This window comes from Netta rufina (genome assembly GCF_964035555.1).
Source record: "Netta rufina genome assembly, chromosome: 11".
Lineage (NCBI taxonomy): Eukaryota > Metazoa > Chordata > Aves > Anseriformes > Anatidae > Netta > Netta rufina.
In genome coordinates, this window is record NC_140134.1 from 4,579,986 (window position 1) to 4,845,352 (window position 265,367).

Below are 265,367 nucleotides of genomic sequence, written 5' to 3' on the forward strand. Positions count from 1 at the left end.
TGTCAAATGTAACTAAGTAATAATTTGTGCTATTTTATAGCAAAATATTTTCTCCGTAGCTGGAAAAGTCTATAAAATATAAGTCTTCCTTCTTGTTCATCGAGTTGTTAAAGAAACAGCCTTGTCTCACAAACTGAGCAGGAAGTAATTATTTTTAGATATGGATACCTCATGCTATTTTACCTTTCCAGCTTAACCACCATAAATGTAATATATAAATACACAGCTGAAGCATAAAAACAAAATGCCCAACAATCAGCACTTCCCCAAACAAGTGATCTCACTTAACTGATAGTCTAATAGTTCCTCTTCGGTTATTTGACTTAAGGAGAATTTAAAGGCTGTATAGATCCTGAGTTGCAGATGTGTTTTATAAAATTGTAATATTATTAGATAGAAGGTGTAACTACAGAAAACTTTCCTAATAAAATTAATACATTTTAAATCAGTTTAAGAGAAATTAGGTAATATAAACTTTTTAAGTAAAATTTTGCGCTGGAAGTTAAATTCATGTTCTTCACATACAAAAAAAAAAAAATATTTATATAACCCTTGCTTTCACAGAGAGTAGAATCATAGCTGTACTATACCCAAAAAATAACTTCAGAAATGCACATCATATATATACATGTACATCTAGTGATACTTTTATGGGAAGTAATTTTAAAATATATTTTTAATTAAGTTTGAAAAGATAGTGAAAGAAGTTGTAGGACAATATCTCTTTAAAGCTCTGTTTATGAAATAACAGTAATGAGTTGTGTGGGTTTTTGTTTGTTTATTTCATTCAGATGAACATTAAAAGGTGTTTGTTGGTTTTTAATTAAAGGTAGCATAGCCCTAATGGTAACTTGTATAAATCACCTACGTTTTTTTGTATGTACATCTATCCCATAATCTAAACTTCAAGTACAGGTATGTAGGTATGTGAAATATTACATTCTGCTAATTTTAAATGTTAAATTACTTACAGACTTCTTTCTGTTTCATTTGAAGATCTTACAGTTTAAGTTTTCCTCCTGGCAACCCTGTAACAGAGGTTCTTGTCTACTCTTTTACGTGTGAGGCAACTGAGATAAAAAAAAATTCAATGGACCTATGCAGTTACTTAATTACTGGTAAAGCTGAAAGCTCAGAGACAAAAAATAATCATAGAATTCCACTGAATAGAAATATAAAACTTAGGGATCATTCAGGAAGGCAAGATTCTGCTCCAAGTCTTTTATTCATGATGTAAAAGGATTTTCCTTAACATTAAAAGTAAGAACAGGGATCGTGATACTGATTTTTGTATCATGCTTTCATTAAAAAAAATAATAATCTTAAACTGAGTCTAATGCTGAAAAAAAATTATAATCCAAGCTCTACTATAATTCTTGCCTCACAGAGATAAAAGTACGTTCTGAACTTCAGCTTGGGCTCAGCAATCCCCCAGTTTTCAGATCTGAGCCAGGACCCTGATGGCAATACAGCTGCTCAGGTCTCTAAAAACTATCACTTCAGTCACCATCAGCAATGAATATAAACTTTGGGACTTGCTGTGAGCAATGCAACTAATTTGGATTTTTTTGTGGAGCTTGAAAAAGAATGAGTTGATCCAAAACAATGTTAGGAAAGAAAAAATTCAAGTTTGATTTATTTTTTTTCTTAGAGAACTTAAAAAATTTCCTTATTTAATACGAATTATTTTGACAGGGATTCATGTTTGTACTGGAAATGTTACAGATGGAGAATGGTGCAAGCTATACTGTTGTCCTCCTTTGACAACAGTGGCTTCATATTCATAGACTTCAGTAAGAATATTATGGCAAGTACATTTTTTTACTGCTTTCATTTTTTTTAATTGAAATTATATTTATGTTAATTATGTTTTCTCACTACCAGTTCATCTGTTTGTGTACCTGTCTCTGCAACAACTTTCGAGTATATTTTCCAATTTTCATCAAGCTTAACAGACGGTACTTATCTCAAAAAAATTAAATCCCTGCAGGTTTCATGAAAATAAATAACTGGGTAGAAGACCCCAAGTCTTTCTAAGGTAAATGCAGATAGAGACTGACCTTTAACCACTTGGCTTGATCTGCCCTGCTACCAAGAGGCAACAACCTGATGGTCAAACAGCTTGCATGTAGTAAGGAGCAAACTAACCACAAGACCCTGGACTAATCACAGTATGCTCCATATTGTAAGACCTTAATTTTACAACTAAAGATAAAGTGACGTAGGGAACATAACATGACTGACCGAAATTTCAGACTTCATGAGAAATTTAACTTTGCTCTTAGAGCTTTCAGTGGCGATATGTTTATCCTGTATTTCATGAAAAACAAGCACAAGTCTTCCCCCTCAAGACATGGATCTCCTGTACTGACTTTAAAAGAATTGCCTTCATGGGATATGTTTGCCCCATGGACAGTTTTTAAAGGTTGCATTACTTGTTGACTTTTTCCATGATCTCTCTACATGGACAACTGCTGAGCAGTTAAAACAATTCAAAATAAGCCAAATAATTTCATAAAGGATATGCCCTTAATAGCCATTAAGCATGATAACCATATGTAACTTTTTGCTCAAGAAATCTTAAATTTCTTATTGGCAGAAGTGGAAATACGCCAGATACAGCATGACTTTGCTCATGCCTGGTTCTTTTATACTTCCCTGAGCTTCCCAGTCTGGCTATTTTTTCTTTACTCTGGAAACACTGCCATACCAGGAAAAGGCAGTGTTTTCTAACTAAAAAGAACAGATGCTATACTGGGTTTTTGTTTTGGAGATAAGCTACTGGACTAGGTGGACCTTTGGTGTGAGCAACATGGCCTTTCCTATGTTCTCTGTTCTTACAAGCTGTTGAAACTTGATTAAAGGTCATATTTCATTCAGAAGCTTATGTTTGACACACACCAGCTCTCCAGGACCTGCAGCTAGGGTAGAATTACCTATGATTTATGATGTCTCTGAAGGTTATAACTAGTGCTGTATAAGTATAGGAGAACAGAAAGCACAAATATGCTGTTAAGAAAATAAATAAAGGTCTCCCCTCCCCCCCTCCCACAAACAAAGAACCCTACCTTAAAAACTAGAAAATTCAATTTCTGTGAGGTATAGTTTATCTCTAGACTAGCAAGAGCTGTATGGAATTACCTTCTGCATGGTGTAGCACGTATAACTTTCTATGATAGTTTCAACTTTTAGTGTAAACTCGTACGATTTCTGTTGTGTTAAATATGATGCTGTACTGTTCTGCAGCATCTGGAAGCTATGCAGTTGTAAGAAGTATCTACATGTGACAATGCTAAAACTATGTGAATGCACAAGATGCCTCACCTACATATGATAAAAGAGGGGAGCAGCTGAGATAATGCAAACTAGTATATCAAAAGCATGGGTACCATCGTCAAAGTTACTTGGCCTTGAATGTCTGCCATGGAAATACTGCATGCTCAAATAGCAATGTGCTATACACAGTAACCCTTTCTGGGTGTTACATTTTCTGAAGCTGTTTCTTTCACTCAGAAAACCAGGATTTTCTGGATCTTGGCTAACTAAGGGTGTTGAATGATTGAGTCAACGCCTCAATCCTCTTTCACAAGTATGTTAATAGCCACGTAAGGACAAATTATGGGGAGTGAGGTATATTTTGTGGAGCTCAATCCTAAATGATAAATGTAAAAAGAACACTATATGAAGTCAGTTGGTAGTTCTATGAACAGATCACTTGTAGGATTGTCCCTTATTTCTAACAAATATTTATATTAAAATTAGTATGAAATTATGCATACATGTAAGAGGGAAACTACTCATAATTGTATTCAAAAAAATGAAATTAATCTGTGCTCTGAAGATGTTTTTGAACAAAATAATCACAGTAACATATGAGGATGAAAATACTTGAATATTCATTTTTCTTCATATTAGAGTCCAACTAAGACAAGGCTGCAGTAGTCTTCAAAATAGAACTTAATCTTTGAACTTTGTTCCTCCTAAAAGTTTAAAACAAACAAAAAAACAAGCAAATGTAGCAACAACAAAAATGACAATACAATACTAATCACAATGTATGATTATTCTGCAGATAAAAGAAATTAAGCTTTTTCAAAATGTGGCTGTGTATGTGGATGGTATAAAGAGTTCCTAGCAGTCTCCAAAGCTGTGATTCTCCTCTGTAAATTTGATCTTTCTTCTCTGTCATCCCTTAGTTCCCCAGAATGCATAATCTAATGGTCCATTAGTTGTACAAGGGATAGAACCTGCTCCCTTCTGTGCCAGGGAGGGAATTAGTGTTCAGTGGGAATCTCATGCATGAGAGAGGCCCATCTGGGACTGGTTGATGAATAGCTGCAGTAAGACTTCAGTTAACGGTCTTTAAAGTGGTTTTAGAATGTAAAACTTTATCTGAGTTATATGGCTTTTGATTCCATCAAAGGAATTATTTTCTAGCTGCTGTGAAACTTAGGAGATGGTAAATGTTCAGAAAGACCTATGTAAAACAGATAGCTGGTTCCAGCTCCTAGTGGCAGGCAGAATACCAGAAGTTGTTCCGCAAGAAGGCGAACTACCCAAGGTTACGTTCCCCTGGCTTTGTATCCTGTGCTTGAGTTCTTTGGTCAGTAACAATGGCTGGGCTCACGCTAGTCTCTCCATCAGCAGGTGTACCAACAGAATCTTTCTGCTCTAAGCCCTGTTTCCATTCCTACTGTGTGAATGAGATCTCCTCATTTTACTGGGTTCAAATTAGCTACTAAGTTTATGATTTACTGGGGAAATGCATCCATCCATGTGAACACCGTGTAGTTGTCTTGCAAATTGTTTCCTGAAGTATTGCCACCTTCAGCCTCCTTCTCTGTTTTGTCCTGCCTGTCAGTTAACTCCATTCTGAACTACCTAACCAACGTCTTTTGCTGTGAAAGATGCTTTGCCCCAATTGCTTGCAGCAGTAACCCTTAGCCTGGGGATATTTCAAAACTGCTCACAGTGAACTGCATGATGCAATCTAACATAAAATGCGTAGTGAAGGGCATACAGTTTACATAAGAAACTTAAAAGTTTATATTAACTTCCTTGCTGCAAGTAACTCCCTTTATAATTTCAGGTACACGAGTCTGTTTCTGTTGCAGTCTGTCTTCTGAGTTTATAATCGAGTTTTCTTAAACTGAGATACTTCGAAGCGGTGCAGCGGTGCAGCAGTGCAGCCCTGCGCTGTTTTAGCCAGGGCTCTCTGTCCGTGCTGCAGCAGTGCCGTCGTGCCCAGCTGTCCGCCAGGCTGGCGGCACCGGCTCTCCTGATTCTGCCAGGGCCTTTCCAACACCGCTGCATCGCTGCAGTCATACTCAGCTCAGAAAGAATTGGTGTGGCTGTGCTGAGGGTTGCTCAGCAAAAAGGTCAAGAACTCTCAAGAAGAGGAGCTTATTTCTCCAGGGCTATCTGCTCTTATTGTTTAGGTGTTTAAGTGAAGCTCTGTGTAATACTGATTTTTCTTTCCCAAGTTGTACACAGTATAATTTCAGATTAAAGTAGTGTGAGCCACCTCGTGACCCTGCATTTCGCTTCAGATAGTAAGGTGCTATTAAAGCAAGAAAACGTTATGTCTCTTTTAAAGTTGTTAGCTGTTTTTAGGTGATTTTAAGAGGTTGGCATGAACAAGGAAAGTGCCTAAACCGCCTCATGCATAAACTTAAAATCACTCTTTGTGAAGAGTTGGCGGTGCCCGCAGCGAGGCACCGCCTCGGTCAGGGCTGTGAGCGGGGCGCTGAGTTCGCCGGGGGCTCCCGAGGGGGCGCGGTGCCGCCTGCCCCGCTTTCCCCGTGAGGCGGCGGCGAACCCAGGGCCCCGGGCACGGCGGGACGGGGCTGCGGGACGGCTCCCCCGAGCAGCCGCCCTAACGGGCCCTTCCTCGGCAGGGGCTGAGGCGGCGCGGCCCGCCCCGGCAGCCTGAGGCGAGGCGGGGAGCGGCCCCGGCCCCTCCCGCTGGCTGGGCGGCGGGGCGGGGAGGGGGGGAGCGGCCCCGCCGCCGCCGGCCGGCGGAAGGACAAATAGTCCTCACGCATTGTTCGGCCGCGCAACTTCGGGGAGCCGCCCCGCTGAGGGGAGCCCGGGCGGCCGCGGCCAACTTGTGGCGGCTGCCTCGCCCTGCCCGGCTCCCGGCCCCGGGGAAGGGAGGCCCGGCCCGGCTCGGCTCGGCTCGGCTCGGCTCGACCCGGGGCCCCGTCCCAACTTTCCGCTCCGCCCGGCCCTGCCCGGCCCTGCCCTGCCGCGGGGAGCGGGCGCGGCCATTTCGGGGCGCCCCTCTCGGGGGCTTCTGCTGGCGGCTTTCTGGAGGAGTTCCCTCTCCTCACGGCGTCCAGCGGGGCGAGCTCGAGCTTTACCCGCTCAGCCACAAGTCCTCGCCGGTGGGCGCTTTGTGAGCGGCAGCAGCACGTTGATCGCAGCCCCCACAGACGCAGTTTTCGACTTCACAGGAGTGAAGCTGCCCGCCCTGTCCGCCCCCAAACCAACAAACAAGCAGCGGTACTTGGTCAGCGGTTCCACCGTGACCGCTTCCTGCAAACGTCCCAAGTCTTTCCTGTTGGGGAACGTTATATAATGTGTACGTTATATAATTTTAATTACCATCAGGCAAATATGGGAGGCAGCAACCCGAGTTATCAGTAAGGTGGGCCGTGCTGACAGCAGCACTGCGACCAGGAGGCTTGGGCATAGCAGGGGTATGCTCATTTGTAGGATGCTTTTTCCAAAGTTTACTTCAGGAGGAGGTGTAGGAAGAGCACAGTGCGTCCCCAGGAGCTTCACTTGAAGCACCAGTGATGGAAATCTTTAGTTCTGATGGAATCAGATCCCAGGCGACCCCTAGCACAAGCGCTTTGCCTGCCTTAGTGCAGGACACAAGGTTGTGTTGTCCTTAGTACTGACTCCACGTGGGCACTGCTGCCTGTCCTGGGGAGCCTACTGGAAGCAGTAGAAAGGATTCGGTGGCTTAGGTGAGGGTAAGAGTTTGCCTGTGGAGCAGAGAAGGAGGTTTGCTGACTTCTCTCCAGGGCTATGGATTTGCTGAGCAATAGCGTTTTTCATGGATAAACGGCTGGCTGTGGATGCAGGTTGGGTGCGTGCATGTTTAATTTGAAGGAGCCGTGCCAGTAAAACCTCCATTGTGGGTCAAATGCTGGTGGGGAACACCCTAGGAGCTCATACATTTTGGGTGGCAGTGGTGAAATAATGCAATGTGTGTAAAAGTAAGAATAAATAAAACAAAAGGAGACATGCAAGCTTAATGATTTTATTCACACAGGCACGATACATTAAATAATAATACAGAATACATTTTCTTACATCCCTGAAAGCACAACAGCTGTCTGCTGTATCAAATATTTTTCCTATAAGGAGTGGATGGAAATCAATTCATGAAGACTGGAAGCAGCGTGTGTGTGTGATTATATTCAGGGTTTTGTGCTCAAGTGATTCGGTTTTTATATTCCTCTTAATTTTTTTATGTCCTGGATGCAATTCTTCATTGCTTTCATGGCCACGTTGAAGCATGCAGAAGAATGCTGCCATCGCCATCTGGCACCTAGCAATTCCCCGAGTGCTGTGGTTGGTAGCTGACCATATTGATGTTGGTGGATCAGCTGTCAGGGCTGTTAGCGTACAGATTTACAGTTGTGCTGTGTGCTCTGCCAGAGCCCAGAGTTCACTGGTGCCTTTCTATGAAGGGTTTCAAATGCCTGCCCCCTGCACTACTTCGTGACACACCTGAAAATTCGCAAAGGGAAGGGTACTCATCTGTAAAACTAAAAGGTGTGTTAATTGCAATAGAAAATTCATTGATGATAGTATTACGGGAAAGCGTTTGCAGAAATTCAGCCCTGATTGTTGGAGTTCTTGCTAGTGAAATCACTAGCAAATGATTGGCGTTTATGATTGCTCCTATATTTCTCTGCCATCCATCCTATCCATTGCTCCCCAGGTACTGAAAACCTGTTATGTTTGAAGAAGTGAGAGAAAAAAGGGTAGAACAGTTGCAGAAGGCACTGGCACTTCAACCTTCCATGAGCAAGGAAAAGTCCTGTAGTGTCATAACAAAGCTGAAAGCTCTTCATTTTTGTATGAGTTGTGTACCACAACTATGGATTGAAGCAGGAACAGAACCAGAGGTATTTTCTTTGTTGTGAATGAAAACTAGTAGTTGTCTGAGCCAGCAGGTTTCCGATGGCTTTTCATTAGATGTTTAATTAGATAAGTGTAGTCTCACTTGGCTGTATTTTCTCAAAAAGTCTGCAGTTAGCTCAAAGCAGAGAACTTTTATTTTTTCTTTTTCTTCTTTTTTAATGTTGACCACATTGGTTTCTGTTTCCTTATCTCTATGTACCTGTGATAGGATAAGGATGACGTAATGCATTAATTGGTTATTTTAACCTATTATCCCTTGCAAGGAATAGGAGGAATTTAGAGGGACTGGCAGAGAAGAAAGGCTAGTAGGTAAGCAGCAGCTTGAAAAAGGGGTTGGAGATTGAGAATAGGTGAAAGACAGTATTACATGGATGTAGAATATTGTTCCTTCATGTTTGAGTGTCCTTGTTATTTTGATCAATTTTGACTAAAGAGGGGTTACAAACTGAATAGGTTAAAGGTTCCAGATCTGGCCAGCATGGCAGAAGATGTTTGGTATCCAGAAAAAAATAGGTTAAATTAGGTCAGATTAGGTCAGGCTCATAGTATGTTTTGGGCCAAAGCATACCTTCCATCAGGCCTTGGGTACTTGCTGTCTGGCATCATTTCTGCAAACTTTGTGTTCTGATCGTTGCAGGTGTCTGAAGTTTTTCAAAGAGGGTTGTCAACTCCGTAGAGCTGCAGTGCAGAAGAATGGCTGCTATGAAGTGAGTTTTGGTAATGAGCATGCGTGGTGCCAGCAGCTGCATCAGAAAGTGACATTTGGACCGAAGGAAATACCTTCTGGAGATACACACATATCTATATATATATATAAAGCATACATCATGGATTATGTGGATGCATTATCTTCCACTCAAACTTTGTAACTACAAATAAAACCCGACAAATGTGAACTGTAAAACCCTAGGTCTGAGGGCAAATAAAAAGTTCTATTTTTTGAAATTAAGTTTTAATTTTAATACAGTTACACATCGGTACAAGTAACTGTTGGCATTGTTGCTCCCAATTCATTGGAATAGTCTGTTTACTAATCAATGCTTGTGAGCGTAGCTGCTGGAGCAATTGATACTAAGTACCAATACCGGTGAGTTTTCAAACGTAGTCCTTGGAGAGGAACAAAAATATTTTCACTGTATATAAATAAGGGGTCTCCCTTGTAACACAAATGTGTCAGATGAGTCCTTGTGAAATACACAATGATCCCTGTCGTTGGATGAAGTCTTATTTACACTACAAAGGGAAAAGTACATATTTATGTTCCTCAGGGGCACAGAGAATGGAAGGCATTGTGTTGATATTTTAATACAAATTGCTTCCTGCATTTCTAGGTGGCAGATCTATGAATATTCACAGAATCCCAAGGCCAGATGATCATCCAGAACTGGCATCTATGGCAGCAAAATGGAGGAAGAGGCCCGAAGGCTCCAGAGCCGCCATTTTGCCCAGGGGGGGATAAGTTTGGTCTCCCCCCCCCCTTCCTCCGGAAGGTGTCACGGCTGGGGTCTGGGGGTGGGCATGGGGCTGGGGAGCCCCCCGGGGGGCTGTGCTGCCCGCCGGGCAGGCAGGAAGGCTTGCGGGCAGCACGCTTGCTGTGTCCCTCAAGTGTTTGAGGTTCTCCAGGATTTTAGGAAGCCTTTTTCCCTGCCATTGCGTGTTCCCAGTCCCCTTGCTCCAAAGGAGTACCGTGTCAGTAGCTTCTTTTCTTTATCGCTTTCAGTTCTTCCCTCAGGGCAGGTCGCCCTCAGTGACTGGGGTCAAACCCCAGCAGCGCTGCGCGGCGCGGAGCGGGCCGGCAGCCAGGTGGTGGCGAGGAGGTGCCACCTGGGGGCTCTGCAGGCTCGGGAGACGGGCGGCGGCAGCGAGCACCGGGCCCAGCGGCTGCCCGGCCCGGGGGGCTCCCCGCGGGGCAGGGGCAGGGGCAGGGGCTGGGGCCGGGGCCGCTCCGTGCCGAGCCCCGGGGGCTGCGCCCCGCGCCGCCTCGCCCTGCAGCGGGGTTGGGGAGGGGGCGGCCGGGGCCCGCTCCGAGCTCGGGGCGCTCACGGGGCCGCCCCCCCGCAGAGGATGCGCCTCACACAGCCCCGCACGGCGCGTGCCGCGCCTCGAGGGCTGCCCAGCTCCGGAGGGCACCGGGGGGGGGGGGGCGGCTGCGTTACCGGGAGGCCGCCCCGCGCCGCCCCCCCGGCCCCTGCCCCGCCGCCGCCGCCGTCGTCGTCGTCGTCGCCGGGCGCTGCTTGGGGCCGGCGGCTCCTTCGTCCCGCCCCCGGCGCGGCGCGGCAAGGGTTAAGGCGGCGGCGGCGGCGCTCGGCGCGGAGGGATACGGAGCCGGGGCCGCGAACGTGGTGCTGAGGCTCCGTAAGCAAAAAAATGTCTGCCTGAGGGGAGCCCACAAGTTCCTTCCAGCGGGGGGGGGGAGCGCTCGGCTCGCCGCCGCCCGCCCGGCCCCGCGCAGCGCAGCGCCCGGGGGGCACCAGGTACCGCCGGGGGGGGCCCGACACAAGTTGGCGGCCGGCGGCCGGGCCGGGGGAGCGGCGGCGGCCGGGAGCGCGGCGGGGCTGAGGCGGCGGCGGCCGGGCGGGAGGGAGGGGGGGAGGCAGCGGGGCCGCCCGGGGCGGGGGGACCGGGCCGCCACCGGGGCTGAGGGGGGTGGTGGGGGTGTACGTGGGGGTGAGCCCGGGGGGCGGCGGCGGGGCCGGGCGGCGCCGAGCACCCCCCCCGGAGCCCCCCCTCTCGCGGGCGGCGGCGGCGGCGGGGCCGCGCTGGGCGGCGCGGGGCTCGCGGCGGCCCTGAGGGGAGCGCGGCGGCGGCCGCAAGTTGCAGGGAGCGGGGCCGCCGCTCCCCCGCGCCGCCCGCCGGGCACAAGGGAAGGCGCCCACCCCCCCCCGCACCCCCTCCTCCTCCTCCTCCTCCTCCTCCCGCCGCGAGCGCGCGCACGCCCCCTCCCTGCCTCCCCTCCCTCCCTCCCTCCCGCCGCACGCGCATTCCGCTCCCGCCCCCCCGGCGGCGCGGGGGGAGGAGGAGGAGGAGGAGGAGGAGGAGGCGGGGGGGGGCCGGGAGCCGGCGGTCCCGCTCGGGCGGCCATGGCTGTGCCGAGGCCCCGCCGGCCCCGCGCCGCCGCCCCCGCTGCAGCCCCATTGTTGGCCGCGCTCGCGGCTCGCTGAGCGCTCCCCGCTGCGTGTCCGCCCTCGGGCCGGGAGAGGGAGGGAGAGAGAGGGAGGGAGGGGGATGAGCCCCGGGACACTTGGCAGGAGTTGGGCGGTTCGGGGCCGGCGCTGACCCCGTCGGTGCGGCCGGTGCCGGGGGGCTGCCCCCGGGCTGCTGCCGAGGCGAACGCTCCCTGTGCCCCTTCTCCCGTGCCCCAGGACCCGATCGGAGCTTGAAGATGAATTCCCAGCAGCAGAGGATGGCCGCGATAGGAACCGACAAGGAGCTGAGCGACTTGCTGGACTTCAGCGCGGTAGGACATGCTTCCGGGGCTTCTTGTCGCTGCGCCGTGCTAAACGGAGGAGTAAGGGGCTGGGCTGCCTTCGTCTCAGCCAAGTTGGACACCTGAACTTTGATGTCACGTCTAGACGTCCAGATTTAACACCGTAATGCCAGCTGGGTCAATTGGTTTAACTGGTTAAAATCAGGCTGACCCACTGATGGCATAATCTAATAATTGACATTTGTTAAGCTGGCGCGTGGCACCGATATGCCTTCTTCCTCTTGGTTTGTTTTTGTTTGTCTTTAAACCAAAAGAACGCTTAATGTCTGTAAGTAGCTCGGTCTCAGAAAATTATAGGTGTTTTCTTTTTGGTACTTTTGTTTTAACAGATCTTGAAGAATGCTTGACTTATGGATGTAATTGAAAACTGCTACCTTTCAAGAGTTGGCTTTATCTAGTGACTTTAATTTCATAAATCCGCAAGAAATATATTTTTAGTAGTAAAATTTAAGTTGAATAGGTATTTTAAATTTTCATGGTAGTATTAGGCCTTTATTTTTTATTTTAAGCTGTGTTCATGCACAAGAGTGTAATGGTACAAATAAATTGAAAGGAATACTTTGCCTTTATGGCTCTGAATGTGCATCCTACATTCTGTTTATTTTCTAATAGAAATAGGAATCAAATAATCGTTTCCTATGAACTTTGTCTTAAGTCTGCGGACCACACGGGGGTTCAAAGCCAGCTTATACACATCTTCTTGTTTTGCAGATGTTTTCCCCACCTGTTAATAGCGGGAAAACCAGACCAACCACGCTGGGAAGCAGTCAGTTCAGTGGATCAGGTAAGGTGCATCTGAGATACATAGAAGTCATGTAACCAGGATTTGATGTTTCAGGTTACTTTTAATGTGCTTGGATGGTAATCTTTCACTTCTACGTGTTCTCATTTAAAATTGGAGATGTCCTGTTTCGATCTGACTTGGTAATATATCTTGTTCTTAACTTTAACCAGTTTTCCTCTGTGCCTTAGCCTACGCGTTTTAGTACAGCGAAGTGTTAAGTATCTCTAGTCATACTGACATGCAAATTGTTTATTGATCTATTGCATTTCAAACTAAGGCTTTCTTTGTTGCTGTTTGATAAAAGCCCACCTGTTCAATAAGTATTTCCTAGCACCTGGATAAAAGGGGAAAAAAATCAAGGAAAACACCAGGTAACAAAGTACTCCTGATGCAAGGATATATTCTAGAATGCAGTTCTTAAGGAGTATGTACGATGTAGCGACTAACTTCTTAAAAAGAAACAAGCAAAACAAATGCACACCCCAACCCAAGGCTTAGATTTTTAAGAATTACTAGCTAGATACCACTAGTTCTTAGATCTAAGTTAGATCTGAATTATTGTACTGTATTATTGTAGTGATTTGTCAGAAGCTGTTTACTGGCACATGTACAAGTCCTTGTTGATCATAGCATCATGTGTCTAGTTCAACAAAATAAGACGTAAAGAAGAAGATGCATGCGTTTTTGTGTTCTCTTCTGCTCTCTCCTCTGGGAGCCTAGTTCAGTACACAGTAATACAATTTTCCAGTGCTGTGTAGTTGTCAAAATTTTGACGTTTTTCTTGCATTGAACCTATATCGGTGCATCATGTAAAAAAATAGCTGCTGTTACGTGTTGCATTTTGTTGCCTGCTGTTTTCGTTGAAGTACACTTGATGTCTGTTTTCAGAGACATTTTAGCTGAGCCTGTAATACAAAATAAGAGTAATACTTTAAGAGGTGCTTTTTATTATATTATTCTTTGTCAGGGTGTATTTATATTTATTAATGTTTCCGAAAGAGAAATTTAAGAACTAACAGCAAACCACATTATCAGAAAGTTCCTTTATTTTCCATTCTATATATACGTATTTTGTAGGAATACAACAAAGTGATATTTTTGTTTTTATAAACACAAGGAAGTGATGGTTGTGTTTTCAGTTAAGGCTAATTAAAACATTTTTAGAATGCTGATAGAGGAATGAAGTTGCTCCTTGAGGTTGTGCAGTACCATTGCCTGTTCACTTCCTACGGTGTCAGAATTGTTCCTTTGAGAGTTCAAAGGATACCTTGAATTTTAGTGACACATTAGAATTTTTTATTTTTAAATGTATTTTAAAACTTGAGTTGTGTAATTTTGCAGACTCTTCAGAGAGTATCTACCACACTTGATTAATAAAATCACGTAGTAAATATGACATCTGAGGAAGTATTTTACTTCTTTCTCCTGAAATATGTAAGTGGTTTCCACTTGCTCTTTACAATTAAGTTTAAATTACTGGCAAAAGTAAGACAGCAATTCCTATAATATGCATCATAGTTAATCTTTTTTTCTTTTTCAAGCAAATGTTCTAGACTTATTTTTCAAAAATGTGTTTTAAAGGATGTCCAGACAGCTAAAACTTACTGTGCAGAGCTCAACCCTCCATCCCCTCCTATACCTTGCTCTTCCTGAACAGGTAGAATGATGTTTCCCGTGCTTTTCTTGGCTGGATTAGGAAAAGAGAGAATGCCAAATACTTAGCTTTTGGTGAGAGAGAGTAAATTTCCTTGAATTCCTTTAGTGATACAGTATATCAGCACAGATACTGATCATGAGCAATATGCTGCAGCTGTCTCATAAGCTACAACCTCAAATGAATTCCCTTTGGAGAAGATAATGGTATATAGCCATGGGTTTTAATTCAAATCATTTCTAGTTGTAGAGATTTACTGCTTGGTGGAATTATATACCCTAATTCTTGTAATGTTACAGCAACCGAAGCCTTGACCTAGGGGGATTGCTCTGCAGGAGTGAGAAGTGACAAACTTCTATATTGTGTTCTGAGTCAGTGTTGACTGTTACAGAAAGAGCTTGATGAGCTCGCTGATGAAGTACAGGCATTTCCAGCACTCTGATTTAATTGTGATCTCGGTTTAATTTCAAGTATTCTGTAGCTTATAGGATGTTTGAACGCTTTTTTAATTTTTTTATTTTTCTTATTTTTTAACTGCCAGAGGCCGCTTTTTAAAGCGAAACATGAAAGGAGAAAGTATTTATTCCTTAGAACTATCTGTTAACAAAATGCACAGCATGCACAGATTTCTTCTTTGACTACAGGGTGATGCTACCTCTTCTCCTACACAGACTTTGTGATTTTGACAGTAGGTGCAGCTGTGCAACTTGCTTCAATATCTTTCCTGTTAAACTCCACTTTTTGATTGTTGTTTTTAATGACATCTTTGCATACGAAAGGAAAGTGGTTTCCTCTTCCTAGTTGGAGTTTATTTCTTGATACTGTAGAGCCTCCTTTTTCCTCATTTAAACTTTATAAGTAGTAATAATCATTATCCAGAAAACAACTCTTCCCTCCCAAAGCTATCAGTGCTTTGAGATGCAGCTTGAGATGGCCCCAATTAAGTAGTTGAAAATCAGTTGCTTGTCTGAATGGCATTTAAATCTGTACATTTCTAGGAAATCTAAATTGGAAAGGAATATTCATTATCTTCTCTCCTCCTCTCCCCCACTGCCCCCCAAGCATAAAAGAACAAATTAGTTACTGTTTAAGTATGGTTAAATTGTGTTTGTATTTAAGGTGTGGCTTTGTGAAGTGTGGAGAATATTATGGTGTACAGTACGAAGTCTCAAGTAACAAGCTTGATCTGGTGTAAATCAGCAGTGTTTCTGGTGTTTACGCTGTAAAGTACAGGTCACTGGATTGCATAACTAAAGCAGCTATTGTGACAGCTACAGTTTGTAAGAAAATGCTTGAGTGGATTAATATGTGAATGTTGTGTTTTGATTGAAAGAGAGAAAGTCTTCGGGAATTTTCGGTGTTGGGGAAGCTGGCTTTCTACTGGTCACTCGGTTATGAGTGAAAGCTGCAGATGAGATAGGTGAACTGATCTGATGCACGACAGTATCTTATGACAATAAGTCATGAAAGCTGCTGTTGAAGTCAAATAACTTGGTCAGACTACTAGTGAAAACAAATATATTGGAAAAGTAACCTGATATGTAGGTCTGAGTTAAGCCACAAACTATTCCTTGTTGTTGCTGTTAAAACTGCATGTTGTTTAAAACAGAACTTGCCTTTTCCCAAGTTGGTTTGGGAAGAGGAAGAAGATAAAGCGATTTCCGTCTTAGAAATCGTAAAGGCAGAAGGCAAAGGTCAGAGGTACTCTTTATCAGGTTTTTAATGTAATTAGTTTGGCCTTCTTGCAGATCTTATTTCAGATGAAGAATTTCCATGTTGCTACTATGATTAATAGCAGCATTTATTATTCATGTTGAAATGTTGCTTTCTTTTGTTTCTGACAAAATAATACTGTGTATGCCCATACAGACCTGGATAGTTAGCCATTTTGCCCTATTCTTTTTACTTTTTACACGAGCTTGATTAAAATCCAGGTAGAATATTCAAATGCCTGCTGTAGACAATAATATTGTGGTTTTCATGTGTTTCCCAGCAGGTTTGACTTACTTTTCATTTTTTCCATGTGATTGATTGATTTATTTTTTCCTCAGGTGTGGTACCCTACAATAAACCCATTTTACTACTTCCGCACAGAACTTCGTAGATGTTTAAAAAAAAAATAATAATAATACCAGAGACAATGTTCTCATATATGGCTTACTATCTTTAATTCATGTAGCTTCCTCGTGCTAGCAATAGCACTATTTTTGTGTGGATGTGTGCATGCGTGTGAGTTATCAGCCCAAAAACTGTGAAGTGAGGTAATGTGGATGTCTAACGAAAAATGAGGAGTTAAGAGTTTTAAGAGGAACAGTTCAAGAGCTGAGTAGTCAAAATGTGATGGTTCTGCTGCCTGTAAGATTCTTCTGAAGTACTTGAAAAATGAGGACATGCATTTGTGCATGGACAGCTTTGGGCACAAATCTTGTGCGTGTTTAGACATTTCCCATGCTGGGTTTATATGCAAAAAGCCCCTTCAGGACAAATCTGTTTAGATACCTGTCTCTATCAGTTTGGTTCCCTCATTTGCAAATTCATGAGGTTGCCCTTTCCACTTGTCTACTAATCTACACGGTTAGTGAGGAATGTACTGCGATAGTCCACTGATTACTGGCTGGATGCTAAGGCCATTGAAGTTGATGGCCTGCCATTAACCCGAGTGTCCCCTCTGTCTTGAGGCTGCACTCAGTGGCAGTTCAGCTTTAGCAGGTCTGTTACGTTATTACCAAACAGTGTTCCCAAAACTAGTGAGGCTTGGTTACTGTTTGTCAGTTCTCTTGTTTTTAGTATTGCGTGAGCAGTTCCTTCCTAAAACAAACAAACTACACAAAACCCAAGTCTTGGGAGTTAGCTCAGTAGGCAATGTTTAAAATGCTGCGTACATTCATCTGCAGCAAGCGTTGAAGATGGTAGGTACTCGGAGATGTGATAATCAATTTATAGTCAAGGAGAAAACTGCAGGAAGATAAAACTTCTGGGTATGAAAAGTAGTGCTCCTAGCCTTTCAGAGTATAGTATTTTATTTTTGTTTTTATCAATACGTTAATTCGTAATAAGGATCAATTCCCTGATACGCAATGTGTTTCTGGTACAGGCTCCTTTTGAGGCACAGGAAATTCCTAGTGCCTGCTCCTTATCCCTGAATTAAGGTGTTGACAAGAGATCCTGCATAGTACCACAGTCTGGTCCTGCAGTAATATTTGACGTGACATTTTATCAATGAAAAAGATGAAATAGAAGTATTTGAGAGATTTGATCTGTATTTCTGGTTTTGTCATCAAAAGTGTGTTGCAATCCTGTTTTTTTTGTTTGCTATTTGAAACAAAGTAAGCTTACTGTGTGTTAATGCCAAAAATCTAGAGTGCCCTGTTAAAATAAACATTAGATCATGCAGCTATGTAGCTTTGAAATTGTTTTTAATATCTAGCTTGTCTGTCAGCTCCCTTAAAAGTGAACCAGCGGGTCTAGTAACCTGGTAGTTCATCCTGGGTCTGAGGAGTGCCAAATAAAAAATGCTGGACAAACGGAGGGAACAGATAACCCAGCTTCAAACAGACAATCTCTCACAAAGGTGTTTATGGTCACACTGTGTTTTTTGTGATTTTTTTAAAGCAACAACAACAAAAAAGAATAAAGTTCCTAGAAAGGTAGGTGTTCTGAGTCTAGCCTGTTGACGGGCTAAGTAGGTGTCTGCCAATCTATTGCTGTTAGCTATGTTTTTGAAAACATGGCTGTTATCACTTAAGGCGATGATAACATCAGTTGGTCAGAAATGCCTTGCTGTCTTCCCAGTAACTAATTCTGGGATTTTAGTAGCATTTGGCCTGTCTTCTGTTTAGAGAGATACTTGACCTTGTTAATAAGGGAGACTACAACTTGCTGTATTGGCATGTAGAAAGCGTTCCTTCAAAAAACTGAATTTGGTATTTCCAGGAGTTTTCTCTGGACGAGAGCAGTGCTGTGACAACTGCGTTAACAAGCGTAGCATATGACTTCCAGTACGTGTATAAACATTGCTGTGTCACAACACAAGGAAGATGGCTGCGGTGTTATTTCCGTCTGACTTGAGAACCTCAGGACTCAGACCTTACCCTTTCCTGATGTGGAAGTACCCGGTGTGGGACACCTCCTCCCAGCCCAGCTAGTAGCTCTTTGATCTGCCAAATTTTAATAACCTAGTCGTTAGTAAGTGATGAGAAGTATCGAGATGGTTTGGAGAGTGGTCTTTATGACGTGGTGGAAGGAATGTGATTTGAAGTGGCCTGTTATATTTTGGATTTATTTGGACAGCAGTATTGACAGAAATGTAAACACGAAGGCAAAAGATGTGGGTCAAGTGGAGTAAGAGTCCTGAAAAGGGTCAGAGGAGAAATTGCATGTTACCTGAGTTTGTTTTTTGTTTTTTTTTTTTTTTCCTTTAAAGAGTTGTTTAGTTGAGATTCTTACATATTTGTGTGCTCTGTAATCACAGTTGAACTTGTACTTAGTTCCTAAATTACTGGAGAACTGGTATAGATGCTGCTAAGTTTTTTTGAGCGTTGGTTGATTTGTGGGATTTTCTTTCTTTGGTCTTTGAGAAGAGAATTTGATGTTAAAGATTTGTTAGTCATACATAAAAATGATCAAGTTCCCCTTTCCCATAACTTCTTTCCAGCTGTCACACCAAGAGGACTTAGCCCTTTAGTAATTTTGCTATCAAATCAGTGTGACAGCTGTTTGTCTCAGTTCTGTTTTATCCATAGTTGAGACTATAGATACTGTTAGATTCATTTCTATGAATCTAGTATATATTACACTATAAACTTCATATATAAGCTTTCTTCCTTTGAATTTTCTAAAGGCAGAGTGTAAATATTTACAGCTGAAAATTTTATTTATGAACAGAAGAACAAGAGCTGGCTTGTATTGACAAAGATATATATTACTTTTTTTTTTTTTTTTTTTAACTGTAATTTGGAAGGACTATACTGTTTGGGATTAGGAGGGTTGGATATTTTTAACGACTTTGTAAAGCTTCTCAAATTACCTATAGAGCCTGATGTAATCTATATGATATACTAAACCTCCTATCTTAAATTTCCTTCAAAATAAATATTAAGTTATTAAGTTTGAAAATTCAGTTTCAATAAATAAATTTATTCGATATAAATTATGGTCTCTAAAGACCTCTTTTAGAGCCCCTGTCTAATTTAATGTAGCATGTTACTTCTTCAGAAAGTACTTCTTACACATCTTCAGAAGTATATAGCAAAATTTGATCAGTCCTGGGAGGAGTCACTGAAGTAGGAAATACAGGGGAAAAAAAAAGGCATTGTTTACTTCTGCATGTGAATTATTTGACGCAGATTTATTAGTGAATACTCTTAACTAGTATTATGGGGTGTATCTTAATCACTGGTTTTGGTATTAAGCATTGTAAGAAAAGAAAAAGTATTATTTCAGTGCACAATTACTGTTCTAAGGAAGGACGTGTATTTTTAATCTTCTTATGTCTGTCTTAAGAAGTAATGTCCACTTCAGTTTGTTTTTTCTTTCTTAGTATGAGAGTCTAGAAGTTCAGAGTTTTATTGAATGCCTCAACCTGATGATTTGGAAGCACTTGTAGACTTTTTAAAATGCTACAATCGGTTATTTACCAACGGTTGTAGGATCGTGCTTTTTTTTCCTATTATGAGTCTAAGATGAGATAATGATAATTTTTTTTAATGTCTTGAATGAAAGCCTTGTTTTTTTCATTGGTGAAACAAAGCTATGTTTGTAAACACAACATTCAAAAACATAAAGGGCATACTTCTTTGGTGAAGATGTTAACTGAATACCAAGAATGATCAGAAAGAGCAGCTTTTGTTATATTTAATAATGTCCCACTGTTTTCAAAGGATAATCAGGCTAAAATGTACCCAACCAATCTTTAGGACTTTGTTAGTCCTCTGTGCAAGGGATGTGATTTTATTTTATTTGTGGTCTGTGTGTGTATGAAGGAGCTGAAATCGCTGCCAAGAAAACAATGTTCATGTTCTTAGTGATGTAATGCAGGAAAAAAATCATGATAGATCAGGTTGAAGGCACCGTTGCTGGTGTTCCTTTTAAAGAAGTGCTTGGGATGGAAGGTGGAAGAGGAAGAGACTTGATAAAAAGGGTTTCCTTTACAGACCAGTTAGTAGTGTAGTGCTCTCTAGGAGTGCTACTAAAACCCTAAAAGTAAGGTTTATCTTGGTGGACAGGGAGGTTTTATACTTCCATAGTAGCACTATGGGGAACTTTAAAAAACTGCTCATGCTGTAGAATTGCATTTAAAAAAGAAGGCAAGAAGTGTACTAAATTTTGGTGTTACACAAAATTTCTCTGTCTTGAGAAGTCAAAAATAGTGTGGAGTTCTCATAGCAAGTTGAACTGCTTGCTTTCACTGTTCTGCTTTCCTTTGCACAAAACTGCAGGACAGCGTTTGTCTTGTCTCAGAACTCTTTGCTGTTGATGAGGCTGAAGCAGTGGTAATAGAGAAACTTGTTATGCGGAAGCGTGTTCTGAGCCTTGTTTTTTGTGAAAATAATGTTTTAATATATCCCCCCCCCCCCCCCCCCTTTTAAATATTAAGATAAATAGACAGGACTAGCTGTTGGGAAAACTAATCTAGTAAAACACCGCAGATTCGGTCGTTTCTAGCTGCGTACATTTTGTACACGTGCTGACTGTGCATGTTCGGTGTGTGATTCAATGCAATGTGCGTGTTCGGAGTGTGATTCAACGTAGTCCAGTATAAACCAAAGTTTACACTTAATTCGATGCAAAGAAGAGCTTGGTCTGTAGCATTACCCAGTATCTGTTTTTATTAATTTCAGACCATGACCAAAATATGTAGTTAATTTTTAACATGTATGTCATTGTCTTTGAAGCAGGAATTGATTTTTAATCCTCCTGTCTTCTACCTTGTTCAGGTTTTACAGTCTTCAGTGCATTGAGTGGTTCCAGGACTTATCTAAAAGCAAAACTGTGTGCAGATGGGTGTTTTCTATTTTTAACATCTATACAGAAGTACAAGATAAACTGTTCTTCTACTCGAATGAGGCAATTAGAATGGAACCGGACAGAAGACTTAGCCAAACATAAATCTTAGTGTGATTCATACTTGTTAGAATATGTGTCAGCAAACTGTAAAGAATCTCATTTAAAGTAATGTTGCTTTACAGACTTGGTTTTATCTAGTTAAGTTGGGAAACATGGTTAAAGCCTAAAAAGTACAGGTGAATCCAGGGTGAAGTCAAGGAGGACTTCATCCTCTTTGCATGCTGTAGGTACTTTGGCATCTTGTAATCAAATGTCTCTTGAATTTTCTATTTCTGTTGCATTAGTGTTAGTGTGATGCTGGGGAGATGAACGTACCTCAGAAAATTTCCAAGTGTTTCTAGTTTTCTGTAGGAGACTGGAATTCACTGTTTAATTTTTTTTATTTGAATGCAAGCTGCTGTTCTGGCTACTCTGAAATGTTTAAAGCAGACAGCTTTCCTTGTTGGACGTTCTCTATATTGTGACGTTTTGATGATTTTCAGTGTGACACCTCTACCTATTCCAGTTTCTTCATGCAGCGACATCATGAGTCATAATCCTTCGTAAAGAACACAGCTTAAAATAATCACTGATCGTTTCTTTGCAATTCCATTCACTGCCCACTGCAAATAAACAAGAGCTGAAATGACGATATCATTTAATCCTTTAATGTTTGCTTTCGACATGCAAAACATTTTCTTGTAATAGAGAAGTAATCCATAAGGAGAGTAGCTGCTCTTTCATCTTCTGAATGCTAAATGAGGCTAAGGCTTTTATGAAGAGATGATGATTTAATGAAGATGACCGAGTTTTGGAGTAATGAAAAGCTTTTGTATATTCCTACAAATGATGCGTGGTGCTTACTACAGCAGTTCCAGTGGCTATATTTTGTAGGATGTCTTTGCAAGATTAGCGCTTGTAGTGCTTAGATGCCAGGGTGATCGAGTAATACAGTAAATCAAATATCTTTCCCCTTAGTTTGATTTATAAAATAAATGCACATCGATGTCACTTTATTTCTGACATTACTTATGATTATACACATGCATTCTCTGGTCTGTGTAAGACTTTTATTTTGGTAGTATTTATTTTGGCTTTTTATTTGGTAACCTTGAAAATATCTCTGATACTGTATTCACTGCCCTTCCAACGGGATAGTGAAAAGCACACCAAAAAAAAGGAATGTGAACTGAGTCAATATTCTTGTGGCAGGAATGTCCAAATAAGATATTTTTCTTTCATGTGCTTGTAAAATGCTGAATTTAAAAAACAAAACAAAACTTACGAACTGAATAAATTTAGCTTAGAACAGACAAACATCATACCAAAAAGAAGTCTTTTTTCCTGTTCGTTGTTCATTAGTTTACTTGGATTTCTTAAAATGATGTATCATATTACTTCTTGAGTAAAGTGAGTTAGATATCACCTGATACTTCAAAAGGAAGTAGAGGGAGGCTTTAAAGGATGTGAGACCTTACCCTCTCCAGAGCATATTCTCCCATGTGTCTTTCAGGCCTTTGTAAGTCAACAGAAGGGACTTGATTTTTTTCCTCCTTGTAAGCCAACTCCTTTAAAGTGGGCTGTAGTGAAGTTCTGCAAAGGTTCACCTCATCTTCTTTCTTCCATCAAAACTTAAGTGAAGTTTTGATTCTATAAAATAAAAGTAGATTTTTTTTTGTAGTGCTTACTATGAGCACCAGAGGTAAATCTTAGTTTGCTCAGCTATTTTAGGTTTGCCACGGATGTGAAGAATGCGATCATGTTGTTACACTTCTCCTTGTATTACAGGAAAGATGTGTCTGTCCATCTGGGATGAATGATCTTTGGTGAGCCGCAACAGGCTGGTTTTAGTCTACTTTTTGTAAACTGTCATGTAACGAAAGTGCAGAAGTGGATATGTAACTTACACTTCCTTCTTATCCTTTTTAATGTCTTGAATAACTGGCTAGTTCCTGTGTAGTTGTATACAAAGTCTGGCAGGTATCAGGAATGTAAGGTAGTGCAGAGTCTTAAAACTTGATGTTAGGGGAAAAAAAAAAAAAATAAAGACTCGTTGAGGCTGTGTGTGCATGAATTCGTTTCTGGGCAGGTGGTGGAGAATTCTAAGTTACATCTGTAGAGTGATACAGTACAACCAGAGTTTATATCTGTGTATGTCCTTCATACGAATTAAATCCACTTTTGTTTTCAAGATACTTGCTGAGTACTGAACGGCAGCTTCAGTCGTCTACTTACTCCCCATGCACTAGTATTTCCATTTTTGTTTTTTTCCCCCATCTTGTTAGGGGGAATTGGGAGTGAGGAGGAGGTAGAGGCCTGAATATGGAAGATGCTCTGTAACGTGGTTTTTATTCTGTAATGGTTATATTCCTTTTGGCCTTTGAATGGTCTGTATTTGTTTTGCAAAGCAAATGGCATTTTCCTCCTTAATGCTGCTACTTACTTCTAGGTAACTTAAGTGCTCTGTGAACTACCATCAGAAATCCCTACTCCATACCTTATATTGCTGCAAGTGAAGATTGGCGTGTATATGGTAATGTGGCTTGTGCTGCAGTGGGGAATCAGTCAGAGTTTGGACATCTCTCATGTATGTGTCATAGGTTGTCTCTGACTCGAGACTGAGGAACATGCTGTTGCCATAGCAATGCAAGTCCTTCTGAAGGCAGAATTCTTGGCAGAGCTGTTGCATCTCCTGAAGTGCTTGGTGTGTTGATCTGAAAGTACCTTGTCCGTATCAGCACAGAACTGCAGTAGAAAAAATGGGAAGAACAGATTTCGTTAAATATGTGAATTGCTGTTTTTGCAGCTAATAGTTGGTTAAAGCCTTGTTCATCAAGCTAAAGCTTTTTAAAACTTTATGCTGTGAACGATTCTTACATGGAATATTTAGCTTGAATGCATATTCAAATGAGAACTAAGCAAACATCTTATTTTTTCCTTCCAAATAAAATTACGAATGAAATAATAGTTGAAAATCACTTTTTGCCTTTTGTAGCAGTTGTGTACATGCCATACTCATGATCTTCAGCTTGTTTTTGTTTGTTAATCCTTGCCCACTCTTTCCCCTTTCTCAGAGTAGGAAAGAAGCATAGCTCCAGCTTGGCTTGGCCTGGCCTTGGGAAGCGTTACTGAGTTGCTGCTCTAAGCAGTTTAGACGTGTCTTGGTACTTCGGGTTTTTGCATGCGTTGGTATAACCTGGACAGACAAGTCATGGTGTAAGTGACCTTGGCGAGCTGACCAGATACTGTAGCAAGGAGAGGTCAGTATTGATTATGCTGAGAATGTGATCCAAGGGGATTACTCTGCAAGGTGTCTGTTCTTTGTTTTCCCCTTTTTAAGCAAATTTAATGCTCTGTCAGCAGGTGTATACTGCTGCTCTCTAGCCATCCTTGGGAACAAACATAACATTAATAACCCGGGTTTCCTTGAAGTGTTTTGCCAGTTGGGTCTCAAGTCACAATTGGGGAAAAAGCTCTTTCAGGGCTCCAACAGAAGTTCTATTTATGTGCCTCTTAGCCTCGAGTCAGTCAATACTGATGAGTAGGCACCGTTTTTGGTATTGTGGCAATAGGTTAACTAAAATGCACTGAGATAAACTCATTCTGAATATGTATGTATGTATTAACACTGGCCTTATTTCATCAGGCTTAGCAAAGATACATTTAAAATGATTTCAGTGTGAATAGCTGGGTAGTTATCTCTTGAAATTCTAACTCTGATTTTTTTTTTTTTTAATTGGCTGACTGATTCTAAAACCAAATGAGTAGTTCGTGTAATTCATGTAACAAGCTTCCATCTTGACATAATCAATACGCTTCAATATCCACTGGTTTTGTTTCCAGCTACTCTGTTTTATCAGATCAGTTAAATTCTAAGGGTATGAAGTACCGAAATCATGAACAAAATGTGAGTTTCTAAAAATATTTTTAATCTTAGTATTTTTCATGAAAACACTTGATTAGTTACGTTGTTTTTATTTTTTTATAATTATATAAGCTAAACCAGTCAATATCTCCATCTAAATCTTTTGCCAAATTTGTAATATTACTTAATGAAAAGAGAATAACAATGAGCTTTCAAGGACACAGCTAAGCAACAGAATTTCTGTTCATATCTTACTGCATAGTTCCTGTGTCCCTCTTCTCTCCCCCTATTTGTAGGTTTCCTCAGCTGTACAGTGAGGGCTAATGAAAACACTCTTCTACATTGAAAACTTCCTCAGTTCACTGAGATAGTTGACTTGGAATAATAGATTAATCAGAATAATTCCGTATGACTTAAGCAGTGTTAAAGTAGCTTGCATGTATTTGAAATTTCTACTCTCTCCTTTTGTGTATAATTAATATGGCTTCATGAACTTCATTTATTTTTTTATTTACATTGGTAATTTTTGTGTTTTTCTTTTTCAGTTTAGTTTTTACTGTAACTACATCTGTTCTCAATGTTGTTTGAAAATGGGAAATGCAAATTTCAGTGTAGGACTTGTAGCAATGTTCTAGAAAAAAAGGCCTCTTGTTATTTCAAAGCTGTTTCTGCACACCTTCACAAATTACATATGCTTCTCATTTTTGCAAATTTTATTTGAAGCTAATCCAAGTAAGAAAGCATGGGGAGAGATATTTGCCTACATTTCTTTAAGGAAGAAAATTACTAGCCTAAAACGTTTTCCTGGTACATAAACAGAAAACAGCCCTGTCCATAGCTATCCTTTGTGTTTAATGGATTAAATTCACTTTGACAGCTAGATATATGTACCAGTGTCTAGCCTATGGCCATGATCTAATAATCATGGATATAGTAACAAGTCGTCTAAAAAGATTCAGTAATCAAGTGTTTTTCTTGACAAAACGTATTGTGACTGAAACAAGAAATGAGGCTGTGTTAAATGTGACTACATTTGCTACCGTGCTTGTATGCTGAATACTTAATAAATACCCTTTGGGATGTAGACAGAACCTACGCTTTAGCAGAGGTGGAAAAGCTGATTGTGCTACAACAGCATGTATTTTAAAGTAGCAAAACAAATTTGATCTAACCTAATGATCACAAAGAACTTAGTTTCAAAACATTAATTTCTCCTTTCCCTCAAGTGCTTTTTAACTTGTTTATTTCTTCTGTCGTAAAAAGAGTTGTGTACTGTTAAACAGAGCCTTCTGTGCAATACACAATTCCTATATCATGATTTTGGTATGTGAGGTGAGGTTTAAGTAGTTACTGATGAGTCAATACATGTCAAAGGGAAAGGCTTGAAGTGCAGCAGATATTTTGGAAATAAATTCTTTATTGTGTGCTGAATAGAGGGCTTTGATCTGGACTACGTTTGACTAGTAAAACCTGCATTGAATGTAAATACCCTTTAACAACAAGATAATGCCTTGGAACAGTCCGTTGTGACATGAAGTTAAACTAATATGCTTTGCCAAACTGCAGCGTGTTGTATTTGGCTCTAGCTTTGAGGGAAAACTGATTTATATCGTATAAACTTCGGTGAAGTACACCAGATTGAGATGAAAACTAATATTCAAGAAACTATAACTTTATTCTCCCTTCTTTTCTTTTAAATAGAATTTTTGATACAGCTGTTAGGAATGATGTTTTAGGAAAACACTGAGGGGGAGAGAGTGGGAACCAATTTAATGATTGTGCATTCCTTTAGGATTCACCCTAATTTATAGCTTACATTTCAACAACATCTAAATGTGATACTTGTTCTGAGGTATGTGTTTTTATTATTTTTTTTGTCTACTTTCTCATGTTTTTGTAGTTCAACTGATTTGACACACTTTAAAGTTGACAATATTTTTAGTGAGAATTAGGAGGTTGGCACTGAGGCTGGCATCTGAACAGACACATGAAGCTGGGGGATGTAGAGGTATCTTAGGGGAGAGTATGGATTATTGATTCAGATGCAACTGTTGCTGGAGTTAGGTTAGTCACTGTGCCACCTGCTTGAAATGCAAGAAACTTGAAGGGATTCTTAGCTACTTCATTTGCTGCTATGTGCAGTGTGTATGTTCCATTGTTTTTGTAATGATTTTGCTTCTCATATTAAGTATTAATGTCTTAACTCAAATTTTCCTAATATAATTGCAGTTGGGTGGTGAGAAATCCAGTGAGGTTAACTTTATTTTGCATAAGGTAGATTAGAATTTGGGTGTTCAGCTGAAGCTTAATATTTTTTGACTTTGATTTGGTCACTTGTATTGTCTTAGACTTGCTTTTATCCGTGTCGTTAATATAGTTAACTGATTCTGGGAGCATGTGATTTCTCCAGGCATTTATACAGTACGAACCAAATGAATGCCAGCCCCGAATGCTGTGTTCTGTGTTGTTTTTCACTTGTAGTTAATCTTTCTAACACATCTTGATGGACAAAATGCCCAGGGACAATTCAGGGACTTTGGATTTCATTGTTTTTCCTGGTGCTGTGATTCTTGTTACGATGATGTCTTGCAGAAGAGGCTTTTTACTTTTTTAGTGGATTAGACAAGGAATGGGTACATGATACATGGAGCAGTAAATATTATGAATAGTGAATCCTGATGTATATTTTGATTCATATTTTATGTATACATACATTCACCCTATGTGTATTCTTCCAGAATCCCTCAAACTAAGATTGTTACGTATCAGGCCTTTCAGTAGTTTCAAACCTTTTTCTTTTCAAAAAAACCACTTGTCACAACATTTCTTACCACATGTATTTCTGAAAATGTGCAACTGAAAATGTAATGGGAAGCACAGCGTTGTCTGTAATCACCCCCTGAATCAGTGACGAGTTCAGTGTTTTTTTTTGAGATCATGCAATCTTAGGAGGCTAAAATAGGGTTTTAAACATGTTTTTTGTCTACTTCTTTTTCCTCAGAAGCTTCATGATTGATTTAACTTAAATGCAGGCATATTTTAAAAATAGGAAGTTTCTAGCCCTTTTGGTGCTATGATCCTTGAAGTACACAAGGTATAGAATTGCCGTGCATTTGGAATTAAAATAGTAAAAGTACTTCTTAAGGAGTTTGGGTCATCCTAATAATAATTTCTGCTTCGTCATGTAACAACTTAGAAATATTATTTTACTTCTTTTAAAATCTCCTTGTCAACTTCATGTTGCACGTGCTCTGAAAAGATGTTACTGAGATATGGAATGACTGATTTCCCAGTTATCTGATGCCCAGGATTTTCAAAGACAAGGTGGCTTTGTGAAACATCGATTTGGTAGTGGCATCTGCTCTGTTAAAACAGATCACCCACTTAATTTAAGGCATACTTACTCTTCTGAAAGTAGTCACAATGAACAACTAGGAGTGAAGAAGCACTAGAAGCATCTTCTGTCCCGTTGGGATTCAGAGTGAAGCATTAGCCACCCTTTCTCCTTGGTACTGTTCTATCACAGCATGCAAATGGCCTGAGGCTGTGATTTGGGTTGCCAAATCTTTAGTTCTCATATAATCTCTTTTCTCAGGAGAAATAATGTCTCCTTTTTGGTTATCCAAAACATTTCCAGTCTTTGTGATTTGATTGTTTGTAGACACATGGAATTTCAGCATTTGCTACTTCAGTGAAATTGCTACTTTTTGTTAGTTTTGTTACTTCCACCTAGATGATCTGCAGCACTATCACTGAAGTACAATATGATGGTGAGGCTTTCAGGTTCTTTTAAATTTTGCCAGATAACGTAGTGTTAGTATTCTCAGTAGAGTTTGGGCAGTTAGTTTTTTCTTTGTTTTCCTGAACAGATTCATTGACATTTAATTCAGTTCAACAAAAGTTTTTGTCTTTAGACCAGTGAACGTGTCAGCAATATCATTTGTATGGTTAGAAGTCAGACACCTAAATACCTGGTTTAATTGGGGATTTTCATTTGAACGATAGACTGGAGAAGTACCTGACGTTGTAAAAGTCCCTACAAGCTGGTGAATGTCATACTTAGTTTAGTACACTCGGTAGTATCATTACTGTTACAGAACTGGTTATCATTGTTGGAATTTGGTTTGGATGCTGGATTTACCGTTCCGTACTATGCCTGTATTGAAGATGATTGCTGGCAGTTCTTACTGTTCCCTTAGCAAACTTCTATATAAATTCTCATTGTATCAGCCATTTGGGGAATATTGCTGTGTATGCAAATTATCTCTCTGCCTTAACCCTTTCCTCTGAGGGAAGGTAACTGTGGATTTCTGTGTGTAAAAAAAAAAAAAAAAAGTGTCAGTGAACAGAGGTTATTGGCATAATGGCTCCATCTGTGCAGATAAATCTAGCAGTGAACAAGTCCTTGCTCAAGTGCCCTGCCTGATCTTCCTGCATGAGACCAACAGGAGTCAAGTTGTCAGGCAGCTGTTTGCTCATGCAGCCAGCACTGTGCACGTGGTGGCTTGAGCTTAGCTGTGTTTGGCTTTAGAGAAAGCCAATTGCCAGGATGTAATGCATTTTGGCCTTTTTGCTCTTTTGACTTTCTTTTTTGTGTTTTTGACTTCCCTTAGTGTTCCCTAGTATTAGAGGTCATGAAAATAGTTCTAGGGAGACTTGTGTTGGTTTGTGTGAAGTGGAATTCAATAATGGTGTGTCTTAAAAAGAATATTGTCCGTAAAATGTAACTGGAGCTGGGAACGGGAAACTTTTGAATTAATTGTCATGTTTGCCTTTCAGTTTTATGTCATGTCCCGGGATAAGTTGTGAGTGTTTAAGGACACAATAGTCTTTCAGAAAGGAGTTCTGCTTAAAAATCTGCTTTTAATATGAGAGATACTGGAAATGGGCGCTAGCTGTAGGTTTCTGATCTACTGAAAGGTCTGTGTGTCTTTCAAATACTAATTAAAAAACGGTATTTTTCGCAGAACTTTTTTTTTTTTTAATGGAGAAAAACAAAAACCTTTTAAGTACTTCAGATTATAGAAGAGATCCTTTTTAATGAAGATGTTCGCAAGAAAGGTTAACCAGATTGAGTACAAGTATCCTTATTTTAGGTCTTCTTAGTGTACTATATACATGGTACGTGCACTGGTACCTCCTGGTACCTCTTCTAAATAGAACAGAATTTATCTGTGTTTCTATGATTTGGGGCTGAGAGAATTAAAGACCTTAACTGATATTAACTTAATTGGTACTTGGAATGGACAGACAAGCAGGTGTGAAGTCAGATGATGTTGCCTTTTGTTTTATACTTTATGTATATATAATTAAGTATGGAGACAACTAATAATGAGACCCTAGCACTACAGTATTTCTTGTATGCTGAAGTACAGCTATACAGTTATTTTAATGTAAATTTAGTTATGGCATCTAGCTAAGAGTAGGATGTTAGTGGAGAAGTTCATAGGCAGTTTCTCCCTGCTGATAAATTTACTCTGGGAAATTGGTGTCATTATTAGTTTAGGTTATGTTCTATAGGATTGTTTCCTTTTCTGGAGGAATGTAAGTGACAGTGATAAAGAATGGCTGTGTGTGTGTGATAGCGGTGGGGTTAAGCGTGCTGAAAGATTCAAAATTGCAAGAGTGAGGGGAAAAAATGAAACTGAATTTGCTTATTTATTATATTATTATTGATACTTATTGTTTCACTACAGTACCTGCTGCTGCGTATTGGTAGAAAGCTTGTGTGATTGGAGTGCAGGGCTGTTGCATTTTGGTTTTTCTCCTCTTTTTCCAGCTATTACTGAATAAATTAATGGATACTGTTCTTGATATTCACTTATTATGCCAGCTTGCTTTTCCCTTAGAAGATCATAATATCATCCCTTTTTCACTGCCTTAAAGAAAAATAGACTCGTTTGTGCAGGGTCAGACATGCATATAATATTACTGATTTTTTTACAAGTGTGTTTGATGTACATGGCTTAGATTTTTGCAGTCAAATGCTATTATACTGTAAATACTCTCTCAAGTGAGATTTGTAGGGAGAAATAATATTCTCCACTAGAATAACCCTATTATTATATATGTTAAAACCTTTACATGGATCATAGTAGCTAGAATTCTAGTTCTACCCTAAAACTAGTCACTTGAAAATGGCTTTTATAACCCACGTAAAGTTTTCTCTTACATCAAAAATTCTCTTCGGTTGGTGTTTCAGGTACTAAGCTTTGTCACAATACCTTCGTTAGGAGCTTAGGCTGGTCTTCTGGATCATATGAAGTCATCAGGCTTTGCATTTCATTTATAGAAAATGCTTATGAGCACCTTGTAATGTACTGTAATCTTATTAGGTCAAGTTGCTGGTGTTTTGTGTCAGGTTTGTTCTTTGTATCCCTTCGTGCCGAAGGGTATCATTGATAATAAATACCGTCTCAAGTGTTCTTGATTTTAATAAAAATAAAAGATTTAGTTGTAGCTTTATAAATACTTAAGAGGCATGCTGGTCTTGCATTTGGCTGGGTACAAAAGGCAATGCGCTGCTATATACTTACAGCATCTGGCTCTGAGCTGTACTTGCTTTTGAATTAAATATTTTGGGGAGTGTTTTGCTTCTAAAAACCTTTTATAGGGTAATATCCATATCTCTTCTTCAAAGGTACAAACAAAATAGTTTGACTGTGATTTTAATTTGAATACTTTCCATTTACATCCTTGAGACTTCTCTGTAAAGCTTTCTTTAACAGTTCTTGACATTGCTACCTCAAGGCATTGAGCCAGCATGTGCAATCTCAAGCGAGCAGACCCAGCGTTCGAATCCCAGACTGCTTGCTCAAGGAGGCATTTTGCTCAAATCCTTAGGGGAATGTTGACCTTGTCTGCTTCAAAAAGTAGCACCTGCTGGCTAACCAGGAGGGGCATGGAATGAATTTGGACAAGGGTACTTTGGTCTTGCTAGGCTGCAGTACAAAACTTCGGGGTTAGAAGGGCTGAAGAAGTACTTGACTCAGAGTAGACAGAAAACAAACAGGACTGAAGATCACTGTGAGAGAAGCACTGTTTTGATCGGTACCTGATGCTCTTCAGTCATGTCTTAGCACTCAGTGTAATTTTCCTTGGTGTTACCTGTTACTCGTTTCTTCGTTTGATCGTTTTAATTAATATCACCTATTTGAGGCACTAATTTTGCACAAAAGTGGTCCAAACACTTTGCAGGAAATAATAACTCTCTTACAAAGGAGTGTAACGCAGAGGGATCTCAGCAGTTCTTTAAGTTGTTAATTTTTAGTTTTGTAGAACAAAAGTAGAGCAAGGAGAAACTGATTTCAGTTTGCAAGGTCAGTATATAAAATGCTATTCACAGCTTTTTATCTCATTTTGTAGTTTTATGGTCTGTGTGTCTAATGAAAAGTAATATATTTGTTAGGGAGCAGCAATGAGATTTCATGCTGTTATTTCCAGAGGATTGCTAATACAAAAGAAAACCAATGTTTTTGTTTCAGCTACATTTGCATAGACTTAATCACAGCTATTGTGCAGTTTTGAGCTGAGAGTTACAAATGCACGGGGTTGTGTTTAAGTGGAGTTCTTTTTTCTCTTCATTCCTTCACCAAAAAGAAAAAAAAAGCCTTCCATTGCAGGAGAGCAGGTTGTCTAGAAGGAAAATAAAATATCATCTGTATTATATATAGCTCCAAATCAGCATTTTTTAAAATTAAGCTACAGAGTTATTGAGTGTTAAATTCTAGACTGCGTTTAGTAGGGTAAATTGCTTATAATTCTGGAAGCACTGATCCTGATAGGAAAGGGTGATAATTAGTTTCTAATATGGACAGAATTGCTGTTATTAGCTGTGCTCCACATGTTTGCTTTCCCTGTGGCATTCCTTGGGGTGCAGCAGATGGATGAACAAGGGGCAGAGGTAATGTGTGCCATGATCGGCTGCTGCTTTCCCCCAGGGATACTTCTAGAATGCTGATCTCTTTTTTTATTATCTTTTCTCTTTTTTTTTTTTTTTCCTTTTTCAGCAACTTTGCTGAGATGTATCAGAATTAATTTATGATATTGTTTCTTTGTAGTCCATTAATTAATCCATTTACTATTAATATATTAGCTTCTTTAAAAAGAGCAGACTTCTGCATGCGTGACTTGGTAAGATTTAAGTAAGGTAATGGCAATATCATGCTTAAATACTCTTCTCCTTTCGCTGAGGTTGTGGCATTCATAACCTGACATTGCCTGCTACTGTTAACTTGATCTGTAACATGATCAGCTCCTTTTAAGTTGGAAAGGGAATGTTATTGTGGCACCTGAATCACAGAGTGGAGTCTGCTTTTGAGGACAGTTGTCCTTTTCCTTTCCATCTATCCTAGTCAAGTCTGCTCTAATTTTCCTTTCTGCTTTTGACTTAAACGTGTGAGGTGTGTGTGTGTTTTGTTTTGTTTTTCTTCTTAAAGCCAAATCTATTCGAGGTTGTAACGTGACCATCTTCCTTATTTGTCATCCGAATAAGTAGTCTTGCTTGGGTGGGAACAAATAGAGGCTGACTCTCCCCATATTTCAGTTAGGAGGAAGCCCAGCATCCGTGTAGCAGCTCCCACCTGGTGGCATAGCTGCAGGCTCTGAGCTCGCAGGGAGCCCTGCCTAGTGCAAGTTGTTTGTGGGCCACATGCCTGCATGCTCAGAGGCAGGGCTGCTCGTCTGAAATGTTCCCATGGCGCATTCGCTGAAATGGTCAGGAAGAGGAAAGGGCAGGGAGCTCTGTGTGTCTGTGCGTGTGCATATGCTGCTTATTAGAAAACATTTTATCTTTGTCAGGTTCTCTTAAAGTGATACATACATGTACCTACTCTTTGGTGTTCAAATATTCTCACTTTGTTTATATCTGGCTTTTATTTTTCTTTATCCTTTACTTGTTTGTTCTCCCACCCAGCCCATCTCACTCCCAAGAAGTCCTCTCATTTGTAATGCAGTCAGTAGTTCCTATCCTGCGTTTATAATTTTGTTTCTATCAGTCAATAATAAAACCTGATGTTTCCTATTTATTAGTCTAGCTGGGACCTTTACATTTGTGTGAAAAAATATCTGGTGAAGTGATTCTTACCTTTTCCCGTTTTGGTTCAAAAGACAGATGCAGTAGATGTAAAAGTAGAAGAGAACTATATAAGCTTAATACATTCATTGAAAACGTTTTCCATGCAGAAGCTGCATTTAATACTTAAAATTGTACTACAGTGGCACAGATATGGCGCAGGTAACTGTTAGTTTGTAGGTAAACTTACATCCATCAGTATAATCAAGACTGATCTTTACTTACCATTTTAGATATTTTATCATGCCTGTGCTTTCCATCACAAATGCTACAGTTACTATCATATTAAAAACAATTATGATAGCATAAACCAGCATGTGTCCACTGAAAATAGCAAGTCCACATAAAAATCTGTATAGAGTCATGTTATTGTTTATTCCTTTCATAAATGCTCTATGTGGAGATCTAGAGACTCAGCATCTAGAGACTGTCCCAGCTGAAAGTAACAGGGCTTAAATAGCTCTTTCAGACTGGGCTTTAACTGGTGAGAAACTTCATGTTGTTCATGCTGAGTATTGTTTGCTAGGGTAGAGAGGTACCCATCTTTACAGAGGAACCATAGGGACTATTTCTGATCGCTGTTTTAGGCATTATTTATTGGAAGATTATAATTCGTATTTGCTATTAAGTAGAGCTTGTGGTGTTTTTTTTTTTTTCTTTTTTTTTTCCTTTTTTTTTTTTTTTTTTCAGGCAGTTCAATGGAATAGTTTCCTGTAAGAAGCAAAGTCTAAGCTTCATGAGTTGGCTGTAAACTTGTGGACAAGATTACATCTTCTTTACCTTTTGAATTGCGCAATGTAGTCGTTCTAGGCACTGAGACCTGTCTGTAATATTACAGAGCTCTGTAATATTGCACAATTTTGTGTACTGAAAGCTGTGAATAATCAGCTCCTTGATCTCTGCTAGGTTTCAGATTGTTTAGAAATGTGATGCGGAAGTGACTGCTTTGCAGATTGACTTCTCTGTGCCCCTAAAGGCTGCTTCAGAGAGTTAAATTAAGGAAAAACTGCAGATTTTACTTCAGTTCTTTAACTGATAGCTAGTTTTTGAAATGTCATGATGCAGCAGTTCAACCTGATCATAGGAAGGTCATACCAGTGCTGTGAACATCCAAACATCTATTTGCCATTGTAGTATAAGGGTGCCAGAGAACAGTTAGGATCCTGTTCTTGGATGAAATGGTATGAAGAATGTAAGCACTGCTGCAACTAATATTTAATTCCTGATTGCAGGGTTGAGGACGTATTCTGTGAAGTATTGCTACATCATCTAGTTATTCGGTCTTATATTGATCAGATTTGAATATCTGACTGAAAAGTATAAGAAAATGCTGCTTTTGCATACCTGCTTTTTTAAAAAAAAATTTTGGTTTGGTTAGTTTTGGTATCAGTGTTTAAAATGAAACAATTTCTGAAATAAATTTCCAATTCCCATAAGTATGATTCAATGCAGATCTGTCAACCTTGAAGTAAAAACCAAGTTGTACTTTCCCCTGTGTCTTCTTTTAAAGGATTGGATGTTAGTGTCAGGCATCTGAAATGCTGGATGAAAACCTCTTCTGCTTTCTCTCCCTTAATCTTACCCTTCAACATCTCAGTGTACATGGTTTGTTGTCTCCCCAAGCCTTTCACATACATATATTAAAATCTGCGATGTTATGCTTTATTAAACACTAATACACTGCTGTAGCAGGTAATGAAAACTTGTAGTTGATTGTATTTCTCAATCATAGGTAGCTGTGTTTATCTGGACAATTGTATTGTGAACATTTTGCTGATTCTGTTGCCCAAATGCTAACATTCAGTGGGAATATTTAAAAAACAAACTAACTCTTTTTCTGGAATTAAATGTCAGTGTCACTTGATTCTTCAATCACTTCATCAGTATTTCATCAGTCACTGGAGGAGTCTTGTTGCAGAGTTCTTTTCTTTTTAGTATGTTGAAGTGTGTTTCTTTTTTTAAAAAAAAAAAAAAAGTCTGATAGTCTTCTAGTTTGTGACTTCTGCTATAAGTAAATTGCTTCTCCTGAAATTTCTAGCTAAAAAGTCAGAAGAAATCCTGCAGTGATGCAGCTATCGATTTCTCAAGAGAGATTTTTCCTAGTATGCCAGAGAATAATGCCTGTTGACTGTAACTTAGAAATGAAAAAAAAAATCAGCTCACAGTATCTGTAGATTCTAAATTCAAATTTAATGTGTGTTTAAAGTAACTTTGCTTAAATGTTTTTAAATTGTTTTTGTAAAACTCTTTTTACTCTTAACTCCTTTCAGATGTTTCTTGCTACATCTGAGTTAGAAAATTCTTTGTATGCATTTGGGAAAATAGTGAAAAGAGTAACAGAATTTTACGTCATTGTGAAGGCAGTCAGCTTTTCTCAGTCTTTGGTAGAGGTGGCACTTGATTGTTTTCAGCAAAATTTACCTCTTTGTATCAGTCTAGAGCTGCTTCTGTAGAGAAGATGCTGGGGCAGGTGCACTCTTTCAAAGTGCTGAGACAAACATAGCAATGAAAGTTTCTTGGTGGCACTGTGCTGGAACACACAGCATTTTCAGAGAAATTGGTGACTTTAAGATGGATCTCCATGGTTAAATGCCAGATCGTCTCAATGGGCATCAAACCTACTGAAATGTGCTCTGTTTGGCTCGTGGTGTTGGTTTTGTATTTTTAACGTTGCTGTCTAATTGTAATAGAAAAATATCTCCTGCAGGTTTAGAATTACTCGTGATTTTCAGAGATCTTTATTTTTCCTTTCTGTTTTTACCCAGAATATTTTAACTTGAATGACTAAAAGAAGAAGCAAATCATTTTGTGATTTATTTGGTCAAGTAGTTCATATACACATGCTTATATTTGCTTTCTGGACTGTGGAGCCATTTCAGGTTTTTATGTTTTCCTCTTTTTTTTTTTTTTTTTTCCTTGCTTGTCTGCCTTTGCTACCACATATTACAGATGTGGCCATGCCGTGAAAATCTGTTGACAAGGAAATTGCGCCTTCTGTCTGAGGTTTGTGCCATTTCTAGCACAGTGGCTGCAAGAATTTTTCAGTTTAAGACATTCAGTTGAAGAAACTTCAAATGACTTTCACTTGTACTCTTCTTCCAGTGGTATGGGCGTTGGACACACATTTTAAGCCCACTTGAGAGAAGAAAGTTGTTTTTTCAATACTTTAAACTGGCCTCTCAAAATAGTCATAGTGCTGATTAAGGCTCTTATAAAATTTTTCATAACCTGTGAAGACTCAAATCTCAGTTTATTTCTCTGAGAACTTCAATATTTCTTTTAGCTAATCTTAAAAATGTTATCTGCTGTTTATAACCATTAAGTATATACCTAGATACTGCTTCATCAAGTTTTCATCGCTGTATATGATTTTGCCATGTCAAAAAGAAACTGTAACATTACAGTAGTTTGACTTAAGGTGGTATTTGAGCAAGTATGCATTAGAAAATTCTTTTTATAAATCTTAAATCTCTGCAGTTCCATAACAACTTCATGAGTTTGATCTAGGTCTGCTTACAGAAAATTTCATTTGTAAGACAGGATCCCAAAGAAGTTTTTGAAAATCCTGATCCCCTTGAAGATCAGAAATGACAGTGTCCTAACATTAGAAGGTCCTGAAGTTGTAGGGAAATGGTTTCTGTCACTGCCTATGATGATCCTGGCAGTGACATGGAAATATATTGCGTAATTTCTTAACTATAATGGTGTTCTAAACTGGTAGACAATTCAAAGTAGTTTGTAGGCTGAAAAACTTGAGGATGCTCCTGTTTCGGTATTTGCAATGGTGACAGCAAATAAAGCTTTGCTCTGAGATAGTTTCTCTGTTATTTGATACCCCCACTTATGCATATGAACAGAGTGACACATCAAATACTCTGGTCATGTACTAAAGTAATTCCTTCATACTCTTAAGTAAATAGGCTGAAGAGTACAGGGTTCTTTGGCGCAGGGAGTTCTGCTGATAAGATCTTATTCAAAGGTTTTGTTATTCAAAGAACCTCCTGGCTTCTTTGTCTGCGTAATTGATAATGTGAGTGTTCTGGATTAGTAGATGGATTCCTTGTTTTTAATGCAAAAAAAATCAAACATGCAAGAATATGACTTGTCACAAGCAGGTTCCAAAACAAATGCTTTGTTAGATCAACTCATTGACCATTACTGCTGGCGTGTGTTGTGTGAGTAATCAGATGGAGTCTGAACTGTTTGTATAGCGGACAGCCGGATCCACGTACAGTACCTGGGTATATACTGGAGAGGATGAAAACTTGGAGAACCTCAGTGAAAACAGTGTCCCAAAGGGAAGTATTGGCAGACAGGAAGTAATCGTCTGTAGCATATCCTAAAATCAAATACAACAGCAAACAAATATGAGATAATGAGGTTAAGTATTTAAAAAACAGTGAGTTGGTTGGAGCCTCATTAGATTTTTATTTTTTTGGCTTTTTTCCTAAGAATGTAAGAACTTTCAGTTTTATAACTTAAAATTGAGTTGTTGCTCCTTCATTCAAGGAGCAACTGCCTCTGAAATGTCTGGGTCAACATAGCAGAATTAAATGTATGTCAGAGAAACAAATTGTTTTATGTAGCAGGTGTTTTCTGTTCTAGTTTCTTGCTGACATCAACAGAAAGTTTAGATTAAAACTGATATCTTGTCTGGTGTGTCTGATGCTTTCAGAGGACAGATACAATGATATTAATTCTCATTATCCTTTTCGCTGCGTAGTGTATTAATAATGCATTTTCTTTTACATCTGACCAATTTTTCATGTTTTAATAATAAGAGATTTGAATTGTAGTACAGTACGTATTTTAAATTTTTTGAACTATAGTAGACTTAGAGTATCTGTGATTTTTTTATAAGCAATTCTGTGTAGGAGTTCTTGACATTAAATTTGTTAAACAGCCGATCACAGTGGTGGATCTCTTCTGCTGCAGAAAAGCAGTTTACTCAAGTACTACTCCTGTGATGAAACAGTTACTTTCTTAATTATAGGTGGTTTTCATCTGCCTCCACGTTACATTAAAGCAAAATCATTCCTGTGCTGTTTGTCAGGAGGACAAGGAAGAATATGCGCATGTGTATAGCGCGTTAGATTATTGCCTGTTCAACAGCATGAACTCATGGCTCATCCTAAATAGGGAACTTGACGTATGCAGCTTCATTTTTGCTGATACACTTTTAGAATACTGACCTCTACAGGTGGTTCATTCTTCATCTTTATACTGCTGGTGACCTTGAATTACTTTTATTTCATTTACTTCTCAAATGCAATGTGTTCTGCTGAGAGATTTCCCTTTCAAATGAGGCTGACACCACCAAAGAAAGAAGAAAAAAATAGTAAAAAGCTACCTAAAGCTGGTGGTTCTTACCTTTACCCTATCTCTCATCAGTAGTATATTCTGTCTTTCCAACCTTTCAGGGCTACAGCCATACTTGTGAGCACTCATTTCAGACAGAGCGTTAAACTTCAATGCATTTTGTAGTTTCAGGGTGTTCATGAAGTTGATTTCTAGATTTGTTCTTGAAACTTCTATTGTTTCAATAAATCCTGTCAGTGGAAACGTTGTTTTATATTCTTTTAGTATGTTTTTAGGATGAACTACTTGTACCTGTGCTATGAGCTGCTTGATATGATTTAATTTGGAGCTCTCGGCTGCTGTTAACAACTGAGCTACTCAGACCTGCTGTGAACTGGCTGCAGTCTGGAAGCTTAACTGAGTTAAGATTGCTGCAGTTACAGACTAATTTTGGAGCTGTTTTGAAAATGTCTGGCTGAGTGATTTTTCTTGTGTAAAAAATGACATACACATAATAAGTACACAGTTATATTTGTAGGATTTCTGTTAGACCAAATACCGAGTCTGATATACCTGTTTGAGGGAGAGATGTGTCCTTCTATTTTTTTTTTTTTTTGACGTTCTGTTCAGTAGAAATTTCGTTATGAGGCTTACAAGAATTTTTCTAAAGCTTACTATTAGAATGAGGGATGTGGTTGAGATGTAGTTGAGTCTTACTTGAAAACATGTTAAGCACAGCACTAGATCAGTACAGGCATCACATCAAATTCTTCTGTTATTTGTCTGTGGCTAGCATTGTAGATGGCATTACTCTGGATTTAATCAAGTGCAGTGAATATAGAATTTAGTCTTCAAATGTATTTCATTGCTAATGGAAAAGGAAATGAAGTAGCTTAGCTTCATCTATATTATCAGACTCTTTGTGAAGTGCTAAACTCTGGTTTTACAATGAAAGAGTTATGCTGTTTGATTGACATCCTGTAGGAATAGGATGCATTGGTATCTTCAAGCTTAAAGAAATCTTAAAAACCGAACTAGGGCTGGGACAATTTAGAGGCTTCACAGATCGTAAGAGGTCCGACCACGCGTGATATTTTGGTTCACTTTGAACTCTCTTAACAGAAAGCAGGTAGAGATTATTTCTCCATGCTGTCTTTTATATGTTGTTTTGTAGTCTATTAGATAAAGGATTTCATGGTATTTTTTTTCCCCACTTGTTTCTCCCATAATGGGTTCAGCATTAAGATACTGTTATACTTTCAGTTCTTCAGGAAAATGAAAACCATGCTAAAGAGATCTTAGGGGCTGAAACATATACAGTGTTACGGTTTCTTGATAAGTGATTCAGGGTTAGTGTCTTATTCAAGGCTTAAACAAGGATGTTTAAAAATTCAGTGAAGTTGAAAAGGTAAATGGATGCGGCTTGAAACTTACTTCTTGCTTTTTAAAGTATAACCAACCAAGGAATTAAAATCCTGACGGCGATCTGTGTTCTTTAATACTGAAGTTGGTATTATAATCAGTAATACGTGTTTTTTTTTTTTTAAGTCCAAATTGCCGATATACATACCTGATTGTGATATGAGTGTACTTCCTTTTAAGCTTTATATCTTAAGATATATGTAGTGAAATAAAGAAGAATTGCTACTGAAGCTTTTTGTACTTGAGTTTTTCTATTCAGTTCACGTGCATCCTGTCAGGTGCCTCAGTGTGCATTTGTTTAATTTGCTGGGCTTTCATATCACTTTTGAAAACTCTGTAAAGTACTTGTGAACGTGTTGGTGTGGCTGTCTGAGGGAAATCCCTGGTAGGTCTGTGGAAAGGCACAAAAGGACATGAACACTGTCTAGACCTTCCGTTCACATCCGTTTGCATTAACGTGAAGAGTTCAGTTATGAATTCACTTCATTTTAGAAGTATTCCTTCATTTTCTTACAAGTATGAGCCTGCTTCTTCTGAAGAAATATGTTCTGCATGCTTAGTCAGTGAAAACTTCTTTCAGAGCTATGTACGATATTTAGTCTGAATTGCCTCATGCGTTATGTGAGTGAATCTTCAGAATGCTACCTAGCAGGTCAGTGTCTTTTTTCTGAACTTACGTCAGTAATTTTTCAAACATAAGCTGTGTGGAGAGACACTTGATGCCTTTAGAACCCTCAAATAATGGAGTCTATAAAAAACAAAAAACAATTTTTAAAGGTAATTATGTTCTCTGTGATTGGAATACAATAAATTCCTTCCCAGATACAAAGTCATGGTTGTCCCTTTCAAAAGGCACAAGCTTGTTCTTTCATTATGGATATTTTGAGTATTAAACCGAAAGTGAGTAGTCTGTCTTCTGTAAAAATATTTGACAATCCTTAAGAATGGTCACATTCTAATTTCACTGGCTTAGCGAAAGCTGAGCACTTTAAACAGATTTTATTGTATTGGAGTGTTGGAGTATGCAAAAGTAAAGTACAAAGTGAAGCAAAGTCTGAAAGTTGTTGTCAGACATAAAACATAAGCAGTAACATAAAGAGAACTGAGCGCATGATTTAAGGCCAAGAAAACTTAAACTTGAAGCCACCACCTGGAGAGGTGGTGTTTTAAATTGGCTTGTTTTGGCAGTACTTAGGTCATAAAACACAAAAGAGAAAATGGGCTATAAGAATTCATAAATACTGCTTGTTTGGTACAAGGAGCCCGAGACTTGTTTTGGCTGAAATTAACAAAGTACTTACATTTTTGAATAAAGTGCTTTATTTTATTTTTTTTTTTTGTCTTTAATTGCAGAAGAAATGGAAGGAAAATTCCTGGTTTTGGTTGCTCTTTACCCTGAAGTAACTTACTTCTATATTTTGGCAAAAATTCTAGCAAGTGAACAGAAAAGTATGAGAGTGAGTGTTCTGGTGATGGTGAACCTTTGGGTAGTCTGTTTGTTCCCTAACACTGAGCAGTTCTGCAACCTTTATTTAAAAACAAACAAATGAAAAAAAAAATAAAAACATCAGATGTTTGATAATTCCAACGTGCACTTAGTTATTTTCTGACACACTATTCACTGCTGTGGTAAGATGGCCTGATAAAGCCGGTAGTCCTAAAGTAGAATTTCATGCATCACTCCACAGTGAGGTCTTGCCCCTGCCCCCTGCACCCAAGCAATCACTCTGGTTTCAGATCGGTTTCAAAACAGTTTGAATAGTCAGTCTCACATTAGCAAATGCTGAAAGAAGCGAAGGGCTTGCTTCCCTGGCCCTTCCCACAACCCTGACTTTGGCCTTGCCTTACTTTTGTGCTCTCTCCCCTTCTCTTCTGCCAGCACTGGTGTTCTTCTGGCCCTGTGGTGAGCTACTTCTGTCAGCTAACCTGGCCAGAAACTAACCAGGTTTGTTTTTCATGCTTGTTTTCTCCTAGCGTCTTTCTGAACCTACAGAGCACTGGTACCAGTATGGGGACGGAAGAAACGTACGCAGGGATATGGGCAGTGGGGACAGCGAAGTGTTAAGGGAAGCAGCATGGCCTGCTCTGGGTGGCAGCCAGCCCTTAGCTGTTAGTAAGACAGGCTTGTGTTTGCATACAGAAAACTTGACTCATAAGCTGTTGTTTGGCAATGGTTCCTCTATCAAAATCCCTTGTGAGAAGTTGGTAAACGTTACTGTTTGAAGGCTTACTTTGCATGAGGAGATCTCATGTTAATATTGGTTGCACATGCCTAACAGCTCTGGTTGGAAGCCGTGCTTAGAAGACTGATGGTTACCTCCTTTCTGCAGCGCTAAGGAATTGTAGGTTTTTCAATATCCTTTCAGTTCTTATTCTTGCTTACCTGTAATAGTAAACTGTACAGTATTTGTCTTAATTTTAATGTAAAACCATTTTTTCTGTGTTCTCGTTAAATACCCCTAGAAATCTGGTTTTAATTTTGAGGTGCAAGCGTTATAGGAATGAAATTGTGAGAATGTTTTACGGCTTCGTAGAATGAAAGACTTCAAAACATTCTGGGAGGAGAAATTTAAGAAAATAATTGGTTATTGATTGCTACTTGTGGCTTGACTAGAGAACATGCAAGTTAATGTTTGGAAGTGTTTAATGCTGTATTATTACCTTAGGAAGGATAATTACATAATAAGGTAAGGATGCTTTTCACCACAGAAAGGCTGTCTTCTGCATTTTGTCGGCTTTCAGCATTTTCCAGCTATAACCTACAGAACTGCTGTAACAGCATACTTTGAGAAGCTGCAGCAAAATTTTTGTTTATTCAAAGTGCTACTTGTCCTCATTTATTAAAAAAAAAAAAAAAAATCTGTTAACAATAACAGGTATGTAAGTTCCAGGTGTAGTGTTAAAAAGTGAAGCCAATTAAAAATTGGGTTATTTGAATATAAATTCCAGTTCTAACTTCTCCATTAAATTCTGCTTCTAAAGTGTGTGTGGTTTCTAAAGTGCATTTTATTAATGCTATTTCAGCTCATATAAAACTTGTTCCAAGAAAAGCATTGAAAACTCATTTCTGTAGAAAGTATGGTATTTAGGATTTAAGCAATCAAGAAATGCTGCACAGCCCAGCTGAGCTATGGAGTACGGAATGAAAAGCTAAAAGGAGAAATAGAAAGAAGGGTAGTCAAGTCTTCAAAATGGAGAAAAAAAAGTAAGTCTGTCTCTTGGGTAAGAACTCAAGGTAGAGAAATCTTAGCCTCTTCGCTAGAAACTTTAGGTATTTCTAGAATCAGATCCCATCAGATTTAGTAGTTATTTTGGGGATAGAAAAGTAAGTTGTTTTTGTAGCTAGAGTGATAATACTTCGTTCAGTTTGGGATACGTGGATGTTTCTTCTAATTAACAATGTTAAATTGTTGTAATTACTCCTAGTCATTTAAATACCACAGTGCTGAGCATGGAGTTCTGACTCTTCTAGAATTGTTACTTCTGTGTTACTGATCCTCTAAAGGTGTAATTTTGTTTTCGGAAGGTAATCCTTTCAGACTTCAGTGCTGTAGCAACGTGGCTGTGTTAGTAGAAAAATGTTAAAACTTGGATGATCTGGAAGTACAGCAGAAATCAGTAGGTTGCTTAAATACCTGGTAGCTATGAAGGAAGAAAGCAGTGAATGCAAGTATCAGGCAGCTTACTACAGAGGCGATTCATCTTTGTTAAATGCGAGGAACAGCATTTTAATAAAAGGAGCTAGTGAAATCACACAATGAACGGAAACAAATGTTTTCAGGGATTGAAGGTAACGAGGCTCCCTCAGACATCTCTGTTGCTGAAGTACTGCTGTGTACTGGTGCAAGGCCCATTAACATCAGAGAGCAATCATCCTTCCAGCTTTTCTGTTGATGTAGGAGACTGCGCTGCATCGCATCAGCTTTCTATCATTGTGGGGATGCCATCATTTAATGCCACTCATACTAAGGGAGCTGTCAACACAAAGCCTGCCTGCCTGACTCAGCAGGCAGCGAACAGCCCAAGCAGCAAGGAGCTTGATTTGGCAAATATTTGGGCAGATATAATGATATCTATGAAGTTTCAAGACGGATTTATCTCTCTCCTTTGATGGATAACATTACATTTTCTTACCTTGAGAATGTGCCTCAAAAAAGGCAATAAAATCCCTGTCAAACAAGTTGGAAGAAGTGTATATTTCTAAGCTGAGGAAAGAAAAAGTGGGGTTTTTAGTTTGTTTAGTTGATTAAGTGTCTGAGAGCCCTGCTGGCAGCACAGGCTGTGCCAGATCTTTGTAGTTGGTTCAGACTGGAATCTGACAATGACTTTTGGAAGTAACCGAATTATTGAGAATTGTTGGCTTTGAGCCTCTGTGAAAGGAGAACGTTTGGCAAGAGTTGGACTCCATTCCAGGGAGCTTATGGAGGAGGAAGTACCGGTACAAGATCCATACTGGAAGAAAGTAATATTGGATACTGGTAGGGCAGTGCTGACTTCATCAGCTAAAGTTCTGGACTGTATAAATGCAGGAGGAGAGGACTTCTGAAAGCTTTTAATAGTTAACTTAAAGCCTATTTTTATTTTTTTCTCCTCCATGCCTGAAATAGTAGACAGAAGCAGCAACATTTTGCTCAGGCAGATTAATAGATGCTATTATCAAGCAGCCATCAGGACTTCATTGTGCTGCAGGGCCAACAGTGAAGTTCTAACCTTGCAAAAGCTTCTTGCTTGGATTAAAAAAAAAAAAATCTTGATTTTATTTTTGTTTTGTGAAAGAAGAAGGGTGCTAAATGAGCCAGATTGTAGTAATTACCTAAGTTGGTATATCCTATATTTTTCCTTTTGTTTGTTCACATGTGCTGTAGAGCTAGCCTACCACTTCTCTGGCTTAGATGAGCAGATACGTGCAGTGCTTGTGTTTATCCATTAACCCTTCTTCGCTCTTTAAATACTGAACAGCTAAGCTTCGTTTTTAGAGTTACAAGATGGTGATTAATGCTGGCATGTTCGTATAACAGAAAGCAGTGCCCAGCTGAGTCGTCAGGAACAGAATTCTGTTAGGAAGGTTCCGTGCTGGACCTGGGTGCGGACAGCTCTGCTGCGTAACTGCGCTCCTGTTCAGTAACGAGAGTTAAGCCCTCTCTGAGAGTGAGTCTGTTAGATGTGCTCTTCAGAGGAAGTAGTTGTGATAAATGTTATAAATCTTCTTTTTTTCTAATATATACCTATCTGAGGTAAATATGAAAACCTCTTTAGTTTCTTTGTATTCTGCTTTTTTTGTTGTATGAAAAGCTGAAGATGTTAGCATGCTGCTTCGTTCGGTATAAGATGCTGTGCTGCTGTTAATAGATGGTCTTCAGATCACAGAAGTTTTGGATAGCCAAAGAACTTATACTTTCCTAAGGTACACAGTATTTTAATCTAAGTTTTCCTCCATGTGCTTTTAGGAAGAGGACTTGGTTTAGATCTTCTAAAGATCAGACCCAGATTTCTGTGATTGTGACTGCATGTCTGTAATTATTTCAAATCACAGAAGTGTAAATTTGGGATTGTGTTGGCCTCTTCTTTGTAGTGCTATATTCTGTACCTGTCATCTTACTTAAAGCTCAAAATACTGAATCTCTGAGGTGACAATGTTTTGTCTGATATTTTCCATTTGGCTCATCTACGTGAACTAGGAAATGGCAAGCATGCTATTCTGTACAAATGTGAGTACTTTTCAGCATGGCTTCTCCTTTGCTCTTAAATTGTTTTTTCTTCTTTCCTTCAAACATCTGATTGTTAATTAATGCATTATTGATCTTCTAAATATCAGCAGATCACTTCTAATTTGTTGCAATTGGGTAATTGAAATTGTATTTTAATTGTGCTTGTTTAAAAATGTGTGACAATAATCTACAGCATGAAAAGAAACTGACCTCAAGTTGATCTTGGTTTGTACCGCTCCAAGAACAGCGCCTTTGCTCTTTGTGTTCACGATTTAGTCTGTTTACTGATACGCTTTCAGGGGGATCAAAGCTTGCTGGATGCTGTGTGATACAATGAAGGACCGAACGTACTTCTTCTTGACTGTTTTAGACTTACTTTTAGAAAAGCTGTCACACTTGGAGTTCTCACTTTGCTCATTAGAATTAGCATCTCAGTTGTACACTGGGTAACTTGGATTGTTTTATGCTCTGTTGCTCCAATTGGCAGTTTTGGGAAATGTAACGCAACCGGTAACAGTAGCTGCTGCCTCTGGGACTATATTTGAGTATTTTTGGCCTGGTGTGCTCGATCTTGTGACGCTGGCCATGATTTGTTTTGTATATAAATACGTATATTTTAAAGGGTATGTGGTTATATAAAGCTGTTGAGACATAACTGAAGTAACCACAGGCAAATTTGCCAGTAGAATAGATCATTCTGATAGCTAGTATCTTCAGACAGACTTGCTTGTTGGAGCTGTTCAATCTGCTCATGCATGGTTCGATACAGGGAGGAGACTCAGCAGCGTGATGCAATTTAATTTAATAGCAGTTAACTGTGTGTGTGTTTGCTGTGAGCTCTGGCTTGTAGCCCTGCTCAAAGCTTGATCTCTGAGCTTGTTTGCTTTGTTCATCTTTGCAACCAAGGAAGTTTCAAAACATAGTCTGTGTGCACAAACACGTAACTATTATTTATATGCAGGATATAATCTGTAAATAACAGCATTTTTATTTTTCTTTCAGAAATCTAGGCTTAAATTGGATGGAAGAATTGTGTTAAGGTTTGTTGTAGTAAATGGTAGTACTTACGGTCACGGGCAAAGATTAGCTTTACTCCTTAGTTCACGAAGTACCTCTGGGGCTTTGTAAAGAAATTGCATTTTTTTTTTTTTTTCTCTCTAGTTTAAATGCTGTTATTTATAGTTTTTCTACTGGCTTGTGTTTGTACTGTTTGAGTTAACAGAAATAACAAATGTTTTACTGACATTGTATTACATACACTAAATATGCCCTCCTCTTTGAACTGAACCTGATTTTTTTTTTTAATTTTTAATTTTTTTTTTTTTCTGGTAAGAACGGTGTAGCAGTATGTCATTTTCTGTTATAGGACAGTTTGGGTGGGAAATGCCAATTCCAATTCTGTCTCAAGCAGGTTGTGTTGTATCTGAAGTGTCTAGGTTATGTCAAGGCATTTGGTTTGTTCAATGACTTGATTTAGAGTCTAGGAAGTGTACAATATAAAGAAGGGAAAATAGACAACAAATGACATTTTGAGAGTGCTGTTACTACAGAAATTAATAAACTAATGTTCCTTTATGTAGAGAATACATGGGCATTATTACAAGGAATGAATAGGATTGTTTGTGAAATTAAGTTAAAAGTAGTAATTGCTTTTTTCTTTTACATCCTATATCAAATTATATTAGGTAATGAGTGGAGGAAAAAAAAAAAGCAAAAACATACTTGATAGTTAGACAGCTGTATTGCTGGTACCAAGTTACAATTTGAATAGACATTATTAAAATAAATTGAAGCTTTACACCAGTTTTTTTAGAACCAGACTTTTTTTTACCAATTTCTTCTGACTTTATACAGTGTAAGTATTTTGTTGTTAGCAAAAGTTGCAATGTACACTGACTTTGTCTTCTGACCTGAGAATATACTGCTCTTGCAAATTTTCTCCACTGAAGTACATATTTTTTTTAAAGTTTTCCATAAAGAGAATTCAAATTGCTGATAGTTTTGAGGTTATAACTCATTTTTAACACCTGTCAATACTACTCTCGGTCCAAGCTTTGGTTATTACCCAGGCAAGTTGTATACTTGCTGTCCATTACTCCCATTTGATTAACTTTGTTCTGAAGTTTTAATTGTGGTTGCTTATTCTGGGGATGGAAATTAACTTTGTGTAGTTAACCTCTTATTCTTAAAATAACTTCCAAAATAACTCGTATAGCAGGAGCTTTTTCGTTGCTGTGCAAGGTAAGCAATCGTATGCTCTTGGATTCTTCAGGATAAACAATGTTTCAAACATGCAAATTAATTTATTTACTACTATTCATGATTACTGTTGGTGTTGGAAACTGATCTTACAAACTGATCTTTGCAAATAAAAATGGCAGCTAATATTTTATAGGTCATAATTAAGATACGTGATGCCGATTCAGGGTAGCATCAATCTCTGCAGTGCCTCAATGTGCTTTTGGATTTCTGTTATTAAACCTTGGTAGCAAACAAGCTTTACTCTCACGCTTGTAAACCTGACTTGGTAGGTAGGTTAGGATATTGAAGCAGTCAAGCATAGGAGAACCTCACTTTTAGACCACAAAATGGATTAGTTGTTCAACCTCAGCCCCTGTGGTTCCATACAGGGGGGTCATGCATCATAAAATGATCCCAGGAAGTTTCCAAAAGGACTTGTGGAGTCTGGAGTTCATACCAGGTGATTTTGGTTCAAGATTCAAGGTAGTTTTTACCATAACTTATTCTCCCGAACAAAAGGTACAAAAAGGGATACTTTTTTACTACCCCCACTGGTTCTTTAGTAAGTAGAAATACTGGTTATTGCGTTAGCAATGGGAAAATTTCCTTTCTGATTTGAAGGGTTGGAGAGAACTGCAGGATCTGGTCAGGAAAATCTCACTTTGATCAAAACAAAACAATCAAAATAAAGCTGTTACATTCAGAGCACAAGTCAATTTTGAGACAGATGTTTGAGCAACCCTCTGGTTGAGGTAGAAGGCTGGAATTGTTTGAAACTCTTTGTCAAGGGTGGGACTAAGTGTACCATAATGGGATCTCCTCCATTTTTCTCCAAGAACTATGAATGAGAAAGAGTACTGAACTCCACTTAAATTGGAGTGTTCTGTTTAGCTTTCAGTTATCATTGGTTCGCCTCTGATCATTACAGATGGAGATTTGAAGTTTCTCATGAATATATTTTCATGCTTGAAATGTTTCCCCTTGCCTTTCCTTTTTGGCGTGGGGGGTATAGAGAAAGCTCTGTAGCGTTTGAAACGAAAGTGTTTTGCCTTCTACCGAATTAGTGTTGCATCTGAATTTATCGAAATGGCACTTAAGTGTCTATGCTGCCCTTAGCTTGCCTAGGTTTCATTTCTCCTCTCCATTTGATTCATGCTTTGTTTATTTTAAGATCACCAAATGACATGTATTGTCTAAGCTGCTTTTGGTTTTAAGTAATTTTTATGGCAATATGTGGAAGTATATTTTCTAGTTTATCTGGCTTACGAAGTCTAAGTGTGTTCTTAAAAGAATAAAATTGTGTATATTCTATTAGAAATATTAGGTCTACCATAAAATGAGAAATGTTTTCTATTTGGGATCAACAAGAAGAGGCTGAGAACTACTCTAACCTATTGAGACTTAAAATTTTTAATTGAGATTGCTTTGACAAAGGAAAACTGATTTCCTTTTGTGTCCACTTATCAGAGTCTAAAATTATATTTCAGGTCATAATTTGTATCATACTTCACAATAGACTGGTGCAGTATGGGGTCTAAGAACAGATCGGTTTGCCTGGGTGTCTAAGATGCAAAATACAATCTGTGCTTTTACAGTTTGTGCTCTAGGTATTTTTGCAATTGATTTCAGTTGCTGAATCTGATCTGAAGGAATATCATTACTGTGAAACAAAATTGGATAAAGAAGCTATAAAAGATAGAAACTCATAGCTTGAGTACCTAGTATAACAATCTACAATGTGATTTTTTTGGGGTCAAATCATTTTTTGAGCAGATGGTAACCCTATAAAGTATATTATCTTGCTTACACATACATTAGAGCTCAAGTCTCTTGAAACAAGTTTAAATACGGTCTTCTTTGTCTTAAACCAGCAAGAACACCAACTTTCATTTCAGTTTATTTGTAAAATCAATTTTTTTATTAAATGAATGTTTGGACCTGTTTCTTCAGGATGAATACATATGTTGAAGTAGTAACACAACAGGCTTCTTCAACCTCTCTTCTAAAAGAGCTTGAAATGCTCACACTGCCATCTTAACAGTGACATTAACCCAAACCTTAAAAATATTTTTAGAGTTCAATTTATAAAGCTGGAGTGTATTCTTGCACCTGTTTGGCCTGATCTTGCTGAGGTGATGGAGGAACAGGCAGCCTTTCCTGGGGCCTGGGCTGCGCTTGCAGGTCGCAGAGCTGCAGAGACCACTTCCAGGGCGACTGAGGGCAGGGGAGGCAGAGGTAGAGCATGAGACAGAATTGCTTTGTGAGCCAGAACCAGGCCACCAACTGCTGGCTGAATCATCTGCAGCAACTACAAAAATCACTGAATTATTCCCTGGTTAAATTATGGCATATCTACTACAGCAGGAACTGATTTTGGTTGAAGGCTATGAAATCAGCACGAGTCATTTTCAGTGCCTTACTATCCTCACTGCCTAGTGCGCTTTAAAGGAGGAAAAAAAAGAGGAAGGGGTAGAACCTTGTTATACTTCTGCTTGCTGAACTGCATATATCTGCATTATATATATATATATATATATATATATATCTGTATTATTAGACCCTTACATGCCTCTTCTTTGGATTACGTAAACAGATCGAGATACTGGAGCGTTTCCACGTGTGACACATTTTTCAGTGCTCTCTGAACACTTATATCTTCTCTGTCTCCGCTGACTTCCTTGATGAATTAGTAGGTGCTGGGATTGGTCACCAGCTTCCCTCGTGGCAGGGGTTCTACAGAGGTGACGGTCTGCCCAGTTCGGTCCTGTCTTGGGTTTCCCAGGAAAATGCTTGAGCCCCTTCAGTGGCACCATTCCTTTGAGACATGTTAAATTGATATTACCAAGGGTGATTCCTATGTTCTTTTGGGATTACTGCTCCTATTTTATACTCTCTGTGTCCACCTTCCCACCCACATCTGGAAGGTTTATCTTACGCTTCTGGTTCATTCATGCATAAATACCTTTGGCTATACTGAAGTATGCAATATTGTTAGTTTATGCCCAGCCTGCTAGAGTTGATCTGCGTCTCTGACTCTTGCAGAGTCAGAGATTTTTTCTTGTCTATATCATCAGTGGGGAAAAAAAATAATGTAAAAAGCAGAACAGGTTCCTAAAGCACCAGCATAAATATGTATCTGATTTCCTGGCTGGGAATTGTTGGGTAGCCAGTTCTTAATTCGTCTGGCATGTGCTATTTTGCCTGGGGGGGCAGGGGGCAGCAGGGGTATCGTTCCAAGTGAAATCAAAACATCTTGTAGCAGTAAGTCACAGCGTATGTGTTCTTTATGTGGTATATGAAATAATTCCGTGCAATCTTCAAGGAGGTTTAAAGTGAGAATGTGTATACCTCACATGCAAATTCATATTAAACAGTTGATCTAGCTGTAAGCCTACTTTTGGCTTTTAGAAAAAGAAAAAATGACCCATGAAAAAATAGGAGAAACACCTGGTTCTAAAAAAAAGTTTTGATACTCTTGACTACTCCAGCTAACTGTACGGGCTTTTTTAGAAAAAGGAATTTTGTGAAGAAGTTAAAACATAATTTTCCTTCCAACCTTAAAATGTTATATTTTTGTTTTAGAGATGTTTGATCAATCTATATGCATAATTCAAACGGTAGAATGAAAATATGGGAATTTTTAGCTGTGCATATGCTAATTAGCAGAACCTTAACGTAAGTCCTTGTGTCTCACTGACACAAGTTTATAATTTTTGAACAAGTAACACGTTTTCCTGATTAGGGGTCTAAACACTCCATGCATAACCATTATCTCCTGACTTGTTTCCTCTATAGATTATTATGTTTCATCTTAAACTTTCACACTTCTGTGAGGGTAAGATTTTTTTCTTCCTCCTACTATATGTCTTCTGCAACTAAAGCAATGGAGGACTTGTTGTGATTATCATAGGATTACTGGTGCTGTTGTTTCTGGCAGAGAAGAGTCACTTGTGCCAAAAGATTACTTTCGCCTTTGTCACTGCCAGCCACGACTTTTTACTCAGCTCCTGGATCAATTACAATAAAACAACAACAATGCTGTCAGCTGCAAAATGCAGCAAACTTCCACGAACTTGGCTCAATATAGGGAAATTTTTGCATTTACAAAGAGCGTTCTCCAGCCTTGAGGGTTCTTCCTGCAGTACAAGAAAGGAGTCCATAGTTTTCGTCTGGGTGATTGGACTGTACTTCCAGTTTAACATGCCTTGTGCAGGCTGTCTTTGTTAAAACAGTATTTTATAACTTCATAAAGCATGTTCCTTAAGGAAATAATGATTAGAATGCTATCACTGCATAAGTAGCTACTTAAATACCAGCTTGTATTTTCTTGCATTTTATTTGTAATGTGGCCAGTCTGAGATACATTAGCGAAAACAAATTTGCAATATAAAGTTTGGACTTAAGAATGATGGTGTGGAGTAACCTGCACTGAAGTCTTTTTTCTAAATTGTGGTGCTATAAAGCTTCGTGATTTATACTACATATCACATTAGGCATTTATGCTGTATTTTCAGAACCCTTTATGGGATAAGTCTGGTTGAGAGGGGGAGAAAAAAGTAATTAGTTGTGTTTTGTAGGCCAAAGTGCATTTAGGATGGAATTGTTCCTTCCTTCAAAAATAAAAAGTCTTGTGCTCTCTCTGTATATGATCAGTGATGCAATTGCTAGAATAGTCATCTTACCCTGTGTGAATGAATTTACTGTAGGAGTACTATGGCAATTAGTTGTTTTGGAATGTGGTTTAAAAGATAGCTTAGCCAGTTAATGTTGAATAGAAAGTAATTGAAGCAAGTGCTGGCAACGGTATTGTTGGCTAGATAATACACAGGATATATATTCTGATACTGATTTTAAAGCTCTCCCTATTTTTTCCTTCCCCTTTCTCTTTTGAGCTGTAACCTTGATTTGCATAAAGAGAACTGATTCTAAAAGAACCGTTACAGAATTAAAAAAGATTCCTCTTTTAGAAGAGCAGACATCATGAGTCTTTGTGGTTTTTCTTTTTTTATTAGGCAATTGAAATATAAAGCACTCTGTCTTGCCTTTTTCTCCCTTATGCTAAAATATCTTGCATGTAATGTGAAGACCAAATAGGGAAAATAATTTCACAGGCTTTACAATACTCAAGTAAGACATGAGAGCGAAGAGTAATAACAAGTGTACATTTCACAGTACGTACTACAATATTCTGTGCTAAAGATGCAGGATAAATCATGCTGTGCAAAAAGCCAGCCTAATGTGGCTGAGCTTGTTTTGTTACTTGGGTAACTTCTTACAGGTTATGTAGGGCTGGCACTGCAGATCTGCAAATCTTAACTTTTTTTGCTCCTGTTTTCAGCAGCTGCAGGTGTGTAAATGAGTAGGTTGCTTTGTAGCCAGCTTCGTTATCAAGGAAATTGTTCATGTTAAATTTTGCTTTTAGAAATATTATCTTAAAAGATGGAATTTGCTTTCAGGTTACATCAGAGAACATAGCTGACTTTGCTATCTCTTATTATAGGTTTGTGCTTTTCTTTTTATTGCTAGGTATGGATGAGCGAACAGGTGCCACATCATGGGGAACAAGTGGTCAGCCAAGTCCTTCATATGAATCTTCAAGGGTAAGGTTCCCACATTATAATTGATAATAAAGTTTATGAGAATGTACAGAGAAAATCAGCAGATGATCTGGCCATGTTTTTAAGGGTAAGCTCCTTTAAAAAGGTTAGCATCTCTTCAGAGATTCTAATGACTTTGAAATGCCGCAATACCAATTCAGATTTCTAAGGCTAAAAGATTTGTATGTTTAGTATTTATGAAAATAAACCGTACGTACCGGTATACTTGCATGATCAGCATGCATTTTATTTACCGTATCATCAGAAAATGAAAATACAAGTCATGTTACTTGTTCAGGAGCAGAGATGCATTGGCAAAGTACACGGAGCTCTAGCCTTTCCATTGACATTACCCAGTTGAAGTATGTGCTGCGTTATGGTGTTGGAGAGAGGCTTCACTTTTTCAATGGCTTTCTTCTGTTCCTGTTGTAGCTTCATCCACCCCACATACGGATCCCAAGTTTTTTGGTAGTATCTTGTATCTGACAATAATACCGTCTTGTTAAAACCCAACTCAGTGGTTAAAAGCCAGCTTTTCCTGTAGTAAATCACATTACCTTTTATCTACTCAGTTTTCATTTTACGAATACATACTCCCTAAAGAGCTAGTGAGCTAAGTACCTAATGAATTAATAGAAATGCACAGCATAATAGTTAACCCTGATCTAAATAATCTGTTCTGAATTCACTGCTGTCGACCCAGAGAGCTGTTAGCAGCTTTCTCCTGCTGTGGAATGTAGTGGGTGGGCTACAAGGTCTTGTCCAGGTGGATATTGCAAAAACCTGCATCTGACTTTGGAGGAAAACATTAGGAAGACTCTCTATGAAGTTTTATTTTTCCCCATTGATCTTCAATAAATAATCTACGGCAAATGGGTGGAAAAAAATAACTGTGTTGCAGAAGTATTTCTGTGCAATGTAGAAATCGGGTATCCTTAAAAACATCCTGAATAACTTGAGGCAGGAAGCCCAGCCTTTAGATGCCTTATCTTCATTTGCAATGGAATCTTATTATACAGCTTTTACTATTTGGTATTCTTACTGTAAGTGTTCAGTGTTTTGACACTCATCTATGAAATTGCTGATCAATATTAATCAGTAATGAGTCAAGCTGACCTAACCGGAATTTGAGTTATGATTCAAGTTCACAACTGGGAAATTAATACACTGTCCAAAAATAAAACCACCAGAAATCATATATTAAAGTTGTTGCATCTATCATTAAAAAAAGTAAAACAGTTGTCAATATAAACTTGTCTTGATCCCTGTGGAAGGATTCAAGTAAAAAAAAAAAAAAAGAAGTTAAATTTTTGCATTTGTCAGGTATCTCCCTACTCCCAGCATTTATAACTTTGGACTTAAAATAATTTATATTAAAAAAAAAAAGTCCTCTCAGCAAGCAATTACGCAATGTTGTTGAAAGTGAAGTAATCCTGCTCAATAAAAAAGGCTGTTTCTTAAACTGTTCGTGTACTTGTAATGTTGAGGTGGTAAAGTTTTTTCACTTCATTAGGGGATTTTTCTTTTTTAATCTTAAAGACAACAAAAATCCTGCATGAGGAAAAAGTACTGAAGTTAATGACAGACTCCTGTTCATTGAATATTTTTACAGATGTTTTTCTACACTACCTTTTTTCAGAAAGCTTGCTAAAATATATAAACATAAGGGCAAGCCTTAGGTTAGCATGGAACATGTCCATAAATTTCTTCATGGAATGACCTTATCTGCGAGCTGTTGGCAGCTGTGGAGCTGGTATGGCAATGGCTCCTGGCAGATCAGACACCAGCTGGTGGGCGACGGTAGGTTTAGGTTGTCCTTTGGGCCCTATGTGGTTGGTTGTCTTAGGAGGCTTGTTTTTGAAAGACTGCAAAAAATCTCCTTGGTTTTATGGAGTATATCATCTTCAAACACAGAGTAGTAATAAGAAGGGCGTGTCCCACAGGATTGGAATAGATTTTTTGCAGAATTGATGTGAAATGGATATCCGAAGCAATTCAGAGGGTATTTAGTTCTTTGTCTGGGTTTTCAGTACACCTTGAAGCTAGATAATGGGACAGGAAAAGCAAACTTTCTGTAGAGCCCTGCATGAAACAATAAAGAATGGTTGTCCGGGATGTCATTTAAATAACAGCTTTGTTTAAGGAAAAATTGAATTCCTCTTAAAGGAAAACGCTATTCTTGTGTTTTCCCCTAAAAGGTCATGAACAATAGAGTTGTGTGTTGTCTGGATATAGGATTTGTAATGATAAAGAGGTACAAATCAATTCATTCCATGGCCAGGTTTTTCTGGAGGAAAAAAAAAAAAAAGTAGAACACAGGAAATGGTCTTTTGCATTGTAATCCCAGGAAAAGCACCAGACTTCATTTATGAGTCTAAACCAAGTTTGTGTGCATATGTTTTGGGTAAGACTTATTGTCATTTATTTCTTGGTTTTCTTTCAACTAACGAGGCTCACAACGATACTTATTTAGAATTCTGAATATAGGTAACTTCTGGCTACTGCTTCATACGCTGACCAGAATAGATAAAAATGAGTGCAGGGGTCTGTATTGCAGGAATATAGATAATAATATTTCACAGTCAGCAGGGCAAGTGATGGACTTTACCTTTTATGTTTCTCCGTTACATCTTCTGATGAATATCATTTAGTATTTAAATAAGTCAAAATGATCTTGCTAATATGTTTGGCTCTAATGCTTCAGAATGCAGTGCTTTCTCGTAATTTCAGTATAGAACGTTCATCTTGTCGTAATTGTTCTTACGACTTCCTTGTTTACAGGAAAATGGCAGTCTTCATGGAAAAAGCTCAGACCTCTCCACGGACATAGAGAAGTTGAAACCGCAAGAGGTACCGATTTCTCTTCTTTATATTGTGTGTGTGGTGGCTTGTTTATTTATTTATTTATTTATTTTAAATCTGCCTGCAGCTGGCTACTGGAGTTTTTTCCTTAGAAGTCACAGTACAGCGACGGAATTGTTTAATAGTTTAAATCGTTGGCAAAATACTGGCTGGAATGTCCAGAGGCACATAATAGATTGGGAATTAATGGTAGTTAAATGTGTACCTTTCACAGGATCATTAAGTAAGATGGTGGAAGACTGGGTAAAGGGAGATCTTCCTCTGATCTCCTTTCTCTCCTCCTGCTAAAGGTCTGTTTGTGGTAATGCTTAAGGAAAGAGTATAAATGCAGGGCAATTATTTTGCCGCCTTTACTGATGTACAATCCTGGTGAAGCCCAGCACTTAGGGATTTAGGAGACTGTCTGGACAGAGCCAATCTTACAGACATTGTTCTTATAGCTACTGGTGGACTTGTTCTCTGAGAGTTGTGAATTTTTTTTATCGTGATTATAGTTTTGGCAAAAATAGCAAACATTCTGTGGCAAAAATACTGATGGTTGTGTGCTGACCAGTGATTTAACTGACTTCTACCATGTTCCTGTGTTTTGATGAGTGGTGATTAGTTGTTACTTACGTACTTCATATTTTTTCTTTTTTTTTTTTTTTTTTTCATGAACATCTTTGTTGTACATGCCAGTCATGTGTCTCCTCCACCAAACTGAGCAATCATAATCTACTGGTCTCTCATATAGTAACTTTACCTAGCTTCTGGTTAGGTTAGTTCTTGGTACCAATCTCTGAATTTTTCTGCATAACTTAGAATTGGGTTGATTACTGCTGCATGTGCTAGTCAACATGAGGGTATGCTGTCCGTTTCTGCATGACAAAAATACTTCTCTGTTCTTTTCTTACTTGTTCCTAAGTCTTGCACTTTTTGACTGTCACTGAGCTCTGAAGTGACATTGTTTCAAAAACTATATGGGATACCAAGATTTTTTCCTTATACTCCGCAGTAGTTCCCATCTTGTACTGTCACAATTATTTCTTTAAGCACATTTCTCATGTTTCTTTTGTGTTTACACCAAACATTATTTACTATTTCATTGCAAATTTTGTAGAGAACTTGCTTTGTAATTCTGCGCTAATATTTAGTAAGGATGTTTGAAAACATTTTTTGTTATCAATAAATTTTACCATCTCTCTGTTTACCCAGTCTTTTCTATTTATTCATGCAGCTGTTGAAGAATGTTGATCTGAGTACAGTTTTTTTGGGGGAAATGGGGAAAACACATTGGTAACTTCCTTTCACTATGAAAACTGGGCAATATTCCTGTGCTTGGGGTGGGGTGTTTTGTCTTTTAATCTGTTGATCAGTAATAAATTCACAAAAATCCTTCTCACATCCCATAACATTTTAGTTTACTTGACTCTCTCTTTTGGTAGTGTTTTGAACTAGCATTAAAGTTGGAAAGTCTGAGAATCACTGTAGACTTGAGAAAACCTTATATAATAGCCTTGTTTTTCAATGCCTAATAACGCTAAATATTCTAGCACTGGAGGATTAGTGGGTATTTGTATATTTAGAATCGGCTGTGATGATCTTAAATTCGTGAAAAGGTATGAATCAGTGACATCTGTGTGCAAAATCTCTTGCATAGAGTGAATGTTTTGCTAGAAAAATGAACCACTTGAAAATATATCTATAGTGGAAAATAAAAAGTAGGAAAGCTTTATTTTTAGAGGAATAATTCAGGGGAGCTAATTAGCAGGTCAGTCGAATTCTACAGAATGCTGATGTCTGCTTTAATCTTGAATGATTGTAATGAAGTCCATTTACAATACTGTGTCAAATTTGCCATCAGTTGGGGTGCTTTCTTTTTTTCTGACTATTCAATCTTGATTTTACCTTGATCTGGGCAACTGTGGTGGTTTTCGGATTGCTGTCTTTTGATTAATGTATGCAAGTCTCTCCCTTATCTGAGCGATGTAGTGCTAGAGATTTTTGTATGTGTTCGTAATCCCTTGCATTAGAAGGGTAGCTGTCTCTTAGCATATGCTGCAGAGAATTGGAAAGCTGGTTTTTAAAGCCTTGCTCTGCTGAGCTCTTCGAAGCCAATTCAGAGGTGCTAAAGCAAGTAGCGGTTTGATTGTTACATGATAATGTCTTGCCCTATAGCTCTTGAAAATTTTGTTTTCCTGCTGTGAGATGCTTCCAAAATTTTGGCTTTCCACTTTGTCTGGGAGTTGTCATTGATTCGCATAACCTAGCAACAAGTTGGTATATTTATTCTTTTTGGATAAATATAATCTTTTAATGAAGTTTTTCTTTCTATTGTAGCATGGTTAATAGTGGCTTTTATTTTCTGAATCATGATGCTCTGGGATTTTCTTTCATATTTTTGATTTTGTTTCAACACTCTTCGGAAAATGAAAAAAGGAACAAGGTTTTCATCTGTTTAAATTGCTCTTTCCAAAAGAGAAAAATACATATATTTTTTTTTTTAAAATAAGACATTTCCTTGCTATATATTTTTTCATTTTTTTTCTAATACATACATATGTGGTAATTTTAACTTTTTAAAATAAATTAGCAGCGATATTTTTGTTACAAAACTTCTACCATGGGTGCTTGAAGTATTTTCCAGCATTTATATTGCAATAAACGCTGTAAATGTACATTTTGACCTGTTTTAGCATAAAATCAAGTTTCAGCACTGAGTATGCAGTCTATTCTCCTCTCCTGTTGAGTTGCGTAACTCTTATAAATACCTATTTGAAGTCAGAGTTGAACCATTCAAGGTACCGCTGCTAGACATAGATAATAATGTAGCACCAGTCAACAGGTTATGCCCTACATGTATGTAAAAGACTTAGATATACATTGGAGCCGAAAATATTATTTGCCCATTCTATTCTTTTTACACCCCCCCCACCAGTAGTACTTTTAATTTGCAAAGAAGTCAAAAAACCAATAGTAATGAGATAGCAGGTTTTGAAATAGTATTTTATACCTCTTAATCTCAGGTACATTACAAGAAAGGAAGCTGTTAAATAGCAAAACAAGACAAGAGGGACACAGAAATACAGTAAGTGTTATCAAGTCTGTTGTACTTGTGTCCTTTTTGTCCTCTGGTTTCTTTTTTTTAATTTATTTTTATTTTTTATTGTTGTTGTTGGGGGAGGGAGATTGGTGGTGGTTCTGCTGATTATTTGCTTTTCCTGATGTATTCTATAAGTAAGCAGATGATACAGTGTGAAACCAAAGCCTAAATTCAATATCCCGTATTTAGTGCACAGGATGTTTCCACAAATGCAGCTTACTTTGTAATTTAACTTATGGGCAGCTCTATTTAAAACAGGTTCCAGAATTTTAAGCACAGTCTCTAGATAGGTTTCTTAAGTATTATTTTCAAGCTTGTTCATGCCAGTATGTTGGTCTCACTTGTGTTATTTTATTTCATGATTTATAGTTTAGATAAGAGCTAGAGAAATCTGTTTTCAGTCATAAGTTATTATTGTAGAAGTGTTTTTTTTTGTTTTTTTTTGGATCTCCCTATTATATTGAAATTAGTGTTGGAATATGATTTCAAATGAGCTTTCTGTGTGGCCAAAGAAATGTCTTATTGCATGTTGCATTGATACTTGTCTCACAAGAATTCAGAGAGGTGTAATTGGCTGTTTGGTTTAGTTGTTTAAAATCAGGTCCATTATTCACTATGTTAATTTCCTGGAAATAGATTTAGAACTGGAGAAAACGCTGATTATTGGAGAACAGATGCCTTGTTCAGTGTGTTGTGTTCAGTCACAAGTTTTGCTTGTTCACAGAGAAGTCTCTTTACTCTGGCCCATAGAATTGTGAAACATGAAGCGCAGTTGCGGTTGCAGCATCCAAGTTAATAGTCTACATGTAAATAACTTAAGTTTTAAGATGAAATTGATATTATTGTTTGTATCTCAGTTTTTGGTGAATCGGAATGAAAACTTAAACCACCATATAGTATACCATCATGAGGATAATATAAATTGAAGCTCTCTTGTAGTGGGTACCTGTTATGGTATAAGAACTTTTATGCTTCTAGGGTGAGTTCTGACTTCTCTGAATCCTTGAAGCACTCTTTTCTGAGAATATATATATTTTTTTGTTTTTATTTTTCTTTGGATTTATTTTTAACTTCTTTCTTTTTTGTAATGTTCATTCTTAGCAGTGTGTTCACAGCTAATTCACAGTAGACTCAGCAAGGTTTTGGCTCTGTAGTCTTTCCTCTTGGAGCCACTGACAAATACCTAGATTTGATGACTTTTCTTTCCAAAATGTTTGTTTATTTCTATAAACCTACATGATCACATAGACCATAACCTTTCAAAGTAGGTAGGACACATTGGTATGTCTTCCAGAAGCTGCTTATCTCATTTTCTCTCAGTGATCACAACCACAAAGCTCACAGGTACAGTACAGTGTGTCTCTCTCTTGCTGTCTCAACATCTCTGTAACACCCCATCCCTTTTTCCCCTTAATTCTTTTTTTTTTTGCTTTAGTTTATTTTAGAACTCAAATCAGTTGGAAGAGCAGATAACCCAAACTAAAGTGGATTTCAGCAGTAGACCTATTGTTCATTTACATATTATACGTTCAGGTGGCTTCTCTTGGATTGTAAGGAATCAGAAGCAGTATTCATTAAATTTAATCTTTTAGTCTGTAACCAAGTCGAACTGTGAAGTTAACCATTCCTTTTAGTGGAATTTTAAGTATCTTAACTTTAGTGGAGATAATTGATCTGTATTTTAAGTTGCTAAGTTGCAAATAGTCACTTACTGGTCTAGCAGCTTGCTTATGAGCTACAGCTGGGTCTGATTTTTGGTTTGTTCCCAGGTAAAGGTACTTGCATTGGAGAGAGGTGTTGAGGATAAGGGAAGAAGAACAAATTAAGTCTGTTTTCTCTAGTACGGTGGACTTGAACAAAATAAAAGGCTGTGCAGTACTTACAATACAGGAATAAATTATTTAAGGAAGTCAATAAATACATAGGAAAATCATGTGCTGTGCTGCCTAAAAGCTACCTTGTCGTTACAGTGCCTCCTTCATTTTTCAAAGGAAAACTGTGAAATAAAAATAGGATGTTATGCATTACTTAAAGAAAAAAAAAGTATGTCTATACATAAATATATATTAAAAAGTAGTTACATGTATATAATATAACTGAACAAGTCCACAGCTTGAGCTAGTGTTAGGAGTGTGGTTTTGCTTATGCATGGACAAACTGTGGTGTGACTTTGGACAATAATGATTAAAGGAGAGTAGTTTTCTGTTCGAGGTAGAATAAAAAGGGAGGGGATGAATCTGTGTCTGTGTTCTTCTTTTCCAAGCAGATTGAAGTTAGTTGTTATTCGGCCTTGTGTAAACGAACATGAATTGTCTTTCAGCATATGCTTTAGCAATTTTAACTGAGTTTTCCTACACCTTTAATCATGAAGTACTGACCTTATGGTCATGGTAATGAGGCAGAGACTCATTGTGTCGGGGTTACTTATGGGTTACTAGGATAAACGTGCCTGGTATGGAATGTTGTTTCTCTGTTGTTGGTTTGTTTTCATTTCCTCTTTCAGGATTACCAGAACAGTTAATTCTATAAGATAATTTTCAGGTGTCTTGTATGCTATCACGTAAGATTTTTGTAAATAGTCTCAGATTTTCGGTTGGTGTAGCTGTACTAGCACCTGTGTAGATAGAAAATCCTCTTGATAACGGGCAAAGCCTAAATCACTTGAGGAGTCTTACCCAGAAAAGGTGGGAATGAAAAGTATTACAAGTGATTATATTTTGTGTGTTTTAATTGATAGAGTTCAGTTACTGGAATGATAAGAGAACTTAACTTTAATCCAATGAAACGTAAAAAATGAATAAAATGTTAGAGCATTCAACCTTGAGAGCGCCTACACTCTGCAATTAAATTGCAGCACTAATTAGTAATAGTCCTCCAGCTGCATTTCATGCCAGGCATTATTAGTTTATGATACTTGTTGCTTTTGTTTGCAGACATTTCTGATTTTTGTCTTTCTGAATGCAGACATAGAGTGAGCCTGAAGTTTGGGAGAGGCTAACAGGCATTTTGCAACAGGCAAAACGAACAGTCTCAGTGTTAGAAAATGCTGTAAGGGAACGGTTGGCATTAGCGTCCATTAGGCTGAATTGGGACTGTAATAAAACAGAAGTTTTGTCTCCCTTTGTAAAGGGTAAAGCTGTTTTGGGTATTACTCGTGTAACAAGTTGGAACAAACAGTATGGTTTGGAGTTTACAGCTATGGCATACAAACGGTCGTACTCAAAACCAGTTTTCTTTGTATAGGTAGAAAAATGCCCTGTCTGAGCTGTCTGCTGTCCCTTTGCAATAGCGTGGTCATAAAAGAAAATAAATTGTCTAATAAGTCTATTTTGCAGACTTTTCACCAGCTATTTGCTAAATACTCAAACTGTGCCTTCTGATGCATGCTGATCGGTACGCTTGCTGAGGAATGAAGGTGGCAGAAATGAGGGTGTGTGCTGGGAATGGAAAGGTGCCCTCCAGCTTTCCTATGTCAAACCTGCCTCACAGCTAACGGGAAGTAGCAGGAAGGCCACCTATGGCCCAAAGGATGGGATCACCAACCTGCTCGAGGAGAGCGAGGTCAGAGTATAGATCACTGAGTAGTGCTTCCCAGAGGGAGAAGAGCTTTTGGCATAACTAGTTAGCTCCTGCTTATGCTTGAAGCTTTTATCAGTCACACTGTGATCAACTGAGTCCGATTCTGGAGGCAGGTGCAATAATCTTCAAAATTGCCATGTACTGGAATTTCTTTCCTGCCTCAGAAAGAGAGGATGAAATGGAAACATCCTAGGCTATCCTTTTTCACGTTTGGGGAGTACATATTACTGATTTTTTTTTTTTTTTTTAAAGCATAATTCACAGAAGTCACAGCACCAAGCCTTTCAGAATTTAAGAAGTGTTTGGACTGTGCACTTAGTCACATGGTCTAAAATTTTGGGTAGAGCCGTGTAGTGTCAGGAGTTGGGCTTGATGATCCTTATGGGTCCCTTCTGACTCAGGATATTCTATGATTCTATGATAATTTGAAAAGAGGGCTCTGGAATAGGTTTACATACTCCCTCTACCCCACCACCTGTTGCCGTTGCCATGAGGGATCCATTCAGTTGCCAGCTGCACAGTATTTCCTCTGAAATGTAGTCATACAGGTGGGATGTACCTTTGAATAAATCACTGTCTTTATTGCCATAGCAGACAGACCTTTTAAAGCTCTCAACTGCATTCTTCTTTTAAGCAGTAAATATGTTTTCAGTTTGCACTATCATATTTCTTAAATGTTTAAGCTCCGACTGTACTACTAAAAGCTTCCAGTAGCTTTTTGGAAAAGAAGCTATTGGAAGCCTCTAAAAGTCTCATCTCTGCTTGACTAAAGTTCTTTCCAGTAGGACTTCATGCTATTCATTATGTAAGTAAACAGTACAGATGTAAAAGCAAGAAATGGTATCAGGAATGCAGTTTTATTTGAAGTACATCTTGAATGTGAAGAATGCTCTGAAATAACTCTAATTTAGATCATTGTCCTTAGCACTCTTCTCATTTGGCTTAATTTGCTTTTGTGAAGTGGAAAAGAAGTTTGGTAAATCAAAGCTGTGCATGGTTGTGATTATTTTGTATTCCTGTGGGTGGGCTATATGTGGGAATCAATGCAGCATTTCTAGTGCCGACCAAAAAACTGCTGCTTGAGCTGATAGCTCGTAACTCACTGCGAAGGCTGAGGACCTGGTGTCACGGATGGAGGCCAAGTTCAGACCTCTGTACGTGGGTCCCCTGTGAAGGTGGAGGAGAGGCGACACTCAGCACGAGTGTGCATTCTGCAATGCATGACAAAGACAGAAAACCTATTCTATCTGTAGTGCTTGCATATGCATTAGTACATTTTTTTCCTCATCTTGGAACATTTCCTATGTTTTCTGTGGCTTTTAGCCTTGCAAAGGACATCTTAGCGCTTTTTTCAGGTGGCTGAAGTGGTTGATTTGTCCACGGGTGTAGAAATACAGCTTGGACGCTTGGATAATTGCACACACCAGTGTGTTCTGGGGAACGGAGAAGGTGTATGAAAAGAGCGTGCTGGAAAGGGTTGGCTGAAGGAAGCCTGATGGTAGGAGGGTGAGCGTTCTGGTCTCTCATCCCCCCAGTTCTCGAATCCCACTGTTTTTGAGGGGACTGAGGGAATGTGCAATATGAACCTGGGGGAGAGCGTTATTAATCCTGTGTGCTAGGTTGAGTGTGTTGCATGATGTGTAACCGTGTGTGAAATGAGTCTTACTCTTGTAATATATTCAGTAGTTTAAATATTTATTTTGTCAATAAAGATCTCCTGAAGACTTCGGTCTCAGGGGCTCATCTAGGCACTGCTTCACGAATGCTTGGGATAGGGATTCTTTCACCCCTCATTAATACTGTCCTTACTTTGTTGGGTTTTCTTTTTGTGTGCTTTGTTTTTTAAATAAAATAAAGTTCTCTGTTTGCACCCTTTTGTTCCTTTATTCAGCAGGTTGAATTTCTTTTTTGTTTCCTTTCAACTTAAAACCAACCCCATGTGGTGACCTTAGCTAGGAGCCGCTCCGGCTCCCCATTTCCTCGGCAGCTGCTGCCGCACGCTGCCTGCCTGACAGACGGGCCGGGTTGCGCTCACCAGAGGACACCCTTGTGGTCATAACCAAGCTGTAAATGTCACGAAGGCTGCTCCTGAATGCCTATCACTTGTGTATCGCTGATTCTGAAGTAGATAAAGTCAGCCGAAGATTCATTTGGGAGCTGGGACTCCCGGATGATTACTTTTAAAGCAGAATAGCGGGGAGAGTTGTGACACGCATCCGTGAGCAGTTGGTGGTGATGTGACAGTTATTTAGCCCTCAGTTACCAGCCCTTTGGTTGGACTGACAGCACGCCTGCAAAGATAGTGAGGCCTGTTTCAGCCCCATTAATGTTGTCTTGAATGGGAGCCTGCGGTCTGAAAAAATGATAAATGTTCAGTGATTGATGATTTTATAGTCCTGGGGGACTTGGGATGGCTTCTAGGAGCTGTGAGCAATTTTCCTCTGTCCCTTAATTAGGCCCCAGCTTTGGATTTCTCTCTAGATTTTAGTCTAAAGAGGCTTAAAGGAATGAATGATCAGGAATTGTAAGCTAAGGTTTACAAAATGTGGTTCAAAACTTCGGTTACAAAGGAGGTGCAATTTTCAGTGCGAAGTCTGTCAGGTTTTGATACGGTGTAAGTGATTCAGTGCACATCTGAGCAGTCTTAAGTGGCAAATACCATATTCATGCCTTTATACACAAAAGCTGAAAGCATTTTGAACTGTACAAAAGAAAATTTAAGTAATTGGTTTAATTAAATAATATGCATATCCTCGTGCTTCTGTGTTTTCTATCTGTCTCTTTTACCAGTGTTTCCAGACTGCCTAAGGGTCATCCCAGCCTTTTAAGTTGGCTATCTCAATGTTAGAGAAGTGCGAAACAGTGTTTCAGTTTGAATGCTGCTTTGAAAATTAGATAGCAAGATTATTTGATCAGTATTTGAAAGTAAACCTGTTGTCAGTGAGCTGTGCTGTTCAGCAATGTGATAGTGTTCAAATGTGTGTGAATCTGAAACTATGGAATTTCTATGCATTTGCACCAACGTTTTTTCCTAACATCTGTGGCTCATTATGAACTTCTTACTGTGTGTTTTGTTAATGCAAACAAACATTTAAAAAAAAAAAAAAGAAAAAAAAGAAAAAAAATGAGTTGTGACTTCTTCAGACCAATTTTACTCTCACAACGCTTAGTGACGTAACACTAAGAGGATTCAAATATCAATATATCTCAGTATTATTCAATTTTTAGGAATACATTCTATGAGGACACAACTTGCTAAGAAACGGTGATTTATTTTTGATGGAGAGAAGGAAAAGAGGGATGGAAAGTAAAATGTGGGCAGAGAGCGATTTCTGAGCGATAGACCTCAAAGCCAACTTTTGTGATGAATGACCAATTGTGACTCTGCACATTTAATTAGGGAAGTGTCATTACACTCAATTAGCAGGGCTGCCAAATAATCTGTTTAATACTCTGGTCTTTTTTTCTCTAGGGTTTTGCAGACAGTCCTCATTACAGTGATCACTTGAATGACAGTCGATTAGGGCCCCATGAAGGATTGTCCCCGACACCTTTCATGAACTCAAATCTGATGGGTAAGTAGGTAATTCTTTACGAGTATCCCCTCAAAGCCTCTTTGGTCAGAAAGAGACATTTTTCATCCCCTTGTCTAGGCCTGACATGTCAAGCATCTGGAAGTTGCTTTGTTTCTCACAGCAACACTGACTTTCCTGTTGAATTATTTGAATGTTGGGCAAATTCGTCATAAAGACCGTTGTCTGATGTTCTAGAAGAAAGAACTATCTACATATTCTCAAGTTGATCTAGAAAGTTAATATATTTTACTTTGATTTTTGCATTTCTCTAGTGAAATCAAAGTGATTTTAAAACTGTTTTTTTAACTTTTGCTGCAAAGACACCAATAGTAATCTTTATTTTTTGCACCTCAAAAAAAGAGAACCCCCAACTTTTTAACTCTTTTACATAAACTCTCTTCTTTTACATTTTCTAATTTATTTTTTATTTGTTTTCTTAGAAACATTGTCACTTTTAAGAAATATTTTCAAACTCCTATTTAGCTGGGCAAAAATTGTTATTGTTTCCAGGTCTTTGGGTGCCCAACTTTTTTTTTTTTTTTTTTTTTTTTTTTTTTTTTCTGCTATTGAAACAGGAAAAGCAAGCAAGCACCCCCCAAAAGCATGTATTAGATGGTTGGCTTAGATATTGTTTTTTCATATATTTTAGATAATGTTTTTTCAGTGCTTCTTTGCCTGGATTCTACTGTTACCTGAAACATATTAATGTACTAATGGTTGTCTGAAACTCGTCACCCTTATTCCAGTTTGGGGCATAAAACTGTCAGTTGCAAAATATGTACTGTTGGGCAAAATGTGGTCTTGGGACAGTCTTTCTTGTATTTTTAACGTAGGGTTGGTTCTGAATGTTGGTTTTGAATTTGTAAACTTGAAATTGTTTCACTTATATATTCTGCTTCTTGCAGACATGACCTATTTTGTGATCTTAGTATTGTCCTTTTAAGACATAGCCATGGTAATCTAAGTGGATTACCTAAATCCAAATCCTGGTGGTCTGCAATTTCTTTTGGAAATCTTTCTACTTTGTTCAATCTTTGTTTACTACTTTTTAATTTTCTCTGAAATGGAGGCAAAGTGAAGCTACTGCTGAAATGGAATTTCATTGAAACCTTCCTACATGAACCTGAAAATGTGTAATTTTAAAATGAGTGTCTCTGTAGTCTGTATATGGAAAGAGTTCATGTCAGTTGATCAGTGATACTTATATCTGAAGTAAGGTTAAAATGTAGTCTCCGTTTTTTAAGTTTTCTTCCCTGCCCACCTCAATGCTATTTCAAATGTTGTCTTTTTTTTTTTTTTTTTTTTTTTAATACAGGAGACTAAAAAGACAAGATATCTCAATTGCCTTTCCAATATTTTGATCGGTAGCATGTATGGAATGGCTCGAGACTTTGGAGCTGGTACTGATTTTGTTTTACAAAAATAAGTACCACAGTTTGATTTGCGTGTTATATTACCAAAAGCAAGCTATTTGTTCTTGCCTTTTGAATAATTTCTAACCCATATATGCTTTAAATAGAAAAAGAAAATCTGTGGTGCAACTATATCCTCCTAGTTTTTACATTTTATTGAAGAGATGACTAGGTGATTCCATTAGGCATAATAAAATTACATCATTAGTAGAGATTTGCAAAGAAGCCTCCATTGAGATTGCTTTGTAGGGAGAATTAATGAATTGCAAGATGTGTGTATGTCAATCACTTGCCTACAGCAGCTGTTAACTGAAATGGTATTGTAATGCTTTATGGCTAGCTGTTCTGAAGGATTTTGTTTTGCTGAAGCAATAGCACTTGCTTCCTCTATGCAGCAAAGAATTAGAGAAAGCTTTTATTCTATACCTCTAAGAAGTTTAGCAACTCAAAACTAAAAGGTTAATTTAAAAGTATTTTGCCCATTATTTTTTTGCCTTGTCGTAGCAAAACAGTTAATTTTAGTTAAGTTACAGCATAGTATGCAGCTTTGTATATTGTACTTTGACATTATGAATTTCGGTGAAGTATGTGAAGGTGAAAGTTTGGAGAGAGGAATAATAAAAGCTCCATAAAAACAGTGAGGAGTAGTTTCATATTTAGTAGCTGGATCTGTTGTTTTTTTTTTTTCCATCACTGAGAAAAAAAAATTTCCTCCTTAGTTATTTCAGACAAAAAAAGTTATACAGCTCATATTGAGCTGGAGACACATTTCCTTCAACAGAATGAAAACATCCATTTTGTTAGTTACTAGATAAGTGCTTTGATTGATCTTCATTGAGTCTTCAGAGGCTGAAAGGAGCTGGAGGCCTAGAATATACACTTGATGACCTTACAGGAAATAGCTCAGTAGGCTAATGGGAGTGGTGGAGTGCCTGGGGTCCTACACTGAAGGCCTAAGACACACTCCTCAACATATAATCATGACTGAAATGCATCTCTGAAATAGTTAAAACAAACAAACAAACAAAACTACTTATATATATAAAAAAAAAGAGCGAGCAACAACATATTTCACCATTGCTGTCAACGCTTAAGAGCACCATTAAAAGAAAGAATTGTGTGTCAAGGGGATGTTGTTATTTTGTGTATTATGTTCAGCCGTAAGCATATTTGCCTGAAGAGATAGCGGATTATAAAGTGCCACTGTCTTTCATGATGGAGCTCTCAAACATTTTAATGATCTTGTACATTGCAAAAGAGAGAAATTTTGTCTAACAAGAGTTGATAATGATTCAATAATGAACAATTTGCCACAGAAAGATGCATTTCCATATTCATTTAGATATTTTTGAAGTGTTTTGCAGAGGAAGTGAAGCTATTATGTTGGATTGGTTAGTGTTCTTCACTAATGAATTCCAGAATTATCCTGTTGATTTGTTAGTATGAAAAAGGAAGGGCTGTTGCTTGTATTTTAAGTAAAACCACTGAATTCTCTTGGCACCAGCATAGTCTGTTAGTATCCATAGCGATACGTAGGAAATCAGGCTAAGATATATTGGTTGTATTGCAGCTCCATCCAGACTTGATAATCTTTGCTTATTCAACACTTTCCGGTTTAATTACATTCTAGAAAACTATTCGCGAGGAGACCGGATTCCTTCCTCTGTAATTATGCTGCCTTTTAGTACTCTGTACTTGCAGAGGTCAGTTTTCACTAGGACCCTTCAAGCATATGATATTGTATCCTCTGTTGCGCTGTTCCCCAAACTTTGTTATATTGAACTCTTCTGCTTTTGCTTAAGAAGAAAGGAAACAGATTGCTCCTGAATATAGCTTTCAAGTGTTTTTGTGTTAGTTGTTCCTGAAAATTAGAAGTGGGCGACTTTTGTTGTGCGTTTGTGCCTTTCCCTGAGGAATAGGAAGAATAAAAGCAAAGCACTTGCATGCTGTGCTCCATGTCCCTTTCCTAGGTACTGAGCAGTTCCACAGGCCTGTACGTGATGAAAAGTCAGGAAAAAATTAGTTGATGGTGAGTGAAAAGGTGGTGGTTGAATATAAGCTTGAATTTAAAATACAGAATTCTCTTTCAACTCAAAGCAGTAGATTATTCTTTCAAGTTTTCTTTCAAGTGTACTTCCTTGTTTTCCCATTAGTTATCTACTTGTTCTACGGTTTAATTGGATTGAATTTTAGAAGATCGGTCAACTGAGATAATTTGCAACTGTCATAATTAGAAACTCAATGTGTGGGACTGGCACATACGGAGTATTTTAGATCATTTGCAACTTCCTGACCTTACCTACTCACTGGCGCTAGTGGATCCAGCTCTAGAGGTTGTAGGTAACGGGGTATTTCATACCATCCATTGATGTTGTAGCACTTACCTCGTTAGTATTCTAATGAGGTGGTGACTCTGCGCCTCTTCCTAACAAGCTGCCTTCTGCTTCATGCTAGCTATGGCCATGATTATTTCTTTGACCACTGTGAAGAGTATGGAGGACCTGACAATGCAGGGGAATGAAGGCATACCTCAGGCAGTATTTATGACGGAGGGAGTAGAAGCTTGGTACAATAATTAGTGTCATAAGTGGTTCAGGTTTTGTCATGTGAAGGGTGGCAGAAGGAAGGTGCTTGATGGGTTGAGGCCAGATTCCACAAAAGTTTCAAAGGTGTTTTTTTTGAATTACTGTAAGACTAAAGACTAATTTTGTGGGTTATTCATATGATGAGCAATCAATACCTGGATTTTGATGGGTTTGGATTTAGCATTGCTGATCAGTTAATTGACTTGCTTGACTCATTCTTCAGGCGTGTAAGAACGGTTGTCTCTCTGTCAGTGCATCTTTCAAACTAGTGAAGTTACTATGTCTAATTTTTATTGTAAAATCTCTTGCTTGACTTGTAAGGTAAGCACTCCAGTTGGCTTGGGTGGAGTGACAAGTACTTTATTGAAGCAATGTGGTAAATACTTGAAACCTCGGTGAGCTTCCAAGTATTGATACTGTGCTGAAAGGGTGATGCAAGTATTTAAACCTGAATTTTGGGAATGGTTTTCAGTAAAAGGAGATGGTTTTGGACTGTAAAATGCAATTATAAGAAGGTATGAATCTCAATTCTTTCTCAGTTAAGACGCTAACCAATCTTTTGAAGTGCTAGGTTTGTGTTTTTTTTTTGTTTTTTTTTTGTGTGTGTGTATTTTGTTTTTGTTTTATTTTGTTTTTTAACTCAGTAGCATTTCAGTATAAAGAATTTTGAAATTGTAGAGAGCCGAAGATGAAATGATTTTATCTTGGTGAAGGCAATAGAAGGAAACCAGCAAAGGTAAATAATTATTAAAATGGCAAATGTTAAGAATGATGCCATTACATTTTTTTGCTAAGAATCCTGTTTTAACTACCTTTCAGGAAGGGAGAGGGCAGGTGCAAACAGTGAGTTGGCAGACTGTGTGTTTGTCCCAAATACGTTTCTTTGAATCATCTTCTGTAGTCATCACTAATTTAACACATGGAAAAAAAAAAAAGCATCATAATGGAAATGATCTCTAGAGACATGAGTAATGGCAAGATTGATGTGAAGTAATTTATACACATCAGTATTAACTTACTACATTAGTGTTAACTTGGAAAATGGTCAGAAGAATATTTTGTATCATTCAAACAATTCACTAGGAAGAAAGGCAAATGTTGAAAGAAGAAATAGACAAAATAAAGACATGATAAAGATTACAACAAGTGCTTCAGTTCATTCTGTTTTACAGGAGAAGGGCAGTATGATGAACACAGCTTGAAAAACGATAGCTAATAAGCTTCACATTGTGCATAATTATCTGTCAAATATTACTGCAGCCAAGAGTGCAGCAAAAAGTTTTTCTTGGAGAAGATGCAGCAATGTCAAGGTCATCCGTGGGTACGATAGTTAGGGGTACAAGTCTCCCGCTGTAAGACACAGGCGCACCACAAGCCAATAGGCTGTAAACTTCCTCTGCTGGAAAAGTTCTTTTAATTTTGCTTCACAGTAAGTGGCATCAGTCAATTTCATGGCATTATATTTATGTTTTATTAAATCACTTAATGCCTTGATTATTGAAGCTAAAAATATGAGGACTGAACATGCTTCCATTCTCGACTTATGTAAGTATCCTCAGTTGATCTGTAGAAGAAGAAAATAGTAGGGAAAAATCGCCTGGGCTATTTTTATGCAGATTCATCTGTATGTAATTCATCATGGCTCCTTTTCCGGAGGTAAATCTTGCCATTGCTTCACCCCAGTAAAACTGTTTTGTTGCTTCAGATAGGCATGTCTTCATCGCAAATTAGCTTTTGTCCAAAGTATTACATAAAATGAATTGGTAAATATAAGGCTGATGTTTAATTTTCCTTCTAAAAACGTCTGCTTTATTTTGGGATAATGTCAGTGTGCTTAACTGCTTGCTTGGCACTGTTTTTTATATAGTGTTCTAGACTAGCCAAAATCAAATGTGAATCTTGTAGTATTTTGTTGCTTATGATGAAAGCTTAATGTTTGAAGTTAAATTAAGTTAAATTTTGCTGATGTCTTCCTTCTTCCAGATTGTACGTATCATTTAGTTGAAATCTGAATATATAAAATCTCCACAAATAAGTTGAGGGAAGGTATTTTAAAGTTGTTCAGGCTGTCCCCTTTACTCTTCTTTTTTTTTTTTTTTTTTTTTTTTCCCCCCTTAATGCCAGGGCAGTGTGTGTTCCTCTGCTCTGGGGTTTCCGTGCTGGGTTGTGCCTGTGGCTGAGCGTGTGGAGCAGCCGCAGCTCCTCGTGCTGGTACCTGTAAAAGCTCAGCCGTGGCGTCCTGCGTGCTGCCGGCACGGAGCAGCCTGCGTGGCCCTAGTCTGCAGCTTTATAGAGTTGTGATGTTTCATATCTGTTGGTTCAGTTTCAGATTATTATTTTTTTTTCCCCAGGTATTACATTAAATAAATTCTGCTCACACCGAAGAATTGCTCTCATCTGCTCTTCATTTTCCTTTTGTGAAAGCTAATGGGTTTCTGGGAAATTAAATTACACAGTCATTTAGTGACAGTGCTAAGTGCGGGGCATTCTTACCCTTGGGTTTTTGCTCACAAGAGTGTGTGTTAAGCTTAATTTCCCCTTCTGTTTACAGTAATATTTCAATCAAATCGCTTTCCTAACACTTCTTTAAATACACTAATACCTCAAGGCTTCCCGCAGACGCAGCAGAGCGCCGTGTCCTTTGTGTTTGGCTGTAGCAGGTGTCCGTTCGTACCCTTTCCCCCTGGAGATCTCCGTCTTCCTCCCAGGCAGCAGCTGTGGCAGCGGGGCAGGAGCGAGCCTCCTCAGGTGGTGCTCAGGTGTGGCAGTGCCAGGTACGTGCGTGGCCGCAGCTGCCTCCCTGCCCGGCCGGCCTCACCTCAGCTGCGGCCGCTGGTGGGCCCCGGGCTGCCGTCAGCAGCGGCCAGGAATCGAGGGCAGGAAGGTGAGGGGTGGGCAGCTGCAAAGCTGGCTCCCCGGCAGCCGTGCGCTGCATTTGCAACCGTGCCCGAGCGCTCAGGTGGTTTATCCGTACCGAGTAGGGTTGGTATTGTGCAAGTTTAGCAGATGAGAAAATCTCTCAATCAGCGTGGGAGTCGTTTGCAAGCTTAGTCTGCAGTGCTGTGGGTCAAGGGGAAATAAACAGGTTTTCTTGCAGGAAAGTGAGGAAATCTGTCCTTGAAAATCCTTTGTACTGTTTAATGCTGTGCTAGGGAGAGTTGGTGGTGCCTCTTCACTGGATGCTGCCAGGACCAGGACCCCGAGACTCTGCAGGTCTCCAGCATCTCCCCAAACAGAGCTTGGGGTTCTGGTTGGCAGTGGCACTGTGTGTATGGTACGGTAACGGGAAAAAACTGCGCCCTGGTGTTGTGTCAGAGGAAGATGAAATGTCATCTCTGAGAAGGTTTCATTTACAGCTGAAACTAGCATTTTTGTCATACTAACTGTTTCTGAATTGCTGGTCTGGGAATTTCAATATGCGAGTCCATGGTTTTTAAACGTTGAAATATTTCAGTTTAGAGAAAATTATACTGAGAAACGTGGGTTTTAGCTAACACAATCTGATACATTGAACGTTGATTTATTCACAGTGTACTCAGACTCTGAAAAGGGGAATAAATAGTAATCTGATGAAAATTTTAAGTGTTGCATTTCCTCTTTGTTATAACATGTCAGTTGAGCTCCTGTAGGGTATGTTTATCTGTTACAAGGCTCATCAGTGCATGAAATGCTGAAAGGGCATATTTCTCTCCTGTGGTTCTTGCCATCCCTGGGCTCTTGTAGATGTGTTCCAGTGCATGGGATCAGCTGGGTGAAGCCGTAGGATTTTAAATTTCAGTCTGTCTGAAGGCGCCAAGCTCCTTTCTAGGGACAAGGGAGGAGGGGAGGATTCTTTCCTGTACTGGTGATGTAACTTCCCCGTGAGGCACTTGCTTAGGGATCTACATAATAACTATTATCCTGTTCAAATAGGAGACTGTAGAACGCTCATTGGTGATTAAAAGATAATTTTGTAATTTTTCATGGCTTGTCTTTGTCTTGCAATGAAGATGTTTGTTCATCGCCAGGTGCATACAAATCATTTACTTGCTTTCTATTTCATGCCATTATTTTTTCATTCTCGCGTGCATGTAGCTGTAGCCTGTCAGTTGCTAGCAGTCCAGTTTTGAACAAATTCAGCCGCCTGTGTCCAGCGATTAAATTCTGAACTGATCAACCACGATGCTGTAACTAGGCTGCTTGTGCCAAAACAAGTGGCTTTTGTGATTTGGAGCATTACAGTATTTGCATTAATATTTAAAGTTGTTAATAGTTTTCCTTAGAGACTTGGTTTTTGTGAGTCAAATGTTTGTTGCTGCTGGAAACCTGCCTTTGTGTAGATACATAGATACCTCAGAGTGAAAAGCAAAAAGGATCGAATTGACCAAGCCATTGCTCAACAGATACAATTTGATTTTTTACATACCTTTTGGTATATGGCCTGTAATACTCTTTGTTTTGTGAGGGGCCACTGCACTTTTCTCTAGACTTACAGACCAGTGTAGGTGTGCAATGCTTCAGATAGAGTATCTGGACGCCTCCACTTCAGCTCGGTATTGCACCAAAGTTTGCTTTCTGAAAAGCAAGTGCAAGTTTTTCATGCAACAGAAATGTGCTGAAGACCAGAGAAACATGCAGCTCTTCTTCATGCATCAGTGTCATTTGTGTTAAGCGACAACGAGATCTTGCTTTATGTGTGAGGCTTTGCTGGTTGCTGGCTCTTCATGGTTTTCTAAAGGCGAACAGCACTGGTGCTTTCAAATGGGTGCTTGGCTCCTGTCACTCTAATGCATGTCCGTATCCCAGGAAGGCAGCTGGAAATTCCGCGCAGTCATTTCTTAGGCATCCAGATGCAGGGTCGCTTTGAGGACCACGGGCTTGGTTATTTGAGAACTCTAAGCCTCGTTATCCTTCTCTGTATCACCAGGATACAGGTGAATATACAGGCTTAAAGAAACGGATGGGATTCCTGCTGCTGGGATTCCTTTGAAGAAACCAGTAGCCTTATGTTCAACAGTGAATAAATAAATAAATAAAAATTAATTGAAAGGGGAAAGAAATGACAGCATTTGCTTTAGAAGCGAGTTGAGATGGACTCTACTGTCTTCGTTAGAACTGCTGAGCTCTGGCCATGAGCTCTTCATAAGTCGTAAAGATAGCTGAGAACCAAGAGCACAGAATCATCTTGTATGTTTGCTACAAACAGGTCTGCCTTTGAAGTTCTTACTAATGTGCCCATTCCAATACTGGGTGCAAGTGCGAACTGTTGGCTGACCTTCTGTTGAGGAAAGCTCTCAGGAACAGCTTGCATACGTACCTTGTTCCACGTGGGGCTCTTCAAGCATAGGCTGTGCCTCAGCTGCTCACTGCCTCCCAGTCTCCTGCTGAAGGAGAGCAAATGATAAGCTTGTGGTTTCTGTCACGTGTCCTGCAAATTTATTAATCTGTACAGAGTCTTGCTTTTTACTCCTTGGAGTTTTCTTTCTCTTGTTCTTCCTTAACTTTGTCCACAAGAAGCATTTTTCCTCTTGGAAATGCCTGTCAATCCAATTGTGGTCTGTAGTCTTGTCCTCAGGTGGCTGGAGCTCCAGGGCTTGGACTCGATGCTTTGTGTAGGTCCCTTCCAGCTCAGGATATTCTGTGATCCTAAGACTTGAAGGGCATCGCGCTGCTGGACAGCAGTGGCCACGATGCAGTTGTGATAACTGAATCACATCACCACGCATTTTCTCAGCTGTTGAACAGGTGATGGAAGCTGTGTGTCTGTTCCTTTCATCTGTGTATTTCAGCCTACCCTTACAAACCACCCACGTGCTTCTGTGGGGAAGTCTGCTCGCAGTACCTGCTCCCTTCTTCCACCACCACCTGCCCTCCTCTGCTCTGCTGCCAGCTTGTGCCAGGCACCCGCAGGGGCTCTCTGGGCTTCCTGTCTCCTGTCCTCTCACCTACCTGCTGCCTGTCTGGCAGACAACACCTGAGATTTGATGGCTGGGATTTATGGTTCCTGTTGTTTTCCTGGGAATGTTTCTTTGTGCCTAGTATACAGACAAGGGGAAAAAAAAATCCTACAGGAAGCGTGGAAAATATGTTCTCATTGTACTAGCGAATCCTGCAGGCAAAATCCCAAGTAATATGCTCTGTGGTTAGTCAGACTTCTCATCGAAGGAATTGGGATTGTACAACCCATGTGCAAAAACAGTACTATCATCACAACAGCTGTAACAAAATTTAGTTTGCTTCCCAGTGTGATAGGGCCCTGTATGCTAAACTTGGCACTTAGGCACAAATGCAGTACAAATAAAACGTCTTAAAATTTCTCCTCTGGTTAAAGGGGCAGAGAAGGCCAAGGACTCAAGAGTAAGGCATGACTTGGTAACGCTGCTGGAGTTATAACTTCAAGACTGATCCCCGGGGTGTACGTTGAATACCTGAGTGTATGACTGCAGCATAAATACATTCATGGCATGTTTAAAAAGTTCTGCAGAGATACGAAAGTGTACTTGTACGTTCTTTTATCATGGTACTACAGTTTTAAGTACATTTTCCGCATAATGAGGGCAAAGGAAAGTTTTTCTTCACTATTTATCTCGGGTAAATAGTATTTTGTACCTAGAGTCAAATCTTTTTCCTATGGCATCATTTATTTGTTTCACAAATTGCAAGTCCATTACAAGCTGTCACCTCAGATTTTATTTACTTATTTGGAGTCCTCAGGTATTTCCCAGTGAAAAGATAAGCTACAGACAGATTGGCCTGCTTTAACAGAAATTTAAGAAAATGAAGTTCATTACAGAATCAAACTTTGAAATGTCCTTCATCTTAAAAGTATCATCGTCTTACAAAATATTGCAAAGAATATTCTGATCACATTGTCTTCACGCTGCTGAGGAGTTTGCAGAAACTCATTTGCTTGTTAGACCGTCGAAATCATTTAGAACACCGTAATGTTCTATCTACTGGTCAAAAAAAGGAGATTTTTTTCATATTCGTAACTTTCTCCAGTTTTTGTTTTTCTTTAGTTTTAGAGGCATTTTTATTTCCAGGTCATTATATTGTGTTGTTACAGAGCTTCAGGTATGGAAGATAGTGAAATTCATGCAGCTACAGAGGATCAGAAACTATACTCTCGCTTATTTTCTGTGATAGTTCTGTCTGTATTTGGACTTGGAAATGTCATCCTTTCGCCTGAAGTGAATCAAATCTTTCCTCCCAATGACAGGAGAGAGATTGTTTGTTTTTTTTTGGGGGGGGGAGTGCTGTGTTCTGTGGTAAATGATCTGTTCAGATACTTTACCATTGCTGAAACAACTGTTCCTTACATCTTCTGGGATTGATGTTTTTAAGCTTAAGATAAATGTCACTGGAGTTACTAGTGTTTAAAATATTCCTTCATAAATAACAAAGCGGAGAAGTCCACATGCCAGTTCTTTTTTTCAGGCATCTGAGTTTTTATCCCGTTTCTGCACTCAGATTGGTAAGCTGGGAGAGCACAATCTGGATTTCCTAGACCATGCCTCACTCGGTTCACCTCGTGCTGCTGCATTCTTCTTGCCCAGTGGCACACGGCTTGGGGCGGTATTTTATTGATAATGGAGGGTGGTAGGAGGAGGGATGATGATGGGCTTGTCTTTGTGGTGCTTGGTTGCGTTTCCTTTAATTTTTTGTTCGCCACTTTAATTTCTCAGTGACCATTTCTAAACAGTGCATGTTTCACAAGGATTTCAGTCTGGAGTGCCGAACAACTGTACGATGTTGTTGTGTTGTTTGACAGCTATCTGGCACGAAGCCATGTGCACAACAGCAATAAATACTTCTGTTCAGTATATGTGTATATTCTGGACAGAATCGTGTATGCTCAAATCTGTACAGTGTAATTCTTGTGGTAGCTGTACTGTGCAGTTAAACCTGCACCGTTTGTCCCCTGGATCCGTACGCCGCTTCTATCGCAGCAGTTCCAGCAGGCAGGTGCCCTTCAGCATTTTTCCTGGCTTTGCTTTCCTCCTTTCTTCCTTTTTCTGACTTTTAAGGGCCTTTTTTATTTTTGTGCGGATGTATTGCTCTTAGTAGATACATTTTCTGTTTATTTCCTTCATCTTAAATATAACGAAAATATTTGTAAATCTGGTGGTAGTGTACTCTTGTTGCTGCATGGCACTTACTTGGACGTAACATCTGACGTGAAATTCAGAGCATATCTGGCATTCTTCATGTTCAAGGTTTGTTTTTTTTTCTCTGTACCCCTGTTACTGGTCAGTGCTGTTGGTGGGTTACGTAGATAAGTCTTGCTTCTGTTCTGGCTTAAGTGTTTTTGCACCTAGAAGTGGTCATTAAGTGCCTGTTCTGAGCAGGGGCCGTGTAGAACGGTGAGTGTCCTGCTTGGAAGGACAGATGACTGCACGCTGGGTTTGGAAGATCAAAGCTGTTTGTTCTCATGTTGCAATGGAGGTGTAATAATGTGTTCTGTGTTAGAAAAACTAGGGGATAATGAAAGCTCGAAATGGGAAAAATGATCATTTATTGATGGCCAATGGCTAAACAAATGTGCAAGGCTGTGGCTTAGTAACACTGGAGGAGACCGAAGGAGTAAGTTTGACTGCAAAAGGGGTAAAAATAAAAACAAAAAACAACAATTGCTTATTTTTGTGGTTAGAACAGCAGCATGGGTTCACATATGTTGAAGGGGGACTTCATACTTTCCCACTGGAAAAAACAAATTTACATGGGCTTTTTCGTAGTGTCCACTATTTTGTTATTTAAAGCGTGTCTTTTTTTACTGAGGCTTCAGAGATGTGCCGTGGATGCTTTTCAGAATGTGTGCGATCCCTTGTAGCATGTACCATGCTGCTCAAGGCAAGAAGCTTTAGATGTCACAGTCATCTTGCCACACATGATGAATCACTTTGCCTCAAGATTTTCTGCTCACAAAGCCTCAAGGGTAACTCTGTCTCCCTAGGGATGTTTGGTTGGGCTAGCCATCTGAGCTTACTGTTGTGTGACCAGTTGAGAAAGTACTAAATCCAAACTTTTTCACATTTTATTTTTATGTTTAGGAGTAAAATGTGAAGAGGAGATGCATCATATGAGTATGTATGCCAAGGTTACTGCTGACCAAAATCAGAAGTAAGGCACAAAGAGGATCAGCTTGGCTTTAAAAAGCCACTATCATTTAAAACTTTTTTCTGCTTAATTTGTTACAAGAATCACGTCAAGTGATTGTAACTGCAGGATGCTATCTCATATATGTGTTCCTGCCTTTTTTCTCTTTTTCTGTCGCGAAAACAAAACACATAGAAAAGAGAGGAAAAAAAATAAGGTACTGATTTTCATGGCTTTTCTGACTGTGTCTCCGTTTGGATATTCTTTGGTTGCATTGGCCTGTAAGATGGGGTTAGTGATGGCTGGTGATACAAACTGAAGTATCAAGATGCTAAACAGGTACCTGGTCAACAGTTCCCATAAAGTGTTTGGTTACTTTGGTATAGGGAGCCTGGGGGACCATACTAGGAAGATCTTTAAAATGTAGCCTGATGTTTGTAGCATTTAATTGTTTTTTCAATGGATCAAAATCTGTAGCAGGTAAACTTAAATTAATATCCAGTTCTTCAGCTTTCCCATTCAGTGGTCTAACACTAGATACACTGACTTTTGTTATGGTAAGATGCGTCTTCACTATGTTTGCAAATTTTTAGAAACAGTATGTCAGCAGCAAGGCTTAGGAAAGAGCAAATAAATGTCGAGTTTTCTTCTTTTTTCTTCTTATTTATCCTATTTGTTTTCCTGTCCTTCCTTCCTCTTTGCTTTTCATTGTCTTTTTGACGATATGTATGTGGTGTTGTTTTATTCCTACGTGATAGCTGAAGAACAGGGTCTCTAACTGCCTCTGTAGCATGTTCAATATCTATTGTCATGATGTTCTGGAGGAAGAGATAGCTGTTTGACTTTGTTACTCCCTCCCTATAAGAAAATCCTCCTGTTCTTCTTGACTAGACTGTTGCAGTGACTTAAAAGGGGGACAGAAATGTAACCGTGCATTACTGGATGGCAGTATTTCATCCACTTTAGCACGCAGAAAATCCTTTCCTAACTTGTGCTGCCTTTCTCCTTTCTGTCCTGTTACCCTTCTTATTTATTTATTTATTTATTTATTTATTTATTTATTTATTTATTTGCTTAAATAGGCATTGCCAGAAGAGCTGGTCATTTATTTTCAGGTTTGGAATACAAATCTAAATAAACATTTTTCCACAGACTTTTTTTCCTCCCTATTTTTTTCAGGGCTATTACTGTTTGTGTTTGTTTTCTACAAGGATAGTATTCCAAAAAAAAAAAAAAAAAAAAAATCTTCACCAAGAACAGTTTTCAAATAGAGAACATCTCTGAGTAGCATAGGTACCATATCTATTGTAATGTAAAAATCCTTCTTTTTGTTGAGAATATAAAAGGTAACAGCTCTTTTTAAGAACCAGCTCAGTATACATTTTAATAAAACATTAAAAATATGCTCCTTGTACTTTTTAGTTTTTTTATATTAGTCTGTGTAATTTCAACTTTTCTTTGCAATGAAACTTTAACTGATGGAGGATGCTTTCTTAGTCCTTTTCCAGAATGTTTCTTTCTCATTAAAAGTTTTTGCTTTTATTAGCTTCTTAATTTTTTTTAGCTTTTTTTTTTTTTAGTGTCTGCTACTTAGTGACAACTCTTGAGTATGTGTCATCTGTGTCACACTGAAGAAATTGTATTGGTATGAAAATTGTGTGTAATACCTGAAAGTGCAGTGTGATGAGTAATAGAAATACTTATTTTGAAGTCAAAGCCAGTTATGCCCGCCCAAGGTTTAATACATATTTTCTAATGAATCTAGAAAATATCTGTGGGGCTTGAATGGAAATCAGACAGATTGATACTAACAGCTGACCATAAGGAATGCAGTTAAGGAAAACAGAAAATGAGTAGCTTCTGTTGACCATGGATGAAGTTGAGTAATGTTGGTGTAGGTGATAAGGTAAAAGGGACCAGTGAAGTAGTAGCTTGTATCTAAACTTAAAAGCATTAGTTTTAGCTGGGTTTGTGCATTTCTATAGTAGTTAAAGGACATTCTTAGTAATGTTACAGATTTTCTTGGGATGTGAATATTTAAAATTTGAATTTACTGAGGGAAATGTGTATGTAATTGTAGCTATGGTTTGGTTTTGTTATTTTAATTGCTGTATGTGTTTTGTAAAGCTTTTTTTTTCTTAAATACCCAGCAAATGATAATCTTTCACTTAAAATGGTAATATATACGTTGACCTTGTCTTATTAACCCGTTTGTTATCACAAAATTGTAAAATTCTTTGTCTTAGCTATCAACTGTCATAAGCTAGTTCTGGCACACTTCTACCTCTACTAGAAATACTAATTTTGCTGTATTTCTGGTGTTGTAAGTGAATGCTTCTTACGGAAAGCTATTTCATGTTAACTGTATAGCCAGTTACCATTGTGCTCCCATGATGACATTTTTGGTAACTGTTTTACTCATTAACCTGTGTCTCTGTTTTCCAAACACAGTGCTGCTGCTTCTCTAGTTTTACTGAGTAAATAAATGAAAGCAACATCTTAAAAATATTTTTTATTAATGTATATATGATATACTTATGAGTTATATATCATGTTTTTCTCAATTTTGTTTCTGTATATTTCAGGGATAAGAATCATAGTGTAAGCACATCTTCACAGGAGCCCTTTGCTCTAGGAAATGTCTCGGTACTGTGTATTGTTTAGCTTACAGATTAAAATTCCAATCCAACTCCCTCATTTACTGAATAAACTAGTTTAAATCCTTTTTCGTTTTCTTGATGTCCTTACAGTCTATGCTATAATTTGTATATCCTGAACATTTGGATCCCTGGTACTTGTGCCATGCATTTCTTTTAAATTGTTTTCAGAAGTTCACTTAATTTTTTTTCTGGTGCATTTCATGCTTTTTTTTTTTTTTTTTTCTTTGAAGAAATCCTCTTGCTAGCAAGTACTAGTACCTTTTGCTATCTTACAGAACTCTTTCTTTAGAAGTTTCTCTTAAAATCTTATCTTTTATGCTCTGGTTTCCACGTGTTGAGCTGAGCCATCACCTTGTCTTAGCTTTTTTAGGTATGATATCACATGCTAAAGTAAAACCTCACTCCTTTCCCACGGTAGTAAGTGAGAAAAGAGGCTCAGTTTTGTCTAATGACCACAGGAGGTTTAATATCTGGGTGTACCTATGACTGCTGACACAGAAGCACAGGGATTTACAGTTTGCATGCGCTTCCTTGGGTTTGCTCAGGCAGTGTTTCACACAGGGCAAGCAGGTGCGAGGTGCAGACTGGCCTGCACACTTGTGCTAGCTGTCCCCTTGTTCTCCCTGGTGCTTAATGTTGGCAGGTAACTTCAAGCTTTCCCAAGCGTGGTGTGTTTGTGTTTTTTTTTGGATGAGATTTTGTCAAACTTCTCCTAGTCCTTTCTGTTGTGAATGTCTCCAGCTGTTAGATTTCTGCCTTTGAAAAGGCAATGTCAAGTCTTGTAGCGCAACCATCAGCTTGCCCTCGTGTTGCATATGAAGTGTGACTAATATTAGTACTTAATTCATTAGATTGCATTTTTAATTTTTTTTCCACTGGCTTTGAAAATAAAAAGCTGAATTTAATCTAATACTTACTGTACTAAATAATATATTCTGGTCTTAATGCTGTATGTTCCCCCAGATACGCCAGTAATTAGCATTCTGGAAGTGCCCAGAATAGAACTGGGCATCAGGCCCTTAATTTAATGATTTATTGATTAATGGGTTTTGTATTCTGGTGAGAGGGAACACTTCCTGAACTGCTGCTGGCCAACATATATTCTGCAAAAGGAGGTGAATATTCCTTTGATGTTACTCGTGTTTGTTCTTTAACCCTTGTGTGTTCTGCTGTCCGACAGCACTGAGTGTGAATCTACCTTTTTGGCACGTGCAGTTTTTGGACTAGAGGACTCAGTTATTTCTGCAAGTAGTCCTCAGCAATTTATGCCTGAAAGCATAAAAGTTGGTGTGGTTTGTGCATCAAACTCACATGATTTGGATGTATAATTCGGAGTCTCTGCTGTTTCTATACTCAACTTAATACAAACAAAACCAAGGCTAAGCTCTTGGCTTTGATATCCCATGGCCGAGTCCAAACTACCTGGGTGCTTGCAGAATTCTACACCTGAAAACAGCATATTAATAGTAAATTTTTTTTACATTTCAGTTGTAACTCATGGGACTTCCAGCCCCAAACCAAAATGTAATGGCAAGAGGTGATGCACTCTATCACATCTGTTTCCTGAGTATCTTTTTAACAGTGACAGTATGTCGTGTTACAGTGTGATAAACTCTGGCCGAAATCCCTCCACATCCTTTTCTCGGTAACGTGTATTATGCTCATCAGGAATACAAATGCAAACAAACATTTGTGATTTTCAAATTATCCCAAAATCTAGTCAAAAACAGTGCTCGGGTTCAAGTCTAAATATGGCCTGAACACGTCAAATTGCGTAATTCTCTTTATTTGTTTTTAACCTCATCTGTAATGTTTGCTTCAAAAAGAAATTAAACCCTTTCTTTCATTAGACACATTGGAAAGCATACAGATTTTTGTTATAGTTTTAACTTTGATTTTTTCATTAATGGGGGTTCTGCTCGTTGCAGAATTTTATCTACCACATCGCCAAATGCAGGAGCCCGTTATTGCATTGATTTTCCTCCTGCTATGTCCTTTTTCTCGGCTCGCCTCCTATTGTTTAACAGTCGCCGTGCGGAAGGCGTGAGCGTTATACACAGCTTATTTCAGCGAGAGGAGCGGTGCTGCCACTGATCCCGGTCTGAAGCAGAAGTTCTCAGCTCCAGGTTGCCTCCTCCTCGCCCGCCCTGCTCGGGCTGCAGCAGGAAGGCAGCCGCAGCTCTCCCGGCGCTCTATTAATATGCGCGACGTGGTGGGTTCCAGGGAAGGTTATTAGAATGCTGGTTCGTATCCTCCAGTGAATGAAATGATGTGTGATTATGAAGTCATCAGGCATGGACCAGTAAGGCTCGAGAGAGCCCCCCCAGGTCCTCGGGGTGCCATTGATTGGTGACCATGTGTTTGTGCCCGATAGACTGTGAAATGGTGTGTTGCTCCACGGCTGTGCTGCACCTGCGCCCCACCGAGGTGATTGATTGGTTTGGTCATGTGGAATGTTCCCATCTGGTCTGCAGTAATGTGGTTTTTTGTTGGCTTTTTTTTTTTTTTTTTCCTTCCTTCCTCTTCTCTCCTATTTCCCCTTCATCCGCAAATAGCGAGCGCTGGTGGATAGTTAGAGCAAGCAGTCGTGAAAGGCAGCCGAGCCTTTGCCTTCAGAACAAAGTGGAGTTGCTGCAAGTCCCCGCGTTCTTTTCGGTTCTGGTAAAAAACCAGATAGTCTGTGTTGTGCTTGGGGGGGAGCACAAAACACCCACAGAAGAACAAAAACCGAGGAGGAACCAGCCCCCCAAACCTGTTCATTACTTTGCAGAATTCTTAGTGCTTTACAAAAGCACTTTGCTATTGTAATTAGATTATCAAAGTAGCAGTGCATGTGGAAGATCTTATTTAACCTCCGAAAAGTAGTAGTTTATTTATTGAAAACTACTGATGTTGCACTTTAAATGCCAAGAAATTATTTTAGTTCCTTTAAAAAAAATTCTATAGTTACATTGGGCGGTCTTGTTTGATATTTCTTAATCTCACTCCTTTTTCATAATTGATCTATTCATTCCACTTAATGACTAATTACATATCAGAGCACATCATCAGCAGCATTCATCATTGTAGAATGTAATAATCAATGACATTTCAACAAAGGAAAAAATAAATATGCAAATAAGGACTCATTAACATTTGCATGAGCTGTTTGAATAATCACGTTGCTGACAAGGCTGTAATTAACAGAAATTGATGCTGAGTTCAGTATTTGATAGTGTGTTTTCTCAGCGTTTTATTGTTGTCACTGCGGGGGCTGGAATGAAGTTCTGCTCTACTTGTACCTTGACTTAGGCTTGATGTGATGGGTTGTGCCAGGTAGCAGAGGCTTCTGGGAGTCCTTAATTCAGCTGTGACCTATGCTTAATGCATAGAAAGATATTTTAGTTAAATTGCTGTATTGTTAATGAAGGATTGTTAAATTTGTAGTAATTATACAACAGCTGAAGGAAAACCTTTTCTCCAAAGTCAGGAATAAAAATGATAGAATTTTTTTTAATTGAGAATCTGTATGTGAGTCAGGCACTTAGAAACTGTAGCATTTCTTCTGTGTGCTGAATATGAGGTATCGAGGTAGGGTTCTCATTTATTTGTTAATCTGGTTCAGTGTATCAGTGTCAGAAGCCTTGAGCTTCATTGTAATTGAAAATCACTTGCTAAGGAAAATGTGTAATTATGAAATGTACAGTCTCTCTCCCTCCCCCCCTTTTACTACTGCAACTTTACCCCCCCACCCCCCTCCCTTCCCTCTTTTTCCTGAAGCTTCCTCTTTTTGTCATGGATATCAACTGAAATGCACAAAACACAATAAAGCTGTTTATGTCAGTTTTTTTGGACGACTGTAAGTGCTGATTATAACAAGTTTAAGGAATTTCCTTTGTTGAGTGCGTACCCACGCCATATGGCTCAACATGGAACATTAACTTGACAGGGATAATGGATTGTGGTATATGGAGACAATTTTGCCTGCAGCTTCACTATAACTCATTCTGGTTGGGGATCACAAGTTTATAATATAGGATGCAGCAAACATCCAGATGGATTTACTTTACATAAAAGAGTTGCTTTTCTTTTTATTTCCTGCCTGCAATTGGGGGAGGAAGAAAAAAAAAAAAAAGACTAAAAAGTAGTAAACAAAGAATGGGTCTTATTCAGATGAGTAAAATCTCCGTGGAACTGCATATGCACAGGTGAACTGTTTGGGATATGCTAAAACGTAGGTGGAGTTGTTCCATGTGCACACTCACATACACGATTGTTCAAATAGTACCTGAACTGGCTTCACTTCTCAAAATATTTCAGTGTATCTCCAGTTCCAGAAATACATAGGGCTTTAAGATAATGTAAAAAAAGCTCTTTGAACCAATTCTGTTATTTTACTGAATAATGATGGCTTTTTTATCTTAAGCAAAATGAGCGCTTCTCTAATTAGCATTCTGCTACTTCAGTGATGCTCTGATGGTACTCTGTTTTCTTTTAGAAGGGGGAAAAAAATCTGAAGTCTTTTATGATGTAAGCAACTAAAATGCTGTTAAAAATAGTTTATTTCACTGATTATCTGATACAGTGGGAATTGTACTAGTTTTTGTTTACACTTCATAACATTTGCAGAAGTCTGATGTTTTGCACTTGAATGACTTGTGTGCCTAAGTTTTGTCTCTGAATTTTACAAATACTTCACCATCCGTGAGACTTGAGTTACGCATAATTCCGGTAAGCACGTATGTGGCTGTGTGAAGGATCAGGGCCATAAATCCACATTTAGGATTTCAGATAGAGCTACACAGGGTGGCTTCGTGTTCCTGTGTGCTTGTGATTGAGTTACACTCCAAGTAATATCAGGTGGTTTGCTGCCTGAAAAGCAGGCATCTTTTGAATATCTGTTCGGGACAGTCATTTAAAACAGCAGTCTGGGAACCTTTACTAGTTGACCTTCCTTATCCAAAATAGTTGTGTTTTTTTTTGTTTTTTTTTTTTTTTTTCCTTTGAACCGCTATCACATGGGTATGAATTTGTTAATTATTTAATTAGCTTTTGAGGTAAGTACCTAAGCAGATGGAGAGGATGTGGTTCCTGACACGTGATTCCTGACTTGGGAAGAGGGATACTGGCTGTGTTCATCGATACTGTGTGTCTGTCCAGTCTACGTGCCCCACTGCTGACTTCACAGGTTGGCATCCCAGTTTGATGCCTCTAATCATCATCCAGAGTTTCAGCAGGTAAACAGCCAGGAAGTGTCTCCTTTTGAGGAGGGAGGAATAAAAAGGATCATTGACTGTGGACCTTTTAAAATCTGAGTTAGCTTAAGTACAGGGTTTCTTTTAGTTTTTGATGCTGCACATCATACTGCAAAAAGCTCTGGGTTCATTCATCTTCCTCCTGCATAACAGGTTCAATGTGTGGTAATCACAGCCAGGTGGCAGTTTTCTATGGACTTAAATTATTGGTTATATTCTTATTATGAAATCTCATTTACCATTGCAGTTGTGGATGGGCAATCCCAGGAAAACACAAGATAGGTTTTCAACATTGAAAAAAATGAACACCGCTACCTTCTTCCATACTGGAATTAGGAGAAGCACAGCATCATACCTAGTATGCCAGTTGGCTATTGGATCCCTCTAATTTATGGCTCACTGTTTGGAAACAAGAGGGTAGGGAAATATGTACCAGTGTTGCTGTAAATTTGAAGAATTAAAACCTGTAGATAAGGAAATTCTTTCCAGGACCAGTAAAGGAAGTTGACTTTCTACCAGCTTCTGGACTTCTCGTCTCTCTGTTGGCTTCACAAGGAAAGTAAGAGTCCAAGCCTCACCCAACACTTAATAAAACTGAAACTTTAAAGACAGTCTGTACGTTCTGTATTGGTAGTTGCTGACCCACCAAGGAATTTCTACAGGACTGTGTTTACAAAATAGCATGGCTATTCTTCCTAGGTTACGGTAATGACTACCTGCATCATAGTTACACTCCAGTTAGTAGGATTTACAGCTAGTAGTTACACAGGCAGCAATATTCTGGGAATCTGCAAGTACTGCATTGGCAATGAGAAAACTGTGTGTGTGTGTGGTTTTTATTTACCTTCTGGAAAAGCTCCAAAAGCAGGCATCACTTCTCTGACGTTTGTAGGGTTGTAGGCCTGTAGGGAGCACACTGATGATCCAGTCCTGTTAAAGCTTTAGTGTAAAGGTGTTGCAGAAGTCCAGCAGGCCTTCAGCAGAAGGGCCATCTACAGCAACGTACGGAGCAGAGCTGGGTTGTGCCTGCCCCTGGGCTCTGAAAGGAAGCCGCTGTGACGCTGATCCTGAAGGGCCTGCTCAGCCTCAAGCTGCAGTCAGAGGTTTGGGTGTGAGGAGCTTTATTTTTTTGGTTTGCTGATCTAATTCATTAATGAGTGTTGCTACAGCCTTTCTGCCACTTAATAGCTCTCACTGTTACATACTTTTGCAGACCATGGTTGGGGCGGGTTTGGGGGAGTCTTTTCCTCTTGAGAGGAGGAAATGAGGAAATGCCTCTAGCTTAGAGCTCCCGTTGCTTTGTTTGTGTAACGGTGGGGATGCTTTCCATGGGACCCTGTGTCTCTTGCAGTGCCAGTGACGGGCTCCTGCCCCACATGGGGATAGCAGTCTGGGAAGGCAGGTGGGGCACTGCATGGGCTGAGGACGCCCCCATGCCTGCTCCTTCCTCTCTTTGGGAAGTTCTCTTTGCCATATTTCAATATTAAAGGTGGAAATTCTGTCCACTTTCTTGTCCTTGAACACACAATGCTGTGACCAGGCCTCTGTTTCCTTGCTTGAGGAGGGTACATTACCATTGTGTTTTATGGCAAAAATGGAAAAGGATTTTGGTCTGTAAGTTTCTAAAGCAATTAGTTTCTGTCTTAAATAAAATAGCACTTCCCTTAAATTGTAAAATGGTTGTTATTGATATGTTACATTGAATTTTTTTTAGAAGTACCTTCAGTAGACTTAATGAGATGACACATCCTATTTTCCTGCCAGATTTCTCTAATCAGTCGGCAGTCCACCAGTATTCTCAGAAGTGGATAGTTTAAATTATATGAGCTGTCCCTGCTGAATTTAGTTCATTCATATATTTCTAAGTACGTAAGTGCTTAATTGCTTTACTGAATTGGTGCCTAAAAATACTTCTAATAAATATGGAGAATTGTTTAGCTCCTGTTTTCAACATGGTTTTTAGAACCAAACAACTGTGATTGAGTCAAGGTTTGTGCTACACGGTGTGAAAAGATGAGTCACAATGTACTTGAGATAAATCTACAGCGGATGAAGAGCTGTACGATGTGGGGTAGGATTAGATTTTTAGCTCATAGGAGTCTTCTCCAAAGAAGCAGCCTGTCTCCTCATGGCGTCCTTCATTCTGAAGATGTGTATGCACTTCAGAGCTCCTGTGGGGGAAAGCAGCAGGACTGAAGGCTGAGCTCTGTTCCCAGTTGCTGAACTGCCAGGTGACTTGTTCCATTTACCAGATTTAGAATTGTCCCCTCAATATTTTCATTCAGCATTTCACTTGAAGCAAGTGAGTTTGAATTGCAGTAGTGGGAGTTTTGTCATTCTTAGGCTAAAAATTCCCTCGTTACTTTAGGGGCAACAGCTCCTGTTACCCAAGGTTTTGATACTTTGTTCAGTAATTTGGAAAACTTCACATTAGTATCACTACTTGCAGAACTGAGTAACTCCTCATTTCGAGACAGAACACCAGCAGGGTTTGAAATGTTTGAGGTTGGCAAGAAAGGGCTTGTCTGTAAAACAATGAAATTGCGTTGGGGAAATACGGTGCCTCTGTTCACTAGAGGCGGGCTGAGGTACACGGCGAGCCGTTGCGAGCTGCAGCTGCATTTACCATCAAACACAAAGTTGGTGCCGATGAGTGTTTTGTTTTTAGTGTCATGGAAACTGTGAGCCAAAGAATGGATATTCTATTCATCTGGGAAAATAGCAGCTCGCTGCATAAAACATCAGTTGCTTCCAAAGCAGTTCTTAAAATAGACTTTGTGAATATAACCCTAAAAGTAAAAGTGCAACAATTTAAATGACCTCAGTACTACTTCGGTTTTGTATTAGAATACACATGTGAATTAACTTAATGTAGAAGTAGTGAGAGTTGTAAAATATAATTGTAGCGTGGAATGCCTCTCAGTCCATGTTTTACTGTGCAATTTTTAATCTAAAAATGGAGAGGCCTACATGTATTGTAACAGTTGTAGTCCTGTCTGTTGCCTTTCCTTTTCAGATGGCTTGCTCTGAGCACAATAGTTTAGGTCATTATTCAGCGTCATTTGCTGTTCCACACAGCATAGCAAAAATGACCAAACTTGCTGCAGAGAACGGATATTTGAGAGCTCTCAAGGCAGAAAAGGAGCATGGAGCTGCCAGTTGGTACAGTTCAATACACAGTCTGCTTTAATCCACCGCTGCGTTTGCAGTCAGTGAGTAAGTTGTATGAGGTAATGAAGGAAGGGAATTAATTCAGTTCAATTGGAAGTCTTAAAATTAGTTTGGTTTGCTTACGTTGTATTGTTGAGGAAAAATTAAGTATGGGATTTGAGGTAAAGAGAAAGTAATACAGGAACAGAAGTATAAAGTCGTTGTCTGGGGGGGGGGCTGAGAACAGGAATTGGAGGAGCAGAAGTAATTTGACTTGAATGAGAGGACGTTGGAAGGATTTGCCTGTTGCAGGATTTCAGAATCAAGGGTTCCGGAGTGGATGAGATGACTTCCAAAATGGGTATGTCACAGCAAGGCCCATTTCAGTATCTAGCGAAGCCAGTGGGAATCCTTCTTGCTGACTTCTTTACCTTGTTGTTTTAATACTAGAATACTTGCTTTGGAAGATCATCCTGGTCTATGTGATGTCTTTGAATCTAGGTATTTAAAGAAACCATGGTGGAAAGTGCAGTGCTGAAGGCAACAATAGTGTAGATTTCAGCAAAGAGAAGGTGATCGCAGCAACCATAAAATCACAGAATTATTCAGATTGAAAGGGGGCTCAGCAGGGCTCCAGATCCTTGTCCTGTTCAAAGCACGGTCAAGTTTGAGGTCAGATCAGGTTCCTCAGGGCTTTTTTCAGTTGAAATCCTGTAAGGGTGGAGTATGCATAGCACCTCTGAGTTTATAGCAAGCTGAACTGCTTCTTGTTTTCATTTGTGTGGGTTGTCTTGTCCTCCCAGCACTGTACTTCAGTGAAGGAGCTGTCTGCCTGTCTTGGAAGCTGCTAGTTAGGTATGGAGGCCGTTGCTATCAGGTCTCTCTGATACCATTTCTTCTGCAGGTGAAGCAAGCCCTGCTTAAAGATACCATTACCACATGTTCCCAACCCCAAGTTAACCATTTGAGCTTTCCTGTTCAATGCCTGGGCAGATTCCCTGTGGGATTTGTGAAAGCTGGTGTGCCTGGTGAAGGCTTCTGAGGCTTGCCAACAGGAAGGATTAGGGAAATGCTGGAACATGACAACTTCCTGCAGGCACCCTCCTCCCCAAGGTAAATCTAGTTAGAAAACAGGAGGCTGGAGGCCCATGGCTCTGTCCTGTGGGTGTCTTTCTTGCACTTGGCTGAATAGAAAGGCACCTTGCTTCCTACAATGCAGTTCAGAACACTCTGTATCAGTCTTCAGTTGTTTTATTCTGCCAACCACCTCTGAATTTACAGGAACTCATTTAAAACATCAAGATAAACAAAACAAACAAACCAAAAAAAAAGAACCATGTGCACACACCCTGACACATACCCCCGAAACACCACCACTAAATACGAAGCCGAGTTCTGAGTCATGCTCAAGTCACTGAGAAATATTTAGTGATGGTTCTCTGTTCACATTTTTTTTCTAAAGCCTTTTCTGTTGCCTGACTGTTAATCCCTTAGTGTATTATTATTTTAAAATAATAATGTCTTTATTGAGTCGGGCTTTTTTGGTAAAAATATTTTAGTGTATCAAGTCAGGTACTTTACAAAAATCTGCCGTGTAAGAAGTTGTATTCTTTAGTACTTTGAGCAGCACACCAAGTTCCTTGGTGTTTTTAAATAGGGGACTTGCTTTCACCTTGGCTATGTCTGGACCTGGGATATTATTGTTAACATTTCTTCAGGCACATTCCCACGAGTGTTATGATATCTAATGGAAATGTTTTTTTTCTTTCTCTATCAAGCATGCTACTTGTCTCACCTCCAAAAATAAACAGTGAGCACATGTTTTCCTTCAACTGTTTGATACGATTTCAAACAGTCTTTGCTCCTCCTGTTTTAACAGATAATTTGCTTTGTGGTGCCTGTAGAACTTGTTCTCGAGAAACAGTAGTACTGGGGAAAGAGTTGGATTTCTTAAGAAAACTGCATGCGATTTTAGCATGAGTGCTTTGTTGTTGTTTTTCTGCTCTTCTTTTTTTGTTTTAGTTTTGTTTTGTTTTTGCAATCCAGCAGCTGCTGTTAATCTGGAGACCACGATCTAGGAATACCTAATTTATAAACCTCTGTGATTGGATTGGATTGGATTTATTGCTTGTGATGGGTGAAGCATCAATAAGTTGAGCAAGTCATCCAAATAAGTACTTTCAAAACTTTTGTACAACAGTGTGCTACTGTATGTGTTTGCCCCTTGTCGTATGGAAGACAGTTATAAATGCTTACCGTGTTTGTGCATGTGTTTATGGAGAGAGAATGGGGGGAGAGAAAATCTTCGTTGACAAAGCTAATTTGTCAAGTTTAATGAGAATGAATAGATCTTGGATGTGAGAGGAACTATAGATACCTCCAGAAGTAACTTTTACGTCTAAAAAAAAAAAAAAAAAAAAGGAAATTTAGCAATTTGTAGCATGTAGTGTTACCAAAATCTTTTAATCAAAAACAGGTGTAGCATTCTGTTGTGAGTTGTGGGTTCTCTATTAATACCCAATTAAAAATAAATAAATAAATAAATATATTTTTAAGTCCTCTTCGCTTTAGACTTAAGAACCTACCTGATGTTCAAAGTCAGTGGTGGAACCTGATTAATTTTTTTCCATACCAGGAGAGAAGGGAACGTGTTTCAAGTTAGCTGTAGGTGGTAACTTTGGTAGGTGCCTGAGAACTTTAAATCCTTAGGAATGAGATGAAGAAGAGAGCAAAGGGAGAAGTACTTCAGTAGACAGCACGCAGATGTTTGGATATTCTGGAATACATGGGGTGGCAGATGAGGTGGGTACAAAACACCTTCCTGTCACTTCTGGGGAACATTCACGCGCGTACACCATTTGGTTATGGTCTTCTAGGTATCGTACATTCCCAATTTCCTTAATTTTGAGTAAAATTTTAGCATTTTAGTGTAGTAATGGTTAGTGTGTTTCTCCCACTGGATTATATGTCTATGAACAGTGTATTTACAGGTTAATAGAGCGGTAACATTATTTAAGATAAGGCTTAGGGTAAGTCTAGTCGTGGAGAATTGAAAGTAGATACATGTATGTTGAACAGCTATTCGAGAATTATTTGGTTCACAGATAGCACACATGCTCAGGGGAGAAGAAGAATGCTCTTTCTTCGTTTAAGAGGTTTATACTCCCTCTTTTCCCCCTTGTCTTCAGTTACTCATGTGTATCTTCTTGCCAGACTTCAGTCCCTTACAGCATTGCAAAGATTTGATTTGTTATTTAGCACAGCGTCAGCCTCATGAGTGGGGGGATAGGAGAGGTGCTGAGGAAGGAGCCTGCATACATCAGCCACTGATGGGACAAACCTTCTCAGTTTGACACAAGCATATGAATTACTAGTTCAGAGGGTCAGTCCAAATACCATGTGTGATTTAGTCTACCTTTAGCTCCTGTGTATTTGAAGTACATATGAGCGTTAATAAATTGTTTTTGTGGCATAAGATCTCTGCAGTACTTTGCAAACTGACAAAGTATTCCATCTTCTCTTAGAAGTACTTACAAATCAATGGGATAAAAGTGTCAAAGGCATGTCTTTGTGCAGCAGGTTCTTTAATGCCACTTCACACACTGACATTATTTCTTTTTAAATTATTGCATTAAAGAAGTTGTGAGAAATCCCTTGGTTTCTGTGCTTACTGCCTCAAGTACCCAGACTTACTGCCTGGTCAGTTCAATCAGTACAGTTCTTAGAGTGAAAGACATCTGCAAACGCCCTCACAATTTTAAGTATAAAAACGTCTGAACTTTTCTAATCCTTGGAAAGCACAGTGAAAAAAATGTTTTTTTTTCCAAATGGTCCTTTCCAAATGTCAATGAAAGCAGTAATTTAGTTTTTGCTATCTAAAGCGTTGTTCCTGAATTCCAGCTGTTACAATGGGAAGTTGACTCCAGGTAACTCCAGCTTCAGATTCTCCGTCCTTTGCATCATGTAGGTATAAAAATATTTGCTCCAAATACGACAAGATAGTAATAGAACTGCATAATACAAGGATAAAGCTGTCTTACAAAAGAGAATGTATGGCATGGAGAATCACAGGGAACTTCTGGCAGATCTGAGACTGGGCATGTGAATTGAATAAATCTCACTGCAAGCCATAATCTTTTACTTCTTGTGGAATGTTACAGTTGTTCTGTAGGATCACGGACCTTCAAAATTTTGAGCAAAGAAAGAAGTAAGGGGCAAATCTGTAGTATTAAAAACAAGCTTTGCTAAACCCTATCACGTCCCTTCTGGGAAACTTGGTTTCAGAAGGTGTTACAGCAAGGAGAAAAGGGGGGGAAGAATCTAAAACATACGTTTCCCCTAGTTAAAGTCTGATAAGCATGCAGTTTGCTTATCCATTGTTCTGAAACATGTAGACTGACAGTCTTACCATTACCTGTATAGACTGCAATGCTAATCAGCACTTTGGCATGGCATTCCTGGCTAAAAATGTTTGTACTTTTCCTCTGATCTGCTACTTTATTACGAGAGTTTCCAGTGAAGTGATTTTGTTACACATGGAAGGCTTATTAATCTTAACTCCCAATACAAACTTTGAACATTTTCAGGCAATTGATGTGTTGTAGGTTTACTTTATGAAAAGGTAAGACAGCGTGGATGTGTTTGCCAAGAGTTCAAGGATTATTGATTGGGAAGTTGCTTCCAGTCACAAGAAGCCTGAGTTAAGATGGAGCGTGTGATGAGATAAAGGCTGGGTTAGGAAAGTGATTACAAGCAGGGACCTGCTAATCACTGACCTCTGCAGGGATCCTGTAGTTTATCACTAATCTCACTAGCACTTGGCATTTTCCTGTGTTGCTGCTTCATTGTTCATAGCCGAGTGAGTAATTTGGCTTGGGATGAACAGGAGGAGGGTGCTGCTAGTCCAGCAGCTGCACTTGTTGGCACTGCCTTGTTAAACATCTTCAGTGTCGCCAGCAGCGTGCTTGGCACACATTAGCCAATAACACTTGAACAAATTGTTGTGACGAGAATAGGAGGTCATTTGTTGTAAGCACCTTCTTCAAATTGCGTTGCTTCAGATCTGTTTCGTTTCTGTGAGCTTCGGTCACAAGCATTGTAAGGGAAAAAAAGCCTGTAATCCTTGTGTATGGATGTGGAATGTGTGCTTTTAAAATACTAGGAAAAAGATTGTAGATGGAATATAGATATTGGAAGTGTGAAATCCTCTAAGAATGAGGAGGCCTGTAGAGAATGAAGAAATGATTCCTCCAGTGCTGGGGGAAATGTCTAGATATGTAGTAGTAATTTTTGGCTGCAAGTCTCAGTCATTCTTACCTCTAAGAAGAAGGCAGGAAACAAAACGTTAGGAGTGAGGCTGTTTTTGTGCTTTTTTTTAAATCAAATTTTATCACCTTACGGAAATAATTCTTGAGTCAGAATTTTATTTAATGCTAAAAAAAAAAAAAAAATTCAAAAACTGTATCTGTACTGTAGCAGCAAGGATGGTATTCTATATATTTTTCATACTTCATTTCCATTTTGTGATGAGTTGGGAATAATATGAAGTGTGGAAACTGTATTTAAATATTGTGTTGAACATTTTTCTTACGTCATCCATATGCACCTGCCAGTACAGTTCCTGCAATTTCCTGCTTGTTGTGGATCTGAATACGAAAAATGATTTGAATGTGTTAATTCTGTGGGTAACAAAGACACTCAGTTACTGGGCAGGGAGGTGGGGGAAAGCGCTGTAAAAATGGATTTCTCTGAGTCTCCCAACACCAACTTGGTAACATTTTAGCCACGTGGGAATTTTTTAAGATTCAAGGTAGTGAATGATAACGATGAAATTCTTTTGGGTGTTTGAAAAGCTGGCCTTCTCTTTATCCTTGCAACCAGGAAGCTGTTGCCAACATAGACCTGAGACATGCGGGCATGTGTTTGTATGAAATACTTCAGTGCAGAAACAAAAACATGCACCCGATAGGGGGAGATCCTCCGAGGTATTGAGAATATTCTGTTAGAAAGTGGCTTTGGGGCAGGCTGTCTGCTGGGCCAGTTAAGTGTGATCAGCGATGAAATGAGGAAGAAGCGTGATTTAAGATTTGTTTCAGAAATCACTGAAAACTTGTTCTCTGTGCAAGGTGGGTAGACGTGCTTCTTGCCTGACAAATGGAGCAGCTGCCAGCTGTGGTCACTGTGGCATTCATTTCGTACTGGATGGCAGACGTGGCTTCGTTTAAAAAACGTTGGCACTTTACATGCTGCTGAGCAAATCCGTTCTTGTGAAGTGCACAGCTCTGTAGTCTCTAACGGGTTAATTCTGTGGGAATCGAAGTAATTTTTTGCAGAGTTATGTTCTGTCATCCTCTCGTAAACCAAGCATTATCTAGAAACAGTGGGTGAATGCCGTTTCACTACTGGCAGGCATTTATAGCACATTCACTCGGAGCAGCCCTCAGCTGAGTTAATGTAGTGCTGTCTGCAGTTGACTGTCACTTTGCATCTTGCTGTTTCAGTTCATTCGGTGTTAAGAGTATTTAGGCTGCACAGCTGTTCCACAGATAGATTTATGGTGGACTGCAGCTCCTTGTGCAGTATTCAAAAGCCGTATGAAGTTGTGAGCATATCGTATTTGAACAAGAGAAAAACAATTATTTACTAAATGCCTATTAATGCTGGAATTGGTACTGAATGTGTCAAGGTTTTAAGCTGATAAAGTTAGGAGATGTGTGGTTATAATGCTTAGTGGGATTTTCTTGATTTAGTTTCTTTTAAATCTGTAGTTGCTGGTCTGTAAGCTGGTCTGTAAGGTAGCAATTAGATCATGGAAGTTTGGGTTGTTGAAAAAGCAAGAAATTTACTAGAAAAAAATAAAAAGGCAAATGGATGCCAAGTTACTGAGTCAAATGATTTGTGAGCTGACCTGGGCAGATTAAGATTTGTGTATGTAACCAACTCAATTATTTTGAGTTGGTTATGTATACAGCTCAACAGTGTCTGTATAATTCAAATCTGGATGGAAAGCAAAACTCTGGCGTACAGAGCCCACATGTATGTAACCTGGTGACAAGTGAAGTGGTGCTGCCTTGTAAGAAGGGCAGAGCTTTCGCTTCTGCAATGATGGCACAGGACTGCTGCAGGCTGGAGTTGTACCTGAGTGCTTGTACTGGGCGTCTGCTTGGGATACAGTCTTGTACTCGATCCTAGGTTGCTTTCCACACTCATAATTGGAAAGGCTAGCTGTTGGAGCACAGGTTAAATGTTAACTTGCTCTAGCAGTAATTCTTGATAAATATTTAGGCAGCGCAGCATCAGGGAGCCTTGATATCTCTGGATTATTTCTTAGAACCAAACTGATCATAGCTAGGGGTATTAGAGGCAGCTCCTTTCTTTAGAATGGAAATACCAAACTTTTAAAGTGGTAAAATTGAAATAACACGATTTTGGGTGTTCTTATCTAGCAATTTCTGGCTTGTTATGCAAATGATAATTTAAATCATTCTTTTTCTAATCTCTGAAATTGACTCTTGTACAAATACTTGCTTTAAAACCTGCCTGGAATACTGCATACTGCAGTCGAAGTTGTTTATCATGTGATATAAGATTCTCATTTTCTGGAAAGAAAATGCTGAGTTCGGTTAATCTGAACAGCATGATTCATGCTACTCATATAATTTCGCATGCTAGGTATTTTATTTGCTTGGTGCCCGGTAGTTGTTAGAGGCAAATTGCTGCAGCAGAAAAATGTTCACTTTTTCCTTCCCTTTGTTCCAGCAGTACTGCCGTGTTTTCCAGCAAGCCGTTGTTGACCAGCCCACCTGTAGTTAGCGAGATCAGAGTCCTGCGGAGATGTTGCTCTAAGAGCGCCAAATTCACTTACCCAAGCTGTACTTTTTAAGCAAACAGTAAACAGTTTTAAGTAAACAGTAAACTTTAGTATTCCCACTTATGAGATGACAGGAATTTCTGGCAATAAGATAGAAAATTGGGAAAAGAAAATGAGGCCCTGTTCCAGAAGTGCAAATGCACTAGGACGGAGCTATTTACCGCTGAAGTGGACGTGTCTAAGAAAGGCTGCTTGCTCTTCTTAGGAGGACTGGACAGCATACATAGCCACACGTATCCAGGAAAAGGGAATTCTTCCTTGGCTAAGATGGCATTCGTTTTGAAATCTTTCAAATATTTTGCAGCTTTGAACAGATAGGTAGCATGGTTTATTAATGCTTGCCTTTGGGTAAGATGCTGGGGGGGTTCTTAGGTTCAGTGTCATAATTGAGGGCGTTCCATGCAGTTGGTATTTTCTATTACATGCATATTTGATGACTGCCTGATTTCTGACATGATTGAGTGGAGAGATTAAAAAAAAAAAAAGAAAAAAAAAAATGAAGATTGATAAAGCTGTGAGCTCTACTGGAGAGCTTTCACACTATACTTTAATACACATACATTTCAGTTCGGTGGCCCAATCAACAAATACAGCACTAAGTAGTTTTTCCAAATTGGCAAACATATTACTAATGTTTTATAATCTAGCAACATCTGAGGGCAGCTACAAATTTCATTTACATGTGATGAGATTTTTGAGGATTTAAGGGGTTATGAGTATTGAGAGCTCAATGATTCAACTATGGTTTAAGTTTAGCATGTGTTTTTCATTCTGAATTTGGTTTTGTTCCTTTTTCTTGTGGCTATGTATTTTTTAAATTTTATTGCTTAGGTTATGAATCACCTAAGGTGGTACTGTCTGTGTGTTAGTTCTGTGAAGGAAGGAGAAATGTCTAGAAGTGTTCCAACCTTTGCTCATTGATATTGGAAGTAAAGTTGTATTGAGCCTTTGCCCTTATTATTTCAACACAGTGATGGGGTATCTTAGCAACAACCAAAAAATTGCACTAATTCATTCTTACTGATAGGCTATGTAAGAAATGGAATCTGGTAAGTATGTCGTCTACTACAGTAGTGCTGTTTGTGATCAGCACAGATCTAGAAGCCTACTTGTATTCATGTAACTTAATTTTTGTAACATTACTCTGCTAGCAGATTTTCTAGAATATACTTTTATACTGAATTTAGTTTACGTATGCACGATCAACTTTAAAAAGGTTCTAATTTCAAATGTCTTTCTTTTATAGGAAAAGCCTCAGATAGAGGTCCATTTCCACTGTATGGTAGAGATACGGGATTGCCAGGCTGTCAAGTAAGTATGGTGGTGATTGAAAGCAAATGGAATAATTTCAATTAAAGTTGAGATTACCAGACGTAAGCAAGAACATGTTCCATGAATTGCAGAATGAATTTTCTGGGTTCTGTGCTGTCCAATTATCTTGTACGTATATGCATACACTTAGAGGAGACTGTCTTACTGTGCGAAAGTAGAACTATTTCTGTATCCATGAGAGTGAAATCCTATGTTTTTAATGAGAGATTTTTGGAAGTGGCAGTGTTTTTAACAGCTGTTGCTCTCCTGATTCTTAACATCATAGTGTCAGAACATGGTGGTGGTAGAGATAATTCATCTCAAAGAGAAGAATTGGCACTGTGTCTTGTCACAATCAAGTCGGTAATGCACTAATGACATTAATTCAACCAGTCTTCCTTGTTGAAACAAGGCATTGTTATGGAATAGATACAAGAATGAGACTTAATTTAATATAAATGCATTTGTAAATCTGAGGAGTTCTGGAGATGCGTCTAAATGTATTGTCTGATAGAAATGTCTAACGGGAGCCTATCTTTTTTGGTGGTCTCTCTGACAGAGGCTCATCTGTAAGCTCTCTTTGGATACAGAGGAATAAGCTGCAAAGACTACCATTTTGCCAGGAGGGACAACAAATCAGTTGCATAAGAGAGACTCGCTGTTTATTTATTTATTTATTTATTTATTTATTTATTTATTTATTGCTTTTATTTCTTTACCTATTGGGGGGAGGGAGGAGGAATGTCATTAAATTGACTATTTTTGAATAATTGTTCATGTTTCATTTTAATTTCAGTTTGTATTACTACTATTATTTTTCTGAATAAAAGAGATATTTCTCACTTGTGAATGATAAATCTACTGATATAGTAGAGACTAGACACTTCAATTTACACTTCCATTTCCACATCCGAACAGTAACAGAAAGAGTTCCTATTTCAGTTGCACGGACCTGTGGAGAGCCGACAAGAGAAGAGTCAGAAAACCATGCTATTTGCTCTGCTGCTTGCTTCCAAGTAGGATACTTGCTGCAATGCAGTGAGAGAGCAGATTTTGTGCTTGAACCGTGGGAATCACGAGGAAGATGTCACTACTGAGAATTATTTTCAAGTATCTTGGGGAGTGCATCCAGAAGTTGGTGTACAGAATTAGCAGTTTGAAAATCTCTGCCTTGCCTTCTTTTTTTTTTTTCTTTTTTTTTTGTGGTTATTGTTGGTTTGTTTTGGTTTTAAATTTCACCTGAACAGATTTCTGTGCATCAGTAGACTTTGAAGTACGAAATAGTTGAGCTTAGACACATCTACCAGGCTCATTGTCCCAGACTGCCAAGAAAAGGAGAATATAAGTGTATTTTAGACTTCACTGTCATCATGAATTTAACTGATTTGGGTGCTGTTGGCAATAAAATTATGCACATAATATTTTCTTCCTAAATTATTTTGACGTAGTGGAGGATTACAATCAGTTCTGCCTTGACAAGTTAGACCCTTGTCTGGTTGTTTTCCAGCACATTATGAAGAGACAGGAGGAAGTTTGTCATGGGCTTGGACTAGGAATAAGAACAGAATGTTCTGGAGGGATAGAGCTTACACACTGTCCACCAGGGATCAGTGCTCCTTCTGAGTCGTGGTTTCTTCTGTGTTGCTTCCAGCTCTTCCCCGTGTCTTCCAGGCAACCGCTCTCCTAAGCAAGAAGTGGATTTCCAATATGCAATTTGCATTTTTGCTGCTAGTATAGACTGTGTCTTTCTGACTGAAATGACTGGATGGCTTACTTTTTCATCTTTTTGTTTCTCAAAAAACACAGTCACTGAATATAGTCCACTAGGGAGCTGTGTTACTCCTACCGGAGCTGGTGTGCATCTTTTAAGGAAAACTGTTGGGCTTTCAATTTTTAACACTTAAGTTATCCAGTGTAATAACAATTTGTGGTTTTGATATGGTTGTTAAATTAGGAAAACTTTCTTCTGACTCTGAGTCATCAACCGATGTCTTTGATAACATCATTCTTCTGGAAGATGAAACAGGATTTGAATTTGCCATTTCGTTTTCAAGTCTCTCCACTGATGGTTTGGGAAGTGTGAATGGGCAGCACCTTGTGGTAATGCAGGTCCTGCCACAGCTTCCCCTATTAAGGAATGATCATCCTCACAGCTGTTGTAGCTGTGACAAACCAAGACCCCTTTGCAACTATATAGGTGAGCTTTCAGTATCAAGAAGTCGCAAAAAGTGGTGTAGCTCTTCAGTTTGAGTTAGGGACGTGATATTATTGCCAATCTAGACAGTGAAATATTGTATTAATGTTATTAGCGTTGTTCAAATAACTCCATATGTATTATTCTTAAACGTAATGTTTTAAACTTGACATTAGTTTGGAAGCAAACTCATTTCCACATTACTCCTTCATTAAGTTCATGTTCTGTATTGCAAAGCAGATTTATGTTAACTTTGCATAAAATTCTCTTTTGATTTGTGGTAATGAGTGAAATTTCTGTTGTTTAGGTTCTCACTGAGGAAAGTGCTTTTGTATCTCCTAATTGCTTATATTTAGCACCATTTAATATATTTTTTACATGTAGTTATTTCAAAGTCAAAATCTTACACATATTTGTTTCTATTAACATCATTTTTATTTCTGTTTATTACTTTGATATGCTCCCTACTATTTCTGCTCCTGCAGTTTATTCTTAAACATTCTTAGTGTATGGGAAAATGTCATTGTAGGTAAATGTCACTTGGTTTTATATTTAGGATCATGGAAATGTAGGTGGAATTAACTTTCAATTCAATTTTAATTCAATTTAAAATTAGTTTAATTTCATCTTACCAGTCATACCTGGCTGCTTGAAATCATTTGCTAACTAGGAGGTGTTGGGATTTCTGTTTTATACGTATATATATGTATGTATGTATAATCTCAACAAGAAAGTTGATTGGTTTTTCAGTACTTTGGTGGTAGGAGCTTAAGTTTGATCAATTTTCAGTGTAGCTTAGAAATCGAAACAACTTAGGCACTTCCAGAAGTTTTGGTGTGAAATCAAGTATATAGAAAGTGTTTTCATGAAACTTCTGCTGCCAAATAACGGTGCTACTGTTATAACAGTAGCGAGGATGTGAATATGGCTAACTGAAAAATATTTTATCAGGCAGGGAGTACATACTTGCAAAATACATTTCCATCAGGTGTTTTAAACAAGTGAAAAAGAAACATCCCTGGATAAGATTTTACACTAGACCCGTTGATGCAAGTAACGCTGTAGAGTAAGGAGTTTTATTTGTCTTAAGCTATGTTTATGCAATTTAGTGTGTTTAATGGTTAATGGTGTATGTCTGCGTCCTACATTATAACTTGTGCTTGTCTGGGGCTTTGCCATCAGGTTCTGAATTCTCTTTCTTGTTTGCCTTCATTTGTACCTTACCGCATGCTCTCTCCCTCTGCCAGGTCACCCCTACATCCTGCACCTTTCCAACTAGTACTGCTTCTGTTTGGTTTCTTTCTAATGATTCATAGCGTATGTGCACGTTAAACGGATGGGTAACATGATGAATTAAGGCTTACACAGACGTTGTTTAGATGAAGGTTAAAAATGTGTACTTGCACCAAGAATTGACAGCTTTTAGAAGAAATATAAAGGCCGTGTTTTGCTACCAGAATGAAATGTGTGCTATGTGACTTGACACAACATCTATATTTGTGTCTGAATTGGAGGCTGGAGGCTCGTTGGTGGTTTTTGCATGCAATTCCACCGTTTCTGCTGGCTGTATAATTGAAGATTTGCGAAGGGCATCCTTTAACAAATGTTCAACTGGTTATAGATTAACTTTTCAGAAAGCTTCTTTTATAAAGAGGGTTTTCTTTGCTATGTAACTACAATACTGAACACTGTAGCTTATGTAAAAGGAATGAGATTAGACTTTAGATCTTGAACACATGACTGTGTTTACAGTATCATCCAAAAGTTCTCCAGCTGTCATTGCACTTTGCTTTGACAGCTCTGATCCGTAAGGATGCCAAGAATCTGCGTAATATTTTAAATGAAAATGATGTAAATGGGGAATACTTGTGTAACTGTTAGACTAACTTTTCTAATAGCTTTTGTGAAGATCACAGTAACAAACCATCCTCACGAGCCTGATGTGTCGCAGTTCCCAGCCCAATTGGCAGACAGACTCCTTTAACCCAGCAGTGGCTGGCCTTCTGTGCCGGATGGATTTCTCCCTCTTGCCACTGACTGTAGCGGAGGTGTAAGGAGATGGGCATCACTAGGCTGAAGAGAGTAAATTGTTTGTGACTTCCCCTTAATGTTCTATTTTAATTCTAAAAAATCATGCATAAGAAGTAGACATTATAGATTTTTGAACATGCGCAAATAACACATTTTCAGTTCCTTCATGGTAATTTCAAGTCCACGTAGTATCCAATGCGAGAGAAAATTGAATGCTAAATACGGTAGATGTTAGGAGCCCAAGAGGCAGCATTCACCTGTTTTTGTTTGAAGCATATCTTCTTCGTAGACAAATTTACACTAGTGTGTATATTTTATATGATGATAGGACACTTTGAATGTTATAAAACTCACTTAGAAAACTTAATTGACAATAAACCTGTAAATTATGTGACTGCTAGAAGGAGTTGTGGATTATACTTGCTTTAAATACATTTCACTTAATATATGTAAAATTATATACATAATACTGCATGAAATGTGTACTGCTCTATAGCGTATGAAATACACATACACTACCATATATTTCATGCAATGTGAAATATAGAGTACTATGTAAAGAGTATATGAAGTATTTATGTTATGGTGTATATTATAAACGTATTTAATTCAGTAGTAGCAGATAGCTTTTTAACTCATTTCTGGCTGTTACTATTATTACAAGTTTTGTATCTATTGGTAATAAATAGGGCTACTTTATAATCTTTGTTTTTGCATGAATAACAAAAAAAAGTTCCATCAATGTTTCCAGTAATATTGCTGCACCATTTTCCCTTCAGTAGCCATCAGCTCTGCTGTTTCTGTGAGGCTGCTGCGAGGTGACTCATTTAGCAGCGTATTGTTGCATCATTGGAACATGATGTAAGGCACATCAGGCATTATTAAATTAGCCTGAATTTTGCAGGATGACAGTAACTTTTTATGCACATTAACACCATATTTAGTGTTCCTTATGGGAATATATTTAAAGTAAACATAATAAGACTTATTTCAGACTGCTTTTCAGGATTTCCCACTTTCTTGTTTATCAGGAACAAAATAAATGCTTCAACAGAATATTGAGAGAGAGAGTAGCCTTTGTGCATCTTTAGAGCATGTTTTGTGTTTCATAAATTGAATTAAATATATGCTGTTACTTGAGTAGTACCTTGGAGAAGAAGTTAGCTTATTGTATCATTGCAAGTTGACTTGGAACAAACTTATCCATCTTTCACCTTTGCTATGATTCAACATAGAAACATTCTCATCATCTGGATACCACTCAGAGCTAAATTTATATATGCCTGACTCACTTGTGCTAAAAAGCATTACAGAATTTAATATAGTATAGGGCTGAGCAATGGCACTTCATCCTGTTGGCAGTTTTGGGGTTGTTTTGTTTTTACAAAAATTCATGACCTTTCTGTGTTCATTTCAGAATAACTTTCTTCACAACTGAATGAGACTTAAAGAGGTTTGCATCTTGTCTGCAAGTTTTAGCAATGTATTAAAGAACAAATATAGTTTTTCATGATTGGAAGTTTATCGTATTTAACATCCTTCACACACCAAAAAGGTTGTTTTAGTTTTGTACCAAAAAAAAGATAAAAAAAAAAAAAAATAAAATAAAATTTTGATGGTTCTTATCAAATGCACTATAATAACTTTTGAAATAAACCAAAAAATGCCTTTAAAACCTATTTTTGGACAATTTAATGGATCACTTTGGCAAAAGTAATGTTTGCAAGTATATGTTACTTCGCATTTGCATAGAAAGTAATTTGCCTCCTTCAAATTCAAAGAGTTTAAAGCCATTTGAGCAGAATACATGCCTAAAGAGCAATACAAACAAGAATAATACAAACATTGTATTACTACATGTATAGTGCTCACAAGTAGTGTCTCACAGGACATTCCAACAGCTATCTTGCATGAAGAGGAAGTGTTACAAAAGTTGAGCAACTCCAGAAAGTAACATTACTGTCAAGGCAAAATTAATGTAGAGAGGAATTTCAACCACAATAAAAATGAGAAAACTTAAAGAATAAAAGACTACCTGAGAATGTGATGTTCTCACGTTTGTTCCACATAACCTGTGATTGCCTTTGGTATGTGAATATTTAATTCTAAATCCATAGATGATGTAAGCTGTTGTATTATTTAAAAATAAAAAAAATAAAAAATCTAGTTAATGGGAAGAAGTACCATTGAGCAAAGCTGTGCGTAAGTCACAAACTGGAGAGCCTGTGTGATGTAAATTGTGACTAGGAAAGTAAGCGGTGTACTGAAAGTTTTCCAGCATTGCCACTCACTGCCTAGTTATTGTGATGGGAAATGTAAGTTGTCTGGAGAGAACATAAGAGCTCCCTCCTAATGTGCGTAGGCAAAAAAGCCAATTTGTGTTACTGATGAAGTGGTGAGGGATATGCAAGCAAGTATCCTTAGAAGGATGTAGATGCTAACTTGCTGCTTAAAGAAAATGAATAAAGTTGTGACTAGCACAAACTGAGAAGTATTTTTAATATATTCGTAAAGTATGTAATTATAAGACATGTATATAGTAAAATGCAGATGATTTAACTTTTTTAGTAAAGCATCAAGTAGTATGGAACATGTGGAAGCACAAGACAAAAATAAGCATATCAGAAGTTCAGAGTCAAAATATGTGAGTCAAAAATCAGGTTTACTGACAAAAATGGAAAAATAAACTTTATGAAGAATGAAATTTGAAATACGCATTGTGCAAGAACAAAACTTGGAATGAGCAAGAGTGAAAGAAATGAGTGAGTGTGAATACTGGGATAGAATAGCATTTTTGTGGTATCTGATGGCTGTGATGTTACTTCAAATGTGTGAGTCAAGGAAGAAAAATGTGTCTGGGCCAAATAACAGTTTAAAATGTCTGTTCTTTACATGTGTATGAAGGTCTCCAAACAAATCTTCCTCCATCTGCAGGTGTAGCTCTCAAATAACAGTGTGAATGCTCTTTGCAATTGCTTCTGAATTTTGTTTGCCGAGTTTCTAACAATTCATTACTCCAATACAAGGGCTGTTCTACCAGTCCGCTAACACGCTTCACCTTGGCATTATATGTTAAGGAATACTGAACACTGGCGATCTTGTTAGAAGATGAAAAGTAATGGACAAGTGTGCAGAACAGATAGGTTAGGTGGATCTTCATCCTCCCAGTGAGAGCTTCTTAGTTTCTTCCTGGTAACCTGATGCACGTCTGAAGTTTGCATGTGCAAGCGCTGTCTTCTCATGCTCACTAACAGAGTTTCAGGAGTTTTCATTTCTTTCTGCAGGAACTCTGTTCATAACCTGAAACTTTTTTTTTTTTTTTTTAATTGCTTTTCTGTAACACTTTCGTCCCTCTTCAGCTTCCTTGAGAGAAATAATCAGATGGTTACTCTGTGTTAAGGCTGCACCATCTGCTCCTATGGTACTGTAGTGTTATTGAAAAGATTTATATATATATGTATATGTGTGTGTGTGTGTGTGTGAACTAAATTAAAGGGTTTAAATTAATAGAAATTTAAATAACTGTCTCAGGAATAAGAGTAGTAGGCATATTTAGACCACACCTATGCAGTAGAACGTAAAGGAAAATAATATTCTAGGAAAAGGGATGCTAGAATATGAATAATCCTCTCTGAAGGATGTTAAGCACATTGTGTGTATCAGATCCCGTCTGTTTTTTGCTGTTTTGGAATAGCTACTGGTAGAATGAGTTACTAGTTGTTTTTATTAGATATTGAAAAAATGTATAGAATATACGTATCAGTACGAGTGTTTATAATAAGAAAATATGCACACTTTAAGCTAATGAGAAAGCACAGGTGCTACAGAGGGGCTACCATTTCATAATTAAAAAAAAATAATTAGAATTTAGTGCTAATGAAAGCTATCGAATTGCATCAGCCGTGTATACAAAATGCTTTTACTTTTTTTTTTTTTTTTTTAAATCAACATGTCTATTAAACAGCCATAAGAAAGCTTTTCCCACTTGCTGTGTTGGCAGTGTGTTTGAAGCTGCTTTGGATGGATCTTCCCAAGAGGCAGAGAAGTACGTGATGAGCTGGACCTTTCCTATTTGTGGGATCTTACAAGACTACAAGCAGTAGTGCTAGTTACTTGTTTTCTTAACTCATATAGTTTAAGGAACCATTTACAGACGGTAATGTCTGTTTAAATCCAAGTAATACAGAGGTACGGAAGCATTGAAAACAAAACTTAGTGTTGTGGGTTTTTTTTAACACCAGAATAACTTTAAAGCTGACAAACTGATTTTATTTTGTAAATTTTCTCCTTTTAATCTCCTCCTCTCTGACACCTTTGATATCAAGTGTCTCCCCCAAACAGATTTTTACAGCTGAACTATCAGTTTCCTAGAAACGTGGCTTCTGAAGGAAGGGCAGACACAATGTGAACTGAAGCAGCAGCTCTGGGTTCTGCTAGCTGATGTTGTCTTAAAAGGATATGAGATGGGATATACATGTTTAAGGGCAGGTGGGATGTCCAAATGTGAGTTTAATTTTGCTCCATTTTACTTCTCAAGTAAAATCAAGTGATATTAATTTTCTCTTGATTATGATTTATTAGAACTGAATTATTTCTTGTGCTACTGGGAAAATATCTCCTGCCTCTCAGCAGATAGGGAGCCTCATAGGCAGAACCTAAAAAATGTACTGGACACAAATGTAATTTCTTTTTCCAGAGCTAGAGGTGACCACCTGAAGTTAATCAGGGAAGACATCCCCTCGAAGGAAGTGGGTAGCAGGTGTTGGGAATCAGTTATAGGTGGGGGGGATGCTATTTATAAAAAGGGAACAGTTCGGGGAGGAATCATTTTGAATGTTTTAAAGCAGACAAACTGTTACTTGTGTTTGCCTTTCTTTCTCACACTATTCATGATCGGCAAATTTTCTTCCTTCCTTTTAATTTTTGATAGTTTGATTGTGTTTGAGGTGATTAATATCCTCTACATCAATATGTGTAATATTTTCTATGTTGCTGCATAAGAAAGAAAGAAGCATCCAGTTAAGTCCATATACGTATTTTTTTTGTCCGATGCTATTTGCCTTTAGCTTGTCTTACTGCCAAAGTTGGGTGCTTCTCAATTATGTGTTTATGGTATAATTGCAGGATTGGGAAAAGATGAGCTCACTTGTCTTCTCCCAGCCGTTCCTCGATTTAATGAGCTGGAGTGCCCTTTGGATTTTCTTGCCGTGTTTATTCTTTCTGTCTAACCTCTTGAGCCCCCGTTTACTTTTCCTTTCTTTCTTCAGAGAGCAAGTCCCATCTCAAACTCTTTAGCTTCACAGATTACTGCTCTCAAGATGAACACAGGCCCTGAAAGCAACTGGGCAGGGGAGTTCAGAATAGTTTAAGCAGTGTGTGACTTGGCATTTGCTGCCTGGGATGGGCTCACAAAGACTGGAGCTTGAGCCTGAGGCAGGCAGTGGATGGGATGGGAAGAAGAGGTGCAGATTTGCCATTTCGATTCTACTTCCGTGGAACTAAGCCATCCATCTCGGATTGGGTTCAGGTGTGTCACAGAGTGCTTTTCACGGTGATAGTGCTCCTAATGCCACGGGTCCCTAAATAGCAGGGGGAGAAGGACGACATTCATTCAGGAGTTGGGGAGAGGGCGTGCCTGTAGCCTAAGATAAATATTCACAGGGTTTGACCGTCCATTTGGTAACCCCTGGCTTAATAGGGATTAACTTTGGCTTGATCATATGTGAAAGCATACAGGTCTTCCATGTTAAGTCCTAACAGTTATCTGGTTGCTGTATTAACGACATTGCTATTTTACACGTTTTCTGACTTTCTGGTGTCTGAGATGTTTTTCTCTTGTTTGTGTGGGAGAGGAGATAACACAGCTTCCACGCCATATACACAAAACTATACTAATCGTATAGAATCTTTTATAAGAATTTTGCTGAAAATGCAGGGGGAGAAGCAGATGCAAGGATACTTTGAGCTTTACAGTATCCTTTTTAGTTTGGCTTCTGTAAATAAGATTCAGCATAGAAGCTTTTATTATAATATTGATTTTTCATGCTTGTATGTTGTAATCATAGAAAAAGGCAAGAAGGCTGGTACCAAAAAATAAATAAATAAAATTAAAGAATAGATGAATAAACCCTCAGCTGCTTCTTTTCTGACATTTTGCAGTTCTCCACAAACCTTCTGCTTCTGTATAATCACAGTAAGGAAGCTGTTCAAATTACTGTTTTCATAATGTAGCAAAGAGATTCAAAGGCAAAGGGAGGGGAGCCTGACCTGTAATCACAATGCTTAGTAATGCCTTCCTAGAATTCAGTGAGCAACGCAAAAATACCTTGCCCCGGGGAATGAGCAAAGACAAGCTGAGCCAGCGTAACCTCGGGGATTGGACACCAACATCAGCAGGGCGCTGCTTTTACAAGTGGAAGACAGAATTTGTAGTCTTGCCAATATGTGGTGTCAGTGCGGGGGAACCGCTGTCACACAGGAGGGGAAAAAAGGTATTCGTTCTACATCCTTGTATTAATTGGGTGCTTTAAAGCCGTTTGGATGCCAAAGAAACACAGTTTCCATCCCTTTGCATTTGATCTTTATCTCTCCCACTGCCTAAAAGAACATCGTTGGAGTCGTAGATAACTTCTGCCCATGATATCCTCTTCCCCCTCCCCGTCCCCGTGCTCAGTCCCGGTAACACTGCATGCACACAAACAGAATTAGCCGTGCTAGCAGATTTTGCTTAGGCATATGCACAGAATAATGTGTGTATCTTGATCCTGATGATCCAGAAAAACCTTTATTGATATATTATTGCAATGTATCAACAAGCAATATATTGATACCTTGATATTTTTCGGAGTTAATGTTAATTAGGAAGACAGTTAAGCTAAATCTCTGTTATTTTGTTTACGATGTTGCATCACTTTGGTGTTCAGTACCCTAGGTAGCTGTTTTTTACTCCAGCGAGCTAGATTAGCCTGATTACACTGGCAGGATGCAGTTGATGGATGACTGTCATTATCTTCTCAAACCTGCATGATACTTTAGGTATAGGAGGTGATAATTAAATTTTCAAGAGACTACATTAAGATTATAAGATCTGAATATTTTTTTAAAATGAGAAATATGTTTGCAATTATCGACACGTTGTTAGAGAATCCTCTCCTGGGATGTTTTATTTACAACCCCTGATTTCCTTCAAATTGATCAAGAAAAAATGCCTAAGGTATCATATAACACTTCAGACAATTTTTTTCTTAATTCTGATATGTTGCTACTCCTGAATCAGACCAAAAATGTATCTGATCAAATCTATTGGTAATGGCTTGGAGAGGTACAGGTTAGCACAATATATTTAATGAAACCTTGTTTGAGACAAAACACTAGAGAGTATCATAATTAATGCCTCATTTTCTGCCAGTTGCTATTGATTACTCATTCAGGGTCCCTTTGTTCTCAAAATGGTAACACTGTATTTCACATTACTATTTGATGATATTCTCAGGATGAGATTCTTTAGTAACACGCTGATAATTGCAAACATATCTCCAGAATTTAAATTTAAAATGAATTTACATCATATGTCAGTTTTTTCCCAAGTTCAGCTCTATCTTGAAGTGCATATTCATTACAGTTGCCAAAGATTGCAGAGTTGAGTGAAGTGCAATTCAACATTTTGTATCTTGGTTATATTTATGGCTTAAACTGGATGACATGAAACTTGGATGAATGGTCTTTCTGCAGCCCAAAGCTCTGTACCGTACCAGTATTTCACAGAGCAATTATTTCAGTGTTTTACTTTCGTGCTAGCTTTTCCTTTGACGTTGCAGTAACCACGTGCACAACTTAGCGGGGGACCTTGCAAGTTTAGTGGAGTTTGACTTCTCCATTTTGCTGCTTTCTTTGAAACTAGTCCATGCAAATTGTCAGATTTATCCATAAGACAAGACATATAAAATACTAAGACACGTCATATATGTTCTTTAAGTCTTCACCCAAATGGCTTGCTGAATAAAAGCAATAGAACATCAAACTTCTGCTGTGCCGGTGCAGGATTTGATGTGTATAGGAAGGCAAGGAGTGCACTTCCTGCCTGTTCTGTGTAATTCTGGGAAATGCTGAGGGACTTTGTCTACAAGCATGTCATAGCGTGTCTCTCTTTCACAGAATTGGTGTAGTTGCCTTCTGCAGGGTACTCAAGAAATGTGGGGATTAGGTTGAGATGAGAGCTGTTCTGTTCTTTTACTGTAATGAAGTAATGTAGCCAAGCCCCAGTTGTTACCTAAACACTTGGGTTAAGTAAGTACCTTGGTTGTGTGCCCCCCTTAAGTAGAGGCAGCCTGACTACTGGGACTACTTCCATAAACTTGTTGAAAAGGAAGCCAGTTCCAAAAGCTAGGAAAAATGCTAACGAGTTGGCAGGTTTTTGGGGGTGCAGGCGAAGGAGGAGGTGTGAAGACCTAAGCTTGTTTGTAAGTTGCAACTCTTCGTTCACTTCCACAGCACAATGCCAACACAAAGTCCCTGTCATATCTGCTTGCAAAGAATAATCCAATGCTTTTATTCTCAACCATATTATTATTTTGATAGAAAATAATAATGTAAAGGCATGCGGTTGTAGTTGGATTGCACTAGTGCATAACTTGGCTATAGCTACATTAAACGCAAGCACATTAGGAAATAATTAAAAAAAAAAAAAAAAGTTTAGCAAGATTTAGACTACCAGAAATGCTGATTGCTTGAGGGAATCACAAGGCCAAGTGCCTAGAACAGACAGATTTTTTGAAATGGCAAAGCCTTCCATGCAGTAGTGAAGCCTATGGAGAGGGTTCATTAAAAACATTCATGTAGTTTGCTTTCATGTATCTGGGTTTTCCAAGCATTTGAAAGCTTCAAGGAGTGTTGTATAAGGAGGTGCCCACATCTGTTTTTATATATTGAAGCAAGAAAATCAGAGAACTGCTTACCAATGTGCTGGAATTGTGCTGGCTGGTGTCCTGCAAGTTCATTGTAGGCAGAGGGGTGTTTTGGCAGCAGGTTGTATCACTGGGATCCTAGAGGTTGGAAGAGTTGGGCTACATAAAAGACAACTTCCAAAGTAGTCAAACTTTCTCTTATTCTGATTTCTTATTTCTTTGGAAGAATGAATTTATAATAATAAATTAATTAAAATAGCTTGAGCAAGGAGCATGCTCTTTTTTGTACTCCAGCCATACCATTTTGATGTATCTGGTTAGTTTGAATGGAAGCTAACTTTGCATACAGGCAAGGGCAGCTGCAATGCTGGATTTCTGTGACTAAGACGCATAAATACACCCAGACAGAGTCATGTTGCCCCACCATCATATGAAGATAGGATTCTTCTTCCACCACCTCACCGTTACAGCGTTTTTTTCCTGACTTCCCTGCAGTTCATTTTTCTGAGAATACTTTTCAGGAAAGGCACCCCTTCAAAGCATTTGTCTAGATACTGGCCCTTGTGGTTTTTGTTTGGAGAAAAAAAAAAAAGTCTTTTATTTTTGGACTCAGGTCATGCTATTTCCCCTGAGGCTGTCAAAACTGTTTGTTGTTATTTTGCTGCAAGAGATAAACTTGAAAAGTAAAGCAGTCATGTTTACCTCTTTTCTCTGTTCCAGCCTCTTTAGAATTAGGATTGTTGTGTTCGTAGTTTATTGTAATAAAAGCCTTTTTTAGTTTTTTCTTTGGATTGGTTATTGAATACACATTCCCTAGGGAAAAATGCTGCTTTAAATAAGTTCCTGTCTATTTTGAAGTTGGAAATGTCTTATAAAATCTGAAGAGGCTTTTTATTTATTTATTTGTTTTTAGGAATGATGCCCGTTTGTTTATAACCGTAATCCAAACAGGACTGGGCAGTGTTCAGAATAACCAGTCATTGATTATTCTGTAGTAATTGGATCCGTGCCTGGCAGATGAGGTTCGGCGGGGTGAGAGCGTTCTCTATGGGGAACGTCGCAGCCGACGTGTGGAAGCGATCCGCCTCTGCGCAGGGACCCCAGGCAGTTAGGCAGAAGAAGCCTGGTGCTGATAATACAAAGCTTTTTGGCTATCCTCAGTGGTATTTTGTATTCCTTTCTTTATCAGATGCCCTTAGGAAAGGATCAGTCCTAATCAATATTGCTTCTCAATTGGTTCAGACAGGCAGAAAAATCAATAAGATGAACTAATGACATCTATTTTTATTTTGTTCGGGAAGACTGAGGAATAATTACGAAATTTTAAACAGATGCCTCATTTGATGGTGGGAATGGCAGACAAAGGTTATGCTTTTTTTGGTGGTGTTTTCGTTTAATTGGTTCAGCCTTTTTTGTTTGGTTGGGGTTTTTGTCCTTTTTTGTCTTCCAAGAGGGAGAGGGGGAATAAAAATTTGTAATGAAGTAGGTTATAGGCTGGGGTTGCACAGTTTGGGATGTACTGGATATGTATATTACCTACGCACTTATTTTATCTTCGTAGAAGCCATATTTCTTTGAAATTCGGGTTCCAATGGAAATGTGAAAATGTCAAGAACTGGAATACATAGAACAAAAGCAAGGGTGGCAAATAGTACGAGGTGAAGTTGGGAAAAGGCACAGATACGTGTCTTTTGGAATGGCTTGGTGGAAGTGTATTGAAGACTTTCTACTGTTTTTTGTTGTGTCCATCCCTGTCCTTGTCTGTCCCTTGTGAATATAGGAACTAAGCTCTCCTTCTTCCTTCTTGGAGGTGTCTGTACGGATCCCATTGTATTTCCAAAGTCCCTGCTAGTGCTGGGAAGATGCTGGAAGGGAGCAGGGAGCGTTGTCTTCAGTGCGAGTGGGCTGTAGTTCCTAATTGTGTTTGACAGCTGCTCTGAGCAAGCAGGGGCTGGACGAGGTGACCTCCAGAGGTCCCTTCCAGCCTCAGCTTTTCTACTGCTGTCAGTGGGGCCTTCTTTCTGCAACATGAAATAACTATCACAGTGCTTCTTCCCCAAGGGCCGTGCAAAGAAGCTTTCCTTCAGTCCTGGATGTTCCTGGGCTGAAGGTCGAGTTTTACTTTTTGGTTAATTCTTAGGATAAGAACAGAATTAGTTTCATATTTTCTTTTAGACGGTGTTGGCTTGAAAGCAGTGCTTTTCACAAGATAGAGGTTTCCTATTCAGGCCTTAATATGGAAGGTGAGGCGAATTGGCAGCAATGGTGCCTGCTCACGTTCCAGAGAGCTGCTGCAGCCCTAGGAAGCCGCGGTGTTGAAGCAGTTGCTGCCGCTACCCAGCCTGTAGATGTGCCTGTCTGATGGCCTGGGGAACCTGCCGTGTGCAGCAACTTTGTCTTCAAGAGTGGTTTGAGAGGACGAGGAAAGTTGGCTTGGCTGAAAGGAGGTGACACTTCTGGTTTATGTTGGTGTAAATATTAATCCCATAAGTTTTTGTCTTGCATCATCTAGTAATTGAAATGTCAGCACAGTTTGAATGCCAGCAAACACAATTGTAATACTGCCATCCAACAGCCACGTCTTCTACCTCACCCACAGTGCGAGGACTGGGCTGCAGAGTGACCTGGTATGATGAAATGAGAAGCAAATTATTTGGATCTGAAGACTGTTGGTTCCATGGTGACCATAAAACACCATCTGATTTTCCTAAATATATAAAAAGCAAAGTAAAGAGACTTGAGCTGTGTGTAATACCGAATGCATGTTGGTGTAGGAGGAAAGTTGTATGCAGCATCCAGTGCTAAAGCTGCAGTGAATGCCTTTTTACTGCTTGGTAGCATTATATTCCCTGTACAAACACTTCTTTGAGTTTCACCCCTTAGGTGAAAAAGCTTAGGGGATTTTTCAACTAAAACAAGGCTAAGTATGTTACTGACCATGGAAAAAACTGGGTTCCTATAAATCACCTGCGTTCGTTTCAGTTTCACAGAAATCCAAATACTGTGAGGCCAAATAATACATAATGCACTTGTTAACGGTTCAGAATGTGTTCGTATTTACTGCATGAAAAGGAAACAAAAGGCATTCAACTACGTTGTTGAAGTTTTTAAAATGTCATAATGTTTTATATTCTGTGCGTTAATCTGTTATCTCTTTTGTTTGTTTGATATTTTGGGATGATTCTTCCGTGTTTTTATGAATGTAATATAGCTTTGAATTTCTAAGTATGTGCTAAAACCCAATGTTAAACCATAAACTTTCAGCAGTTTTTATCAATTACGTTTATATTGTATAGTACATGGTGTGACATTGCAAACTAAACAAAGTATTACAATTTTTATTTGTAATTTAAGTATGAATTGTTTCTTTCAGACCTCATAAACAGAAATGGTTCTGTTGTTTGGAGGCTCACAGCAAAACTCTCTCCACCTTTCTGAATTACACAGCAGTGTATTTTCTAAATGCTAATTTTAAGAAGTTTACTCCTTTGAATTCAAAGGCCTTCACTGAAAACCCAGTAAATGCTTATAAATGGCAAGCAGAGTATGTACAGTGAATAGTTTGTTAGCCTGGTATATTAACAACTTAATTATTACAGAGCTTAATTTTACTTCTGTCTGTGTATTTTGCAGTCTAGCCTGCTTCGGTCAGATATGGGTCTTGGAAGCCCAGGTCAGCTGTCATCCTCGGGAAAACCTGGAACAGCCTACTACCCTTTCTCTGGTACAAATCAGCGCCGAAGACCACTTCATGACTCACCAGCTCTTGGTGAGTAATACAGACAGTTTTTAAACTTTCATTCGTGATGCGTTTCTGCAGACTTTATTATTTTCTGTGACAGCTCAGTTTGTATACCGGTAATTGCTCTTTACTGAGCAATTCAAATTACAGCAAACTGCTGTATAAGAGAGAGAAAGCAGAATTACAGAAATTTTCTTTGAGATGCTGGTGAGAATTCTATACTGATCAGTATTGCTTATAAAACAAACAAGAAACTCCAATAAAAACCTTAATTGCAAAAGCAATAATGACAGATGGATAGGAGTTGATGACCAGCTGAGTGCCCTTAACCCATGCCATCATTAACTCCTGGAAATGCCTGACCTTGAGGTCATTACCATTATTTAGTAGGGGAAAGACACAAAGGGGAAACAATTATCCTTTTATATGCTAAAAGTAACTTTATTTAGGGCAATACATAGTTCATTGTAATTGGTTCAACATGCCTTTAAAGTTCTTAGAAACTGGAGACTAGTAGTTTACTCTAAAATCCAACTACCTTGCAAATAAGCAGGCAAGAACTTGCTTGAAGTCGTTATACTATAACAGGATTTGTATTCTGGAGATACTTTTTGATAAATAAAGCTTTCCTTCTCAATCGTAGTCACTGGTAATATTTCATAGCTCTAAAGTCTTTTTGTTGAATTAGGGAATCAAGAATGAGCCAGCTGTTCTATCATTTCTGCTGTAGGAGTATCCTAAATAATTGGGTATGCACGGTAGTTTTTTTTTTTTTTTTTATAAAAAAGTACAAAAAGAGAGACTGTAACTTGATATTCCAGTTTAAAAGCTACCATATTTCAATGTTGGCATTTTATGTTATTGTGATTGCTCTAGTTCTGCGTGTTTTTTGAATGTCCTTTATTCTGTATAGCACTTATATTTGTTATGAAAATTTTGCTTGTTGGAACCATATAACTTAAACCATACTTTACCCAAAATTTCGTTTTTATCAAATGCAAATTGTTTCTTGAAGTAACTTGAGTATTAACTAGAAATTGCAAACTCTTTGGACATTAAAATAGTCCTGAACATGCTTGGATTTTTTTTTTTAAATCTATAATTATAAAAATGTGACTTTGGAACTTTACCTATATGTACATATAAATACATTTTCATGTAGTTTATTTAACATGTTGTCAAGACAACCACTGTTTAATCTGGGGTTGCCTTTCTTTACAAATGCTTGAAAGGATTCGTGTTCCTTAGAATATGAGAACCAAATGCAGACATTCGTCAAGTCTGTTTTAGAAGAGGAACGATCTAAGGAAAGTTCAGTGAAATATTCAGTGAAAGTTAAGTGAAATATTTTGTTTGCTTTTTGGAAGGTTGGTTAAACTTCCATAGAAAAGACTTGTAATAACACAATAACAACAATTAGTTGTTATTAGCTTCCATTGAATCAGTTGTAGTGAGAAACTGATGTAATAGTAACTTGCTATGGTTATGGGCAGCAGGGTGTCTGTTACACCATGACTTTGAAGGCTGGACAGAGTGACGTTAAGTGGGAAGAAAAGTTGAGGAGGTGTATGAAACAACCACGTATTCAAGGACGTAATATAAATTAGACAACCTGGTTTAGGATTCTCCCTCAGTGATTAACTTACAATTTCTTGTGCAAATTGTATGGAGATGAAGTTCCAGGTATTAAATCAGACATAATGAAGGTAAGCATGGTGTTCTCAGAGTAGCGCTCATGTTTATTTTTTGTTGAAGGAGAAACTCGAGGTATATTACCCTTTTCAAACTACCAGTAGTGTAACATTCCTCTTTCTGTCGAGGCTGACTCTGCCAGGCTGTAACTGGGACATGGGAAGGTGGGGCTTACAAATTTATGAATTTCAAGTTTTTTCCCAAGTCCCAGAAAAGTGAACTTGTATCTCGAGTCTCATTTCCAGCAGCTAGAGAAAGCAGGCCTGAAATACTTTCTGCTATTTTTTAAGTGGTGTAGTTAAATGGTGTAGAACTGCTGGCTAATGATTTAAATAAAAGTTGAATTAGGGCTTGTCCAGGGTTTTTAACAAACTTTCTTTATATTTGCTACTTTAAGATTGTTGAAATCAAGCAGTGTGCCCTTCTAGGTCATGCTTTGTGTGCAGTGTAAATACCTCTCCCAGAAGTGTTTTTTCTTTCTTTTCAAACACCTCCTATGGCATGATCTGAGTGAAGATATTCAGCAAATATCTTTCCAGTAGTTGTGTGGGTTTATTACACATGGGAATGAGTAATTAGTTTTTATCTTGTCTTATCTGAAACTGAAACTGTTATTATACTCTTCTGAATGAAAACAGAAAAATAGGAGTTCTGTATTTTAATTGAAGACTCAATCAGTCAACTGTAGAAACGATGACATTGCCAGATACCCAGCACAGAACATCCGTTAACTTCTAATTTGCACGTATAGTAAGCATTCAGATTAATTTCATTAGCAGCAAACTAAACTAGTTCAGGTTCTTGATTTAGATAGTGAAATTGCTGACTACTTTTGTGTTGTTAAAATTATTATTGATAGAAGGAGGCTGGTTACGTATCTATCTTTAATGTAACATGAAAAAAAATGAGTTGCATTAACTTCTACTTAAGTATTTAGGTCATTGCATATCCTATTATTTACAACCTTTCTATAGACTAAATGCTATAGAAATGTACATCATGTTCGTATTTTTAGCACATAATGTTTCATAAATTCCTTTTTCATAGTTCTGTCTTTGAAATGCAGAAGGGGAGAGAATGTTTATTGCTAATCAGTCCGGTTTTCTTCGTAGTTATCTCAAAATCTTACTTTGTTTCTTACCAAGTGTATAATGGCATCAATATATCCTGCAATGTTAGTGTTCTTAGGATTTGAAAGTAATTGTTTAGGAAAGCTTTATATTAGAAAAGATCACTTGTATGTTACCTATTTAAGCACCTTCTTGCATTGATGAGAGATACAAATTTAATTGGCACAAAATTAAAAACAAAGCATGGATTTAAAAAGAAATCTGTTGTGGAAAGAAAAACTGTATGGAGTGGATAGTTGTTATTTTCCATCTGCAGCATAGATGCTTGATCAAATGTGTCGTTTCTCTACGTACAGATCCTCTGCAGACAAAGAAAGTAAGAAAGGTGCCCCCAGGTTTGCCTTCTTCTGTAAGTATGACATTTTTTACTTATAGTAAGTAAAGTGGGCTCAGGCTGGGTTTTATGTACCTGACGCACTATAATTATTCAATTTATCGTTAGGGAGGGTATCCACTGGACACGAACAGCTAGGGTAGGCAATTGGGAGTGGTTCTCGAAGACTAAATACACATTTGATGTGTAATTTTTAGATTTCATAGCGGTGATTTGTAGCTTGCTCATATGCTCCTACCCACTTGTCCCTGTCATTTGAATTCCTCTCTTGGGAAGAGAGCTGGGCCAGGAGCTGTCAAAGAAGATCTCCTGTACAGGTCTTTTGATGTTTAATTAGTCATTATGTTGCTGAACAGGAGGACAGACAGAGATTAATAGCTGAGAATCTTAGAAATTTACATTTGTAATAATCCCAGTGGAGCTGAAGACATTAAGATTCGGAGGACATGTACAGCTCAGCTTGCCTCAGTAGGACTGAGGTTATTAATATGCATAAATCACCGAGTCAGATGTTCATTGTGAAGCCCTGGTGGATTTTAAAGCCTTCATTAAGCCTTTCCTAACTTCAGCCTAGCATCAGGAAAGCTTTCAAGCAACTAGTTTGTTGATCCCTCTTCGCTTGAAAATTTATCCTTCGAGAATAAAGGGCTTTGATGAAAAAGGTTGGAAGGGTTTTGGTGGAAAAATCATTAATGGCTGTGATAATCTAATGCTATAGGGGTGTTTTGTGGTATTAAATATGCTTTATTCTTAAAAGGAAGAAAATTGTTTATAAATGAATCTGCATTTAAAGATCCACGTGAAGTGAAAAATCCCCAGTGAAGTGAAGGACAGAATTATTTTTCTCCCTGCTCAGAACAAACAGGAGGGGAGGGGGAAGCGCTGCTGCCTTGCGGGGTACATCTCTTTGTTGTGTAAATGGATGTTGGGCTTTTATTTGGCAGTACTTAACACATGGGCGCAGGTGCACTTGGATGAGTCATAACTCAAAGCCGGATAGGCTGAATAGCGCACGGCACGGGCAGCAGGAGCAGAGCGGGAGCGAAATGGCTCTGAGCTTTTTATTCGGTATTAAGGCTGAGGCATGGACGGTGTCTTCCAGCCCTTGCATCTCCCCCGGTCTCTCCTCCCTCTCTTGCCCTTCTCCCTCCCCCTGCTCACGGTGATGCATACGGAAACCGGGATCTGAAATCCTATTTTAACCGCACTTCCAGATGGAGCTGAGATAGCGCAGATCGCCTGGGGCAGCTGTGCTCTGAACCTGCAGCCTACCTGGAAGCCAGGATTGCAGCTGCAGGCACTCTTAAAAGCTTTTGCTTGCATAAGCACTTGGGCCCCACTAGAGGCTGAATAGCTGCTTGATAAACAAAATGAACACAATGCCTCAAATCATTATTCCCGAGGCCAGGAATATTCTTCTTCTGCCTTTTTTTCTCTCCTTTCTTTCCCTCCTTCAGCAGCAGCTAAAAATAGTTTGGCAATTTACATTTTAACAGTTGTGTGTTATGTAGGGTGGCTTTACAGTCTAGCAGATGATTTCTGCTAGATTAACAAAAATATATTAAAAATGTCAGAGAAGCTAAAACACGTAGCAGTGCAGTTTCCATGTAATTTATTACTGTAATTCTAGGAGAGTAATAAAACTTGCATTACATGTTTAATATTTAGTAGCATTAGCCAGGTAAAGAGATCATTTTAGTGAATGAAAAATTTATCTCATTTCTCTTACTAGGCATTAATTTTAAGAAGCAGTATTTTTCAAATGTTTTTCATTTAATTTTTCTTCTGAATGAAGACAACAAAATGCTGATTAAATTTTATTTGTATTAACACTGTACCAGTCGGAGAAGTGAAGCACAGCTTCTGTGAAGAATCAAAGATTTCTATGCTGCTTTTTTAAAGCACCATTTCTCCATTTAAATGCTTTCGGTGCTGAATAGAGCCATGAAGGAAGATGACAGATTATGGAAAAAAGTGCTCTGAGATGTTTTGTTTAGCATGCGGCACAAAACTGAAATTTACTGGCCATCATAGGAAACTTAAATTGAGTTGATAATTATTCAAGTGTTGTCTTTACTTATTTTAACTAGACTTTGGTAAGAAATCAATGTATGGTGGCAAAGATAAAATTGTTTTAGCTGATAGGTAGTGCAGAGAAGTGTAATTATAGTATGGAGGTCACAAGAAAGATAGTGGATTCTTAATGTGACACGATAAAAGGATCTGGATTTTTTTATAAATATTTTACAGTTTTCTCTAATGGTTGTGTGTTAGTATGGGGCGACTATGGCAATGGGTAGTCTAGTAATTGTCTAGGTAACTAATTCAGTAGCAATCTTCAGAGATACGATGATTTCTTTAATTCTACTTTGTTTCTTTTTCTCTTGGATATGCACGGTATTTTCTGAAATTGCTTGCTTTCAGACTTACCATTCTTCATGTGTTTCTGTCAGGCCCAAAGTAAAACTAGTTACATAGAGAAGTGGTAATTAATTGTTTAGTTACCTTCTGGAATGCGACTTGGAATCCGGATTTGTCCTTTTACTGTGAAAACTAATTGCACCAAAGGAGTGTATTTTTAAGTTCTGCTATCTTAAGTTGGCTAAGTGGTGAGTCATTGCCCCAAAACATTTTTGATGCTGGCATGCAAGTGTTTGTGTTGAACTATTAACTACTAAATATAAAGCTTTGGGAGAAGGATAAAAACTAAAAATCAGTGATTTACTTTCTTAATTAGCTCAAACTTGAACCAAGATTTTTGAGCCGTTGATTTTTTACTAACAGATAAAATGTATTTTTTTTTCAGTGGCAGTTGCATTCTCAGAGGTTCTAAACTCTTGCAGTATTTCTGAGAATTTCTCAGACTGTAGGAGTTGTCCTAACTAAGCCAAGAAACAGTAATAACATCATAACATCATGTGACTCAAAACCAATTGTAACTAATTGATGGGGTACGCGTCACCTATAGAGAGCATAGTCAGTGCTTTCAAAGAACTTCTTGATCTGCAGAGGGAGAACAGTAAGGCTTGCTTGGAAATGTGCAACGAGTTTGTAATCGAATTACCAATGTGCTATGAGCAGAAGCATGGTACTGTTTACGTGCGTTGTCAAAAAATATTTCAGATCAATATTTATCATTAGCACCATGAGCAATAGCTGTTGTGTCATAATTGTAAGAGAAATATCGTATATATTTGTCATTATTCCTTTGCCACTTAATTGGTCTTACATCAGAGAGTAGAAATACTCGTGTGTTGATTTTTTTTTTTTTGTTACAGAAAATTCTGTGACAAATGTTTTCTGTGTAGTGCCATTTCTAATAACTATTTTGAGCATTTTAGATTTTCCATAGCACCCAAGGCTATCAGTTAATATTAAACTTTTGATTGCCACTTATTTAATCAGATTGTCAAATGAACATTTTCCATGGGCAGAGATCTCTCTCCTAAATTTGAACTCTTTACTACGCACAGAGAGAGGAAACTTGGTTTTTGTGTGTAGAATTACCTCTGACAAACTAAAGGGCCTCTTTTCTAATATACTAGCCTTTTAAAGAATGAGCTTGAGAAGTACAAAATAATAATAAATAAATAAATAGTTGGTCTTATTCCCTTTTGTAATCCCTCCTACTTCCGCTCCTCCCCAGGGTTAAAAGAGAGTACCTGAAGTAGGGGGTGGAAGTGATCTGGTTGTCCGTTTATCTGAAACCCAGTTTTTGAGATTTTAATATTTAGCGAATGTTGTATTTTTAATACAATCTAATGTGAGCAGACTTGCTTTAGAGAATTATCCTCACAATGAACAAGTTCAGTATGTATTGAAGTAGCTTGGTGTAAATCAACATCCTTGGAATAGTTTTATTAAGTCAGGGTCTCTTTTCTGAGTAGTATGTCTGAGTAAAACCTTTGGAGCATCCTGCCTGGATGGTGTTGAACTGAGTGTGACGTTGAGTCTAATTGTTTAATTTTCTTCATAAGATTTATTCCCACAGAACATGTCGGTGAGAAATGGTGCCAAAATGTAAAAAGTGGTATTTAGAGTTTGTTCAGAGCACTTCTGAGTTGCCTGGTGCAGTCGAGTGATGTATTCAGCTGTCCGTCTTGTCTTCAGCATGTAACACGCGGGGACAGGAGTAACCCCGACCCTTGCCTCTGATGCTGTGCTGTGTTTTATAAGGCATTTTAAATAACGAAAGTGAGCAAATGAATCCCTATGGATAATGCAAAGCAGAACTTGTGGTTTCTTCCTTGTGAGTCAGTCTTCCTTCTGCTTGATGCTTATTCTTTGGCCATCAGATTCAAAGTCTGATGCTTTTAGGGAACGGACTTAGTTGAAATAGATCTGAAAAGAGCAGTGAGTTAAGATTAGAGCATCCCACCCGCCCTTTGCTGTGCACGTGAAGTGAAAACCGGTCTGCTGGCGCTGAACAGCTAAGCTGCCCATGGCTGTCGTGCTGTGAGCTCAGGTGGCGTTCTCGCTGTGTGAGGTGAGGTGAGGGACGTGATGTGTGTGCGCCTCTCTTCACAGCAGCTCCTGACCGTGGGCACGTGCTGGCTCCAGGGCTGCTGCCGGGCTGTGGCGTAGGCCACTGCGAGGTTGCTTTACTGAGACATCTTCTCTGTGAAAATCCCTCATACACAGGGTGGATTTACCGGTAGATTTTTTAGTTTTCTTTACACTTCCACAACATACCAAAAAGAGCACAGTAGATACTCCTAAAGTAGTGTAGATTTGCACAGGAGAATGTAAAGGCAGCGCCCGGCGGTGAGGCTGCTTTCTGAGGGGCAGCGTGACAGAGCAGCAGCTTGTGAACTGCTGAGAAGTTGCGCGGGGCTGCTCCAACTCGTGCTTCACCGGGAAGACGAACGCTCCCGTTACCACAGACTAGAGCGTGGCACTTCACACACACAGCTCAGGAGAGCGGCTTTTTGTCCTCCCCTCCCCTCGGGGGGAGCAGGCACGGCCGCCAGCCCGCAGGCTGAGAGAGCCCCGGGCGGGCAGCAAATGGCGGCGCGGCCGGGGCTGCCCCCAGCCCGCGCAGCGCCGGGGGCGGAGCCGCCTCGGGGGGCCGCGCAGGGGGCGCTGCGGCGGCTCTGCCAGCAGGGGGCGCCCCCGCCGTGCGCCGCGCCCGGCGGCCGCTGGGAGGGGCTCGGGGCTCGGCCGCGGGCTGAGGAGAGCTCGGGCCCACAGCGCAGGGGGCTGAGCAGGGGCAGTGCTCGTACTTTTTATTTTATTTTATTTTATTTTTTTTAACTTACAGCTAACGGGAAGTTTTTCCTAAAATCAAAAAAAAAAAAAAAATCAAAAAACCTTGCAGTATAGCTACATAAAAGCAATGGGTAGGATTTCATCTCAGTTACACTGGTATTTGTTCGTAGTTTTCTTGCTTTGTTACCATGTAATTAACAACGTGATTTCCACTTAGAGCAGTAAGGGCTGCTTCCTGAGGCTTTCAGTCATGTCTGCTGGGAGAGCTGCGCTGTGCTCGGTGTGCGCTTACAGATCACGCTGACACCGGCCTTGCTTTGGTTAATCCTAATAAATGTTTGGCTGTGAAATGCATCCTGCTAGGAGTCCTGAGATGCCTAGAAGTTTTTTCTGAAATACCGCTAGTAGCTCAAAGTTGATATTTATATGTTATACACACATTTACACATACAGATCCATAGGTATGTGTGTGTATTTTAGTTAGTAACTGGTTGTTCAGTATCAGATGGCTTTCCAAGAATTTGTCTTTTATCCTTTATTCCCCATTCCTTGTCTTTACTTCAGGGAGGCGTTGGTTGGGGTCAGTCTCCTCTGTCTCAGTTTCAGGTTTTCATAGCGCTGATAAGAGCTTAATCACTTCTGAAACATCTGTGCCTTTTTCAAACGTGGTTGAAGTTGATAAAAACTTCCAACCCTGCGCAGAGTTGGGGATAAAGGGAGAGCCTTCTAGGGCAGTTGTCTTAGCCTGCTGCCTTTGGAAAGAAGGCTAACCTAGCCCCTCAGAAATGAAACAAATTAGGAAGAAGAACAGAGTTGGCGTCCTCATCAATAGCAGGTTTGGGATTGTATTAGGTTACTGTTTTTCAGAAAGATTTATGCCAGCTCTCTGTGAGGAAACTCAAGACTTACACATCACAGTTGCTTCTTTTGGTGAAAAGGGGACTTTGAATTATGTCTGACTCAAAATTATTGTAAAAGTTTTTGCTGCTTGTGTTTGAACAGACCCATTTGAAATAATAAAGCTGTGATTAAAAAGCAGTAACATTTTTCAAGTATTATGATACTGCAGTGTTGTTATGGCATATATTTGACCAGAGGATGGCTCTTGTCCATTGAGGCACTTACATAATTACCTTTTATGTGGTATGAGGATAATTTTCAGTGATCTGGAGCAATTATGTTTTTTTTTTTAATAGACTCAAGTGCTGGGTTACATATGCTTACTGTGTATTTGCTTTGTGGCTCTGACAAATTGGACAAAAATGTGTTTCACATAAAAGATTGATTTTAGGAAGAACATACAGTTCATTCACAAAACCTATTATTGTTAAAATCTTTATTCTGATACAGGTAGCTTGGTTTATTATTAGGACAGTATTTCACTTTGCATCAGATTTCATAATCTCTTTATATACTTTAGAAACAGGCAGCTTATTGTTTTTGACACACAGTACAGGGTCATGAGTGGAAACAATTCGGGCTACAAAGTGCATGTCAGTTCAGCACTCCTCTGCTGACGGCATGTCTGTCTGAAATCAAGTTTAAAAAATTGGCCCTGTCTCCAGCTGACTTGTTTTGTCAGGCTGAGTCATCAGATTAACCCTTGACTTGTCACCAAGGAAAATGGAGTAAACAACTGTACTGAGTATAGTATCACTGATCCAGCCCCGATTCATTTCACTGTAATGTCCCTTAAGAAAACAAATTTCAGAGCAGCTGTTGCTTAGCTTAAATGGGGATTAAAAAAAAAATGTGACCACAAAACCCAAATTTACTTGGGACTTCAGAAGTTCTTGGAATTGTTATCTGGTTGTAGTTCCTACAAATACATAGTTAGTGGTAATGATATCACAGTTTTGTGCCCAGCTTTTCAAATTAGTCCATTTTAGGTCTGTTTTTCATATATTCTGCTCTAAGTAAACATCTGAGGGTTAGTTTGATATGCTTGAATTATGATTTGAACCCGTAACATGAACTGACCTAACAAAGTACTGTGAGGAATAATGGCATAGCAAATGTAGAACAAGTACAGTGATGAATTTCAAGTATTGGACACGAAGATTTTATTCACATTGATGTCACTGAGGGTAGGACAACTAATTCGCTTTTCAGTAAAATGAAATTGGTACCCGTTTGATTTGTGGGGAAGTAATACCAGGAACAAATTCGTTTATTGAGTCGTTACGGAGGTACCAGCCATTAAACTAGTTTGTCTACAAACAGCATTTGCAGTGGCATTACTCAGTTTTATTGTTGTCCTTGTTGTTGTCGTCTTAGCCATGTGATGGCGAACAACGTCAATAATTCCTCTGTACTGGTAAATGTTAATTGTGTTAGTAAATATTACCAGTTACCATTACCTATGCACTTTTCATTACAATTGCTCTGTACAGGTATTGGATGGTTGTAATGTGAAGTGTGCACACTGAGTGCCACATAGAGGAGGTAGTTTTCCTACTGTATGTTTTTACCCAGCTATTTTTAATACAGGTGGGTAATGCTTAGTCGCGGAGGGGGGTCTTTATCATGCTCTTCTTCTCCAATACACCTATTTTGAACATTGAGCATGTGTATGTGGAGGAACAGTAGCAATTACAAAGGTGTTGACGACAGCCTTTACTTGAAAGAACTGGATGTAGTCACCTGGAAGTGTATTTTAATGATTTAAAAGTTTGTGTGCTTGATTTATTTTAGGGGGAAAAAAGAAAAAAAAAGAAGTGAGGGGGGTGTCCTTACTTCTCCACTCCTTTGAAAGCTGGAAGTGCATTTTCCAGTGTTTAGGGTTTTTTTTCCTAAGTTCTACACTTGTCTAAATCAGTGGTATGAGCCCAGTGCACTTTGAGAAGCAGCACGTGCAGAGATCTGAAGCTGTGTTAGCAGGTCTCATCTGCAGAGTCCCGAACACTAGCGAGAAGCTGTAGGGCAGGGCACTGTGCGGTGCAAATCAACGCTTCTTAGGGCTTCTCCAGGGCCTGAACTGGGACTTTGTGGTCCCTGGGGGCAGAAGGAAGCCCCCAGCCTGCTGCTGCGCCGGTGGTGCTGGAGGGGAGCTGGGCTGTGCCTCGCTGCCCTGCACCGCTCCGTGGTTCTGGGCGAGTTGTTGTCCTGGCAGTCACACCGCCAGGGTGCTCCGGCAGCTGGAACCTTCAGGCCCTGCAGGCTGCTCCCTGCGGCAGGGCGGCTGTGCTCAGTCCCTGCTCTGTGCCCCCACAGCACCGCGCTGGCCGTGTCCCGAGCCAAGCTGCGTTGTGCCGCTGCCCGTCTCCCCTGCTCGTGCCGCGACCCGAAGTTTTCCGCCCGCTTTCTCCCTCCCTGGCGCCCGCCGCCCCCTCAGCAGCTGCCGCCCGCGGCCGCCTCCCCGCCGCCCGCTGCCGCCTGAGGCGACGCCCGGCGGCGGGAGCTCGTTGGGGCCGGGGGCAGGCTGCAGGCAGCGGCCGCCCCCCCCCGCGGGCCGGGCGCGATGGTTCGGCCCTGCTTTGCATGCGCCGCCTCGCAGCGGCTCCACGTGCGCGGCGGAGGGGAGCCGCGGGCGGGCGGCGGGCGGATGCGGCGGCGGGAGGCGGGAGGCGGCGCACTTGGGCTGCAGCCCGGCGCCGCGCCAGCCTCGCCATGTACTGCGCCTACCCCGTGCCGGGCGTGGGCAGCAGCTCCCTCATGTACTACTACAACGGCAAGACGGTAAGGCGCCCGCCTTTGTTCCCGCTCCCCGGCCGGGCAGCCCGCGGCGGGGCGGGGAGGGGTGTGGGGGGGAGCGACCCGGGGGGGCGCCGCCGCCGCCGCCTCAGGACCGGGCGCCGGGAGCCGCGGCCGGGCCCGCCCGGCGCCCTCCGCCTCCGGCCCGGGCTCGGGGGCGCCCCCGGCCCCTCAGGGCGGCCCCGGGCCCCCTCAGCCGGCGCCCGGAGGCCGCGGAGCTCCCCTGGCCCCCGGGGAGAGGAGCTGAGGGGGGCGCTGCGGGCAGCCCGAGGGGAGCCGCTGCCGGGCAGCTCGCGGCGTTCCGGGCTCGTCCCTCTCCTCCGGCGGCCCCGCCGCGAGCTTTGTCTCCGGTAGCAAACTTTTTGTGCGGCGCTACCGGAGCCGGGGGTGCTGCGAGCTGCGCGGGGAGCCGCGAGGGAGCGGCGGGGCGATGAGGGGGCTGAGGCAGGGCGCGCGGGCTCTGTTTCATTTCCTTTGGTCCCGATGCCAGCTGTCTCTCAAATATGAAATTATTTTTCTTTCATGTCTGCTCCGACGCTCAAACGGTCCGTTTGAAGTTTTATGTGAAGATATATATAAGGCTTAAGTAAAATTAACTGTACAATACCCCTGAAGCAAAGGGAATATAACTTGCATGGAGTTTTGATTTTATTCTTTCTAGAGCACAGATCACTCTATTACAACATTTCTCTTTGTTCTTGTAGCAGGAAAGAAGGCTTTGATCTTATTAAGTATTTCCAGGCATATAGTGGATGGAAGTGCTGGTACTGTAGGCGAGCACGGCTTGAAAATTGATAGCATGTGCCTGTTACGGGTCAGAGGTGACCTTTATGAGCTTGAAGAGTTAGTAAATAGATGACAAATCATATGATGATCCTATATCATGTTGCCCAAGGTTTTATTTATTATTTTTTTTAACTTCTTGGTGACTTTTAGTGTTCTCTTTCCCAGGAATCCTGCAAGTTGGAACAAATTATTAATTTAAGTATCTGGAAGGAGGATATATGAAGCTGAGGGGAGATTTTTGTCTGTTTGTTTTTTTTTTTTTAAGCACACAGTGTACACGCCAAATCTGTACGTGAAACTTTCTGTAATGGAAACACTATATAACTTAATTTTTTACGGCCTTCAGTTATACTGTTCAGTCAGTTAGTAGTTGATAGTATGTGCCTCATTGCTTGAGGTTTTGAGATTATTTCAATTACTCAATTTTGGGTACTGACATTCCTTGGTACCTACTGATGTGTACAAAACCTGATTCACTTTACAGGCAAAACAAGTGGGAAAAATACGTGGTGTGTTTATGCTCCTTACTGAATGTTTTGTTCCTTTTAGAACTTTTTTTAATTTGTAAGACAGAAGAAAGCCTAACATTAAACAAAAGAATAACTACTCAAGCACCACAATAGATGTTGTGCACTGGCACATAAATAAAGTTAAATTTTAAAAATTAAGTCTGATTAAAAAAACAAACAAACAAAAAAAAAAACTGTTAGGGGAGGTTCTTTTTTTTTTTTTTTTTTTTTTGAATTTCTGTATGTTTTAGGAGGGACACTTGAAAGTGAGCAGTCGTGTTTTAATGGAAATGCCTCATCAGGGAGTAAAATCGTAAAAGCTTACTGTTCTGTGTAACAAGTTACTAAAAATATGTTTCAAGAATCCTTACCAATTTAGAAAGGAAAAAAAAAAACCTTAATCTGTTACATAAAGGAAAATAAAGTACTTCTATTAAAGTAGAAAATTAAACCCGATTTTTTTTTTCTCATCCTCCTTCACCTGTTGATATATAGAAAATATTTGTAGCTTATGGAAGGTTTATACAATTTTATTATGGAGCTTTGACAAATTTTGAAAATTGTGGCAAAAATCATATTTATCTGTTCTTCACTTTCACCTTGCCTCCACTTTCATTTCTACAAGAGCTGTGCTGTAGACAAGAAAACAAATTATCCAACCCTAATTAAAAAAAAAAAAATAACAGCACAAATCTAAATCATTATTTTTTGAAATTTGAATAATAAGTGAAATAATTAAGGAAACTTCATTAACTGATCATCTTTGTTTACATTTTGTAAAATGAAATGGCATAAAGATATTTAATATAAATTTTATATCTTGTTTGCGCATAAAGAATATAGATTGAAATGCAAGTTTTTCTATTTTTTTTCAGCTCACCTACAAGTTTAGAAGGAAATCGGTTATTTTCTAAACGTCCTTTTTTCAGGGATCTGATGATCTTACTCTGAAATTATTTCAAGATAGATTGCACTAATATCACTTATCACCAAAATAAATCAATTTCAGATACTGCATTACTTATGTATTATATCATCTATGGCTATTTCATATGAGAATAAATTTGAGTGTTACACATCGCAGTTGTGTGCCGCGTGTTGTACAGGTTAATGTGATATATCAGTCTGTGGGTGTTTTAGTGGTGAGTAAACATCGCTTTTTCTCAGCATAAGCTGAGATTTCAATGATCCCTTTACGAAGATGGAGTTACTGCATCTTTTGCAGTGAATTTCTGCAATACCTATTAAAAAGTGCAGAAAAAAAATCACAAAATGCAACTTTTTAATATTTGTAATGGTTTGTGATTCTGTTTTTTGTAAGCTAGCTTGTGTATTGAAAATTTTGAGAGCAAAAGGTTATTTATAAACATGTCTGTGTATATACATGTGTGTGACGTGTAGATACGGACAAATACACACAGGTGCAACTATGTGGATGTGTATTGAGTACTCCTTAGTGAAGAAGCTGTCTTGTAGCCATCGCTGCCAGAGTTATAACATCAAGAAAAGTATTTAATAATTTGGAAAACGCTTAGGTGACATGACAGCATGCCTCTCTGTTGCTGTAATGCAATAAATAACATACCACGTCTCCTAACAGCAATGGAAAATGTTTTCAGTTTGTAAATTTTTGAGCGACCAGGTGCTAAGAATTATTATTCAATTCTGCTTTTATTAGTATTGGGCCAGTTAGTATACAGGGAGAAAAGTACAATTAAATCTGTTCTGTGCCATATGCTGCCCACAGCAACTTAGACAAGGTCAAAGCTAACATTTGTAAGTCAGGATAAATAGAAGATCATCTGGAAAATCTCTAGGGGTACGCTGCTGTGGACAATGAATAAAGAGAGGTAGGAAACGCTGGTCAGCTGGATTTCTTCTGTTCCTCACCCTTCCCTTTTCCCCTCCCCTCCCCACTCCTCCAAAAATGTACCACGAGTTCAGTGCATCAGCCGAGAGTTTTCCCTGCTCCACTGGGTTAAACTGCCACCGTACTGAGCAGTGGGCCCCTGCCAGAAGGGGGTCTTGTCTGCAGCAAGCCGTGTCGGTGCTGTGGAGCATAGGTTGTGTCCCTTTCCTTGGGCAAATGAAAGCAGCGAGGGATGGGCTCAGGTGCTGGATTGGACGGATCTATTTTTCTCAAAATGCGAGCACACCCATTTGTTCCATGGATTTGCTTTCCGAAATGACATTCATGTTGAGGTCCATTTGTAGAAGTGCAGCAGTCTGTCACAAGTCCAGAAAGTGACAGTACTAGCGAGGTCAGGGAAAAAATCATCAAATACAGAAGATAGGATTGTATCCCCACTGCTCTATCTTCCTGTGATCACTGGTGGTGAGGGGGATTCCTGACGCAGCTACAAAAGCTTTGTGAAATACAGGGAACAGGTTAAGAAACGAGCTAATTTGTTTCAACTTTGTTGTTGTTGTTTCTTTGAAAATCTGTTTTTAATAGGAATTTTTGAAGACTTAGTTGTATGCATTCTTTAGTAACAGTGTAGTTAGAAAAGCGTGGGGAAGAGGTTTTTGCTGTTCTAGTAAACGGAGAACGAATCTTCAAGCATTACATACACATTTATTTTTGGTGGTGTTCCTGTCGCCTTAATTTTTTTTTTCCTCCCCCTGTCCTCACACTACAATTTAAAAAATAAAATCAAAAGAACAAAACGTTTCTGTATCCCGACTTTGGGATTTTAGATAAGTTGGCCTATCACATTTTAACATGACTTCAAAATTATCACTTGCTGGGGAAGAAGCTAGGAAGCCTGTATCGTTGCAGTAGGGTTCTGCATTTCAAAAATACCCAAATAGGCATGTATAGCACGCCTAAACTGCGTAAACATTTATTTAAGATGGAATTCAGTTTAGCTGCTTCAAGGAGTTTGAATTTTATACCATCCTTAAAAATTATGGTTGGATTTGCAGGCGAGACAGATGCTGTGTTCTCATTGAGGACTGTTTTATTTTCTTTCTGGGTGGTGAGAAGAGGTTTTAAAATATATGAGCCTTTACACCTGGTATTGGAAACAAAAAGCAGGATTTAGGATGTGGTGTACTGATCTTGTTTCTATATTAGAGCTTCTCTCCATTCTATCATCTTGCTTAAATATCAACTAAAAAATTCAGCTGTGCTTTTGGCAATTTCTGTCTCTGTAAAGTAGTGAAGGGAAAAGTAGTTACTGTTCTACGTTCCTGAAGTTTTAGTACGTGGTTCTGTCAAATATAATAAACATGAAAACAAGTCTCTTTTTTTCCCAGAGCTGCCTTTCAGCAGAATTAGCTTTTGTGGCAAAACCTGCAGATAATACACTGTAAAATTTTGCCACATGTACAAATCATTCATCGGCACACACTTGCTTAGTGCATGACTGATGCTGATGGAATGTAGCTGGGCTAGTTAGCGGAGTTTACAAGCTACAGGGAAGGTTATCCATTTCTACTGGATTCAAAAAATTGTCTCTCTTGCAGCTTGCTAAATATTGCCCGGGACTTCCAAGAATTGTTAATAAATAGAATTAAATGAATAACATAGCTTATAATTTCACAAATAGTATGCACCTTGGGAGACTTGGTCCTGAGATAGCATGAGTTCATCAAAAGTAAGCTTTGATAGCCTCGTTGCTGTTTTTTAATCTGCTTTTAACATTAATATTAAACATTGATAAATATTTAAGAATTTGAAACAGATTAAGGGAGAATTGCCTGAGAAGGAGTATGCCAACAGGAACACTCAAAGTGTTGTATTTGTTAAATGCATTTATAGGATGAGACTTGGAAGCTTTACTTCAAGTAAAACTTGCTAACCCCAAATCTTCAAGTTAATGTTTGTGTTACTGACACTTGTAAATAGAAGCACGTTGTGTAATCCTTTCACTTCTCTTAGACACGTGAGGTTGGGGCTAAGTTCTGCGGCAGCGTTCATTGAATGTGTTGAGAACAAAGGCAGATTGGAGAACTGGACGGTGCGTTGGCTTTGCCTAACCTGCTGTCGTACAGCTCCAGCCTGCTCAGTGCTACGTTCTGGAAGTCAGCTCCCCACCCTAAAAAAAAAATCTTTGTCATCATCCTGCCGTTCCCACTGGAGAAATGTGAAACGGTGCCGGGTGCGGAAGAGGCAGAAGTGGGTCTACGATTTGATGTTCTCCACAGCTTGGTTGTCCTACTTCCCTCTGCGGAGGCCATGCACCCTCCAGAAGTACTGCGCTGTGAGGATTAATGTATATTCTAGCACAGCTCCAAAAAGAGTCGAGTCCTCCACTTGATAAGTCACTTAAAAAACTCTTCTTGGCATGTGTTTATTGGAAGGGAATTTCCCATTCATAATCGAGAGCGTTGTGCTTGTCAGTCGAGAGGCACAGCCTGTGCCTTGGGGTGTAGTGCATGTAAGGGGATTAGAAGGTGGGCTCCTCTCCTACCTGCTGGGGAGCGCCGGCTTCCAAGGAGACAGGGTGACCTTTTAACAGTATTCCTTGTCTTTGGGGGAATGTCAGCCAGGAAAAACTGGCTTGATGCCTCCTGGATGTCACTGTTATCAGTTTAATAGCTAGAAGAGGCTGTCTTGAGCAGCCACGTCATATTTATAACTGCCTTACTCAGCTGTCGCGGAAGAGAAGCCCTTTAAGTAGGGCACCGGCTGCCTCGCTGCGGAGCCGCTCGCCAGGCCCCCGGCGGGCTGCGTTCTGCTGGACTGCCCCTAACCACAGTGGGGCTTGGGGAGCCAGCGAGCTGGTCAGCCGAACACATCGCTTCCACACTTCAAAATAGGGTGGCATTTTTTTATCATCAACTTTGTGAATCAAAAAAAAAAAAAAAAAAGTTATTTTTCATCTGATGGACTTCAGGTTAATCTTAGAAAATCCTCTCCTTTGCTTTTAGATTTTGTTTGTAGTAACACAACATAAAAAATTATGATTAGGTCATTAACCAGAAAAAAACCTGGCGCTCATCTGCAGGTGATCAGATGACATCAGAGGCCTGGTTTTAATTTGTGGGTAGTTCTGATTGTAACTAAAAGAGACTTGCTCCTTTTGTGGAATTGGCTGGCTATTTCCCCACATCTGGAGCTGATGAAGTCTTTGAGACCACATCAGTTGTGTTTTGCCGCAAGAGCTCTTTGATCTGAAAGATCTAGACTGGCACAAGTGCAGCTTCATAACATCGCAGCAATGTTTTTGCAATCTATAGTTAAGATACCAAAACAAGCAGAAACTCTATAAAGTTGTGTGTCTGTGCGAGGACTTTCATGTAGCTGTTTGAAAGGGCTTCTCTTTCTTTGACACAATTCATAACATTTTTGTTATGTTAATGGCTTGTACGTACATATCTGTAAATGATATGTTTGTACAAGGTTTTCAGTTCAATTTGCCTTTTGAGGTGGCGTTTGATCAGTTGTTGGAAATCAAATTAATGTAAAATGTTGAAATTTCAGTCTGAAGCTTACATTTACAAACCTCATTGATGCCGTGGTTTAAAAGTATAATTCCTAATTGTAGATTATTTCACATTTATCAGTGTACATCTTCTTGTCAGTGCTAAATGTCATAAAGCTTTGTTTCCACTGCTGTCCTGTGACAGTGATAGATTTTCCATCAGCTGTAGCATATGCTGCGTTATTCTGCACAGCAGAACTTGTAAATTAAGCCCAATTTTGCCTAATATGTTTGCAGTCTTACGACTGTGAGTATTTACAATTTGACAGAGTGACATTTCTGTTAAAATATGTCAGAGGCAGGGAATATACGTGCATTCATCATATATAGTAAATACATATGTACTGCTAACGTTGCTTATAACGTATTGTCATTCTGTCACTCAGATTTGATGAGCATCTCTATTTTACACTTATTCGAGAAATCTAAAATTTGCAAGTAAAATATTGAACAAAAGCTCCTCGGAAAGGCTTTCTTTCCTAAAATAGCTTTTTTTTTTTTTTTTTCCCCTCTATTTTGATTCAAAATTCAAATTTAAAAACAAACATGCAGCAGCTAAAAGTCCCAAGTTTTGCACTTGACTCCTTTTTATCAGCTGTCTCGTTACCTGCTGGTTTCACTGCGCGGTTTGTATCGGCAAACGTGCCCTAGCTTAGTTCCCTGTGCCCTTGCGCTGATGCCATCGTACTGCAGCTTGATGGGTTTTATTGAAATTCTGTTGATGTAAAACGAGTCTCGGAGAGTGGTAAAGCAGCCCCCTAATATAAAGGAGTGCTGTCTGCAGGCACATGCCCAGCCATTTGGTCTGACAACAGCAGGCTAGGAAAGCATTTGGGAGTAGGGAGGAGGGGTATTGGTATGCAAATGAAGGCAGGGACTTACCCACTTCACTTTCTAAATATCCGTATCAGAACATTCACCCTTGCAGGGAACAATAGTTCTCTTTTAGCAGACTTGGCTTTTTTGTTGCCTGGCTTGTTTTTCCTCTCCCTTCTCTTGCTTGGTAAACACCGGGTACCGCAAAGAAAGGAGAGAGGTGAACGTTGCAGATGCAGATGTAGGGTTGTATTTGCATCGGAAAGGATAGGAATGTGCACTGCTGAGTGTTAGGGCACCGTGTGCTCTCTGGGTTGTGAAGTTTTAAAATTATTCTTAATAAAGGGTGTTTATTTTATCTGAAGCATTGTGTTTACAAGTAAGGTGGACGATTTACCAATAGAAGTCCTGCATTTTTTACTTTGTAGCAAAAAAAGATTTGGGTTCCGTGTTGCACTTGGATGTTTGGTGCTACCATTTTTATTAATTTGCCCCTTTTAATACATCTTTTCAGCTTATGCTAGTCATATTGCAGTATTTGGTATATTGACCACGTTACTGTTACGGAGAAAGAGCATTGCTTAGAGAAAACAGGACTGTGGGTCGAGTCCTTGAGCCTGAATGCCGGCTTTGTTGATTAGAATTAGTCCTGAATGTGCTTTACACGCGCGTGCACACATACGTATATTTAGGGTCACTACAGTGGAAACTTTTAAGCGTTCTGCTTATTTGGCTTCTTAAAATTTTTAATTTGTTAAGAAAATTGTTTGCAGGTCGAGATTAGTCATTCCAGTGTGCTGTTACACTGAAAAAAAGAATGCCGCTGGCTTTCTTTAATGCTAGGCCAGCATGAAAAAAAAAACTAGCTTGGTGTTGCAGTTAGAAGATTATTCTGCAAGTCTTGCTTTACGTTTATTTTTGATGACTTTACAAAGGGGTGCAAGTTTTTGAATGGTTGGTAAAACAGTTGTGTTAAAAGTCCTTCCATTTGTCACTGGATGTTCTTTCTCTTTCTGATTGTTGGGATGCCAGCTAGTTAAATATTCAAACAGGCATTGAGTTGTTTTAAAGTAAATTTGTTTGGGGCCCAGTTGTTTTATCTTGCTGCTTTTTTTTTTTTTTTTTTTTTTTATCTTGAGCAACAAGTCTGTGCGAGTCATGCACTTAGAAAGCAAAATCAGCATTCAAGCTTTTATCAGGCCACCTGGCTGAGTTGGCACACCAGAAAGCGTGTTGTTGGGATCATTCTACTGTAGTTCCACTGTACTGTGGCAACTTGCTAAAAAGCAAATAAAACAAGGGCAACAAATGCTGCAGCTTGCTACACTGTTCTTTTTTTTATTTAGTTTTCTGCGTGTGTATGCTGTTCTGGGTTTCTTAATGTATGACACCCAAATATTACTAAAATGCTTTTACTGCTTTCCTATATTTAGGTGTATGCACCATCCCCAAGTTCTGATGATTTCAACAGAGAATCTCCAAGTTACCCGTCTCCTAAGCCACCAAGCAGTATGTTTGCTAGCACTTTCTTTATGCAAGGTAAGTAAAAAGATTTAAGTATATGGGTAAGGTATAACTTGTCCTTTAGGCAGGAATCTGAAGTTAGCCACTGCTACACAGAATGAGTGGGGAAACTTAAAGGTGATATATACTGTTCTAGATCTTACGGCGAAGTTTTATATACTTCTAAAACAGTTAGATGAAGGGAGCTGTCTGTTGATTTAAAGTTTTTCTCATGACATTAATTGCGGACTGAAATTTAAGGGGATTATACACCAGGCCAGATGGACAGAATCCCCCATCCTTTGATTTGTAGGGGCTTCAGAGCAGCACACTGGAGTGATAGAGAAAAATGAGGTGAGGGCTTCTTGACTGTTCCGGAATTTGACTGTAGAATATCAGCTAACAGTCCAACTGCTCAAATGCTTGTGTATCCAGCATGCAAAAAAAAAAAAGGGGGGGGGGGAGGGCGGGGATTGAATTGAACAAAATGAGAGCAGAATTCATTTCCTTGGCCTCACGTCATACAAGTAGCTCATGCTGCAGTCTGATGGGGTTTTGGAGCATATTGAAAGCATGGCCTCTAAGTACGGGAATTTACAGAGCACTTCAGTTTGTACTGCAGAAGGAAAGCTGCATTGATATGCTTGGGTTTAAGGCTTACGTAATGTAGTAATTTCAGTTGCTTAAATCTGCTATTATGAAATGTTTTCATATTTTTATGGTACTAAGGTATTTTAGACTGTAAGTTCCTTGTTTTAGATTAATAGATGTTTTGCACTGTATGTTTATGATGAGCACTGCTTAGCCAAACTTCTCTCCCTTCCACCCCCTTTTTATTATTTCTTCTAGTCTGGAATTTTTATCAACACTCTTGATATAAATCTGGCCCTACTGAAGGTCTGCGTAATTAGCAGAAGTACTTGGTATTTTCTCAGCTGTGGTTGGATTGCATTTCAGCTATAAAGCCTCTGCTGTTTTTTTGTTTTGTTTTTTATAAATATAGGAACAGTGTGGCGATAGAAAAATAGGAGACACGGTATAAATTAGCCACCATTTTCCTGCTGATGTTCATCTGAGTAGCTGAACCATGTATTCTTTTAAAATAATTTTGTAAAAGAAAGAATTCAATACCACTCTTCATGAAATGTATTCTTTTTTTTTTCTTTGTTATTAAATATGTGTGTATGTATTAAAAAAAAAAAAAGATGGGACCCACAACTCTTCTGACCTCTGGAGTTCATCCAATGGCATGAGCCAGCCTGGCTACGGTGGAATGCTGGGAGGCTCCTCGTCCCACATGTCCCAGTCCAGCAGTTATGGCAGCCTGCACACACATGACCGTTTGGTAAGTTCTGCAGCGTGGGTTAATGTAATCGTGCTTGTATATGGAGATCTCATTTACAGGAATTTGTTTTTCATTTGCTCCTCATGAATATCAGTTAAAAACTCAGTTGTCAGAAAGAAAAGTCATTACTCTGACTTAATATGCCAGAATAGCGTTCTTTCATTTATGTTTGTTGTATAAGTACAAGTTGTGTCTGTGTAGTGGTCTGTTCAGAGGATGGATAAGTCCCTTTCTTTAATAAAGAGCTGGCTGTTGTGTATTTAATATCTTAAAATATCAACATTTATTTAAAGACAAGCTAATGTCTTATGTCTGTTTCTCTTTTCTCTAGAGCTATCCCCCGCATTCAGTCTCACCTACAGATATAAATGCCAGTCTTCCTCCAATGTCTAGCTTCCATCGTGGCAGTACCAGCAGTTCACCTTATGTAGCTGCCTCACACACTCCACCTGTCAACGGATCAGATAATATTCTGGGTAAAAAATTCTTCCTGCATTGTTCTTCCTGCTTTTTTTTTTTTAATGTACAAGAAAATGAAATTTAGGACTGCAACATGCACCAAGTTAATAAATTATGTTCATATAAGTAGTACTGGTGTTACAGTTTTCAGAGCTGCCATTTCCCCAACATACTGTGCTGGAGAAAGGCAGGAAGGCTGTTTCTTTGGGCTTCAGGGAGCTTTATAAACTGTATCATAAATTCCTCCCTTAACTGATTTGGAGATTACTGAGTAGCCAGTATGGTGGCTGGTTTAACCTCTTCCGTGCTTGCCTAGAAAGCACGAAATGTAGTTATGATGAGCTGTTCCTTGTACTTTCTTAAGTATGACACGTTTTGATCTCCTTCCTTCCTCATCCTTTTGATCAGCTTGGGAAGAGTTAGAAGAAATGAAATGTATGCCTCCTGTATTCACAATGTGCCTTTTGTTCTTTTCTTTTTTTTTTCCCCTGAAGATTGTAGATGTAATGATGCACTACATCTATTTAGATACAGATGTAGAAATTAAATGGTTGTAGGTGACCTTTTTCAGTTTGATGGGATTTGCACTAGGCTTCATTTTAACTAAGCAGAATTTAGTTAGTGTGACTGTATTGGCTTGGATTTGGGAATACATTTTAAATGGCAAGTGTTGGATGATTTGGTTTCTGTCTTGAATGGTTCACATTCACATCAAATAAGTTTTTTTTTGACATTAGAAGTTGATTATTGCAGAAACGAGATTCACTTTAGAGGGTCTATCTTATACAGATTTCAAAGGATTCAGGTCCTTCCTGTGTTTATAATGTTTATAATGTGTTGAGGTCTTCAGACATTCTCTTGTTTTGGTGTTTGGAGCAAAAGGGCACATCAAGCTGCTGACGTGCAACTAATGACAGGAGTGGCAGAAGCTTGGTGGTTAAGATCTTTTCAGGGATTTTCTAAAATAAACATGAGAGTATAATATAGGGAACTAGAGCAAGGGAACAAGGAGATGTGCAAGGAGCTATTCAGGGCATTCAGCTTCTAGAGTTAATGAAATGCACAGCACTTCAGTGATAGCAGTTTAAGAATAAGCTGCAATGATATAATTAGTATTTCTATTTTCTCTTCACATTTCATTGAAATCAGTCTGTGATCTTAGATGGCAATTTTGGTCTTTTTTCTAACCACGTATACTTGTTGGTGCTTAAGTTATTATGGTGATACTGTGTTTGACTTTTAAGAGGAGAGCATATGTATTGTTTTAATGAAATTTTTGAAGTACAATGAGAACTGCTTCTGTTCACACTGGCTTCCTCAGAATCTCCATTTAAACAGTGGTTGTTCAACTGTATGTGATGAATAAAATAAGAAGGAAAGAGATTTTCAGCTTGAAAAATAAGTGTTGGTTTGCTTTCCATGTTACAGGAAACAGAGGAAATGGTGCTGGAAGCTCACAGACAGGTGATGCGCTTGGAAAGGCATTGGCATCTGTGAGTAAAAGTTAAATGTTCAGATCTTAAATGATGTATTTTGATCATAGCTTTCATTATTTGTGTTCATTTTGTAATATCAGATTTGGGGGGGGGAGGCGGGCCATGTGTGAAGATAATGTACTGTGTCATATACAAGATAATCATCCACAAGAAGGCAAGTGAAAAACAATGCTTTTATTTGTAGAAGACAAGTTTTGACTTAATTTTTAAACAGCATTTGTCCTAGATTTTTTTGGTCTCCTGAAAAAAGAAAGTTGTTTATATGAAGTAAAAGATAATAATAAAAAAGTTTAGATTTCAATTTTCTTTGCTATAGAGTTCTAGTTAGTCATATATATATATTTCTAATGTTACTCTTACAGCACATCTTGCCTCAAGGTTCAAAATGCATTCTCAGTGGCCTTATAAAACTGAGAGGTTTTGAATGCTGTCTTGTATAACTATAACTTATGGAACAGGTTTTAAAATGCTACATGTGCATAAAGTTTGAATTTTAACCCTTGCTGGAGTCATGTAAAACATTGCAAGTGTCTCCGATCTGCTAACAGTGTAATGCTGTGTTTACATATGTGTATTTACAGTGATTACTTCTGTATTAATACAGTTAAATGAAGAAATAATTTCTATGAAAAGGTAATTAATTGATACAGATTGTTTTGAAAATAGGTCTTGTATTCGGTATCTGACTTGATTCTCAGTATATGAGAATTTTCAGACTTATAACTGGTGACTGGGGAAGCGCTTTGTACTACTTGTGCTTAGAAAATAGACTGATTCAAAAGAAATAAGTGACTTCTATGCAGCCCCAACAGACCGTTCCTGGGTTGCATTCTGCTTCTCTTACCTCCTACCAGCAAATGGAAATGTGCATAGTCGTGCAGATCCTATTACTCTGCATCCCTCAAAGGGTCAAATGTTAAAAGATCACCAGATCTGATAATGGCTGTAATGTCCATATTGGGTAGGAGAACTGTGACCTGCTGGCTTCAAGGAGAAAAATGTTGTCTCTGTTGCTTTTGGGGCTTCAGCAAGTATACAACAACACACAGCACAGAGGGCAGCTAATACTCCTTTTTGTGTGTTTGAGACCTGTCAGAAAAGAACTGGGATCAGTTTGGCTCCTGGAAATGCAATGCTTTCACACTTTAGGCTGTCCATTACTCTACAGATGTTTTAGGATGTCTGTTGTTCTGCAGCCCGACCAAAATTTGTGTTAAGTTTGACATGTCGGCCAGCAAGACCTGTGGGACTTGATGATGTTTTCCATTGCTCTCCTTTTTTTAACATTTTTTTTCTTGTCTTTTTATTGTTTTCCTATTTGAAAGATCCCCAGGTATCTTTGCCCAAGTCCCTAGCTTGAGAAATCTAGGCTGTGTTTTGAGAAGAATTCTAAATGTATTGGGAGTGGAAGTCGGGGCAGAAATGTTTAATCTAACTGGTGGGTGGGCTTTGGTTGTCATAGAAACTTGTTTCTGTCATCCCATGTTGCTGCTTGGCAGGAGCAGCCAGGTCATTCCATAAATCATTTCTGTCGGAGCTGATGGTGATGCATTCCATCTGCTCTATCAGTGCATGCCATAGTCTGCACACTTCAAATCCCTCGCCTCATCCATCTGCTCCCCCCGCGCCCCAACACGCACGCCCCCAGCACGCTTCCTGGGCTCCTTCAGGAGGGAGGGCAGCGCGCCCGGCCCCGCTGCGGGGCGGAGGGAGCTCCCCTGCCCCTGCCCTGCAGCCCGGTGGGTAGCAAGCCGCGGGTGCTGGTCCGGTCGGACAAAGTTTCAGTTAAATGCTGCACTTGGCCGGGCTTCTGCTGGAGAAGGCACGGTCCGGCTTTCTGCTAGGATTTGGAGCGCGACCGCTGCAACTGCCGAGAGGAATTTCTAGTTCTAAAATGCTGTTGGTGCACATCTTACAATAGGCCTTTCATGTGCGAAACATCAGAGGATACGACATTTGTTCTTCAGTTTAGGTATTAAAGACCATACAGAATAGTATGTGATTAAACATGTAAGGCCAGATAATACATTTGCAAAGGTTCTTTTATTTTAGGTTTAAGCCTGGATAATTGTGGTCTTAATCTCAGGGTAGGCAAGAAAGAGAATTGTACATGAAAGTATTTACACAAAGTTCCCAAAGCCCTGTGGATTATGCATTAGTTTGGATAATGAACTAGTATAGATAGAAAGAAAGGAAAATCTGGGTATTCGTGCCATTTCTAATGTGTTTCCCTGAACATTTGCCAGACAATAACCCTTTAAGATTGTGCCCATGGAGGGTTATATGGCAGGAGAAACATCTGGTTTATTTCATTGCCTAATGCCAAATCAAAACACTTGGTCTTTAATTTAGAGGAGATCAAACAGGAGGACTGTTTAACTTTGTTGATGATATCAGAGCTCTTTGTGATAACTTATGTTTTGATTCCTACCTCAGAACCAGGGTAAAGGCCTTTGTACCATCGGGGAGTTAAATAGCCACTGGTCCCCTAACAAAAGAAAAGAAAATGTAGGGAAGTTGACTTCTAAAAGTAATTCATGAATTAAGTTTCTTTGTTGCTTTAGACTCAATAACATTAGCATAACAAAGCCTAACTGAAATGTACACTGTAGTGTTTAAAAAATTGGACTAACAGCTCTGAGGTTTGGCTCTGCGGGCTCTCAATTGTGTGGCTTTTGTCTAAGCGCCTTTTCATTAGACCCTGGCATATTGGCACCCTGCTGATTGGAATGGACCATGACTGATGGGAGGAGGAGTCTCATTTGTTGCAGTAAAATGAGTCATGTTACCGTTTAAGCCTGGCAGAAGGTGTCAGGGTTGTTCATCATTGGTCATTTAACAGTACGGCAGCCAGGGACTGCATGCGGGATGAATTCTGACTTCGGGTTTTATTTGTGGCTTCTTCTACTGCGGCTGCTGCTGCTGCTTATAAAATACAGCGACATAAAAAGGGCAGGTGAAGTGCTGGAAAACAATCAGTTCCAAACAGAGCGTGAGCTCCTCTGTTATTCTGACAGAATTTTATTTTTTCAATATCTTTTTGTCTGTCTGTGGAGCTCGACAGTTCTCAGACTGGCACTGAGTGCCTGACCAGGGTTTCTTTTATAGTGATGTAGTTTGTTCTCCTAAGTATGATTTTTGTAGCATGCGTGAAAGGGATGAGGTGTTGCCATTAGGGAGTTGATGGTCTTTTCTAATGTGTGATAGGCCAGGACAAAGCAGGTGATTTTCTGGGTCCTGGTTCTGTCACTTCACAAAATACAATACGCAACTTAACCAAGTCCCGGTTTATTGTCAGCTAAATGTTGAACTGTCATATTGTCTGTGTGAAGAGACATCAGCCACACTGCCAGTGAAGATTTTTTTTTTTTTTTTTTTTTTTTAAACTGCCATCTGATGACTAACAAATTCCGGTCTCTGCTCAAGTAAAACAGGTTTGAACTGGTAACCCATAAAAAATATGTTCTAAAGTCCAAAGCTAGCTTCTAAACCTATTTAATTCCCTTTGCAATATGATTTTCTGGAGACTTGAAATTTTCAGATTAAAACTTTGAATGTTGTGTCTTGTATTTTTATCAGGACTTTTTATGACATTAATAGCAAGGAATAAATTGTTGCAGTTGGAGATTTAGTATCTTAAGGGAGCAATTGATACAGAAATAAGAGAGAAAAATTGTATGTGCTGCAATATGTAGAAACAGCAACAACATTTCAGGTGCCTTTTATTTGAGAGGCACCAGTAGTAATGAGGGCTGAGTGCTTTCCCCCCATTTTCTCTTGTGAAGAATTAATTTTAATTTTTAGATGAATGTGACTGATACAATCTTCTCTCTCTTAAGACTGGGAAATTGTTTTTCCTCATTTTGTGAAGGTCTGTTTGTTGTAATTATCTGTATACTGTTAACTCATTTATAATTCCCCTTCTGTGATTTAAAAAAAAAAAAAACAACAAAAAACTGTAGTTTATGCTATTGGTAAAGTAGGAGGAAGTCCGATTTTTACAGAATCACAGATTTTCTAGGTTGGAAGAGACCTCAAGATCATCGAGTCCAACCTCTGACCTAACACTAACAAGTCCTCCGCTAAATCATATCACTGAGCTCTACATCTAATTTTGTGTCATTATCAAATATGGGCTATGATTATTTTGACAACTACCTTAAAGTTCTCTAGATGTTTTCAGAACGTAGTAAAGCACAGGTCTTGTACTGTGTATTCTGACATGTACTGATATAAAACCATCTTTTCTGTTCTTAGATTTATTCTCCTGATCATACCAGCAGTAGTTTTCCATCAAATCCATCAACACCAGTTGGGTCACCATCGCCTCTTACAGGTAGAGACTATTTGTCAGTAACTTGTTTTTTTTGAACACAGCCTCCTTGGAATCACCATGAAATCAGCAGTAGCTTCCTTGAGTAATTATTTCTATATTTTGTTTATTTTTCCGTTGCACTGGATCTAGATTTGTAAATATTTTGTTACGAGCATTCGCTTAAATCCTGGCAACTGGCTTTGAAAATTAGCTCTACTAAAACAATCTTTGAAAACATTGAGTAACCGTATACCATCATAGCCATGATAATGTCTGGACAGATATGTACCATTGGAGAGAAAGCAATGAGTTATTTGTTGTTTCTGTTGCTGTTGTTAGTTTTTGAAACTAGATGTAAAAACTGTGGCAACTTGCATTGAGAAACACAGCAGGTGTTTGTTCCCTCTCTGAAAAATAGAGTAGTCTGTGAGAGCATCCATCTTTTACACAGGATAGCTTTTCATTCATATCTTTCATGAATGCTTTTATTCTACAGGAGAAGAATTTCTGGCATTTTTCAAAATAAATGTGCTGTATTGCAGCCACCTCTGTCACCTGTGCTTTGTGTGTTACTGGTGTGAATGTGGAAAGAAGCATTCCAGCGTGGAGATGAACTGTGGGCAGCTGCCTACAGCTATTAGTGGGTAGTGCAGCTTTCACAGACAGTGGCCTCAGCTGTCTAGTAAAAGTTGAACAGCTGTTCTCCATACAGAGAGGACTGTGAAAGCTCCATTGACTTAAATTTGTTGTTTAACAAAGAACTAGAATTACAAGCAAGATGATGTAACTTTAACCCTGTTCTTTCCTATAGTTCAATTTAAAGTTTATAAAACATTTCCCATTCTCTGTTGCTTAGCATATTCCTACGGGTGCCTGCCTGTTGGTCACTGTTCTGCAGGAGTTGTTTTTTGTTTTCTTTTTAATAGAATTAACTTGTAGTGAAAGATGTACACTGAGTTTAGCAGAAAACTTACGTAATCTAGATGAATAAATCAGTAAAGTTATTGCATGCAAAGTACCATCGTATGCATACATGTATGAATATGCGTATCTGTGTATATAACATCACTCAAAACTTGCATCGTTTGTATTTCGCCAGTGTTTAACGAGGACTGTTCTGGTTTTCTGTGGACTTAATGGATTAGTGAATATCTGACATGGCATACCTGAACAGCTGCTTTGGGCATTTTTCCTGTAACTGGAAAATCCATGTTAAATTGAGTAATGATGGGATTAATGGGGTTTTTGATTTAGTGATTACTGTTGACAAAAATGTCTTGTGTATCCTTGTTGTGCTGAAAAGGCAGGTCAGACCAGAAAAAAATTATTCTTTTCTTGCTAGCATGAAAGCAAATGTTGTAAATAGCTCTGAAATGTTGGAACTTTTCTTCTAGCCACAAAGTATTTGCAATTTGAAGCTCCCAGTTTAAGTTCCCTGACTTGATACCACACGCAAATTAGAGCATGAAAGAGCTACCTAAATTATATTTTTAGAGTGCGGGTTTTGAGGTCTCTAAAATGTGGGGTTTCCCTTTGTCTGTTGATGCCTTTGTTGGAACCTCCATCAAACATAAAACTCAACAATTTGCACATTGATTTGCATTCTTTACTCTGGATTCTGGTGGCTAAGACAGTAGTTTATAAAAGCAAATACTGAAATCCTTCTCAGCCACAAACTTAACATCTGCTTTACTGTTACACACCCTCCCCTCTTCTCTGCTGCCTTTAATTTCAGTGATACAGAATTTATCAAGCCTTTGGTAAATTGCTCCAGTAGTTAATTACCCTCATTTATGAATCCGGACTTTTATCTTTATTCTCAAATGAGTCGCTAAGAACACAGTGAAGCACAATGTAAAGTAATTACTACTATATCTATTGTTATTTATACTCCCGGTAGCCATTTTCTGTCCTGACCCAAAAAGTTGTTGCAGGTAAAACAAATGTCCTATGTATACTAAAATAATATAGTTTGGAGCATTTTGTTCTTCATGGTGATTTTCCTGATTTTACAGTTGGTTCTTTGTTTACCTGGCATTCCCAGTATTTTCGCTTTGACTAAGTCTTGCTTCATCTATTCCTCAACTGTAAATTACAGTAGGGAGGTAGCAGCTTAGTGAGACATTTAAGTGTATGAGCTGATGTTGTAGTATTTGGCAGTTTTGTTACTGACTTTTTCTTAGCATGCATCAGGACTAACATTTTTTTTTTATTAATTGAAGTAAAAGCCTTGAGGACAACAGGATGAAAAACCCCAAGTATCCTCATTTAATTTCTAATTTTACATAAGCAGGCTTAGAGCTTAACTTCTACACGATCGTTAAAACTATGCAAGTTTCAGTGATGCGTATGTGAAGTTTATATACAAATTGGGATGGTGGGAGCCGTGGTATTCTAAGAATCTTCTCCCAGGATCAGAGGTATTCAGAGGGGTTGGGGCAGTTCGGAGGATGCAGAAGCAGCCCCTTGCCGCCTCTGCTGCGTGTTTGTTTGAAAGGGGAGCAAGGGGATTAGGGCTGGGCAGATTCTGAGGGGTTGAACAATACTACAGTGATTACTATCGATGACCCCTGTAAATCCTAACACTTGCCCGGCTTATTTGTTTTTTTTTCATGCTGCTATGTTGGTGCTGCGCTAAAAGCTGCAGTTGTTAATTGCAGGGCTTGTGGTGCCAGGATGCTTTTTAACATAATTGGTGGATTTCATGCACAAACTTCTGTGAGGGGGAGTGGAATGAGGAAAGCAGGAAATCAGTGCCATCTGGCAACCTGCACAGACATGGAAACAGAATCTGCCACTGCTTGCAAAGCGCACTGGCGTTACTAGAGGTGTGATGAGAAACTGCAGGTTGCCTTCGGGTTGTTCGTTTGAGTTTGGGGTTTGGTTTGGATTTCTGTTTTTGTTGTGATAAGTCCCACTCAGTTTTCCTCTGTGTTTTCCTTAAGGAAATCGTACCTTTTTCCATTAAAAAAAAATCACCATCAAGCTAGGTGCACAGGCTTACTGTTGTCACTTGTTTTCTGCTCTTAACAGTTTGCCTTTCTGCTTAATATTCAGCGGATGCTTTGCTGTAGGAAGTAGCATACCCAGTGCTGTTAGCAGCAAGCGCTCATTAAAGCCGTAACTGTGGTCTTGTCTCTAAAGATGAGATTTTAACCAAATAACAATTCAAACATTGCAGTGAGCCAGTGTATTCTTAAGCTTTTTTCATTACTACTTTGCAAAAATAAGCTGGACTCCAGGCAATATTTCCAAGTTCAGGAGTGACAATAATGCAGAGGGAGACTGTACATCCAGACCCCGAGTAGCTGTGCGAAGTGAAAATTTGTAATTATAACTTTACTCACTGAAGTAGTTGTATTTTAAGAGAATTTGAGCGCAGTTACAGCAGCTTTGGTCTTCTATGAAACTGGAGACATGTTATTTTTATTTTTTAATTGGAAAAGAAACATTTGAGTATTTTAATGGCCATGCAAGCTTTATTCCTTCTCCTAAGGAAACCGCTTTCTTTAAAAGGTAACTACTTGCAGCTCTCTGAACAAAGGAACTGTAATGTTATTAAACCTTTTCCCAGTTTTCCAGACATAGAGTTCTGGCTGTTATTGAAAGAACAAGCCCACAGGCTCTTCCTTTAATGAGCTGCTTTGGATTGTATGTCCATAATTTATTAATGTAATTGCTTTATTATTACATTTGTATGGCTGAAAGGAAGCTGTCTCTAATGGACATAGAATTTCATGTAGTATCTTTATAAAAGATGCATTATTAGTTGGTGAGAAAAATACATATCGTACTACTTCCAGCTTTGTTTAAAAGTACTGCTTTGTTAGTTATTGTGTTTCACATGTAATTATATCTAAATTTTACATGATAAGTTTTTTTTCAGATTAGAATTGATATGTATTTGAAATTGCAGTGTATAGGTAACGTATATAATTACGGCTTTGCACGATGATTCTTAAACTGAAATGAAATCTGTTCCAATTTGCCTTGAGTATATCTGAAGTAAGGAATGGAAATAACTTGTGTGTGCTTTTACTCTTTTAAACTTGGAATGCATTATGATCTGAAATTTATTTTTCTAAATGGAGAAGTAGAAATTGTACAAAAGAAAAGTAAACAAGATAGAGGAGCTTTTAGATCTAGTTTTAAGTTTTCCTCTTTCGTAGAGGGGTGTCACATGAAAATGTTTTTCCAGTTATTCTTGATTCTGTGTCCATTTGATTTCATTACATATTTTTAATGTAAATTGTAAGGCTGTTAAAGATATGCTTACATATACTGAACATAATCTGAAGAAAAAAAGAAATCAGCAGTCTTCTTGTGGTGAGATTTGCAAAGGACAGGTATTTAAAGTACTATGTGCATTTGTTTACTCTGTGTTTTTTTTAACGTTGAAGTAGTTTGAAGATGTCACTGCTTTGTCATCAATCATGTGTCTAAGCCTACAGATGCCAGGATAAAAAAAATAATTATCCCTTAATAAGGCAGAATGAAGGAATTTGTTCTCCTCTGTAAACCCATATGTTGGCTTACCTTTATGCAGAATATGTTGGCTTTAATTATGTTAAGAAATATAGCATCTGTTTCCTGCTTATGCTGCATAAATCTGTGACTTAACCTAGACGATTTTGACAGGTGCCAGTCAGTGGTCTAGGAGTGGAGGACAAGCCCCCTCATCTCCAAACTATGAAAACTCTCTACACTCCTTGGTAAGAGTTGTTGAAAGCAGCATAGTACTTCTTACTTAAGAGTTGAAGGCTTCTTTTTGTATAAATCCTGCATATCATTAAAGGAAGCAGTAGGATAGCATTACAAATGAATTCTTTGCTAACAAATGGCCTGTTCAGTTGAACAATATAAGACGTGCAGGGTGTGTCTTTCACCATCTGTTCCTTGGGCATGAGGCTTCTGTGCTGAGGACAGCTGGTGCTAAAGCACTGTTATGAGATTCTGGTACCTTTTCACAAATCCATAGCTAATTCTTATCTAAAGTTCAGTCTGCAGAAAAGATAAAGACTTCATGCCTTCGCATTTACTTGTCCTTCCCCCACTCTCCTTGAAATGGTAATCCCTTGGGCTTGTTTTCATTACACTGTCATTAAAGTATTAGTATATTTTTATTATTATTATTGAGGAATGTTCATTTATTAACTAGTGAAACATTTTTCAGGAAAAAAAAACAAAACAGGAAATAATCTACAGTATTGTAAACTATGATGGATTTGAAGATTCAGCAGGGGATTTAAGTTACTGACTAATATCTTAAATTTCTGATACAGCATTGGGAAGAAAAGGGGAAAATTTCGAGAGAACACTGAGAGGTTTTACACACCTGTTAATATTTCTAGTTTCCACAGATACAATTTCTTTTTTTTTTCCTGTCTAACAAGAATAAATTTAAGCTAAATCAGTTCTCAATATTTTTGCAATTAAATGTAATTGATATGTACATCTTAGAATCCTAACATAACTGCAGTGTTAAATATTAGCCTTTTCTTATCTTGATATAATCAGATTTCTGTTGCATTAACTTGACTAACAATTTATTGCTGACATGCACATCAGCTGTTTCCTCACCTCTTTTTTGAATTAATCTTAACCTGTGCTTTGCTTCCTGTTCTGTCTTGACTTTGCCAGAAAAATCGAGTTGAACAGCAACTTCACGAGCATTTGCAAGATGCAATGTCCTTCTTAAAGGATGTCTGTGAGGTACTATTTCACTTTAGATGGTGCCTTTTTGTGTTTCAATTAATGCTTCCTTCAGATTCCCCATTAAAACTTGAATTAGTGTAGCATATGACCCATCTTTTGACTCCAGCATTCTGCTCTTTCAGTTTCTAGAGAGCTGCAATGTCAGAATGTTTTGCTTTGCTTTTTTTTGGTCTCTTTAAATAAAAGTAAATCTAAGACAGAGACCTGTTCTGCAGTAGCATATAGAATTTGGTTTTATTTCTGAGATATCTAATCTGTTCAAAGATCAGCTTTAGAAAAACAATAACTTTTGTCCAGTCTTTTTGTAATACAGCTTCTCAAAAAGCCACAGCCTCTCCTAATTGTTACCAATGTGGTGAGGCTGATTTTACGATCATTATTTCTTGTCCTGTATTAGACAGCTTGTTTTGTAGTACTTCCTTTTTTCTTGTTCATGCCATGTAATAGAAGCTAAGTAACATTAACCTTATAATAAGCTTCACTTTAAAAGCTGCCACCTATTTGTGGAATGAATGCTATCTCAAGCAAAATCTCCAGATACCTTTTCTTTTTCCTGTTTGTTTGTAGTGCTGGTAGGTGCTTTTGAAGTCTTTTGATACTGCATTTCATCTTCTGTCTTTAATGTCTCCAAGGTAGAAACTGTTCCAGTGTAATGAATCTGCAGATTTGTTCAGTAATGACTGTTGGTGTTCCTCTTCAATCCCAACAGCAGTCTCGAATGGAGGATCGCTTGGACAGACTCGATGATGCCATTCATGTACTACGAAATCATGCTGTGGGGCCTTCAACAAGTCTATCAGGTGGCCATGGAGACATACATAGCTTACTGGGACCATCCCACAATGGGCCAATTGGGAGCCTGAACTCAAATTATGGAGCATCTAGCCTTGTAACAACCAACAGACAAGCATCAATGGTAAAGATGTTCTTAAACGTGTATATAATTGTGCAGGGCAATTACAGCTGATGCTTTTAAGTTATCGTGGAGCCTGTTGAGTTAAAAACTGTACTGTTAGATTAATATCTATCAAGAAAAAAACTACTAGTGATCCTCACAGAGGAAAAGGTGGCAGGCAACCTGCACCTGCTATGGGTTTCCAATTAGAGGGTTGGGTGAGGGGTGGGCAGAAATGAGGGGGAAGAGAAAGATGGGAAAACTTAGACTTTGGCCTGGTCAGTGGCCCATAAAATCCTGCTGTGACCATATGCAGAAAGCTGAAACTTTCTGCTGAGAGCATTTCAGCTTATACATGCATTTTTTCCAGATGTGTAATAATTGGCAGAACAGTTTTCTCCTTGAAATGGTGAATAGGGAGATTGAATGGGAAAAGCAGTCAAGAAGGACTGAATTTCAAGTGTTCTGGTCTGGAAAAGCTGTTTATTGTAAATTGGAACTAGTCTTCAATAGCAGATGCTGGCAGAGGACTGGGAGGAAGCTGTTGGAATGTGGAACCATAGTGTGTGCAGGCACAAAATTTAAACTTTTTTTTCTAAATGAAAAGGAGTTTGAGCACAGCTGTAGTGTAAGTAACAATGAAGAGGAAGCAACTTTTAGATTAATCCCTAAGAAGAGTTAAATAATTCAGTCCATCTCTTTTAGTTTCTTTAAAAATGTGGGCTATTCTGGAAAAATGTAGTTAATCTTTCCATAGATCAGAAATACGTTAAAAGAGTTACATAGTAAATGAAATTTCTTTGTAGAGCTGCTTACTTACATTTTTCTTCTTTTTCATTCAGCCTTTCTCAGAATGCTTACTGGAAGAAACGCTTTTTAAAAACATGCTTATTTTAGTGGTGCCATGTGTTTGCATGTTTACAGTGTAATTTTAAAGACCAGTTACATGCTGTGAAATTTTCTGTTATAAAACATATTCACAGCTGGGTACTGTGTGATCAAGGCAAAATTTCACCTATCATCAAAATAATTAGGTACCCCAATTGCTGAAGGGTTTGTATTCTATAAAACAGAATTAGTTCCAGGCTCTCCTATTCGCACGTCACACATCCATTTATATTAATTTCAGAACCACTGCAGTAAACATCAAAAAGAACTGGCTACTTTCTATAAGCTGTGTGTGTTTGGGGACGTTTGGGAAAGGAGGTACTTTCCAATGGCATATCCAGCTTTAGGTTTCAATACAAGTTCACAGTTGCTTTTAGTAATGAAGGAAATGATATGTAAATACTTCAGAATTTTTTTAGTGCTGCCTCATAGTTAGTATTTAATGAATGCTATTAAAGGGAAAGTTTTTGCAGTATTCTGAAATTTAGTCATACAAAAGAAAACCTTTTTTTCCTAGGTTTTAATGGTGTGGGGTAAAATGAGTGACTGAAACTTGCAGTGACAAAATTGTTCTCTGGCTTGTGAAACCTCCTCACGCTGCTGCTAAGTCAGATATACATAATGCCCAAATGTACATAAATCTCTGTTTCTGTTTTAGACTAAGCTGTGATCATTTTTTTTTTATCAACTCAGTTTTGATTAAAATAGGTGACAGTAGGAAATGACTCTCCAAAACAAATCAAGGCTCCTTGGCCTGCTGTAGTTTAATGTAGTTGTGTAATTTAAATGTAGTGTAGACTTGGTTTATCATGTAGTGATTGATCTGCAGTTTAATTGAAGGATGCTTGCTGCGTGTCAGAAATACACTTATTTAGGAAACTGAAAAAAAATAAAATTGCTTTTGTATGTATCCTCACTGGGTGAAACAAACTTGCAGATCTGTTTTGTCTTAAAATGTGAGTCAGCTAAAGAATTTCTTGGATTAACCTTAATTTTGTTACATCAGAAAAATTGGCTCCACGAAAAGGCATCCTGTTGTGGCCTTTCCCAGTCCCCAAAGAGCGCCCTTTGACATCATTTGCAATCACAGGATCGCAGCACGATTTAGGATGGAGTCCTGAATTATGTACAGAGCAGAGGCTGGCACAGCTGGCTGGAGCAGTAACTGGTTTTATTAGGGACAACTGCATTGCGGTGATGCCCCAGAAGTATGAGGTGTAATTCTCCAAGTATTCAGTTCTCAATTCATTTCCAAGTGCAGTTGTTCTAGTACTTGCTTTTCTTGAGATTGAAAATGTAGAAGAGCAGAAAATTTGACTCACAAACAGACCTGTAAAAGAGTTTTTTTCAGAAATTAAATTCCTCTTTATTTTAGAGTACATGCCATGAAGTTTTAGAAAATACTTAGTATTGGCCAACAGAAATTTCAACATCGATAAGCTTGGTTCCCTGTTTTGGTTTATTTGATGTGCTTGTAGGGCTTTTTGGTCACTAAGTGTTTAGTGGGAGTTAGCAATAAATGAAACTTCCGTGTTTGAGGGGGAGATATCTTTATACAAAACACTTTTGTTCTTTAGCAACAAGAAAAAATAGAAAAATAAATTTAATTTCCCTTGAAGAAGATGATCTTGGCAGAAGGAGCTAGGAAATGAGTAATTTAACTCCTTTTTATGTAATTAGTGTAACCAGACATGGTTTTATTTTAACATTTGCTTAATTTTTGAGCCAGATTTATTTTAAAACTCTAGTTGACTTCATTTCCTGTTCACTCTGAATGGTCTTGTTTTCTTTTTTGCTGGGCTGTCCATTAGACTTATTCAAATAGATTTTTAATATCTCAAACTCATCAAATATTTGCTAAGTGGCCTTTGAAGTTGATTTGTATTTTATTTCATGTATTATTGGAAAGTTAAGTAGTAATACTCTTTTTGTTCTTACTCAAGCTGCTTTTTATTTGTCACTGCAATACAGTGGAAAAAGAACAGCCTGAATTGATTAAAAATAAATAAATAAAGGGCCTGGAAACTCAGTTAAGGATGAAACTCAATCCTCAAGTTAGAGGGTTTTTTTTTCCAGGTACAACAGGAATCTAAGCGAAGTGGTGCTCTCCCTCCGCCTGCCCCTATGTGCTGTAGCGGAAAGGCACCAGGGGCAGTTCAGCTGCTTTGCCCACACCGGCCTCTGCTCGTGCCTCCAGCGCTCGTATTTCTCTTAGAGCTGCCCCAAGTGTAAAAACCCGGGTTCCAGAGCCCTTTTGCTTGTCTTCCTGGTATTTGCTGTAGTTCAAATGATGTTCGTGACCGTGACTGATGCTTTTTGCCAGTTCACAAAAGCTTTTATCGCTAAGTTCAAAATCAGTAATCAAACAGAAGCACGAGCTGCAGAGCTGACGGTAACAGGAGAAAGGATTTCATTTTGCCACGTCACTGAGTTCTCCGTGCAGCAGGGTCTCAGCAGTCGCTGAGTTCTGTCCAGTTTTTATTTAATTGTCCAAAACGCCCATTTTCCGGTTTAGATCCCAAATCTTACTGCTAAACTCAACTGGAAGAAGTCGTGCACTTCTTAAATGTTGTGTCCGAGCGTCTGCAGGTTGTCTGCCGTGCTGCCAGGCTTTCTGCAAGCCGTGCTGCTTCGTGCAGGACGGGGACGTGGCTTCGAGCGTGCCTTCCCCGCGGGGCCCGGGGGTCGCGGCAGGGGCTGCGGGGCCTCGGTGCCACCCGGGGCTGCTGCGGGGGCAAACGGGCACCGGGGGAGTGGGGCGGGGCCACCATGGGGGGGCAGGATCTAGGACGTCGGAGATGGGAGATAAAAATAAATACATAAATAAATAAATAAATAAATAAATGGATGTGGTGCTCAGGTCGGTGGCGTTGTAGCTCTCAGGTTCCCCTATAAACCTCATCGATCTAAGCTGCGCGCTTGGAATTTGTAAAGCTCTTCCAAAGAGCCGCGACATGGGCTTGAATTCAGTTTTTATTTCTGATCTGTTTTCTGCCTCTCTCCGAAATGATTTGTTACTCTGTCACTTCTAGATCAGCTCTAGATTTGCGAGTTGCCAGCGTTCTGGCAGCTGTTAGGTTTGTGCGCAGCTTTAAGAAATTTTTGCCGTATTCCCCCCTCCCCCCAGATTCAGATTTTGGAGGTGGGGGGGAAACTGCCCTCAAAGTGATGAATAGTTCCTAGCTTGAATAAAAGCACCCTCATGTGTTGGGACTTAAGCGTGACCGGAGGAACAAAATAAAACACAACCTGAGGGGCAGAGCTAGCAAAAGGCTGGGCTTTGGAAGCTGCAGGGAGCGCGAGTTCACCTTCCCCTCGGAAGGGTTTCTTGTGCAGGCTGCCAGAGTCCGGTCCTGCTCCTTCCTCTGGGCAGCTCCAGACGCTCACAAGAGCTGGGAGGATCGTGTCCCTTAGAAATTCCCGCAAACAAAGCTTGGGGCATAACGGAAGATAAAACATACTTTAAAAAGCACAGATACCCTGCAGTGTGCGAGGCTTTCCTCAGAACTGCAGAATCTGTAGCAGCCCGGAATGACCTGATCCGAGTTGTGGGTTGGCAGAGCTGGGAGGGGGTGGTCCCGTTCCCCCCCCCCCCTTCCTTTCTTGTTCGTGTGTGTTAGCTTACAGGAACGAGTGTGTATTAAACAAAGGATAAACTTGCATAAGGGTATTTATCTCTCTCTGGGTAAAATCCATACTAAGACATGAAAGGTAAAAGCTGCATTAATTACTCAAGAGGGATTCAAAGCTCAGCAGTTTACTAGGATTGAAGGATTTATTGAAAAACAGTGGTTCTCATGTGTAACTCCAGGCAATAAACCTATTTAATTAAAGGCTTAATCTTCTAGTTGACATGTTTGCTACTGTTCCAATAAAAAGCTTCATCTGTAGCCAATTCTTGTAACTATACAAATAATAGTAGAATCCCTCATCTTTGTTCTTTTTTTTTTTTTTTTAACTGTTTAATTGCATTATGTTGGTTATGTTATAAATATTTAAAGGACTTTTGTCTCTTTAGGAATCAAAAGCTTTAAATGGCCCATATTCCAATTTATTTAAATTCAGGCAGTTTGTCTTTACCTCTTCCATTTTCAGACTAAAGAATGGTATTCTTTTAATGGATGCTTGCATCGATAACAGTATTCTCTATTGAGCAGCAGGATTGTTGCTTTTTTTAAAATAAATTTGCCTCTTCAAGCCATATATTTGCACTCATGGCTACATTACATAAGTATAATTTATTAAAGTTCTTGTAAGATTGAGATTTTTTTACGATTTCTTCTCAATACTTCTTAAAAATTTAATTGTTATATTATGAAAGAAATTATATATTACATGCAGCGGGTGGTAAGAATAGTTAGATGCCTGGATTATTTTCATATGATAAGATTCAGTTATGGAACTAGACCCAATATGTTTAGCTGAGGAAAAATATTAAAGTGAATAAAGTAATATTTTGAAATTAGATGCATTTTTTTCCTACTCCTGTTTTAGTAATCAGGAAGTGAGGAGATGTTGTTTTCTTTTTTAAATATAGAAACACACATTTAAGTGTGTGTACATATATGTATACATGCACACGTTCACAAGCAGTGAAAATTACTATTCCTTGTGATTTTCATTAAAGGATCAAAATTTTAGGAGTACTGCAGTTGATGGTCATAATAGCTTAAAGCAATCTAATGTTAATCAAATCTTATAATCAGGTATAAATCAAGAATAAAGTTCTGCAGTGATCTGTGGGATAATACTGAAAAAAATTGTTAGGTTGCTACATTATTCCAAACAGGTGTTGGTCATTGTTTGAAGCACAGCTTAATCCAATATGCTGTAATCAAGTGGTTTAGTGTAACAGCATCTTTCAACTAAATCTCACCCTTACTGAGGTAAAACTTGAACTCTGGTCTCTAATCCAGCAAATACTTGGTCTTTTAAACTTTCATTTGGGACTGTTTCTTTGAATCACGTATTTAATTGAAATGTTTGCTTTGTTTTTTTTTAGGTTGGGACTCATCGGGAAGAAAGTGTCAGCCTCAACAGCAACCATTCAGTTCTTCCCAGTTCAGTTTCTGCTCAGAGCACAGAACTAAATCATAAAACACAAGAAAGCTACAGAGGTAACTCTCCAACAATATTAAATGCTCAATGGTGTCAGGATTAATCTGGAGACAGGGAGGCTGTAGATCTTGGTAAATGTGAATCAATACAGAAAGGGGGGGATAGGAACATAAGTAGAGTTGAGAAATGAGAATTAACTTCAATTTTAAATCCTATAAACTACCTCTGTTAGGGATTACTGCAAAAACGTGGAGGGCATCCCCGTGTTGGACTGGTCCCTGTATAGTTTCAGTAGAACGCTTTGCGTTCCAGCTGCCTTGTAGCTTGAGATGCCGTAATGCCATTTGCAGCGTGGCAGCCATTTCCAAATCAGCCAGGAGGGTTACAGAGTGATATGATGACTGATTTCAATCTGACCAATAAAAGGAAGTCTCTCCACACAACTGTTTACAGTTCGCTCAATTTTTAGCCTAAAGAAGTAAGCTATAGGAAACAGAAGTCAGCTTATTCATTAACATGCTTGCTCCATTTAGGGATGTGTATTGCAGATTTGGCCTAGCCCCAAGCCTCTGTCAGTGCAGCTGTGCCCTTAGATTTGCAGCCCAGACCCGAGGTGCAAATTTTCTTACTTTGCAGAATGGCCTTCTGTATTTTACAGTGTATTTTTCTGGTCAAGCTACTCTTGATTATTACAATTCCTTTACAGCCTCATGACATGTGTCCAAATACAGCAGTGTTACCAGGCTCTCTCTTTTATTTCTGTTACCAGAGCATGGTTCCTTGTGTTGGTTTCCTTGCTGTGTTCTGGCCTGCCATCTGCAGTATCTGCTTGAGGTTCTGTGACAGGGAGAAATACTCCACTCCTTTGATAGTCACACTGATCTGTTTGCTTGCAGCGTTGTCAGGTGGCTTGCAGAGCCAGTCTGTGGCTATAGGTCCAACAGAAATCAAGTCTGAACATAAGGAGAAGGATGAAAATATACATGAACCCCCCTCATCGGATGACATGAAATCAGATGATGAGTCCTCCCAGAAGGATATCAAGGTTTCGTCTAGAGGCAGAACAAGGTGGGTCACTGACGTGAGCTAATGAATTTGGTGCTTAATTAACGCTCTGTGTAAGTTGTAGATTGTCTTTAAGTTTAGTAAGTTTATTTTAAAGCTTTTGCATTACCTCTGTGCATATGAAATAAAAAGACAGCTTACAGTAATTGTATCTATTTGAATAGAAGATTTTTTTTCCAGGAACATCATCTGAAAATTATGCATTCCGTTGTGTAAGTGCCTTGCCTATAGAGATAACTAGCATAAAAGATTGAGACAGTCCCGGCCAGTGTAGAGGATGGAAGTGTCCAAGACATGTAATCCTTGTACCTAGGCCAGGGCTCCTCTTCTAAGTGGGAGCCAGTAGCTGTGGAGAACAGTGGCCTGATAAACTGTGGACTGGGGTGAATATGACATGTACGTACAATTTCAGAACTCTTTTTCCCTTCTCAAACCACAGACCAAAAAAACTGGAACTCACACCAGGTAAAATGCTTCTGGATCTGCCTGATAGGCCTGATACAAGCATTGAAATTTGAGATACCAATGAACAATCTGAACCTTGCAACCACAGGCAGTGGAGTCTCTACCATCATAGCTGCTTAATGACATTTTAGGATATTAATTTTAGTGGAGAAGAGGCTTTGTAGCAGTTTTTGACTTGAATGAACAGTCCCATATGTGGGGGGGGAAAAAAAGCTACACGACTTAATATAATAATTTTAAGTGAAATGAAAAAAAAATCTGAATATAACTGTTCAGCCCTATCTTGGACATTAAAAGAAAGAAAAGTTTTCAAACTGACCAGGTAGATCTTTAACAAAATTAAAATGTTTTTCAATAAGCGCATTAAATTGAAAACTACTTGAATACCTTTTTGTATAAGCTAATATATTGGAAACCAGCAAAAGTTACTGGTTGAAAATGATTTATTCTTCACCTGAAAAGATGGCTGAGTATCTCTAACTATTTGAACATGTGTCAGTAATTGAATAAAGCAGTAGTTAAGGTATTTCTTTTGCTTCAAGGGGACAACACGTTCGCTGTACTTTCCTGGAAGCATTTGCCATCTGTAGACAATATTGTGTGGATATTCTTCAGGCAGAAGCCATTGAACATTTATTTTCTGGAAATTACAGGAGTGACAAGAATTACTTTGAGTACTTAAGCATTAATTTCTAACTTTTTTTTGCTTATTTATAGTTCAGTATACAATAGAATAAATGGGAAGAAGTTTTAATTTCATCAGCTAAGAATTTTGAACTAGCACAGTGAGTTGTTTGAAGTAAAAGTGAAATTTCAGTATACTTCTATTTACACTTTCTTGCAGCAGTACTAATGAAGATGAGGATTTAAACCCAGAGCAGAAAATAGAAAGAGAAAAGGAGAGGAGAATGGCAAATAATGCTAGAGAACGTTTGCGTGTACGAGATATTAACGAGGCATTTAAAGAACTTGGCCGAATGTGTCAGCTTCATCTGAAGAGTGAAAAACCACAGACAAAACTGCTTATTCTTCACCAGGCTGTGGCAGTCATCCTCAGTCTAGAGCAACAAGTGAGAGGTGAGTAGCCCATTGTTGTGCTGTGGCAATTTGCAGGGTGGCTTTGTTCATGGAACGGTGCTGGTCTCTTGTAATCTGCACAACTCAATGCAAATCACTGAAGGCACGTTAGCTGTTCTGTAACTATGTTGAAGTTCTTTAGGAAAAGCAAGGAATTGCTTTTAATGAAAAGAAAGAAAGGAAGGATGGATGGGAGTGTTAGGTTTATACTTTTTTCATATGTATTTTCCTAGCCATTTTGCTATCCAAGTTTTCTAGGCAAATCAGTTAATTAAAACGTTGACACGTCTTGCTTTAAATTGTAAAAAGTACTTATTTAGTAGTACGGAAACGTTATCAAAAATCAGAGATCCGATTTAAGATGAACCCCATGCAACTGAAATTTAAAAATGCAGTGAATTTAACTGCATTTACTTAGCTTTTTGCATTAAGCATAGTTTGGGGAGGAAACCTGCAGCTGCTTGAAGTAAATAGAGGTTGGTTTTGCATGTATTTTCTTTCCATGATCTCTTGATTTTTCCAGGGAAGAAATAGGCTTATCAGTAGTTGCAGAAGGAAGAATTCTTTTTGCAGTTCACTTTCTGTAAAGAAAAATGCTTCCTCTGGGAATCACGGTTAGATCTTCAACTGTTCTGTTTTCATTTGTTAGTAAAGCTACTGATGACTTTTAATCTCACTTAATGATAGAGGTGTTACAATTGTGAGACACCTCTGTCCCTCAGGTAGCTGTCACTGAAACTGGTGAGCATTCTTCTACTTTGCTCCCTTGGACTATAGAGTAACCATCTTCCTTTGGTACCTCACGGGTGTAAGCACATCAAGAACTCGGAATTCTTTCAGATGTGGATGATGCCAGTGGTCAGTTGCTTCGCGTGCTACATCTTTGAATCACTGATGTCACTGAAGGATATCAGTGATTTATTTTTGTGTACGTTACTTTCATTTCCAAATTTGTGGCTTGCTGTAGGTAAAAGCAATTGTTTAGTCTGTTGGAAGCTACAGAGTGAGCATCCTAACGCAAGCTTAGCTACTTCATGGTGAGGGTGAGGCGCAAAGGGTTTTCAGGCAGAGTTGTACTGACGGAACTGTTACTAAAACGCGCCGTCTCCAGTCAGAGTTCTTGCATGCTACATGCAGAAACTGTGATTATGCTGCAGACAAATGAGATTAAAGTCACCAGAGCTTTGTGTGGCACCAGCTAGTCTTGGCATCTCTGAGACTTTGACCTCGGGATTTTTTTGGTCTGAAAATGCTTGTCTTTCTCTGGAAGATAAGATTGACTATTATGAAGAAGTCGGAAGAACATTAATGAGGCATGTTTTAAGGACTAAACACATCAGGTCCACTCCCTACTTCTACAGGCCATGCAAACCATACAAAGTGCTGCATTAAAATAAATGAGATCACTTTTGCCTTGGTTACTTCCATACCTTACGCCTGTATTAGAAATCTTTTCCTAAATGTATTGGCAGTTAAACTATCTATGAAGTCCAAATTAAGTCAAGATTTTTCCCTTCCTCATGTTCATATCTCACCTTGTACTTTACTCTCTGTGCATTTGAAGAAGACTGTCACAAGCACACCGTGCCTCTTGTGAGAGGCTGCATTCCTCATTTTCTCTTGTCTTTCTTTGCACCTGCTCCAAGCTCAATTAAGTATCCTAAAACTCAGTGACCAGAGCTTTGTGTGGTATCCAGAGCTTTTGCCAGTGCATTATATAATAGCATAAACAATTTCCTCTCTCTGCTGGTAAAGCATATTCCCATTTTGTGATTAGTGCTATTCAAAATGAAACATTTCAGATATTAAGCTTTAACTGTAGGCTAGCATTTTCATCTCCGTTTCCTAAATCACTGTAAATTAACTTCCTTTCAAAGTTTCCATATAATTACATCTTCTTTAAAACTTAAAGGCCAGCCACATTTAAATGAAGAAAACTGTAGTTCAGAGAAGTTACTTTTTTTTTTCCCAGCAGACTCTTTGTGAGTGATCATCCTTAGCAATTCCAGTAGGAGGCTGTTGATAATGGTTTGAGTGGAAGTACAATTGCCTCTGTCAGATCAGCTAGAGAAACACCCTGTAAGATGAACAGGGGTCAGCAGACTGCAGTTATTAGTGGGGCATCAGTGCTGTAGAAGGGAAGATCTAAGAGTTCCTGCACTGAGCTCATGCTGTCTGCTCTGTTTTGGCAGTTTCTTTACAGTTAAAAATCATACTCACCATCTTAAACTGCAAAACACAATTCACTGAGAACAAGAAAAATACTTCAAAATGCTGATTAAATTCAATATGCACTGAGGAGAAAAATCACTTCTTTCAGTTGACAGAATATATTACGTACCTTCGTGCGTCTTTTTGGCCACTGAGATTTGTCTGTTGTCTTTTGATTTCATGAAAAGCCATTTTGAAGGACAGAAACAGGTGACTCTTAGAAGCTGTAAATTATTTGAAAACTAGATTCAAATCTACATATGTGGAGGTAACTGGGGAAGTAGAAACATACTGATGGAAATATTTTGATAGTTAGTCCACAGCTGGCTATTATAAAGTAGTGGCTTTATAATGCGAGAGGAAATAAGGTTTTAAAAAAATAATAACCTTTTTGCTGTATGAGTGAATTGGGGAGAATATGATGGATAACCAAGATGGGCGGTGAATGTAGAGGATTAGTGTCTTAAGAAATTCTGCCTTGTCTAATGAGCTAATACTTAAGGTGAAGAAAGAAGCATTAGCTTTACTAAAAGCAGTGTTGATGTAGGAAGGGTTGGTATGACTTCAACATAAAATGCAAAAATGTGCTTTATTTCATTGTAAATTGCAGACATTTTTTTCTCAGCTTGTATTTCTAGCTACTTTGTGTAACAAGGGAGGCAATTTTTTGTTCTTCAATATTTTTGAAGGTGTATGTAGGCAGGTAGTAAGTTATGTGTTTTGTTGTGTTTATTATTAGTATTATTATTAATTTGTTTTAAAATACTAATCTATGAGTTGGACTTTCAGTAGGACTTGTCTGCAGCTTTAGGCACCTGGGCTTTAACACAGGGCTGTAAGTACTCAGGAAAGGGAAGCTGCAGTGCTATTTTTACTGCAGTGATTAATGTGTTGATACTCCCTTTGGTATCAGCATACAGGATGTTAAGAATCATTTTTCTGTTACAGAGCGAAATCTAAATCCTAAAGCAGCCTGCCTTAAGAGAAGGGAAGAAGAAAAAGTTTCTGCCGTATCGGCAGAGCCGCCAACACCACACCCAGGAAGCCACCCTGGCCTGAGTGAAACTACCAACCCTATGGGTCATATGTGAACACCAGCCAGGTACGTCTTGTCTAGAGCGGGGTGGCTCTGGTAACATTTGTTCTGTTTGTTGCTTTTTATTGGCTAAAATTCAGAAGATCTAGTTGTTTATTCTCAGCTACTGAGCTGTCATTAGTACAAACTTCTTGATATTGCTAAATACTTCCCTATTTCTAAGCAGGAGCAAAAGCGTGCAGATTTGTGTAGTTTTATAATAAAACAAAAACCCAGGAAATTTTAGTGGAATTCTGTCCATTTTCATCTGTTTTTACTGATGGTTATGTCTCTTGGCTCAGGTGGCCTTCTTGGCATGATATCAGAGGAATAGATAACAGCCTGATAGATAAGCCAAGAGTAATAGAGATGAATTATACATCTTTAAGTGGTCTAAATATCACCTCAGTTCATTTAAAAATCCGTGCCTTGTGTCCCAGGGCTGGTAGAAGCAGTTGGAGGTACTTCTCATCTTAGAGGTTTGCTGTCTGGCTTAGGGCCGGTCAGTTTCCCTCCTATCACTTGCCCAACAGAGATGGCGAGCTACCTGAGCTATCTCCACTAATACAGATCGCGAATTAAGATTTAAAAAGCAATGCTAGCAGCTTTGCAAGACAAAGCAGTGTTTCCAAATGCTCCAAATAGTTCAGTATGAGATGGCTCATTTAAAACAGGCTGGCGGGGAGGCCTTACAAGAATGAGGCTTTTCCTTCCGAAGTTGTTGATTTGGGTTTTATTATGTGGTGTTTATCTTTCTTTGTTAAGTGGGAAAAATTTGTCTTTAACGAGAAATGTTAGATATTCCATGTCTGTAAAACAGTAGTGCTGTTGCCACTTTCAAAAGAGTTACCAACACAGATCTGGTTCAATGCTGTTTGATGCCCTGATTTTCATCTAAAATCATCTGAAAATTTTATGCTTTGGGAGGGCGCTTCTGTCGTTGTTTATATAGACAGTTTCATTTCTATTTCAGCTTCAGGTGAGAGTATCTTGCCAGAATGTATCCCATGGAAGTGTATTATGGTATTCTTTACAAAGCAACAGAATGGCATTTAAATCGAGCCTTATTTGAGTTAGTACTTCCCCTATTTTCTTACAGGCAGCTTCTTTCTTCATCAGCTAAATGGATTTATTTATTTATTTGCATATTTTAAGGAAAATAAGGTGACATGAATTGCTTTATTTTTTTTTTCATACCAGAGCAAAAGGCTGTTTTTGATTTGTTAGATAATTCTTGATTTACAGATTCTGTATTTTGTTTCAAATGAATTTTGCCATATTTCAGAAGTCTATCTTTGCTTTCATATGAGGCACTTCCAAAAACACAGCACTATGAAATAGCAATAATTTTGCAGAATGACTAAAGCATGAAGTTGACGTGAGAAGATTGTTACAGGCTCCTTATGTATAGGGTAATGTCTACCTTCAACAGAAGTGATTTAAATTAGGTACCGTCTCTTGCATATTTTACAAATATGAGTACAAGAGTCAAAGTTGAATGAAACTGCAGTTTCTTACCTCTGAGTTTCACAGGTAATAAGCTTTCTCCTATACCCAAAGAGTCTAAATATGCAGTTTTTCTGAGAGTAAGCTGTTCAAGCTCAGTAACTCTCAGAAAAGCAGACCATTATCTAGCTTTTCTTTGTGGTCTAGATTACTTTATGCTAGTTTGGCATCCTTACTAGTTTGAGAGAACCACCATACAGCAGTTACATAACATATTTTTAACCAAACTAAGTTGTTGAACTCAGGAATTGTGGTTTTTAACTGCTTTTACAGTAGAAAAGTAACAAGTGTCCTGTTTTATAACGTGTTTCTAGCATGTGAAGGTTTTAGTAACTGCTCGGCTGCATGGCTAAAACTAGTTTGTTGATGTAAATTTGGTTCACAGCAGATAGCCAATAATTGAGCAGGATGGAGATGGAGCTGCCTTACCTTCCCCACCAGGAGATCAGAGATCCGTTAGCTTTTATGGAATTGCTGTGTGTGGTGGATATGCATTGGGGAAAAAAGACTTCGGACCCCTCAGTGTGATTTTCTTTTGCGCTTAACTGACTGAAAATGCCCTGAAATACATTTCAGATTCATTCAATAGTGTTATATTATGCTTCTTTTCCTAATACTCTTTTGTTCTTCCAAATCTCTTTCTAGAATTCCAGAATTATTGGTAGGATACACAGAAGGTGACCTTTCTTCACAAGGACACAGACAACTAACGTTATATGAAGACACAAACCTGACAGGAGAAAACACTTGAAGCAAGAAACCCAAATGCAATCTTATGATCAAAGCTACTGGTCAACACCTGCATCAGGATTGAAGATACAAGATCTTCAGATAGAATTTCAGCCCGTGAAATACTCTGAACATATCATTCTGTTGCAAGCAGTGTGTCGCTTCTGCACAATCAGAGACTGTTGTGATCTCTCCACTCATTGTGGAAGTTGCCTTGTGCCTAAACTGAATTGACAAATGCATTGTAACTACAAATTTTATTTATTGTTATGGAACTGTAAAGGTCTACATATAAAGGGAAAAGTTAACATGTTAAAAGCTGATAAAATTTCAGCAGGATGCCAGCATTTACTAAAGCTGTTCACATTCAGAGAACAAAGCAGTGACAACCGTCGACCCGTAGCATTCCCAGCATACCTATTAGTGTCTTAAAAAAGGAAGGGAAAAGTCTTTTGTTGTCCTTTCCTCTCCTTTTGCCATATGACTAGTGTTTTCCATGCAATAGGAAACTATTCCTTGGTATAGCTTTTTTTATGTTATTTTTGGTCTCTGGTAATCTGAACAGTTATGGTCATAGTTCCCCTTCCATGCTGAGCTCCATGGTTAAAGCCAGTAAGAGGCCTCCTGAAGGCTGCATGCAGGCAGGAGCAATACTGTGACCATAACATTTCTTAGATTTAAAAATTGATTTTTATTTTCCCTCAGACTTTCCTCAAATGTTTTTTTTTCTAATTATAAACAAAACCTTTTTAGGCTTCTAGGCTTCATAGTAAAGCTTGTAACGTGAAGTGTAAATTGGGTGGGGAGAATCTACTTTGTTAGAGTTGCTTTGTTTTCCGAGCAGTAAGTACTACATATAGTACATGTAAAGTGTTAGCTGTACGTAAGCACAAAATGCATTAAAATACAAAGGAGATTTTTTTCAGGCTGCAATTTTGGTGAATAGTAAAATCCTAAATTCACCGTGGCAGGTAGTGTGATGATATAACCACCAGTAAGGTGGGCTTATTTAACTAATGGAATATAAGAGCAATGGTCACCAACTTTTCCTTACTGTATACATCAATTATCTTGTCATTTTTGTATGGCTTGTCAGTGGAGAAAAAAATCCATGTGAATCAAGTGCAAACAAATGACCCCTCCCAAGCCATATTAGCATTAAAATGTTAATCCACCAGAACAGTGTCCATAAGTATTCCTTTGTCACAAATGTGTTGAAATGGTTAAAATCCCTTTGAACTTCCATGGAAACTGTCTTCCACTGCAATGACCATGGGAGGAAATTTCCTAAGCCAAGGTTGTCTGAGCTATTGTTATATAGTGCATCTTTCATCACTGGCAATTGGTTCACACACAAACCAGGAACAAAACAATAATTTTTATGAAGTCATTTAATTTGAAAGAACAAAAGCTGGATTGTTAAAATAAACTAATGAATTTAAGCTCATGTTTTGGATGGTTCCTAACAAAACAGTTTGTGAAATTAGTGGACTCATTTCTATTACTTTAATTTGCATATACCATCAATAACACCTGATTATATCTGTGGCCTTGTTCTTCATTTCAGTGTTTATCAGCTAAACAAATTTGTTGCTTATGACGTGTGAAAGTGATCACGTGCCACTGCCTGGCCTTTTTCCTTCTAAGCTTGTTGTCTTTTTGGCTATATTAGACTTTGCAGTATGCCCAGAAGCTTTCCTTCATAAAATAGAAAGAAAAAAACATTTGGCTTATTTTTCACTGTAGCTAGTCTTTTATACAATAATCTTGTAAGAAAATTTCTTGAATTCTAAATATTACTCTTTCTAGATTTTTGAAATCGAAAAAGTTTTCAGTAAAAAGTTTCTTACTTTATTTTACTATATTAGGTAGTAAAAATGTAGGGTTATTTACCATAACCTGTTCATTAATATCAGAAATTTACAATAGCATTGTAAGACCATAGTAGGGTTCTAGCATACCGTGTAGTACCTATGGAGTATTGTAAGAGCTAATTGTCCGAGATGAATTGCTTCTCATCTTGTTCTCCAGTTTCCATTGTTGGTTTATTGCAGATTTGTACCCTGTGTCAAATTTCAAGGTATTGCTGATAAACCTTTCCAACCAGCAGCAAGAAGTTCAAAAAATTTCTGTCAATGTAACAGAAAACACTATGTATATAACATTTATGTAGCAATAAATGTGCCATCTTTTTTTAACATGGTAAATCAGTGAGTTTTTTAAATTTCTCTCTCCTCATAGGTAATGTGCTGCTTGAAAAACACTGGCAAAGCATCATCTGCCTTTATCCAAATAAAACCTAACATACATTTTCAGAGCACGCAGTGTGAGTGGCAGGTGTGAGAAGTGGTCTTGCTGTTCTCCTTGAAGCCAATGCAGAAATTCCCACTGAGCTGAGGAGGAGCAGCACCTAACCTGCACTGTTCACAAAAGGAATTGCACAGGCAGATAGCAAACAGGGCAGAAGCCGCTCCTGTAGGTGCGTGCCTACTGCTGTGTCTTGCTCCTTTACTTTGCCTGTCCTTAAGATGGATTTCTAAGATCTAAGCCTGCTTTGTACATTGAAGTTCACAGTGCTGAGTTGCTTCTGAATTGTTTCATGCACCTGTGCAGATTACATGAAAAAATGTCTGTGGCTTAATCTTGAAATTAAAATGATCATATTTCCTACCATTTTTCCTTCCTCCTAGTGCAAATGAAAGAAAACAGAAGTGTACAATGGTCAAAGCATACAAAATCAGACAGTGAAATCTTCATGCAACTTCTAATTAACAACTGTTTAAGCTACAAAATTCAAGTAAAAAGCAACTCCAGTTCTGTAGGATCTTCGTTTTTCTTTAACTCTCCTCTAAAGTAAATATCCCTGGGAAAAACTCATCAGACAAAAAGGCAAATAGAAATGCCATATATATAACTTACGGTGTTTAACTGAATGTGGTGTTTGCCAGTCCGCATGGCTACTGTGTACTGCCTCATTTCCCATGCTTGGTAGCGTCCTTTCTCTGCAATGTTTATGTTCTAGTTCAGATTGTAAAAGGCTTGTCAGCGCAGTTACAGCGGTAAGGCTTTCTAATACGTCAGAATTTCTATCGCAGGCACATCCCTGGTGGGTCTAGGCAAATACAGGAGATGAGGCCCAGCCAGGTAAGTGGCCTTTGGTTGTTAACCTTTATTAGTAGCTGTTGAGGAGGCGCACTGGTGCCCTCCCGAGCTCAATTTAGAATCTTAAATTCTAAATTACTCCAGTAGTAATTCTAAATAGAGCATTTTTGAGTATTCATCATCACTCCTGTTCTCTTATTTTTGAGTGAGTCTTGCAAGTCTCACATTTTCGGAGAGTAAAAATGGCATTTTCCATTTCTTTCTTTTCTTCACTGCACTTCTGCTATCTTGTTTGCATATATTTTCTGATCACTGATCATTCATTCCTCTTTTTACATTTCCTTCTTTTTCTGCGTTTTATTACTTGCTCCCCTTTTTGACTGGAAGAGGTGCATGTTGGGATACCCTTAAGTAGATAAGATTATGCTAAGAATCTCTGAGCATCAGAAATACAGCAGGTAAGTTCTCCTGTAAACTGTAAAAAAAACATCAGGAAAGTCTTAAAATGGATTCCACCTTTCTTTATCCAGCACTAGGTAAAAACTGTTAAAAATACAATTCTAGATTCTTCATAGAAGTGCTAACGTTTTCACCATTAACATCAGGAAATGTTGGCAAACTAAAACACAGATCTCTTTAAAAGACAGCCTAGGTACTAGAAAGTAAAGTTTGCTTTTGCTTTTCATTGGTAACACTCACACCTTATGTATTCTAGTATAGGTAACCTGTTGACACTGGAATGTCCTGTAGAAGGAAGAAATAACATGTCCCAGTTCTAAGGCCTAGCAGCATTTCTGGAATGGGATGTAAGAAGGCCCAACAGAGATGATTAAGGCAAGGCGCAGGCAGAGCTGAGCTCCACCGTGCAGCTGCCCAGGTCCCAGGGCATCGCCAGCCTGGGGATGGAGCCTCGCAGCCCAGCACACCGCTGCAGAGGCTGCACTGCCTCCTGCTGCTCGCCTGCCCACTGCGGCAAGGCAGCGTCGCTGAAGCGGTGCCGCATGCAGAGCATGGGACCTGCAGAGTGGGGGGAAATGGCGCTAACAGGGACTGCAACAATCCTCCTTTCTTTTCCCTCTGGGTCTCCTCTGTCAAACTGCAGATAAGTCAGGTGCCATTTGCAGGAAGTTTTGTACTGTTTCAGCAACATTTGTTTTACTGAATGGTTAATCCCACCATCAACATGGATGCCATAGCAAAATCATGAGAGTTTATCCCCTTGTGAAAACCCCAATGTCCTGTTCAAGTGATACCCCAAGCAACTGCATGTGCATGTTCAGCATGACTTCAGCTGGTTTAGATGTTTGATTGCAGCCACCTGGGAATGTTTGTATTGGACATAAACTGCACAGATCAGGCCTAAGGCTCCAAAACTGCAAATCACCTGGGTTGTAAAAGGAATCCCTATCAATTCTCTTAATCCTGAATTTTCAAACTTTCCAAGGCAATTAACAGTGTCTGTTAATACTGTTAAAGAAGAAGTGATTTAAAAAATAAAAACAAATCTTAGAGTGGTATCAAATACCAATCCAGATAGAAATCTTATCAAAAAGTTGATCATAACTGATCCTGGAGGGCTCAGGAAGTCAGTGGCTGTGCTAAATATTTTGGAAGTCTGGTTATTTCAGTTAAACAGACGAACAAGAACATCAAAGCAGTTTCATTTTCAGGAGAGATTCACTGTTTTTTTGTTGTTTTTTGTTTGTTTGTTTGTTTGTTTGTTTTTTAAGAGTATCATCTAAACGAAATAGTAATTTTTTAAAAAGGAATGAAATATAAACTACATCAGTAAGAAAAGTAACTGTTGCTAAATGTGATTGAACAGATGAGAAAGTAATTTTCAATTAGCTTAAAATTCAGTCAACATTAGACAGACTCCTGTTTGTCCTGGATTTACAGAAAAGTGTGAGAGGCATCAATGCAGATCATATAGCTGGAGCAAATTCTGCGCTATTTCTCTTTCCCTCAAAGCTCTGAATAACATATTAACTTACATTTGTTTTGGAAAACTCAACAATTCACATCTTTAAAAAATCCAGGAGGAAGTAAATGGGCATCATAGTAAAACTTTTGTACAAAATGAATATGCACCATCTTCTTGCTAACTTGGTAACATAGATTTTTGTCCCTATTTGTCTGCTGAGGCCTCTTCTGTCTGCCTTTGCTAAATGTTAATGGCTAAGACTTGGGAAATGCCAGAGCAGATTGATCTAGTTTGCTAGGTCACTTATTTACATACAAAGAAATTCAGTGGTTCCTTACACTCACCGAAATTCTGACATAAAATTGTGCACTTACTTGTGTCCTCTCTATCCACCCTGCAAAGAAGAAAAAGAAATACTGGTGGTGGAAATGTCAAAGTTTGGTGTTTCATATTCAAATATGACCAAAGAACTTTGATCAACATGAATAACTGTAGCAATCATTACAAAAATAGGTTCTCTAAACAAAGTTAAGAATCCAGCTGTAGAATGAGAAGTCTGAGTAATAGAACATCACTCAGCCTTTTACTCCCCGGGACTCCTAAATGAGCAGAGATAAACAGTACTGGAAGCATTAACTTATCACAGGAGCAGAAATAACCACTAGCCATAATTTGTGTTTATTAGAAAGACATCAAATAGCCCAATAGTTTCCATATCTGATCATTTGCTTAGGTCCAAACTTCCAATCTACTACATTTCAAAGAACAGAGCAGATAATTTCCAAATTGGTGAGACTATTCCTGTGCTACTTGCTCCTGTTCAAATTGTGTTCCTATCAGCTTTTTGCTTTTGTTTGTTTTTCCTTCAACTTTTATATTAGAACAAGCTTTTAAATAAATCTCACAAAAAAGAAATACCCTTATCAGCATCTCATCCCCTTCTTCCTGGCTTAATTTTGTTTGCTGCATGACCACAATAGGTGCTACAGACTACTCTCAAATGATGTTCTCTGACCAGTGAAACACAGCTTTCAAAATCAGATGAGTCATCTGGGGGCATTTGTGGACTTTATGTTTACTGTACTGGCCTCATTCACTTAAACTAGAACCTCAGTTTGCTAAAACAAAAAGTACCGATCTCAAAAAAAATTGAGCATCAGAACAGTCAGTGGATGCTTGCAAAAGCTGAAGAAGGTATCACAATATTTTCTTTTAAAGGTGACAAAGAAAGGAAGTAAGTCTTGCAGATCCACCTTGTGTTTGTATAGTACCTAGCAAAAGAGAGTTCACAAATGATCCTATGTATGATACAAAGATGGAAACGTTAATGTATTTAAATATAAATATAACAACTAAAGTCCATTCATTCTTAACACTACCTAATTAAAACAAATGCACACAGTATCAATTTGAAGTCCATGGGCTCTATTTCTAGCTTTAAAAGAGTAACATTTAATTAAATGTCCATTTAATTTGTTTATATGATTAATTAATAGCTGAAAGTGTAATTACACACAAAGTTTTTTAAATGCTCATTCCTTTTCTAGCACACAAGAACAGTAAATGTGTCATAAAATTCAAGTACAGTAACTATACACAATATAAATTTGTGCCTGTCATTATCCTGTTATATAGGAGTATAAAAAACGTATCAATAGAGCTCTCAATATAAAGTATTTTTATATAGAGATATATATATATAAACACAGAAACGGCATTTATAGGAGCATCGGGGGTATCAGGGAAACAAGTGTGAATGAAGCCCAAAATAGCATCTGTCTGCTGTATTTTGCTGTCTATTTTTGTGGCTTAGTTATTTTACATATCCAGGATAATGGATGAAAAATAAGCAAAACTGCACACTGCTTAATTCTACTGTTTCTGTAACTGTTGGCTTTTTAACTCTAAGGTTGTGCAAACTGAGCGTTCCCTGCACGCTTCCATTGCTCTTCCTGGACTACCACCTTCACTTGCCTCTGTCCTGTCCCCCAACCCCGCCAGCTCGATTCCACTGCCTCTAAATATAGTCTCTAAATAATATTGGTCATGAGAAAGCTTCAAACTTTCAGTTTCCTGGTACATGCCCCTGCTGTTTACCTAATGAAATGGTTAATGTAGTATAGGCCTACCATGCCAGTGTGAAGAGCAATGGTGATATTTAACAACACTAGGTTTCTTCTAGTTTCCACAGGTGTTAGAGGCAGTTCTACCCCTCATACCTGTGCCACTTCTTGCCTGGACCCTTGCCGATCTTGGAGGATTTGTCCCTTCAGGCTTACAGCTTTAGGTCCAGTCGTCTTCACTTCCAGCCTGATCCACGCTGACTGCTGTTCCTTCCAGGCCCAGTGCTGAGGCTGCCTCTGTCACGCCTCGTTCAGGTAAAGCAGCAGTTGGCTCTTCCTCTGCAGCGAGCAGTAGCAAGCAGTGGGGACAGGAAAATGGAGAGCAAGTCCTTCTCAGTGCCAGCATGCAGCATTACACTCACCTTAGGGGCTGGCAGGAGTAATTACATGGGAAGTCTCATTCAACCCAAATCTAGTAAGCCCATATTGAACATAAGCTTATTGAACTAGTAGTTTGGTCAAACAGGCCATTTTCAGGGAAAAAGGACACTCCTGACTCAAGACCCTACAAACACATACCGTAACAGACTGTTACCATTCTCATTTGCAAGCAGTAATTTATGGACAGGAAAATTCTGTAGTATTAGTATCAAAGAAGAGATATATACAAACCAACAGTTCTTAATCAAATTATCAGAAAGGCTAGGTTATTTTTGCTGCAAAACCTTAAAGATTTCAACACAAATTCTCAGGATGGTTCCCATGGTTAAATTCTGTAAAGTAATAGGTGCTAAAAACAGGAACTAAAATTAGAAAGTAACAGGCAACTTGTGTAACCATCTCTAACTGTACAGATAAGGATGCCATGCCAAGACACAGATTAAATGATTTGGGGATATGGAGGTTGTTCCACTGGTGGACCGTGCATGCCCCTCTGACTGCCTTCCTCTCACTCTTTCCTAGTCATGTCCACACTTGGTGTGCTTCATATACCTTGTCATAAATCAGTTCCTAAACTCTTTAAGGTACCTGCTTCTTTCCTTTTCACAAATACAAATGGTAAAAGATTATCAATAACCTGTTCATTAGAAGAAAAAAAAAATACCATAATTTAGCCCACATGTTTTCAATTTATTTCACATTATTCTGTAATATTTTAAGCTCCATATGGAACAATGAGAAGGACATCTGAAGGAATTTTCATCTTAGATCTGAGTTGCAGTATTATAACCATATAATTCTTCCCTTCTATATGTTTGCTGGAGTAATTTTTAGTCACCCCATCCTATTAAAATTCCCTCCGCCCAAAGGCCCTTGATCCCATGAAACCATATGTACAGTTTATGCGTAGTCCCATTTGAGTGGGCATACTTTTGTATTTTGTACTGAGTTCATATTTTTTCTTCACAGGTCAGAAATCTGAAGCTCACAGATCTTTCTGGGTGTTCCACAATTCACAAGGTAAGGATATGTGCAACAGGTCAAATTGTTAAGCTTCACTGCTGCGTTTTTATTAGAGAACTGGAGACAGAAACGCCAATATAAAGACTTACTTTACTTCTCTCTAAGTAAAGAGAAAGCAGTGTTTGAAAGCAGGAGGGTGGGTGTGGGAAAGTAAGTATATTGCATCTGTGATTTTATAAAGTGATTTGGAGACATCTATTTTGCAACAACTGGGAAGAAACTGGGTGGGTGGTGTAGAAGAGGGGGAATTGTGAAGACCAAATGTTTAGCTGTATTCAATTGTAAACAGAGTGATAGTCAGTAAACAGCCTCTCTGAAGAGAGTAATTAATAGGCACATGTGAAGAGATGGAAAAGAAGATGTATCCTTCTTCATCAGACATCAAAGAGCGGGCTGGACAGTGAGAAATTAAGCATACTCCAAGGAGGCCACACAGCTGAGTGCACATTCAGCTAGGAAATGTAATGTAATGAGCTAGGAAAAGGAGTGAGGGGGTAAGATAGGCAGTAAGAAAGAAGCTGTAAAGTAACAAAGCACAGAGCAACTTGCTCTGCAAGGAAGGGAGCAGGAGTAGAGAGCAGGGAGGTCTAAGCAGGTCAGCTCTTTCTGTGGAGGGGTCAAGTTGCAGAGTTTTGCAGGATTATAAAGAGTGATAAGATAACTCAGTAGGTAGCCACAAAAATAAGATAAGAAAACAGAGGAGGAGCCACTGACATAAATGGCGCTGCACTGTGATTCCTCTGCCTCTTGCTACATCTGAAAGCAGAAACCTGTGGCACTTGGCCAGTTTGACAGGGAAAGCGATAAAAATAAATTACATCCTCTGTTTCCAATACAGACTGAGATGTTTCCAAAAGAGTGGGGGAAGGGTTCTTCTTTACAGGGAGGAAAGGTACTCACAAGATCCAAAACTCATTGTCTGTTCTCTATAAAGTGGTGTCACAACTGACTCCATAACATACGTACTCAGCTCCAAATGGGGATTTGGAACATTCCAACTCTGGGACCGGCTGGTTTCGTGAACGTTCAGCTGAAAGAGAAATCCAAGTTCAAAATGAAGCAAATGTTCTTTTTTGTCTCTCAAAGAGCACATGTGAAGCTGAGAAGAACAAAACAGACAACCTGAGGCCAAGCAGTTTGAGATTCCCAGTGTCCTGGGTGGTCTTTACTGTTAAATTCTATTAGTGTCATGTGTGAAGAATGTTTTCCTTCAAAACCTGACCAAAACTGGGATAAGATAGATTTTCCCAACTACTTTGATTTACAGTTCAGCATGAGCAGAATGCATGTATACTAGCAGTATTTTTTTTGATCTAAAGTTGCAAATCAAGTTTTGTACCCCCAATTTAAATGGAGTTTAAAGAAGCAGGTCCTATTTGAGTTTCTTGGCACAAGTGGATGTGCATTTTTGCTGAATAGGCAGCTTCAGCAAGATTAACTAACCTCAGACACAGCACTAAAGAGTATTTTTGCAAGGAGGAAAAGAAACCCTGTCCTCTTGCATAAGCTATATTCTCAGGTTTGATGTGTTCTGTGTGGATCCATAGAAATTGAAGAATGCCATGACTTCTTTAAATCTTTTGGTAGATGTATACCTGCAGGTGATACATGAAGAAAAAAAAGGTTTCTTGTCACCTACAGGAATCACATCTGTGGTCACATAAGGCAGGGAAGGACTTTGCATCTTAGCATGATGTCCTGTGTTTAGGGCCATGCAATTGCCCTGTTAGTTATCTTCTATCACCTTCCCACTCAGAAAGCAGTCCAAGTTCTCCATTTAGCCACATATTACAGACTAAGCCATCAGTTCCACATGAAATAGAAATCAAAAGTGGATCTGGTCTTATGGATCCAGAATAAATATATTATTCATCTTACCTGGCTGATTTGTTTCATACCACTAGTGATTTTCCCAGAGACTGATTCTGCATATGACTAATGGCATTTTTGGAGGGTCAGACATTCCAAAGTTGTCTATTCAAGGGAAGAAATTTCATGTTTCAGCAACTGTGAAATGTTGGCTGCAGTTACTACAAAGAATGGAATTGCAATTAGTCTCCTTCAATCTTTATAGGCATGCCTGAAAAACAAAGATGTCAATATTGCAAGTCTGAGAGGTCAGTAAGGCAGTGTCCTTTGCTGACAGACAGCAGACTGTGCATGCCTCAATACTCCCACTTGCTGGGCTGGTAGAAATAATGTTTATTGTGTGGCAAAGCAGCTTCAGTTTTAGGGCAGGGGTGCTGCCACTGTGGTTCTTTGGAATCCTCTTTGCCAGAAAGCAACCCTGTATTATCCTCCAGAGATCAGCCAGGGCTGGTCTCCCATCTGTTCATGGATTTGCACCTGTTTTTCATTTTTACCAATAGTGGCCACATGGCCTAAGACTGTGGGGAATACAAAGAAGAAAATGAATGTGTAGTTGAGGCTCTGGGGGGTTGGACTTAAAAGTTCTGAGTTCAAATCCTGACTGTGCTGCATAAATGTGGTAAGTCCTTTAATTTCTGTCTGCCTAAACTTTATCTGTAAAAGAGGGAAGGGAATGATTATAGGGCCTTCTCTTAAACTTTTTAAACAAGGAATTGGGGTAAATTATTCTCTCCTCTTTGCTTGTATTTCACCTAGCACAAAAGTTTTTCACAGAAGTGAAAACTCAATAAAATGCATCATTGATGATTGTGAAGACCAAACATGTCTCCCATCCATTTCCTTTGCATTCTGAAAAATAGAAAGGAATTTCCTTAGAAACATTGCTCAGTTTCATGTGTATATGGCAATACATCTTAGACATAGCTCCAGTAGCACAGAACTGGCACAAGGCTATTTTGAGTGTCTATCTGCAACTGCAACATGTAAATCCAGTGTAGTCGTTCTTTGCTGATCTGAGGCTGAATCACAGTCTAGCTGTAGAATTATATTCAGTTTCAGACATACAGAGGTAGCATGCATATCAATTCCATGCCTCCCTCATGTCTTGCGCTGACCATGTCTTTAATTTGACATTCTACCCTTCTTTATACTCCTTACACTCGCTTAGAAAAGAGAGAAAACATTGCCCCTTCTGCCTGCTCATTTTATTAGTTGCTTCATCAGCCACACTGTGTTTACACTCTAGTACAACAGTTTGGCTGCAGCTTGTGTTGATAGCCTGTAGATTGCCTGAGACTAGATAAAGAGGGTAACTATTGTCGGGTGCCATGAAAATTCTCAGCAGCACATGGTAACGCCATGCAAACTGGGGACATGTTGACCTTGCTGAATGTTGTCAGCTTCCTTAACAGTCTCCTGAAGTGCTCAGTATCAGAGATCCTTGCAAGTCACTCTTTGTGAACTCCCACCACAGGTACCTCTGATGTGAAGTATCCTCTCCCAGTTTTTCTGTTCTAACTTGGGACTTAGTTGACTGCAGCTGTTCTTAGAGGTGTTTTTCACCTTGAGCTTTGCTCAAGTTCTATTGAAAGCTGCTGGGATTTGTCATTGACTTCAGTGGAATTAGGCTTAGGCCTTTATCAGAAAGTTTGCTGTTTGCTGCAAGTTTGATTTCCATGTGATATATCTGGAATCTTTCAGTTATCACAGTGCCTTTGAAAGGGGAAATTGACAAACTGTTATCTCTGAGCTTGTCGGGTTCAGGTTGGTTCCATCAGATCACAAGTAAATTTGTGCCCAGTGAAGATGCTATTGAGTTTTTTATATTTGATCTTTATTTCAGGATTTTATTTTTATTTTTTTAATTTCGGTCATACTGTCCCTTTCCTTATTGAATAATTCCTTTACATCTTATCTGTAAACTCCTTTGTAGGTAAGAGGTGTAGGATTATGCAACTGCCATTTGAAAAAAACACTGTTGTGGAAAAAACTGTAAAATTCTTTTATGGTCTCCTCAGCATCCATAGCTTCTGCTACTTAAGAGACAAGGCAGAAGTGAACTCTGGCTTCATTTTAGTTCATGAAATACAGAGTCAATGATGATTTCAGTACCAGCCACCAGTTGCTTATCTGTAACTGAGTGCCCTGTTAACTATCAAGAAACTTAAAAAGCAAACTCCTAGCAGCACTACTTTTTTTTTTTTTTTATACATCCATAAATACTTCGTTAATAAATGTCAAATAAGTTTGTCCAGCTATTGTTTGCTTGCCCAAGGCCTTCCCTTTCTCTTTGTGTATTGGTAACAAATTATTTTTGCTTCCATTTTAATTAAATGCAAACATTCTTAGCTCTTCAGAAGCTCTGGAAAACGTATTTTAGAACAGTGGATCCCTTTTTGATTTTTGCAGTGACTTCATCCCACAAAATCATAGGCCGTAGCTTATTTGTAAATGTAGCCTACGTATTCATTTTTTCATGCATTTTAGAACTGGTCTTTAGATCAGGTTATTATTTTATTTAGAATGATGAAAGACAAAATGCACCCACATATGTGCACACCCACACTCTACAGAGATAATGTACTTGGCTAGGAATCAGCTACTGATTTAGCTTGTGGCTGAACTCCTACCAATCCTTCTAGTGTGATGGAAAACATTTTCACCTCCCATGTTAGATTCTTCATATTACTATGGAACAGTTTTTCATTCCCCTAGTTTCACATGTTTTACTTCCTGCTGCATCAAGGGACTAAACAGGCATCATTAGGCTGTAAAAAGTGAATGTGGCAAGTGAGAGTGGGGAAGGAGTGCTGCATGAATGCATTCAAGGGTAGAATCACAAAAACTGTGAATATTAAGGCAGAGTCAGAAGGCAGCTGCTATTTTGGGGAGGGCAGTAAAAGAGGAGACCCTGCCAGCCTGCAGGGTGTATACGAATAAGGTGTAGCTGCAGTATATGAAGGTGGTATTGCAAGCGTACTGAATGATGAATTTTATCCTTTAAAAACTCTGCAGTATTTTGCACACAGGCATCTTCCCTCATCATTCCAAAAACCTGAAGGGAAAAAGGAACTCCTCAGATTATACAGCCAAGAAGAAGCTATGTTTATACTGTTAAAAATCAGGAAGTGGAGTGGTATGGGGTTTGTCACAATCACAGGTACTTCCTACTGGCTGAAAACAGAAGGGAGAAGTTGTATTTACTTTGTTTCTTTCTGCCTAGCCTAGCCTTGCCTATCTACATTTGGAGGCCTTTATTTCTATTTACTTTAACAAATAGAAATGAGCATGGCACGTCCTCAAATGAAGGTGAGAAAATTTTATTATTGTTGTAATGAGGTATCTTTGTAACAGGTCAGATTATCTTAAACTTTTATTCATCTGATTAAATTGCTTGCCATGTTATCTTGTATTTTTAACATGTTATAATCAGAAAAAGTAATTTGGTAATTCTGGCAACCAGAGTGATACCTTGATGAATGAGGCTCTTCACTGCCAAAATATTTTGGATTTATAATAAAATATGTAATTGAACACAGATTCAACATTTGGGCAGTATATTTCTGTTAAAGCGCCCAGTCCTATCTCTGTTAAAGTAAATGGAAAATCTCAATTTTTTTAAATCACTGGAGACCTAAACATTAGGCTGATATGAAGAAGATCTCTCAGACAGTCTAATGGGGGACCTGACTGCCCCCCTCTCTTTTAGCATTTCACAAAACTTTTGAGTGGAATAAATTAGGTCATTTGGTTTCGATTTCTAAACATCAGGTAGCTCAGTTTGAGATACTGCCCCACTTGGACAATTCAGGAGCCCTACACCCTTCACGACATGCCAGTCAATCGTGCGGGATCTTCAGTATATAAGATTTACAGTAAAAAAATAAGAAAGCAGACATCCATGAATCTGTAATTTTTATACATTCTAAGGAGCATAATACCATAAATCTGATATGTCACTGTGAATCCAAATTAAAATTGTTTTGCACTTGAGACTTGATGTCTGATTTTGTCTGAAATTTGCAATAAGGAAATGGGCAGGTATTTTGCATCACTCATGGATTAGGTGTTTTGTGTCCATTTCAGAAAACTTCAAGAGACTTGAGAAACCATGTTATCCTGAACACTACCTATTCACAAATGCTGTGGGCCAAAGGAGCTATTATGGTCATTTATTGTTAATGACCATACAAGCTACAAAGCACCTTGCACAGTTGTTACAGGGCTCCATACCTCTCAGTGCAACCAATACATAGTTATTAGAAGTCAAGGGTATGGGTCAAGGTACTACATTGAATTATGGAAAGCCCACTACAATCTGAGGTTACTTTTCCTCAGTGTTTAAAATTTGTTTCTCATCTGAACTTATTTTTTTTTTTTTTGTTTTATGTTACTGGATGTTGCTCTGTCTTCACCTGTGCCTACTGTTAGACCGAATACTTCTGTAGTATCTCCTTGTATATTCTTTTGCACTGCAATCAACTTTTTTACTTTTTCTTCTTAACCACATAAAAAAGTCAAATAGATTATTTCTGATCTTCATTCATTCCTAACTCTAGAGTTTGCATTTTCATTGTTTGGATTATACCGATTCACCTAGCTGCTACTGACCTGAATCACCGATCAACAACGTGACTTTTAAATTTTTCTTTAGATACATGTGTTTGTATTTTCATTCTATGTCAGCGAAGTGATTACAAACAATTAGTTTTCCTGCTTTTAAAATGATCTTAGTAAAATTAGGCCTTGGATGGAAAGATATTTGACAGAAATTTGTAAACATGCTTTGTTTCGTATATAAAATGCTGTTGTAACATTTGCTTTTCTGGTCTTACTCTTTATTTACTGCAGTTTTTGACATCTGTCCCTGTCTCTTTTCATCAAATATTTATCTGCAGCAGCTGAAAGAGCCTCATTTGTTTTAATTAAAAATAAGACCACCAAGCTGGGATCACTTCCTCAGCTCTTCCATGGCTTGCAGAGACAGACGGTAGATCTTGTGAGGTTTTCCTGAGGGTGGCCCACTAACAGGCTTTCCTCCCCTGCCTGTATCTTTCTTTTTTGCACCGTGTTTATTTTTGGATAGAGAAATGTAATCAGAGCCACATTCTGGACAAAGAAACTTTTTACAGTTAACATGCATGAGAAAGAAGGAAGATCATGTTGTGGTGTGTTTGGTGCTACATTATAAGAATCCATTTTTAAATTTGATTCTTCTGGAATGGAGTTATTGCCACAGAAACATAGGAATTGTCATAGCAATAAAGCCTAAAAAGCCTAAAAAAAATAAATAAATAGAAAAATCTTCAGAACTATGCCTTCTATGTCTTTTAAGGGGAAAAAAAAGCCAAAAAAGGCAACTGGCTTTCTAGAGCCAGTGGTACTCAGGAAGGATCAATTGACATGAAGTTAGCAGTGGTTCTACTGCCCCCCAGAACACATGCGGTTGGTATTATGCTCTTTGGGAATAATTCTGGGGCATTTAGTGAGAATGCTTCTTTTTGATAGAGATCCGTCACCAAAGAAGGAAGTGATAAACTGCTATCTTTTTTTATTCCTACAGTGTCAGTTTGAAAATATGATGCTATCACTACATACAATTCTGTTAATTCAGTTAAATCCTGACAGGACTGTCAGACCCAAAAGGCAAAATTCCGGCCTTGTGAAAATCAGTGACAAAAATACCAGCTGATTTTAAAAGATACCAAAATTGCATCAGAGTATTTTTTCTTTTACTCCAGAAAATAAGAATATGATTTATCATACCGATCCTACTGTTCAGACAGTCATTATCTACATCACTGGGATACCTTTAGTTTTTTGGCTTTTATTTTGAATGCAAATACTAAGTGATAGAGGAACATGGTACTTCGAAGTGCTGATGGCTTTCTGTTAATGGCTTGGGAATATGGCTAGCACAGCTGCCTCCATATTGCTTGTGAACTAAACTCCTGTTTACTTTGCAAAACTTGGTGACAGTATAACTTCTGAAATTCTTTCATTTGAAGTCATCTTTCTAAGAATTATGAAATCACTTCAAGAAAGATCAACATAGCTAGTGCATTAACTGTCCCAGTTGAAACATCTGGACTCTAAAACTATAGGTTCAGAACTCTCAGCAAAACTCACCAGGTATATGTGTTCAATGTTGACATGACCAACTTCATAGCATTTTTCTTAAGAAGGATTTGGACCAGAGCCCAAAGTTTCCTTCCTTGATGATAATCTACACATCACTGTGACGTTACTTTTCTGCTTAAACACAAATGTATATACACACTCTTGCTTGTGTTCTTCATCGTTACAGCTGCAGTATGCACAATGTTGGACCAAGCAGGGAGAGCACAAGCAGCTGTAGAAAGCTTTACGACAGACACTTTAAGGAGTGAAGTGCTGTGTCTCCCCTGAAAGTGAGATAAACTAGAATGATAAAGCAACTTTCTGTGTTCCATTTGTGGAGACTGCACTTGCTAGTGAATCCACTCCTGCACTGACATAAAAAAAAAAAAGGGGGGAAGCCTGTAGGTCCCCATCTTTGAGACCCCAAAATATTGTTTAACCAATGTGGAATGCTCTGATGAAGGATTGTCTTGTAAATGAAAGAATGCCATAAAAATCATATCTGTGCTTACTGATCGCAATGTAATTAAGTGATTAACATCCACTGAAAGGTGAATGTCTGGTTGGTATCAGGATTCCTTTAATAACATATGGACAAGGAAGCTTAGTGATTCACAGACCATGCCCAGAGTGACTGTAGCACCCATGGCTACACAAAAGTTGGTAATTGATTCTCAGGGAGAAAGTACAAGTTCTTTAAAATTAAAAATTGTGTAAAAAAAAAAAAAAAAAGAAAAGAAAAGAAAAGAGAGAGAGAAAATGAAGGAACAAAGAAAATATAGTATCCCATTGTCCTAGCATGAAAACATCTTTGAACAACTACTACAGCAGCTGATTTAAACTGAGGTTTATAGAGACATTGTGCTCATTCATGAGAAGCCTTACTTTACTTGATGCTCCAAATTAAGATTTCCAGGCATCCCATTTAATCTTCTAATCCAATAATCCTAAAATCCAGCAATTAAAGAATGTTTTGACAAAGCAACCTGAGGCTCACTCCTCTAATTATGCTGCACAGTTTAAGCTCACTGACTTCAAATACATAGGTTTGCCCCTGTAAAACATATACGCAATGCATCTGAATTTACTAGATTAAGAGACACTTCTGCAGAATGCAGCCTATTAACAGCTTGGACAGAGCTGAAACAAGATCAAGACATTAATATCTGAGATCAACTACTATTTAAAAAAATACTATTTAAAAATAGTATTTAATAAACAGCTTCTAGAAATCCTTCTCTTTCTGTCATGTGGGTTGGATTTCTCTTTAAGCTCTGGTGTTTTCCATCAAAAAGTGTGGAGTCTGATCATTCAGAATGAGAGACATGAAATACTGTTCAGGTAGAGCAGCCATGAAGAGACTGGAAAATTCAGTGATGCAGAGAATTTATATTATGTGTTGGTTAACTGAAGATAATAACAAAATTACTTCTACATGTTCTTCCTGTGCTAGAATTATGCTTTGTCAAGCCCAGTTAATGCTCTTTCCTGCTCCATTCCTAGACATTAAATCATTCCTTCCTTTATTGAGCTTGTTTTTTGATTTGGTGGCAGGTATGGCCACTAACAGAGATCTGACAAAATCCAGACAATCTCTCCGTCAGAAAGGACCTGAGACACTTGCCCGAGACACTAGTTTGACAGCTTGCCCCTTGCAGTCTTGCCACTATACACAAGAATCTGCGCTACTGGAACCAACCTAGACAGACCAAATTCCCATGTTGGACTCAGTCTCTGGAAGGAAGTCTCAGTGACTGAGACCTACACCAAGTTCTTCCTCGTGTTCCACTCCATGTTCTGACTGTCAGTCTGCTTTTGCTTGTCTGATTGTAATGGTTCTGTGGGAGGATCTTTAAATATGCAAAAATGATTCCCCGAAACAAACTGATGAATAAATCAGGAACTTGACTACAAATATCTGAAATGGCTGGTAGATGTTACAGGAGGGTGGCTGCATTTCTGGTACCATACCAAAAAAAAGTAGAATGAGGAAAAGGTTGGGAGGAGCTTACCAGGCATCAGGTGATAACCCAAATTCTTTTCTTTCCCTCAGTTGAAGATGCAGCTGGATGAAGATGGAAAGACTGGTGAATAACTGGGAATAGAATTACACAGCAGGCCTGAGGTAAGCAAAAGAACTGCTGGAGTTGTGGAGAGGAATGCAAAAGGATTTGTTCTACTTGGTAACATATGAGAAAAAATTGGAATGTAACGGTTTGCCCCAGTAGCTGAAAGAGAAACAAATGCATTGAACCTGTTCTAGCAGCAAATGTATAGCGAAAATGTATAGGAATATTTATATGATATAATATATAGGAATACAAATGTTAAGAAATACAAAAAGTAAATTGTAATCGCTAAGCAGCAAAGGCCCTGTAGATGATGTTCTGGGTGCTTAAAGTGGGTTCAAAGGGTACACATTTCCAACAGGCCTTGAGATGCCTTTTCAGAATTCTAAATCAGACTTGGGTTAAACATAAAGCCTGCACTATTGCAGTCTGACGCAGCATGTCTCTGGCAAACTACTTGTTTGCTAGCGAAACAAATTACAATATTTTCTTTGTGAGCTCTGTTGACCTTCAACCTAGTAAGAGGATAAAATGTTAAAAAGCACAGAAATAGACAAGTGCATTTTTTACAAGTGGAACCTTCATAATAGCAAGACTATGTCTGGTGTCAGGAGGACTTGGGTTGTTTGCTGTTTGTTTTGGGGATTTAAGAGGGTAATGAACAAAGCGATTGCAGGAGACAAAGATATGCAGCTTTTTTGTTGTCCCAACAAACTAGGGGAATTGAATCCACTGAAGCGCCTGGAGTTCATTCTTATAATCCCTTCATTAACCCTTGCATTCAATGAACCCTCAATTTTCCACTGGATGTGAATTGCATTTTGCTTGTGTCTGTGTCCACACTTTTCTTTCAATTTAATGTTGTGTATGTTCTTTGTAGTTTTTCTTTCCTTTCAGATACACCTTTCTATTATCAGGCCATGTCCAGTTATTCCAAGGTTGATGGCATTACTATTAAGAAATGCAGAGTAAAGTGATATTATTCAAGTGACCACACTGAGTCCTCTTTTCCTGATGGTCTCCCATAACTTCTCTGACTTGTGATTTTTGTGTTCTTATTTTATACACGCTTTTTGCAATTTTTTAATCAGAAGCTAGGGGGTTAATTATTTTGTATCATATACTTATTGTACAGGCTGAGAGGAAAGCCAAAGATCAGCAATGTTATTCTTGGGTAAACACATTTACCGGTATCAAACACTCCTCATTCTAAAAAGGTGTTGCTATGCACCTGCTGTTTTAATTCGTTCTACCTTATAAAAATCAAAACAAAGTGTCAGTTCTGGAAACAGCTAGATCAAGGGAAGACATTGACTATGCTCCAGTCAGTGACAAAACAGTCTGCTGGGACCAAATCCCTTCCTGTGAGGCACTGAAATGGCCTCTTTCTGCCCATATTTACTTAAAGAGAACTTTGTGTAAATTGGTAGTGCTTCAAATGTTCTGTCTGCCAACAGGAGAATCATACATTTTGTTACCTGTAAAGTGGGGGGATACAGTTCACTGACCGGACGCTTTACCAAGTGAAAAAGAGTTGTTCCAGGAGGTACATACAGCACCTGTTTTAATTTCATGTTGTAGTGCTGCTGATATCCTGTTCTGTGTCCCAGAATATGAGATAGCAATATGTATTTCTTCAGTTTGGAAAAGATGAAAAAGAAAACATTGCTTATCAATAAACATAGACCAAACTGTTCCTCAGAAATCAGGTGACCTGAAACTTTGCTGTAGCAACTCTTCAGTCTTTGGAAAAAAAGTGTGCATTAATTTTCATAAGTTGAAAAACATGTAAGTAGAGATTTTTGAAAGTTTAAGATGGACAAACACTTTTCAAGTCCAAGTCCATCAGATGCTTAATTGCAGTGAAGAAAAAAGAATGAAATATAAATGTCAAAGAACATACAGAAGAATACTCCAGGAATATCTGCAACTATTTAGTGAAGGAACTGAAGAGATCAGACCTGCTTTCCAAGTCCAGAAATTCTTTAGTACACAGATGGTCTAGAATTCAGTGGGAACAAAAGTATCACATCATAAGTCAGTTGTTTAACATACTCTGTGTTTATATAAACTATGGGTAGACATAGCATTACTGTAATGTCATGGTTGAGAAATCAGGCACTCAGAGGTCAGAAAATGCAGCACAGGTCAAACCACAATCATAATTCTTCCATTTTTTTGCTTGCATATGAAAATATGAGATTGGATGTTCCACTGACTTATGTCAGGGCCCTGAGAGCACTAATAGGACATGATGGCCTTGACCAGACTCACCTGGGGCTTCCACCTCACCCATGGCCTCAGGGGCTTCATTTAAGCTCAGTCTTTGGCTTTCAGTTCCTGCTTGAGCTATGCTATAGGTGTGTTTGGTATCTGGATTTCTGATTAGCCCTTGCTGCTACTCCTGAACCTTCCCTGCTCTGTTGCTGTGGGACAGGGCCCTACCTGGTGAGGCTTCTGCTGTGCTGGCTAGTGTCATGTTTGGCTTCTTATGCAGGTACTATCCCTCACTGTGCTTTATGTTACCGTTAATGCTTCTGAAGAGTGAGAGTGTGACTTTCCTGTGAGGTCCTACCTTCCCCAGAAAGACTTGAAGGCTAAGCCTGGATTCAGACTTTGCAGGTATGGTTCACCAGTAAAGGGATGAAAAGCAATTATTAAAACAACTGCTGCAATAGGATGATCATGTAATGATATTGATGAATTGTACGTTTAAAAGACATCTTTAAGGAAATGTAATTTTTCAAAATCTTGAAGAATATTTAAGAGTTAAAATTTGTATAAGATCTTACAAAACCATTTTTACTGGCCTCCAAAAATTTGGCTTTCTCTTTAATATTTGTTTTCAAGAATTTCTAGCTAGCCTTCAGTTATGAAACCTGAAATTCTTTTTAGCAAAAAGACAAATAAATAATTTGGTGGTTATAAACTTGCGTCAGAAATACACAAGCGCTCCATCTCTGCTGTTATTTTTTTTTCTAAGTGCAGCAGTTTAATAGAAAAGTGTTTTAAAAGACAGGAGGTAAAAATTTTGGCATCTTTGAATTCGGTGGCTCCTGGTGATTTCAGGTGGGCAAAACCTTACCCAATAGCTAAAACAGAAAGATCATTCTGCCAAATGAAATGTTTCCAGTGGAGGAAGGGAGAAAAAAAAAGTAGGAGATGTCTCCTGGCAAGAATTACAATGCACAAGAGAAACCTAACTGACAGAAGAGATACTGCTCAAAAACATTCTCATGGACAAAATATGTGCTTACTTTGCACAGCCAAGGAAACTTCAAGTATTTGAGAAAGAAGGGGGAGTAGGGGTAAAGCCTTAACCTGTTATGTGTTAGTGAGGTATAGCTAGAAAGCAACAATCAGTGGCTCTGGGATTGGCAGTGTGAAAGCTCAGGTCAGTACCTAAGCAGTCTTTACTCTGTTAAAGTTCATTTGCTAGTTCCAAGATGAAATTGTAAAGACTTTCAGTTGGAAAAATCTGAAGTCAAAAAGAGACTGAGGGGAAGAAAAAAAAAAAAAGCATCAAAAGAAAAAAAATAATGGTCTTTTGAAGTTTTATATTTAAGGAAAGGGCTGGGTTTGTGCCTTTAAAGCAAACCTTCCTGACACTACAAATCCAAAAAATTCACTGTGGCCAAAAGCCACATTGCATGTACTTATATTTGAGAGGAAGGGGGAGGGAGATCAGTTCACAAGCAGGAAATGGCTTCCAGGTGTCTTCTCTATGCCGGCACACAACTTGATCAGTACAATCCAGTGATGCCAGGCTTAATACTCCTAGCTATGTTGCCCTTTCTCAGGGATTTAGTCTATCCGTGCATTATCACTGCTGTTCTCCTCATGACAAAGCGTAACTCTGGCTCTGAAGCTGTGTTTGAACTGCTTGCAGGCTACGGGTGACTGACAAAGTTACAGGTAGGCTTTCACCATTGAGTATGAGCATGTGGAAATAAGTGGAGTACAAATACATACGGCTACATCTGTATATGCACTCATACCTTTGTGCATAGAAGTTGAAAACACATCTATTTCTGGAGCTGGACAACAAAGTCAGGCACTCTCCTTCTTGTTGTGTTGTGGAAGGAAGGAACTGTATGTGGCTCTCTTTCCCTTTCAGCACTCTGTGCAGCTCGTGAAGGTGGAGAAAAAGATATTTAATTTATTCCATTCCAATGTCTCCTCTGTCCATTGCCTCCCCTCACCCTTCTCCAGTAGCAGAAATACTTCCGTTTTGGATATTATGCTTTCATGGTGCAAATATTGTAAGAAGAGTTTTCTGAAACATCATTCCAGCTTGTTAGTTAAGAATGTAACAAAAAGTAATGAGTTTATATATCTGACACAGAAGTTAGTTTTAAGGTGTACTCTTTAACATTTTGTTTTGACCTTTTCTTCATGGAAAAGTTTGAATTTGTAGTATTAAACAGACTGAAAAGTGCTGCTCTCCATTCTACATTATTTACATTACTGCATCGTGACACAGTCTCATACTAAAGTATCCTTTTATTTGAAGTTGTATTCTGTGTTGGCTAACTTTTTTGTCTTTCAGTTAAACAGAATCAATTAAATATTCATCACCATGACATGGTGGGGAGGGGAAGAATCAAAAAAAAAAAAATTTTTTTTTTGATTGAATATAAGGCACTTCCAACCAGAGAGCATTTATTTGGCTGCAGAAGCAATGAATAGCTGCATTCTCAGTGCTGATGAAAGCTTCTCCATTGTTGTCTCAAGAGATATTGTTTTCACTGTGTTCCCTAGAGGACCATTCTAAACAAAATCCTTAAGGTCTGCATTCGAGTATAAAAGTTTTAGTGACTATTTTATTTTTAAAGCTGGATGAAAGTATTGCAGTTCCTTAGCTTGGAAAAGGATATACAGAATGATAGCTCAAAGACATTCTCATGGACAAAACGTGTTCATGACACAACAGCAGCTTCCTAGCATAAAAGAAGGATTAATAGGGCAGCAAGAAGTTTAACTTTTTTTTTGAATATTTGCATGTAAAAAAAAAAAAAAAAAAAAAAAAGGTCCTAGAAAAAAGTAATCTGAATAACAGGAATTGGCAACATATTTTCATGTCATTGCAAAAAACATTATACCAGCCAGCACCCTTCCTACTCAGTCAATGTCTGTAAGTTGTGGAATGGCAAATGTTAAAAGCCTGCATTGTGCAATTTATTAACATTTAACGTGGCAGATCTGTAAGGAGTCAATCAACAAATTTCTCTTCTGTCATTGTGTTTTCTGACAGTAACAAACATGCTGATGCTACAATGCTCCTACATCATGTTCTGCATCTTTGTATGCCAGCACTGTATATTCAGTTGCTGTTGATTTTATGAAGCTCTGAGACATTTCCACATGGGAGCAGGGTCACATTTCTGTTTTTATTGTTCCACTATAGCTTTTAGCACTGTAACTTACTGTCTTTACTTCTCAGTTCATAAGACACCCTGAGAAGCTTGAAGCTGTAGCCTACCAATTCTGTTGACAAAACAGGAAAATTGGCTGACAAGAGTTATCTCTCTGAGTATCTAGTTACATTACCCACTTTTTGTCCAACTGTTTAGCCTCTTCCCAGATCTGACTGTTTCAAAATTAACCATACTACTCCTGCACCATATGTTCAGATGCCCCGAGGGAGAACGGAGTTGTTTTTCAATTGGCTCACTGTCTTTTAATGAGGCAGGGGACTTGTGACCTCTGTGCATGGTGGCTGATAAATGGTAAGATGTACCCACACATACTCACAGAAAACCTGCAAACACAAATGAGTTGTGGATAATCTCTAGCATTTACTAGGGAAAAGCAATCTTGTGTGCAAACACTTAATCAAAAAGCTAATGCTTAATAGTATGTGATTTTAAACTGCCCATGCACAAGTCTGTCAACATTTATTTCTAGGTTCTCTGATCCTCTTTATTAGTTTCCTGTCTTGCTTTCATCTTAACAACAACTTTCTGTGACATGGTTGTTTTTGTATATTTGTTTTTTTCCCTTTTGTTAATAAATAACCATTTTTCCTCTTCAAATCTGTTTACATTTCTTAAGGATTTGAACAGGTTAAAAATGTTGTTCATGCTACTGAAGGAAAAGCGTGTGCTTAAACAAAAAGTGTTATGTAACTTATATAGAATAGTAACACATGCTAGACCATTATGTTAGGATCTGATAAGATAAATGAGCTTTGCCTTCATTAAAAGCTCTAATCTTGATTATAGTCAGAGTGGCCTTTAAATGACAACTCCAGAGTTTTCCTCTACAGGATCTTTTATGTTCTGGTTTGGAATTTTTCAAATAACTAAGAGTTTTTGTTTTGTTTTGTTTTGTTTGGGGTAAACAAAAGCAAAATTTCTTCCTGACCATTTTTTTTAAATAATGGGGTGATCATGGAAAAACTTCCCCTTGGCTCTCAGCTGTGAGTTATAAATACCCACCAGCCAAATCCAAGTCTGGGTTTATTTCTATTTTCTTTTTCCAAGATCTCCTTTCTGGAGATGTGTTTGAGCCTTAGATCTCTTGCCTGTATTGTTACAGAACCGATGAAAGTCTGAGATCTCAATCAAAGGCTTAACAAAACAATAATCCTCTGTTGCCCTAATTCTTCTCAGAAACATCTCTCTCTGACAAGAACAGTCCTTAAGCTTTTACATCTTTTTCTGCTTAAAATTACTTTCCTAATTAGAAAGAATTGTTTCCTTCCCAAGTCTTTGTGCCTGAAGAGCACTGTATTTATTGGAAAGCATGTCTCAGCTCTTTAGCCTCCCTCTCCCCCAATATTGTGACAGTGATAACACTTCACATCCCTCAAAAATTCCAACTTCCTTTTTTAACACACAGAAGAATTCAGTAACATTCTTTACAATCCGCCTAATTCCATTTGTAGCAAAAATCAGAAAGAGGAAGAATCACACAGATTTCATGCTTAATGTAATCACTTTCAAGGAAAACATATTTTAAAATAATTATCTTTTTTAGAACTTTATAGACTTCTCCACTTCGACACTTCAGGACATCATTTAACGGGAATTAGAATCAGAATGTGTGCACGCAGTATAGGCAGAATTAGTTGAGTATTACACATTAAGTAGGGAATGTAAAACAGATTTCCATACCAGAGGATTTGTTTACTTTTTTCCAGCTCAGCAGCTGTTCATCCTTACAGGTGATGAGGCCCCATTTCAAGAAGTTGCTTATGCAGGAATAGTACTAGTAGCTTCAAGTGTCTAAGTAATCCTGCACATCCTGAGTTAGACACAAGCTCAGATGCCAGCTTGACTTCAGTCATAATAAATTTACCTGCCAGCAAATTTTAGTATGTTAACATGGACTACACCCATGGAAGAAGCTCCTGACAAGCTGCAACAAGATTTAAGAAGGTTCTGAAAAACTTAGTCATAGGGCATAAATAAATCATTGTGTGCTGTTAAAGAAGATGAATTTGAGTCTAGCTCAATACCAAATAATTCACACTGAATGAGATGACTCTATTAACTGGTACAGATTTGAATAGCACTTGAATGAAATTTGTTAGTGCCTTTACAATGAAGTCTGCAACGCGAAGATGTGATGATGGCCATGGTTTATATGACTAAGTGGTTGTTATACCAACCTAGCCAGCAGGCATGACTGCACCTGATTTGACTGCCTTTCTTCAGAAGTGAACAGAAACAGCTGTTCAAACAGCTGAATGTCTTTTGCTATCCCTGTGACTACCATTGTTTTAATCTGAGAAGAGTGGTTGAAGCTGGAGTAATGATCTCTTCTGCACTTACCAGTAACCCAGCACAGAGATGCCACCAGTGACACATGACAGGGTCTTCAATTCATCTCCCCTGGAAATGGACCGTTTTTCCTCATTCAAATTCCCATCTCAGTAAGGATACTGCAATCACAGAAAAAGTCCAGAAGTTAAGAGTGATTAAAGACAAGATGGAGAGACTTTCACGCGACAGATGTGTGAAACCTGGTGCTACTGAGCTGAGACTGTAAGTAACTAAGATCATGAGGTTGCATAAAGCAATGAATATCATTATAAATATATTAGCACTGTCCTACTGAAAAAGAAGACAGCATATAGTAAAAAAGGATTGGATAAAAAAATAAAGTTTTACAAGATATCTCTTTCACTCATCTGGGTAACTAAATGCAACAGTATATTAATCTAGTGAGATTAAAATATAGCAAAATAACTAAATTAATTACAATATCTTCTTGTATTTTCCAAATATCTTTCTCTTGAGGAAAAAATGTTGATTATTAGTTGGGAATATAAAGAAAGTCTTTATGTACTCTAGTCACGCATTGTATTTTTAATTTGAGGGAAGACAAATGTCTGGGAAGTCATCTCTTTATTCTGAGATTACTCACTCTTTATAGTGAGGTACTCCTAATACTGCTTCTGAAAACCTTTGAATGTGTCGATCTATGTTTTTGGAATTCTAAGTTTTGTTTTGTGACAGATGCTACTTACACCTTTCTTTTGACACCAGAAGATTAATGTAGAATAAGTTAATTCTATTTGCTTTGCTATTGGTCACAGTTCTACATAGAAGTTTTATACGTCTGACTAAAATGAAGTTTTGTATATATCATTAATGATGAATGCAGGTGTCTGTGCTCTAAGAATATCTTCTAAATGAAGGGTTACCCTATAACAGTTTATATAGTTTGGCAGGTATGCTATTGGAATACAAGAGAAAGTGAAGGAAGGTTTCTTTTTTCTCAAAGTCTCAGTCTGCTAGAGGCCATTTGTTGCTCTAATGAAGATAGCAGATTGAGAAGAGAAACTTGTGCATCTGGGCAAGTGATAAGATCAGAACAGAGAAGTGCTAAACTGACCTGAAACCTAACAAAATCTACAAAACAGATCTGATCTTTCTGAAGAGCCAGTGCAGACCAGCAGAAATGACAGAGAAGCCATGGAGAAAACTCTAAGTGCAAAGTGACTGCATCAGCAGCAGTCACGGCAATGGGAAAACTCTCTGGATTGACAACAAATAAGCTGATCAGGAAAAATAAGCTCAACAGCTTTACAAGTCCATATGAAAACTTGGAGGAAACTGAAACACACAGCACAGCCAGCTGGCTGTTCCTGAGGGTGGGCCCACTGCCAGACAGCTGTGACAGGAGGGAGCCAGCCCCAGTAGCCACCCCTAGATGACCTAGCCTACCCTGGGATTGACTGATATTCTTTATTGGTAAGGGAGAAGTTGAATACACTTTGTGCAAATAGCCACGGATTCTGTTATTCATTATCTAAAGATATGTATACAGTCAGTGTCCCACAGTCTGTTGTTTGTATTCCAAAACAATCAATAGTAGAAAAACCTCTCTGTAAGAGCACAAGAAGAGGTGTAATTCATTTTTTTTTCCTCCTTGAGAGAAGATGGAAGGGGAACTCTGAGCAAGAGCTTTGAGACAGCTTACCAAAAAGAATCTTAGATCTCTTTGCTGCTAATTTAGAAATTAAGGTTTTGAACCTCTGCTGTGGTGACTCTTTTTTTTTTTTTTAATTTTCTAATGTGATTGACTGTTTATTTTCTAAATAAATAATGCCTCCTTTAATACTCTGGCTTCACATATGCAAAACTGTATGCCTGGATCTGTCTGGTTGTAATTTAAGGACATATTTTAAAGACAGGCTAACGTTCTGATCACAAGAGAAAACTGTCAGAGGCACTGCATGAAAAGTACAGGTTAGGAAATTTGCGAAAGTAGATATTTGTCTTTCTACAAAGGTTAGGGATATCTCTTTAGTGAAGTGTTAGAAGACACACAAATGTGAAGACACTGCCAGCTGCCCCTGCTGTTTCAACAACACTAAACAAATATTTTCATTGTACTCTGAAAGAGAAACATCACTGACCCCCCTACCACTCTTATATTTTATTATGGGTTGTTTAAAAAAAAAAAAAAAAAAAAAAAAGCAAGTATAAGATATATATGTTAGGATGCCATATGACCTCACGTTCATGGATTTCAGAAAGGAAAAGATGAGAGTGCTTCCACATACTCTTTTTTTCATCCTAGTGAAAAGAGTGAAACTCATTTTCAGTATCCAGAGTGTCTACACCTGGGGCCTAGATGAAGGGAAGTAGGTAAATAGTTCCAAGTAATTAATGTAATGGCTCAGAGGGGCCACAGAAGGAAAGAGGAGTTTCTCAATTTTAAATGTTTGCCTTCATGCCTTGCCCAAAGCAAAACAAGCTATCTGTCTTCTGGTTTGCATTCTCCCAGTGAAAGGTTCCATTTGTCTTATTATCATTCCAACATATGCATCATTTACAGCTTTCACTGCTTAAAATATGTAAGTACTGTACAATGCGAGATCTTTGTCTGAGCTCTTACGTTTTTCTAAAATTGTAGACTATTTAAAAAAAAGGAACCAGTAAAGGTAAGTTCAATTTAGATAGTTGGGTAACTTTTGTGAGTGGCTACAGGTTAAGTAAGGAGAGACTTTGGTATCGTAATGCTTTACTCCACAGTTAAATGGCATCACCTCTTTCCGCACTGGGTGACAGAGGGCCTACCACAGAAATGACCAGAACTGATAGGTTATACCCAGACTGGCCATTCTTACAGACTGAAGAAAGGGTGATGGGTCTTGAGTTCCATATGTTTCTGACATTCAAGTCCTTTAATGTGAGTTGTAGAGATGTGAAAATCTCCAAAATATATTTCTGAACTCTCCTACAATTAGAAATGCATGCCAACCTTTTCTCACAAATATTTTATCTAGTAGCTCAGTGATTAGAATAAGTCTCGTTCAAGTCTTGTCTCTTACTTGAGGGCACTAGATTTGCATTTCTAACTTCCTGTTTTGAGAAACCCAGTATATGGGATGTTTAGGTGATACCCTTCTAGATACTCCCACAGAAGTGAAAACATTGCCCATTAGAAATACTTCAATGGAATGAGAACAAAGCATGACTATTTATCTTAATAGTACACTCATCAAAGCTGGGGGAAGCCTAGACATCTGTTTCTTCAAATTAGTACTAAATCCTAAGGAAGGTAAGCCATGTAAGACAAACTCCCTGTCTTCAGTCCATCTTTGTGTTCCCTGCAGTTGCATTTGCATGACTTGTATTAGGAGTATTTTCCAACACAGGACCTCAGACACTGTCATTTCCTCTATAGAGGAGACTTACCTGATATATGGGGTAGTTAATATTGCCAGCTGTCACAAAGACAGAATTTCACTTGACTATTCACATGGCAAGCCCGCAGTCACAGTCCTAAAGTCCCATTTCTATGATGTAATACACAAACATGTTAAGGGACATGCCCTAACACGCAAGTTGATAGAGCGATGAATTTGATGTGGAAACTGGATTGCAACAGGCCAAGATCTCATTAGAAGCCAGCAAACATTTGTTAGGCTTGGTTTGCATTTGAAAGGTTTCCTAATGTAGTAATCTTGGCAAAGTCTCCCTAAAGTAGATGGTGCTGAAGTTATTCAAAAAAGCTTAGAGGGATTCCCTAGACAAAACAAGCTGCACTGACTTGTGTGCTCTAAACAGAGCTTATAGTAGAGCCTTTTTTTTTTTTTTTTTTTAAATAAAATAAAAAAAATACAAAGAGTAAAAGCCTTTGTGACACTGTAACTATAACAAATATCTTCTGCTGACATGGTCTCAAATGAGTGACCACCTGTAAAAGTTTAATTAGCTAAGGCCATATCTAAAAGTACCTTCTCAGGATAGATATACAAATCCAATATAAGAAGGGAAGTAATTAGGAAAAAAATAGATTAGGAACGCTGTATTTCTGCAGCATATGTTTCATCTCCTCCAAGCATAATTGCCTATACAACAGAAAGAGTAGTTTAGCTGTTCTAAGTGTATGTTAACAGTATAGTCCTTTTTTTTTTTTTTTTTTTTTTTGAAACAGTCATGGCAAAGATCACACCGCATCACCTACATGACTGACAGGGCAGTGCTGGCAGAAGCTTGCAACCTAGTCATGGTCTCACAGAAAAGGTCCAGACCTCAGAAAGATTAACTTAACTCTAAAGCTAGCTTAATGCAATTCTTATTATTGAAGTCAAATTCTTATCTTTACATGTTTGCAGGCTCTACCCTCTCTGTAAAGAGGTAACATTTCTCAAGCGTATTGAATTAACTAGTTCATTGGCTGTAATGAGGGGAACTTAGAATTCTATATTAAAATGTAAATGTATACTTGTGTGTGTATATATATATATATATATATAAAAGGTCGAAGAAAAAAACAGCAGGACAAACTTTAATTTAGTCTGTTGCATCTAGGATACTTTTCCCTGGTAAATCAGTTAAAGGGATATAAAAAACATATCTTGGAAGAATGGTGGAACAATCAAACAAACTACGAAGTAAATCCACCAACCAAAGTAAAATAAAATAAAGTGAAATTCTTCCCAACAGAATTCCAGATAGCACAATGTGGGAGCATCAACTTCACTTAACTAAAGAAGTTTTGTGAATATTTAAATGACTTCTTTAGAACTTTAAGTTCTTATCCAGGTTTGAATGGCCTTGCAACTAAAAATACACTCTATTTAGTATTTCTTTCAACTTGTTTAAGACAGCATCAATAGTTTTCTCAGAAGATACTATCATTGTTTGGCAAAAACATACTTGCAAAAATAAACTAACTCCAAAAAAATTCCAGGGATGTATTTGGATACAGATGTGGACAGTGACTCTTGCCTACATACAAAATAAGACTAGCTGTGTAACAATTTTCTTTGCTAAATGTAAACATCCTACCATTGATAAACTTTGCAGAAAGAGAAACTGATTGCAGTATATTACTACCATCACTAGTACTTTAAGAGCACCCTCTACAGTCACAAAATGCTATTTAACCAAACTTATGCCAACAGTAGACAGTATTAACTGAAAACTGGAGTATCGGTTCAGTTTCTCAGCATAGCGTCATATCTTTATGAACAGATCTTTATGAGTGTTTGAAGCCCCGGTAAAGACAAGCAGACTTTGCATGAGTGTCAAAGATAGATTCTACTTCATCACTGAAGCCTCTGGATTTGAGGATACCTTAAATGTTCTGGGCTGACTCACAATTAGGCTGTAAAGTTCTTCTCTAGACGATGGATGATTGTGGGATCTGAAATGGAAACACAGGTTGGTATTTGTTTCAAAAGAAGGCAAGGAATAAACCACAGTCAAGGCCAAGAAGAATTAATTTCCCTGAGTCTGGTCATTTGCTTTTTCCTGGTTTTAGTTCACAGAATACTTTTTGTAAGAGTTGTACAAAAGAGGTAATTATTTCAGATCACAATCAAAACTGAAAAAAAAAATATATCCATAAAATGCTTATACAAATGTACATTCTACTGTACAAATACTTATGTCTTGCTTTATTTGTAGGTTTGGTTAACAATTCTCATAAAGCACATTACAAGTCCTTCCTGGAAGTACAAATTGAGGAGAGGGAGGCTAGTGTGCCTCTAAGATTTTTATATACTACCCTTCAGCAACCTTTCAATTTCACACAAACCCTTCCAGCAGCTCTGAACACGGTGAATCTGACACTATGGTGGTATTATTTGTTGTTATTGCAGTGTAACTCTTTTTTTTTTAATAGATAAAATCTTTCATCTGTTGCTTATTAATTTTTCAAATATATACAGAATATATTGTTTTCAGTTAGGAGACAGTAGACTTTATTCTGCTATGGCTTTCACTGTCCAAGTGAGTAAAAAAATAAAAATAAAAATTGTATGTCATTACCTCGTTTTATTTTTTCTTGAAAAAAAAGAAAAAAGCAAGGGGCTTCCAGTATTTTTCCATGTTAAAGTTTGAATAACTGTTCATGTCATATTGAAATGAGTGGGATTGAAGAAGGAATTTTAAGTACATGCTTGAGCAGTCTTCTGCATAAGACCTGACAAGAAAAACCTATAAAGGTTGAAAATTCCAATCCTCTGAGACCTATATTTATTAGTATGTCTTTCTGGTTTTGCCTAAATTTACAAAGATGCTGATATTTTCTCATCTTCAGTGCATTGGTAGTTAAGATACTGCATGAGAATCAGGAATGATGTGTAACCTCTAAAATAGGAGGACCAATATCCTTGTGAGTTGATCCTTAATATTTCTTATATTGGGCATCTCTGAAATGTTGTATCTCCTCTGAAATATTGATTAATAAAACTGCCTATATTGTCTTCCTTCACCTGATTAAAAGGAGTAGCTAGAGACTAAAAAAAATAATAATCTTAAGAATATTAAAAATAATGCTTTTTTTGGTCTTTTTTTTTTCTCCCCTAAATAAGATGTTTTTATCTTTTCCCCTAAATTTCCCCTTAAAATTTCCCCTAGATTTTTCCCCTAAATAAGATGTTTGTCGAAGGAACAGAATGGTTAAAACGATTACACCCACCAGGTGGTGCTATTGCACAACATCATAAAAGTATTCTTGCCGACATACCAAAATAGTTAGGTCAAAAGGTTTTGAGTCAGATGCTTCCATAGACTTCCATAGGCTTGAAAATATTTCCTTATTTTTGTCCAGAAGTCGGGGAACAAAAAGAAGTAATTAAAATATTAATGAATGCCTATGGGAGGGGGGGGGAGTGAATGATTTTAGCAACATATTTTTACATGGAGTATAGGTAATTTTCTCTCCGTTCCAAAAGTTACTTGAATCTAAAGAATATAGTTAACGTTTTACTTCTCTACTGAAATAATTTAATTTCAGTGGAAATTGAGAGTCTTGTCTGGATATTGGTCCTAGCTCTTATCAAAGGCAGATCACATCTTTAAGATAGCTGAATATGACGCAAATCCTCATGTGACTTACAGGACTAATTCATATACATATATTATGTAAATTTAACTTCAAACTCCTATAGCTACAGTACGTTTTAAAATATGACAGTAGTAATTTTTAATTTATATTCTAATTTCCTTGATATGCTAGTTATGTTTTTAAATGCCTGCACACCCTAAAACAAAATAATCTTCTATATAAATTGCAAACAAAATAAAGTTACTTAAATAAAGATAAAAATACAATTAGAAACTTGTATTTCTGAGAAACACAGAGTATGTTCATTCTCCAGAATGTAATATTTGGATGCCAGACTTAAGAATATAGACCTTAATTTTGAAAATATTTATGTTAGACTAAACTTTAAATGATTATATTTTCTCAACATTAGGCACATGAGTATTATTTTTTGTTTTATGGACAAAACTGTTAAATTCCTCAGAAAGTCTTTGCATTGTCTTGCTATGATACATTTTTACTTCAACATAGTACATTCTGTTTTCTTTTTTTTTTTTGTTACTAAATCTTCTGTCTACTTAAGTTGAAAACCATTTTGAGGTATGGATGTGTATCTGCTTGGAGCTCAGGAATGCCAAGTAAGATGTCCTAATACTGAGGGCATTATTATAAAGCAGATAAGACCAATAGTTTTTGAGAGCTACACCCATAAAGAGTATTGTAGCCATTCAATTAGCATTAGCTAATTCAATGATGAAGTAACCAATATTTATGATTGCAATGACTGAAACAATGCTGCATTTAAACTTTCTTCATATAAAGACACTGATAATGCTATTAAATTATTAACTTTGCATATTTGTGCAAAATGGAAACCCCATCTATGCTACTTGCTTAAAAAAAAAGTTTCTGTAGCATGGGCACAGCTGACTGCAGGAAGGCTGACCTTGTCCAAACAGGGCTCTGTACACAACAGGAGAGCAGGTAACAGTTACAGTGGTTTCTGGAACTTTAATGTACATGCGCTTTGTAGTATCTAGGATTTCTACAGGCTTTTCTTAGAAAAAAAAAAGTCTTTTGTCTTTACTAGGATTGCTTGAATGAGGCTAGTGGGTCCACCCACCCATCTTTAAGGTATAAGGGAAGAAAGGTACAAATAGCCAAAAGCAGTCAGAGAAGAATGGAAGTTCAGAAAGCCTCATGATGGCTAGATATAGAGGTGTTGAAAAACTTCAGCTGAAGTTCATATCAATACTGGTTATTCATTTAATGTAAAAATTAACATATAGTCTAGTAATTAGAATTGAAACTATCACAGGATCAAACTTCGTGTTGTATTTTCCTGTCAACAGCTGTTAAAGTTAACTGTTTTCTTTTCACCTTCCACTGACCTTGCACCCTTAGAAATCAAGAGTGAGATACTATGTTTAGGTGCATAAGGTTAACGATTGTACAGTCTTGTGTACAGTAGGAAGAGTATTCATGGACTTCAACTAACTAAAATTAAATAAAATTCTATAGATGACAAGTTACAGGTTAAATCTTTACTTCCTAACTTTTTCCTCACCAGGGATTAACTAACATAAATTAAAAACTTGCATTTTCCCCTCTGAAAACATCTGAAAACATTAATCTCCTGTTCTACAATTTCATCTATAATTTCAGACATCTTATTTGCCACGTTTTACTCTCCTCTTAAGAAAGTCCTGCAATATACACATGTTTTTGTATAGCTGCCATAATGGCTGGGATTATTCAGGCTTTTTTAGAATACTGTTGCACACCTCTCCACATCACGTGCCTGGGTTAGAGGCAGAGGGAACCCAGTGGTCTGGGTTGCATCAGTAGTACCCTGACAGCTGCTTAGAGCAAAATAGGAAACGACACATGTAAAAGACAGGGAAAACAACAACAACAATAATAATAATAATAATAATAATAATAATAATAATAATAATAATAATAATAATAATAATAATAATAATAATAATAATAATAAACTCACCACCAAGGAAAGAGGGGGAAAATAAGAAAGGTGGGAAAAGAAGAATGGCCTCTCTTTAATCATCAGGAAGCAGAGATCATACATTAAAAACCATCTGGTAAAAGTGTAAAATTAAATTTCTTCAAACAACCCAAATTCTCTTCTGGAATTAAATTTATACCAGGGTAAATTTAATATTTTAAATACAGCTGTTCCTCGGTGTTCTGTGCTAACCAAAGTGGTCTAGTTTTTATAAAAGAATACTGTCGCATGCTCATTTCATGCAAAAGTGCCTTAGATTTGTATACATGGTTGAGAATAAATATAGATATAATTTTAAAATCAACTCTGCAAACATTCTGCTTAAGATAAAATATTAAGTCAGTGAAAGTAATGTTAGGGATTAGAAAGAAGACTGAATTTTGACGACTGTTTCTTGAAACAAGGAACAGGTGAAAATATCTATTTAATATTGAATACACTTAATAACAGGGATAATTTTGTTACTTCTTAAGCAACAGACATCTAGACTTTTATGATGAGAAAATTGTAATACATATTGTAAAAGATAAGCCAGAAACGTTGCTTCAAAGTACTTATATACTGTGGTTATTGAATCAGATCCTTTCCTGAGGAAATCAGAAGGCTAACAAAAAGTCATAGTTCAGTTCAATGTGTAGTCTAATGGTAAGAGAGAGAGGTGCATATTACTTGGAACCAAGCATGGCCCTGTAAAACCAAATTTAAATACAGTCTGACTGTAGAGAGGAGAGCTGAATTTAGTGAGTGCTATACAATACCCGAGGTGTGCTGGAGTAGCTAGCAGCTGGAATTAATCTACAGCACAAGCTGCTACAGCATTACTGTTTGTTTTTGCTTTAGCTGCATACTCCATTTTGTATTGTATTTCACAACTGCTTGATAATACACTGCCTGTACTGAGAGACATTAATCATAGTGTTGAGCCATTTTTGTAAACAAGGACCAAAGCCTTTATTTAAAGGAGAGGAAGAAAAAAGTAAGTGGCTGAGGGTGGGAAAGGAAATGGTAGCCTGCACTGAGATGGTATTCTGTGTATGACCTAACTCCACCTTTGGTGCAATTTTACCTGATTACTGTATTTGTATGCATTCCTTCAAAAAATTCTTACCTCACCAGACAATCTTGTCTTTTTGCAGCATTCCAGCTGGACTATAGCTCTTACTGAACAAAGTCATAATGCTTTTGCAGCATTACTACACCAAGTGGCCATATAACTCATGTTTGGAGTATGCCAAAGATCTGTAAGTAACTGCTTGGCAAAACGTTTGACTGAAACTATAGTTTTCATGGACATTTAAAAGTTCAGATTAATCTTTCCGCAAGGGCATATAAAGTTTAGGATAGAATTTTGAGTTAAAATCCAGTGAAAGCTCTCTTTTTCAGTCTGGGGTGCTCACAGTCTAAATGGGAGTTTTAGCAGTTGTGCTGGTCCCATCTTTGACTTTTTAAAATACAAAATATGTAACATGAAACAACTTCCATGAAACTCAGAAATGCAGAACAGAAGGATAATTTCGTAAGCACTTTCATACTGAGCATTCCACATAGCAACTGCATTGCCTCCTGAGCTGCTAGCTGATATGTAATGTATCATGGAAAAAAAAAAATTATTATAGACTCCATAATAATGGCTATTAGTCATCATAACTTGGTTGTTTTAGCTAGAAAATAATATTTTATGCTGTTTTCTGGTTTGCTTCTCAGTGCAATGGAAATGTGTTATTGTATAACACTGTTGATTAGCACCTGTTTTAATTAACTTCTAACAATAACCTGAAAATTATAGGTGTACGCACCTCTTTACTGAAGCATTTTCTTGCCTATACAGTTCCGTCACACATTACAAAACTATAGTAAGACACTGAACAAACTGTCAGCCTATTTCTTCACACTTTAATTCTAATAAAATACAGACATATGTACGCGGATCTGTGAGCTCAGCTGACTGACATCTGCCACGTAGTTCATGTAACTCTGAGGAAAACGGTTTAATTACTTTTGTTTCTTTCCCATTCTTTGATTCTCAGTTTTACCAATTAGAGGGGGGTTGGAAGGTAAACCTTGTGTACATTTTGAAAACAGCAGTGAAAGGAGCTAAGCAAACTATATAAACCTTTTACTTAAAAAGCTCCAGTATTAGTAATGGGCTCTGGTTATGTGAAAAAATATATATGAAAAGCAAGTGCCAAAATACATTAAAAAACACAAAACAAAACAAAACAAGGTGGCAACAAGTTCTGGCTCATATGCATTTTGTCAGATCAACTTAATACATCATGAGCAGAAAAATCTGAAATAGTACAACTATGGCTTTCCTTTCAACAAGCAGTTTGAAGGAGAATGAATTTAGCACATTATGTATAGATGCATTTTTCCACAACAGCAGTCTATATAGACCCTGTCACCCTAATACTTCCATCCTCTTAGCAAAGGAAAACATTTAAATGTCTGCAAACGCCTCATTAGTTAGTTCTTTAGAAAATTGTTTAGAATTTTTCCCATTACCACAATTGATAGTTCTGTCTACTGATCAACCATCAGTATAGTATTTTATTACAAGCTACTGCTGTCATATTGCTACTTCTTTATCAACTTATTTTTGCTTTATCTAATTTTGCTGTTCTTGCAGGTACAAATACAGACTTAGAATATTAGAGAATGTATTTTTTTACCTTCTCAAAGTGCACTTATTTTTTAACGTGTTGTAGATTTGTGTGAACGCTAGCTTTTTTTTTTTTTTTTTTCCAGTACAGACCCTAAAACTGCATCAGGTGCCCCAGAAATGCCTTTATTAATGTTGTATTGCGAGTAGTCACTTTTCTCATTAAACCTCTTCTCTTTACACATCCTAAGACAGGGGCATCCTCTACCACAAATCCATGCGATTCCTTGAAGTTTGCATTGTAGGCATTTGCTAACTAGGCTTTTTTTTTTTTTTTTTTGACATATATGTAACAGCAGAGCAGCTGTGGTGTAAATGCGAAGAGCACTCATCTGTACAGCTGCATTTGAAAGACACATGCCTATCCATGCTCCTCCAGCAGAATAAGTCTGTAAGTGGTTTTCATGACTTAAATACTGATTTTTTTTATTTTTTTTTTTGCATTCGCTGCCCTGTATTTCTCTGTCTATTCTTGACATAGACCTATTTTATTTTTCTTTCCCTGTACATTTGCTATAACTTTTTTTTTTTCTCCTGACAATGCTGCTTGGTTTAGGGGGTTCAAATCTTGAGAGCAAATTTCTGATAGTGTAAAATACTAACCGAGGCCCGACTTGTGAGTTGCTCATGGTCACTTGAGGTTTTCTTGTTTGTTAGGTTTTTTTGAACAACACTTACAAACTCGGGTCCTTAGCACTGAGCCTTCCTTCACACCCGGGCGAAGGGGGACACACCGCAGCGAGGCAGCGCTTCGCTTCTCGTTCCATGTGTAGAATGTTCTGGAAATCTGCGCAGACCTTTCTGGGCTATTTCCAGTCTCACCGAAGACATCGTGAAAATCACCCAAAACAAGGCAGCCTCGGCGTGCCCCGAGGTGGCGGTGCCCTTGCTCTCGCTGCCTGCTCCGGCCCGGCCCCTCGGCCCTTCCCTCTCACCTCCACCCGCCCGGCCCTGCCCGGAGCCGCCTCAGCTCCTCCCGCTGCGGGGGGAGAGCGGCCCCAGCAGGCGGTACCTGGGCCCGGCGCTGGGCTGCAGCTGCAGCGGAGTGTCCCAGCCGCCCCTTTTCGTCCCGGCACCGTTCCCCACAGCCTGAACGAAGTAGGAGCAGCCGCGCGTGGTTCTGTTTGTTTGTTTTTGCGTTTTGTTTTCCGCCCTGCGCAATCCGTAGGTGCGCTGCGCTGCGGGCGGCTCCGGCCTGAGGCAGGCCCGCGCTCCCCTCAGGGAGCCCAACGGCCGCCCGTGGGCGGGAAACAGCCGCGCGCGCCCGAGGCCGCCCCTCGCTCACCTGAGGGAGCGCCCCCGCGGGGCTCCGCCCGGCCCGGCCCCGGCCCCGGCCCCGGCCCCGGCCCCCTCCCCCGCCGAGGGGGCGGGCGGGCGGCGAGCGCGGCACGGAGCTGCCGGGGATCCCGCGCGGAGGGCAGCGCCTCGGGACGGGTGAGGAGAGGCGGCGGCCCAGGGAGCTCGGGGAGGGGGGCGGCGGCCGCGCGGATCTCCTCAGGGATCTCTCCTCAGGGATCTCTCCTCAGGGATCTCCTCACGGGGCCGGCACCGCGTGGGGGCTCCGCCGCCGCCCCCCGCAGGCCGAGGGCGCCGAGCCCTGCCCGGCCGTGAGGCAGCGGGGGGGCAGCGGGAGCCCTGCCCTCAGGTGGGCTGAGGGGGCGCTGAGGGGGGCCGGGGGCCGCCCGCATTCCTCGGGGGATTCCTGGCATTCCTCAGCCGGGGTCACTCGGGCTCCTTCGGCTCCCTTTCACGCCCCGGCCCAGCGTATTTTGGGGACAGGGTGTGTCCGCGCCGGGTGTGCTCGGCTCCGTGGGAAGGGCTGCGAGCGGCGGTGCAGCCATCTCGCCCTGCTTCCCAATTCACCTCGCCTCTGATACAGCTCGCGTCCCTCCCGTGCGATGACAACTTCACGGGGAGATCAGGACTGCGATAAAACTTTGTGGTGAGTTTGGATTAGCAGCTCCAGCTGACGAAAGAATAGTTGTACAGCTTTTGTCTTCCTTCTGTTTTCCACTTCTCCACGTAAGCTTGCGTGAGTGTCGAGCTGTCGATTTTTTATTTTTTTTTTGGAGGCAAAATATTTTTAAAAAATACCCTGCAGTACAGTTGGAACAATTATCAAGGTAGAAATAGTGGAAACCTCTCCTGGAAGGTGGTTTTGTTTATCTGAAGAGGTCCTTGAATGCGTTCACACAAGGTGAATCCTGTAGATGCGCCAGAAGCCCCCTGGGGTGTAATGATTTGTGGGATCCATACGGCAGATACTCGTGTGAATTTGGGGGATTCAGTGTCTGATGCCGTTTTTGACAACAAATGGTGTCACATCTCACCGTTACGGTTCACTTATAAGGCTGGTTTTAACAGACCTTTAAAACTTTGATAAAAGCTGTATGAAAATGGCAAAAATAAAGCACTGATTACCTTTTTTAAAGTGCTTTATGAAAATTTGTTTTGCTAGCAATTATTTTGTCTATAAATGCCATTCTTTTCTTAAATTCTCTTTTTTCTGTCACTCAGAATAAATCCCCCTATGCACACAGTGAGTACTAAACCAGGTGTGATTACTGTTGATTAACATAAGGGTATACAGTGTAGCTAATACTTTTTTTTTTTTTTTGCCTTTATTTTTTTTATTTTACTGGAGTGTAAGAACTCCAGTCTTTTTTGTGAAAAGATTATAAATGGAAAGAAAACTTGCATGCGGTATTGGGGTGTACCATTGGTAGTGTGGTAAGCAGAATGTTATACCAAGGGATTAAAAAAGTGTGTCATGTTATGAGTGGCAATTAAAATACTTTTTATTGCATATTATTGTTTGCCTGAGAAACAGCAATATTTGCATCTATGGTCTTAAGCAGAGTATAATATTATCTGTGCAGCTGTTCACAAGTTTTTAACAGAAAACTCAGTAATATTAGAAAGCAATATTTCTACTTCAGATTTAAAATTGATGTAAGATAGTAAGATGGATTATCTTTCACGTAATAGAATATAATCATTATTAGAAGATTTTTTCCAGGTTAATACTGAGATTTCTTATAATGACCTGGTATTCTGCATGTGCTTTTTAAGGTATAGGGGTGTTTTTCAAATGTATTAATCATTGATTAAAAAAATATATAATTCATTTACATATACCTTAAGTTGCATTTGATGACTGTTTCTAAGCCCACTTCAGAGCAAATGCACACTGGAAAGGATTATTTTTTGCTAATATCCATTATGTTATGAAAGTAATGAAAAAGCCAGGGTAATCATTGCTAATCTATGTGCTCACAGAATTTGTGATGATATCCCAAACAGACTGTTTTAGACTGCCTGAATTGCCTTCAAGCAGACCAACTTAGTATAATTTCTGTTAATTGCGTTGTTTAGATTCTCACTGTCACTGATAACATGTCTGAGAATGCACTTAGGGTTCCTCTGATGGGGTATGCATGGCGGGTGTGGAATTTAATTTATGGTAAAAATGTTATGTGATGCAGTGGTGGAGTGAGGTACTGAGGTAAAACTCCTGTGCGGGGAATTTTACCTCACTAAAAGGATGCCAGAGCAGAAACAAAGAATTTGTAACAATATTTTGTTTCTTTTGTATTGTGTAATAGGAAGTTGATCTTTCTGGCAGTATTGGTGAAACTGGTTTGTCTAGAGTGTGCAGTGTCACCTGAAATGTGTAGGTGAAATGGTGTGACCTCAAACTTGAATTTTTAAATTGTTGTGGAGCAATGTGAGATGAACATACCTGCAGAGCTTTGTTGCAATGAATTTATTAAGCCTGGACTACAGTGGGCAGGTTATTAATTTAAAAATAGCTGCCTTAAGGATTTGGGGTCTAATAATTCTGCTGATGTTAGAAATTAACCAGAAGTAGTCCAGCATAGATTCGTTGTGCAGCCTGGTGTTTTACCACTTCCGCTTTTTTAAAGCCATAGTTGTAGTGATTTTGATGATATTATCTGCCATTTTTACTATGTTGAAAGCTGAAATTGTGTGTTTTGTTGTCATGTATGCAAACCTGATTATGTCAAATGATGTTCAGCCTAGGGTAGTAAGACAGGTCTACGTGTCTTAATAGAGGGGATGTAGTAGCAATCTGGTCAAGATCACTGATGCTAGCAGGTTTCTGAAAAATGACAATGGACACTAAAATTGTGGGGACATTTTTCCCACCTCTGCACTATGTCTATGCTGAACAGCAGCAGAAATTATAGAGCTGCATACCGTCTTGGTGTTCAGATAAAGCAGGCTTAATGACCAACTGTGTCTTGAATGGCCAGGATGTGGTGAAGATACTGGAATTTCTAACAGTGTCCTGGGGAATATGGTGGTCTTGATGCATACTCAGCTTAGGTTTAGCATTTCACCGGTGGTTTTTGCATGTCTTGAATGCTGTGTTGGTTGTTTTGCTTTAAAATTGCTTGAGGGAAAGTACTTTTTGTATTCATGGAGTGATTGTTTCAGGCATGTTTATCTGGAAACATTAACACCTTTCAGAAACTGTTTTGACCTCCATTCTCAGAGTTGGTTAAATCTAAATGGTAACATTTTTCAGTATATCCGAGTATGACAATTTAATGTTTAAGCCTGAAAAATTAACATGTTAGGAATATATGTGTGGTAGATTTAGTGAAGTGGTAGTCATGGAGTCACTACTGTTTGGGATTAGAGCTCAGTGTGTTTGCTGTGACCTTGAACCATCTCTGCCAACAGTGCTGGCAGCCTCCTTGAAGGAGTTTATCCAAGTGTAGCCTTAAATCCTTCTGGTTTATGTGAAACAGAATGAATGACAAAATCCACAGCCAACCATTTTAAGTACCTAGTGTAGTTTTTCTTTGTATGCCTTTAACTAATTTTTTAGCCAGGATGAACTATGCTTTTTAAATGAAATTAATCCATCTTTTGTATTTCCAAGAGCGAGTAACCCCATTGACAGTAACAGATCTAAACTGAAAGTTCTATAATAATTTTCTCATGTTCTTTTTATTTTGTTAAAATCAGAGAGCAGTGAGGAATAGAGGTGATTGGAAAAATATTTTAGAAAGCACTTCCACTTAAAAAAACAAAAACAAACAAACAAACAAAAACAACAAAAAACAACCCAAACCACCGGCAAGACTGGTAAGACTGGAAGATGCCTCATTTATTACTGCCACTGCCCCTTCTTTGAGGGTCTCTGCTGTGAAGGGCCAGCACGCCAGGAGCACTGCCAGGAGCGTTACCATTCAGATAGCCTCATGCCTCTAAGCAGTCTGAGCATGACAAGAGCTTGGCTCCAGGCATTTGCAGAGCTTAATAACTCTTCAGTTATATGTAAATTACTTACACCATTTTAATGGAGCTAAAATGGCATTCTGGAAACTATGAATATACTATGAGCAGGGGACTGGTTGGCTGGGCTGGCCTTAGTTACGTTTCATATGTATGTGCGTGCACATGCCATTTTTGTGGGTGTGCACGTGTGCGTGCATAAAGTGACATTTCATCATAAAGTGACAGACACTTGCAGATAGCGTATAAGCGATTCTATTGAATGCTACCTCTAAGAGCTGTTGAAGTTCAGTGAAAGGGGAAAATGTGTTTTATTCATATAAAATCTCTCAAAAGTGGGTACTGATTTGTGATCTGATTCAACAGAAAGCGTAACATGAAAGAGGGTAAAATTTGAGCTTTGATATAGAGGTTATGTGAATCAAGCTCAGAATATTTTGGTAGGCCTTTAGAAGCTGTGAATGGGTTGGGGTTTGCCTTCACACAGTCCTTTGCAGACCATTAGCTGTTTAGACAAACAAAAAGCTGTGGAACAAATGTCTGATATTTGCTCCCCTAATTGGTGCAACAGCAGCAGCCTTTATTTACACGAACAATCGGTATGTAATGCTATGTTACAGTTCCACAAACACTTTAACCCTCATAAAGAAGCAGGCCCACCTCTCATTCCCTCCCAGCTTCACACCCTCCAGCGGGAGGACGAGAAGAGCGGAGGCTTGTGGGAGCTGGTGAAGCCTGAGCTCAGCGGAGGAGCACAGTCCGCACTGGGCAGCTCTGGCCGTGTGGGCTCTGTAGGCCTGTAAGTGATGTGGTCCTGGCGGAGCAGTCCAGCTCGCCGTGGAGCTCCCTAGGCTCTGCCTATGCCTCTATGACCGAGCGCGATGATATCATCTTGTTGTCTTGTGGTGGCTGGGCTCAGCACCCACAGTTCTGACTGTGTATTTAAATTCTAAAATGCATGGTTGAGTTAGTTGAAAGAAGCTAGATGGGTATGAAGCCAAGTGTCTAAAGAATACAATGTAATTAAGACAAAGCTTAACAATAGAAATATGGGAGCCATAACCGGCTCGTATACAGGTGAAGCTGTGGCCCTGTGTTGGCTGAGTAAAATTTGACTCCTAAAGCCTACCTGATATGTAGTTTTTGTACTTAAATGCTTATGAATATCTTCTTAGAGACAAAGCTTTTTGTGTGTGTCTTCATACAGGTTAGTTAGTACATCTTGGTCTCTGTGTGCAGTTTTACTAGTATTGTGCCTCCTTAATTTTATTTAGAAATAAGCTGTGCTTATGAAATCAAGGTTACGCTGGTTGCATCTGTTGTAGATCAGTTGCATTGCTGTACAGCGAACGTTACATTTTTGTGTGAAAATACTGAAGGTGATCTTGTGATATGTGACATCTAAAGACAAGGAATAATTTTGGAGTAGGGGAACACTTTTTTAAAGGAATATTAAAAATAATTTTATGTTCTTGAAGCATTGGCAAAACTTTTTAATGAAGGTTGCTCTCTTTTAATGTTTTGAGAAGGGCCTTCTAAAAGACACTTTAATTTTAACAGAGCTGAGATTTTTGCCTGAGACTGTACAAGCTATCAACAGGATACCCTCTTCTATTTAAACAATAATGGTGTCATTGGGATGTAATAAGATAATTTCCTTTGGAACAAAATACAAAGTTTCTAACACTGACAATTGGAGGAAAATGTAGTGAAACAACATACAATCTCTTGTGGAGTGAGCCTGATCACATCAGATGTTTGGATACAAACCAGCTTTTGTATTTGAAATCACAAACTGCTTTTAGAATCTATAAGTATCCTTGTGTTACTCATCTGTTGTTCCTGTCAATTCTTCTATAGATATGAGCACTCAATTTGATAAACTAGAAGAGACTATATAAAAGTTCAATTTCCTGACTTTTTTTAACCTTTTCTGTTGTGAGTTTGTCATAAAAACAAGGAAAATTTGAGTGTAGTCGTATCAACTCTGAGATAAGTATTTACAAGGTTTTGTTGTTTGCTTTCTCTCTGAATTTAAGGTTTATAAAAGTTAATTGTACTGCAGTGGTGTCAGGATACTTGGCAAGCTGATAGCCCCAGTAGATTGGATTCAGTGCTACTGGCAAAGAAGTTTGTACAGCTCTAAGCCTCTGTGGGACACAAAATGCTATAGCGGTAAAAATACACTTAGGCCTATATAAAGCTTTTACAAACATGACTATTAAAAAAACAAGTGTAATGCTCCATCTTCCTCCAGTGATTTTACTGAATACCATATTGTACGTGACCTGGGACAAGCTGAGACGGCAGGCATGAATTGATTTCCTGAAACCATACTTCAGATATGGGTTGTTGTCTTCTGCGTTAGTAGCATTTTAATGTGTTTCTAGTTTCTGATTGATTGCTTAGGGTTTGGGAGAATCTCGAAACTTATTATCTCAGTAAAGAAAAATACAGCTTTTTAATTAATAATACAGAATTTGTTTTGCGGTGGTAATACAGTTTATAATAGTGAAAATAGAGGAATTTGGAGTTCTCTTAGTATTTATTGTCGTTAAGAAAAATCAAGGCTTTGATTTCTATTCAGCAAGCAAGGTGGTTTTCAGGTCATATCATATTTCTTTTGGGGATAAATCCTGTGAAATTATGACTAATTGAGTTCATGCATAGCAGATTAAGAAATTGGGCTATATGCTATTTCCTTTTCTTCATTCAAACTTTGACAATTTATGAGACCTGAGGATCTGCCAAAATATCTTCTTGTTGACTCACAGCCACTGAAGCAGATTTTCCTTTTGAAAATAAATAAATAAACAAACAAACAAAACCTGCTAGTTGTCACACAGTTCAAGCATTTAGCTGATCTGTCACATACTTTCAAAGGACAAACAATATGTTGTACATTTGAGACATCGAGACTTCCTCACACACAACATTTTTCAGCCAGAGGGAGTATGAACCAAGTGGTAAGCAAAGGAACAGTGTTGTTAGGCCCAGCCTTTGCTCTAACTGCTATTACTCATTTTTTTCTGTTCACAATCTTTCTTAAATACAGCTCTTCTCCGGTCCTTGAAGGGGTGGCTGTTAATATTCTGGTTTATTGGTTGAGCATCTGAATTAATATTTGGGTGGAATTGTGAAACTGAAATCCCTATTTCTAAGGCAGCAGATCTTAGACTTACCAATGTACTATACTACTTTCCAGGATACATTTATAAAGTAATACTTGTAGTCCTTGCTAGCCTACCCGCAGCTGCTTGCTTCCACTAACAGCTGTGGAAGAAAAGTGTTATTTTGAGTTTTTCCTCCTGTAGGGAAGTCTGGCATGGCATCCCTAGGCTGCTGTCTGAAATCTGGACAGAGAATATTTTCCGTGGAACAAAAATGAAAGTAATTGATTCAGAAACGTTGGAATTCCCCCCCACACACTAAAATGTATTGCAGTGATAGCATACTTCTTTCTGTCCCCCGCACTTCTCTGTGGGTCAGTTTTTCTGGCTGGACTGTAGGTACAAACCTATTTGTTTCCTGGTTTGGAGGCTGGAATTATTTTCAGAGAAAGAAGTTTTGTTATTGCTGTTTTTAAGGTCAGAAGTGTGCAAATTATTTTGAATATTATCAGTTAGCCACAGAACTGTGTTTCACTATCTCATTTTATAGTCCCAAATCTAGAACTTTCAAATTTCTCTTTTCTCCTTTCCACTCTCCTGTAAGCAGGGGACCAAGGACACTCAGCTACACCAGAGTTATTTTCCCTATAGACTAAAAGGAACAGACGGCAGCCCAGGCCCATTTTCCTCTTGCAGAAAGTCTCAGATTTTAGGCAGCATTGACAGTGATGTAGTTTCCCCTCATGCTTGCAATGTGTATTTATGAGATTGTGTTCCACCAAGTGTAAAAACATTACAGTTTTGGTCTTTCCATGAATTATCCTGTCTGCTTCCTTTGCTGTACCTTCACAGTATGCAAGTTTTCCTTCCTCTTCTCTCCCCAAGTTATTTCCTGTCCTTTTTTCATAGCGCTGTATTGACCAAACACCCACTTTGTCTTTGTCTGATGTTGATGGTGCTTTCTGAACTGTCAGCTGGAGAGCAAACTCAGTGTTCTGTAAAGCTGGAGTACATATTTTACAGTTCCTTCCTGTCTTTTTGCTGTGCATGTGTGAAAAATCTGAACTAAGCATCCATCAACTGTTACGTCCCTCTTTTTTTTTTTTTATGGGTAGGGCTGTGTAAGTTCAAGGTTTTCAAAAGTCATTCTATAGCTTTAAGATTTTCTTTCATCCAAGAGCAAGAATTAGTGAAAAGCCAAATAACTCAAGGGCAAGGGCATTTAGCTAAATTCATTCCTCTACAAAGAAGATAATGGTATGCCCTAATCCTCCTTTAATGAAAAATCTTTAGCTGATTCAGTTTTAGGAGTCTCGGGCTTATAATATTGGAGTTTGTGTATTTCTGTCATTGAGAGAACCAGGGAGGAGTCCTAGTGCAATGGGAAAAGTGGAGAAGAGAGATAGATCCCTTTTATTCTCCCATATTTCTTCACTGGATGTGTGCAAAAGGAGCGCACACATACTGCAACACAGTACCTGTGAAAGATCTGTGGCTCTTAGACAGGGGCAGGGAATGTATCTGGTGGTGGGAGCAGTAGCAGTGTGCACCCACATGCCAGTCAGCATCCCTGGGTTGTGTCCCAGGAGCCCCCCCCCGTCTATCTATCCAGCGCAGCTTGTCAGCTTGCCTGCTGGAAACAGAAACTGAGAGGTGCTTTCTTGTGGATATGCTACGGGCATGCTTAGTACGGAGGCTGTAGGAGACAGGAAACAGAAGAGCAAGCTTCACATGCAGAGCATGGCATTTAACAAGATTGGGAAACCATGGTTTTAGATAAATCTGTCTTCTAGATTTGTCTAGAGGAGAACCGAAATGGATGAGCGGACACATTTCCATGCCTTTGTGATGTGGTAATGTTAGGAAGGCTGCAGAGCTGCTGGAGCAAACAGGCATCTCTGGCACAGAAATACACTTCTCAAAAGCACTCTTTTCTCTTTGTGTTGGCAGGGAGAACAGTAGGGGTTCCAAATTACAGGGGTTTTATTTTGTAACATTGGTCTCAAATAACTCCTGGTAGCTAGCATTAAAATAGGTGGCATCAGCTGTGAAAGGACATGTTTTGGAGGCAGTATAAAAAATGTTTTTGACGGTTAAATCTTCAGTGTTCCTCTCCTGTGGTACTTTGCAAAGTATTGTATCACTGAAGAACAAACTGCTACAGAAGAACATTGAGAGTATTGGATTTTCAGGCATTAGGCCCTCTCCCAACAAGTTCCCTTTCTGAACAGCAATGTTTCCATTTTTGGCAAAAATAAGTTGTTAAGAAAAATGAGACCATTTCTCAGAAATGATAAAATATGGGGCTTTCATACCAACTGAGGCCAGTATTTAAAATGATTGTTTAAAAGTCTTTACAAAGGTTTCTTTTAAAAAGAAATCATAAAAACTGAAAGGCCTGAACAGCTTTGAGTGCTACTTTTTTGTTTGTTTGCAGAAGTGTTAAGCTTGAGCTGCACCAAGGCCATGTTGTTGCCAGAATAGGTGATCTCATTATTCCCTCACTTGCTGATCTGATAGAAAACTGCCTTTTTTCTTTCCGGATCAGTAAAGCTGGTCTGGGTCACTGTGCAGCTGCATGGCTGTTGGCTTTGTCATAAAAAGAACGGGGTTTGTACAGCTGAGATAACGGGATGCCAGAACAGCAGCTCTTATGGGGTAGAGTGTCATGGCCTGTGTTGTTCTAAGGCAGCTGCTGAAACACAACGTTGAAATGGAGTAAGCATCCTTCACAGCAATGTGTTCTGAACTTTGCAAGGAGATACTTGATTGAAAATGACTCTTCTGCTGAAATCTGAAGTAAAGGTAATGACTTGGGAAATACAGTGAATCCTCTCTAATGACATGTGTAAAACATAATGCATGGAGCAGATTTGCTTTGCTTGTGTCTGACTGTGATTCCTGCATCTTTAATTCTCTGTTCTTTTGGACTTGCTTGAGATGCAAGTGGCGTTATTGAGCTTGTTGATCAATAAATCCAGCTGCTTACGTGTATATGGTGTAACTGGAGAAAACTAGACTCTTTTCTGGAGTGTTTGCAAGTTTTCAGGTAAAACTTTGTTGCTCAATAGTTTGACTTGGTGTGAGGAGCACATAAAGTTACCAGGCAGATGTAAATATACTTTCCCTGTTCTGAACTGCAACTTTTCATCTCTGAAAGATATTGGCGGTTGCATGTCCTTGACTATATTCTCTGTCATTTTAGCAAGTGGAATATTTTCAGAATAAAATGATTTCTTGAAGCAGTTATTTCATATGTCCTGATTAATTTGTAGATGCTGTTGTGACATACAGGAGAACTGGTTTTGTAAAATAATATGACAGTGTCCTACTGAATTAACAATTTATGCATAATCATTAACTCTGTTTTCTGGAAAGAAACGAAAGTCTCTCATTTTGTATTCTTTTTTAAAAATCCTTTGGTACTGCAAATAATTACTGACAAGGTTATATAATACAAAATTGAAAGTATTAGTGTGGCAGAAAACCTGGACTCAAAATTTGTGTCTCCCTCAATAATAAGAAAACACTTTCTGTTTTTGATAAGTAGCTGCAATGAAATAAGCAGCCACACAAATAGGAAAAATCTCTTCTTAAGTACTGTTAAAATATCTAACCTCTCTTCATAAGCTTAAGAGTAAACAGACTGTTCTGTCATAACATTTGAGAGCTTTGGCAGCCTTAAAGAAGATTAAAACTAGACAGTTTTAGCTGTCAGTGCCCCCAGCTGCCTGCCACTCCCCTCTGTCAGGTCAGAATGTATTTCATTTGTAGTACAGAAAACCAGGCTGATTGCATTCACCTAGTGTGCCAAGCTGCAAATTTTCATGGCAGAGGTGTGCACACACAAATGGTTCAGGAGTTCCTGTTTGGGAGATGGTGACGTCCATCAGAGGAGTGGGGTAGACAGATGGTGGAGTCACAGCGTCAGTCCTCTCATCCTAATCTATTGCTGTAAGCCTGCCAAAGTCTGGGATGCCAACTATGTAATGTGTGCGTAAAAATGACTGTGACTATAATTACACAATTAACATCATTAGAGGTTTTAAGTTTTCTTTGGAAAGGGTGTGTATTAGTAAACATGCTAGACTTTTTTTAATTAAAAAAAAAAAGTTTATAATATTGAAAAAACAACGTTTTCACGTATTGTAAAATAACATTTTGATATTAGGTAGTTCATTCACTGGTTGGATGTTTAATAAAACAGGAACTCTAAGTTAAGCCTTCAGATATTTGAATGATTGGGCCAGCTGTCTTACTTTCTTGTATATATGTTTTTCAGTTATGAAAAAATAAAATGTTTTATTTAAATATGTTTCTAAACTTCGTTTTCCACAAGGTTTTATCATTTTATATAATAAAGTGAAGTATTTTAATACAAACAAGACAAAAGTACTTATTTCTTTGTAGTCTATAAGAGACAAAAAAAATACTACTGGTCACTTTTAACTAGATTGTTAACTTAACTGCTGTTTCCACTATTTGCCCCAGGGATGGGACATCCACAGCTTCACTGGGAAACCTGTTCCAGTGCCTCGCTGCCCTCTGAGTGAAGAATTTCTTCCTTATCTAGTCTAAGCTATCTAGTCATTTAGTTTAGAAACCCCTTGCCCTGTGTCACTGTACTCCCTGATAAAGTCTCTTTCCAAAGAGACTTTGTATATAAAAATGGAAAGCATAAAAGCTTCAAAATGCTAACTTTATTTGATAAAAACTTTTGAACTTTAAAAAATACTTATGTTTTTGTTGCCTTGAGCAAACAAAGAACAATTTTGAGGCATTGATAAATGTAGCTAGATCTCAACAGGTTAAAGAACAGAGCGCAGACCCTGGTTTCGTCTCCAATCTCCAGTTACCATTTGTTAGATCAGCATAGCTTGGTTCCTCTATAGTGTATATGCTGAGTTGCTGATCTGTATTGTCCTGTTCCTTTTTTCCTCCATTGTTTTCATAGCTAGCATCAGTGCAGCTGAGTAGCTGATTTCAGTGCTCTGGTCAAAAACCCACCAAATCAATGGAGATCACTTCATTGACTTCTGTGTGTTTAGAATAAGCTCTTGCTATTTTTACTTTGTCATTTTGTCTCTGCTTATACACAGAAACACTGTAATTAATCTGACCTGTTACAAGTAATCATAAAGGAAGGTCAAGTGATACAGAAAAATACAAAGACCAGAAGCCCAAGATAATGAAATGTATTGGTACTTGTGGTTTCCTTTCTGTGTTCTCCCTCCTTCATTTCTCCACTTCTTGTAGTCTTTGCTGGCTTATGTTTGCTTTTCCCTTCATTATGTTTCTCTTCTTACTCGAAGAAGTCTTAAATAGAGATCAAATTTGTAGTTTCAATTTATTTCCCTTTACTAAGTGATCTTAACCCCTGTGATAACTCACTACATAGCTCACTACATCCTTTTGTATCTAAGAAAAACTTCCATAGTGAAGAATGCTCTTTATGTCCTGCATCAAAATAATCAATTATTATGGAGCATTGTAATTAGAGTAGCATATTTCATCGTACTTTCAGATGAAGTGAGCCTGCTATTGAGGAAGAGCTGGAGTTGTTTTTATTGGGAGAAGAAAAGGTTTTTGAGGGGAGAAAGAAGAAATGGTTAGAAACTAGCATACTATTAATATTCAACCAAACTTTCTAATACACTCTCAGGAAAAACAAAAAAAAATCTGCTGTTGTTTAGAATATCTGAGGGAGACGATTCGCACTCAGATGCATAGGTGAGTGAAACTTGCTGCAGAGGCTTGTTCTTTTTTCAATGAGACATCCTGTTGTTTCAGTTTCCCTTTGATTATTATTCATTGTCATTTAGTAATCTTGGTTTTGTCAAGCTTCAATGATTACTCAGCTCTCCAGCTCAGTTCAAAAGTTTATTCCTTTCAGGTTTTGCATCAGTCTGACAGAGTCTGGAGTTCCATTCTTCTAAAGACACAGCTCTTTCTGTGTCTGCATTGCCTCTGCTACTGGTAACTACTAAAACACTCATAATACACAACAGACAGTGAAGTAAAAATACCCACAAAAGCAGCTCTTACAGAAAGGAATGAATGGAGTTTAGTATTAAAAGTGCAGGTAGCATTTAATTTTATTGTTTTCTAGAACTGAAACAGTTTTGGCACATACAGCCTGGACTTCACATTCCTGTTGCTCCTGAGAAAAATATACTACCAACCTTGGAAATACAAGCATTATTTTTCCATTTTTGTTGCATAGCTAAGTATTTATTTTAAAATATCAGCTTGTTCTCTGAAACAAGCCCACAGCTAGAAGACTGTTAAATTATTTGTAGCAAAGTTTACAGTTGTGGATGACTGAGAGATGAAAAAGTTTATTTTCAAATGTCTTTAGAAGCATATTTTTTTGCTGTGAAATGGGATAGAGTGACATAAAGTCGCCATGGGGTGACAAAGTTAGGGGAAACAGTGACCTTTCCACTTCTGAAAACAACTGTTGAAAGCAAAGTACAAAGTACATACAAATGGAACTCTAAGGCACGAGGATATTGACTTCTCTTGCAGTGCTTTAGGTACATAAAACTCACACCCTAAAACTGCCTGCTTGTGTTTTGCTTTCCTGGGATTATGTTTACATATTCATACGGCTGATGCTAACTTTTGGCTACAAAATCAACATTGGCTTGTGAAGGAAACAATCTTTGAGTACATAAAATGGCAATACCCAAAATAAAAGCTGTCTTGAATCAAAAAAATAAAATAAAAATTTGCACTAGGATTGGTTATATGTGAAGTCATCTGATTCCAAAGCAACCAGCACCAACTCTGCATAGGTAATCTTAACTGTTGTTATTTCATAACGTTTACATTCATAAAATAACAGTATCTTTCACCCAGAACTGGTCAGTCAGTTGTTTGTTTAACAAAGCATATGCTTTGGGCCTTGTATAGCTTATAGATTAATTTTATTGTCTTCAGAGTTGTACTGAATGACTGATTAAAGCAATTAATGAAATAATTTAAAGTATTTAAAACAATTGATTTTGGTAACTTTTTTCTATTCAGCTGCAATCCTCAGACAGTCATGGAGCCGTATTTTCCTGGTTTTAAGCACATGCAGCAGGACTATGAAGTTACTCTTGAACTTGCGAGTGAGGAGACTCAGAAGAATAGGAATGCACAGAATTCTAAGACGGGATCTTATGGTGTCAGTATTAGAGTTCAAGGAATTGATGGACATCCTTACATAGTACTAAACAATACAGAAGGATGTTTGTCAGAAAATCCTCCTCCTTCTGGAAAAGATCAGAAGGTCATTTCTCAGACTGCAAGCAAGCCATCCACAGAATCCAATACTGCTTTTAAACTGGAGGACAGAAACAGTGAACACACACAGTTTCCTGCAACACAGCTTGTTCAACCCTGTATGTTTAAAAGCCTCAAGATAACCAATCTGGATGAAAAGGAAAACGGACTATCAGATTTTAGAGATGGATTGCCAAAATCCTCCAATTTGTTGAACTTTCAAAGACATCCTGAGCTTTTACAGCCTTATGATCCTGAGAAGAATAACTTGAGCTTGGATAGTTACCAGTCTTCCATGTGCAGTAAATCTACATCTTTTGCAAAAGAAGATAAAACTGAAGCAAAGCCTTGGATTTCCTCATCTAAAGTCGTGTCCCTACAGAAAACAAATACATATCTTGCAGAGTCAGCCACAGCAAATTCCAAAAAAGTACATTTAAACAGGGCAGTAGACATAGAAGACCAAAATAAGCAGGTGTTAGATTATCCCAGTAGCACTATCAGCCCAAGTGAAGTGCATGTTTCAGAATCATTTTCATCTACAGGAGGATCCCCGTGTGCTAGTCCCGTTGCTTATCCGGAAACTAGAAAACCTAGACCAGATGTTCTTCCCTTCCGCAGACAAGATTCAGCTGGGCCGGTGTTAGATGACTCACGAAGATCATCGTCCTCATCAGCTACTCCCACTTCTGCAAATTCCTTGTACAGATTTTTACTTGATGACCAAGAGTATGCAATCTATGCAGACAATGTTAATCGGCATGAAAACAGAAGATACATCCCATTTTTACCTGGAACTGGCCGTGATATTGACACCGGTTCCCTTCCAGGAGTAGATCAGCTAATTGAGAAGTTTGACAAGAAAGTTGATCCTCACAGAAGAGGTAGGTCAGGAAAAAGGAATAGAATTCATCCAGATGATCGTAAAAGATCAAGAAGTGTTGACAGTGCCTTGCCATTAGGGTTTGATATAAACTCAAATAATTTAGGTGAATTCAGTAAAAGCTTGGGTAAATCAGCTGAGCACTTGCTAAGACCGTCTAAAGTTTGCCTCCACAAGCAGTTATCCAGAGAGCAAAAGCCACCTTCCAAAGACATGAAAATTTCTGCTCGAAGTATTGGAAAACTGCAAATGCCTGATAAAGACTCTCAGAACAATCATTTCAGTTCTTTGCAGTATCATAAACAAAATGGAGCTAATACTGAGAGCTTCACGTTTAGGTCATCCACGCTCCCAGGACAGAATAAGAGAGATGAAGTTAAAACAGTAACTTCTACTCTGTTGTTGCCAAACCGTATCACAATTCCATCAGATTCAGGAGCCAAGAAGATTTCTGTAAAGACATTTTCATCTGTTCCTAATACACAGGTAATTTTGAATTTACTGTTTAAGTTATGTTTTGCATTGTAACATACTAAAGTTCTTGTATCATTAGACGCATGTGTTTCTATTGTTCATTAGAACAAAATCCAGTAAGGTACTATTTCTAATTAGTAAATACAAAAAGTATTCCTGTAGTTGAGGCTATAGAAAATGTGTTTTGAAAAACAATCTTATTCTTGCCTGGATGAAGGAAGATGGTGGGGACAAGGAAGATTATTGTAAATAATGTTGTAATATTTCTGAAGCAGAATGCTGAAATCTGTGGAACTTTACACAAAATAATGTTCTATCTTTTGGTGTAGTGTATGCTTCCTTCATGCAGTATGCTAAAACTCCAATGATTCTTAGAGAACTTGAGGTCCACAGTACATAAGCTGCTTCCTTTACCGAAAGGGTTGTTGGACACTGGAACAGGCTGCCCAGGGAAGTGGTGGAGTCACCATCCCTGGAAGTCTTTAAAAGACGTTTAGACGTAGAGCTTAGGGATATGGTTTAGTGGGGATTGTTAGCGTTAGGTAGAGGTTGGACTCAATGATCTTGAGGTCTCTTCCAACCTAGAAATTCTGTGATTCTGTGATAATAGAACAGAATGGAGAATTTCAACTGGAAAGGTTGTATTTACAACTCTGATAGGGTTATACTTTTTGACATTGTATTTTGTCCTTTTAGGCAACTCCTGATCTCTTAAAAGGCCAGCAAGATATTGCACAGCAAACAAATGAAGAGACTGCTAAACAGATACTTTACAATTACCTTAAAGAAGGGTCAGTAAGCATAATTAACTTTTAGAGGGGAGGTTATGTTTTCTCAACATTTATTTTCTATTACATTTAAAATCTGAAATTGTAAAATCAAAACTAAATGGAATGACTGTTTCATAGTTTTGTATCTCAACTGTGTCTTTTAAGGCATTATAGGATCTCAAAATACCTAGCTAGTCAGGATATAATATCTTACATAAGATATTGTTCAAGATTTGATTAAAAGCACTTGAAATCTGTGATTCAGAATATGTTTTGTCTTTTAAATACTTAAGCTGTTAAACTTATGTGATACAGATGTTCATGAAGAACTCAGATGATGCCTGATGGGAGTTTAGGCTTGTGCTTTATAAAACAGAAAAAAATATATTTTAAGAATTTACAGAAATTCTCTTGCTGTGCACAGAATACCTTCTCCACCAGGAACTTTGTTACTCGATATTTTCTAACGATAACTTATTAAAAGGTGAGGAAGGAAGGACAAATGAATTAAAATACCTGTGATGCACTCAAATGTCTTTGCATTGCTGAACTGTCATAGGTACAACTGTACAGATGTAGCAGTTTTTGGCAGCTGTTTAAGAGTTTTTGGCAGCTGTTTAATGTTTTAATGGTGCAGTAGTCAGGACTTGAAAAACCTAGTAGTAATTACTTTTAATTTCTGTATGTTTGTTGAGTAATATATATGCTGAATACCTGTCTTTCCACAGCTATGGTCGTGTAGAAGAGAGCTGCAATTAAAGAGTTCAGTGATACTTTTAAAGAAAATATTTGAAATTTAAATTGTTAACTACCTTTCTTCAGAAGATTTAATGAAATCATAGTTGAGATAGTTTGACTTATTTTTATAGTAGATTTTTATGGTTGTGATTTTCAACAGTTTGGACGCTTATTTTGAATTTGTTTTGATGTTAATGAAATAGTGCCTTTGATCACATCATTGCTTACTTCTCTGTGTTTTAGAAGTGCTGATAATGATGATGCAACAAAGAGAAAAGTCAACTTGGTTTTTGAGAAAATTCAGACATTAAAGTCAAGAGCTGCTGGAAAGACACCGGTAAATTTTTATTTATTTTTTAATGTTTGGGCTTATTTCATAGTGATGCAGCGTTCAAACAGTGCTTTGAAAGTTTGAATCCCCTCACTGACTTCAATGAGACCATTCTTGTAGTTTCCCAGTGGTGTAGCTTAATGTTAATCATGCACTGAAGTGCCTTATAGGAAAGATTTTTCTTGACAATTTTAAAAAGAATGTAAAGGAGTCTGCCATGAGGACTGTCTCAGGGTTCATTTATTACAAGAAAAAAGAGATGCAAACTTAACAATAAATCTCTCAGACATCAAAAGGTTGTTGGATCGAAGAAAAAGCCTACCTGTGTAGCTTTTAAGAATAATCTTGGAACATCTTCTCATTATAATAATGTAAATAGATACCTAAATAGAGAGTGTTTTAATGTGCAATTTTGAAAACCAGTAAGCTAGGATATGGTTTAAAAGCTATATTACACTAATATCATTTGACAGTTGCCTTCTTAAAATGTTTTTGTTTCCTGCCATGTGGTACACTGCTTTTTCAGTTCTAAAGCAATGGGAAGAAATGTCCAGTTGTTGAAGTGATAGCATAAGAAAGGCTAAATGCTTGCTTTTGGTGATTATTTCATTCTGGGCTATAATTAGTGAAAATGAATGAAATACAAAACACATTTTTAGAAATTACAGAAAATTAATTTGAAAATCTGTTTTGACACATGAGCATGCATCCCTTTGATGTCTGTTTTGTGTGGTGGTATCTCAGTGAAATTTGTCCCCAACTACTAGTGATTTAATTTAGGTGTTGCCTAATTTAAATATTTTTAGGTTTGTAATATTCTCTGTGTTGTTGGCAACCTACCTTGAGCCATTATTAAGAATTTTAATGAAAATCAAGTTGTGGTTCTTTTGAAAATGTTAGCTTGGTTTGAGCCATATGAAAAGTCCAAGATGAGCTCAGGCAGTTGATGCCACACTTTATTAGTGTTGCCTGTAGTTTCACTTTAGATTTTAAAAGGAAATTGTCAAAGAATGTCTTGGCTTTGTGGGAATAAGTATCTCTATTTAATTGCAGGTTTCTGATTCTTCAGCTGAAGTAAAAGCGTTGGTGGAGCAAAAAACAGAGCTTGAAAGGAAAGTGGAAGAATTACAGAAAAAACTGGATCTAGAAATCAGGGTACTGCCCTTTTTTGTTATAAAGTTTTTGTCAAATATACTTTTCTAAGTAAGTGACAACTGATCAACAAGTTGATTTTTTTGTATTAGAAAAGGGTATCTTTTGTCCAATTTTCCAATGAATTTTCTGTTTGAGATTTAAATATTAGGAATGTTTTGTAAACTGTTGTTGCTTACGTAATCATAATATTTTTTCAGTGCTTGTTGCAATGTGCAGTGCATGTGTTCTAAAATGTTCTGTATGAAAGCCAGTAAGTTTTAGGTAAAAACCTGTTAATATTCCTCTGTGAGTGGCTGAATGTGTCTGGGTATAATAATAGAAGCTGTTCTGTTTTGTATTCTTTTTGTCCAGATGTACCTATGCTTTTACAGATTTTTGAAGTGTCATTGTTCATAACAGTTACCCTTTCTAGGAAATCACTTCCTTCTTAGTAGTACTTGAGAAGAAATTTGGCGCCATGAATATAAATACTAGGCAGACATACGTAAAGTTTCTTAGGTATCTGCTGAGGGAGATTTTAATCTGTTCACTGGGAGACCTATATGGAGTGGGAGACAAAACGTATTACTCAGAAGCTGTTTATTAATTAAAGCATTACTTCAGTGCTGAATCCAAAGTAATTAAGTATAGCCATGCTCTGAAGACATGGGTAGGACAGACTGGTTTCTTTCAGTTTGCATTTTGAGTCCTAATAAAAGTCAATGTACTTGAAACCGATGAGGAAACTTCACATTTGTCACAAAAATTGAAAAGCTGTGGTTAGTGTGTTTTAGTAACAGTTTCAAGATTTTAATATTCATAACAATAAATACTTCTGCAAAAGAAAAATATCAAAGCCTTGAAATGGCTCCTTTCATATAATAAAATAGTCTTTAATTTATTTTTTTATGCTTAGTATATTATCTTGCTTAACTTTTGATGTACAAAAAATAGAATCAGCAAAACACAAAAGAGGAGAGAGATGCTACACGAGCAAGCCTGAAAGATCTTCAGTTCCAACTTGATGAAAGTATATGTGAAAGAGATGCCTTAAAAAAGAAGCTGGAAGAAAACGAGAAGGAACTCCGGCAGAACCTAGAGGAGTGAGTGCATTTTTGAGAACTTATTAATTGGAATTTATACCTTTACTTAAACTTTTTAGTTTAAACGTACCTGGGTCTGCAGGAATCAGACAGGGACGTTTGCTATTGTAGAAAATGTTTCTACTGTTTAAAAATAGCGTATTTTTGAATATCTTGAAGGGAAAGATTGATGATTTATAGGCGTCTTCTTATTGCAAGTTGCTTTTAATATTTCATAGTCATAGTATGTAGTTTTAAACTCTAAAATACAGAAAACGTAGAGTGATTTAGTCAAGAATATTGTACCAGGTTTAAAATATAATGCAAGTTTCTATTTAAATATCTACTTTAAAAGAGTTCTTATTTTTCCACCTCTGCCATTTCATTGTTCTGCCTCATATATCCCATTCCCTTTGGGCAACATGAGAATAGATACTTGTATCTTTTTAGTACTTGGAAGAACCAATCATTATTTCTGCCATTAAAAGAAAAAATCCTCTCTCATTTTTCCTGATGAGGCTTTTTCAAGTGAAGATGGAACAGGAACAACACCAGACTGAGATCAGAGATCTTCAAGACCAGCTCTCTGAAATGCATGATGAACTGGATAATGCAAAACATACCGATGAAGGGGAGAAAGAGGTTCTGATTGAGGTTAGTTATAAAATACTAGAAGTAGGATAACTTACTTAGTGTAACTTCAAATTAAAGTAAGTCCATGTGTGATCCAAAAATAAAGCCCAAATTCTAACTATTTGGTTCTTTTTAGTCAAGGTTGTAATTTCAAAACTTGATGACAGCAGGAGAAATGGGAAATGCATTTGGTGCCATGGCATGTTATAAATGCCATATATTGAATTGAAGTATGGAACAGTTTCAAAAATACCTGTTTAAAAGACAGAAACAATGAATAAAAGGGGTGGGGTAAGTTCTTAAATCCAGCTGCCAACAAGAAGAACTGAGAGAAGAGAAAGGAGAGTATACATATAGGCTGAGGGTACTAACATCAAGACTAACTGAAAAGTGTAGCATTAGTCTTTTTACAGTTCTGTAGCATCTGATACATAACTTGATGTTTTATATAATGGGTCATTGTGTTGCACTTCTAGTAATCTTGGGTTCTAGTAGATTTTTAGCATTCTGTAATAAGGTTGCAAACAATAAGAAATAAGAAAGGTCATAAGAAATGAAGCTGGCCTGGGAAGCTTATTCTTAATTGCCTTCCCTCTCTGAAACAAAAAGAACAGTCATCAGAGCCATCTATAAGACAACTGTGTTTATTTTTGATTTTAATGATCTTTAGGAGCTGATGCAAATGAAGCAGGATCTGCAAGAAGTATTAATAGCAAAAGAACAACAAGAAGAAATTTTGAGAAAGAGAGAGCGAGAGCTTACTGCTTTAAAAGGAGCACTAAAAGAAGAAGTATCTAGCCATGACATGGAGATGGATAAACTTAAAGAGCAACATGATAAAGAACTGCTCGATCTGCAGCAGAGCCTGGAGAAAGCAACAAAGGTGAAAGAAGTGATTACAATTAATCTTTACAGGGAAAAATACATATCACAGATGTCCCATAGTAGATGCTTTCAGATCCTAATATTTTTAGCAAAATAAATAGGTATATTTGGGCTAGAAGATTCTTTGCTGCTGATAATAAGTTTTATTTCATACACTTTAGCTGCAACAAAAAATCAAAGCATTGAATAATTTGTGACCCTTTCTTCAAAGTTTCTACTGTTTAACATGTTTTTTTGACATGCTTAATGTTGCCTCATTGCATACTTTAGGAGAGAATGGACAAGATTATGGTACAGATGGGCACTTGCTTGTCTTGGGTAGAATGGCATCATCAAAACCCTGAGGATGCCTCAAAGAGCACCAGAATGTCTTGCCAGTGATGCTGGTGAAATCACAGTTTTGAATCTTCAAGCAGTTATCTGCAGTTCTTTACAGCCTGCTGTTCCTACCATCAGCTCCTTGTGTCACATTCTGTTCCTTGGTTGCATTGTCCCACCCTGCCCCTTTAACTACTTAGTAGTATTATTTTGTTTTATTTTGTTTATTGGATTAATCTTGTTTACTGGGTCACCAAATGTGTGTCAGCACAAGGGAAACAGCGGGGAGTGGGTGTTTCAAACCAGCAAGGGAGAAAAGGGACTGAATGAATTCCATTCCACCATCAGCAGGGAGTCTTTGTGAGCAGAAATGTAGTTGTTTTCTGAAGTGCTTATCTGGTACTGTTTTTCAATATATGTCCTTTGTGAAGTTATCATAGAAGACAGCAGCTAGGAACAGACGTGGTTTTTTTTTTTTTTTTTTTTTTTTTTTTTTTTTTTTTGTAAAGGAACGAGTCTTGTGAAATTATTTTTACAATGATAATTATTTGTCTTTATCTCTTTCTTTCATTTTATTTGTGTAAAATATTTGACAAAGTTTCTGAAAGCAAGCTGTGCTTGACCAATGTATCAACATTGGAGGCCCAATTTTATGCTTAGAAGTGTTCGTGCTAATTTATACCTTTTTTTCCCACCTCAGTGGTGTTGGGTGAGTTGCAGCTACTGTGCTAGTTATGGCTGTAAGCATAGTGTAGAACTGAACTAAAATTAATCTGGAAACTTGAAAGAAGTTTCCAAAGCTTTGTGTGCTTTATGAGCAAAATAGGATCTTGTGTAGAAGATGCTGGATAGATAATGCACACCTGAATTCAGAGAGAGAGTATTCTTAAAATTGTTTTAAAATGTCCTGTTTTGTTCAGCAGTTAGAGAAATTTATATGCACTGGTTTGTATATGCAGCCTAGGACTTCTACTTGAGATTGTTTGACTTTGCTTAAACGTGTTGTTTCTCTTTTGTTTACATCATCATGAAGATATTTGACTCATCTGAGCTTGAAACAAATTCTTTTTTTTTCCTTTGAGGAAGAACTAGAACATTTAAATTAACTTTTCTATTATTATTATACAGTAATTGTAGTGACAGCTTAACCTCAGTGAACCATCTTTCAAAGTTACTGCTTGGTGATTTACTGTATTTCAATTATGGAACTGTAATTACGATCGACAAGAAATGAAAGAGTAGTCTGTTAGGCATAACAATAACAGTCTGGGAAATGGCTCAATGTCTGGGTTGTTGTAGCTTAGATAGTTTTAAATAGCGTTTCCTTCAGATTTTTTTTTTGCTGGCATGTTATAGTCTATAATAATATATAATCAGATGTTCAAAAGTTAAATTTAATTCATTAATGTTTCTCTAAGCACAAGTTTTGCTCTTGCAGTTCTACTTTATGTCATCTTTGGGTTTTATTCTAAGAAAAACTTCAATCATGCTTAATGGGAAGGTTTTAGTATCCTTAATTATTTTTGAAACCCAGTACTATCTGTATGCCTGCTGACTGAGATTATTCATTGTGTTTGATAAATTATCTATCAGAAAAGTAAAACTGATCCCTGTAGGGAGATGGATGAGTGATCTGCCGTGATCTTACATAAGGTATTAATTATTGGTTTTATAATTCATCTGGAATACCAAGCACTATGTGAAAATCATGGGTTATAGAATTGAAGCTGATTGATATGTTAAGTACTTTTTTTTTTTAACATTATTACAAGACGGAAAGATTTATATTGGATGGTGGAATACAAGATGTTTACATCAAAGATAAGTGAAAAGTGCCGTTCTGTTTTATTTAATGAGGAAAACTAGTGTGTAAATAGTGTTTGTAAATAGTGTATCTTATGCAGAAAATGATACCAATATTTAGTAGATGGGAGTATATTGAAGCCTATATGTACCAGGTTGTTAGTTCCTATGTTACTTCTATATTACATAAATTGGTACACTGAATGAAATTGTTTTGTGATGTATGTTAGGCCTAAAATAAAATATTTGCAGGGAAAAACAAAGTAATTTTTGTGCCAGTGTTAAATCAGCAGAATTTTTCAGCTACTGCAGGTATCAGGTTGGTTGGCCAATGGTGCAGAGTATATTCATTCTGTGTGATTAGAATGACTTCCAGATCTGTTTAAAATCATGTTAGAAACATTCTCATGGTTATCTGATGAGAGAATTTGGGGGGGGGAGGGGAATATTTGTCATGTGCAATACTGTCTCGTGCTCAGTGATATGGTATTTTCTTGATTTTGTTTGTTTGCTTTTCCATAGAGATAGTTACATAAAGCCATAGATCTTAAGATCTTCATTTTGTTTGATACAATTTGCCAAGGTAACTCATTTTTGTGTTATGCCTTCTGCTTGTGGTCTTTTTGAAATAGCTGTGATCGTTCCTATCTTCATTGCATGTTTATTAAGACTGAAATCAGACTATTTCCATTTAGTAAAAGTTTTCCGCTTCCTTAACACACCTGTGTAGAATAACATATCTTTAATTTAGTAAGAAAATTTAAAAAATAATATATTTCTAAATAACAAGAGATGACTTCATCACTTCAAGTGCTAGAGAATAAATGAGTATGAATCTCCACCATTGTAATGTAGTACAAAAATTTATATTTAATCTGAACCTCCAACACCATAGGACAGAATTGTACTACTTAACCAGGAGTGCTGAGTCAGTGGATGAAGGGCCACTGTTTCAGTAAAATTTGGAAATAACTTCTGGAATGTAACACTGTAGGTAGAAAGTTGTAGCAAACTGCAACCAGCTCAGGGAAGTACAGTTGCAAACTACACAGAACAGTGGAATTTGAAAAGCAGGCTGCACAAATTATGTTGTTCCAAAAAAGCTGTAGTGATCACGTTACGACTGCCTTACAGCAGTCTAGGGCTGACCTTGACTGATTTCTTCAGGGTTTGTAATACTTCTGACCTCATTCACAGAGTGCTAGAACAGACACTCAACCTTTAGAAGCAGATTCCTTTATCAACACATTTAAGAATGCAGTGAAGCTTGCGGTCATGTGAGCTTTAACTGACGCATATGTGTTAAGCTGTGATATGATTAAAGAGAAGAAGGAATTTTAGCAGAGCAAGTGGTAGGAACAGCAAAAGACATGGTTATTTTCTTCCCAGGTTACAAACTAAATGCTACTCCTTTAAAATAGGTAAAGACACAAAATCGTAAAATTCTGCATGTCACAGATGAGAGAAAGCTTTGTTGTTTTGTTTTGTTGTTTTTTTTTTTTCATCCATCTGTATGAGTGGTTGTGAGTTTAGGCAAATTTAGCACAGAGCTGTAAGGAACTTTGAAATGAAAGTGAATAGAATATCTTTTCTACCTGACCTGATAATATATTCTGCTCTACGTGGAAGAATTTATTAGCTTTAATGAAGCTTAAGAGAAACTAGATTGTCATGAATGATACTGACGTATACCATGTATACCCTTCTTGGCTTGGCATATGTAGTATAAATGTAAAATAAAACATAGTTAAATTTATTATACTCTCAGAACCTCTTTTGGAATAATGCTATACAAACACCACATGGTGGTTGTCCAAGTGACTCAGGGTAAAAAGAAGACATCAGATGATGGTGGAGCATCACAGAGATGCTTTGGTTCATAAAGTGATAAGTAAATTTAATTTATATAAACTGTCAAATGGTACACACGTAAAATTATTTCAAGCTCTTCATATAAAAATAATAGGCTCCCAACTAACTGGTGCCATGCTAGGGTGAAATCTTGGGGTTATAATAAATAGCTCTGTAAACACATCTTACTAATAGCAACAGAACAAATTATATAACAGGAATTACTTGGACATAAGAACGTTGTTGTGCCCTTGTATTCATGTATCCATGACTCATTTCTAGTCTGCACCCTCAACGTTATGTCCAAGTCTCATCTGCTCACCTCAGACAATCTGCATAACAATTGGAAAAAAAATGAGAGAAGATTGGCTAGGATTGCAGATACCACTGGTGGATTTTTCTTTCCTTTGCTTGCCTGAGGCAGCGTTTGCCATGTTGAGATAATGTTGGGTTTGGTTTATATGGTAGAAGCCAGCTGATAGGGGCCAGTTATTAACGGCTCTAAACTGTATGCAGAGTCAAAGGATAGTGGAGCAACTGGTCCAAGTCAGTATTTCCTCTTCTGTGACCTGGCTTCCCCGCTTCCCACTCTTTCATTTTCAGCCTTCCTTTACTAGCCCTCTAAAAGCCTGGTATGTTTTTGATCAATTTCCAGTGTGGTTCTGCAAACAGTTGGGATAGTGAGAAAAAGGAGAATGCACAGCCAGAAGTGTTATGGTAGATGGAAGGGTGCAGGCACTCCTGAAATAGGGATGAGTATTGGAAGCACCCTGATACATGGAAATGATACATGGAAAATGTGGGAGACAGATTTGAGTTGTTTTGCTGTGTCTGTGCTGTGCATGGAAAGGAAGTTGTTTGGTGGTAGCATCATGAATGTTTCTAGTCATCCATTAAATGAAATGTGAAACAAATTGTGGAATACTGGCTGTGTTGTCAAGAAGAATAAAAAACATGCCTGTAAAGCATGCCAAAGATGGATGTTTTTCCACTGTATGTAGAGTCGAGAAAGCCTCTGACCAAAACTGTCCTGTAAAGTTCTCTGAGCTGTATTGCTTCATATCTAAACACAGTGGAGGAAAAATCTGTTTTATCTACAGTAGTCATTTGATAGCATTGTGAATCTGATTTGGTCAGGACCATTTCAATTAGTCTGGGTTGGGAATGGGTAGGTTTTGTTTTGTTTTGTTTCATTTTTCTTTTATTTTTGAAAGTTGGTGAGAGCCTGTGGGGTCAGATACTTCTTAATACCATCAAGAGAATCTATAATCCTTACCAGCAGAAGACAGTGTATGTATATTCCGGTGGTTTGCCCTGTAAAAGTGTATATTTCTTTATGTACGTGTGTGAAGTGTTGGACTATGCAAGTCCATTCAGTGTGGTAAAATAAGAACACCTAACCAGTTAATGTTTACTCTAGTCTTTGCAACAATTTCTGACCTTGAAAAAAGCTGCTAGTATAAGCCAGTCTGAGTATGTCATGATACATAGCTAAGAGGATAATAGGAGATGGGTATAGCTGTTTGTTGAAAGGTTAATGCTTTCCTGGCTCTGGATATTGTAACTGTGTAAACGTTAGGTTGTGCTTGAATTGGGAAATCTTGTTTAGTATGTTCTCTGTAAAAAGGAGTTTAATTCTCAGTTTTATAATGTAGGCCTTTAAATCTTTCATTACATCTTATAAATTAAAATTAAATAGTTTTGGAAATAGTGTTAAGGATATTATACCGTTTAGATCAGTGAAAACGGCCTGGCAAGAAGGAAAGTCTTGTCTCTAAACTGTCACAGGTGAATGATTTTTATCCAATTAATAGAATGACTTTAGCTGAAATGAAAGGAAAAATAGTCTGACCCTGTTTATAAATTTGTACATTTCCTTACTGACTAATGTCTTGAAGTACAGTTAAGGATTCAGGTTGGTTGCAGTGTAGCTCACTGTGAGATAAAACCACACTGAAACACAACACTGACCCTTTTAATATGTAACTAATGTTAGTTAAATTCCAGAGGCCGAGCCATGTATTACAAGTAGGCTAAACCTCCTTTTAAAATTATGGAAAGAATGAATATAATCCGTTCAAGGTAGAAAAGTAGCAAGTAAAGCCAGTTAGACAATTTAGTCTCTTCCACATTTTTTACTTTCTGGTAGCCATAAAACTCCATTTTGCTTTTATGGCTTTCATATTCCATTTTAAGAGTTAAGAGATTTTATTATTATTGCTAAACAGTGTTACTATATCATTCATCTGAGGGACCTGCAACTATTATAAGAAATAGTGCCTTCGGTAAAAAGAATTGCCGAAGTGGGAAAAATACCTGAACTACAAACAGAACTACAAATAGAATTAAAGACCTGTTATTTACATTCACGAGCTTTAAAAACTAGATGACCATACCTGAACAACACACATTTCAGAAGTTTTCTTTACTGAAGAGGTAATAAGAATTAACAATCAAAAGGCTGTCCCTGTGTCCCTAAGCTCATTCTTGCTTAGACCCCTTTTCAATACGTCTTTTCCCTTGGTTATATATTTTGGGGTATGGTTGTTTAGTTTTGTTTTTTTTTTCTTTTGAAAACAACACTGTCTTAGCTAGAAAAAAACAGTGTCTAGTTGTTTTATTTAAACTTGATTGATTTACACACAAAAAGGAGAGGAAAGGACAAAAGAAAGTAGATTGATTTCTCTGCATCTCCTTCAGCATCACCTGAGGGAACTGGGTAGATCTGAATCTGTGAAGTCACGTAAATCTTTCTACACGTAGTTCAAGAAGCTTAATAACTTATCCAGCACCAACCTGAAAAGGTGGCCCACAAGTTTTTGTGTTTTCAACAGAGAATATCTTCCCTGATACATTAAATGTTCCACACCAGGAACAAAGTGAAGGGAGCAGCCACAGCATTCCCTTTTTTTCAGAAGGCTTTGGAAGATTATCGTGTCATTTACTTTGATTCCACATGTATAACGTATAGATATGAAAAGAGTATCTGAAAGCCTGTTATTTCCATTAGAAAACCTTTATTTGTGCTGTAGCTCATTTTGTATGGAGATTGATTCTTTAGATTTGTACTTCAAGTATGGTGATTAGAGAATGAACAGTTAATTGGTTGAATTCAGTTTTACTCAGCTGAATTTTATTCAACATATAAAATTTTGAAATTTTATAAAATATAAAATTGTTTGAAATTTAAGTGTAGTCAGAAAAATTGGCTAAGTTGTGCCTAATCAACATTGAATGTAGACAAAATATAACAGTTTTAATAAGCTGTGAATGAGGCACTTAGCTTCCCCTCATTAGCCCCTTCCATATTGTGTTAAAAGGTCTCTAAAGGCCCTGCACTGCACAGTCACTGCTGAAGGGGAATTTCACCAGCTGAAACATCTAAGTCAGCCAAAACCATTTTTTAAATGATCAGTTACACAACCACTCATGTTTTTGCCAGTGTTAAGGGTGTGGTAGAAAACAAGGTGTGGAGCCACAGAACATTTTCTGCATTCCTATCAAAGAGCTTTTTTTCTCTACTTAGATGGAAATAGAGTATTTCAGTTGAATCTCCAGAACCACGTTTGTGTGTTCTGTCCAGTTTCTTTAGGTTTGACATAGCAATAGGTGGTGGGAAGGATGTTGGTATCTTTTGTGCTGAGCTCCACCTCTGATTCTTTTTACTGCTTTCACTAAAATTGAGAGTAGGATGGTACATAAATGCATTTGCTTTAACAAAAGTGTTCTGACTCTTTTGTTACACAAATATTTATTGCTTTATTTATACTTTGTCTTGACTAATTTTAATATATTTAAAAATATTTCTGCACATGCATACAATTATATGAAAGGACACACAAGAAAACTTTATTAAACTCATTTTTTTGTCAGGCAAAACACCTGAAAGAAGTGAGAGAATTGAATTCCACTGCTGAAGTTCCCTTATGGAGAGTAACTTCTTAGGCCAAATGCTGAAACCTGAACGTGTAATGCATATGAACTCTAGTGGCTGTGACTGTGTGGGCTCAGAAAAGCAGACCTAAGCCAGGTTAAACTTCATAAGTCAGTTATACGTACCAAATCAAACAGTACACATGTGCATGCATTCTCATATTTTATTCTCATCAGCTACAAGTAAAAGTAACTTTGTACTCCTGAATGAAATATTCTAACATCATATTTTATCAACATTGTTCAGACTTTGGTCTGTTCCTCCATTCAGTACATACTAATAAAAACTTGTTCAGCAGACACAAAATTATGTCAACTGTTTCACAAACTTAAATTCCCCACATAACTGCAAGGTCAGTGAGTGACATTTTGCTGTGAAACCCACAGATCCATTCAAATGCACTTGTCATTTAGGTTAAAATTTCTTGATGAGACTTCGAGTATTTAGAATAGCTACCTTTAATCCTACTATGTGACTGAAAGAATCATTTATAAGTCTCTCAGTCTACATGATGACTTAATCTAGTTTAATTTCAGAAATTTTAGAAACCAAGCAAATTTAAAATTAGGCCATACTAGCAGGTGTATGAAGAGGTGTTACCCTGATCGAGATATGTGTGTTAGAAATAGTACACTGAAGTTTACCAGTATATCTTACTTCCCTTACTGTGAGGTGAAGTGAAATCGGCTTTAACCACAAAAGCACAAGTTTGCCTGTATAAAACATGGGCTGCGCGTCCCAAGGAATTTTAACAGAAATGTGTAACTTGCGTTCCTAGTTTTCAGAATCCTTAGCTTTGTCCACGAGGTAGTTCTGTAAATTTCTGTTTTTATTACAAATGTAATGTCTGTTCAGTGATGCACCGGTGTTTTAGAAATGCAGTATTTTGCTATAGTGAGAGGAAACAAGTACAGCATCTAGTATGTGAGCTTTTGTTTTTTTTTCAGTGGCAGATTTTGTACTTAGTACTGTATTTTCACAGAACCCCAGAATCATCTAGGTTGGAAGAGACCTTCAAGATCATCTCGTCCAACCTCTGACCTAACACTAACCAGTCCTCCACTAAGCCATATCCCTAAGCTCTACATCTAAACGTCTTTTAAAGACCTCCAGGGATGGTGACTCCACCACTTCCCTGGGCAGCCTGTTCCAGTGCCTCACAACCCTTTCAGTGAAGAAGTTTTTCCTAACATCTAACCTAAAACTCCCCTGGCTCAACTTAAGCCCATTCCCCCTCGTCCTGTCACCAGGCACGTGGGAGAACAGGCCAACCCCCACCTCGCTACAGCCTCCCTTGAGGTACCTAAAAAGAGCGATAAGGTCACCCCTGAGCCTCCTCTTCTCCAGGCTGAACAAGCCCAGCTCCCTCAGCCGCTCCTCGTAGGACTTGTTCTCCAGGCCCCTCACCAGCTTCGTCGCCCTTCTCTGGACCCGCTCGAGCACCTCGATGTCCTTCTTGTAGCGAGGGGCCCAAAACTGAACACAGTACTCGAGGTGCGGCCTCACCAGAGCTGAGTACAGGGGGACGATCACCTCCCTAGCCCTGCTGGTCACACTGTTCCTGATACAAGCCAGGATGCCGTTGGCCTTCTTGGCCACCTGAGCACACTGCTGGCTCATATTCAGCTGACTATCCACCATCACTCCCAGGTCCTTCTCTGCCTGGCAGCTCTCCAACCACTCATCTCCCAGCCTGTAGCTCTGCTTGGGGTTATTGCACCCCAGGTGCAGGACCCGGCACTTGGCCTTGTTGAACTTCATGCAGTTGACCTCAGCCCATCGGTGCAGCCTATCCAGATCCTCCTGCAGAGCCTTCCTACCCTCAAGCAGATCGACACACGCACCTAACTTGGTGTCATCTGCGAACTTATTGAGGGTGCACTCAATGCCCTCGTCCAGATCATCGATGAAGATATTAAAGAGGACCGGCCCCAGCACCGAGCCCTGGGGGACGCCACTAGTGACTGGCCTCCAACTGGATTTGACTCCATTCACCACGACTCTTTGGGCCCGGCTATCCAGCCAGTTTCTAACCCAATGAAGCATACAGCAGTCCAAGCCACGAGCAGCCAGTTTCTCAAGGAGAATGCTGTGGGAAATAGTGTTAAAAGCCTTATTGAAGTCAAGGTATTTTCTGATACCTCATATGATTTTGCACTCTGCATGTGTAGCTTGTGATTTATATTCACTACTGTTTGATATTAGATGTAAGAATCAAATCATTACCACTTAAATCTCTTTTACCTCTCAAGCTTCCTTCCTTTAAATCCTTCTTTTAAAGAAGCTGAGTGCCCATAACCATGATAATACAGATGTAGTTTATCTTTAGGCAGTCACAGAGGACTTTGCATTGTGGGACATCATTACAACTGTTTACTTTCTTCTAGATAGGCTTCTTCTCTTTTTCTTTCCAGTTTTTCCTCAGAAGTCTGCAATCCGTTTCCAACTTTTTACCTAATGTCTTTAGCTTAAATCTGCTGATAAGGCTTGCTCAGTCTTAAATCATGAGTTTAAACATGATAAAACTACAGTTTGAGAAAGCATAATAAAATGAGAAAGTATAATAAAATGTTTCATGTGTTCAGATATGTGAATAAGAAGAAGGTATGAATGTGTGTAAGAAATCTACAAGTAACAGGTATTAAGATGAAGGTGTTCTTTCAAAGACAGAAAAGGTGGGGATCTGGGTGCAAAACAGCCTAAACATAGTGAGTAGGAGACACTGAATGACCTGAAAGACTGAATGAGGATAGACAAATTGGAAGGAAAGATGATGAAAATGTAGGCAAGCAAACACAATGAAAATGCTGTAGAGTTTTTATCTTACATAAATGTAATGATATTACACTTATTAGTAAGAAATTTGTTTATTAAAACATACTGCAAAAATTAGTAAGGGGGAATAAGAAATCATAAGCATGTTTTATATAACATAAGTATAACATAAGGAAGAAACTAATCTTGGATCTGAGATGTGATATTTTTAAGATCCAAAAAACTCACTTCAATACTTTTCACACCCTCCACCTCCTCTTTTTTTTTTTTTTTATGGCAAATATTCCTGAATATACAGTATTTCCTTCCAGGTTTTGTTTTGAAGAATCTTGCTTAACCAGTTTTATCTGTTTTGTGCTCTGCATGTGTTTACATACATAATCCCATTTCAGCTCCCTGAGGAGGGTCATCCACAATCCAGTGAACAAAAGATCGTGTTATATTAACAATATGTTTGTTAATGTTTCATTTTGCCCTTAAGTGAGTACTTTCTGACCTTTACTCTGTTCTGTTACCATAGGCTTAATTTGTATAAACTCCAGTTAAAATGATTGACAAAACTTTACCAATGTCCCCAAATATTAATTATAACAATTCTGAAGTCTTGACTACTGTTGGCATCCATGCTTAATTCATTGATATAGCCATAGGCTTTTTTTCATATCTAAACCCATCTGTGGTTTGGAGAAGTGGTGCTACATGTGCATTTTCTACTCAAAGACCATCTAAATTCTATTTGTATAGGTTGACTTCATTTAAATTTCACTATCAAATTGAAAATGCTATTATTGTCGATTTTTTAATAGCGTGTTAATGAATGTTATCCCAAAGGTGCTGTTTCATGCCTTACATGTACAGTAGTGTAAGGTAAAAATAGGGTAGGGTAAATGCTTCTGTTTTCCTTCTCAGGCTTATCTCAAACTAGTTGAAAAGATATTGAAAAATAATGTATTGTGATAGTTGAATTTTGAAGAAAATGTATTTCCCCGAAAGATATGTAAGAAAAATGACACTGACTACAATGCAGTAAAGCTCCCCATATATACTAAGAGTTTTCCTAACATTTTGAAAAAGTATGTGTGAGTTAACATGTCAGAGTTTGTTTGGGAATAGTATGTTCATGTGAAAGTGTAACCCTTGTAATAATGCCAAGGTCATTGGAGTTCTGTGGAGATGTGCCAGTTGAGTCCTGGCCACACAGGCTGCTCAAACTTTAGATTTTACACATATATCTAATTGGTTTCCAGGATTTTATATGAGGCTTATGGATAATCTTGGGAATTTACTGAAATACATCATGAAAAAGGAGGAAGAATACCAGTTCAGTTTAATTTTAGTGGGTATCTTCAGTGCATACAGCAAGAAACGGGGAAAAGATCTCTAGATATCACAGTATCAGTGTAGGCTGAAATTAATTTTGAACCTCTTAGGTTAAAAATATATGTGCATGTATGTAGATTTGAGGGGGCTGTTTTTATTTTATTTTATTTTATTTTTTTTGTGTGTGTACTTCTAGGAAAATAATGCTTCCTGTGTTGGGAAATCAGATCAAAACAGAGTAGGTGAGGGTATGATAGATCAGGTACAGCATGTGTCTGCTGCAGTCCTCTCGCTGCGCAGCCCAGCGTAGGCGTTTGGATGAAAAAGAACAGACAAATCAACATTCCTTTCCTTGAACTCCCCAGCATGCCTCAGCTGCTTTCACTCAGCTGCAGAAAGGGGAAATCAGACAAAAAGGAGCCTCTGGTAGAGTGCTTGCTAATTAGTAAAACTTTGCTGTATGCAAAAAGCAAAAACTAAATTAATATATAAATGCTATTGAAAAGGATGTGAGAACTTAAAGCATCAGCAGAAACCTATTTCATAGCCTTTTAACTGTCATATACTCGGAAGAACAAGTTTTTTCAGTATTTTCAAAGGACTAGAACTTGTCAGCCTGCTTATGCTGCCCGTTTTTGTGTAAGTTCATTGACCCTGTAGACAGTCTGAGTGTTTTCTGAGTTACTGCTTTATCAAACTAATTTGCATGTTTTTAAAGCTGTTGCTTGCTAGAAAACAACCTAGTGAGGGCACGCTTTGTAAACACCCTTTTACAGATTTTTGCTTATCCCTTTGGAAGGGAGGAGGGGAGAATCAGGACCTATAATCAAAAGTAACATAACTGAAAGAGATTTTCATGCTTTCCTAAAATATTTCACAAAGTAGTGTCTTACCAAGCTACTCTGGAGGATTTGTTTTCACTCGGATAAACATGACTTCACGTGCAAAAATGCTATGCCTTGGTAATTAACGTGTAATTACCTAATCACCAGATAATGTAGAGGCCAAAGTTACAAATGGATTCAGAAAAGACGAGAGAAATTAGTGGATGATGCATTCATGTAGGTAAAAATGAGATGTAGGAGTGTGTGATGGTTCTACTTACAGTTTCATTTTTTCCGTAAACAGCTGCTGTGGCCACTGCTGGAGAAAATACTGGTCTAGACTGAGTCATACGGTTGTTCTGGTGTTCTTACTATTATTTAAAGTCTTAATGCAGTAGGTGGTGAGCCTGTACACAAGAACCAGATCTTTGTATGGAGTCACCACTTTGTATCAGACTCTGAAACCTCAAGAGCAAAAAGGAAAAAAGCATTTTTTTTTTTTATGGGATTCTTACTAATAAATCAATGAAGAGCAAAGAATTAGGGGTTTAGAAGTACATGCCTGGTCTGTGTAGTATAACAGCATAGGTAGTATGACAATATAGATACATACCTTGACTTACAGTTTCCACAATAGTAACAAATGAAATGCACAGTCTTAAATGGGAGAGTGTGTTTTAGGAGAGGGTAAGTGGTAAGACAGAGGTGATAATTAACTCTGAGAAGTTGCATGCTGCAACTTCAGGCAGTTGCCCTGCCAAAAAGTCTGTAGCTACATGTGATAAACTGTGATAAGTTGTTTAGTTTAATTTTGTCTTTGTGTTGTGTATTTATTTCTGTTTCTGAAATAATATACGAAGTGTATCTGTTTGAATACAAGGTGAACTCAATAGCTGAACTCCTTCCATCCTCAGGCAGTGACTGGAAACCAAGTAGAACTACTGAATAAGCATAGCCCCAAGTGTGGGTTGTAAGATATGCAGATAGAGCTGCACCAACACCACTGTAAGGTATTTCCAGTCTCTGCTGCTTGTTTGTGCCTGCTCAGTCTGCTGTGCTGTGCTGGCATTGCCTGTTGTGGAACCATGTTTTGAGGTGGATTGGGTCATTTCTTCCAGTAACACCTCTACCTGCACCCACCCTTTTATCTCAGTCAAGATAATTTCTTTATTTATAAATACACTTGTGTATTTATATACATATATACAAATACATGTTCATATGTGTATCTTAAAGTTGCTTCTGTTCCCAAAGCTGATTCACTGTGCAGCTCCAGATATAGCTGAATGTAAAGTGCTGTATGTTTGTGTTTGGAATGGGCAATGGTGCAAGACGGTCTGAATTTTGTGCTGCTGTGGGAGAGACACTCTTCATCAATATGTTATTTCTTCAAGGCCCACATGTCATGCCTCTTGATGTCTGTTTGAGTTTTTCAGATTACTTGTAAATACTAAACACTGGGATGTGATCATTAAAGTAATTGAAGGCAATAAGAAGTAGTTTAAGTAAAAATATGCAATGGCAGGCATGAGATTGTTTGGGTACGGTTATTTTAGCATGTAGCCATGCCAGAGGAAAAAAACACCTTCCTTGTGTGTTCTCCTACAGTGATCTTGAAAATACATTTTTGTAATTATACAGGTTTTAATTTTGATTATTTGATGTTTTAATGCTGTATCCTAGCTACTGTGGTGCTGTGTGAAACTTCTGTTGGAAAAGAACATCCCATCCATTAATTTTGCTTTTTTAAAAACATTGCATAATTTATTTTCACTAGAATGCTGCTGTCCTTGCTAGTGAAAGAAACGCTGCAGAAGAGATGCGAAATAGTACAGAAAATCAAGTGAAGGAGCTGATGAAGGAAAATGAACAGTTGAAAAGAAGAGTTGATGAGCTAGAGCGTAAAAATGAAGAGTTGCATAAACAATTTGATAATATGAAAGGAGAAGAAGATTCAGTGAAGGAAAAAATAAAGAGCTGTGAGGTAAGCTGAGAAAACAAGCCCCCTAAAGTAGTCTCCTTCCTGTTGTCATGTAGGGAAGTATAAAAGGGACATATAAGGAAGCCAGTGAATGTTTTGTAGTTTTATATGCACTTGTTAAGTAATACTGGTTGTCTGTTTGTCTTTAGATGTCAGATTAGAGGTCTTGTATGTATCTAACTGTATCAAATTATGTAATTGCAGGAAGAGAAGCAACAATTAGAAGAAGCTTTGAAACATGCTGAAAACGAGGCAAAAGATTTGGTGGTGTTAAAAAAATCTTTGGAAAGCCAGCTAGAAGATATGCAGGTAAGAGCAAGAGCAATATGAAATACTAAAATTTTCAATTTTCTATTTACCTGAGTCACCATTGCTTTCTACACTGACATCTCGCTAACTTTCTGCGCACACACATCTAGAATTAATCAAGCCCAGAGAACTGTTAGCCACTATACACTTTCCCAAGGAGTGTGATTGTGCTCAGAGTGCACATACAAACCATTTGAATGTAAGTTGAAAAGTTGTTGCTCTTTGGTAAGAAATGATAATACATACATACACCAAGATATAATAATACGTACACTAGAAGCTTTTGCTTTCTCCAGTCACTGAAAAAGGTAGTCTACCAGAAGGAGATTCTGGAAGGTGACAGGTTCTTTACAGGGTCCAGGAAATGCTTAGTCCTGTGATTTTTATGGTACATCAGCTGGCTCAAGAGATAAGATGATGATTTATAGGATAGATGTGGGCATGAGAGATTTCAACAGATGTGGGAAAATGAGAACATGGACACCTGAAATTCAATTCCCATGGTATTCTGAAGCAGAGTCGCTACTGTAAGTTCATTGTTGAACTAACTAAAAGCAAACTCAGTGAAATGGAAATCTTTCCCTGGAATAGGTCTGGTATCTAGGAATTGCATTTTCTATTAGAATAATTATGATTAAAACTTCACAGCACTCTCTAATTTTTAGTAATGTACTTAAGATTTGTTTTCTGATCCTTAATAATAAGCAGTGAAAATAAATGAGGATGGAAACAGGAAGATGCAATACATGAGAAGTACAATTTTTCTTTTCAGGACATCAGAGTATAACTCAAAAGATAAAAAGCTATTATTTCAGTCCTGGGGGTCTCAGTCTGCTACATTATCTGGAAATCAGACAAAAGTTAGCAAGACCTGAGGAAAACCGAGGTGACCCACTGTTCGTGTCAAGCCTCCTAATTATTATTTTCTTTAAATATTGTCATTATTCAGTTCTATACTTTGGTAATTGACCTAGTTAGCAGAAGATTTATTTTTTCTCATATAAGTAACTTTTTTTTTTCATAACTCTGGAATAGAAAGACTGATCAGATTACCTCTGATGTTTAAAGCCTTTTCAGCATACTGCAAATGCAAAAACTTCCCATTGGCACCATTATTCTGCCGCAATACAGTTCACTGATCTGTGCCTGCCCGGCTTGTTTCTCAAGGATGTGTAAACAAACAGTAAAGTTAAATGATCTGTGAAAAGCTGATGGAGAGGGGCACATGATGTTTTTATAGCCTGCTCTAATATGGCATGTTAGCCCAGTCCCAAGAATTCAGCAGCTTTTAGAACCAAAGTGCTAAAGTTCAACTTTTTCAAGGTTCTTAAAATCCTTTGGTGCAATCTAAAGTAATTCTGTCATAGATTTAGGCTTTGCAAAACAATATCTATTAGCCTTCAGCATTTTTTAGTTTTATGCATACGCTCCTTAGGCCCCTGCCATTAATTCCTATTTGTATCAGAGGTGCCTTTGTTAATACGTTATATAGGCAGGTAAGAAAGAGAACAGATTTAAAGAAATCTCTAACTTTTAATGTTTGATCATGTACTTTCTTTTGTCTTATAACAATACAATTTTATTTGTGATTCTGATCTATCTTGCCTACAGAAATGCTAATGTGTTTGCACATTTAAAGGTTTTTAAAGTGTAAAGCTACCTGAAGTAAGCACCATCAATATTAGATATTCAGCAAAACTCTAAATTTCCAATAATAAAACTAAAATTTAAAACTGTGTTTTGGAATGCTTTTTATAACTTACAGTGATTTTAATTATTTACGTTTTTCTTTTGGAACAATTTAAACTATTTGTAATCTGGTTTCAGTCAGTTTAATTGTACCTCTCAGACTTCATAAAAAAACAAACTCTTTTCTTAATCTTGTAGTTTCTGTTTACAGTAGGGCCATTAAGGTATTTTATTATGAAGGGAGAATGAAGAAGTGAGGGTTCCAACACTTTTTTTTTTTTTTTTTTTTAGTTAAGCTTTGTGTTAAAGTTACAAGAGCAGGTGGTATTACTGCTGCACAGGAGTGCTATATAATATTCCTTTAAAACCATAAAAAAAGAGGGTCCTTTTTCATTATATGTATCTTCTAATTTACTGCAGGAGAACATTCGATGTATTTCACAGGAACGGCAGCAGTTAATCCAAGAGTTAAAAGATGAAATTCACCAGAAGGAACAGCTGAAGAAGATAAAGAGTGAAATGGAAAATGAACAATGGCAATTGAACAAGACCATTGAAAAGTTAAAGGAAGAGGTATGAGCTCACTTTGAAGAGGCTGCTATTAGTCTCTTCAACCTAGAAACTATTGATACAAGCTCGCGGGGCTGGAACGGTAGTTGGAACACTTATCTTAAAATGCCATTGTAAAACAGTTCTGTTTTGTCAAAACGAGATCCTAGATTTGCGTACAGATCTAATGTATACTACAGACCAAAGCCAGTTCTTGATCAGCTGTATTTCAGAGACTGACAGCTGATTTTCAAATTGTTTCTGCATTAGAGCCTTAGTTTACCATCTGTGTGTAAATCATACAGCTTAACATTGATACGCTGAAGTGTGACTATACAGTTCATTTCTTTGTGAATGTTTATTTGAAGCTGGAGACAAAAAACATTTGGTGTATTAATCATGACAGAACTTTTTGTAGCACTGTTTTAAGGAGAAAAAAAAAAAAGTGTACATTTTTCTCAGATGGCTGAAGTGGTAGAGGTCTCAAGAACATCAACCCTGGAGCTTCAGAGCCAGCTTGATGAATACAAGGAGAAAAATCGCAGGGAACTTGCAGATGTGCAGAGACAATTGAAAGAGAAAAACCTTGAGGTAGAAAAATCACGCCTGACAACCATGAGAATGCAGGATGAGGTAATGACTCATAAGTTCAGTGACAAATTTTAACCTTTGACCTAAAATTCTGCTCAGATAATTTTCAAGACAATGACTGTTTGCTACTACGCTTTTGTATACTTCTCAGGAGGGACTGATCTCAGTCAATGTGCTTTTGTGTTTTGTTCTTCATAATGATGATCAGTGTGTTACTGCCAGGGAAATGGCTTCCTAGGTATGACAGATAACTGCAATGTTTAATGGATGAATGTCTCTAAGTGATATGACAAGGATTCCATTGATGACCTGCTGCTCTTTTAATGCCTGCTACTGAAGGAATTGGGAATATAGAAGTGTTTTTAATTAAACAAAACAAAAACAAACAAACAAAAAAACCCAGCACCACAACAAAACAGCAGCTATATTACTCTCCCCTTAACAAACTTGTTTGAAATTCGGCTTAAAAGAACAGTAAGAGAAGAAGCAGAAGTTATAGAATAAAGTGTGGTTCCTGCGTATTATTGTCATCTGCATATATTCCATTCAGTGATGGAGAGCTTTTGTAAGAGGATGGAGAATCATAATGAAATGTGAAAGATAAAATTGGGACATTGAGAACGTGTCTCTTCAGTTGAATAAATGAAAGCTTGAAATATATGTATGTGAATATATATGAATATATATATGTATACATACTATTAACAATTAGGAAAAATACTTTTAGTGTTTTCTGTTATAGCTACAGGACCCATTACAAAGAAAAACAACAAAATTAAACCTTCATTATTTGATTAAAAGATCATCAGAACTATAGAGGACAAAATATTGCCGCTTGTTAAGTTACAAGAATAAGGAATGAATGCAGTCTCACCTAAAAACTCTTCCACTACTTTCATTTTTTCAAGTGCCATAAAGGTACTTCAGATAACTATTGAGTACGTGATCTTGTTAGAATAAGAAACTTTTGTTCTCAGCAAATAGTCCTGATACAACTAATGTACCTAGGTATGTTAGTAATTGTGGCATTGGTTTAATGTTGTTACTGACATACCTCAGACAGAATAAACTACATATTTAAAAGCTGAAATATTGGTAGTCTAAAAAGGAGAAAAATAATATTGCAAAATTTCCAAATATATAGCTACTTAAAAAATTGTAAAATTTGGGCTTGCTGTAATTGGGTATAAATAAATCAATAAATATACCACTATGCAGAATTGAGACTGTAAAACCTGTAGTTTGAAACATCTCTTTAGAACTGATACTTCAATCTATGTTTATATTCTTGGTGCCATCTTGTGGATACAACAAAAATTACTGTGAAAAGCATGTCATTTGTTGCAATTCCAATTACACTTCTGGATCTGTCGTGATTGTAGTCAGTCCCCTTTACTGACATTGCTTGTTTATTGAAAATGTAGTACGTAGCGGGTTACTGTGATATCTTTTTGTTTCAGATGCGTCTCATGGAAGAAAACTTGAGAGACCACCAGAGAGCTCAAGATGAAGCAATAACAAAAACTCAGCTGCTGGAACAGACTGTGAAAGGCTTGGAATATGAACTGGAGGTCAAAAACCACTTAAAAGACGATCGGGCAAGACAAATCAAATTAATGGAGGTAAGAGACCATATTAAAGTTGATTAAAATAATGTTATTTCATATGAATCCTGTCAGAAGGAACAAAATAACGTTGTGGAAAATTCATGAAGTAGTAATGCAGGATTTTTTTGGTATATTCTGAAGGAGATCTGTTAGCAAATTCATCATAGTATAGTGTGTTCTAAATTGCACTTGTTCTTTCATTACTTTAAATTGCTTTTAAACTAATTTTCATTAATCAGGCAAAGTTCTAAAATTTTCATTCATAGGCCCCTCAGAACTTCAAAAGTTTTTAGAAGTATAAGTTCTATTTAGCATTTAATACTGATTCATTTAATGAGCCTAAATAACATAGCTATTCTAATTGTGTTGTTATGGGTTAGGTTCATAATTGTTCAGGTTAATTAAACTGTCGTTTAACTTTCATAAACAAATGCTTTTATACATTTTACTCATTGTGATTAATGGAAATAAATTTGTCTTCCAAATGTGTGATAAAACTTAAAAAGTCTAAAAACAGTCACTAGAAACATGTCTTTAATTACAAACTTTTACTTTCTTGAAATTGTTTGGAGTGATTAAGAAAATTATATATATATTATTGCTTCTGTCAGAGAAACAATTTTCTTTTAAAGTCTTATCTACTACCATCTTTTTTTTTTCCCTAGATTCAGTACTTTTCTTCAGAGACATTTTCCTTTTCAAGTCTATTCTTTCAAACAGTTTTGAGTCCTTAAAGTTTAAGGAAGAATGGCCTGGTAGCCATCCAAAGAGGATGGGAGAATAGCATGTTGAAATTACTTTTCTTTGTTCCATTTAGGACAAATTATCTCACCTGGAACTTGAGCTTGATGAAGAAAAGAATAATTCGGATTTGTTGTCTGAGAGGATCAGTAGATGCAGAGAACAGGTACTCAAATGAGTTTACGTTGTTCAAGATTCATAAACACGATTAAATATACTCCTCTATATCATCACAGAACATTTTTTCCTATTTTCTTAACTGGAAAAAAGGAACACATGAGTTATTAATTGCCCAGGATTCATCCACAAAAGTAATTTCATATCATAAAGAGAACCCTGACTTATTTTTATTCTTGTAAACATTCATATTCTGTACATTCTTTGAAAAGTATGTAGTGTTTTACCCACACAATTTTTGAAATAGAGCTAGCTCAATCTGTTAGAGCACTGTAAAGTAGAAGATAAACTTAATCTGAGCCTGTACTAGGCCTATATATGAGGGCCTAGTAAATGTAGTGTGGCTTAGTATAATTCTAAAAGATATGAAACATGTATAACTCATTACAGGATGTCTGTTACTGTAGCTTTGTATTAAGTATCATATCTCATTAGTGATTTCCTAGAAGTCTGGGAGACGATATGCACTGAGGTACAACTCATGATTGTCTTATTCTGTTTTCATTTTTCTTTCTTTCTGTAGAAAAAATAATTGCTGAAATTCTACAGAATAGCTTCAATTTCAGAGGGAGAATAGAAAATAACATCTTAGTTTCAGTCTTTTAAATTGAATTGTTTCTTCCACTGAGACAGAGTTTTAAAGTTAGTTATAGTTCCTTTCATGCGTCCTTGAAACACTGAGGCACCCATACTGCTCTGTTGGGACTCAGGTTACTGAGATTCTGTTTGACTGCAGTAGATATTATTTTTTTGATATTATTTCACTGGTATTGTACAGACTCAGTTAGTGGGTGAAATAGAATGTGAAGGACGCATAATCATCTCGGGTCATGCTATTGTTAAATTAGGAAGTCTTTTATGGTAGAGTTTTTGCCTGTGTTGTAAGCCTGGGATAAAAGAACCTTACTGATAGCTGCACTAGTGAGTACCATAGTAACTTAATTTGCTAGCTAAATAGAAACCTAAAATACAGATGGGTGACAAACGCGTTACATAATGAGTAAAATAAATGTTTATTTTGAGGTCTGGAGTTTCTCATTTCATGCATGAGTTACAAAGGTTGCTTTGTTTTGATTTAATGCCAGAATGACTAAGTAGTCAAATTACTAAAGAGTATTTCAGGGTCTGCTAAGCATTTATAATGACATGAGAAATGATAATGGATTTGTTTTGGTAATAACTGTGTTTCTGTAACTTTTTTTCAATTTTAAATATATTTTTAATATACTGATAATGAAGTATAATACTCAAATTTCTACTAAAAACAAATTGAAATGACTACTTATATTTTACATAAAGCTAAACATTTGAATAAACACTGCCAAGGCTAATGGTTCACATTTCATTTACTGTGAAATGTTATTCCCTTTCTTAATTTAAATACCCTTTTGAATCTGGGAATGGCTGCATGAGGTGTTCTTATCTTCCCTACCTCGTTCTCAAGAAGTACCACAGTGTTGTGGAAACTTCAATTTTTACTGGTTTCTTACTTTAAAAAAATCCATGAGCTTCACTGAAAATTCATCTGATCTGGATTCATCATTCCATCTTTCTGCTTTTCTTATGAGATTGCTGATAGACAAGGAATCCTGTTCTTCAGCTGTAATCTGTTTATATAAGATAGGAAAGTGCTTGTGGAAAAGAAATGGTCTCCATCTACCTCTGTGAATAAATACTCATACTAAAAATTCTCTGGAGTGAGTGCCACTAACTTTGCTCACTTCTGCATTGATTTAGCTTAAAGGTGAGATTTTCAGTAACTTTTAGTCCTTTACAGTAATACTGTGAGTCTCTAATATATTAAAAAGAAATATGCCAAGAAAATAAAAATTCTAATCCGTGTCTTCAATACTTCAGTATCCTTTTTATTGCAAAACTTTATCTTACCTTTAATATCTTGTAGCTATTACGTTTTGAAAAAAATCGTAACTGCAGAAACATGATCTTGATCCCCTGTTGCATCTTCTTCAGCTTTGTAGAAGTTGGTCCTAACTTATTCTTGGACCCTTCTCATTACTGAAGAAAGCATTAGATCCTTTCTGTTGTTGGGAGGAAGTCTTTAACATAAGAGATTTTTCAAGAAAGGTGGATCATATCCTATTGGTTTTTACATAAGTTATTAGCAGGTCTGGAAAGAGCAGCATTAACAAACATGCATAGAAAGCTAGAGTCTGAAAGCAGCAGAAACAGAACGCATCTTAATACCTGATGTTTTTGTCCACAAACAAGTGAAATGAAATACCGTTTTGTTTTTGCAAACAGAATTGAAAAACACTAAAGATAGCCTCATCAATGAATGTATTTTGTGGAAATGCAAACACGAATCTATCAACTTCAGAGTTGTTTCCTGGAAGTGTGAAATATGGGCTATTTAGTTTCCATGGCAATTTTAGAACAAATTCAGGAAGATAAAGTTGCATTGACTTGGATCATCCACTTTCTTTTAGTAAAGCATTCCCCATGGATGGCTTGCTGTACACCTGCTCCTTAGCTGGCACCAGGTGTGGGAGGCAAACAAATGAAAAAGGGGAAATGAAGGTTGCTTTTCAATTACGAAGGATCAAAAGGTTTTGTTTGCCTTTAGCCTCTTGTTAAATACTTTTTATATACTTGCAAACTGAGCTTACACACTAGGTTAATATATATATACACATATATATTCATACGTATATATACATATTTTATTTTTTCCTACTAACAAGAAACATAGGCTGTGAACCAAGTGTGAGATGGTAATAAAATCTAAAATATTAAAAATCAAATTATGTTAATGAAATTAACAGCTGCTTCTAATCCTAAAGTTGACACAAAATGCTGTTATGTCTCAATAAAACTTTGTAGAATCTGATGCTTCTCTCAATTCTTTGTTGCTAGCATTCTTCAAATCCAGCTGTGGTAACTGTTGCCTTAAGCTACAGAGCTAGTTTATTCTTTTAACATAATTAGAATATATTGAAGGTAGAACGTGAAGCACAGAGCTCTGCATGGTGCATAACTAGAGCCTGTCTTAACTGCTGTGAAATAAGTGAAATGTTTGAGCTCATTGTAGCAGACAACTATTTTTCCTTGGTGCTTGTTAATAATGTGTTTACTAAAGAAAAGTACAAGGAGATGACTGAAAACAGTTTCCATCTCCTCCAGCAAAAACTGTCCTGCTCCTCTTCTCCTTTAACAAGCTCTTTTATATTTTTCCACCTAGCTTTGTGATCCTAATCAGATACAGTGCTTTTTTACTCTACCCCTTTTTTTTTTCATGAAATTTCTTTTAAAATAATGTGTCCAACAACAGCAGCAATCTTCTTGGAATTATAATTGTCCTCTAAATAATTCCTTAATTTGAGGTCTGGGGAAGGTTGCACAAATTTGTCACAGCTTTCGAGCACAGTAAGAGCGCAATAGAACTTCAGAGTGGTCCATTAAATGAGTTCCTAAGTATAACAAAAACCCTTTCTTCAGTTTTTAATTATTCATTCACTTTACTGCAAATTTTGCTTTACTTTTTCTGTGTCTGTCTTCATTGGCTAAAGCAGTTTCAGTAGAATAAATGTCTATAAAATCCCTTACTTTTTTTTTCTGTATATGTGTCTACATCAACATATACATGGAAAAATGTAATATATGTATTTGGAAATAAGCTCTTATGTGAGAGTTTACCTATAAATGTAAACTAATCTATCTACATGAATATATAATAAACACACACATACAAAATAGAATAAGTAATGTATAAGAGCTACATTTATTCATGAAATAGTCTTTCAGAATGTGTTGGTGCTCATTCTCTCCCATAAGTGAAATGCTGGATTGTATCACCACAGCTCTTGCAGATTGACTAAGGCTCTTTTTGAAATCCTTGTTTAAACTAGATGGGTTTATGTTATCTGTAAGTTACTTGATCCAGTAATTGCCCCTTTAAAGATATTTTCATAGAGCATAGGAGAGTAAAGATTTAAGTGTTCTGTCATCAAATAACTTTGCTGATATTTAATTAGTGTATTTAAAGAAAACGAGAAGTCAGTGTCTCTCAGCTTCTGAGCAACAATGAAAGCTTTTAGGAAATTAACCAGCTGTTGCCAGAGCACAGCCATGTGCTAACATTTGTAGCCCAGTATCTGGTATGACCTTAGTTTTCAGGAATGCCTTCTGCTGCTCTGAAAATATGCTGACATAACATATGCAACTGCATGCATTACCACCATTATTTGTATTCGTATATTGGTCTCAAAGCTATAGAAGCAATGTAAATTACTTCTTTTAAACATGTTGTTAACTGTTAATATGCCTTTTAATACTACGGTGTTTTTTGTTTTTTTTTTTTTTTTTAAAAAGTAGCCTAGGGTAATATTTCGTGTGCTCTGTTTATTTAACCTTCATATTTTCAGCATTGCTTTTTTTTTATTTTTTTATTTTTTTTTTTGCTTAGTGGAATAAATGTGTAATTTAGAGCTATCTAACTGGTGATGTGTTTATGCAAGTTCCTACATAACTGTTGTAAATTAGAGTAGAATGCTGTGGCCACTGAAATCTTGGCTAATTTTTTTGTTACTGTAGCTGACACAGACATTCACTGAGTTCCCCAGGTGATACGTACTGTAGTAAACATTGTGCAGGGAACAGCACGAATGCTTTGGTAACATTAGCTGTGCCTGCAAAGGCATTTGTGAAGACTTGAAGGCAATCTCAGCAGGAATGAGAGGGAAGAAAAAGTATTTCAGCATTGCAGACTTTTTCCGTTACTCCAGAAGTTTCAATAACAGGTGTCAGGCAGTTTAGAGTTTCTCTCTGATCTTCAGATTATTTTTTTTCAGTCAAGTCAAAAGTGAGATATAGCAAACAAATTCTGTATTTGTATGTTGGTTCTGTATGGAACAGGTAGGTTTTTTTAATCATCTTACATGGGGAGAATATATTTTCCTTTTGGTTATTGAATATGCAACTGAAATATTTACAAAAACTGTAGCAAAAGGTGTTTGTTTTAAAACAAATAAGCAAGCAACACTTCACCCACCAGATCCAGAAATCAGTGCTTTCCTGTTATATGCAAGACATACAACTGAACATTTAAATGGGGGGAAAGATGTTAATATCCAGTGTGCATCAGAGCCTATTGAAAAAGCTTTTTTAATTTATTCATTTACACAGGCATAGAAAACTAATTGTAGAGTTTTTCTGCGGATACCAGTTTATGTGCTTAGTAAGGTCAAACTTTAAAGTAGACTTGTCAACAGATTAAATGTAAGATGCTAATCAGTGCTTTAGACTTAATTATGAGGAAGACAACTGTAGAAGGTGTTTGAACACTGATGTGACAGTCTGGAATTTAGCACCCTGCCACATGACTTGTCTCTGTGATATTTTAGAGTTCCCTGCTACAGAATATATGTAAGTATGTATATAATACATATATATGATGTACATGTACATGTATATCAGCAGCAGTAACCCATATGTCTGGAAGATGCCTAGAAAAACAACTAAGAATAACACAGGCTTCTCCAAGGGGAAAAATTTTGTCTAAGATAGTAAATGTAAACTTCATTTGAAATCATTATATGTCTTGATTTCTAAGAAAGAGCAACATTTTTCTCTTTGTGTAGGTATATGTGGTTTATATACACACTTACATATATATAAGTATATACATACACGCATATATACACATTATTGTATAGAAATATATAAATTAAATCTTTTATTAAAATTTCCGTCTTTTCATTCTGCAATAGATTGAACAAATGAGGACAGAGCTACTTCAGGAAAGAGCTACAAAGCAAGACTTGGAGTGCGACAAAATTTCATTGGAAAGACAGGTAATTGTGGCTGCCATACCATCATATTAACAAGATAACAAACCAGATGGCTGTCTTCATTAGGAAATTCAACTAAGTGTTTAAAGAATGCAGTATGCAGTAGCTGGCACTATCCCACCAGAGTGCACTGCTGGAAGTGTGCGTTAGTAAGCATAGATTAAAAGCTACGAGTACCTTAGCAGTGATGCTCAAAAGAAAATATTATAATCCTAAATTAATTCTGTCCTTAGTATGCTTTCTTCTTTCTGTACACCCCCTTTTTGGTTTGAGGTTTGTCCCAGCTTATATATTTCATATACTAAAGACTCGTACTATACATTCATCTATTTATGCAATCTAATAGACCTTTGTATTACAGTAAGTACAGGCATCTTTCTACTGCACAAATTCTGTCTATAAATTTGAGGGTCAAAGAAATTAAAAATTGGAAATGTGGCAGTTGTCTGGTGTACTTTTTTGTAAAATTAAAAATGTGTTATCAACACAGAAACTTTAAAAAAGAACATGTGCAGAAAAGACTGTAGAAAGTGAAATACACTTATCCAATTTAACTATCAACTCTTTGACTGCTTTTGGAGGAGCTGTCCTTCAACCTCTTAACAGTACTTCAGAAACACTGTTGAAGGTAGATTGTAATTTCAAGCAAACTTTTGGCTGAACACTTTTTTTTTTTTTTCCTTAAGAGCAAACAAGTGAAAAAATGGTATGCCTTTTAAAGAAAAGATACAGATTTGATAGAGAACTGCTATTCCTTGTCTAGGAAGGAACAGAATTCATATGTTTCAATATCTGTGATGGAAAGTGTACTTAGCTTTTTGCAATATGTCTATTCTGCAGCTCAGTGGTCTTTGAAAGCAAGACTATCACAGCCCACAGCAGAGATAGAGAGGAAGGGTATCTTAGCAAGTGATAGTTTTACTTGACAGTCTCAAGAACAGAAAACAGATTGTAATGGGAATATGTTTATACCAAACAGAACATGTTTATACCAAATTCCTAACTTGGTGGCTTAAATTCTGTGAAGTAAATCCTATTTTAATTAATTGAGAAGAAAGAATGCCACCTACTGGTATGTCCCATGCACATTTCTATTTTTATCTGTGACTTTTCTATTATAGCTTTTTAGTGTTTGAGATTTGAGATCATAGTTTGAAGTTTGTATATTTAAAAAAAAAAAAAAAAAGAAGTTTTATTTTCTGGTCTTCACGTACCTATTCCTTTTTCCTTGAGACTTTATAAAATCCTCATTGAAAACAGGGCTAGGTCCCCCATGCCTTGTAAAGATTTAAAGTGCAAATCTGAGCAAAAAATCTGCTTTTATGAATCCTGCACCTTTCAAAGATTATATATATATTTTAAACTACTTTGCTAGTAGGAGAGACATTGGATAGAAAGGAAAGCAACAACAACACAGGAGCAGATTTGATACAGTAAAGTGCTATTGGATATAAATAATTTATTTGTCTATTTGTTTTATCCATACAATAGGTGTGGAATACAAGATCTGAAAAAGGAATTAAGCTTGGAAAATAAGACGGGTCTAAAACTATTTGAAAAATATTAGCGTATGAACAATGCAAGTGGAAGGGGGTTAGAACCATCTGAAGTTCAAGGGGCCCTTTAAGCCTAACATTTTGTCTCCAGCTTGGCACTAAGCTCTTTTAAATAAAACAATAAAATAGAAGATGTGTTGACTCTTCGCTACCTAGACCTCCAGTAAAATCTCCTTGGCTCTCCTTCTGTATTTACTAAATCAAAAAATTTCTACTCACTTTGTTTTTCTGAAGCAATTTGTTTTGTGTTAAGGTGGTATTTCTTAATATGAAAAGTATGTAGTAATCATATATGTTCCAATCATAGAACAAGGACTTAAAGAGCCGAATCCTTCACCTGGAAGGTTCTTACCGATCCAGTAAAGAGGGACTTGTTGCTCAAATGGAAGCAAGGATCACAGAGCTAGAAGAACGTCTTGAAAATGAAGAGAGGTAAAGCTAGTTCTGTTAAGATTAAAACATGTATGTTTGTGTATGCTAATATGGCCTCTTGCTAATATTATATCTAATACAACTAATTTGACTTTTTTTCACAAACAACAAAGTGGTTACTGTTTCATGTAAGTGTTGCAGGTTTTCTTTTTGGAAAAAAAAAAAAAAAAACAGACTAGAAATTGCATTAAATTTAAAACTGTGCACACTGATAATGTTTTTACATACCTCATTATTGTATCAATGTCTGATATCAGTAACAAACTTAGAAATACTAACTATAGTTGAACATTTCAGTTGTCACATTCACTTAATTGTTTAATCTTGGAGGAATATATTCTTTATCTAAATATTGCGAGGCATCAGTAAATCAAAACAATGGTCATGAGTGTTTATTTAACTCTTATAATATTGCTAAGAAGTTATCTTGGCAGGATTAGAAGTATTTCAGCTTCTTTTCTTACAAGGTTGTCCGCTGTTTGTTTTTCCAGGGATAGGGCTAATTTCCAACTAAATAACCGCAGACTTGAGAGAAAAGTGAAGGAGTTAATGTTGCAAGTAGATGATGAACATCTCTCATTGACTGACCAAAAGGACCAGGTAGAGGGAAAGACTAATATGCTACTAGGAATAATATCAGATATTTGCATAAATCATCATATGTACAAGATATTGCAGAAGAATATAGGTAGATACTGATTATTCTGTTCTTTATGAAGTTCCATTTAATGAGATATGCAGTTTTCATTGTCATCATGTTCTTTTGCCTAGTACTAAGTTACTAATTTCTAAAATTATGAAAATGAAGCACTTACAGAAGCAATACTGTAATTGCTTTAAGAAATTAAGCCAATAGCAGTCAGTATATGATCTGTATGTGATAGGATGCAATATAAATATTATATGATATTGTTTATTTATATTTATAAATTCTATATTGTGACCATAAAATTTTGTTTAAAGAAAGAAGCTATTTATTATTACATACAGTCTCTAAGTATTACGTATATAGAGATATTCTCATAGCAAAGTGTTGTGCCATTTCTGTGGTCTTTGTTGATTCATTGCTTAAAACATATTTTGTTTCAGTATTTGAGTCAAGTAGTAAATATCATGCCTAGAGAATGAACAGTGTGTTTCAAAAAGCAGACATCTGTTGTGGGAACAATCTTGTAAAATTCTCTGGGCTTAAAATTATATATTTCTTTATAGTATTTGTCTGGTAAAGTTGCTTGGCCATCTTGCTGTTTTACTCTATCACAGCAATATTTGCTTGTTATTTTTTCTTAAAACAAACAAACAAACAAAAACTATCCCATCAAAACTTTTCTCAGTTTAATGTTGGCTTTTGAATATTTCTGAAGCATATTATTACAGTGTCATTACACTGGCAAAGTTGTGTCTTTATTCTCCCTCTCATAGATGCTGGAAGAATAAAATTCTTTATTAAAATAGTCCTCTAATCAGCTGACATGTAAATATTTCAGTTGAGTTTGCGTTTGAAAGCAATGAAACGTCAAGTTGAAGAAGCTGAAGAAGAAATAGACAGACTGGAAAGTGCTAAAAAGAAACTTCAGAGAGAACTGGAAGAGCAACTAGACGTAAATGAACAATTGCAAGGACAACTTAATGCTGCAAAGAAGGAACTAAGGTAGGATGATTTGGCAGACAGTACAATTTGTGTTACTTGGTACTTGATCTCTTGCTCCGTTAGTCTCCGAGCAGGAGGCTTCCTGTAACAGACCTCAAGTTTGTTACAAGCAGACAGAGTTTGAGGCAGAGCTGTGAAACTCTTCCATGTTTCCTTATCCTACAGACTTTCTCCAGTTCCTTTCAGGGTCTGTCTGCTGTATAGTCACTGAGGCATGGGATAAAAAGTAGAAAAAAGTAGTAGGACTTTGCACTCCTGTCATTTGTAGTGACAAAAATTTCCTGCTGATGTTTGGGAGGAACAGCTATCCTGTGTTTAGTTTTCTTTGGGCATCACTTAACACTGCCATGTGCAAAGCGTACAGTTTCCCCTAGCTGTGAGTTTAGTTAGACTTGCTTGAAAATATGATTGACTGATCTTCATTCTCTTGCATGTTTCTTTTTATGTAAGACATGGTCTATGTTAAACTGCCTTTATAAGAGCACAAGTCTCTGACATCCTTTAAAAAAAGCAAACACTACCTGTCAATGTTATGTGCTTTGCAAAAGTGTTCTGCATACAGATGTGCAGTTTAATAGCACAGGTGTGTGTATTTTTGTTTCAGTAGACGAAAGAAGTCACCAAGTAAAATGCTGACTGATTTTGATGATGATGACGATGATGATGAGTTCAGCACGGATGGCGATAGTCTCTGTGAAGTGCCTTCAGGAAATAACTTTTCAAAAGATGATGACACAATAAACTAAACTATTGAATCTATGATTCCTTGAAACTGGTGGAAGAATAACCTAAATTATCAAGAAACTGAATATTCTAGAAGCCAAATGCCATAAAGGGATGTAAGACCTGCAAATTTAATGTTTCCATTCATACTGTGCCATTTTCTTATTTAGATATCCTCTGTTTATTATAGAAAACAGGATTGCATTATAAAACAGCTATAAAACTTGGTTATATATAACTACTACTGAAAACACGGGGATAATGTTTCACATTGGAAATGTGATTTTGCTAAAATTTGGTTTAAGTAAAGAGCCATTTGAAAGTAATTTAAAATTAGCTTGTAGTTATTAAAATATTTTCCCCTAAAATTAAAGAAGCCACGGACAATTGTTTAGTAATTGTAAGTACAAAGGAATGATGTATAGAATGTAAATATTTTAAATCTGATCTTTTTATTGACTACTTTAGTACTACTTTGTAAAGCTTCAAAAATTATATAAATCAGTTTCATATGTAAAATATCTAAATGTATACTGAATATTATATTTGGGTTTTAACAAAACAAAAAGAAAAAGAATATATTTTTGTGCATTACAGAGCAGATTCACTGTTCCTGAGCCAGGAAGTACATTCTGATTTTAAAAACAGTGCAAGTTTTATTGTGTACGTGTTAAGATCAAGTGCTAATTCTGCCTGTTGACTTTAAAGGGGCCATCACATGTGCATGACAAGTGAGGCTTGCCTACTACTTTCTTGTAAGCTGTCTGGGAAGCTTTCTGTCCATATGAGGGAGGGATGAGAATGAAGTCAGTTACTACTTGGCATTTTTCATTTCCTGAAATGGACTCCATGCTGCAAGGGGCGCACAGGACTGTATGCCTGCTCATTTGAGGGCACGAGGACAGGCTAATCTTAAAGTCTCTGAGGAGTCCTACAAGAAATTGCATCCAGGAAACAAAAGTATGTAATCTGATTTTTCTTTCTAACCTGTTCTTGAGCATCTATTTGTAACGTATTGCAATGTATGGCCATGTATGCAGATACATATTAGTATTTCAATTTATAGAAATATCTGCATTTTGGATGATCCATCTGTTGAACAAACTGTGGGAAATTAAAAAAAAAAAAAAAGCATCGCAGATTTAATTTTAAAAGCGCTTTCCATTTTATTGCTAAAAATATTTTTGTTGTTTATCTTACATCATTTTTGCTCCTTTGCAAAATATAATTTTAAGGAAAGGCACTGCGATGTTATTTTATTAATAAACCATAGCTATGTTCCCTCTTGTTATTAGTATTGGTCCCCAGTTACATATAACTGAACACTTTTTCAGTGAATGTGCCCACTATTAGTTATTGTAACTGTAAAAATATTTAACCTGGAGTTCCTGGGAGCTTCCATTACTCCCACAGCAGTATCTACTGAAGAGGACAAATTTAACAGCTCTGAAAGTAAGGCGGATAACCTTGCTTAAGGCAAAAGTTCTGACAATGGAGCATCCATTTTCATATGATTATGTGAAATGAAACTCCTGCCTGGCAGATCAGAAATATATTCATACACAGCAGATTACAGACTCTGTTGCCATATAATTCCCTTCAAATTGATTTTGATGGATTGAGATATATGGGAACTAACAGGAACTGAGTAGTTATGGACGTGTAATTTTGCTGCAGTATCAGCTTTACTATTTTGGCAAGGTCAAAACAGCTCTTCTTACAGGAAGATCTGCACTATACTGTATTGACAATCATTGTATAACCTGCTGTGATTTATTTTATGTTTCATTAACATGTTTGTGTAGACTTAACTTTAATCAAGTGATTCCGATTTTCAGTTCTGTTCTGGTACTCTGTCCTAATGTTCATAGATAACTATTATTTCAAACCACTGGGAGAAAATCACATAATATTGCAGCTACCTCCAGTTACACTAAACTGTAAAAGAAAAATTCACTTCAAATAAAGAGTAAGACAGCTGCCGCTGTTCTTTGTATGGTACATTTAGCTCAATATGACAACTGAATTTCATATGGAAGATGTGTAAGTTTAAAATAGAACAAGAATATAATTATCTGAGAAACACTAATGCTCTTGAAAGGGTTTCAGGAGAGATCCTGCCTGTTACACCTTGCCACTCCCTGCTATGTCAGCATCAAAAGAACTGTCCTTTGCTTTTTTCCTTTAGACTTGGAAATGGCATTTCCTCTAATGATATGCCTAAAATCAAAGAAAATTTTAAAACATTGGAAAGGGCATTTCAACTCATTCACAAAAAAAAAATAAATCTCTTGTTCTGTTTCAATACATGATGCTCTCTGAAGTGGATCCCATTGGTAATTTGGGCTGGTTTATTTAAAGAGTCTTTCCAAGGAAGTCAGACAATCCTACTGTATTCTGTTCTGGAAGTTATGCTTTGTCACCTCTGTATTTGAAGTGCCTTTTTTTACTTGTCAGATCATTTGTTACCAAAATACAGCTACTATCATCCATTCACTGACCTGCATTTTGTGTATGATAAACATTGTAGCTATGGTCAGGACAGGGTCTTGATCTTGATTGCTACAAAAAGTATTAGTTATAGTTCAAGGAAGTGTGTTTTATTCAGTTCATCTCATGGCAGTTTTTGATCAAAATCATCAAGGCTCTTGAACCATAAAAGCTGGAAATAGGAGAATATGTGAAGAACCATGGATTTGAAACAGTTCCTAGAACACTGTACAACATCAGAACTTTTGGTGTATTACAAAATAATTACTTGAATTATTAGCTGTAATAATCTTTGACAATACCATAGTATCTTATAACGAACAGACCTAAGCCTGATCATTTTTGATGTGAACCTAACTTGATGCCTGATACAGTGAATACTTCTCTTTCAAGTGTAAGTAATCTGTGATGAGCATTGCACATTGTGTCCTCTGTGGAATTAATGGCCTTTCATATCCCACTGAGATTATGACTACTGGTATGTGGTGAGAGAGAAACCTCCTATAAAAATATTTCCTCCCGTTAAAGTTCTATTCTGCCTGCGTGAATTCTGGATGTTGGACTATGGTAGGCCTAGAAAAGCATGAGGCTCTACTTTTGTAGTTTGGAGAATAGTTGACTTCTACAGGAGTGTTTTTTTCTTGTTTTAAGTCACTAGAATTTAACAACTGCTCCAAGAGCTTTCAGTGGCAATTGATATACAATGCAAAATATGTAAATGCAAAACCAAAGAAGCAAACAAAATTATTCTGCCCTCCACAAACTTTTTACTCGCTATCCAAGTAATGAAATCAAGGGTATTCTTCATGTGTAATGGATTTTTAGTGCCTTTGAATTTGGAAGTCATCTCTTTTCATTAAAGAATTGAGTTTTTTTTGAAATTTTCTCTTTTTCTTGTATGGAAAAAGAAAAAGGAAAAAGTATTCTTCCTCATGCTGTCCTCTGTACCTGCTTTCCTGCGTCTCACCTGATTTAAGGAAAACCCTATACTGTACAAATACTTTCATAATTCAACGTTATTAGTTGCTTTTGGTTGTTCAATTATCAGGCGGTCGTCTGTCCTGTACAATCTTCCGGTGATGAGACTATAACTTGTTGATTAATCTGCCTTATTCTTCTGATTTATACTCATTCTTTTCAACTTCCTTTTTTCCTAGATAAATAATCTGTTCTGATTTACAACTGATTTTCTAAACTACTCTAAAAGCCATTTGCATTCCTCATTTTTTACAGACCAGCTGTATGCTTTGCTGAGTGAGCTATGCAGTGCAATAGTTGCAGCGTTTTGGCCTTTTCTGCTTTACACAACATATTTCAGTAATTAAATGTTGATGCTTTTAGCTTATTGAAGCTTTTTTGATCCTGCGACTGAAGCAACACATTTCAGCTGCTTCATTTCTACCAACTGCAGCTATCAAGTAACACTGCAGAATATTCAAAGACTTTGCTGAAAGAGCAACATTCTGTAGAGATTGTTGGGGTTTTACACATTTAGGTTGTTCTTATTTGTAAAAGGGGCTGATTAGGTAATATGTTTGACCTACCGACCCAACTGTGATATAGTGGGGAAAACTTGTTTGTTATTTCAAAACTTATTCCTGAGAACTGGGTTATTGAGAAAAAGATACAGAAATGTTAACAGGAAGGTTTTTAATAGTAGATGTTTTTCTCTTAACGTGTAAGAAAGGAAGCACTTAGGAGAAGAAAGGGAGTAAATTTCAACAGACAAGGTCAAAGGCAGTAGCAAACTGGGCTCACCTACCTCCACAGAAGTGTGACAGCTCTTTACTGCTTAGTACCAGTGAACTTCATGTGAGGTCAGCAAGGGTCTGCGTGCATTGTGTAAGAGGAAACATCCAATCTTTTCTCTACTTCTAACAACAATTTGCTGTTTTATTCAGATTCTGAAGCTTTATGACATTAGCAGAAAAACAGGCAAGGAATAAAAATAAGTTAAATTCTGAGCACAGGTGGATGATGAAAGCTTAAGGTCTCCAAGTTGCCAACAGGAAACAGTAGGAACACTTACGGGCAAGTGCAGAGAAGGGACTCACTACAGGTAACGAGTTTTTTCTATGCTTTCTCTACACTTCTCTTTCTTCAGCAGCTTTGTGAATAATGGTATAGCTTTGTAACCCCATGTGTATATATATATATATACATTTACATATACAAAATATATATATATACATTTGCTAGCATCAAGCAGTTATTTTATTTAGTTGCATGCAGTCTGAATAGGATGAAACCTAACAACAGCATAATGTGAAGTAAAGGAGAAAATATAGATGGTGAAAAAGATCAGTGCAAGATGCAGTTCTGGTCCGTTGGATTTTGACCTTCCATTTACTCCCCTTAAAAAAAAATGGTACTAGAAATAAATCACTTAAGCCAACGTAAACCAACAGATACCTAACAAGTTGGATGGATATAAGATTTTATTTCCAGGGAAAACCCTGTGAAGTTTCAAGATTAAGGGACTGTAGGGAGTGTACTGAAATATCATTAGGAAATATCTATTTCCTGTATGCCTTTGCAGTAAAGATTCTCGAGAAAGTACAGGTAAGTTGAATGATAGTGCTGAAAACAGAGCAGCATTTTTTTTTTTTTTAACCTATGTGTATATTTCTGTGGATTCACTGTTAATGGAGACTGATTAACTGCATACTGCTGTGCAGTGTGGGTATTTCTGCAAAGCAGAACTCCTTCAGACCTTGGGAAGCCGAGGTACCTGCCACTATCAGAAGCACCTAATTTGCACAGCACTCTTTGTATCTTATCTTTTTTTCTTTTCCAAAAAGAAATTGTATGTGTAATTCTGTGCTTTTTCTTGAGTTTGGCTTTTGTTTGAAGATGGATGTGTTTCCTGCTTTGCTTTTCTGGGCAAGGTAAGGAAAGCATTGCTGCCCTTGAAGTGGAAAGAAAAAGGAGACTGTTTGGGACTCAGCCCTCTGAAACTCAGTCTGTGCCAGAAATGAGCAATAACTTTTCTAGAAAGCAGTTCTACTCTGCGTATGAGAGTTGAGATGTTGATTAAAAATTCACTTAACAGACCCACAGAGTTAGCTATCCTCAGCTCAGGCTGGCCTTTGTTTTCCTGGGAGATAAGAACTGAGAACTAGAACTTGACTTGAGTGAAGTTGCCAGCATGTGATTTCTGTACTATAGATGAGATTGAGCTTGGTATACTTTCAATTTTGTTCTTCGAGTCTTTTGGTTAAAGTAGAGCAAATCCTGTTTAAGTAAAAAGGACTAATTGCATATACATGTAAACAGCTGTAGCATGCAAAAGCAAATGCACACATACATACTGAAGGCAGAGAGCTAGGTGTGCATCTCTGCGAGTGCTGTATCAGTTGTTTTGGTGCCTGCTTGCAATTCAGTAGCTACTGTCACACTACAGTTAGTATAAATCCTTTCTGGGGAAGAGCACTTTTAGCCAAGGCAGATTCTTGGATATTGTGTATTTAAGAGTCCCAACAATCCTCTTCATTTGTCTTTTAAATACTTATCAAAAGGAAAAGAAAGGAAGCTGAACCCTCCAGAAAAGACAGCATAGTTTAACAGTTGGGGTGGAACACTGGGAGCCAGGAGGATTTTGGTTTCTAATCAATTCGAGCTGCTTGTTCACTGGTTCACTCTTTGACCTCCTTGTATTTTTGTAAACATGCCTAGAAGATGACACACAACAGTTGATCTCCTTGAAAACTTTATGCTGTGTTTAGGTTGAAGCTTCATGGATAAAAATATTAGGAGGAAATGCCAAGAATCTTATTGTTCAGTGAATCTGATTTTCCAGCAAATCTGCTTGCTGTGCTGTTTAGCCCTTTGCCCTGCAGACTCTTATGCTGCAATGCTTCCTAAGTAGGGAACTATATCACTTGCCACACATTTGAGACTGAAGGTCTTCTTGTGCTGGCTGTGCAAAAACCAGCAGGATCTGTGGAATGTCTTTGCTGCAGAGGTAAAGCCCTACGTCTAGATTTCCTTGCTTTAGGGGCAGTTTCAAGTTTGTTTTTCTTCAAACAAAAACAAAATGGTTTATTGTGTTACAGGCAGAATGGTTATGAAAAGAGGGAAGGAAAAAAATAAAGTAAGTCTAATAAAATGATGTAAAAGCTGTAACCTTAGCCAACCAAAGCAAGGATGCTTCCTGAATTGAGCTATGTTTACTTTAAACACAGCTTACTGTGCCGTGTTATTTCAGTACATATTGTGTGTGGTATCCAGCTATTTTAACGATAAGATCAGATTCACAATTCAGATCAAAATATCTCTCCCAGCTGTGAACTTCTTAAGCATTGCTAAGAGTCACAATGGAAGGCTGTGGTCTATGTGGTGCTATATGACTATGCACACAGATAAATATTTGTCAGGACGTCCAAGACAGCCTGAGCCTCCTCAAAAGCTCGAGCCTCCTCTAAAGATCAGGAGAACTCATATCGTCAGTTCACCTGGCATCCTTTGGCTATGAAACTTTTTCAAATGGACTTAATTTAACAAGCACAGTGGGACAGTGGGATAAGCAGAGAAGAGAAAAGAATGAGTAAGAAATAGGGCCACTACAGCCCCTACCCGTATGAGGGGAAGGGAGTCTATACAGGTGTGTGCCCAATAAATCTCCTGT

General features: G+C 38.1%; 2 protein-coding genes across 7 annotated transcripts; both read left to right on the forward strand.

The window, feature by feature from the left end:
• Positions 1-10,493: 10,493 nt before the first annotated feature.
• TCF12 (transcription factor 12) lies at positions 10,494-169,193 on the forward strand. 6 transcript variants are annotated; one of them, XM_084293472.1, is made up of 22 exons: positions 10,494-10,634; positions 11,523-11,617; positions 12,359-12,431; positions 54,263-54,336; positions 57,115-57,183; positions 67,329-67,431; positions 100,664-100,728; positions 117,490-117,625; positions 120,717-120,769; positions 138,629-138,734; positions 139,904-140,043; positions 140,375-140,519; positions 141,931-141,995; positions 146,256-146,334; positions 150,952-151,025; positions 151,954-152,025; positions 152,738-152,944; positions 158,814-158,928; positions 159,766-159,937; positions 161,244-161,476; positions 164,636-164,789; positions 166,914-169,193. In XM_084293472.1, the coding sequence occupies exons 2-21, from the start codon at positions 11,543-11,545 to the stop codon at positions 164,776-164,778; spliced, it is 2,199 nt and encodes a 732-aa protein (XP_084149598.1). In that variant the 5' UTR covers positions 10,494-10,634; positions 11,523-11,542; the 3' UTR covers positions 164,779-164,789; positions 166,914-169,193. The 6 variants fall into 6 exon arrangements, with proteins under 6 accessions (XP_084149598.1, XP_084149599.1, XP_084149600.1 ...); XM_084293473.1 differs by having other exon boundaries at positions 161,247-161,476; XM_084293474.1 differs by lacking the exon at positions 151,954-152,025.
• A 51,268-nt stretch (positions 169,194-220,461) lies between these two features.
• CGNL1 (cingulin like 1) lies at positions 220,462-258,499 on the forward strand (the record flags this gene model as incomplete). Its single annotated transcript, XM_084293072.1, has 18 exons — positions 220,462-222,051; positions 222,736-222,830; positions 223,791-223,884; positions 224,932-225,033; positions 225,967-226,115; positions 226,613-226,748; positions 227,398-227,610; positions 242,215-242,421; positions 242,623-242,727; positions 244,837-244,989; positions 245,428-245,598; positions 247,017-247,178; positions 247,981-248,070; positions 253,808-253,891; positions 255,752-255,876; positions 256,368-256,476; positions 257,364-257,527; positions 258,132-258,499. The coding sequence occupies 18 exons, from the start codon at positions 220,462-220,464 to the stop codon at positions 258,271-258,273; spliced, it is 3,891 nt and encodes a 1,296-aa protein (XP_084149198.1). The 3' UTR covers positions 258,274-258,499.
• Positions 258,500-265,367: the final 6,868 nt, after the last annotated feature.

What these genes read in the sequence shown, in the direction of transcription:
- TCF12 (XM_084293472.1), top strand. Translation starts at nt 11,543, where the DNA reads ATGAATTCCCAGCAGCAGAGGATGGCCGCGATAGGAACCGACAAGGAG. An exon ending in CGGGATTGCCAGGCTGTCAA is followed by an intron (nt 100,729 to 117,489) that starts GTAAGTATGGTG and finishes TGTATTTTGCAG; the next exon opens with TCTAGCCTGCTTCGGTCAGA. An exon ending in CGGATCAGATAATATTCTGG is followed by an intron (nt 140,520 to 141,930) that starts GTAAAAAATTCT and finishes TCCATGTTACAG; the next exon opens with GAAACAGAGGAAATGGTGCT.